The following is a 288358-nucleotide window of genomic DNA, read 5'->3' as shown; positions in this document are numbered from 1 at the left end:
CTCATAACTACAGAGGAGAAGGGGGGAAAAACTATAGCCCTCATGGCACCAGTCTTTGTCCACTTGCAGATAAGGGTGGGGAGACAGAATGTCTAACTAACCGCCACCACTATCTTGATAATCATCCTAGAGCTGTTCTAGAGTTAGCATCAAATCAGCCATGAGGAGGATAGGTCAGTCATATCAACCAGTATTGAACATTACAGAACTGAACGAACGCCATACGCAAACACAACCATGTACCCCTGTGATTCAAATCACAGACTGTTAGACTAAAGACTGAAGAGTAAGACAACTTCTTGTGACAGTCTTGAATGTGTGTGTGTGTGTACTGTATGTGTGTGTGTGTGTTTGCATCTCACCTCTCCGTCGATGTATTTCTCGAGGCAGATGGCGCAGTCGGATGTGGAGCTGCTGCTTAGCGAGTCGGACGCCCCACAGCTGCTCTCGCGCTGACCTTTGCCCTTGGCCTTGAACTTGCGCGTCTCCATCTTCTCCAGCGCCTGGATGGCCATCCTGTTCATGGAGCTCTGCAGGTGGACCACAGCATCACATTAGCACCACCAACGGGTTACTTGTTTCTGTATGTGTGTCTGTGTGTGTGTGTGTGTGTGTGTGTGTGTGTGTGTGTGTGTGTGTGTGTGTGTGTGTGTGTGAGCATAATGATTGTAGAGACGCTCACAAAAGGCAGTCAGAACCAGTGTTGCCAGATCAGGTTGAGTGATTTCCGCCCAATTACATTCAAAAACCCACCCTCTTCAGCAAAAAAACACGTTGTCGTCATAGAGAACCATTGAACTCAAAATTTGATTTGATTTGCCCGTCTAAAGCTTATTTATTTTCCCCCGGCCGACTAAGTCAAAAGAAGCCCAATTGGGCGGGCACCCGCCCAATCTGGCAACACTGGTCAGAACCTGTGTTGCACTCTGAATTAGTCAAAAGCATGCTTCTAAACACAGTCAGAAACAGCTGTTGATCAGTCACTCCACAGTGACGTGGTGGTTGTAGGTCAACGTGATGGTCAATCTGGCCCCTGAAGTCACCTTGAAGGTTACTGCCCAGACTAAGAGATGGTGGTTTACCTGACCCCTAAGGTCACCTGAAGGTTAAAGGTGAGGCTGAGTGAGTGGTTGTTCTACCTGGCTGCGGCGCTGCTTGAGTTTGATCTTGATCAGCAGGATAAGACAGACGAGGGACACCACCACGAAGAACGCCAAGAAGATCCCCATGTCAAAATACTCTGCAGGCTTCTCGTTCAAAATCACACACACACACAATAGAACTGGGGTTAAATCTCACACATCATACAGCACAAAGTACAATAGACATCGTCATTAAAAGAGTTTAAAAAGTGAAGTGCTGTAAGAATAGTCTACAAGATTAAAGTTCAATCATAGACAATTGACAAGAGAAATGGCCAGTGTACTTGGGAAGGGCCTCTTAGGAAGACAGAGACAAAAAGAGGGGAGGACCATTGGGGTGAGAGAGAGAGAGAGAGAGAGAGAGAGAGAGAGATGATAGTGTGTGTGTGCCTGTGTTGGAGTGTGGATTTGTCTGAAAGAGACAGATTATATAAGTGTGGGAGTTTGTGTGTGTGTATTTGTGCGCATAGTCGTATATGGGTATGAATGTGCGTGTGTGTATATTTGTGTGAGCGCTCATATATCTGTGTGTGTGTGTGTGTGTGTGTTCTGGTTCCCTCACCCTTGGCGGCCTGTGCTGGATCCTGGCCCGGGCCACTTTCTGCTTGTTCACAATGTTCATCAGCTTGACGGCGTCGGCGCCCTTCACATACACCACCGGCCTCTTCAGGGGGTCCTCCGACAGCTGGTTCAGCTGACAAACACACAGGACATTCCAATTCAATTAGCAAACTTTGGTCATTAATTCAAAGCAGCTTGTTGATTGGTGGGAATAGTGTATGACTCTGATTGAGCCACTTACTTTGTTGCCCATTTACAGAGTCAGGAGACTTGTTCTTTGAGCACACACACCGAATTGACCGAACGACTGAGAGACTAAATTGACAAAAACGTGCATTGGATTGGAATCTCCGACTGCATGTTTCGAAATGGACTTTTTCTCAAGGCCCCCTGAGTCTGCGTGGAGACACCAGATCCAGAGATGGATACTTTATCAATCCAGAGGGAAACTGAGGCATCCAATAGCTTAGACATAACATGACCGTGTCCACCCCCACCCTCCACCCGTGTCAATACAGTTGGCAGAAGCATGTGTGTTTCCAATAGGACTGGGACGCCATGTGAAAAATAAACCTACAGACTTGGAAACTGTGGTCGAGGACTCTTGGAGGGGGCCGCGGGACACGCAGAGGGGAATGAATTGCATGTTCTGAATTTGGACACCGAATTTAGCCTCTCTCTCATCCGCTTTGTATCTCTGCAGTCTAGCGCGGGACTCTGTAATTACAACAAACCCAAAGGGAAATACCAGGGATATTCAAACCTCCAGTCCTCAACTTCCGCCATGTTTCCAAGTGAAATATGGAGTCAAAAGAAACTGCATTTCAGTTGTTTTCTTCTTCTTACGTCTAAGGCCTCATTCCCTGCGATCCCATCTAGCCAATCCATTAGTCTCGTTCATTTAAAAATAAAAATATGTTTCACAGACTAATCAACACCACTTTGTCTAAAATGGCAAACAGCAGTCCTTTAGCCAATGGTAGCAATTTAGTGTTCCTGTGAAAACAGGAGATGTGATGTGAGACAGATTCAAAAACACAGAAACACACAAATGTAGAGAGAGGGATAGATAGATAGATAGATACAAACAGAGACAGAGAGAGAGGGGGAAAGACAGACAGACAGAGAGAGAGAGAGAGAGAGAGAGAGAGAGAGAGAGAGAGAGAGCGAGAGAGAGAGAGGGGGAGAGAGAGAGAGAGAGAGATGTCACAAAAAGAAAGGAAAGAGACTTTATTGCCAAAAAAGGTTCAAACTAATGGATCTGGCAGGCAGGCATTTTGACTTGGCCCCTTGGGAGACCCAGGCGAGTAAGAGAGGGTTCTCTTCTCATGAAACCCTTCGTGCTAAGGGGAAGCAGGGCATGGATTGGTGGTGGTGGTGGTGGAGGAGGAGTGTCTGGTGTCTGGCTATGCAAGTTAAAATATCACAAATACAATGACGAAGACCATATTGAGATACTGAGACCTTATTGAGAGACAACGGGATCAAACTCAAAAGGGCAGTTTCTCACAACGTTTTCTCTGAGGGAAGAAGACACCGAAGTTGAGGAAAAACATGGATGATCTCAACGTTATACGGGATGAGCTCATCACTGAGAGGCTCACAAATATAACCCATCCAGATTCTGTGACAACGCAAGGGGGGTGCTTTAGACTTGGGTGTCCGAGTATTGACAAGGTCAAACAGATCAGTGAATGATTAATAACCTGGATGGCTGCTGACTACATCCTAAATGTCAGGGGAGGGACTCTGGGTGGGAGAGGAGTATGGTAGGTTGGGTGGTGGAGGAGTGGAGGTGTGGGCCCAGCCCTGGCCGAGAGGGCCACCCGATTCTGAGCACCCTCAGCTGGGGGAGAGAGGGTAAGATTAGCCCCCTGATGATGACCTACACCCATTACACCATCATACACACTCATGTCATCACTCCCAACGCCCAGCTCAACTTTTACCTCCGTGTTACACTGATACAAAGTGTTGTCAGTTGTAGTTGGTGCTGCTGGCAGCAAGTTAAATGTTGGCATGGTGGCAATAATTACCGGTATATGATTTTTTTTTTCCTGATCAGTAAACGTGGTTGAGGTGCTACCAACAGACAGACAGTTACTGGCTACATTAGCCTCTCTGCCCAATCTTGGTCTTTGGTGTGTTCTAAGCCTTACATCTCAAGTATTTGTTTATCTACTTATCAAGTGGTATCATTTGTTTCTATTGCTCTCTGCAGGTTTACTTTTATATATTGTATATTATTTACAGTAATTATTACACTGTGAATCACTTCGGACTGCACAGCGTTTGCACTACCTCCATGGACATATACTGATATACACCACAGCTTTTCACTCCATTGCCTTCACTGGCACTTAGTCCTTCAGTTTATATTGTCAGTTCCCTGTAGATTTCTGGTGGATAAACCATCACAGCTGAATATAGTTTTTAATTTTGTGAATGGGCACTTGCTCTGTATGCGTCACATCATGTGTAAGCTACTGCATGCCAACATTTACTTCAGGATTAATAGAGTATCTATCTATCTATCTATCTATCTATCACTAGCATTACATAACAATAGGAGCCAGCCGTATAAGGTGTAAAAAAAGATGAACAAAAATACTCACTTGATCGATGGCTTCTGGGTTTTCAGACACATCAAAGATGACTGCTGTTGCTCCTCTCTGCACTGCTCTCTTGGCCTGTGAAAGAGAAACATGGTGAGTGAGTCTAAAGAACTAAAGTCACTAAACAACAACAACAAACAAACAAACAAACGTACTAAACAAAAACACCACAATATTATTACAAATACTATACATATCTTGTAGTGTCTAGGGTTTCCTATACTCGCCATTGATAGAAGTTGCATGAACTATTTACACCATGCATTTTCATGCATTACCATATCAAACCACTAGAGGGCCCTCTTACACTTTAAATAGCATCTGACTCAGAGATTGTATCCAGCAGCCCAATTCTTTTCACTGCTCAATATGCACCCATGTGCACCCCACTACCCCCCCCAGAAAAAAACACAAAAAGTTAGGCGTACATCACCCCAATTGCTGCAGAAAGCTGACCACTGACCAAGCTGCTAACCAAGGCAGAGTTCAAAGGGGCCCAAAAGACAAACCTGCTCAAATTTGTCTGCCTGGCTGTGGCCTTGTGCCTCCCTGACGATCAAGTCATCAAGTCAGAAATGTCAAACTGGAGTGCAACTTTAAATCTGGACAATATTGTGAAGTGCTCCACTGATCCAGTTATTCAATGATTAAACCTTTTGACAAAAAGAAAAAAAAAAAACACCTTTTTCATTCAGACTTTATAGTGTCACTCAAAGCGGTCAGTAAGAGAGCAGTGTTTCCCCTACAGTGTATTTAACAGCGGCGCAGCGCCGCCGCTGGCTTTTCAGCGTCGCTGCAACATAATATCACGAGATTCACTTAACACACTGTAAAAGCACAACGGCCAACGTCATCTCGAAATTGTTTTCTGAAAGTCTTGAGTAAGTTAAGTGCATCAAATCCGCACTTAGCCTCTCATTATTCAGGACATATATGCGGCATGATGTGTCAGGTGATTACGAGCCCAAAGACAAGTCTGCAGCCCATATGGCTAGCCTACGTTCTGAACACGGTTACATTGTTTAGCTATCCGACTGATGGGGTCTTGCTCCGCCACAGTGTAGCCTATGGTGTTATCGTTCACTTGTAGGTTACACAATAAATAGCCTACGTATAGGCCTGGTGACAATAAAAAATGATATTAGTTATATTTCATCACGAAGCTGTTTGTATGCCGTGAATTCGCTTGTAGCCTATGCCATATGTTAAGCTTGAGCAATTCCTCTGATCCAAAGCCTGCTTTGACACATTGACACTAATGTGAAACATGCATCCTCCTCTCCTAGCCTACATCAAATAAAAGAAACCAATTCATGATTACCGAAATGAATTTAACAAAAAAAAAAAAAAGTTTGTTGCGATTTAGCCTACTGTTGTGATGCGATTCTTTCTGCTGATTGGATTTACGTCCGGTGTCGTCAACTCTGAGAACTCTTGCTCCGGCTGACAATTTTATCCAGAGAGCTGATTTCCCAAAGATGAGCATCCATCAACATTCAACGACAAATTATTAAAACGTAAGTAATGCAATAGAGTAAACCAATGTGCTACAAGGTGTATGGTCTTAACGTTAATTGTAGCCTAGACTTGTAACGTTAGCGTAGGGCTACAGTACATGTAATGTTTGCATGGGAAAGCTAGGCGAACACAGTCTAGGCCTGTTTAAACTTTCTGATAGTTAAAGGAAATATGAGCATATGTTGGCATATACGTATAGCCTAAATTCTGTCCACTTAGCTTTAATAGGCTATCACAAACAGACCTTTTCTACGCTTTGCATTAGACATAGGAGCCTACATTCTCTTATCAGAAAGACGGTTCTCATAACTTCAGCGTTCTCTTGACGGTGAGACGAACGGTCGCACTTCAATCAAGTAGCCTAGGTCCTTTTCGAGTTAATTGTGAGTGAGTTGTATGGTAACTGTGGGAGTGATGTAGAAGAAAAGTGAGTATTTACTTTTTTATACGTGGGTTTGTTGTTTTGGGACTGAGAAATAGACTACAAGGAGAGCATCTGGCTACGTGCATGCGTGTCAGCATTAATGGCCCCCAACAATTCAATTCAATTACCAAAGAGCCTTAGAGATGTTCTTTGAAAAGCCCAGAAAAATTAAGTGCTCGCAGATTGGGTGTGGCCTTTGCCATTAAGACAAATTTAAATAAATTGTAAATAATCTTTTTCTGGGTTGTGCCATTTCATTTTTTCTTCTATCATTTTTAACCAATAATGTAAAAGAAAGCTGAAAATGTCCACAAAAGAAACACGAAGGTATGATATAAAACATTTTTTTTTTTTAAAAAATAACAACCCCCAAGTAATAGCACGCTGCTGGAAAAATTTCTAGGGGAAACACTGGAGAGGGTTACTTTTAGGCAGGTGGAGCCACTTTAAACCGTCCCTCTCCGTACCTTACTTCCTCCTAACTGTCCTCAGCTGCACAGAGTTGGGAAGTCCACTCCAATACCTGATATGGAAAAAAATCCCAGCTATGCAACGCTTTCTGCTGGACTTCAACACGGCCCTACACGTGTCATGGCACAGACGGGACAAAAAAAAAGGGTTTCTGGTAACAAACCGTACCAATTATGACCCCTAGCCACACACACACACACACACACACACAGAGAGAGAGAGAGAGAGAGAGAGAGAGAGTCGTATTAGAGTGTTCCTGTCCAGGCCGACCGAGTATTTGGACTCGCTGGACCACAGAGGAAAGGAGTGAGCTGCGAGCGGCTGATTCCAATCTGGGGCTTTATATAGCCTAGCCTGGACGTTAGCGCTCATATACAGGGTGCCTATGGGTGCGGTCAGGTGGCTAGGGCCAGAGCCCGGGCCTATACTTTGAAACGAGTGAAAAGCATTCTCTCTGTCGGATATATTTTAAAAACACAGAGCGTCACAGAGAGAGACAGAGGGGGGGGCAGGGAGAGAGAGAGAGAGAGAGAGTATGAGCAAAGACACAGCCTGACTGTGTCTCTTTCTTTCTTTCTTTCTTTCCTTCTCTTTCTTTCTTTCTTTCTCTCTCGTGCTCTCAATCTCTCTTTCTCTATCTGTCCGTCTCTCGAACACACTAACACAGGCATTAAAGGGTGGTTGGCCGCCTGTCTCTGTGATACTGGCGCCAGATCACAGAGGGAGTGAGGAAAGCAAACAGTTCACACAACATTTGACCCCCCCCCCCCCCTCATCACCACTGCCCAGGCACCCTCCCTTCCTCCCTCTCCCCCCGTCACTCAGGACTGGCCGGCCTCTCTCCCTCACCTCTCACCTTCAATCCAAAGAGAGGAAGTGTGTGTGTGTGTGTGTGTGTGTAGCAGAGATAGTCAGACTGGGGCCAACGGCAGTGCTGTTATTACAGGGCTCTGAGAGGAAGCAATTTGTACCTGAGGAATCTCTCTCTCTCTCTCTCTCTCTCTCATTTGTAATTAGGAGTTACTGGTTCGGGGGTATTGGAGGCTGTGGTGAGTGTGTACGTCACAGCCAGATTGAGTGGTGTGTGTGTGTGTGTGTGTGTTTGGGGGGGTGGGGGTGGAGAGGGTGGGGCGGGGGCAACACTCATACAATCATAACCTATATAAAAAGCCAACGAAGATGGAATCACACGCAATGAATCATACTGTACATAAAATGACTCCGTGGTCACCATCAGTCATGATGCATTGAAATGGGTGATTTTCCTTCTAAAACACATGCCAGTGGGGCTATAACAGGACCGGAAGCAGGGAGAACATTCTAAAGACTTCTGTTGGGGTAAAGGGGTGGGGGGCAACTGACACTTCAGGTCAAGAGGCTAAATTTACAGAGCGGAAGGTATGTTCATGTCTCTCTCCCCTCCCTCTCTCTCCCCCTCCCTCTCTATGTGCATGTCTCTCTTCCCCCTCTCCCTCCCTCCCTCTCTCTGTTGTGAGCAAAACAGACCAGTTGGTACACAAGCCCTGCTTACACACTGCTCAGATACTTTTGCTTTCTGCATTAGACCTCCTCCACCCGTACACCCAGTCCCTGCGCTCCACCAGCAAGGACTTACTCTCCACTCCCCGCACCAGACTCAAGACCTTTGGTGGCAGGGCTTTCTGTGCAATTGCCCCTACCCTTTGGAACACCCTGCCCCCTCCTATCCGTTCCGCCACTTCTCTGACACAGTTCCAAAAGCACCTCAAAACACACCTCTTCTCTCTTGCCTACCCTCCCTAAACCCCTACCCTGCCCCTGCCCCCCTACTCCCACTCTTGTAAAGCGACCTTGGGTATCTTGAAAGGCGCTATAGAAATTGAAGTTATTATTATTATTATTATTATTATTATTATTATTATTATTAAAACCAGCTCTCTCTGGTCAACCGAGCTCAGAAGAGGCAGACCCGCTTCGCTGTTCTTTCCCCTACACTTTATGACATCATGTTTTGAGTGCTGGTCATCGCCACACCACACAGCACAGCACAGCACAGCACAATAAAGCACGACAGCACGTCGCCACTCTTCACACGATTCACTAAAACACACTAGCAACTGCAGACACTGTAGGATGATGCAACAGCAGATAAAAGCGATAAGCTGGTTATTTATTGATCATATGACCCCTGCCAACATTCAAGGCACAACATGGACAGGAAGGGGAGTGTGTGTGTGTCTTAGTGTGTATGTGTGGGAGTGTGTGTGTCTGAATGTGTGTGTAGGTGGGAGAGAACGATGAAAGAGCCGACACTAACGTTGTACCCAAAATAATAACACAAGGTGTGCTTGGAGTCATGAATGCTGCCATATTCGTCTAATGGAACTTATTCAAGATTTTATTTTTGGTGGTCAATAGTGTGAGGGTAAAAAAGGCAGGTAAAGAAGACACTGAAATGTGGGCAGAGAGATCCTACCTCCACGCCCTGCCATACACACAGTGTCACACACACACACACACACACACACACACACACACACACTAAGCCAAACCACTCAGTCTGTCGAAAGCCCATCTACCAGCCTCTTTATTCAGCTGAAAAAATCAGCCCTTTTGATGATAGCCATCTGGGTTAATAATTAATAGCACTTGGTAAAAGGGCTTAGGAGAAAAGAGAGAGAAATGGGAGCGGGAGTGTGTGTGTGTGTGTGTGTGTGTGTGTGTGTGGAGGGGGTGCTGGAATCTCCACTTGGGCATGTGTGGCTGTGCAGGAACTTGCCTGGCCAGGCTAAAAATGCACCTTAAAAGACTAGCTGCAGGCCAAGAAGCGAGCCCAGCCGGCCCCATCTCCCCTCCTCGGTCACCTTCAGATGAATACCACCACACCATGGTCACCGGCAGACTGCACCCAGTCAGGACTTCCTGTGTGTTTACGGCGTTGACCTAACCTGCCTCCGTCTGCTCGTCTGCTGGTGCTGGGAGTGGAGACGGAAATGACCCCTCGAGTGCCACAAATCAAGCACTTCACACAATCCACTGACCATCCAGGTGTGTGTGTGTGTGTGTGTGTGTGTGTGTGCGTGTGTGCCCATGTCTGTAGATTTACAGGACTACACTGGACCTAGGTGTGAGGGGAAAGGGGGAGGTTGGTACGTGTGTGTGTGTGTGTGTGTGTGTGTGTGTGTGTGTGTGTGTGTGGGAGAGAGAGAGAGAGAAAGTGTGTTGTTAACCATGCAAGTGGATATGTAAAACACACACACACACACACACACACACACACACACACACACAAAAGGTTTCTGTTGCGAGCATTAAGAGAGATGGACCAGGTAGACAGGATCAAGGTAGACAGGCGTACACCTCTAATCTATCTAATGCGGCCACTTTTCTCAAAGAGAGAAAAAAAGATAAAAATCACGGTTCATGCTGAACTTGGGTCATTCAATTCATCCATCCTCTTCTTTACTTACTACTTCTTTACTTCAGTTCCCATGGTCTCTCCATTTTCTCTCTTCTGCCCTGTTGTACCTCCTGAGCTTCTTTCTTCCTCTTTCAAGACTCTCTCTCTCCCTCTCTCTGCTCAACTGTAATTAAAGCAATTAAGCCTTCAGAAGACTGCTCTACCATTATACTGTAATTTCATGTTGCCTCCTGAGTTCTGGGGTTATTAAAAGATAAAGGCATATTTTCCCATTTGGACTTTTCTTATATGTGGTGGGTTTTTTCTGTATCCATCTTTCTCTCTCTCTCTCTCCCTCCTATTTTTTAGACGGAGTGCCAAGACCTACATTCTTACCTCACATTACTGACTTCCATACTATGGCGGTGGGGGAGAGAAAAAAAAATCAAAAAGATCTCTACAGAGAGCTGTGGCGAACCGCTTTCCTTGTCAAAAACTTCTACGTGGGCTTCGGGGAGGAGGAGGAGGAGAACTCTGACTGTGTGCGCTCGCAGGATCAAGGCAAAAATGCTCCACTGGAAGAAAAGCGAGCTTCAAGCCTTCGAGTGCAGACACAGCAGCGAGAGGCACGCTGTGGTCCAACACCAACAATATACCAAGCAAAGCAGAACCAGTCACTCATGTCTGTGGGCTTACGCTCAATGGAACAATGCCACTTCTGGCAAACACAGACACAAAAAGAGTGGGTATCCACAGGATACCAGAATACTGGAAGATGCAAAGCTAAAAGAGACAATAACCAGCACTGACACTGGCAGACAATTATTTATAAATAAATAAATAAATATAAACCGTCCTTATACACTCTCCAGAGGCAAAAACAAAGAGAAAATACCATCAAGCCATCATGAGCACAGACTTGCACACTGTACTGATACCTTATACACTCTCCAGAGGCAAAAACAAAGAGAAAATACCATCAAGCCATCATGAGCACAGACTTGCACACTGTACTGATTTACGTTGAAGTCTTTCGAACTGTTTGAACTGCTATGACACAAGAGCCCACTGAAATGCCTCCTAGCTTTAGGCTACATCACCTTTTTCATTTGTCTTTTTTTAACTCACTCTTTTTTTAGGTGCTCACTTTCACCATCTTATAAAGTTTGGAGTCCACTAAATTACACAGTAGAGGCCGATTTTATGATGGGAGTCAAGGGACCTATACGTTACAATTTGAGAGTATATTTTATGGAGGTTTAAAGTTTTTTATGAAGCACATAAAAGTTGCCTTGACAACGGCACCCCAGGTTTAAATCTGGGTGGCAGTTTACCTCACATCCTACACGCTCTTTCTGAAACACACTATTAATGTGACAGGGCCACGTTTGTATACATTATACTATTGTATATTTAGAAATACACTTTAGAACATAAGATACGGGGGACTGTTTAAGAAGTTTAAAAACTCTGTTGTCTGACAGGTGTATTTAATTCCTCATGGATTTACACCATGTAGTATGCAGCTTAATGTTTCACAACCTCAGACACACACTGAGTATTGAGACATGACTCAAGCTTCTCAACGTCTGTACAACTATCACAGTACATTCCTCTGACTCCAACACAAACACTGACACTAAGGGCCACTTTCTTTAACATGGATTACACCTAGTTTCCCAAAATGGACTAAGCCTATGAACCAGATTAAAAAACTTCAATGAGAATCTCCATAGAAAAAAGCATGTAGTCAAGGACTAAGCTTATGTACAGGAAAGTTTCAGTGTGAATCATGGGCTATGTCTCAAACTGCATACTTCCGTCAGTAACAGGGCTCAAGACTTTCAGAAAACAATTTCGAGATGACGTTGGCCGTTGTGCTTTTACAGTGTGTTAAGTGAATCTCGTGATATTATGTTGCAGCGGCGCTGAAAATCCAGCGGCGGCGCTGCGCCGCTGTTAAATACACTGTAGGGGAAACACTGGCTAGTGTGCACTGAGCACTTACTTCCATAGGGCCCACTTTTCGATGGTTAGTATTGTCCCAATATCGGCACTATATACTTGAAGTGTAACTCCGGCGAAAATTGACCCCAGGGTCTTTTTCTGCATTTAAACACATCAAATAAGCCGTGGAGACAGTATTTTTCATTGATCAACCACTACAGAGCTTGTCCTGGTATAGTAAGTATTTGAAGTGTGCAAGTAGGCGATTTGAGACACCGCCATAGACTCAGAACTTCAACAAAAAAAAGTTGGTGCCTTCTCTCCAGTCTCCTCTTCCTCACTAAGAGCTGAGCGGACTGACTGGCTGCAGTGTTTCCCCTACAGTGTATTTAACAGCGGCGCAGCGCCGCCGCTGGATTTTCAGCGCGGCTGCAACATAATATCACGAGATTCACTTAACACACTGTAAAAGCACAACGGCCAACGTCATCTCGAAATTGTTTTCTGAAAGTCTTGAGTAAGTTAAGTGCATCAAATCCGCACTTAGCCTCTCATTATTCAGGACATATATGCGGCATGATGTGTCAGGTGATTACAAGCCCAAAGACAAGTCTGCAGCCCATATGGCTAGCCTACGTTCTGAACACGGTTACATTGTTTAGCTATCCGACTGATGGGGTCTTGCTCCGCCACAGTGTAGCCTATGGTGTTATCGTTCACTTGTAGGTTACACAATAAATAGCCTACGTATAGGCCTGGTGACAATAAAAAATGATATTAGTTATATTTCATCACGAAGCTGTTTGTATGCCGTGAATTCGCTTGTAGCCTATGCCATATGTTAAGCTTGAGCAATTCCTCTGATCCAAAGCCTGCTTTGACACATTGACACTAATGTGAAACATGCATCCTCCTCTCCTAGCCTACATCAAATAAAAGAAACCAATTCATGATTACCGAAATGAATTTAACATGGGGGGCAAAAAGTTTGTTGCGATTAAGCCTACTGTTGTGATGCGATTCTTTCTGCTGATTGGATTTACGTCCGGTGTCGTCAACTCTGAGAACTCTTGCTCCGGCTGACAATTTTATCCAGAGAGCTGATTTCCCAAAGATGAGCCTCCATCAACATTCAACGACAAATTATTAAAACGTAAGTAATGCAATAGAGTAAACCAATGTGCTACAAGGTGTATGGTCTTAACGTTAATTGTAGCCTAGACTTGTAACGTTAGCGTAGGGCTACAGTACATGTAATGTTTGCATGGGAAAGCTAGGCGAACACAGTCTAGGCCTGTTTAAACTTTCTGATAGTTAAAGGAAATATGAGCATATGTTGGCATATACGTATAGCCTAAATTCTGTCCACTTAGCTATAATAGGCTATCACAAACAGACCTTTTCTACGTTTGCGGCATTAGACATAGGAGCCTACATTCTCTTATCAGAAAGACGTGTTCTCATAACTTCAGCGTTCTCTTGACGGTGAGACAAACGGTCGCACTTCAATCAAGTAGCCTAGGTCCTTTTCGAGTTAATTGTGAGTGAGTTGTATGGTAACTGTGGGAGTGATGTAGAAGAAAAGTGAGTATTTACTTTTTTATACGTGGGTTTGTTGTTTTGGGACTGAGAAATAGACTACAAGGAGAGCATCTGGCTACGTGCATGCGTGTCAGCATTAATGGCCCCCCAACAATTCAATTCAATTACCAAAGAGCCTTAGAGATGTTCTTTGAAAAGCCCAGAAAAATTAAGTGCTCGCAGATTGGGTGTGGCCTTTGCCATTAAGACAAATTTAAATAAATTGTAAATAATCTTTTACCCCGCTGGAAAAATTTCTAGGGGAAACACTGGGCTGGTCGGCTGAATGGCATACAAAGTCCACCAGTGCGAGTGCCCGTCGAGTCGTAGTCCAAACAAGGTGCCAATCATGTTGGTTGGTGGCCCCTGTTAAGTAGTGCAGAATTAATGTTGGGTAATTTCCGGCAAAGGCTCCAGGAAGAGCCGAGTCCGCAGGTCTGCTGAGACTGTGTACCATCTCTTCAGAGCATAGGGAGAGTGGGGGGGTGTTTTTTATACACAGGGTCAGACACAGTCTGTTAATAAACATGGGCAAAACAACAAAGAACACACCCCACACACATACACGCACACACACACGCACAACCACAAATGTGCTTCTCCATGTAGAGTGTACGTCAAGCAGAGATCACCAGACAATTTTTTTTTTTAATTTTTAAAATTATCTGATCTATTTTGAAATTATATATACTGAGAATAAAAGGGAATTGAAAGAGAGAAAACAGCATCGCATGAGTGTGTGTGCTCCAGCTCTTCTCTGATGTCATTCACCTCACTCATCTCCTCTGAAACCACCTGGCCCACCCCTGTCATTAAAGAAGGAAATCAAAGGCATTAGGAAACAAGAGATGTACCATCAGCTCAGATATAAGATGGAGAACAACACAGAGGATGAGGTTTGTCTCGTCTTCTCTCTGTTAAAGTTTACCTCCATATCCTTCCTCCTGTGTCCCCTACCTTAGGCCTTTTCTCTCTCACATATTCTCACTCTCTCTCTCACTCCCTCCTAAACTCTCTTGCACTCACTTTCTCTCATATTCTCACTCTCCATCACTCTCACTCACTCTCTATCTCTCTCACTCACTCACTCTGTCCCTCTCTCACTCACGCACTCAGTCACTCTCTCTATCTCCATCGGTCACTCTCAGTCTTCCATCTCTCACACTAACTTCCATCCCTAGTCCAGCATACAAAGCACTACAGGCTTTTCAGCATGTGTTGCATAACCAAAAATTATACAACTGGGAGGTCCAGCACTGTGAGTGTGTGTGAGGGGGCACCTCAGGAAGAAAAAAAAGAAGTGCTTCTGGGTAAACAGGGGCCTCTGGGGATGGGAAATGATTTGTCCTTCATCTTTCACAAAAACCGAAACATCTCTCTCTTTCTAGCTTCCTCTCTCTCCATCTCTCCACCTCTTTCCCTCTCCTCCATCTTACTTTACCTATATCAGACAATGTGTACACCTGAAAGGATGCCATATTTGTCAACACAGAGCCTCTTGTGCAGGAGTCAAAATTTACTACAGCGGCAAAATAGGTCTCCAGTGCATCTCAAGGCAGTATATTAAGAAAGCCTGAAGGCAAACGAAAATAACAGGGATGAGAAGCCATGCCATTTCTCTCATTTGTTTACAATGTGTTTAACTCCTATTCTGATCAGTAATAACTGCAGATTAAGTATCACTTAGTGCAAACCCAGACCATACTAGGTCATATTATCCTGGATGGGTGTTAGTATGCTATCAGGAGATCAAACAGTAAAAACGCTAAGTAAATATGAGTCAACTCCACAGGCAGGTTCGTTCTAAAATTACTTCATCATCTTAGATTATAATTTAGAACATATCAATTTTCTCAATCAATTTACTGATGCCATTGCAAAATGGCAATCAATTTCTTTGCCATGGAACTCGTGGAAGCATAGTTTAGCTTCATAGCATGACCAGGAGCTTCTTTCAACGGTGCAAATGGGTCGAACATAAGCTACCTCAGATCTTTACGGTGCCATTGTCCCCTAGACTTCTACAAATGGTCTTTAAAACAACACTTGTACAATCACGTTTTTAATAAAGTGTAAATGTCTTTTTAATAGTTTTTATTTACATATTTCAAATGTAATGGAAACATTACACATTCAATTCCAAATCAAATGACCAACAAATATGTAATTCACATTTTTTTTACAGGAACCAAAGCATATGCTTTCATTAAAGGTGCAGTCCATAACTGTAATCCAAAACACTTTTCCCTCAAAGTGTTTACACTCAAAAAAACATCCGGTGTTCGTACACAGCCCTGGTTCTGGAAAATGGAAACAAACATAGTGGCTCAATTCGCACAGTAAACAATCCCAGCCACTCAACACAATATAATTCAGGAACATCAGAACAACGGGGTGTAATTTGATTGGCTGTTGAGAACAACAAGGTGTAATTTGATTGGCTGTTGAGAACAACAAGGTGTAATTTGATTGGCTGTTGAGAACAACAGGGTGTAATTTGATTGGCTGTTGAGCTCAAGTCTCAACAACCACACCATAGGCATCAGTAGCCCCCCTGGCTCAGGATGGACAATCACTGATTAAATTTCCTTCTGTTTTTGTTTTCTTCGTTGGATGCATGTTTAGCTTCCTTACCCACTGTGGCTTACCAATTTCGGTAAAACACACACAGGAAAATAAACAGCCCTTCAGGCTATGAAGATTGCGTTTTCCTTTAATCATGTAATCTTTAACCTCATTTAAAAAAAATAAAAAGACAACAGTACACACACGCAACCATGGAAATCATGGCAGGGTCTCCTTTGACTGTGATCGATATCACTGCATTCTTGTGAGAGGAGGACCTCAATTAGGAAACCTTCCAGTCGTTAGTCTTCTCACGGCTTTAAACAGGCCTGGCAGGCAAACGTCCGATATCAATACCCTGAGAGAGCTAATCGTTAATCCCACTCACATCCTCCAATGACTCCACCTCAGCACGACTTGCCCAGAGGAAATCGTATCTGACAGACCTGTTGCTGATGAATGCTCCTTGCTAGCTGAGGGGGATTTCTTCCTAGAGTGCTTCATCTGAACAGAATAGGTAATGTGGCTAGGTAGCTGGACAGAAGTTGTCATCTTCTATGACAGTGAGCTAGCATGTTTTGACTTTGCTATTGCATTACATTTGTGTACAGCAGTGAGAAACACTTGTGCAGTATGACTTGGCCCATGCCAAACACTTCACTCTCTCTCTCTTCATCCACACTTCCTTGGTAGTGATAAGATGAGGGTTGAGTAATGGTGTAAACTTCAGAGGGCCGCCAGGCATAGACGAGTCCTGATGGCTTATCATCTTCCTACACACACACACACACACACACACACACACACACACACACACACTACACACAAGGGTCTGTGGCGAACTCGGAAACGCTGTGGAGTGAGGCTCATTAGCCGTTATAGGGAACACTTTTAAGTGATCATCGCTGACTTCCACAATGACTTCAAGGAAAAAGGCATCACATCAATTGATGCGTTTTTCTTTTAAATGTCTTTTAAAAGTTGGCACTAAACTTGTAAACATTAAAGGCCGCATCTTTTGTGTGTGTGTGTGTGTGTGTGTGTGTGTGTGTGTGTGTGTGTGTGTGTACACGCATCAAGGTTATAGCTTATTAGTTCATTCAAGTCTACATCCCTTTGAAATTGTAAATGACAGATATATCCATGATCTTCATCAAAGATCCATATGTTAGAACGGGTCTCACAAGACTGAATCCTCCGTACAAGAAGAACACTTTTTAGGAGAGGGCAGAGGACTGCAAAACTCTTCAGTGCGGTTCAGAAAGAGAAAGGAGGAGAAGAGAGGAGAGGAGAGGAGAGAGAGAGGGGGACTTCAGTACAAACAATCCAACGGCCTAGAGTAATTCGGCAGGCAATTTTCAATGGCTTTAATGAAAGGCTCCATACCTTCTGCCTTCATATTTCTCTAATCTCTTTCCCTTGAAGCCACCTCGGGGACGATGCCTCTGCTTGCATGAAAGCGCACAGTTCTGCCTTTGTAATGCTATCTGCTTTTGGAGAAGGGAGCGTTCCCTCTAACCCCCTTTCTCTCGCACTCACTCTCCCTGGGCAAACAGCAGAGTGCAGGTCATAGCCAGGCCTCTCTGACACTCTCTCTCTCTCTCTCTCTCTCTCTGCTTAGCATTGCCAGGGATTACAGGCCAGGGAGAGTGCTGGTGGGTGTGTGTGTGTCATTTATGAGAGGTGGAATGGGGCAGGGGGTTGGGGGTTGAGGGACATAGAAGGGTGGAAGCAAATACTTTTTCTTCAAATGACTTAAAAACACTTTTCGATAGAGTGAACAGAAATGAAGTTCAAATACTGAAAAGTTCATTCAAGTTTCTCAACAAGTTTGTGAGCACAGTTTCACAGACCTCACAGAAATGTGAAAAGGTCCATCACAGATATCTTAATACAGATAATGTGAACAAATGTATTCTAGTCAGCAGAGACTTAGAAGAGGTTTCAGGCTAGTTGTTGGAAAGCCTTAAAGGTTGTATGATAGCGGGGTAACGTCCCTTCTGTTGATGTTCAAACAAAACAGAGAGCTAGCTCGCTACTCCCTCCTCCTCCCTCCTGTGCAATTGAAACTCTCCCTAACGCCAGCATCTAAATGGCCGTTATTGGTTGAAACCCTTTATTTTGCCTTTGAGTGGTTGCCAACACTTGTTGGTAGCAATTGTTTTTGTGTGCAGATCTCAGAGCCTAGGCTGCCTACAGAGACGTGTTTTTTTTGACGGCCTGCTTATTGGGCAGGCAGCTAGCGGATCGTTAGGAAAGATTAGATGAATGTGATCATTTAATAGAGTACTATAGAGCGTCACCATGACCGCTAGGTAGTGGTGTACAGATGTACTCTTTGGCGCACATGTTGGAGCGCTCATCTTGTCGTCACTTGTTGTAGCGAGACCGTAATTCACCGCTGGCTAAAGAAGGGAGGATAATAGAGGGCAGAACTGTACTAGAAACAAAACTGGGGGGAGGTCAAAGGTTAATCACTAGCTCTTTCAGCCCCCCCCCTCCTCCTCCACATAACCACCACCCCAACCCACCTGTTGGGACCAAAGCCTTCCTTCTGTTGCCATAGGGAAGAAAGGCCCTGCTGGTAAGAGGCATTCTCCTGTTTCCTAGCTGCACCTTCAGAAGGGTGACAATAGAGAGTGTAACTTACCCCTGCCAAGTTACACCCCTCAACCCTTCACTCACCTCCTGTTACAAACAGTCCAATAGTTTTTCTTGCGGCTACCAGGTGTGTGTGTGTGTGTGTGTGTGTGTGTGTGTGTGTGTGTGTGTGTGTGTGTGTGTGTGTGTGTGTGTGTGTCTCAACCCAACCCACTCTGCTCAACACCCCTAAACACCCTCCCAACACCACCACCACCACACACCTCCACCCGCTATGAGCTCAGCCACTCAAGTCAAAGCTGGCCCCACAGACGCATCCCCCACACCCCCACTCTCACGCCCCAACACCCCCTCCACCTCCTCTCAGAGCTCCCACCGCCACCCCCCAGCAGAGAATAAAAGAGCGGCTTAAACTCCGGCACAGAGCGTCCTCCGGAGAGAAAAAAGAAAAGAAAAAAAGAGACGGAGAGAGAGAGAGAGAGAGAGAGAGAGAAGGGAGCAAAGGAAGAGAGAGAAAGCCCGCCAACATGGGCAGGATGAAGTCTAATCTAAGCATAGAAGAGTTCAAAACACAAGAGTTTTTATACAAGAGACACGAATGACATGAATTTTATTACAAATCTTATTCTTTTAATGATAATTAAGATGAACAATTTGTAAGTAAACATAAAACATTTAACTTTGCCTTAAAAAATAAATAGGACAAGACCTTCAAAATCAATTTTTGTATAAACTTCCACAAAGAACAGACAAACAAAAAACAATTATCCAGTTCACAACACTTTTTCCTCTCCATCCTTTACTTTCCCACTTTTTCACTCTCTCTCCCTCAGTCCCTCCCTCTCTCTTTCTTTCCCTTCCTTTCCCTCTCTCTCTCTCTCTTTCTTTCCCTCCCTCCTTCTCCCTCCCCTCTCTCTCTCCCTTCCTCTCCCCTCTTGTCTTAATGTCTCAGGGGCTCTTCTCTGCTGGCCCTCTTTAAAGAGGGTCCTGTGCTGTGAAGTATGATAATGGTCATTTGGCTCCCCATTGAGGCCCGGGTAATTCGGCTCCTCCGACGGCTCACTTTGGGCCGCATGACACACGCAGCTTCCCAGTGACCATGGCAACACACCCAGTGGGTTCCCGCGGCTGTGAAGGCATGATTTCATACCCTGGGCCTCGCAGACAAAAAAAAAGAAGAGAGAGAGAAAAGAAAACCCTACAGAGAGAGCCCCCCTCCTTCCTCACCACAGAAGAAGAAAGAGAGGAGAGCAAAAGAAAGTGAAAGAGACAAGAAGAAGAAGAAGGAGTAAAATAAAAAAAGAAAAAGGCAAAACATCCAGCCCAGATAATATCAGCAAGTTGAGGCAAACACACATCAAAAAATGAAAGCATGGAGGCAGGGAGGTGTCCCAGAGTGCCCCAGAGTGCCCCAGGGCTCCAACCTCGCTCTCTTCTTCTTCTCCAGCGCTCCTTTTGAAGTGCGTAAGAAACGGTCATGTTTGGAGAGAGAGGGAAGTGCCTTAAGTCTTTAGCATCTCGGCTGAGGAGGGCAAACAGCAGTAGTGATCAGAAGCACTGGAGTCCTGCTCTGATGCCTTCTGGCAGCTCTCTCGTGATGTCGACAGATCACAGAGCAACATGTGTCAACACACAAATACTCAACTTGAAGAACATATGCTACATCCACACTATTCAATTTTCATTTTAAAATGCTGTTTTAAAACTAATATGATCTCCGTCCAGATGCACGTTTGCAATTCCTGCAGAACTGAATAGTGAACAGTCTTGGACAGAAAGGTAGCATGTGCTTGTACGCATGTTTGTTTATATGTGTGTGCGTGTGTGTGTGTGTGTGTGAGAGAGTGATCTATCGTTGGATTAATGACCTTTCATTTTTGCCCCAGAAAGTCTCTCCAGAGACTCTGCAGTCCTTTACCGGGCTACTGTACCGTACGGCGAACAGCATGGCATATTCCATAGACGCAGCCTCACTCTTCCTTCACAACAGTTAGGACAGATAACCAAGCTTCTCCAAAGGAGACTGGTGAGGAGGATATAGCAGAGACACTTGTACAAAGCGACAAGGACTGGTGATATTCAGGTCCAAACCTGGGCTAACCGTTAACCCTGACCGCTGTTCCAAGCCTCAGATTCTTCACCTCATTACACTCACCTGAGACAGAGTCAACCAACAACTCGTCAGCTGGTGTTGCAGTATGAGGCTTTAACTGTAAACTTGATTTCACCCAGCGCGTGCACGCGCACACGCACACGCACGCGCACACACACAAACACACACACGCACACACACACACCTCTACCCAACCCACACCCACCTGTTAATTAAGCCTGGTCTGAAATCACCACCCTCCCTCTCCCTCTTCAAAAAGGCAAAAATCAAAACAAAAGCCCTTCACCCGCCCCAACACCCCCCCCCTCCCCTTTCCCCCTCCTCGCCTCACCAGCCGGGGCAGGTGGGCACTCGCCAGGCAGAGTCATTACCCCTGCCCCTCTCCCCTGCCTCAGCAGTCACATCAAAAGGGGGCAAAACCAACAGCAGCGCTCCATCAAAGCGGCCGTTTAATCGCCCTGCCTCTCCATTAGGCTCCTCCAGTGCAAGGTAAACAACAGACAAAAGGGCTGATGGAGCAGGGAGGAGGAGGAGGGGTAGAACATCACTTACAAAATAATGAGGGGAGCTAAACGAGGAGAGGGACCTGAGAAACGTACAATTGAAAGCAGGTAGTTTAGAGGAGAGGAACCGACGCAAAAACAGGTGTCAGGAGAAGAGAATGGGAGAACATTCTTCAGACAATATTCTGCTAGTCAGGCTGCTTTATATTATCAGAGCATACTTTTGGGTATATATACTGTGTACTATACTGTACATATTACACAGTGCAGTTCAGAAAAAAAATGTTATTTACTGTACATACCGTGCACTACACAGAAAACAACACACTATTGTTGTTTTCAAGTCAAAATGTCAGCAAAATATCAGAGGGGCAAATGTGAACTCAAAACAATATCAACAGTGACAAGACAAATCCCATGTTGAGCGATTTGGAGTGTAAATAAGTCATAAAAAACATTTGCATTTTTCCTGGCAGGGGCAAGACATAGTGCTTTGGCTCAAGTGGCGGGACAAACATCTACAACTGCTGTCACTTTGCAAGTCCTCTCTTGGGCTGCCAACGATGCCAGTCATGAGAGCCATCCAGCAGCCTCGCCAGGCAGCTGTTCTCACCACTCCACCGTTAAACATTGATGGGGGGCACAGAGAGGAGGGCAGGCAAGTGAGTAAGTGAGTGTATATATGTATGTGTGCGTCTGCGTATATATGTGTGTGTATGTATGTATGTATGTATGTATGTATGTATGTATGCATGTCTTTGTGTGTGTGTGTGTGTGTGTGTACATATGTATGCATGTATGTATGTGTGTGTGTGTGTGTGTGTGTGTATGTATGTATGTATGTATGTATGTATGTATGTCTGTATGTCTGTATGTATGTATGTCTGTATGTCTGTATGTCTGTATGTCTGTATGTCTGTATGTCTGTATGTCTGTATGTCTGTATGTCTGTGTGTGTCCGAGAGTGTGTGTGTGTGTGTGTCTATGGGTCCCTAAGTGTGTGTCTCAGTAGAATGAGTCAATTCTGAAGAGATGAGACTAGACGAAACTGACAAAAGGCAGAAGCCTGCACACATCTGACAAGACCGATCCTGAACACATGGACACACACACACACACACACACACACACACACACACACACACGGATACACACACACACAAAAAGATGGGAGGGCTGTGATATAAAAGCAGTGTCTGCCTAACACACTTGCCACACCTCACACTCACACAGTAGGGGTGTACTGCCCACTCCAGCCCAAAACGTCTTCCCCCCGTAAACGAGTGAGCCAATGCGGGCTCACGCCAGCAAGCGGCACACCAATCTGTGCCAATTCTGAGCTGAGCTGGATGGGCCAAAGAGGGGCTCTGCCCACTCAGCAGGGGCAGACGGCCTGTGTCCATATCCTTACTCACTCTCACACACACACACAGAGTTACACTTACACAGACAGATAGTAATAGACAGTAACAGAGTAATAGACACACTCTCTTGCAATTGCATACACATTCTTGTACTTAAACACACACACACACACACACACATATTCACTTTCACAAACTAACACACACACTATTACACTCTGACACACACACACACTCTCCTCCCACTCCACTCGGGGCTGATGTAATGCGAGAGACTCTGAGGGCCGCCTGAGATGAAAGGGCCATACCCACTGCCCCCCTCACCCCCCTCACCCCCTCCCCATTCCGCGGCGTCCGAGGGGACTGCCGGCGCACCACTTGAAAGAGCAGATATCACGCTGGCAGAGCGACAAAGGAAGCCATGCCATCATTTCGTGTTCCAGTTGGGCGAGCGACTAGCCTGGCCTCCCACCCCAGCCCAGGTCAGCACAGTCCAGCCCAGCCCAGCACTGTGTGTGCACTGGAGATCCATTTACCTTAACAGGCCAAGGCAAACAAAGAAAATATAATACATTTTAAGCTAAATAACATCAGTGTCACAATCCAGGCCATTAATTTTTTTCTTTAAACAATCCAACCTTCAGAGTTTTTTTAAGCTTTCCTGTGGGTTAATAGATTTTGATGAATATGAAAAGGTACATTTTCCCATCTCCTAAACAGCTTCTACCGGGGTGGTATACGGCTCTCCTGTCACTGCGTCATTTCTATAGTACCTTATCTTGTGTCCAGTGTTCTCGCTCTTTCTCTCTCATTCACACACATTATCTGGACCAAAATCAGGAAGTAAATGCGTGCAGATGCAACCATAAACTATGAGCTGTTCTTTGAGTTATTAGATAGTACAGATAGTACCATTTCTCAGCAACTTTCTGAAAATCTATGCCAAAAGAAAAAAAAATGAAATTACATTTCAGTCTAGGGAGCTTGGTCTGCCATATTTGTTTACTTTTTCCGACTAGCATTTTGCCGTTTTAACAGGCAGGGTATACCAGACATGTAAGTGATGTGTTCCGTTCACGGAGCGTATGCTGCAACAATTAGCCTCCACTATAATCAATGGAACTGGCTACACCAGACGTGATGGCAGTGCATACCAATTGAAAACATTAGATCTTAGAATCTTCTAGAGCCGTGAACGGAGCGCTTCAATTGTGCACCCAGTGCAGCCCGGCTGTAACTGCAGAGCAACGTAATGCTAAGTGCTTAAGCCCAGATTGGGCCCCGAGTCTCCTGCTATGTCCACCTGTATGAGACAGTAAGCGAGTGCGTGACTGAGCGGAGTCCAGTAACGGCAGCACCAGCCGCAGGCCTGAGGGGGGAGTCCAGTAACGGCAGCACCAGCCGCAGGCCTGAGGGGGGGAGTCCAGTAACGGCAGCACCAGCCGCAGGCCTGAGGAGGGAGTCCAGGAGCCTGGGGACCTTGGGGCCTTGAGGGACGGGAAGCTCAGGAACAAACTGTGTACATATACATTTCTGCACACCGCCCGGCCCGCTGCCAAGGCTGCCCGCGCCATGAATTAGAATGACCCGTCTGATCTTTTACAACACACACACACACACACACACACAAAACACACACACACAGTGTCACGTACATTTACACAGACACAGAATGATACACAGAACGACACACACACACACACACACACACACACACACACACAGCTATGAAAAGCGCACCTAGGCAATTGTGCTGTCGTGCTGCGGCTTTGTTCTGTGGCCCAGTGGCGGTGGAATGCTCCGAAACACTACCCTTCCATGCATGCTTCTCTTTTCACGCAGACCGAAAATATGAGACGGCGCGCGCAGGCAAAAAGGTAGAATGCAAGAAACAAAAGAGAAAAAGAATGAATGGAGAGAAAAGGGGGAGGGAGGGAGAGAGGGAGGGCTGTTGGGAGGGAGAGGAGAAGAATGCGCAAGCTAAAGTTCAGAGCTAAACGTTAACAAGAAAACCTGGCACAAACACAATGCAAGGGTTTGTGTCCATATGTGTGTGTTTGTGTGTGTTTATATGTGTGCGTATATGTGTTTATGTGTGTGTGTATGTGTGTATACATGTGTGTGTGTGCGTGCGTGCGTGCGTGCGTGCGTGTGTGTGCCTGCAGCCCATGTGTTGGTAGAGCACTTGTGGCAGGGCTAGCCCGGGTGAGATTGGCACGCACAGCAGAGAGTGCCCCCCAGCTGTGCCCGTCCACGACAAGGTCTCCAAGATGCCACCATGCCGCCTCCCCCTCTCCCTCTCTCTTGCTCTCTAATTATAGCCCTGTGTCTAAAACCAGGAAGCCCCCTCATAATGAGGCATCTGACACTGTTAACTAGATCATTTTCAAAGACTCTCAAAGCCACATGAGAGAGGGATAGAGAGAAAGGAAGGGAGGGAGGGAGGGAGCACATAACAGAGGAATGAGATTACAGAAAGGGCAGAACTAGGACAAATGGCTCTTCAATCAGTGCCATTTTCTCACTCTCTCTCTCTCACACACACACACACACACACAAAAGGTAATTATAAACAACGTCCCTTGCTGACAATGAGTAGACTGCGAAGTAAGAGGAAATACTCGCATCGCTCAGATGAACTCTAACGTTCTGCAGGAGGAGGGAACTGAAACCGCTACATACTGACATATCACACTCACAGTACACCTGACATCACACAACAGTACACCTGACATATCACACTAACAGTACACCTGACATTACCCACGGCAACTCAAACTCTAAACGCAACACCGGTACACAGACACCACACAGGAGTACGCATCCAGAAAGTATAGTTGATGAATGAGAGCCTGCGAGTGTTGACTAAGACAGGGTCTCCAGCTGTTCAAAGGCGCTTTCTGGAAAGGCATCCCTGCCCTGCAGTGACCGTTATAAGAACGCTTTACAAAGAACAACATTCCAGCGGGCAGCCAGTCCAGCTTGACCATAGTGTCATCACCTATACAGACCCACAGTCCGGACTAGGGGGTGCAGGACAAGGTGCAGAGCCACGAGAGTTCAGTCATGTGAGAGTGGTCATGTGACCCAACTGGCATGCAGACTCACCTTCCCCAGGACAGTCAGGCAGCTGGGGTCCAGCTCGGGCTGCTCCAATTTGACCACGCCCACCCAGCCATACTCGTACAAGTCCTCCTCATCGTTGTTGTTGCACAGCCCCAGAGGATGCATCTGCAAAAACAAGCATACATAACCAATCACATCTCTGAGGACAAAGCACATAACCAATCACATCTCTGAGGACAAAGCACACAACCAATCCCATCTCTGAGGATAAATAAAGCACCCAACCAATCCCATCTCTGATGACAAATAAATGCAAAAATACAACATATTGATGCTAGGTGGTCTAATTCAGTTATACATAGGACTATATTTTAAATTCTGTCAACAACCAACCCTGATACTTACAAATACAAATAACAAATGCAACATGACTGAGGATACAACAGCAATACACAATTCATAGCAAGAGAGCATGTAGAGAAAGTCAAATGTATCCTGTATATTGCTCTCAATGTATTATGGTAACAGGAATTCCCACAGAATTTTCCCATTTGAAAAAAGGGTGAACACAAACTGAGATCAAAAGCCTACACATGTAGGCTACAGGCTGTTACAATATAGCCAGCTCTATAAGAGAGTGCTAACCCTGGGAGGGAAGCCCAGAGTCTGTCTGCGGAGTCGATTATATGTGAGGTGGGCAGACATCAGACATGACACACGCTGACTCATAGTGTAGAGGTGGTAGCCCTATAATTACACCTAATACAAATACTCAAGTTTGGACAACTTTTGGTCTTTTTTCTTAGCTTTAATGCTATTTTTGTTGTGACCTAATTTAAGGACACTTTAGACCCTCTCGTCACATTGAGGTGGTTTCATTTGGTCGCGGACTACAGGTTTGGTGTGGTGTTTGTCTTTGGTTGATCACATTTATTAGTGGAATCTCGTGAGACATTACCCAACGTCTGCAAGTTTTATGTCAATGTCTAAAAGTAGTGATTCTCCACTGATCCAGTTTTCTGTGCACGCGACACAGACTATCTAGTAGTACATTTAGACAGTCTTATCGCCACACAAATTACCTCTAGGTTTCCTCAGGAATAAACATGTTAAAAAGGAAAGAGACAGAGTCCTTTGGCTGATGGGCATGACACTGGGGTGAAGTTGCACCTGTGATGGTTCAAATTGAATCTGGTGTTCTAAAGGGAGATTAAAGAGAGCTTCTTAGCCTCTCCTGGGTCTATACACACATACACACCATACTCTGGGGTCCATTTGCATTTAAAAGTTGCCAAATTGACCATTTGGCATTTATCCCATTAGCCAAGCAGCCACACAAACCCCCTTCCCTCTCAATAAAGACACACATTCACACACACAGCTCTCCCTCCCTCTCAATAACCCAGCTTTGTGGTGTCACTCTGCTCCTATGGCCTCAGGGTACGGATGACCTGAGATACCCTCTCTATTTCTCACACACACACCCTCTCTATTTCACACACACACACACACACACACACACAGCAATGACCCCAAGAACCCCCTGACCCCATCCCTAAGAAGAGGCGTCACAAATTACGTCAGGCAGCTTCACCCAGTCTTCCAGTGGCATGAACACGGACACAAACTAAATGGCCAGATTACACCCAAACAGGATCAAACGCCCAGTTAAGGGGTGATGTGGCGGCAAAATGTGGCATCAAAATGGCTCCACAGCCCTATAAATGTGTACCAAGTCTATTAGACATATTTCCAAATTACCAGAGATAGGTGTGTATATTTTCATATAGCATTAACATGGGTTAAGTCTTTAGTCAGTGGCGCAAAAAGTATCTATGATAAGTATAGTACAACCAACACACTGGCCCTGATCTGCCGTGAATCTGTTTGAAAAGGCACCTGGTATAGGCTAGGCTAGAGGTTCCCAAACTGAAGACTGCTGAGGCCCAATTTCAATATTAATAATTTCAATTACATATTCACAACTCGAGACTAAGATAATGAATGTAGCAGCCGCTTTTCAATGTCACCGAGGCAGACAAACGCACATTAGATGCACATTGATGCATTTCTAAAATACATACAACAAAAACATCTTGGTAAGTGGAAGTGGTAGGGAGGTGCTTATAAAACCTTAAAACCCAACAGCGAGTCAGTATGCATGTTAAACAGCAAGGTTATTCACAGTAGTAATGCCTACTACAAGGCAACACACAGAGGGCCAGGCGTACTAACGCTTTTGCACACACTTCAGGCGTATTTGTTTCGCAATGTGCGGGTAAAAAAATGGCGAAGTATGTACAAACAGGCCGCATTGAGGTGAAAGCGCAGACTGCCTGTCGGGAGCTGAGAATGTCAAATTGCGCTTTTCAAATTAGGTATTCCCTGTATGTACGAAAACTGTCCATGAAAGCGCAATCTATTTTCCGCCTAAATTTTTGAACCTTGTAAAAAGCAGGTGTTAATCCAAATTGTGGTTAAATGCGTCAGTAAGAGAACCATTCAAAGACAACAGAATCTTTGTACTATATCAAAAGCAACTTTCGTTGGCCTTTCGAAAGTCTTCCTTTCACGTCATCAACTTTCCTACTTGCTAGATTTGACCAATCTTCCATAGCCTACGTGCACAAGTTGTTTGAGTAGAACTACTGCTCTTCATTATCTTCCTGCTTGTTGACATCATATATTGTATTATTTCATGATTATTGATTCCTTTTAATGTTGTCATCAGTTAACTTCATTGAACTGTGCTTGTGATTGAAGTATGTCGTTCAGTTGTTAACGTTCGGAAATTGCGGTAGGGGGTGGAGAAAGGCGCCGTTTACCCGATGAACCGCAGGTTTGATAAATACGACGTTAACATAAGTGTCATAGCGTGCGGTTTTTGCGGGTTGGCCATTGCGCTGATAATGCTACGTTTGCAAATGTACATCTGGCCCAGAGTAGCGGACATGAGCAAAATAAATCACAACTTGCCCCCAAAGTTATCTCGTTATCCACACAAATCTCTTCATCCAAAAAACTCGACCTGATAACTCTCCAATTCCAAAAAAATTTAATTAGTGGTAAAATACCAAAATAGGCTATTTATAGGAGCTTAAAATGGGTGCCATAGATGCTGTGAACAGCAATGTTTGCAATAACTTTAAAAGTGTGTTAACAAACGTGTTAGTGTTTTCAGTGAAATGTTTGACTTAATAGCCTTGAATTGTGTTTTCATGTCATCACATACAATTACTTGTTTTCTCTAAATTTACGAGGAGGCTCTTGTGGCCCACCTGCAATACCTTGATGGCCCACACTGGGTTAGGCTATCCTAAAAGCTAATGCAAATACCTTCAATAAAGTAAAGGCTGAGACATGCTCCCACGTCTGTGTCCCGCGCATGCGGCACGTGATGAGAATTAACGCGCATGCGAGGGGGTTTGTGCGCTTCCAAATAATTGGGACATCTTCAACGTGCGCAAATGTGCACAGAGGAGCACACCATTTGCTTAAGAGTTAAAGCCTGTGGCAACTAATTCTTTGGTTGGACGAGAAGCCAAGAAGTGAGGTGATTTATTGCAGTGTCTGCCTCAGATTGTAAGAAGGCCTAATAACAGGCTCCCTAGTCCTTCCCAACGGCCGCCTTTGTGTGCGGGTGACTCCACAGCCACTTTGCGGGTCGGCTGCTATTTCGGTCATTAATGCTGTTAAAAGACTAGTAGCAGGCAGCGCCACAAACAAAATGGCTTCTCTTTCTTGAGGTTAATCGGTCTATTTTATGTTAGACTAAAAATAAGAACTCTACAGTGCTCTTTAGGAGAGGGGAGTCGCAATACCAAAGGTCGTAAAAGATTTAAGCAAAAAAACGGAGCTGATGAGTGGACAGTGTACTTTCAAATAGCCTAGGTTGTATAAAATGGATGACAGATTCTGTGTACGTACACACACACACACACCAACAGTTATTACGCATACACCGAGTCATTCGACACATTATAGACATACTCAGTCATTACATCGTATCAACACACACACACACCCACCCACACACCCACACCCACACACACACACACACACCTCTAGCCATAGTCCGGCAGAGCTATCCTGCACTCCATCCACAAAATAGGGATATAATGTACTGGATATTTGCCAATATTTTCAAACATTTTGGCCCATTGCTGATGCAAATATATCAGATCTAGAGTCACAATATTTTTATATTTTACTTTGCTGCTGTAAATAGCCTACTTCTCATGGTTTGTTCCCCCTGTACACAATGAAAATGCTTTTGTTGTGGAGGTGAAGGCCTAACAACAGACAAAACTTATCTCTAAAGAACTATATCTACTGACAAGGTAACAAGGTAATGAGAGATGTATCCGGGTCGGCAATTCTTGAAGTTAGCGAGTTAGCGACTCCATACGGCTATGCTCCATGGCTATGCTAGGTGAAAGATTCCCCTATCACAAGTTTATTTACCATCCCATTGGCTTTTTAGAGGTGAAATTAAGGTACAAATCTTGCATTGTGTACCTTTAAATAACATTTTCAAATAAAATGCAAATCACAGGTTTTAGTTGTTATTGTCCAAATGCTGATGTGACCAGCCATCCCTTATCCCACACTCTGGCTCTTCTACCCCCGCCCCCCCCAGTCCCTCTGCTGCCCCCGCTAGAGGTGTCCCGGATGTCGACCACCTAGGCCTTCCTGCTCTGTCGGCTGACGAGCCCCCAGGGGGGCGGGTAGGTGAAGGAGCCTTTTCACATGGGTATCCCCTTACAGGCGGCCAAAGAAATCACACAGGGGGATCTGGGCTTCACCTGCCAATCAGATGGCCACACCTACCCCAACATCACCGTCGCCGCCGCCGCTATGATCCCGCCACCTCTGCCTGAGCTCCCTGCAGTGGACATGACCACTGCTGGCTACCAGATAGGGCACGTGGTCATGGGGGAGGCTTTGATCTCATGCCCCCTATCAGGGACTGGTGCTTCATAAAGCAGACGGGATGAGAAGCACAATACAAGAGTGGCAGCCACATGCAGCTTAGATCTTATGTGCTTTCAAAATAGAAATGTTCATCAACGTTTTCAAACACTTTTCTGCTTCAGTTTCAAGGTCACTGAGAATATTTGCAAACACAACACAACACAACACACCGCAAAAGTGATCCGGGCAGCCAGTTCTCCGTAAACAAGTTTAAATAGAACAATTTGGAAATGTTTGCACAACACATGTTCACCTCCAATGTTCGCCTCTGCTTGACGCATTTGAGTGCACCCCTGCCATAGCTCTGCTGATTGCGTTGGAGATCAGGATCTGCCGAATCTGTTTCATTAGGAGCTGTGGTCCAGGAGGCAGCAGCCCTGTTGACCTACCTGACAGCTGGTCTCTCTTAGGAGCAGCGGAGTGATTTTTATCAGCCGTTTCCCCTCAGAAAAGGGCCATGAAGACATGGAGTGGAGGAGGGAAAAACTGCTTTGAGGAAATACCATTGCAGTTTATTTTGTGATAGGCTAGGCTCCATCTAGAATCAGTAGCCTAGTGAATGTGACAATTAAAGGAGTACTTCCCCATTTACTGGTCTTCTTCTGAAAAACTCACCCCTCTCCTCAATGGACAGCCAAAAAGGACTGACCGGATTTGGGTCTGTAATGGGATCAAAAACAAGCCTCACATCTTCGGGCCCCCCTTCTCTCTCTCTACTCCCAAAGGGGAAAAAAAATCAAAATTCAAGTCACACCAGTGCGACCGTTCCTCTTTGTCAGTGACTCAATTCACTGGGCCTTTGATCATCCAACAACAACAACTACTTCAACACCCCCTGCTGCCCCTTGCCTACACCCCCACACACACACACACACACACACACACACACACACAGCCTCCTTGCCCCCCTAAACCCAAAACACCCTTGGTCACCAGCCCCAACCCAACTCAACAGGATATACCCCAGCCTGGCCGGGTCAAGCCGTTCCCCACCCAAATGTTGACATCACTCTCCGCAGTATTTGTCTCTCTCCCATCATGCCATGCGGCGTCCTCCCCTGAGAGGAGTCGTGGGGTGTGGGAGGTGCACTGGAGAGAAAAAGAGAGTTTGATAGCTGCTGCTGCTGCTGCTGATGCTTCCTTTCCTCAAACTCTTGAAAGCTTTCCCTCTCCCAAGCCAGCACGCATAGCCTCCATCTCTCCCCTTTTCCCTCTCACACGCTCTCAGTTCCAAACACTGCACTGTGAAACTCGCATCAAAACTCTTTTTGTAAAGTAAGTGCTTTCATTTGAAGAGAGCCAAAAAGCCCGGCGAGATAGAGAGATCCACACAGTTCAGCAGCACGAGACTGCAGCAGCATGGCTCAATGCCGCTCCACTTTCCTCCCCTCAGCTGCTCTCCTCTGATGGCAGCCTCTCCTCTTCTACAACAGAGAGAGCGTCTGCAAGAGACACCGCATCATTTGCATTCACAAAAGAAAAACCGGCTTGGTGGAAAAAGACAAGACAAAAAAAAAAGCGAGGCCCCTAGTTTTCCAGATTTCATCGGGTTTCAACTTGACGGGAGGCTCAACCTAGGCATGAATTATGCCCAGCAGGCATCATCTACTTCTAAAATCTTTATCCTGTGGAGGCCAAAGACATGCTGAATGCAATTCAATAAAAAAAAACAAAAAAAAAAAACAAAAACAAAACACACAAGACATGACATAGGACGTGACATAGAAAAAAAAAAAATATCCCACCATACAAAGTACAATACAAAGCGACAAACACTATTTTATTAAACTTGAGATGTGAGCCTTGGGTTGAGAGGCAGCGGCTGGTTGGTGGCAGGACTCCAATAGTGTCCAGCACTCAGAGGAGATACCCTTTACCACCGGAATGGCATCTAGGTCAAGGCCTGTATCGCTTTCAGTTACAACAATCAAAGGCAGTCGTGGGAGTCTGGGGACATCATCGGCCACTGCCAAAAATAATAAACAGGCCGAAAAGCTGCACATTTTCTTTTTTCCCCTCTCTCTTCCCCTTCTCCTGAGCCTCAAAGAGAGTTTACCTCAAAAGAGCGCTGAAACATAACTACAGGGTGTGTTTTGCGAGTAATTCTGCCGGTCTTTTCAGACCCTTCGAAAGAAAGCGAGAGAAGAAGGGGAAAAAAGAAAGGGAGGATGACTCCACCGGTGTTGGCTGGCTATGTTGGAGGAGGTGGAGGTGGAGGAGGTGGCGCTCTCGCCCCCCTGCTTTCAGGAGATTTCCCTAGTGGTTTGCACCGGTTTCCCACACAGACGCCCAGCAATGTGATCGGCACCCACCATTCAGCCTCAATAAAGAGAACACACACACCAATACTCATCTATCTCTCTCTCACACACACACACACACACCAATACTCGTCCTCGTCACCGACCCAGTGCCCAGCACCCACTGAACGAACGAGGCAACGACTGAGGATTTCCTGGAATAACAAACCGCTCTGCCAGGAGAGACAAGCTAGGGAGTTTGGAAAGGGGCGAGTGGGGGGTAGGGGATAGGCTCTGCTGCTCTCTCTCACTGTGTGTGTGTGTGTGTGTGTGTGAGAGGGGAGGGGGTATATCTGATCAAAGCCACAGGCCAGCCCCTCGGGCCCTTGGCCACTTAGAACTCGGGCCCTCACCGCCGCTCCCAGAACAGCTTTTCAAACAAGCGAGAGAGCCGTGTGCTTTCCCACCCCAGCTGCTCTGGAGAGGCCCCCGCTCCCCACTCACTCTTTCTCCCTCACTCACTCTACCTCTCTCTCCCTCTTTTCTCACTCTCTCTCCCTCTCCGTCTCTCTCACTCACTCAATTTCAATTCAATTCAATGAGCTTTATTGGCATGATTGTAAGTGTTACAATGTTGCCCAAGCAGTGGTTACATCAAAAGAATTAGTACTACTAGTAGTAGTAATAATAACAACAATTGACATGGACTATGGAGAATAAAAAAAAAATAGAACATTAGAGCACACACACACACACCGCATACCCACAGTCCACCTCACTTTCCCACATACACACACTTACACAATATAGGGGAACAAAAAGGAAAGAACACACCTTTGGGCTTTACTGGTGGCTGCCTCTGCTTTATGGCATTCTGTGATATCGTGCAGCTAGTGGTAATAAGGTTAGGTGCTCCACTATTAAGTATTATTTCATTTGGTGTCATTCTCTCTCTCCCTCGGTCTCTCTCTCACTTCATCTCTTACTCACTAACTCTCTCTCGTTCTCTCTCCCTCTCTCTGTTTCTCTCTCTTACTCTCTCTCTTTCCTCTCTCTCTTACTCTCTCTCTTTCCTCTCCCTCTCTCCCTCCCTCTCTTGCTCTTCTCTCTCTCTTACTCTCTCTCTTTCCTCTCCCTCTCTCTCTCTCTCCTCCCTCTCTCTTCTCCCTCTCTTGCTCTTCTCTCTCTCTCTCTCCCTCTCCGTCTCTCTCACTCACTCAATTTCAATTCAATTCAATGAGCTTTATTGGCATGATTGTAAGTGTTACAATGTTGCCCAAGCAGTAGTTACATCAAAAGAATTAGCAATTAATAGTAGTAATAATAACAACAATTGACATGGACTATGGAGAATAAAAAAAAAAAATAGAACATTAGAGCACACACACACACAGGCACGACAGTCCACCTCCTTTCCCACATACACACACTTACACACAATAGAGGGGAACAAAAGGAAAGAAACACACCTTTGGGCTTGCCTAGTGGCTGCCTCGTGCTTTATGGCATTCTGTGACATATCGTGCCGCTAGTGGTAATAAGGTTGGGTACTCCACTAATAAGTATTTCATTTGAGTGTCATTCTCTCTCTCTCTCTCCCTCTCGGTCTCTCTCTCACCATCTCTTACTCACTAACTCTCTCTCCTGCGTTTCTCTCTCCCTCTCTCATTTCTCTCTCTTACTCTCTCTCTTTCCTCTCTCTCTTACTCTCTCTCTTTCCTCTCCCTCTCTCCCTCCCTCTCTTGCTCTTCTCTCTCTCTTCTCTCTCTCTCCTCCCTCTCTCTTCTCCCTCTCTTGCTCTTCTCTCTCTCTCTTACTCTCTCTCTCTCCTCCCTCTCTTGCTCTTCTCTCTCTCGCTTTCCTCTCCCTCTCTCCCTCTTCTCCCTCTCTTGCTCTTCTCACTCTCTTGCTCTTCTCTCTCTCTTGCTCTTCTCTCTCTCTTGCTCTTCTCTCTCTCTTGCTCTTCTCTCTCTCTTGCTCTTCTCTCTCTCTCCCGTTTCTCTCTCTCCCATTTCTCTCTCTCTTGCTCTTCTCTCTCTCTTGCTCTTCTCTCTCTCTTGCTCTCTCTCTTGCTTCTCTCTCTCTTGCTCTTCTCTCTCTCTTGCTCTTCTCTCTCTCCCACAGCTCTCTTGCTCTTCTCTCTCTCTTGCTCTTCTCTCTCTCTTGCTCTTCTCTCTCTCTCGCTCTTCTCTCTCTCTTGCTCTTCTCTCTCTCTTGCTCTTCTCTCTCTCTTGCTCTTCTCTCTCTCCCGTTTCTCTCGGTCTCAGTCTTATTTCTTTCTGCCTTTCAATTCAATTCAATTCAAATGGTGCTTTATTGGCATGACAAATATGACACTTGTATTGCCAAAGCAATTGTTACATAAAAGTACAGTATCAGGATCTAAGCAATTATACAGGTATATACAAGGGATATGGGTGGACTCTGGGTGGTGCAGCCCAGAGTCCAGTGATTCCCACTGCAAAAACTCGTCTGCCTAAGTATAATCAATGAGCCTTAACCATTTCCAGAAGGATATACAAAGAGTTGAAATACATTAAATAAACCCTCAAAGGGGGAATAGCGGTTAAAAAGTTAAAGGGCAAGTCAGTGTAGAGTCCAGAGTCCATAGGAGTTCTGCCGTTAGTAACTAAGCTCAAGAGGGTTCAAACCACCATTGGAATCAGCTTTGAAAGTAGATTGCTGCAAAAGTACTGGTGTTTAAAGTGACCAAAGTCAAAGTAAGTTAAAATGAATTCCATTTCAACACTAAGGCTGCACGATTTGGGGAAAATAATCCAATAGCGATTTGCAATATGATTTTTGAATGCCATTGAATTGATTCGGTTCAATACTCCGGCCGACTGTGAAGCTCACCAATCAGAATTTCTGTACCCCTCACGCACTACGCACACCCACCAACCAGACGTGGCACAGTCAAGGAGGATGACATGAATAGAAAAGTCTTAAATATGACAGAATTAACTGTACACGATTATTTTTAGCTTTTGAGATTAGGTAATTGCCTTGGTTCTTATTGCCCTGTTCAACACTATAACTATAAGAGTGCTCAATCAAGATCAAATCATTGAAGGATATCCTGAGATAAAGCTTGGGTGTCTCCGACTCCAACAAAGCACTGTTAATAAATGAGCCTGTTAAAAGGCTAGTCTACGGTCCTGACTATATTGAGCCACTCAGGACTGACACATTAACCTTTTTCTAACCTTCTCAAGATTTCATCCATGATATACAAGCCATCAGCACTCTACTCTAGATCTAACCTCAAACAGCAAAGACAAACAGATTGCTACTAAATCAAGCCTGCAAAGAGATTTTTGTGGCAAAATGACTCAACATGTGACTCCTCCCCCCTGAGAACAGTCACTTCCTGTGTGCTCTTCTCTCTCTCTTGCTCTTCTCTCTCTCTTGCTCTTCTCTCTCTCTTGCTCTTCTCTCTCTCTTGCTCTTCTCTCTCTCTTGCTCTTCTCTCTCTCTTGCTCTTCTCTCTCTCTTGCTCTTCTCTCTCTCTTGCTCTTCTCTCTCTCTTGCTCTTCTCTCTCTCTTGCTCTTCTCTCTCTCTTGCTCTTCTCTCTCTCTTGCTCTTCTCTCTCTCTTGCTCTTCTCTCTCTCTTGCTCTTCTCTCTCTCTTGCTCTTCTCTCTCTCTTGCTCTTCTCTCTCTCTTGCTCTTCTCTCTCTCTTGCTCTTCTCTCTCTCTTGCTCTTCTCTCTCTCTTGCTCTTCTCTCTCTCTTGCTCTTCTCTCTCTCTTGCTCTTCTCTCTCTCTCTCTCTCTCTCTTTCTCTTCTCTCTCTCTTCCTCTTCTCTCTCTCTTCCTCTTCTCTCTCTCTTGCTCTTCTCTCTCTCTTGCTCTTCTCTCTCTCTTGCTCTTCTCTCTCTCTTGCTCTTCTCTCTCTCTTGCTCTTCTCTCTCTCTTGCTCTTCTCTCTCTCTTGCTCTTCTCTCTCTCTTGCTCTTCTCTCTCTCTTGCTCTTCTCTCTCTCTTGCTCTTCTCTCTCTCTCTCTCTCTTGCTCTTCTCTCTCTCTTGCTCTTCTCTCTCTCTTGCTCTTCTCTCTCTCTTGCTCTTCTCTCTCTCTTGCTCTTCTCTCTCTCTTGCTCTTCTCTCTCTCTTGCTCTTCTCTCTCTCTTGCTCTTCTCTCTCTCTTGCTCTTCTCTCTCTCTTGCTCTTCTCTCTCTCTCCCGTTTCTCTCTCTCCCATTTCTCTCTCTCTTGCTCTTCTCTCTCTCTTGCTCTTCTCTCTCTCTTGCTCTTCTCTCTCTCTTGCTCTTCTCTCTCTCTTGCTCTTCTCTCTCTCTTGCTCTTCTCTCTCTCTTGCTCTTCTCTCTCTCTTGCTCTTCTCTCTCTCTTGCTCTTCTCTCTCTCTCTCTTGCTCTTCTCTCTCTCTTGCTCTTCTCTCTCTCTTGCTCTTCTCTCTCTCTTGCTCTTCTCTCTCTCTACCTCTTCACTCTCTCTCTTCGCCTCCCTTCATCTCTCTTTCATTCTCTCTCTCTCGGCCTCCCCTTTCGCTCTCTTTCTTTCTTTCTCCTCTCTCTCTCTCTCTCTCTCTCCCCTCTTCACTCCTTTCTCTGTAGATGCCCCTGAGCCACCATGGGAGTTCCTCGTTGAATTACACGACCAAGGCTGGCCCCAGTCCAACCTCCCATGCCGGCGCCTCAGCTGCCACATACTTCCAAGAATACCTCATCGCTTGCAATAACATGGCCACACATAGTGGGGGAAACTTGATCAACTGCACATGTTGGCCGTGCCAGTTTCCTTTTCGCCGTTGCTCGTTGCTCGTTTGAACTCCCGCCCGCCCGACTGCCCACTGTTCCCGACGCAGGATTTCGGGGTGGGGGTGGTGCTCATCACAGACAAGCTCGGTCTGGACTGAGGGTACCCAGAACCCAGTTTTTTTCTTTCTTCAGGGGACAGACAGACCGATTCTGTTGCCCTTTGGGGTTGTCGTATTCCAGTGGTATGTCTCTCTGTTGTCCCTGAATATCCTCAAATCTCCATCAGTCAGATCCAGTTTTTCCTTGAATTTAAATACGCCTCAAATTACAAGGTTTGTTAAAGAGCGGTGACTGCGTTTCCAGGGAGCAGCCAGGAAGCCAAGACAGAACAGACACAAACAACATTACTCAATGGGCCCTTCAGATTTAAAGAAAGACAGAACGATAAAAAAGAAAAAGAAAACAAAAGGAAAAAAGACAGATAAGGTAAAAAAGAGAATAAAACACACAGACACACACACACACACACACCTATATATATATATTTATACAGACACATGCATGTTTCTCACAGAAAGAGAGAGACAACTAGTAAGCAAAGACAGAATCAGAAAGAAAAGAAGAGAGGACCGACTTTGAAAAAGAGATAAAAGAAAAAAAAAGAGAGAGACAGAAACAGAGAGAGAGAGAGAGAGAGAGAGAGTAAACTGGTGAGACAGTGTGTAAGTATAAAGAAGACAGAGGGTGGTGCCGGTCATCTGATTGCCTCGGTCTCTCCTCCATTTCCCAAGCTCTGGAAATAACTTCAAAGGGGGGTATGGCAGCCTTGAAGCGCGGGGGAGAGAGAGCCGGCCCCGATACAGTTACAGCCGAGGAGCGAGAGCCGGCCCCGATACAGTTACAGCCGAGGAGCGAGCAGGACAGCCACGCAGGTGGGGCCTATCCCCGACGCTGTAATATTAGCTCATGAAAGGATCCCTGGGCCCTTTTTTTTGCAAGACTTCCTCTCTCCTTTTGTTCGACATCACACAAAAACGATGGAACTACAGTCGCAAACAGATCTGTGAGGAAGCCAAAAAGCGTCCAGAGTGTTGGCTCTCTCCAAAAAACGAACAGCTCTATTTGTGACAAAGTCTAAATCATTTTCAGAGACTGTCCAGAATCTTGTATCAGATTAAATAAAAAAAGTCAGTTAGCACAGACAAATGTAAACCAAGGATGAGGGATGAGGGAAGATCAGGTGACCGCATCCAGTCCCCGCATTCTCTTCTGCACTCATTATTCATCAACTGAATGAGAACAGTGCAAAAAGCTGACCTAGTAGGGAAGTCTGAGTGTGAAACAAACGACATGTGTGTCGTGTGTAGAAGAAGCCATCAACAAACCCTAAGCAAGGATAAAGGCAAGGCGTCTCCGCTAACCCCCTTCAACTCCAGAGAACGTCTCTCCTACCCTCCGCCCTCTCCTCTCCCACAAGCTCATCTCCGCACGCTGTCCCCTCGGCAACGCCGTAAGCAAACAAGTGTTGCGATTTCAGTATTTGAAGGGGGGCACAGTCAAAAGAGGACACTCAATATCATGTAAATATTCAAATACGTGTGGCAGTGCCATCATGGCTGACAGTTTGAAGGCCTACCAGGAGGGCAGCCTGGCAACTCTATTAGCCTCTTACAAGTGGAGGGTGACACCATCAATGGCACATTACACGCCCGGAACACGAGCAGCAGAGAAACTACGATACACATTTAGTCTAATATTAGAGAAGGAGGCGGGGGTGGGGGGATATTATGCCAGTGTCATGTTATTATTTCAAGGATGGAGTCAGTGGTTAAGTACTGATGTTTTTAGAACTTTCAGGGATTTCAGGGCACTTTTTAGTCTAAGGTCTCTCTCATGGGCATAATGAAGAACACAACATAGCTTATTTTATATTTAGTTTTTAAAAGGCTTTAATCCGGTATGCTGCAATACAAACACACTTTAAACTTAATCAAAGAACAATTAATTTGAACTTGAATATGGGGGGGGGTTCATCGAGTAGGGTCTGTACTTCATGACAGTGGCAAGCCCCTGAGAGTAAAGAGTAAACAGAGAGAGAGGACCTGATGATTTATACTCATGACTGTTGGCTGGAGTGGGTTGGGCTGGCCGAGTGTACCTGGAGCCGAATAGCTGCTTCGCCACTGCCCGCTCTTGAAGTTCAGGAGGCGGCTAAATCTGTACCCAGGAGGATTGTGGTCATCAACACCTAGTCTGAGCGACGCCTTTGAAGTCGCTCCACTGCTTTGAAGGCCCCGGCCGCCAGGAATGCCTCCGCTCTGTGCCTTGGAAAGCCTCCAGAGTTGTGGAATGTGGAGCAAGCTGCTGCCCGGCCGGGCTGGAATGTGATTACCCAGAGTGCAGCTGAGATGGCTGACACAGGGGCCGAGGCTGGGCCGGACCTGTGCCGAGGGTGGAGGGGGCTTGTTTTTGCTCCCTTACTCTGAACTGAAACCCGTCTAGAGGGGAGTTCTCCGCTGAAGGGTGCTCCATGGCAGGAGGCTTGTCCTTTTTCAGAAAGGAGAGAGAGGGAGAGACTGCTGGCTTCAAAAGTTGTGCGTGTTGAGCCGCAGAGGTCAGTCAATGTCTCGCAGTGACAGTACACACTCACACACACTCAGTGGATTAGGACCAAAAGCCCCAAATCTCCCAGCATCTCATATGACACCTCAAAAACCTCCTGCAACCATTCTAGCCTTGAAGTATTCTTACTCCAGTCATCGCAACATTATTTCCAGCAAGAACGGCCATGGCAAACATTTCCAAAGCAGCAGCACAAATGGAGAAGCAGCCTAATTGTTTTGGGAGTTGCAACTCCTGCTACGATTACAGCACGCTGTCCACACTGCTTCTTTAACAACAACAACAACAACAACAACAACAACAACAACAAAGGAGACAGCCATAGTGTAAGAAAAGCCTCTTTACAATGCTAGTCACGGCTTCTTACTCACAACTACAAGGTGAAGCAAAGGACTCATGTGGGGAAGACTCCTAGTTATCTAAAATGACACCGTTCTCATGCTACAAGATAATTAACCTTATCTCAACTCGCCACACCTCCATCACTGGGTGGCGTGGGTGTAGAGGGGGATGGCTGCTGTATGTGACTTTCTAAGCCTGGCTAGCAAAGCTGGGAGATAACTACTGTAATCCACCAACCAGTTGTGGTAAGAGGTGGGTGGGGTGGTGGTGGGGTCTCTGTTTAAAGGTCATCTTGTACTTGTGCAGTCCCTCTCTATGTGGGGTAGCATCTCAGCTACCCATGTCTGCCATAGCCCCCATTTCAAATCGGAATGGCCTTCTCGCCCCACCAATTGCACCATTAAGTGGGGTTGGAGAGTTGTGAGCGAGGCAACGTTTTACACACACACACACACACACACACAGACACACACACACACACACAACAATGTACATCTAAAATACCACTCAAAATACACAAATAATTTTAAGCACCTTAAAAACCAGGACCCCATCCTGTGCAGAAACACAGCTTTTGTTCCATATCATTTGCTAAACCCTCCCACAGATCATTGTAAAAACAGACTAGTGTCAAGAGAGCATAAAGCACAGCCCTCCAGTGGGCATATATCTCACGTTTAGCTTGCAAAATCCTCCCACGTAACCACTGTAAATGCTAGTATCAAGATGTTCCCCTAAGCACTGGGGGCACCTTATATGCCTGAGCAAAAGACAAGACAGACTGCATGGTTACCATGTCAACCAGACCGCCTAGTGCTGGCCTGAGTGAGAGAGAGCGATGGAGAGAACTGCAATTGCACAATGGGCATCAGCCACGTGAGCAAGTCAATAAAGCAAAGCCTGAAGATGGACACACAAGCCTCAAAATGTTGATACATGGCGGGCGCACACAAGGAGCAAAGGAAAGGAATAAGGAAAAGAACGCATCATGAGGGAAGTTGTAACACATCTGAGCAGATATTCAGTCAGTTGAATCCAGTCAGCCCTCCACCAGAAACACCCATGCTTCCACAAGCATGCTAGCATACAGCCCCCACCTACACACACACACACACACACACACACACCCCCACCCCTTCACCCTCAGTCTCCAGTTTCACTGTGAGGCACAGGCCGGAGGGTGGCGACTGCCATGACTGCACGGATCGGGTTACTGCTGGCCCGGCCGTGTTTTCGTTAGGAAACACTAACTTGTGCCGCTCGGCCGTCACTTCCAGGTCAGGAGGTTAAAGTCGCGCAGCACACTCAGAGGAGAGAGAGGGGGCCGGAAGTGGAGCCGTAAAGGACGGAGGTGGAGGACCTCAGACACCAGAACCACAGCTGGTTTTGCTGCAGTAGATTTGTCTGGAAAATGCTAGTACGGCTGGCTTACACTCAGTAGTGTCGGTATGGCTGGATGGCCAGTTAGTTTGGGTTATAAAACTGTGGAGAATGTGACACAGCACTGGTCATAAAGCACTGGACTCACAGCATTAAATTGCAACAACAGTAGCAACAAAAAGCTTGTGCTGCCAACAATAAAAGTTTTATATTAAATGATCTGGCAGGCAGGGCACACAAGGTAGCATTTCCCATAACTGTACCCCCACTAGCCTCCAAAGTCTCCCTCTCTCTCTGGGTTAACCTGGGGTCACTAGCGATGCAGGGGTTACGGCGCACTCTCCTGGCTGGCGCAGTTTCACAGGAAATGAGGCGGGAGAACAAACAGAGAGAGAGGCCATATCCTGGAATTAGCCGACCAGAGCGAGGTAGAGCCAGGAGGAGGAAGCTCGGCATGTCTGGCCACTGAGCAGGGGCAGGACTGGATATATTCCTTGAGGGAGGACCCTGGACAGTACTCGCGGGAGAACCGGAAGCTATTTGGAAGCGCTTCAAAAAGCCTGGAAGCGGCGTATCCATGTCAGAACTGGAACAGGAGCCACTGGAGCTGGTGGTGGAGCTAGCTAGCTGGAGTTCCTGGCTAGCAGGAGGGAGAACACGCAGCCAATTCCTCACACAACCAACTGTTACTCTCAGCGCCAGTGTTTGTACTTGCTACTAATACACCAAGTGGTTCTACTTCCTACTAATGCATCTCCATGTGGGTTACGTGCCTTTTGGAGTTGGAGCTGAAAAGGGAGGTAGCAGCAGTCACCCCCACAGGGCCTCAAGCCCCAGTTTGCTGGGGGAATAGCCCTGCACTCTTTGACCGCCTCAGCAAAGAGCCTGGCTTGTTGGCATGACAGCCCGGCCAAAAACACAACCATAGAGACAAGCTCCGACTCAGAATCACTCTATTTAATACAAGCTAAATGTGCAGTCAATGTAAACAAGAATTTTACTAAATGAAAATCACCATCATCATCATCATCCTGATAGATAGATAGACAGAAAGAGGATGCAAGGGACAAACAATGAAGGTAGACATGAGTTGTATGGATGCTAACTGCTTGCCACTACAACACCACAGTGTCAGTTAGACCCATCTCTGTACATTTACATTTATTCATTTTAGCAGACGCTTCTATTCAAAGTGACTTAGCGTAAAAGCACCAATTACCGGCCCTTTTGTTCGAAAATTCTAAAACAATTATGTTTTTTAATACTTCAAAATAACATTTGATAAATTAACCTTACATTTTTCAGTAGCCATAGGTCTGTAGATTTGAACAAAATCTGGTTTGGTTCTTACCAGGGCTTTTACTGCTTGAAATATCCGATTTTGACCACGCTTGGAGGTTAGTGCTGGCCTGGTGGGTCGCCTATTTCCGACCTCTCACGGCACATCAACGGTTAGACCGAGAATTCTCGTTGCAAATCAAAATTCCACTGGAGCTCCAAGCGGATTTGTACACACAGCCTTACAACACTGTTTACAGCTCTTCGAGTCACAGTAAAATGTAATTTTTGGTACATAGCTAATTTAGATAGAGAGGTGTGGGTGCTTGCGTTTCTTTCACTTTTAAACGTCTCACATACAGCAAAACAAAAAGGGAGTTCAGATGAAATCATGTTCAGAGGAGAGACTTTGCCACAAGTGCTGAATGATTTGAGTTGTGATTTCTTTTACATAGAAACACTTTAGAGGACAAGCCTCTACATTCACATATCGTCAACAAGCAGTGAGATGATACCACCCTCTCAAAAAAAGAAGGAAAGAAAAAAAAAAGGGAAAGGCAGAGAGACGGTCAAAGAAAGAAAGAAAGAAAGAAAAAAAAAGAAAGAGAGTGAGTGAACGAAAGAAAGGAAAAGAAAGAAAGAGAAATCCCATCTAAGAGATTAAGTCCCGGACCCTTGTGAGGCCTATGCTGGGTTCACTGCTTCTCACCCCCCCCCCATCTTACCCCAGTAGTCTCTTGTTCTAAAGCAAAGCATGTCTTTGATACTTGACTAGCTGGAATCTGGAGGCGTTGCAGGTTTCTTTTGTACTTTGCGCAGCACAGAAAGCCCGTGCGTGAGTGCCAAGGCTGGGATTTCTTCTCTTTTCTCCGTTTTTCTCTCTTCACCCCCACGTCACCCCCATCCCTCTTCTTTATCCTCTTCTCCTCCCTGCACCGTGACCACCACCACCAGACACAACTGAATCCAAAAACCCTGCTAACTTTTTATGCTTTAATCTACTGCTTTCTCCTCCCAACTTTGACAGTCGACAGACCACACCACATAAGAGACCAGAGCACTGCACATACTTAAATCCACTCAGGATAGTCCAAGTCAGGATATCCATATCTGGATGCTTAGTGGCGAGTTTAGGGAGGGGTGGTGAGAGGATTGTGGGGTGGGGAGTGGGGGGGTGCAGCCTTTTGGATGACTGGAGACGTTCAAGAGGGGGAGGGGATGTGGTGGTGGAGGGGGGTGACTCCCCAGGAGATTTTTTTCTTAAACCCATTACATCAGCTTTTTTCTGCTTCACAGCCTCAGGGGCCTGGGCTTTTGTGAAGGCAGAAAATGACCTAAATTGACATTCAGAATGGTGGTAGGCGCTTGATCGTGCTCGGGCTGTTTTCATTATAGCCAAATGACACAGCATGGGCCGAGGGGAACTGGTATTCCTCTAAACCTAAATGCTGCTCCATGGCAACAACCATGGAGAAAGTTAGCATCTGTGAAAAACTTTTTCTTTAATATACAAAAATGAATGAATTCATAACTAAGCTATCTTAAAGCAACATCACTGCAATGCTAATAAAAACATATCCTAATCAAAGTGAGCCCAATTTGAGGCTTAACGGGGCTAATTAAATTCTACGTCATGAGAATAAGACGAAAATCAGCCTAAATAGACACTTTAAGTATAGGGGAAAACATGTGTACTCACAACGCGTCAATCTTATCAACACACGGCACTGAGCGCGAGGATTTGAACAAAGGGGCCAAGCAAGACTAAAGTTCAATTCTTGCTTCAAATCTGTGTGCGCCATGCATTCCTAGACAGAGAATTCCTTTCCGGGAAAAAAGAGAAGAGAAGAGAAGAGAAGAGAAGAGAAGAGAAGAGAAGAGAAGAGAAGAGAAGAGAAGAGAAGAGAAGAGAAGAGAAGAGAAGAGAAGAGAAGAGAAGAGAGAGAGAGAGAGAGAGAGAGAGAGATTCCCTGTGGACTGACCACGGCTGGCGTGGAAAGCCTTTGATCTCTGGCCACTGACCTGAGTGGCCCTCGCCCTGGTCGGCACACAAAGCCAGCGGTGCAGCTCAAAGGCACAGAGCAGCGCTGGGCCCGATCAGCTGTAGCGAGCGCCACGGCTAATCCTACAAACAAATTTAATCACCCGGCCATCCACAGGAGTCACATTACACTTTTTAATTAGGCAGGAGTCCAAGCACACTCTCACACACACACACACACACACACACACACACACACACACACACAAGGACTCTCACAGATATATCCACACACACACAGAAGCATAGCATATACACACACAATTTGCAAATACGTATGCACACCCACACCTGCAGGCTAAACTGCATCTGGGGTATTTAAGTGTGTACACAATAATGACAACACAAGTGTGTGCAGGAAAAGTACATAGAACACACTCCTTTGAGTTTGCACGAAATATTCTACTGCTTTTGTCAATGTTTACATGATCCTAAGCACAGCAAAGCATCTTAGTCGTTGGCGAGTAGGCAAGGCTCAGAGAGTGTTGTTTTTGTTTGTGATTTGTGCCACGGGGGAGGTAGAGCTGCTCACTGCACACCACATCGGCTCATGGCCTGCCAGGGACCACACAAAAGATGCCATTTGCATCGAGGGGGGAAAATGCTCCAACACAAGCTCTATTCATAGTGACTAGAAGAGAAAGCAAAAGACAGAGGGATGATATGAGAGAGATGGGGAAAAACAGAGGGAGAGAAGGGGAGGAAGAGGGAGAGGAGCAGAGTTCAGAAGACTACAGAAAGGGGAAGTCAAGACAGGAAAGGAGAAACAGAGAGGAAAGAAGAGAAATGGATGAAGGTGAGGAGAGAAAACTGGCAAGAGATGGTTCCCGACCACACCCCATCGCTCCCCTACTCACTTCCTGTCCATCTTCATCGTCCTCTCCAAATAAAGTGAAAAAAGCCCAGAAATATATAGATATATATTTTTAATGGGGTGGACTGGGCTAGAGGAGCTGAGGTCTGCTGCAGTAGGGGGTGGACTGGGCTAGAGGAGCTGAGGTCTGCTGCAGAGCCAACATCAAACACCACCAAGGTCCCACAAAGTCCTCCACAACAGCAACAGCAGCAACAGCAGAATGAGCTCAATCAGGACTGGTAAAAGCTTGTTAGTATGCAAACCTGTGTGTGTGTGTGTGTGTGTGTGTGTTCTTTGCATGTGTTCTTCGCATATCTAGAGAACCATTCAATCCAACACTTGAAGGGTGGATTGCCGAAGACCTAGGGTTAAGGTTATGTTTAATGCAGTATTGACTGTGAAGTTGTTTCAATGTGAAATGCAAGAGATAACGTTAAAACATCAAAATGAGCAAATCTTCACTTAAAAATAATGACGACCAACGGACACGGTGTGCCAGCCACAAAAACATTTAGTGGATGTTGACCTCAACAATATGCAAAATGTTAAAAGTAATACGAAAAGCAACTTTAAGTAATTTGTCTATGAAATCATGCATACCTTGACAGACATGATTCGAAAATACATCCAGAGTTAAATTAACAACTATTGAGCATATTCTTAAATTGTGTACACCTAGTTGGACTAAGAAACTGCTTCAATCTATGAATGGAGTCACAGACTTCATAATATAGGCTAAATGTAGCCAGATGTCCATTAACAAACATCTGGGGCCAACCATGGTGAAATATGGCTTACATGCGGGTGGGACCAATTAAAGCTTTAATGACATTTAAAACACTTAAACCAAGCCAAACTCCTCAAGACAGGGCTGGGAGAGGTGGGAGATGACTTAACTACATGGCAAATGTAGAACTAAAGGATGTGGTCTCCAGACTGCATTCTAACGTCACAAACTGCCATATTCACGTCTGGCTCAACGAGACAACGCATTTCACAGTGTGCAGTTAGGGCTTACCAACACATAAGCGTTTAGTTCTCTTACGGAAAACAGAAGGTTGACGTGCACTCAGGTTGACATTCCCAAAAAACATGAAGAAAAAAAAATGGAGGGGGTCAAAATCTGGATTGGCCGTCCGTGTGTACTGTCTGCAAACACACCGCGCCGTGCCTGACTCTAGCTCCAGTTTTCTGACGAGCCCTGGACAGAGTTCAGGTGGAGGCCGCGCGTAAAACGAGAAGAGAAAAAAAAACGAACCAAGGTTGTGCCCGCAGAGAAGATGCTCACCCACACCTTTTTTTCTTTCTGTTTTTTTCTCTTGCTTGGCAAGAATAAACAGCAGTAACGGGAAATCGCAGGGCAGAACGCGGCCCTGGCCACTGAGCCTGCCGCCCCTACTTCGCTTCAAACAGGAAAATAAATAAAAGAGATAACACTTCAACACTCAGAGAGGGCTATGTAAACTCTCTTCTTCAGCAGAGAAAACACACATACACACTTGACTGACCTAGGGGTAGGATTCGACAGATCACAGGACAGAATGTGAACAAGACCACATAAGAATGTGAGCAACTGAGAAACACAACAACACGAGGGAGAAAGTATAACAGACAAAGAGCACCAGAGAGAGATAGGAAGAAGGAAAAAAAAAAAAAAAGAAAGAAAGAAAGAAAGAGACACAGAGACACAGAGAGAGAGAGAGAGAGAGAGAGAGAGAGAGAGAGAGAGAGAGAGAGAGAGAGAGAGAGAGAGAGAGAGAGAGAGAGAGAGAGAGAGAGAGAGAGAAGAGGATAGGGCAAGGGAGAGAAAAGTAAACTTTAATTGGTGTGGAAATGATTCCATTAGCATCTTGTTGCCTATAAAGGGATATTTGTTCTTTTGATGGAGGCCTTGTGTTTACTAGCTTGCAGTGTGATCAGCCGGAGCCCGGGCCTCCAGGCTCAGGGGCAGGGGCAGGGCCGTGCTGCAGCAGAATTCCTCTAAACATTTGTTTAGAGGCAGGCAACGGCGGGCCGCACAAACAGAGTATTGTTCAGGGGACGGCCGGAGTGGCGTTGACTGCCAAAGGTAAGTACAGGCTAGGGGCAGAGGAGGGCAGGACCGGGAAGAGGAGAGTAGGGCAAGCACACGGCACTGCGCCGAGAAGAAGGGTGGACAAAGGTGGGGGATCTACACTAGAGCATCAAACGCAGCACAGTTAAACATCAATTACTCCTCCCCACACACACACACACACCCACAGGACAGGACTTTGTGGCATGTTTTAACAGGGAAACCGCTAACACTAGCGGGGAATTCGTGATTGCGGCTTTCTTTCCCCCGTGACAGCTGGAGGCCGTCACTGCGTCTTTATTCGATTTGCGTTTCATCTGAAACAAGGAACCACTTAGTGGGCCGTAATCTTCAAGGCCTTTGGCTAGCGATAAAAGGAAATAGCGTTTTTTATTTATTTATTTTATTTCTTTCAAAAGAGAGGGACATTCGTGGCGACACGCCACTTTCTGAGAAAGACGCTGGAACAGTCACAGTGCACAGTTTAGCCAAGCTACAGTTATAGCTCATCTAGATGATTGGACTGGACTAGTGAGTTTACATGCTGGATGGGAATTGAAGAGGAGAGGAATTATTGACGGAATGCATGTTTCACTCCACTACGCTACATGGCGTAGATCATCATCTAGATGCCCCCCCTTCATAAACACCAAACATTCCATATTGGCTTGTTTAGCTTGCTCAGCATCATCAGTGTAACTAGTTAGTAAATACTTGATATTACTTGTTGAAAATGTTCTTATGGACTTATGGTGCTAGATTATATATGTATAAAATAAGGTGCAATTTATGAGTATGTAGCATTGTAGCATAGTAGCTTATGTAGTTAGCTGGCTAACCGAGCTAAAAGGGCTGAAGACTGAAGTGTCCAGAGGTATGCATGCACGCATTCTCTTGACTAACATGTTTACCTGTATTTAAAAACTTCACTTTGGGTCGGACTAACACAATAATTAGTTTTTTTTCGAGTGTCCTGTAAACGTTGTGACTGTAATGGAGATACATGGGGGGCCTGTTTCTCCAGAATGACCATCACTTTAATGCGGCCCAGGGGTCAAAAGCTTGAAGAACCACAAGCAATGTAACCTCTACACACCACATCCCAAACACAGTTACACACGTGCACAATGTGTATACACTACTGATACGCAGATAAAGAACTTTTCCTCAAAACAATTTCCCAAATTGCTGAAGGGATGATTCCCTGGTGTCTAGGCCTCCTACCTCTCTGGGCCTGGCCCTAAACACACGTCCAGTCTATTTCACATGAGAGGTGGCAAAGACGATGAGGGGAGGAGTGCGCCACGCGAGACACGCACCCCACAGAAAGCACAGCAGCATGTAGAGGAAGTGTGGACTCTCAAGCGGTTACTGTGAGGGCCAAGCTACAGCTCATCCATATTTTAGCAGCTGAGGAGAGCAGAGAGGAGAGGCTGGGGATTTGCCTCTGATGGTTCAGTCCCTGCAGAAAAGGCCTATAGCTTGACAAATACACACACGTGCACACACACACACAGACAGAAAGACATGTATTCACATACACATCCATATGGCCTGATGAGCGAGCATACTCTCTCTCAGAAGGACTTCAGTGCGCCGGGTGAGGTTAGTGTTCCTGATGATTGCACAATGTCTTACTCACATTGTTCACAGGATGTTTGCTCTTTAGTGAGGGGAGTGCTTATGTCCTGTGAGACCTCACACACACACACACACACACACACACACACCAAAGCAACAGCACTCAGGAGGTTACACCAAACGAGCCTGATGCAATACCTCTATACCTGCCCTGCTTCCCTACTCTAATGGACAAACAGTCTTAGTCATAAAAACAACAACTTCACTACCAATTCAGTGTGTTCATCTATTCAATTTATTTATTTATTTTTAATTTTTTTTATCTCATCTTCTTGTGCTTTCAGACGTGTTCTTGTGGTTTCAGATCTTTCGCTGTTTTCCACTTTGTTATTTAGCATCACAAGTTGCATTATGTGCATGCAAGCCACTATTGCTTCCAAAGATCTGATGGCATGCTGGCTGAACAGACTGCTAAATTTTATCTTTATTTTATATCTTTACAAACCCCAAACCCTGATGCCATCATGGCACTAACTACAAAGATGAAATCAAACAGTAACGAAACACTAACCGAAATCTAGGCCTACATCAACAAACCAAAAGGTATTCATAGACCATCAAACACCCCGACATCAATCTCCCCGGGAATAGACTTAATCTGGGCCTGGTACTGGGTCTAATGGCACATTTCCACATTGGGGTAAAACTGTGGTGTCTAGGGAAAAACCTCAGACATTTTTAACTTCCATCTCTGAGGCCAGACGAGGGCAGTGATCCAAAGGGCCGGAGTTTGTTCCTGGAGTGGCGCAGGGCCGAAGCAGGGTTGGACTAGAGTCTTTTGGAATGGAACACAACCGACCGAGAACACCAGACACAAACCTAAGTAAGGATAAACCATAGTTTAGCCAAATAATCAAGGACACTCTTTCCAACAATTTCATGACATTTAAATGTCATGTAATTTAATTTCATTTACATTTTTATTTCTTTTACTCAATCGACTGACACCATTTAGAAGTTCTTAGCACTGATGTTGTCTGGTTACAAATGTCCCCAGTATTGCATCTCCTAATGGAAGCTGTAGGCCAGTGCTCAACAGATTCATTTAACAATAAGAGTCTCAACAGAAGGCTGAAGTGACGTAGTCATAATCTTAGTCAAAACTCCATCAATCTTCACCTGTCTGTCCACACATTAACTACAAACCTTGTCACACACTACCCCACCCCCCCAAAAAAAGAAGAAATGCAGACAACAGGGACGTGCAGGTACCTTCAGAGCCCTTTCGTGGTGCGCCAGCGGCCTACCTGATGTGTCAAAACAAAATGGGCGCTCGGCCTCGAGAACAGAGTGCCTTTTGTGGGCGCCTCCATCCTGTCCTGCCAGGACCCCTATGTGTACGGTTCGCACTCACTCACACACATACACACACACACACACACACACACACACACACACACACACACACACACACACACACACACACACACACACACACACACACACACACACACACACACACACACACACACACAGAGAGAGAGAGAGACAGAGACACACACACACACACACACACACACACCACCTCTGTGGCGAGAGCCCAGCTTTTGCTGTCATCACCTCAACAGAGCTCCCTATTCACACACACAAAAAAGACAAAGACCAAAGTGTACGGCAGCCATCCCAGGCACGTCAGGCATTCAGATATTCGGTGGCGATATGGGGTCTGGGCCCATTGTGCCCCCCGTGCCATGCAGCGCTCTGTTACTCGGGGCTCTTCCGTGCCATCCCCTTCCTCCTGTCTGCCTATGGAGTGCCTGCAGCATTGGACACTGGCGTGTGCTGACTGGCGTTCAGTCATGTTGGGAGCTGAGAGGCTCTATAGGGAGAGGCTGATGGAAAGAATGCCTTAGTGTGTGTGTGTGTGTGTGTGCAGCAGAGCTGTAGACCATATGATGGCCTCAACTCCCTTGCCTTTCTTCTTGACCCTGGCCCATCCTTGAACACTTCTTCCCATTCCACACACACACACACACACACACACACACACACAGCCCCTATCTGGATATCAGTGCATCGTCTTCCATTCTGTCAAGAGGACATACCACCACCCCCACAAACCTCCGCCTATGCCCGGGCCATCCTGTCCAGGCACTCTTGCCCCTTAAACCCACCCCCCCCCCAGAGGCCAGGGCCCCTCTGCCCCCTCTGCCTCCCCACCCCGCCAAAAGCTTTGATGTGCAGAGAGTGCGCTGGCAAATTCTCCAGCTGCAGATAGCATCGGTCTTTCTTCCATGGGCATGTGTGCCGCGCCGCGATACAGGAAGCACGCAGATAAGAGGAAACACAAGCTGTGATGAGGAACACATTGCGGCCAGGACAAAGAGGGGGGGAGAGAGAGAAAGAGAAAGAGAGAGAGAGAGAGAGAGAGAGAGAGAGAGAGGAGAGAGAGGCTCCATGCAGATGAAAGAAGGGAGATCACAGCAGAAAGAAACACAGCCCAAGCTCCTCATCACATGACTGCAGCAGATAATGGCTACATTGAAACTCCTCGTCTGTTACACAGAGACCAGAGACGGGTCATTCCAAGAAGAGGAAATTCATTTCATAGTTTTCAATAATAAATCAAAACTATCAAGGCATCTTACTGAGTAGTAACATGAATTGTTCATGCCAACATCAAGCAGCTTTTTTTCCTGCTTATTAGTGAAAAAGTCAGTCATCCTACTTCAAAATTCAGCTACGAAGGCAACTATTTATTGTACTCCTTTTTTGCTGATTATTTAAAATCTCTACAGATAAAGCTACTAAAGACCAGGATAGGAAAAATGAACGGGATGAACAGGTGTCATATGATGCATCATCACCTCGTCACTAGATCACCCAACCTAAAGCCTTCCAGGCTGGTTCTCTGTGGCAAAAGGAGCATGCTAATAAGAAAAGAACTTATCATGTGATAAGTAAACGAGCGAGGACCCCAAGAAGGATCTTTTGCTTTGGACAGGGATCATCAGCGACAGGTTGTAATTGGTACCCCTCCAGTGAATAGGTGCTCAGATTGTGCTAGCCTCCATGGTCAGCTTTCATGTGGCAACTCCAGCACACCACAGCCTGAACCACCTCTGTCTGCAGACATGCCGAAAATGATTCATTATTGGAGAAAAGGGAGAAATAGGACACAGATCCACCCTACGTCAGAGAAGACTGCAAAGAAAAAAAAAAAGAATGTTGCAAAAAGTATGGAATGCAGGCAGGGACAAATAAGACATGAATCATCTACAAGCTTGTCTCTCAGATATGCACGCCCTTCCAAATCAGTTGTGTTCAAATGTCAGCCAAAGATCTACAAATGTTTGGTGGAGATTAGGCGGGTAAAAAGATAGAGAATCTTTAAAAGGTTTTGAAATGGAGCCATAGTCAACTGATGGTTTGGATTAACAGCAGTGTTGTCAACGACGACACACACACACACACAGGCTGGAGCAGGCCACACGTAAGCGTCAGTGAATCAGTGAAGGTCAATGTAAATGCTATGTAAATGTTTGACAGATAACTGGCACGTAATTATTTTCAAAACGTGAAAAATCCCTCTCAGCCGCAGACGTTTGAAAGGGAATGCTGACAGATGGCCTTGTACAGAACGAGCGCTTGCTGACGGAGTCGTGGGGAACAACAAATCCCTCGGCTTGAGAGAGAGAGAGAGAGAGAGAGAGAGAGAGAGAGAGAGAGAGAGAGAGAGAGAGAGAGAGAGAGAGAGAGAGAGAGAGAGAGAGAGAGAGAGAGGGGCTGAGCAACATGTAACCATACCTTTTCACAGGCACTAATCTTGCTCCTGGGGAATCAGGCCAATATATGTAAAGAAAGCATGGGTCTACAGAAACACATATATACACAACAAAACAAAACAACTTTCAAGGCTCTGAATTAGGGAAGCATATAGCATATTCACACAACACACACCTCCAAGACAACAATATCTAAGCGGATCAAACGCTCAGGACTGTTTCCCAAAAGCCTCATTTAGCAACCATCCTGGTAACAGAGAGAGAGACAGACAGGCAGAAAGAAAAAGATAGAAACGTTCAGAATTATTGTCTCAATCATTTTGTCTCTCAAATCTTGAGGCCTTTGGAAAGTGAACTCGGAGCCCTTCTCTAAAGGCCTCCACATAGATCCATGTACTTGAAGCTGTCCATCTAAATGGGGCTTCCGTGAAGCCCAGGGAGCGCCGCTAAGTGCTGGCCTGCGCTCCTCAGGGGAGTCCTGCCCTGCTCCCTCAATGGCCTTTTCAGATGCCAGCGAATTTAGCTCGCTGCACTTCTGGCATTATTATTGGGCTGACTGCCTCTCACTATTCCCACAAACACTGAGGCAGTAGCAACACGTGTGGTCTGATGCTGGGTCCTCCACGGCCGTACAAGCAGAGAAGGGTATACACACACATCAGCACATGCTCAGATATCAAGCCCCTGCTAGATGTTTCACATGAAAGGGCAGGGGCAAGGAGAGGATGGGGAAAAAAACACTAAGCACCCTGCCAATGTAAGCTGTCGCGGCAGTTAAATATATATACAGAGTAACTGACACAAAAAGGAACTATGAGTAGGATTTTCATAACCTTTTGAAAAGAGTTCCGTCGACAAACAGATCTCTGAAGCGCAAGAGGCCATTGATCCATTCAAGCTATGCCAAATGCACAGCATTTCCAAAACCAAGAAGCCAAACCATGTTGCTGGTTGTGTATTTAGAAGGGGGGGGATGTAGACAAAACCTTCATTACCTTGGTAGCTGGTGGCTCCAAACAAATACAACAAGATCAGCTGTTGGCAAGAACTCATGCAACAGTTAACAAAAACAAGAGAGGTCTGAGGAATGAGCAGGAAAAAGTGTTTACTCTGCACACAAGAGTCTCTTGACTGTTAATGGGATGAAAACAGGGGAGTGGCAGTCCCCATTATCCAAGAAAAGTTCAGCTAAATGAGATGGTGCAAGAGTTTTCTGAGCCCACTGGGCAAATGGTACGCATCATGCTGCAATATTCAAGTTTCACTCAATACTGGTTAAACGACTACTATACTGGGAGCGCCGCAACTATTTCTACTCGCGCGTGGTGGTTGCATTACTAGTTGCAGTATTCTCCTGAACAGAGGTGTCGCTGTTGTGAAAAGGCTATCGCTACCTACTTTCACCGTAGAAATGTCAGCCATTCTACCAGAGCTCCAGCAGAGCTGTCAGTAGCATTGGTGTCAACCAGTAGCGACTAAACTAGCCTCTGTGATGATACTTCAGACTTTGGTTCAGTCACAGGAGCTGTCAGCCCGAGGCTGAAATTTGTCGTGCGACAGAGGAAGTGACGTCATTTGACGTCACACTATCGCGTGACAGGTCGGGAATGGTGAGTATAGTGAACACATTAGTGTACTGGGCCTTGGGGACCGACTAGATCAGTGATCTTCAACCTCTTTTCATTCAAGAGCTACTTTGACAAAATGAACATGGCCAAGAGCTACCAATATCTTATATTTATCACATAGTCGATAGTCGTCTACTCAAAACAGCAATGAGCTTTGTATGCATTATTAGCCTTCTCTGTTTGTAGACTGTGAATTTGATTTGATAGCAATTAACAGGTTTACCAAGTGAACCTGTTATCAGATTTATGAACATGGGCTTATGGAGCTTAGATATGCAGTCCACTAGTCAAATCGTGTACACTTCTTGTCCAGGTCAGAGGACTGCTCGTCATCTTCCTATCCCTCTCATTCAGTGTTTGCAACAAATAAGCCCTTCAGCTCTGTAAAGTTGTCATAAATACTGTATATGGCATGGACTGACCACGAACAATTCCAGCCAGTATACACAGTGCTCCAGAAGCACCAGAGGGAGTAGTGGTGTAATTTGATTGTGTGTTGAGCTCAACTATCAAAAACCTTCAGCAATTAATTAATTAATTGTGTCCTTAACAATTTATGAATACAATGCATTTCTCGTACATGTTGTAACAAGATGTTCTTCGCATTAGGGTTGGCAACTTGGGTTTTGGCCTACTTACAAAACCCTACAATAGCTAACTAGAGGTTGATACTTGTGTGTGAATTCATTAGACAGTGAATTCATTAGACAGGAGAGATTCCATGGTAAAACACTGATGAGGTTCCATCTTCACCATGGTAACATCAAAGTCTCCCGTGGGGATGAGGATAGGCTGGCTCCACCACAGGAGGATTGCAGCGCAGCGCTGCAAGTTGAGGCTTGATAGTAGTTCATCCCAACAGAACTCGAGATACTACACAGAAAACTAAGAGGCGCACTGAGTGAACGCTCTACGCTGGGGGCACCAAATCCACTAAGGACAGGAGAAGATAACATTTCCATTCCTTTCTCTCACAAAAATCTGGAAGACCCTTGAAGATACTCTTCCAGCACTGTGCACGTTTCTGGTTAAATAAAGGGGATACTTCCCTATAGCATGCATGCAGTGACTGAAGAATTATCTGTACCCTAACATTTATCAAACGAAATCATGAAGAGGACATTGTAATGCAAAAAAAGGGAATCCTTCAAAGGAAATAAAAAAAATGTACTCCACTTCCCTCAAGATTTACCGTATTTTCCGGACTATAAGTCGCTCTGGAGTATAAGTCGCATTAGTCAAAAAATGGATCATGAACAGGAAAAAAACATATATAAGTCGCACTGGACTGTAAGTCGCATTTATTTAGAAATGTATTTCACAAAATCCAAAACCAAAAACAGAGACTATGTAACTGGACTATTGAGGCCAAAAAGAATAATGTTAATGAAGATGAAGGAGTGAAGGCAGCCAAGAGGAGGGCGGAAGGTCTAATTGTAAAGCAAAATATTCACTGAAAGAAAATGCCATGTGGTACACCAACATTTAGCTAAAATGTGGAGAATACAATGCAATCAAGCATTTTGGGCAATGTGGAGTCACAAGCTGGCAGCAGATTAAATGTTCATGAGAGAGAAAAACATGGTTTTAAAAGCACGTGACCGAAGCAAGCCAGGCATAGACCTATAGGCCCGAAGGTAATTCTAAAGCAATTTACAAAAGATTCACTGAACAAAAATGCTGATATAGTACATGAAAATGTAGCTAAAAATGTGGAGAATGCAATGCAATCAAGCATTTTGGGCGATGTGGAGTGACAAGCCGGCAGCAGATTAAATGCCCACGAGAGAGAAAAAGATGCGGTTTTAAGAAGACGTGCACAGACCGGGTTTTAATAGGACGTGCAGACCAAAGCTGCAGCAAGCAGGTGATATTTAGAAATGTATTTCACAAAATCCAAGACCAAGAACAGACAGATGTAACTGGACACAGAGGCCAAATAAATATGCGCATTTAAAACCAGGGCCTAAATTTCAGCGCGGGATTGCGGGTATATTGCGCATAAATTATTAAGTATTGAGCATAATAATAAAAGTCCCACAACTCCATCATAATGAGAGAAATTCCCACACATGGTACAGCGCTGTCTGATAGCGTTAATCCAATAATGGAGCCCTGAAAGCGTGACTATTGACTGGACGGACCAACTCTGACTTCAATTGAACCCCATGCCGCGCATTACCCAGACACCATTATGGTTTGCCTCTGCCTCTCTCTCTCTCGCCACCGCTTAAGTCAAATTATAGCCTAGGTGCTTCTACATCAACCGCGATCGACAGGAAAGGAAAACAAACGTTTAGCGATCAGGAACCGTCAGGAATTTTGCGAACACTGAAGCATGACAGCCTAACACGAGAGAACATGGATGTGTTCTCCATTTGAGGAACGCATCGATTGCGGACGTGAACAGACAGATACAGACACGGAGCGCATAGTAGGCCTACTGTTACTTTCTAGTGTGTATTCATTATGTGAAATATAATTAGTAGCAAAACAGTGATCAAATATTAGCCTACATGGCAGTGAGTTTTGTTTTCAAATGCATTGTTTTCATGCATGTCTAGATTATGGGTGAGGAATGTTTAGGAGACAGACTATCGTAACTCCTCAAATCCTTATGGCGGGAGTCTTTTATTTAGGCTGCGCTAAGCATAGCACCTTTATTTGGGGCATGGCTTGTACTGTTTGATATTGCTAAATATCGGGACTGATGACCACTGAAATCTGTGGGGTATTTGACGGTTCGTGTATGAAGTGTCGGGATTTCCATCCGCTTATTGCGAGATAAGGCATCCGCTTTCATTTGGGACATGTGTTGTGTTGAAATGGAAACCTTATTCCGTATAGCCAAAGATGTCTACGATAGCCTAAATTTAGTTATTTGTTTAATTCTGCATGATTTCCTTTTTTTATAAAATTCGTAGGCTGATGCCTGGCAGCAACAATTGTGTTTAAATGTAGGTTACTGCATCAGCCTCTGGCAAGCTCAGAAGGGGGCGGCATGCAACTGGTAGCTTGTGAGCAACGTGTTGGAGACTCGTGGTATAAGACAATGACTTTTCATTGGCAACAATATTAAACCAACCAACAATATAAAATATTAAGAAGAGCTCTTTTATGAGTTAAATTGAAACAAAATTATTACTGGCCTTTATTTGTCCGAATCTGAGGCCCGGCTATAAATAGAATCCCGGCCATAATTTGATGATTTAGGTGCACTGTGCTTCAGGCATAGCGCTACCACTAATCTCTGACTGAAAGTGCACAGAACTTGTGCATTTGAGAGCGCTCTCTCGCGCTAGACAGTAATGATTCATGTAGGGTTCATGTCAGTTAATATGAATTAACATTTAAAAACATGTTCAATTATATATTTTTTTCATATATAAGTCGCACCTGATTATAAGTCGCAGGGCCAGCCAAACTATGAAAAAAAGTGCGACTTATAGTCCGGAAAATATGGTACACTTTCTGGATTGTGTCCTCCAGGTGACATTCCACAGAGAGTCACAATGACTTATCCAGCAAGGATGATTCAAGTCAACAACTAGTATCTCACTCAGCTACACAAAACCACAGTACTGAATCAAACACTATTGGCTGGCAGAGAGAGAGAGAGAGAGAGAGAGAGAGAGAGAGAGAGAGAGAGAGAGAGAGAGAGAGAGAGAGAGGAAACGAACAGATAAACGGCTGCACTGCTGACGACGAGCTGAGCGCAGTAATTACCCCGACCTTTTCATGTGTCCTCCCATCAGATAGTGGCCGATGGAGTCGGGCCGATAGGACCGAGTGGGTAGAATCTGCATGCAGAAAATGTCAGAGTCATTACTGCATCACTTTGGGGAGAGAGCATTGCTAACTCCTCGGACACGACACAAAACACCTGCATACCTCTCTTCATCTCTTCCTCCTCCTCTCGAACTAGCTGTGTACATAGGAGCGAATTGAGTCTAGATTTGGCAAGGATTTGGACCCATGGACCTGTTCTGAGGTCACCTCCTAGCTGAATCTCAACCATAATGATTCCATCTCTCATCATCCTCTCTGCTGGCTTGCTTACAACCTCCCAGTCATGGTTCAAGAGGCCTGGATAACCTGGAGAATGTTATGCATGCAAATGTCCTTTCTGTTGTTACTGCAGTGAAAGCTAACGTTCACAAATGTGACAGCAACTCATACCTCCGAGCATAGACCAGTCTGATGGATCGCTACTGAAAAGGTCAATATGCCCTTCTGCAGCGAGAGGGCCACAAATACCAGCATTTAACTGCCCGAAGAATGCAGACAGCAAAAACATTTCTTGCTTTTGATGAATAGTTGGCTAGACTTTCACAAGACCATTACATATATACAAAAACACACATTTACTTATCTGATCTGCCAAAAAGGGGCTGCTTGATCTCTAGTGGACTGTGAAGAAGGACTGCATGCTCTGCACTGAGATGCATGGCCCTGGACTAGTGTACAGAGATCAGAGCCAGCTTAGGGCAATAAAAGAACTGTGAGTTCTTGACAACCTTGAGTTAACACTTCAGGTTCTAGCGATGACACTTGGACAGCGTCGTATATAACCACAGGGAACTGCAGTCAGGGGGGGCACACAATGATCCTAGGCCTTAGGCAGTCATGTGGGCTGTCAATGAGTGATCAGCAGAATGAGCCTCAATGAGTTTTGAAAGCAGCAAGAGCCTGTCTTTCAGGCAGAAGGTCAGAGAGAGAGAGAGAGAGAGGCAAAAGCACTGTATAAACTTTACAAAGAACAGCCAACCATGTTCCAACTGCTTTGTACTTCAGGAATGCCCATCGGATTATCCTATCTGTTGAAATCAGATAAATCCATGTATTCGACTTTCAGGTCCTAAATTATGTATTTTCCTATAGCTGATCTAATTTATGTATAATCTGATTAAGGCAAGAAGAGATGGAGGGAGGGAGGGCTGGAAGCAAAAGACATTAAAACTTGTAAGGGCCCTCAGGTTCTTTTTTAAGGTTGGGTCTGGGGTCCGACAGGAGGAGGCTTTTCTTTCCCTCCTTTCTTCCACCTCCAACACACATAAAGACATATCTCTCTCTCTCTCTCTCTCTGGGGAGTGTATTTTGCTCAAGGGCTGCGATTACATCATCGGCAGCAGTTTGCGGTGTGGCGTATCAGGCAGACATTACTCACCTCGCCGCTTTGAAGCAGCCGTCCTGCCTGAGCACGGTAGAGCGTTTGATCTCGCCCGCGCCCTGCACCCTACCACGGCCCGCCCCGTCGGGCCACCACTGCCGCGGTATGGCGGCTGAGCCAAACCATCCCAGCAGGGTTTACACCCACGTCGAGAGTCCTCCTCCAACACAGCAGCCGCCATCGCCAGGAGCCTCCTCCAGCCACTTCTCACTAGCACTCCCCGGGCCCTGCAAGCCAACCTGACAGCCTACCTGCCTACCCGACTAGCCCCATAAGCTAGCTACCTCCACAAAATAAGCAGCTCAATGGACAGCATACTGTATGGAGCTCCATAAACCAAGCTAACCCAGTCTGATCAACAACATTTATGTTCATGTATGTCCTTTCCTAGATTATTTATTTATATATATATATATAAAAACACTGTTGGCCTGCACTCAGTTGACCTGAGAGATCACACCCTGGATTGTTCTGTCCATCTCTGTGCGTGTGTATGTGCATCGGCTCACATAAAAAAAAAAAGTGCCAATCTTTTCTACTTTAAATTGAATATTTCAAACATAAATTTAATTTGCACACTTGTCATAGAGGGGTCATTTGTCTTTATCGTCAAAGAACTAAGACGACGGCGTCTACTTTGAGAAGAAATTCAAATCATGTTTCTTTTCAAATCTTTTCAAATCAGGTAAAACTTACTCAAGGTTCAATGCAAGGTCCACGTTATGAGGGTATGAAGGAAGATGAGGACCCTGCACTAGTAACTTGATTATTAATGTTACTGGAAAAGGAAGTCCTAAGACTTACACTCTGCTAGTCAGAAAAGAACACTGCCTTAACAATGTCCATGATGCAAACACTACCACAATGTACTGTCTCTTCTTCTTCGTTGAAAAACAACAAGGCAAAACTTCCACACAACAAAAGAACTAAAAACAATAAAAAACAGCCACACAGGGCAGATTTTACAGCGCTATACCACACGGAATTCCACTGAGACCTGAGCCTGGCAAAGACAAAAAAAGAAAAGACAAATTGCCCAGAGACTACCATGTAGCCGCCTACAGACAGACACTCCAATCCATCATAAGCCTGGCCTTATTGTGCCTCTGTCCAGGTCCCCTCTCATTAGAAGGCCCACAGACAGTCATCGGACACCATCGCTTATTCTGGCGACACTGCAAGGAGCCCCGCAGCCATTGGGGGATGGGGTGGCTCTACATGCACACCTGACAATCCCTGAAAAAGAGACGGGGAGGGAGAGAAGAAGAGAGGGAGCAAGAGAGCGAGAGGGAGAGAGAGGAAGCGAGCGAGTGAGCAAGAGAGAGAGAGAGAGAGACACACATCGGGGGAGGGGCATGGGTGTTCCTGCACACCTGACATGCCTGTAAAAGATCCCAGCCATTGGTATGCTCCAATCCCCTTCACAAAGAACAATAAAAGAGGGGGTGGGGTGGGGGCAGCTGGACTGGAATTCCTGTCTGGGCAATGGAGACATTAGACAACACCACACCAGAACACATGTCACCAAATACAAACAAAAATGCTTCTGCCTGGAAGACAATAATATATTTTCGTGTCTCAAAAGTGGAATTCATTCTTTACTTCAGAAAGGTTCCAATATTTCTTAAAAAAAAAAAAAATGGTTGGAGAATGTTTCTTTGGGAAGCTGAGAGGGCTGCTACAGACTTATCTTAGTGCTTCTCATTGATTGACCACAGCCGGCAGCCAGGACAAAGTTCCATCCTGTTCGCAACCTCTACAGTCTACAACCTTATGTAAGAAAGTAACGGTGGACGCAAAAGAGGAGAAGTGGACGCAAAAGAGGATACTTTGACCCTTGGAGACTGACCCGAGCTGTGATAAGACCACTCCACACGTTGTCAGGGAAACAGTTGTACTGCACGTCTACCACATGGTCAGGGGCAACAGTGTGTGTAAAAAAAGGCATGTGTACGAGTTTGTGTGTGAGTGTGTGAGCTACAGTATTTAGACAGATAGACAGACAGACAGAACTACCTTCCTCATCTATCTAGTATATGACCAAAAAAGTGAGTGTTGGGTTGGGACCAGCAGTTTGGGGGTCAGCATTTTGGTCTTCCATCATTAGTCAGCACATTCCTGGCAGACAACAAAGCATGCCATTCCCTTGTGTGTGCATGTAGGGCATTGTCATGTCATAATGCCCGCTTCCGTCGCCTTTGTTTTTTCGGCCCCTCTGTGGCATCGAGAGAATGGGCCAGAGAAGAGGTGGCATGATGGGGGGGTGGGGAGGTGTGGAGAGAGATAGAGAGTGTGGTATTTCTATTTTCTTTTTTTTGTCAACACTGTTTAATTTCTGTCCATGGCTCATGGTTGTCTAATAGTAAAAAGAAGGTAGAGATAAGAGCTTCCATCAAGGTCATACTAGTGCACTCACACAATCTCTTATAGTTTAAAAATACACATTTAATGTTGACATTAGCAACCACCCCACTCCCCTTGCCACCTCCCTCCCACCAGAAAAAAAACTGACTCAACACGACATGAATGTTACAAATGATGTTACAAATTCATAGCCATGACTTACATGAGCTGCTGCAGCTTCGGCACAGTGCAGGGGTAGTACACACATGCATATTCATGGAGCACGGAACCACTTCATTAGCCACAGGACAAGCATTAGTGTAACATCTGGGTTTTTAAGCAGGCCTGCGCTTCATATAAATCTATTGTGACAAGTAATCAATAGCAGCTGAGAGAAGATATTCCCAGAGGAAATAGATGGGGAGAGGAGAAAATAGACAGAGAGAGGGACAGACAGAAAGAGAAAGAGAGAGAGAGGGAGAGGCAAGTAGAGAGAAAAGGCAAACAGAGTCATGTATGTTGAGGCCCCCGAGAAGAGTGGTTACTTCTGAGCCCCTGCAAGAGCAACAAAGGGGCGCTCCATCAAACAAAAGCAACCCTGACGACAGAACCCTGACGACGGCACAGTGGCCAAGTCAAAGGGATGAGCAGGGAGGAGGAAAGGGAGAGGAAAAGAGAAGGCCCTCAGATGGAATGAACCTTGAGGATTACCGAGGGCAAACCCCATTCCCCAGACACATCAGGGCAGCCTGCTTTAACCCACGGAAACCGACAGTAAAGCAACACCCAGCCTGCTGAGCAGTAGATGCTTTTCGCTGTTGTGGAGTGGGTGGTGGATGGCTGGCAGGGGGCAAAAAGTGTTTGTCTGTATTTGTGTGTTTTTTATGCCCATCACAGCTTCAGACAGCAGGAGAAGAAGAAAGCCAGGGGGAGAGAGCGAGAGAGAGAGAGACAGAGAGAGAGACAAAAACAGTTTAATCTGTTCTATTCCCATAGCGGAGAAACACAGCCTCAAATTACTTTGGCTGGGATATGAAAGTCAAAGAGGTTGGCGGTTTGAGTAGATAGCACTTAAAATACAGCTGTGACCACAAAACCAATAAATGGAAAAAGTAGTCGCGAAGCACTTTAACCTTTTAAACTTATGGCTGGATACGACTACTGCAGCCCAAGCAGGGAGGGGTGGTGGCCCTCTCCTCTGTACCTCTTGTTGTCTCGGATGGAGTCATACCAGACTCCTGGGATTTTCAGTCTGAACGAAAAGAAAAAACGCAAAACCAAGCCCTCATTATCGTCTTAATTTAGCACACACACTGCTGCTTTCGAAGAGGTGGAACGCTTGCAATAGTAACTGCTAAAGCATGCAGGCACAAGCGCACATGCACATACACAGTCACACAAATATGTGTGTAATGTGTACTCTCGTATGAAGTATAACACACACCCACAGAACTAATTTAATTTATGAGCACACACACAACGATGCTTGATGCAGTTTTTTGTGTTTTACTTTTTTCAGGGAGATTTTTGGGGAGCAGGCAGCATGTATATGTTTTCCTTCCTCCCTGCAGACTTCAGTTTGAGGCCCCCCAACACCAACACCACCACCACTCTCTGGTGGTGCAGGAAGTAGGTAGCATAGTGGCCACATTCTTGTGCGCTCCATGGGAAGAGTCGCACATGGTCACCTCAGCGCCACGTCTCAGCTCCTGCTCCTCCTGCGGCTCCGTCCCCGGCTCCGAGCGCTCCACTCCCCTCCACTCCACTCTACTCCACGCCGCGGCTGGAAATGAGACTCAGATGTGCCAGCTGCGAGTAAGCTCCAGAGGAAATGACAACGCTCGCGCATGAGGGCCACAAGGAGCTCCGAAAAGGACAAAAATATGGCCACTGCTTTTGAAGCCACGCTGTGAGGATTTGCTCTGGAATGGTTTTTCTTTTAGTTTTTTTATATTACTAATCCTATTGTTTCATCTTCAGGTTAATCATTTCATTCACACAATCTTAACAAAAATACAGACTCTGGTCTTTCCGTACACACGGATGTACTACGGGTTGGGTAGGTATTGGGGACAGATGCATGATTCCACCACCCCAAGCATTGTCTATACCACTATCTAGGCTGAATATCCCTAAGGGATATTCCACAAAGCACAATATCCAAGCTGTATACATTACTGTGTGGAGTATGATGAATCACATTCAGCCACCAAAATGGGAACAAGGACCTCAGTGGGCGCCCGGATCTGGGCCAACTAGGGGCCAGTTCCACCTCGGCATCAGCTGGTATCCGAGAAACCCGCACTGTGGGCCAATCCAGAGGGAGGAAGCTCATTACTTCAGAAAACAAGATGCAGGCTGTCATTAGATATGCATGTCCCTGGTTCCTTGAGACAACTGTGAACTCTCAAATTACAGCACAAGCGATTATGATCGTATGGTAAACTCCAGGTCAAATAGACCACGCCTAATTTGCTGAAATTTGGGATAATTTTTTGGGATAAAAAAAAAAAAAAAAAAATGTTTAATACAAGACCATTAATTTTAAGACTGTGGATCAACATCTTACAAAGCCATTAGGACTAATCCAGTCACATCAACCAAATTCTTTTCAGCCATGAGTCAGCTAAATAACATCAGACTTAAACACTTTTTAACTGTATTCGAAATGCAACACACGAGCCAACCTTGTCGCAGGGAGAAAAAAAACCACACCGCCTCAACTGCCAAGAGAATAATTTGAAAAGACATTGATTACCTTCCTATTCAAGAAGGGAAAAAAACACCACCACCACCACCAACTCCAGGCAGAAGGGGGCACTTGCCAAGTGGAACATTGGTTTTGCGTATTAGCCAAGACCAGTCACCTCATTTTCCCCTAACATGGAGCAAGTAGCAAATTGAGTTAATTTATTTGTTTTGGCTCACATAGCAGGCGCTCGTTTTTTTGCCCTATGAGAACAGGGAAAGGGACCCCCACACTCACTCACACCTACTAAAGGGCATCTCAACGCAATGTTATACACACGCACAGTGTTGCTTTGAAAGCCTCTGGCGTGCAAAAAGAACCTTAGGCCTGAAGGCTCATCCACCATAGCAAAGGCAGAACCAACCAGAACTCCAGGAGAGCAAACAGCAGCACCATGCCTCCAGTAGGCTAGCCTGTAAGGGGATTGTTATGTAGAGGTGGTGTGGCGGATGATAGAGGACTGCTAAGTTCAGGAAGCCAGACTCATCTCTGGAGCCGGGAGCAAAATCATTCATAAAAGAGACAGTTACACATGAGGACTGGAACAAGCTTGAGGGATTCTTGCGACAACGCCACAACAGTAGATGCGCTGAAATTCAGCTGCATAATATCAGCTTCAAGACAAGGTGGCCAGTGCGGATCCACCTACAGTAGAATGTGATCCACTGCTAGAACATTGCCATGAACCTAGACATTTTAAAACATGCAAAATGGTCTCTCTCATCTATATGGGAAAATAATACTGTTTTGGTTGGTTCATAACCTTTACTAGTGACAAGCATTCTCATTTGAACTGCACAATTTGCTTTCAGTGAATGGGAATGATTCTAGCAGACCACAATGAGCCTCAAAATATTCCCCATACCCAGAATAGTCAAAACAATGGTCCATATGCCTATAAAATAACTACTTAAATTAAAAAATTAGAAGCTGAAATAGAGTAACGTCTTTCAACATCTGCAAATGCCTGTGCTGAAATTATCATGCAAAACATTTTTCAGATAACTTCTGACAAACCTCAGCAGTGAAGTCTTGGATTTGCTATTGCACTATGGGCAGGCAGTACTGTACATAGACTATCAATACCATTCAGACAACACATACAGTGTCCATTTCTCTGCAAAATGTTGTTCATTTCTTGGATCCAATACTTTCTTCAGTGCAATTTATATATAAACCTGGGTTTGATAAAGTATGCCTACCACCAAAGCGGAAAGCCTTGCACTGCATTTAACGGGACTGCAACAGCCTGAAGGCCCATGCACAAGTGCCTAACACTGCGCTCTCAACATGTGAGTGCATTCACATTCCAACTGTCTGCAAGGCACAGCCTAAATATAACATCCATTTTAACTTTTTTACAGCCATAAATTCTCATTTCCTTTCACTGGAATACATAGAGAGACACAAGGGAATGTGAAATTAAAAATGTCATTGAAGTCCATGACGGGTATGGTTTGCAAAGTATAGGTTTGCATTTTCTCAAACCTTTCATACAATTAGGGCTTCATATAGGCTACGAGAAGAAAAAAGCCTCACAAAGCCATATTGCACACTAGCCTACTCAGCTACAGGTGGGTTGTAAATCATCTTTTTTCAACCCTGACAAATCTGTCATTCATATAACGTTTATTACATTATCATTAACAAATACACTTCATTGTGATGTGTTTGTCAGGCAAAACAAGGACCACAGAGATCATGGAACTAGTACAACTGTTCTTCTAATCTAGGCGATCCAATTCCAGCCCTAACATTTTCCCGTCACCACCAGTTAGCGAACATTACTATTCCAATGACAAGGTGTGCGGTGTCACAAAGCTTTTTGTCCACAAGAGAGCCTCTCGGAAAACGTGCATGGGTAGGGAACGTTGCGTTTAGCCTACTAACTTTGATCCGCACTGAACTCAGTGGATTCTGAAGTCTCTTTCATGTGCTTTCCCACTCGCCGCTGCCTGTGGATCTTATTTTCAGTGAGCACATTTTCGAACCTCATACTGCATGCTAGGTGTTCTTAACTCAAATTCAAAGTTAAGGCAAATGATCAAAGATTAGGCAACTAGCTCTTGATAAGTCTTTCAGCGAAGCACAACAATCGCTCCACGTTCTCCGTTTACATGTAAAAGCTACAACGATTGGAGGGGAATGGGGTGTAGCATAATACCCACACAACGCTACGGACTTGGACTGCTTTCAAAGCATTTTGGTAAACTTGCCCAAGAGTACAAAAAAGACGACAAGGAGCGGATTGAACTATTCAACAGATTATACCATCACGCAACTCTTCTTCTCATCAAGATCAACACTATTTGAAAGAGTTAATTAATGACCCAATCTTATTTATCGCCTTTCTGTTGTAATAGACTACTTATGTTTGCATTGTTGCTACTTATCCTAACAGTGGTATACTGAGTCGCTGTTCGCTACGCTCAGAACTTCAAAGGAATCGACCAGATTCCAGTCTGGATAAATTTTAACACACCGCGTTACAAATTTACAGGCTTATGGAGCGGGAAACAGTCTGTACTGTGTGACAGACCGTCAACATTTCAATTATTTCACTATTATGTGAAAGAAAGTTTCAGGCCCGTCAAGACATGCTTCACTAAACCAAGGAAATCTCATCTTTTAAAAAAATAAAAAAAGGAGAGAGAGAACTGGGTTTAGTCTGAAGATATCCTTTCGTGCCAACAACGTAAGGTTTCATAAACCATTATAAATACGATTTATTTTGAGGCAAACCTTTGTCGAACATGATTATTCATGACATGTAAAAAGAAAAAAGAACCCACTACAAAATTGAAGCGTTCGAATGTACATACAGAGGCTGTGATGTTATGAGGTGCTTCAAAGGGAGCTTCACTAAATACTAGACATATTAAATTAACTGCTGATCGTATGTTTAACAGAATTGAGGTTTACTAGATAACATTAGAGGCCATCTTGTGACCGCATAGCTAGTTAGCTAGCTAGTACCATCCTCACATAGCGCAGCCCCCTCCAGCCCCCACACCCGCAGCAGCCCATCAAAAAGTTGTGGCGAGGAGCGTCAGAAGTAGAGAGAAAATCAAAAAAGCAATCACATGCAATGGCCGCATACTACTTGTACACTCACAACTAATAAATAATGTTTACATACTTGTACGATTTCACCCTCTGCGCTGATTGTGGCTCCAGCCTTGGAGAATCTTCCTTGCAAACCGGTAGTGTAAGTGGTATAATCTCCATTTGGACTTGACTCAAAAAGCACAACTTCCACAAAGGCAGTATCCTTGGTTGATACGGTTCCCAAGCAAGAGGTGGCCACAAATATCACCAAGACCACCGAATCTGCTACACAACCTAACCCTCTCCTTGATAAAACCATCATCTTGCCGGTTGGATCAGCGCCGATCGGGACATAATTTCCAATGTTTTTAAGGTATTGAATAAGAAATTAAGTCTAACTGGAACAGACGAGTCTCAGACCGCGATGTTCTCTGGATTGTGCAACGAAAAAAATATGCCCTTCACGAATCGTGCTTATTTCACCATTGCAGCCTTCTGAGTTGCATTGCTCGCTAGCTCGCTCGCTTGCTTGCTTGCTTGACTGCCAGCTAGCTAGCTTGCTTGCACTCTCTCTCCCTCTCTTTGACTCCCCCTCTCTCCCTCTCTGGCCCTACAAAGCGGAGATCCTTTGATCTCCAAACACGTGATTTTCCCTTTTTTTTCCAAAAGGGTTGTCCCCATGCGGTCTCCACCCACCAATCTTCATGACCCTCAAACTTCCACTCCCCGCTCCGGGCTGCCATAGCTCTGTTAAGGTGGTTCAGCGGTGTCGCTTACCTTTTGCAAATGAATATGCAATCGGGCAATGGCTTGTCTACCGACTGTGGCCAGTAAACTATTGGAACAAATCTATTTTTAAATGCAAGTGTGACTATTACTCTACCACTAGTAAATAAATAAATCCTAACCTAAACAGTCCAAGCAAGACGCACACTTCCTTAACGGAGACATCACTCTTCAAAACACTTTACAATTCATTGGAGCTAATTTTTCAATCTCATTTTTGACTATTTAGGGTCAATTACGATTGTGTTACCAATGCCAAGAGTAATTGGATCACTTCAAAATATCTTCTAATCGTATTACATTAAAAGCAGGATTAACATAGTTTAATCCACAGTATCACGTAGCCTAATGTAGGCCTAATGCAAAATAATTCTGCTAATAAAGTAGATTCAAATCATTCTTAAAGCAGCCCATATTCCCACACTGCCCATATATGATCCCACACTGTCATAGCTGTGCTATTTCCCTTGCAGAACCAAGTTATTCTTGCAGTAGGGTAGTTAACAAGGGGATCTTCAAAGCCTTACTGTCCTTAGCGTACTCATTCTCAGTAAGACAAGCTGATAGACTAATTGTAGATAATTTCAATAATTCTCCAGGCAAATCCTTCCCAGGAGTTAAAAGACTGGTCCCATCGCTGGGGCTTTGGACATCAAAAAGCAAAGCAGGGTCCAGCTTTGTATTTGTTTTCTAATACATTCCCACCACATTGGATGAGTGTGTGTGTGTGTGTGTGTGTGTGTGTGTGTGTGTGTGTGTGTGTGTGATGTAACCAAATAGCCAATGGAATTGGACAATCCACCACAAAAAAACATGTGCTGCTGAGTTGCTTACACTTTTGTTAATGCTTATTCAGTGTGGCCGCTATGTAGATAGGCCATGCATTTAGTCTGGTCAAATTCTGGCAAAGCGTTGGCACAAAATAGTGCATTTTTGGCAGATCAGGGCCAGATTAGAAGCCGACTCAATCTACTGCCATCTGGGCTAAGGCTTGGCATGGTGGTGGTAGGCTAGTCTATTTGTTTGACAGGAACATAATGGATCTCAACCCAAAAGACATCTCTGCCATCTCCTCTTGGGGTCTCCCTTGAATGCTCTGGGCTTTGTTGTATCAATGGCTTGTTTATTTGATTTATTTCCGAGCTGGTACAGCCTGAAACAGAAACCAACTGAGGGGTTGCAGGGGCCGGCCACCTCCACCACCAGTACTTTCGTAATGGTGCACTGTATCATGTTTTTTGCTCCAGAGGTAAATTTATTTACTTAAGAAGGCAATGCCTAATGGAAAGTTGCCTTTTTATGTAAATAAATTTACCTCTGAAGCAAAAAACAGTGTGCAGACCAACCTTCCTCTTATCTGACACAATTGTCTAGCACGTGGATTACTTTTTTTAGATGTGTGCACTGTGCACCATCCCTCTTTCTACTGGGGTATCATCTCAGAGAGGGCTGCCATAGAGTTCTGCAGAGACTCTGGTTCCCCTCGAATGCACATCCACCTACCTGCTCCATGCACAGCTCAATTCAATTCTGTTTGACTGATATACATGCTGTTACAGCAATATGCTTTGTCTCAGTATACTGAGCTCAAAGGGCTTCTTCTGAGTCAAGCTGGTCTTTTCAACGTCTGATAATAATAAACAACATCAAACAGTATTACACTGTTGGATATTGCCATGTAAATTTATGTAAAAATGCCTTTAGCCCAGTTTTAAACCCTAGCTTTCCTCTTGTGAGGGAATAGGAGGGGGGTATTATACCTTTTAAAATAATATTGATGCAGAACATTTTTAGAATGCAGCACAGGTTTTTGGGTCAGCACATAGAGACTCAAACCTGGCATGCATCAAGGTCAGATGAAAGAGGAGGGATTGGAGGTAGTGATGAAAGCATTACGGCCCAGAGGAACATAATCACCGGTCAATAAGAACATTTTCAACCCAATGGAAGAAATTTCCTCGGACGTGAGCTGTGAAGCAGTGTGATTATGAAGACCAACAGTGGGGCCTTTTTAGGTCAGGAATGCATGTCTGTGGAGAGAAATAAAGAACACAGAAAGAAATCCACCCAGATAGCAGTCGGATTTTCAGCAGATCTGGGACTGAACTCTCTCAGAATATATGCCTGCTCCACCACCGAGTCCAGAGCCGATATGGACACTGAAGGCGACCTAACTTTATTTTATTGCGCTTCAGTACAGTGGTCAAGAGTGATAATATCGCTCTGCTTCATTTACTTATACTCAAACCCCAATTTTTGTATATACAAATGTTGGCTCCACAACACAAGGCCAGGAAAGTTTAAGTATAAAGCACATTTCAAAAGCAATTCAATGTGCTTGAAACAGAAGGAGAGATAATAGTTAAAATAAAGTAAGATACATAAAATAAGATAAAACCATTGTGGAAGGCTGGAAGTAACCACAATTGTGTGTTCATCTTGTGAGATAAAGTGTTGCGTAAGGCCTTGGGTGTCAGACTCTATGAGGAGAAGAAAACACATTGACTTATGCCTACAGTCGATCTGTTGACAAATACAGAAAGTGTAATCTGCCTTCGGTTGTCTTAGAATGTGTTTTCAGAGAGAGCATGGGGTGAAGACTCATCTCTTAAAAACATCTGACCGATAACAACAACAATAAAAAAAAAAGGTCACAACACAGAGTGTCATAAAAATGCTTTTGAAATTATTCACAAACACCAGCTCAAATTCTCAGAACATGCCAGGACAACATCACATCTCAGTAATTAACTTAAGAATGATGGATGAGTCATCGCGGGATAAATCTGATTGGACGAGGAACTCACGAGGGAAGACTAGGAGTCTGTGAGAGGTTACTGGAGCATGCGTACCAGTTTCCACAAAGTTCTCACTTATTTTTTTCAAGATAAGTCACATGCTGCACTGTATCACAAACAGATTTAAATTTTTAGCAGAACTTTTAGAAGAACAGATTTTTAGATGCACCTTCTCCATAAGGAAATGTTCAGTGTGATCATTAGCATGAGGGATCACTCAGTGTCAACTCGTGACCCATAAGTATGATCTTAAGGCCCGTTCACCAGGAACAATAAACAATATAACATTCATTAACATGAGGAGAGACTGTTGGGAGGTTTGCATCCTCATGTTGATGATGATCTGTCTAAATTCAACACAATCTGATTGACTGTTTTGTATTGTTCTTACAATCACTCTGAAAGTGATCCCCATCTATATTGTTCTTCATGTTGACATCGTTATAGCATGCATTGTAGAGGTTTTCATTCATATTAACTAGATATATAATAGTTACAATTGTTTTTGCCAGTATTCTTAGAATTATTGTTCTGAGTTTTTATATACGCCCTTGGCCCAGACTGGAAAGAACACAGTATCTTTTAATTACTTGATATATGAAGTTGTATTGTGAAATAAAAGACAGAAAAATGCAGTAGTCTATTGACATAATTTTAGGACACTGCAGCAATTTGTCATCTCGTTAAATTTTGCACAGTGCAACAATCTCATTTTCTCTTCATGTGAGAGAAGGGAAAATAATAATAGTCAAAGCTTTTGTTTTTCTTCATTTCATTGCACAAGCTTTCATTATAGTTGGTCATCCTGAAATCTCCAGCTGGGACAGAATACACAGGCGGTCGATCCCATAAACGTTCCTCAAGAGGGTCCCAAAGCAGTGGCCCTGCGGAGCCTGAGGAGTCAATAAACACTGGTAGGGGATACCTCAGGTATGAAGCAGATGGTTTCTGTATTCCAGCACATTCTCTCAGTCTCTGAAGCAGTGACATCAATGACTCTGACGCCTAACATGCGATTGTCAGAGGGCAAGGGCGACATCTCTGCGTGTGTGTGTGTGTGTGTGTGTGTGTGTGTGTGTGTGTGTGTGTGTGTGTGTGTGTGTGTGTGTGTGTGTTACACATGCATAAAGTGATAGAGTGTGACACTTGTGTTTTTTTTCCTCCTTTTTTTCAGGACTAGGTAAAATGTTAGCAAGTCTGCCCTCTTTTGGTGGATTGAGGAACATACGCACAAACGCACAAACATACTTCCCTCCCAGCACACAAGTCTGGGTTGATCAAGTGTGACTCAAGCGTATCTGCATACTCTCAACCTTTCACTGATTTTCTCTCTTATATGTTTGCATAGTTGCATGTTGCAATCTGTTCAACAAATTAAAACATCACTATTGCAGCCACACTGTTGCAGCCAAAGAGGAGTGACCAGTTCTAGCTTTATTTCAAGTCCAGGCCATACTGTAGATGAATAGAATGGCGAGAGGAAAGTGACATATATCTGTCTTCTAACTTAATGTAGACAAGAGGTACCGTAGTATGACTTCTCATAAAATTCTTATTGGTGAAGAATGCTGTCGCGTAGATGCAGATCCATTTGAGAATTGATAGGTAACACTTTACTTGAAGGTATCTACATTGGAGTGACATGACAATGTCATAACCCCAACACTAACCCTAACCCTAAGTTATCATGACAAAAACCGAATGACACTTGACAGAAGCGAGTGACAGAAGCGTTATGTCATAAGCGTTTATGACTTGTTTATAATGTTTATGACACGTTCATGACAGTGTCATGTCACTCTTATGTACCTTCAAGTAAAGTGTAACCAATTGCTAAACTGTGAATAACATTGAGGCCTTATTGCAACAGAGTGTACATGGAGTGGGATCAGAGAATTGCCATAGTGACTAAGATTGGGGCCTATCTTGCAACATAAAGCTGTGCATGGTGTGAATGACGTGGCCATAGAGAATCAGAGAACTGAGAGTGAGAGGGAGGGGGGAGAGGGGAGGGCTGCACACACCTGCCTGCTCAGTTTGGATCTACTCCAGACACACTCTGGGCTCCACCACAGCAAAGTCGTTTCTTTTTCATGCACTTTTTCATTTCAGTCGCTCTTCTCCTGCACAGCTCCTCCACGGGTGTTTCATTAAGGTCAACGGGGGGAAAAAGAACAGCCTATAGCTGTGTGAGTGCCATTTTTAACCTCTGCGTCATCTACAATTTCTACTGAAGGCCTGTGGAGACTGCAGTTGTTGATTTGGAGAATGGATTCAGGGCTTGACTGGGTCAACCACTAACACACACTTCCTGGTTACAAAGGGATTTTGCAATTTGGTACAATCAAAATGCAAGAATGAATTGCAGTCTTCATTGGGAATCATGTCAGTGTTGTCTAGTAATCAGGATGTCATTTTGTTTTATTGCATTGGTCAATGCATACTCTGGTCTCAAGTAGAATTGAAACTTCAGGATCATAGCTTTTGCTGTATCTAATTTGCCATTCTGCCAATGGATATCATAACTGGTAAAAAAGTCTATTCTGAAAAAACAAATCTATTTTGAGTTCTGAAAGCTTTAAACAGATTTAGGAATAGCTGTTTTATTGTGGACAAGCATAATGCCCAAGACTTGTAAAAAAAAGGCTAGAACGCAAACTTTCAGTCCTCTTCTTACTCTTTACATGCACACATCTTATACATTATGACACAACACTTTTGACTTTCACTTTCAAACAGATTTCTTTTGAAAATCCAGTGCAGTGAAAACGGAACACGAAACAAAAGTGGTCATTCTGCTCACATGCATCCCAACTCTGGTGGCTTTGTCTGCCAAAGTCAGTTGTCAGCAGGGTACTCTGTCATGGGGAAAACATTTCCACTGGGGGTGCGTGGCGGCCCCCTAATTGCTTTATGTAATAATACGTCGCTACCGTAATACACTCTTTTTGAGAGCCGTGAATGCAAACGTTGGGTTCCTCATCATCTCTCTTTTCTTCATTAAAGCATAACGTCAGCACAGCAAAAAACAAAAACAAAAACAAAGGGACAATTCATGGTGAGAGGAGGGGAGACTGGGGAGCTGTGCTGGTGGGAAGGTGGGGGGCTTTTCTCATTTACGCACACTGCGCACAGTGATCTGGGGTGGGGGTGGAGGGTGGGGGAGTGGGGAGTACTGAGTTCTGGGCCGTGTCAGATGCAGATGTGGGCCGGGTGTGGGCCGGATTTGGACCGGATGTTGGAATGGCTCCTATACAGTATTTATAGTAACTAGCTCACCACTGTGCTTACTCCTGCAGCACTAAACCTAGAACACCGAGTCAGGACAGAGAGAAAGAGAGAGAGAGAGAGAGAGAGAGAGAGAGAGAGAGAGAGAGAGAGAGAGAGAGAGAAATACAGAGGGAAAGGTATGGCTTTGTTCAAGCTTCAAGCAGTTTGTGTATGTTTGTGTGTGTGTGTGTGTGTGTGTGTGTGTGTGTGTGTGTGTGTGTGTGTGTGTGTGTGTGTGTGTGTGTGTGTGTGTGTATGTGTGTGTGTGTGCACCCTGTACTCCAGGGGGATAATTTCACTTTTCCAAACATGCTTCATAACGCCAGATTTGAAGTTTTGAAGTATTAAGCTGTTAGAAGCCACTACGCCCTCGGTGCTCAGATTTAGCCGCGGGCGATCGTCGACTTTGAAGTGTAGATTACAGGGAGTTATTTTAATGGGCCTTAATTCACTCAGGACCCATGTCGGCAGACGTCTCGGGGGAGAACAGCGGCCTAGGGAAGGCTCTGTTGCCTGTTGCTCTCCCTCACCACCTGCAACTTCTGTGGGGAGATTGTGAAGGAACTTTATAGTGGGTGACTCAGGCTAGACTTGTGAACATGCACATACACAGGCATACACACACACACACACACACACATGCACACACGTACACATGCACACACACAGACACACATGGTGAACTCCATGTTGCACACAACTAATCTGATAAAGGTCAAACAGCTCACACTCTTTCCTCTCTCACACAGTGTGAGCTCTCTTATAGGGTTTTCATGTCTCATAGGAAATGGAGCTCACAATTGGTGATTGTGCAAAATCAACTAACTAACCAACTAACTAACTAACAAACTAACTAACTTTATATTGCACAAAAAGGTCCTAAGTTCTAAAGCATCTGACAACAAACTTATTTATGTAACATAGTCATCGGTGGTTTAGGCTATAGGCTAACAATATTGTTAATATTGTTGTAAACAGCATAACATGAATATGTTGATTATATGTTGTTTTTAAAAAGATGATATGATATTATGATTGAAACTGATATGATATTTTGATTCTGGGACACTGTTCTTCCATGGGAATGGTCTTGCTTGGTCCAGTTTTACCCAGCTTAGCCGGTTGACCAAGCACAGATTTGCATTTCCATGCTTGTCTACTCAGTTGAGGGTGTCTTTCAGCAAGGGATAAAGGCCGTCATCCCACCGTCCTGCCATCCTGACCGTGCTATTTTGCCATCCCAGTATTTGATGTGGAGACAATTATAGTGCATTTATAGGAACTGCGATCAGAGGAACTTAATAACCCCCAGTTCCATGCTCTCCGAATAAGAAAAGGGGTTCTAGGAACTTTATGTTCTAGTAACTGCAAAAAAGTTCCTACAGTGTGAAAGGGCCCAAAGCGCAATACTAGGGCTAACCGTAATTCCTCCGTTTACACACCATTGAATGCATTATGGTTTGTACAGTCAAACTTTAGCCAACAAAGTAAACCATTTCACTTATCAATCATCAATAGATCATTGCATGGAACAGTTTGGTGCCATTTGTAATGGAAATTAGCTTGGCTTGGTTCAATGTAGCCAATAGTGTCAATGTAAAAAATAACATTCAAGTCATATGACAATATGAATCTGCCTTACCTGTGCCCAAAGACTAGGGGGTCTCAGGAGTGCTATGTGTGCATGTTGGCCTAACCTACAGCAAAACAACCTATAAACCACCAGTAACCATTTACAAGTATCAGAGCAATGCTATGATCTCGGATGACACACAATTGCAATAGGGCTGCCACAGTCAGCTAGTCAGCCAGAGAGTAACAGAAGAGTATTTTCAGAAAGAGTCTCAAGCCCATTTAGACCTGTTTTGGGGACTAGGACCAGGGTATAGACTAACACCACACAACCCATTTAGATTTGGGGACTAGGACCAGGGTATAGACTAACATTTTTGAAAAGATTATTATAGGGGAATGGGAACAGCAGTGGAGGTTTAAAGAGAAGGAAGAGAGGGATCGGACCACCCGAAATAAAAAGGGAGCAATCAAAGGCCTCTTCTTTTCCCCCCACTGAAAGTTGGACTTTAATCACACAAACAGAAGCTCATGTGATGAGTGCAGTGCAGTTCCACCTGGCAGGAGCAAGCCACGCTGGGAGAGAGAGAGAGAGATAGAGAGATAGAGAGGGAGGGAGAGAGAGAGGGAGAGAGAGAGAGGGAGAGAGAGAGAAAGACCCCCCAGGGCACGACTCTAAAATGTGCGAGTGTAAGCGAGCCAGCGGAAAAAAGATCTTATCCTCTGACTGCACCGCTTCAAGTAGCCGCACTGGGTGGATGTGTGGCTGGGGGTCTGTGTGTCTGAATGTGTGTGTGTGTGTGTGTGTGTGTGTCTTTTTGTATGCATTTGACATGTGTTTGACTATGAATAAGTAAATGTATGAAAGAGCATGTCTGACTATGAATGACTGTGTGTGTGTGTGTGTGTGTGTGTGTGTGTGTGTGTGTGTGTGTGTGTGTGTGTGTGTGTGTGTGTGTGTGTGTGTGTGTGTATCAATTCCGGGAGGATGCGTAACTTAGGGGCAGCCATGGCCTACTGGAGGGGCAGCCGGTTCGAACCCCGACCACTAGGCACGGCTGAAGTGCCCTTGAGCAAGGCACCTAACCCCTCACTGCTCCCCGAGCGCCGCTGTTGATGCAGGCAGCTCACTGCGCCGGGATTAGTGTGTGCTTCACCTCACTGTGTGTACACTATGTGCTGTGTGTGTTTCACTAATTCACAGATTGGGATAAATGCAGAGACCAAATTTCCCTCACGGGATCAAAAGAGTATATATACTTATACTTATACTTCTCCATGGGAAGGACCTTACAGTAAACAAAGTTTGCACCGACCATCATGTGATCTGAGAAACACACCCTAAACATGATTTAATGTCACAAAACCAGAGTTTGGTTTGGTGGAAAATGACATCATAACCTTTTCCCAAACAATTATTTCAAGTCTGTTATTATGAGGTAATAAAATATGTTTCCAAGTGACATGAGCTTAATGAACTATTGCACTAAGCAGCTAGATAGCAAACTTCCTCCTATGTCTTCTCTTCCCTGCTTACTTTTCTTTTGATGTAGGTCATGCTTCTTGACTTTAGTCATTATAGCAACCATGGCAACGGCTGTAGGGTGAGAGATGTCAGAACAGAAATGCCATTCAAGTCTTTAATGTTGACCTTTTGACCCTTGGGTCTGGAATTTAGAAGTCTTTCAATCACTATATCACAATGATCATCAGCAATTAAATCAATAGTAATATAATACAGGACCTAAAGCCAGTTGGTGCAGAATCATAAGATGAAGCCTGTGAAAATGGGTCAGATGGCCATTTTAGTATTAGTGATACCAGAAGTTGTATTCATCGTGCTAATACACTAAGTGGTACACTCTTAAAACTAATGTGTTGAAAATAACACAACTTGTGCTGTTTTTTTAACACATCTCTGTGTCCAGATAGAACAGTTTGTGTCGTTTCTAACACATTCGTTTCAAGAGTGTAGCAGATTAAAGATGAAGATGAAGATGTACTACTTAGTAGTAGTAGTAGAAACATTGCTGTTGTAAAAGATAAAGGAGAAGTAGACAGTAGTAGGATAGAAGTAGAATAGTAATTGTAGTAGCAGTGACAATAATAGTTGCTTCAATAATAGCAGCATTGTCAATAGAGACAATGAAAGAAACAATGAAATGGAGAATGAGGTGAGTGCAAAACATAATATACATATTAATTTATGATATCTGAATGTTAATATACATATTCATTTATGATATCTGAACGTTATATACATATTAATTTATGATATCTGAACGGTAATATACATATTCATATACGTATGATATCTGAACGTTAGTGTGCTGTTGCTATGAGCACTACATGTGTTTTCTGTTTAACAAAAGAATGCCATATTCTTAAGTATTTATTGCCTTTTTAATGCGTAGACACAATATCAAGGACATTGTCCCAAAAGCCTGGTGTGCCAAAAACCCCTCAGATGTTCCCCATATGATTTGAAGTTCTGTGAGTGATTGTGCTGGAACGTTCCATTTCTCAGGACAAAAGAAAACAGAACACTGCATTCTTGTCCAGTCCCAGGGACAGCTGCTCTCAGCTGAGTTGAGTTACGCAGTGGCGACACACAGCCAGGGGTTCAGTCCCTCGGGCCTGGCACTGTTTGCTAAACATCTCGAGAAAGCCGCAATGCCTCTCCTGCAGACTCATGATAAACACTTAAGCCGCAGTTGTACGCAAACATTTGGGCACCACCGAACACATGGAACAATTACAGTTTATTTTTCCACACATTTTTGCTAATTCTTAAAAGAAAATATAACAGTTAACAATTGGCTGAAGAGTGGCTTGTGTAGGTTTGATTGACTGTTTTGCTGCTTCCCCATTGCACTTGGGTACTTGGGTATGCCTTGATGCTATTTGCCAAAGGGGATCAAAACGTTTGCATACAACTGCATTTTTGAACACAGAAGTGGTATTTGAGGCCACAGTTAGGTGTCCTTATGTGCGATGTAAATGTAGGATTTATTTACTTTTGCAAAATGTAGGATTGGGGTTCAGTAACATTTAATGTTTTAGTTTATTATCACATGTTCATTTACTCCACTGTAAGGTACATACAGTAATATGACATATCTAAGCATTATTCTGGTTGGCAAAGCCATGCTGTACAAAAAGAAGAAATGGTTAGATGAGAAGTTCCTTCAGCCTTTAAAGAAAGGACGACCTAGGAGTCTATGCTCGACTGCTCAAGGTCACAACCTCTGCAGTCACTGAGATCGGCCAGCTGCCAGTCGATCGGGATAAGCTGTGGCGGTTTTATTTCAAGTCCAGCGATGTGTTTGCTCGCATACCACCTTTAATTCCCAAACAGCCGCAGACTTTGGAACGCATCTGCCACGGATCAGCGCCGGAACCTTCTCTGGAGTCAGCGCCTCTTCTGCCTCGTTGCTTGCCCTGTTTCTTGTCCCCATTCTGGACAATGTGGCATCTGGACAGCTAGGAAAAGACTCTATGGGCGGATGTATGCTGTATACTTCTGTGGATACAGATTTTGTGCATTGCAGGCTCTGACATGCATATGGTGTGTCTTTAAGTATACTTGGTTTTTTGCGGTTGAGAGCTCTACGCACAAGTCCATACGACACTAAATGTTGGCGCTGCGCAGACAATCCATGCTTACTCTGCTGATGACATTTGATGTTTTTACGCCATCATGCGCACCTTGCACAGTCTGTGCTCAAACAGTGTCGGAGGAAGTATGCTTACCACTTCAGAGGCCACATTCTCTGTGCAGGCCTAACTTATATAGCTTTTGAATGCTGTCGAAAAAGGTCCCACCGGGTGAACAGAAGCAACACTCATTAAATGAAGAAATAATTAGTTGGGCCCAACTGGGTGGCAGAGGAGCAGGCAGGGGCCGGCGATGCTGGGAAACAGGTTGGCACAGGCTGTAGAGGGAGACGGCCGGGTCAGGGTAGGGTAGGGCAGGCTGGGACCGCGCTGGAATGAGGGTGGCACTGCCCAGACGGTCTAGACAGGAATGTCTGCCAGGATAATGAGAACCATAAAGAGCAACAGGAGAGGAGAGGTACCCCCACCCCCCCTAAAAAAACAAACACAACGACAAAAAAGACAAGATCTGACCCTACACACACACACACACACACACACACACACACACACACACACACACCCACTACAACCTCTTAAAATAGTCATATTTTGGACTAATACGGAATTGTAGCCTTTTGACAAGAGGCCTGTATAGTTTTTGGTAGATTATATGTAGTATCAAAACACTGCAGCACTGTTGCATATGCCAGGTGACAGACCAACACACCATGCCAAACTCATACATGCCTCATCTGATGTTCTCCAACGGCAACAAGCGTCTGTCTGTCCGTTTTTCTGACAGTGAACTGCATAGGAGGCATTTTTTTGCAGTTGCCACAGCAACGTTCAGGTCGACTGAGCACGTAGTTAGGAGGAATTGCATAACATCATGTTTGGCTGGGACTCTGATCTGAGTGAATGTGAAAACTGAAATATGAGAGAGAGAGAGAGAGAGAGAGAGAGAGAGAGAGAGAGAGAGAGAGAGAGGGTGAAACAGCCTGCTCCAGATGTTTTGGCAGGTATTATACAAAAAAGCAAACTTAAAAAGACAGAATGGAATAAAAACAACATTACTGACAGTGAGACAAACCTCTCCACAATATAATAATACAACAGCCATAATCTCATAATGCTCATGGTGAACTGGTCACTGTTTTGGCACGCATGAAAAAAATGCTCGTTAATTTCATTCCTTCAGTATTTTTACTGGATGCCAAGGACAGTGTGCGTCTGAAAGGTTGACATAGGTAAGGCCGTATAGTCCACACCATATGAGGCCTAGTCTTGGCAGACCCTTCTCTCCACATACTTTAGCTTCAGCTGCGCTGGACACAAGCCAGTCGGAGCTGCCGCTCCAGGAAACCTGTCCTCTCCAGCTACTCTCTCATCATCATCCATGTGATGGAGAGCTTGGGATTATGCTGTTACGTGCTTCATTAAAGCAGCAGCGAGGGGTTTAGGTCTGAGGCTAGCAAGCTGACAACTTCAAATCCTGCAAAACGCAAGCAAATAACCTAAAGCCAATTGGCAACATGACCAACAACTCAGACGACATTGATTAAAGCTTATGTTCTAACTTCTTTCTGGGATATTGTTGGCTAGGTCATGCTGCATGTGAAAACTGTTCTGAGGCTACATTTTCTGACCACTACTTAGTGCATGTCCTGGATTTGGTGGGAACAAACATCTGTTTATCTATCCTTCACATGACAACATCCCATCAAATTTGATTTGAAGATGTCACCAAAACAGGTAGTCATGGTATAAAGTGAAAAAAAATATGTTTTACCACCCGGTTGATCTACAGAAAAAGTACCCAACAAGCAATACCTTTTTGTTTATATGTTTTGCGACCCTCTGAAGGTATTTGTTCAGAGTGGCTAGCACTGGAAACGAAACATTTCCCATATGAGGTCAGTTTTTATTTGGTCTTGCTCGCTTGTTAATTATAGACTGTTGCCAGCCTTGGGATGAATAAGAGGGACTGGGATTTGCAGTGGCTATTTTTACACTTAAATTACATCATACACAACGTGAAAAGACAAGGCGGCACAGTATGGTTTTTTGGTAGGCAAACTTGACTTCATTGCCTGAGAGATATTTTGGCTTGCTGGAAGCCTTACAGCGGCAATTGTGTGAATGTTTTCAAGTCAAACCAATGACTTATAACTCTACTATGTAACTTTGATGCATGTAAATAAAACTTTGTTGTTGACATTCATATGCAAGTCACCAATGCTTTAAGACCTACTGGACATATTACTATCTTTCCCTTCCTGATAAAATAGCACTTTGAAAGGAACATTTTACATCAAATTATTTTGAAAACAATAAGTCATAATATGCAGTTACAACTGTAGGGTACAGATATTGGTAAACAAACAAAACCATGCCTTTAATGTAGTGCTATTTTCTGAAATATTCAGTCAGGTAAAATATCATCCACAACACACATACACTATTATGACATATCTTAAAGACGGTATAATAAAATTTTTCAAAATCAAAGTGAGTTTCTATAATAATTTCATGGTTAGACATATTTTTCTCATGTAGTAAATCGAACTTAATATACATTAAATGACAAAAACAGAGGTTTTGCAATGTTTGCATTTTTTCCCTTGGGGAAAAAACTATAGTCAAGGAAGGTTTTGTAGTTCCCCAAACAACCTCCAGAGGGCAGACATGAGTCTGTGAGCTGCTCTTTGCAACATGTTTCCAGTTAAAGCAAGAGGGGAGGCATTTGAACTGATGTCAACAGATAATTATGACACTGGAAACTTTAAAAAGGCCATATCATGCCATGTGGTACATCAGATGTTGGACAACAACTCTTTTCATCCACTCCAAAGTGTCCTCTGTCTTACAATCTAACAGCCTAATTGCTTCGGAAAGAGAATGATCCTCTCCACATGATACAGTATCCTATGATACAGTACCCCCCACCCCCCAAGTTTCAGAAAGGGCTTTTCCATCTCGAGTGTCAGATGGGTGTCAGAGGCTCAGGAGGGATTAGGGTTAGGGGAGTGTGTGACGAGAGTGTTTACGAGACGAGAGTGTTTACTCTACGGCTTTTTCAAATGCGCTTTTTGTTGTGCTGAGCAGTGTGTGTCCCCAGGCGTGACAAAGAGCCGCCATTTTCACAGCACTGGAGAGCCCAGACAATTGCTGGTGAGGTTGTGGGTGTGGGTGGCGGGGTGGGGGGTTGCAGCTGAGTTTGCAAATCATGGGTCTCCACCTGGGCTGTGTACACTGTTACTGACATAAACAAGTTGATGAGAAAGCAATTGTCAGGTCACACAGTGCGCTAGCCTGCTGGAGGTTTAGCTACAATTCTATCCATTCTATTACAGCACATTATGCAGCATCACAGGACACCATTCCCAACACGCTGATAATTAATCAACATCGAGTCAATCAACAAATTACATATAAGTGAATTTGAACACTTTGTTTAAGATTTATGGTTTCTCACAGATTAAATCATAAAATAAATCACGAGCACTCAAATGTTTGCAGCATCATATAGACCTTTTCAACAAGAAAAACAAAAACAATGCTAGAACGTTCTATTTTGTTCCCAATCTACTTCCGCTTCATTAAGATATCATATGGAATGTTAAAACAGAAACTTTGTGGGAACAACTATGATGCTGATAATGGAACTCTCTTGAAACGGTCAATAGCTGTATGAGCTGTCTAGCCGCCAGGGTCAACGAGTCCGGGATTCAGAGTGGCCAGAGAGATGACCAGCTGAAATAGGTCAAGAGGTCAAAAACAGAATAGCCTGAAATTGTGTTCTCACCTTCTTTATACAATCTATGAAATGTCAGCCTCTTTTAGTCTTAATATAAAACATTTATTGTTTTTATATATGTGACAGTGTATCAGATGGTGTCACTTCACATTTACATAAATGTCAGTGTAAAAGGTTAACAGACCTATTGCAGCTGTAAATAGATTTAGGTGAGACATGTTTTACTTCAGCAATCTCAAATCATTGACTTCCTCTGACCTATATGTGTGTTTATTGCAGAAAGGCAGAACTTGCTAATAGTTATCCTGGTTTTGAAGTGTCTCACTTGTGACTCTTCTTAACTAACTTTTTGTTTTATAAAGCAACTCACGCCACAAATTCTTATGAAGAACCTTTAAGAACTTAGAAACAACGCACACTTTATATTCATTTGTGAGAATTGAAGATAACATTTTGGTCTCCTGCAGACTAAACTCTTGTTGCATAACAAAATAGTAGCTCATGCATACACATGCAGGTAAATGTTCATAATCCCAACAGCCACCAGGGGGCACTCAACACTAACTGTATTATAAGAAGAACCAACAACATCTTTATGTCCTGGGGGTAACTAACTTTAAGGCCTGCATGGGATAAGTTAACAGCCCAGCAATATGAAGGTAGCCTTCTTTTTAAGCTCCAAAGGAAGGTTTGCATAACAAGGCTCTGGAAATAGTTATGCCTCAGCACACAGAGGAAGTCGTGCAGCTGTGTCACTAACGGACACATGATTGCACATTTTTCATTTTCATAACCCTGAGCTTTCTGTATGGGATGATACACTGTAGTGGCTAATAAACATTCTCAGTACCCTCATCACACCTTCACCGTCCACAAGTAAACATTCTTGGGTATTGGCCGATGGTACAGGCGGAATTGCAAGCTTACACCAGGACGTGACTTGCAAATCCAGTTTTGAATTCAAACAGATCAAATTCAAAAGACAGTTGATCAAATGAATCACTCAGGGGAGGACAAAGTCCATGTAAAGCACAGACATGTCCTAGTCTGTCTCTCTTCGACTGCTATTGTGAAGCTTGCATCTGAATATATTGTTGTTATTGTTGTGGTGGTTGCATGTGGTTGTTGTGGTTGTGGCTGTTGTTATTGTTTTGCAGGCAGACAGCGGCGGGTGGGCCGAGGGTGAAATGTGATGTCTGCGGAACAAAAAGAATCGCTCTGTCAGCTCTACAGCGTACAAAGCTCAGCTTATCCCGCTAACTAACAACGTGCTGGCAAAGACTCCGAGACAATTAAAGAGACTCACAAAACACACCATTACTGCTGTGAATTTAGGTCAATTAACACAGCAAATTATGCAGCATCATGGGACACCATTCCCCACACAATGATAATTAATCAACATAAAATTAAAGTAAAGTTGAAGTTAAATTCAACACTTTGTTTCAGATTATTGTTTCTCACAGACTAAATCACTAAATAAATCATGAGCACACAAGCGCTTGCGGCACCAGGATGTAAGACTTTAATGTCTGCAGGCCTGCACCTGGTGCACATGTTCTGAGAAGCAAATAGCTGAATGTAAATGCTCTTGATAGAAACATGCAAATCCTTTTTTCAGTTTTTTGTTTCATTATGACCAAAACCCAACCTCTTCAGTATTACAGTGGCTTCACGTTAACTAAGATTGGTTCATTTGTTTCATTTATCCACCCCACCCCACCCTCTCTCTATTTTTATTGTTCACACCATTGAACCATATACCTGCCATGCAGTGCCATCATGACAGCTGGGCCTATGACTTTGGCACAGATATGTATCATATCTACATTCAGAGGAAGTCCCCCGTAGTTTATTTATGTCCTCGGAAGAGAAACCAGAGACGGTGTGGCTGTGTAAGTTTACATGTGGCATCGCTTCTTAACGGCACACGCGTTCACAACTGTACAGAGTTACGCACGGGGGCACGCGAGACATTAAACAAACGCCAGGCCTACCCAACAGTCCCTGGAAGACATTCCACTTCCAGTATTTAAAACACATGCAAATTGTGATAATGCACTTATCTAGTTTGACTTTACAGATCATCTCATCGACCCTCGTAACTTGCTGCCCTTTTCATCCCTGCAGCCCTCACCACTGAAATGAGTTCCATTTTGTCTGTATGCAACTCTAAGATTGGACTCCAGTGGTCTCTTACTGTTTATTACAATCAGAAAGAGCATAGTCGCTTTTGAATACTAAACAACACATTTCTCTTACAAAGCACTATCCAATCTCTGTTTTTTCTATGCAGATAATAATGGTAATATTAAGAATATTTGATTTTTTTACTAGACATGTATCAAGTTTTTAACTGTTCAAATTCAGCACAGAATTGATGTGTGATATACTGTGGTAAGCAGTAGACTTTGGAGCAGGGCAAAGTCCTTGAACACACACACAGATAAACTGTGGGTGATTAGGCATGGCTATAGAGTACTGATGGTTCTATCAGCTACTGAGACCGACACCTTCACAAACACACATGCACACACACAGTCACACTCACTAACTCACACACACTACACACACACACACTCAAGGGGTGGGAAAAAGAGCAGCCAGAGCAAACACAAAAGCTGGGTAGTGTGAGCTGCAACCTGAGCAAACACAGCGCCCAGGGCGTGAGCCTCCCACAGCAGGACTCCACAGCCCCAGGTGCCGGCCCCTATTGTCCCGCTAATGCTGTAAAGGCCTCTAATTTAACCGCCCGTCTACGCACACAGAGAAGAGGTGTTGCTTGTTGTTGACCCTTTCTTTGTTTGGCCGCCCAGGCATTGGGACAATGAGCCTGCTGCTGGTACTGCCCTCTGGTCCTCCCTACCTCCCTCCTCTTGATCCTGCTCAGGTAGAATAACAGGCCACCTCATCATACGCATCGCTGGCACAGAGCACGTTTCCACAGCAACAGGATGGCTTTCATCATTCATGTGTGTATAGTGGGGCTCAGTCCAGTCGTATACGAGTGCCTGAGTGTTTGACTGTGACATCAGCGTGGTGATTCTGTTATGGATCAGCCCCGGTGACACGGTCAGTTTCCATGACATCCATTCATTTATTCATATGCATCTGTCTCTGTATGGGGCACTTCTGGTTTTCACTGACCTCATAATGAAAGATGACATGGTTCCTCTTCACCTTTCTGCCAAAACAAGCAGGTGTGATTTCTTGAAAATAAAAAGTAAGAGATCATTACATCAGTGTGTGAATATTTGAGTAAATTACTATGGGAGTAGGTCATTCTCTCAGATGAGCCAAAATATCTGAATATAAAAATATCACAGAGGTTGTAAATGCTCATATGATACCAATTTAAGAAACGTTCCTCTGGTATTTCCTTCTATTAAACAACTACTTTGAACTTACAATGTTCACAGTGATGTCCATTTGAATAACGCAACTAGTAATAGAATGGGTTTTTTCGATCCAACCCCTGATTAATATGTAATTAAAGACCTCATCTTTTAGTATCCATTATCCCAGGGGTGAATTATCGGGCCTAATCAGGAACATATGTGAAGACATCTGATGCAATGTTTTTTAAATGGCATCAACAACCACCAAATGGCTTCTGTGCTGACAACAGACCATTGGAACTAATGAGGGATGCCTAATGGAGCTATCTCAATATAGACTTAATTACATCTGGATGTTTTGTGTGTTGCACACAGCAAGTTCATTGAAAATAGGAAACCAAGATGACAGCTTAAGGTTGTTTACTCTTAGGGCGTCCATAAGAGAGGTGTTTTTAATGGTTATAAAGGGAGAAATACTTACCTTTTTGGGAGAAAATATACATAAATAAACTGGGTTACTATCCTTTTCCCATGGATGCTTGTGTTCTGCTAATACCAAGCAACATTTGAGTCAAATGAGAATGTCCTGTCAGCATTGATATTGGTCACTGGTGGAAGGGTAGGCTACAGCCAGTGGTAGTAAATGTACTGTTTTGTTCGTGTGTAGAACAGCGATAATATTTTCATTTACATTACATTTACTCATTTAACAGACACTTTTATTTAAAGCAATTTACAAAATAAGGAATGATCATTCAGAGGACAGGACCAGAGGAGACCTCAGGTGAAAATAATTACTACAACAATAATGGAGGGGAGACCTTAACAAATACTACAACAATAAATAGCCTAGTGTTTTCACATTCAATTGGTCAGTGTCTGGTTAGACAGTGAGCATTTGCATTGTTTTGACTGGTACAAGACTCATAAATGAACTCTATCTGCCATGCCTCACCTTATGCAATCCCCATTGTCAGTGAAAGTTCGCCTTTTGTCACCCAGTGACAAGTTATGTGAGCGGTAGGCTACAGGATCTTTACCAGGAAGTCATGTTATTTAAAAAGCACTTTTCCTTGAAGTGACATGTTTGCTAACCATCTGGTTGCTTAGTTCATCACTTTATAGTGGCCTCTTTTTGAAATGAATGAAGATAGAAACAAAGCAGCCTGTGGGAAATCAAATAGCCAGCTTTGTTATTCTGATATTATTTTCTTGGTAAGTTGTGCAAAAAAGGGGGAAGTAAAACAGACAATAAGGAAAAACATGATGACCAGAAGGCCTTTCCCCTCAGGAATTATAGGGCCTAAGCCTGTGTTATGCAAAAACCTTAGTTGATGCAATCGGCTGAAATGATCAACTCAATTCCCCCCCAAAAACTCACATGAAAAGTGAAGTAAAATCCCATCACCCCCCTCCCCCTCCCTCTCGCAAAACGCTATAATGACAGATGCATGGCCTCTTACAGATGATTATTCTGACTTACAAGTTGTTATTCTACTCGTTTGTTGGCAAACACGTCTAGGTCTATGGTAAGGTTACGGGGCTTTTCCGTGTAGTGATCAACAAGGGGAAATATTGAATGTAAATTTCATCAGCCTCCGACCAAGCAGCGATTTAGCTCCTACTGACGTCAGAGAGCTCTCGTCCTATCAGGTTGAACCACGATAGTAGAAATAGAATGCAAGAGGCGGAACTGGCAGATATCTTCTGCGAGCTAAAGGTTGCTGTATGATCGAGGGGACTTAGAGATTCCTTCGATAGAACAAATATTTCCTAAATTTACGACACAGAGGGTCTAGTAGAGATCCGACATCAAGCACATAATGGTTGTTGTGACAGCAGGGACTGGGGGCGCCCACAAAGTCCTCTTAATATCTGGAAAACAAAATGCCTCATCTACTACGGCAACACAGGGAGGCTTCAACCGGTCAATATCGGTTGTTCTCCCTTCAAGTCAAGTCTCGTCAGATTCAGATTCAAATGGATCCGGACCACCTCTTCGGAAAAGACAGCGACTCACACACTTGAGCCCTGAAGAAAAAGCACTTCGGAGGTAAGTGTCATGCAGTGCTATTACCCCGGGTATTACTAGCTAATGGTAGCCGCTGTAACGTTAATCCGATCATCCTTTTAACATTTCATGCAACGACACTTAACATGAGTTGGATCTGGAGATGTATAATTTGGATTATGTTTGGAAGTTATATTATTGCTGTAGTTCTAAAAAATAATCTTTGTAGGAAATGATATGCTTTCGTGTACCGGCCGGTCCATCTGGCAACGTTGGCGTTTTTTAAATGCGTAGTGCGCTTAGTCCCACCCAGTTGAGGCTATCCAGTTCTGCCTGCGTGGCAAGAACATGGCCGGCAATTACACAATCACTGAAGGAGTGACATGAGACCTACTTCTAATGTAGTATACTTTGACAGGAAATTGTGTTTTATTGCAAGGGGTAAAATATATAAGAAAATTAATAAAAATGTTTGTTTTTATAGGAAACTCAAGAATAGAGTTGCTGCTCAGACCGCAAGAGACAGAAAAAAGGCCAAAATGGGAGAGTTGGAACAGCAGGTTTTGGAACTTGAGCTGGAGGTAAGAAGATGACATTAAAATAAATAGTAATAACAATAATTTTTTAAAAAAAGGAAAAAATACAGTAAATGTTACCTTTTTAGACAGACTCTTAAATGTGTGCCCTTGACACTGAGCACAAATATTTCCCCTTACAGAATCAGCAGCTCAACCTTGAGAATCGGCTGTTGAGAGAAAAGACCAGTGACCTCATTACTGAGAATGAGGAACTGAGACAGAGATTGGGATTAGATACTTTGGAAGTTGAGAAGGTAAATGAAAGATCATAACATTAACTCAAACATTTGTGTGTTTTTTTGTGTGTGTGGGGGGGGGGGGGGTTGTTGCTGTGGTGTGAGTGGACATCTGAGCTGCCTTGCTGGCAGTGGACTGTATCTAATTATCTCTCTTTCCCTTTCCCAGGGACAGGTTCAGGTGTTAGAGTCCAATGTGAGCTCCATGGGTTTGGGGATCGGGTCTTCTGAGTCCGCAGCACTCAGGCTACGTGTGCCTCCGCAGCAGGTGCAGGCCCAGCAGTCCTCAAATCCGAGGAGTTCGCCATGGATACTGGCAGTCCTGGCTCTTCAGACGCTGAGGTGAGACCGCAGGAGAAAATGACTGTTGCATATCCATTCTCAATGGCTTTCCTCTGTGATGATGATGATGATGCCTAGGGCAACATTTTGAGCAATGTTGCTGTGCAACATCAAAAGCAGTTCCGAGTTCTTTTTGAATGACCATAAAAATGTGCCTTTGAGAATTAAAGTTCTCCAGAAAGAAAGATTAAAAAAAAAAAAATGGTTACCCAATATCAATGGAAATATGCCAGAACCACAATACTCAGGAACCTTGACTAGCAAGTTGCCTTGTATATCATCAGTTCAAAAAATTGCCTTGGGACATCTATTGTGTTCATGTTGGCTTAACTTGGTTTCTTTTCCGTTGCAGTCTGATCTCTTGCTTGGCATCCTGGACATCCTCGACCCAGAGCTCTTCCTCAAGGGGGCCCTTGCCGTGCCCCAGGAAGCCCAGCTGGTGCTCGGTGGAGGCGAGGGAGTTCCAGTATGCCCCGCCGCACCTGCAGCTCTGGGGCCCGCACCAGTTAAGCTGGAGGCCACTAATGAACTGATCCACTTTGACCACATCTACACCAAGCCCGTGGAGGACGAGGAGGAGGATGAGGTGGAGGTGCAGGAGAGTGTGCAGGAGGTGAAGCTGGAGGATCAGCAGGAGGAGATGGAAGACAAGGAGGAGGAGCTGGAGGAGGAGGCCTTCTCCCTGGCCCAGGAGGAGGTGGTGGCGTGTGTGGAGGATGTCTCGGTGAAGGACGAGCCCGAAGAGGTGCACATCCCCGAGGTGTCCGGCGCCACCGCCGCTGGGGTCAGCGATGACTTCCTCTCGCCGGCGTCCCCCTCCCTGGCCGGCTACGGCAAGACTGCCTACCTGACAGACGCATACAGTGACTCTGGATACGAGAGGTCCCCGTCCCCTTTCAGCAACATGTCCTCCCCGCTGTGCTCCGAGAGCTCATGGGAAGACGTGTTCGCCAATGAACTTTTCCCCCAGTTGATCAGTGTCTGAACCCTAAACCGCCATCAGTTTTTGATATTTAGTTTTCCTTCGCTGCCCTTCTGGGTGTAGTTCAAAAAGTGACTTTCTTTGCTTTATATTGTAAATATGTGAAGTCATCACCCTAACTACCCTAGACTACACTGAAAGTCTAGATGTAAAGTACCAACTCTTATCATGTGGCTGGTGTCAAGTGCAGTACACCTGTATTAGCCTGGCAACATGGGGAGTTTCCGTTTTCAGATTAGAAAATTAATATTTTATCAGTTTGTCAGATTTGCAGAAAATCTAACACATTGTATAGGGTTCTAACTAAATATCACTCAATCAACAATCTCAATAGTCTGAAAGGGGTCCCGGGGACTAATTGTAATCTGTCTATTTATTTATGTATTTAGTGTGAGTCGTCTGTATGTAATGTCAGATACCAAAATGCTTTACTATGAATTGTATTATTTGAAATTCACAGCATTCTCCTCCTAGCATACTGCCCTGTATTAAACTTCAAGCATTGCATAACCTTTTTGTCTGCGGTCTTGAATAGTTACAGGGTTTTTGGGACAGGGGGTGGGGTTGGGTTTTTTTTCCCCTTCCAGGAAAGTATCTGAAACTGCATTCCACTTGCACGTGACCTCAATCTGCCTTTTTCCTAGTCTGGCCACTTCAAGTCTACCTCGGCTCATGTTGTAATGTTTTCCAGTGAAGTTGAAGACAGATGTGTTGACTATCTACTTGCAGAGTAAGTGTAGACATTGTAAAACATGTTTTAAAAGAAATCCCATGAGTACACCCCACCTTCATACATACTCACACACACACACACAAGACTTTGAGACCTGGCCAGCTGTACACTATGCAAACATTCCGATAAGATAAGTAGGTGGTGTATGGAGAGTTGAATGTTGAGTACATATCAGATGTTCGTTTTACTGACCTCTACTCTACACTGTGCCACGTAGGTTACTACCTGTACTATCTTCCAGAATGCATGTGAACAAGATTAACTCCAAATATTGAAGAGGGCACATGAAAAAAAGATTTTATTAAAATGGATCAAGAAAATACTCTACATACTAATTATTAAAAAATCTAGTGGCAATTGAAGGCACCAAACTGTATTGTAATTTTCTGATATACTGTATGTGTCACACAAAAATGCATTATGGACATCTGGGACTCTGACAACTGAAGCTTAGCAGAGCGCTCAATATACAGGTAGCCATACTGTAAATCTGATTTTTATCTTCACCCAATGTATATGCATGGGCAACAAAGTCATGAGGAGGGTGGGACATGTCAAAACCCATGGAAGCTTTCAGAAAATGTATGGTTTATATAGTTGAATCTGTTTTCCCTTCGTTATCAGAGTTTGCTTGCCTTTTAGAATATATGGCAGGCTATCTTACAGCGCGACAGTGGGGGAGTCCAGTATATTTTCTTTAGGCACACTGGTTCAGGTTAATATCACCCTGATGTCACTGAATTTCCCCTTGGGGATCAATAAAGTATCTATCTATCTATCTATATATCTATCTGATCTAATTCAGTCTCTGGACAGAGGCTCTTCACTGGGTAGGGAGGTGTCATGAGATCACCATTGAGGAAGTAGCTTCCTCTTTTGGACTGATTCACATGAACCTTTGAATTGTGTACGTCTGGTTGATACCTGGCTTGTCACTTTTCAGGTTCTGAAATGTACCTGTCATTTTTGACTGTTTAAAGAATTTGCCACTGTGATGTGGGTTTCACAACGTCAAATTGTTTGCACTCCCTCTGCGTAGTTGTACCACAGTGTGGTTAGCTCAGCTACACTGCTCTGACTCAACTTCCTGTGCGATGAGTTCTAAGCAACTGAGAGGGCTGAGGTTAAGGGAAACAAGCATTTCATTCTTGATGATGTTTGGTATTTTGGTGTCGGTTTGTTGTCTGAGATTTCAGTGTTTAAGTGTTACTCTAAATCCTTGACAAAAATATGGTTGTCAAAAGCAGAGCGTTGATTGACACAAAACACACACACAATAGGTTATTGTGTGAGACAGTCACCATGATGATATCTGTGTCCTTAATGGTAAGGTTCATGCTTAAATTAGCATGTGGCCCATGAGTAATAATATACGCCTGTCTTCAGCCTGGGTGAGACTGACCAATCCTGGCCAGTGGCCCGAGGAGGTTGCTGAATCTAGTTAACAGGACCCCTCCCCACACACACACACATAAGTAGCCTACGGTGGTGTAGCATATTGGTTTCAGTTGCTGATGGCTACGGTTACTTAGCAGAGGGTTATCATGATCCCTTTCTCTCTTTTTCTCTCTCCCACACACATATAGAGTAGAGAGTTACAAGCTTAGGGAGGTTTAGCTAGGCCTACTTTTCATTTTCATTTCCTTTTTTATCTCAATGTGTGTTTCCATACAGAAACCACCAGGGCGGAAGGTTAAATGAATTCCTCACGAAACCATGCATGAAACTCATGGTTTGTTGTTTCTGGTCTTTCCTGGGGAATTGTTCACAAGTGGCTGGGCAGAAACAAAGCGATTAAGGGGTGCCATGGAGTCAGTGGTTTCTTGATGATCTGACCGCTGATCTGTACCAGTGAACTTTAAAGATGGGGAAAACCAGAGAAGCTACAAGAACAGCATGGGCAAAATGGACAGTGTCACTGACCTTTATAGGCACAAACACTGTATGTGAGTAATTCAAATGGTAATATGGCAGAAAATGAGAGAGCGATGATGATAATAATAAAAGAGAAAGATAAACTGTGCATGATGTGTTATTATGAGTAAAATATGTGGTTACATTATTTGGTTAATTCTATAACAATTAAGAAACTTCAAATGGTTCAAACTTCAAATTATAAAAGGGCCATTTGAAATTAATTCATGTTTCCATTTGTGATATTTTCTCTGTTGCCCTCATACCAGGAAGTGGTTCTGGGTGATAGACGTTGTCAAGAAACACAATTGGTCTTGCTCCATGTGCATTCATCAACTCTTCGAGCTTGACAAGACAGGTTTGTGCAGATTAAGACATTACTGACTCTTCAGTTATTTCAAAGCCACTCACTGGACCTTTCGCAAAAGTGCTTTCACAACACTCTATTTCACAAGTTACCACTTTGGCTTCAATTCTTGCCCTGCAGTGTGGCACTAGCATGAGGAAATGATTTCCTTATAATCTTACCGTAGGCCTACAGTTATACACATACAACTTTATGTATTGATATTACATTTTTGATGCAATTGACCTCTGCAATCCCTGCATTATATAGCCTACAATGTACATATTATATGTAACATATACTGTACCGGTCACATCATATCTATAGATTTGTGTACGTGACGCAGTCTGTAATCGTTCGGTATTCTGAACCAGGGCAGGGTTTTAAAACACACCAAAACCAAACACAGAGCCTCTGAGGAGAAAATCATAGCCATATGTGAGATCGTTTCCCCGTCAAACCACCCCCACTCAAAATGTTCGTCTTGTCCAAGCACAGAGCTCCGCTCCAGGCTTGTGGTGTCATTTGAGCAAGTCTGGAGTCAGGACAGCCAGGCCAGGAAGGGAGGACTTTTTCTGAGTTGAGATCAAAACCCTTTTCATTCAAGGGCAGTACTGTGGGATTTGCCAGAGACAAGAGGAGAGACGAAGCAGGTATAAAGTGACTTTTGTGTTACAAGGATGTTGTTGAATAGACATTCTGAAGAATATCTGGGTCCATTGAATATAACATGGCATTTTAAAATCTTACATTGTTGATCATGAATGCATTCTTTTTCAGATTATTCCAAACTCTCTTAGTGAAGCTCAGCTGCACATCAAACACATCTTCTAGTAAAGTAAAGTAAAGAAAAGCACTTTACTTTACAAACAAATCTTTACAAACTTTTTCATTCATGATCTTGCTTGCTGTCCATGGAAAACATATGTGGATGTGTGGTTAAAGAAAGCATCTGTACTTCAATTGATATAGCATCTACATAATTGAAATGTAACTCTGCTAAATGGGCTCACATCTAAAACATTTTTTTTTTTATTAATTCACTTGACACATTGTCTAGACGCTAATCTGCTAGTCTGAAGTTGTTTATTCAGTCAGACTGCTCAGAGAGAACTGAATGAGACGAAGGAGCCATCGGTGAGCTGTAAGATGCTGGCCACGCCTTTATCAACACACCGAGACCACAGTGGATGTCTGAGAGGCTAGACTCTAAGACTCGAGGACTTGAAAAGTAGTCTCTTCAAGGCACACTGAGGCGGAGCAGAGGCTTGTGGAGGTTAGGCTATACGTTAGCAGGAGCATGTCAAAGGCATGCTTTCCAGCATCACCAGACGACTGAGATCACAAGAGTCTCTCTCTCTCCCTCCCTCACACACACACAAGCACAAACATACACACACACACACACTGTTCTTAAGGGTTTAGCTGAGTGTGTTTACTTTGAGTGAATTCAAGAGAATATTTATCACTTTGTGCATTCTCATGTACATGCTGTTTATAATCATACATTTATTGTATGTCAAACAATATCCTTTGATCCTAAGATATAATGTTGATTTATTCTTTGCATATGAGGCCCGAAACATGTGAAAGAGCCCCAGTGAAACAGAAAGAAAAAGACTGGCACATAATAAAGATGTTATTTTGAAGGATCTTAAGTCTGTAAATCATCTCAAATCTGATTTGATAAAAGTTGCAAAATAATTTGCCCTTATATGTAACCACCATACATACTAGTATGTGATATTCATAGTCACCCACAGATTATTGCTTTCCTAATTAGGAAATAGAACTACATCCTCACAACACCTGGATGCTGTTGTTCTCTGAATCTGTTTGTGCAGCTGGACACCTTACTACATAGGGAAATATAAATAAAGCCATCTTCATGTTTCTCAAAAACAATGAAAAAAAAACAAACAAAAAAACAAGATCAGGGTTTTGTGATGATGTATTCCCATCTTCATAACTCACAGGAAAACCACAATTCTATCCACCCATGTTATTGTCTTCCTTTGAAGTTGCGACATCAGAAAGACTCTGTTCTTTGCACAGCTATTTCAGTCACACACACACAAATACACAGATAACATGGTCTAGGGAGTGAGCGAAGGTTGCCCAATTAGGAACATGTCACTGTGATCCAGGAGCCCTGACAAATGACATGCCACTGTGGGCTCGGGCATTGAGCAACAGGTACGTTTGTGAGAGAGTTTTCTGGAAAAGCCTCAGGGAAAGAAGGAGTAAACTGGAATTACACGACCCATGGGTAATGACAAGGGCCAGAAGAACTTTGACCTTGCCTGTAGCGGAGGGTGAATTTGGGGGGCTAGTAGTAAATTAGTTGTCCAAGTTAAGATACTACAGACATGAAGCAAAATCGAGAAAAGGACAACAACAAAAAACAGACAGTTCCAGAAAATGACTTACTAAACACGTTTTAAATGTGATATGAGGGCAGATGCTTGCCGAAAAATGACATTTGATTTGATTTGATTTAATTTCAAAATCACACAAGAGAACAAACAGCACAAACTTTATGTCCTGCAAGGCCAAGTCCACTTTCACAACTCCGCGGGATGTAGTGGCCTGCCGGTAATTGAAGAGCAAATATTGAATTTTCCGTAGGAGGGCAATGTGAGTTGATACTGCCATCAGCAAAAGAACAAGGACAACGTGGACTTTTTCCAGCACCCTGGCTGAGCTGACAGCCAGAAACAACTCGGCCCAAGCTAATCTGCTACTTCTGGAAACATCAAGGTGAAACATCCAAGTTTTGATATATTTATTTTTCTTACCCTGAACAAATTGAATTTTAGGACAGGGATCTGAGACATTTCACACAAGCTTCTGCCAGAGACAAAGAGGAATTCAAGGTATTTATAGACTCCACCCAGCAGAACCACCCGGAACCCCTTTGTTTTCCACCGCCACCCCCATCATCAGGTTAAACGACTTATCCAGGCTGGGTATCAGGCCGCCTTTTGACCCCAACGGTTCCAGAAGTCTGCAGCCCCCGCCCCACCCCCTCCCCTCTCTCCCGTCTCTCCCGTCTCCAGGATGGCTTATCATCGGGGATAAGACACCTACTAGCTAGTGCTGCAAGAAAGTCCAAATCTGCTGAGGCAGCCCAAGTGTGATGATGAAAACAAAACGCAGACAAAGGTGCACATGTGCGTACACTGCTAATGACCCCTATTTTGCAGTCTGATCTAGACATGCGAAACGTTTTGGACTGTTTTAAAAACACAATACAAATGCATTGTGTGGGCATGATTGCGTCATACCATAGGCTGCATATTTTCCTTTCCATCACTAGTGACTACAATAGTCTTTGGTGTGATTAAATACGTCTCCATCACGAAACAGATTCAACATCACAACTAGTTCTTTATCAATGTCTGTATGACTGAGTTTCAACAGTTTCAATGTTCAAGTCTGCTGCTGTGTAATCTGCCTAGCAACAGACAGAGTAGAGTTTTCAGTGTAGTGAAAATAAATGTGGCCGAAGGAGAGGTCAGAGGATGATCCTCAAAGCTTGTCATGCAAACTAATCCAGCTGAATATCTACCTCCTGCCTGCCTGTGGATATCCCCAGGGAATATGTTTCATTTTAAGGTTCAGTTTAAATTTGAGAAATGTAACTTTTGTTAATTTGTCTATATAATGTCCCTGGTGCTGTAGTAATTCTATGTTGGATAGATATGCTGACCTAGGATCAGTTCAGGGACCAGAACAGGTCCAGGTCTCTTCCAGAGAATACAGTTAGAGCGGGGACACCTGTTTCTCAGTAACTTAGTCAAGGGGAGAGATACCTGTGTGTCACTCAGCACTCAGACACACACAATAGCACCTGGGAGACACACAATAGGCCCAACAAGCCCTGCAATGTCAAATCAGGGTGTGTGTGTGCCTCATTTAAGTTTCCTGTTTGTTTGTACGGAAATGGATACGTCCATTTCAGACGTTGATTTGTTTTGTCCGTATCGTATTGTAAGCTTTCATGTGCAACAGACAAAGTTTTCACAGATGGAAGGCTCTATCTGTTATATCTATCCATTTGTGTGCATGTGTGCATTTGTGTGTGTCTATATACTTTGTGGGTGGGTGTATGTATGTACCTTGTATGTTTGTGTGTGTGTGTGAGTGAGTGAGTGAGTGTGTGTGTGTGTGATCATGAGATATTAGCTGTGCTCTTGGCCTCCCGGGGCCCAGATGTCCTTCTGAGTAGCCAGGCGTCATAGTCCTCCCTGCTCATCTTCACCGCATGCTCCCGCACCACCTGGAGAGTGACAGGCACCCCACAATCACTGCCACTCCTTCACCACACACACACACACACACACACACACACACACACACACACACACACACACACACACACCAAGCCCATTTCCTGTCTTGGCTCAGATCAGATGCTTGGGGCCTGTGATGTCTGGACACGCCTGGGCACAAATGAGAGGGTAGGAGGAGATGGGGTCAAAGAGGACCCCCCTCGTATCCTACCATCTTCTCTCCCCTCCTCTCATCTCCTCAGAGCTGGGCAGTTACACTAATCCATTAAATCTATATCACTACATGTGGACATGTGGACTGCACAAATGAATGCCATGTAATATATTTTAACACAAATAATGAGAATATACATGTTCTATTATGATCTATAATAGTTTTGAGCAGGATGCTAACACAATACATTCATAGAATTGTTCTGCGGGAAGCACACACACTTAAAAATGAGCTACTCTAAGTCACTTTGCTTAAACATACATAATTAATGTAAATGCATGTGTGTCAGGCCAGGATCTTTAATCACACAACTGTAAAGGAAGCTTTGCATACTTGTCCATCCACATCTTTTGTGGCTTTTACGACCATAGACTGTATATATAGTTCTACAGTCTATGTTTTACGACAGGTCAACATCAAACTGTCCCATTGTGATTACAGTAAGTACTGCTGGATTGTAATGTACTGTATGTCTAGGTGCCTACTTCAGTTAATGTCAATGACAGTTACATCTTGGGAAGAAAGAATACAATTGATGCTTGCTGTGATATGCTTGTTTGCCTTTTTACTACTATAAGTATTAACAAATCCTATCCGTATTAAAGACTATGATTTGGATTTTGATGTCCAATAGTGCAGTTATTGATTGGATGTGTACACTTTTGTTGCTTATTGCATGTTTTAAATGTTTTGTAAGAGTCAGGGCCGATGTGTCATTTTGGTCAAAGTGATTAGGCTTGTGTGTTTGAAAATGTGAAAGTGATGTCAGAGTTGACAGAAGCATTTAAGCAATCAAGAAAAACTGCAAAGGTGTAGTAGCTGTTGGCTATCTTGTTGTTTTTAAAGACAGTAGTCATTGTTTACTCTACTAGGGTCTCCTATTGCTTTGCAGCTGCAATGTTAATACTCACCAGTGAATCACTTTGGATAAAAACATTGGCTAAATGAATACATGTAAAAGTGTATGTGAATTATGGCTGGTACCTGTGGGGTGACTGCTCTCTCCATTCGCTACATATAGTGTCAGAAGTGGGAATGCTTGAATAACTGTAAATGTATATGTGAACTGGTTATGGCTGGTACCTCTATGGCCACACACAGGTCCGGCAGGCACAGCTCCCACGGCTGCAGGGTGCCCAAGACTTTGAGGAAGACCTGGGGACGCACCCTGAGACGGCGCTCATCGGCAAAGCGCTGCAGCTTCTCTAGCACCCGCGCCAACTTCCTGTTTCGCTCGGCCGCCGCAGCGAGATTACGCAACAGCACCAGCAGCCTGTGAGTGAGCAGGAAGTGGCAAATTGAGCAAGATGTGAGGGGAAGAACAAATGATCAACCTTTGTCTCTCTTCCATTTGGAAGACATTTTGCAGAATTATTTATTCTATTATGTATTATTTCTTTTTCAAACACAGAATGACCCACTGCAATAAAGTTTAAAATAAAGTGCCATAGACATAATCCGTTGTTGCATCTGTCTTATCTACAAGGAGTTAACAGACACAGAGCCCACAGTTAGTGATACAAAGAATGTTAGTCTAGTGTCAGTGTGCACATATACACACAGTGTCAGTGTGCACATATACACACAGGGTTTGACTGAGGATATACACCACTGAGTGCTATAGGGTTTGACTGAGGATACACACCACTGAGTGCTATAGGGTTTGTCTGGATCCACCTCATGTTTGCTCAGGGAAATGTGGTGATGGATGTCGCCACCCAAAGAGGACATCCTCTTACAGAGTGCTTGCAAACGCTGAAGCCCTGAATCCCAGCGCTTTCTGGATGGAGGAGGGGGTGGTGGTGGGGGCGGGGAGGGGGGGAGATCAAATGATACATAAAAACATAGTGCACGTAGAAGAGAGAGAGAGAGAGAGAGAGAGAGAGAGGGAGAGAGAACGAGATCAAATGATACATAAAAACACAGTTATCGGAACTCCCCCTATTACCGTCGGTCCCGTATTTCTGCGTCTTGCGAGTATGTGTCATTTAATATCCATTTCTATACAAACCAAGACGGCGGACTCCTAAAGAAACGCAAGCACCCACGCCATAGGTGTATCTTAATTAGCTATGTACCAAAAAGGACATTTTACCGTGACTTGAAGAGCTGTAAACAGTGTTGTAAGGTTGGCGCGGTACACATCCGCTTGAGCTCCAGTGGAATTTTAATTTCATGGACGAATTCTCGGTCGGCCCAACCATTCATGTGCCGTTGAAACTGCGTAAATAGGCGACTCATCAGGCCAGCACTATAACTCCGAGCGTGGTAAACAAAATCGGATATTTCAGGCAGTAAATGCTCCCGTTAAGAACCAAACCAGATTTTGTTCAAATCTACACACCTATGGCTACTGAAAAATGTAAGGTTCATTTAGCAAATGTTATTTTGAAGTGTTAAAAAACATCGTTGTTTTAGAATTTCCGAACAAAAGTGGTGATAATTGGGGGTGTTACGATAGTGCACGTGGAAGAGAGAGAGAGAGAGAGAGAGAGAGAGGAGGGAGAGAGTATGAGATCAAATGATACATAAAAACATAGTTAGTGCACGTGGAAGAGAGAGAGAGAGAGAGGCTCTATTTTAATGGTCTAAAATGGAAGTGTCTTTGCGCAAAACGCAAGTCACTTTGTGGGCGGATCTTGGACGCTGATGCTATTTTATATAATTGACTGTTGCGCCCAACGCAAATCTAAAATGGGGTGCTCTGAAGTAGCTACATTAACCATGGGTGTGGTTTGGGCGTAACATTCAATAAACCAATCAGAGCATCATCTCACATTCCCTTTAACAACAGGCACGCTTGTTCCATATCTGATTGCTATTATGGTGGCATATTTGCCAGGCGCAGCCAGGAGCGTTCACACAGCGCTATAATCACTGTTCAGTTGGGAACAGTTAGCTATTGATTTTTCCTCTTGACCAAATGTAATACAGAATTGTCACAAAGACATACTTTCCGATGTTTTGTGATCACTCTCACTGAATTACGAGGTTATGAATGCATGGTGATATTTTTGCAATGTACAATGTAATCTAACATTACCTCTCTATAGACAATGCATATCTTCTGTCAGTTAATCTCTTCTCTCCCGTGCTGCCGCTGGGGCATTTGGGTTAAATGGCATCGCATGCAATTCAACAACACGTCTTCTTAAGTCCTCTAATATTTCCTAATTTATGTCATCAACACATCCATGATTCATGAAAATGTGTACGCTAGATTTATGCCTATTTTTTCACATCTTAATGGACACCACACTGATTTCACACTGAGTGGTAATATTTTTCTTTGAAATTATGTAAAAATGGGAACTACGCTGTAGAGATGAGCGAAGTGTGCGTTGCGCATCACAGGTGGCCAAGCATGGCTCCTTACCATCAGGCAACTCAACAGTTTACAAGTTGACCTAACTTTCAACTCTGCACAGTATCCCATTAACTGCATGACAGTAGGCTATTTACAATATTTTCTGTAAAGTAGAGTTTGTAAACACGTTATCATCAACTTAATGCACGCACAACTTTTGTTTGAGCAGGAGAGAGAATAAAAATGAATGGATGCAGCAACTACAGAAATTGTAGCCAAGGCTACTTGCTGCTTTCTTTTACTGTCTATGGTTGCTGGTTAACAGCACATAAAAAGCTGATTTAAGCTAATTCACTAACTCAAGACTTCAAGGCCATCATGGATATAAAACGTTTTTTGAAAATAACGAAAGGATGGAGGGAACATAGCAAAGCTTGGAGTTATTTCAGATGGGCTACAACAAGGTAGGCAAAATTATGGTGCTTAAAACCTTAGCGCAGCTGGAATAATGCTTAGGTTGATGTTAAAGCGCACGCGATGTTTAAAGCCATACACAACAGTAAATTGGAACAAAACTAAAAGGTAACTTTAGCCTTTATAGGGCTGTATAAAGTTATCCAAATTAATAGGTTGTAATTAGGCGTTGTTGTTGTAAAGATATTGCATGTAGATGTTGTACAGCTACTAAATGTTTAGGTCACCAATGCACGAACAAAACCGGGAAATGGACAAATATTATCAAGGCTTTGAATGTTTCCGTCTGTGCACAGGGTGTCTGTAGATCGGTGTGCATAGCATTCATTTCTGCAGGCCTGTGGCCATGCATGCGCCCTTAAAATAGCATCTGAATTTGCGCCACAGACTTTAGACCAGGGAGTTCCTGGTCTGTGGCGGAATTGTTTTCTGAAACTGCAACATAGCAACAGTGAACGTTTGCGCTGGAACACGCCCTGTCTTTTCGCTGAACCGCCCCCGTGGGCGCAATCGAATTCCCTAATTTACAGGCATGTACCCGTGGAGGGAAAATTCCAATATGCGCTGACTGCAAAATAGGAAAGAGAAAAGCGTGAGTATACAAAGTTGCGCTGGGACGCAAGATAGAGCCCAGAGAGAGAGAGAGGGAGAGCAAGAGAGAGAGGGAGGGAGAGAGAGAAAGAGAGAGAGAGAGAGAGAGAGAGAGGAGAGAACCCCACTGTTATTTCCAGTGATGTAGATGTTACACAGAGGGAGAAGCCCCACCTTCATGTTGTATATTTTAAGTCCAGTCTCATTCACACTTGTGAACACATCCTTCCTCCATGAAATTCCACAGCATTGCTAACACATACTTGAACAGAGCATCCAAATCAATAAAAGTGCCAGAAAGGGACAACACCTCTGCTCGTTTGGTGCAAATTTGAGGGCTGTTGAGGACACACGTGTCATTGGCTGGCCCTGGGAGAGGCCGTTAGGAACGCAGCGTGATAATTCTCACTCTCCAACTCATGTTAAGCCACCCTGCAGTGGCACTGTGGCTGTGTCATTTCACACCAGAGCGGTGTCACAGACTTCCTGTGGCTCTCGCCACCACAGACACTCACTCACTTGTACTTATTTATTTATTTCAGGGCAATTCCACGGAAAATGGACTTTTTGTCACATCTATAACGCCAGTGAAATGCCTTGGCATTTGTATGATGTGAATGATAACATTAATTTTTTGTGCATTTTTTCTCATGTTTATTTGTTTGTATTTATTTCTCTTATATATTTTATTCATTTTATTTATACTTCTTATCCTTCTTATCTTATATATTTATCTTATTTGGTCATGTCCTGTGTTTCTCATGTACTTGTGTTCCTTATTGTTGAAGCACATTGAGTCTGTGCCTGACATAAGAATTGTGCGATACAAATCAACTTAACTTGACTCGACTCACTTGGACTTGGCCTCCAGACAGTCGCTGAAAGTCTGGGCCAGCTCCTCTGCACGCTCCTCAAAGGAAGTCCTCAGCTCGTCCAACCTGGAGGATTTCCTGTTGATAAACCGCGTGGTGGCCGAGAGCTGTCCGGCGGGGCAACTGTCAGCACAAACCAGGAAGACATATCCCATAAACAAGGAAGTATAGGTGCGGTCAGGAATTACATGAGTGACCTTTGTAATACATGAGTGGATCACATGAGGAACGGAACACGGCATCATAAAAGAGGCCGCAGGTCAGGAGGGAAATACAGAGAGGGGTTGAAAAGAATACTGTTCAGTAATGTGCACAATGCTGCAATCAATACTGGGAACAATGAAGGAGTTGCACATCCAATTATTCCTCAGTCATTGCTGGTGTCAATGAATGTATGTGTGTGTGTATAGAGTGTGTGTATATGTGTGTGTATAATGTGTATATGTGTGTGTATGTATAGTGTGTGTTTGTGTGTACAATATATATGTGTGTGTGTGTGTGTGTGTGTGTGTGTGTGTGTGTGTGTGTGTGTGTGTATAATGTGTGTGTGCGTGATGCGAGACACACCTCTTTGGTCGTGGAGTCTCCCTCTTGAACCCCACAGTAGGATCTTGTCTACCAGAGGTGATATTGTTTGCAGACGCTGATTTTAGTTTGCTGTATGATGAAAGAAGATCAATTATGACATTGGCAACTAAACAAAGAAGAACAATAATGAAAAATGAACAAGACACAGTCACCCGCTTTAGCAACGCAAAGCATTCCGTTCAGTTTCCTGCACTTCCCATCACCTTTTCCAAACAAAGTCTCCAACAGTCTTTGTCCCCGGGCCATAGAGATCTTTGGCAACACTCTGGTAAACCTCTTCCAGAAGCTTCTGCAGGTCTACAGATGACAAACAATTAGACACCTTATATACCTAATTGTTTAATCTGGTTTCCAATGATTGTATGACTTATGTATGACTTATTTGCTTTATTTCACTGCCCTTGTGAAGCAATTATATCTTATATTGAATATATAAATAATAGTTAAATAAATTAAATAATAATGTATTGTTATTATCATTATTATTTATATGTATTATTGTTATTTTTGTTAATATTATAATTATTATACAGTTCAGGGCAGATGCACATTTCCATCTAATAGCACCTACCTTGCACAACCAACAAAGCTAGCAGCCCATCCGCTGCATCACTAATGACTAATGGCTTTTGCCTACCCTGCAGGCAGTTTGTGTTAGCACCATTGTCTTGTGAGGCTGACTAATTAGGGTAGGAGTGTCAGCCATGTTGGCCTGCAGTATAAAGCCCACTTCTCTGCCAAGGAGTTCCACAGGCTGGCTAGAGCGCAAGGTCTCACTCTGTATGTAAACCTCAGAGAGGGGTAACCGGTAAATCACTGTGCACATCACATACACAGTCCAAAGTGGCAAGGCAAGGTAAACTGGTAAGGCGAGGTGTGTTTAACATAAAACGGTCTATATGAACACAAAGCAGTCAACACAGTAACAGAAATGACACACCTTATTCTTTAGTTAGTTCAGAATAGCACAGCTGGAGCACAGCATGTCTCTGTGACTGTCGTGCGTAGGGTGGAGCAGTCTCAGTGCTTTAACAACACCTCCATCTCACATGACAAGAAGAGCTGCTATTGTCCGAGGACCAGACAGTGTGTGTGAGGCCGTTTCTCTGGATTCTAACTGGATTATATGCCCAAAACGAAACTGGACTGGGGAGGACAGACCAGTGAACTTCAGTGAATAATTAATCTCAGTAAAATGATGGTGCTTTCTTGAAATTTCAGGTATATCGAATATTTCATTAGATTGTTTTACTCATAGATTGTTCTGCACATACAATGGCACACAGGGAAAACAACCAGGAGTGTATTCAGAGCACTGATGGTGCTTGTGTGAAAAATAAGGCCATTGCTCCCTCTAGTGGCCAAAACCATATTTACAGCTGAGAACATCATATGCAATTTTCCTATGTTTACGTGATAAGATTCAATTTTAGACACTGAACATATAGTGTCCACATAGGAGCACGCAATGAAAATGTCAGTACAACATATACAATACAATTACATATTCAAAGATAGATGAATAGCAGAACTGTTCATTTTGGCACACAAGCACAAGGTATAGGATTAGAAAACTCATATGGGAAAATGAAAAAAAAAGAACCCAATTAGTTTGTACAATGATTAATGAATATACTCCACCATGATCTCCCATCTTCAATAGTTAGGATTTAATATCTATTCACATGTGCCAGAGCAGCATTCCTCTGTGGATAAATCTCATTAGCTGAGCTCCTGTGAAAATAATGATATCCTCTCCATCTCTTTCCCATCAAAGGCTTCTTGTTACATTTATCTGCTCCTTATTTCAGGAAGCAAAAATCAAAATTTACCCGTATTTCACGTCATAGTCCGTACAACAGCTGTTCACCAGAGACTGAGGATCAGAGAGTGAGAGTTAAAAGGTGCAGTCCTTGATTATAAAAACAGCATATATATATTTACACATACATACATATATATCGGAACTCCCCCTATTACCGTCGGTCCCGTATTTCCACCGTCTTGCGTGTATGTGTCACTTAATATCAATTTCTATACAAACCAAGATAGCAGACTCCTAAAGAAACGCAACCACCCACACCATAGGTGTATCTAAATTAGCTATGTACCAAAAATGACATTTTACCGTGACTCAAAGAGCTGGAGACCGTGTTGTAAGGCTGCGTGTACACAACCGCTTGGAGCTCCAGTGGAATTTTAATTTCACGACGAGAATTCTCGGTCTAACCGTTCATGTGCCGTTGAAACGGTGTAAATAGGCGACCCATCAGGCCAGCACTATAACTCCGAGCGTGGTAAACAAAATCGGATATTTCAGGCAGTAAATGCTCCCGTTAACAAACAAAACCAGATTTTGTTCAAATCTTCACACCTATGGCTACTGAAAAATGTCAGGTTAATTTAGCAAATGTTATTTTGAAGTGTTGAAAAACATCGTTGTTTTAGAATTTCTGAACAAAAGTGGTGATAATTGGGGGTGTTACGATACATATATAAACAATTTTTAAAAAGCTACTGCACACCACACTGACCACTTCAATTGGTGCTGCATCAAAGACCAGTAAAAACGTTGAAAAAGGGAAGGGGTCCAAACCGTCAAATAATTTTATTAGCCAGTAACATTTTGAGCCACAGGGCTCTTTCTAAACTACAGAAGTTTTTTCCAACCATGATTATAATCCATACACTTTGGCAAATTCTAGCCCTAGGTCTAGCTGGAAAAAAACACTCTGGTATTAATGCCCAGTCCTGCCTCTGTGAATGGGACACAGGGTGTCTTGGACAGAGCCATACATCCTCTGTGAACACCTTGTTTCAGGAGCACATAAGCAAGCAATGGTGTAGTCTATGTGATGCACAGGACTACGCAGTATACCCACTTAAAAAGCATCACCATCTCAGTATACCCACTAAAAATAGGCAAGGATACGTATTAACATTTGGGGTTGATCACAGTATACCCACTACAGCTTACAAGACTACATTACAGTATACTATGGCTAACTAGACTACACCTCTGTACACAAGGTATTTCAACAACCTTTTTTGATAGAACTGATGACTACTCATTTAAAGGCTTGACTGTTTTGAAGCTGATTCCACCCTGTGCCTGCAAAAAAACATCCAAGATGGATGTCCTAAGACCCACTAGCATATATCCCCCCTTCTCTCAACATCTGGCCAATCTCTCATGATTAAAGTCCTCTCCACTGTGTGATCACATCAGTGATGATTTCAGAGGATCATATGAGTAATTCTGCTCAGGCGAGAAGCGGACGGCTTCCCGGGTCCACAGGACATCTGTGTCTAGTCAGAGAGTGGCCTTTGCCTGACCCCCTCAGAGGTGGGGGCAGTTGTGTTGTTTTTCCATTACGGAACACTGGTGGGGGGTGAGAAAGCCAAGGGCACACACTGTCTGTGATGGAGAGAGCTTCTTTTCTTCCTCCATTACCACACACACATACACAAACACACACACACACACATACACGTACGTGCACACACACACACACACACACACACACACACACACACAAACGTAACTGCTCATGTGTGCACAAGCACACAAATACAAAAGTACACACACAGACAAAGACACACAAACATACATGCACAAAGGTGCTCATGCGCACAAGCAAGCACACAACATGTTCACACACACTCGCATGCAGCTCATGTGTGAAAGCACATACAGACATGAACACAAAGGTTCTCATGTGTTCAAGCACACACACACACACACACACACACACACACACACACACACACACACACACACACACAGTATACATGCCAAGCCACACTTTATCTTTATGTGTCGCCCTATGGAGAAGGGCTCTTTATCAAAAAGACAGGGCTGAATTGATTTTTTTTTCCTGGAGACGAACATCAGTTCAGGTTGAGAAACACAATGCCATCCAGTGTTGTTCCTATGACAACTGGCTGTGTCACTGAGGTTCTACTTGGTGACGCAGTCAAGGCTGATAGCGGACAAGAAGGCCTCATTTCACACTTCACCTGCCTGGAACTCTGTGTGTGTGTGTGTGTGTGTGTGTGTGTGTGTGTGTGTGTGTGTGTGTGTGTGTGTGTGTGTGTGTGTGTGTGTGTGTGTGTGTGTGTGTGTGTGTGTGTTTGTGTGTGTGTGTGTGTGTATGTATATGTATATGTATGTGTATGTGTATGTGACACCAGGCTACTGACACCTGCACACACACATCCACACAAAGACCCATCACTAACACAGTTAGTATGTCATACAAGATGGCCTTCAAAAAATGGCCTTGTGTTTCCAGTGATCTTACACGCTCTTCGTTTGGAGTACAGAGAGAAGCCATGAAATAAAGAAAGACAGAAATAAAGAAAGGAAACAACATCTCCAAAGAAAGAGAGGAGGATAGAGGAGTGGAGCGCCTGAGATCAGAGGAAGAGGAGGAAACACTCACACTCTGAGACTGGGGGTTCGGCGTCGGACCCTGCAACACTCTGCTGGTCTGTCTCCTCACTGGTCACTGCAAATCCTCCTGCCCCATCCGCCCCAGGGGCCAGACACGTCAGGCTGCCCAGGGTGGGAGTGATGGCCAGGGAGGAGGAGGTCCGACTCTGGCTGGGCGCTTTCTGCAGGTAAGAGCGGCCAGAGGAGGCGCGAGATGGCCTGCTGGGGAGCCTGCGTGGAGTCTGAGGTTGGAGAGATGGAGAGAGAGAGAGAGAGAGAGAGAGAGAGAGAGAGAGAGAGAGAGAGAGAGAGAGAGAGAGAGAGAGAGAAATGGTCAATTCAAACAAATACTACTACTACTACTACGACTACCATGACTGTTTAAGAACACTGAAATCTTGCCACAAAGGAGGCTGGTTGTAAGTGAATCTTGATTCCTATACTCTATCTATCTATCTATCTATCTATCTATCTATCAAATGGTTGAGACAGAGAGAGGGTGGTGAATATATATATATATATAAAGAGAGAGAGAGAGAGAGAGAGAAGCTGGGTAATGTGCATATTAATATCCTTATGCAATAGAAGAGACAGTCATCTCTGGTCCAAAGCGCTGGGCCGAGGCCTGGAGTCTGCCACAGCACCTTTGGCACACTGATGAACTGCTCCCACTTGGCCTGGATGGCTTTCTCCTTGGTCAGGGCCTTGATGGCAGCCTTACTTTCCCCTGGATCCCTACCAGAGAGAGAGGGATGAAAACAGTGGGAGGGAGAGAGAGAAAGACATATGGAGGTTTCACACTTTTATACATGATTACACCACAGAGAGGACCACACAGAGAGGCAGAGGGACAATGACATAAGCGTTACACCCCTGAGCACCACCACACCCGGCCTCACACTCACTCAACTCTCTCATCACCAGTCCTTCTGGACAAAGCAGGAAAAAATAGAGAAGTGAAAAACCAGGGCAGACTACTTTTCCCAGCCCTCACTCACACATGCACACACACACACACACACACATTCACACTCAGGCAGACACCCCCCTCACACACACACATACATATGCCCCACACACACACACATCCACATATACACACACACACACACCCTGGCCATCCCAGGCCCTCAGCGCTGCAGGCGGCCCTGATAAAGTTTCATCACTGTGTAATATCTGTGAGCGGCTCCCCTGTATCATTTGCCCCATAAAGCTCAACTTTATTGGAAATTGGATTGTGGACTGACGGGGCCCCTGAAGGCTGCATACAGAGCTCTCCCTCATTCTCTCTCTCTCTCTTTCTTACTCTCTTATTCTATCTCTCTCCCTTCTGCTTCTTTATCTTTCCCCTATTCTCTCTGTCACTCTCTTTCTCCTCTCTCATTCTACATTTATCTCCCTCTCTCTTTCTCTTATTCTCTCTTCCTGTCACTCTCTCTCTCCCACTCTGTTTCTCCTCTCTCTCACTCTCTCATTTCATCTTTCTCTCCATTTCTCTTTTCCTTCCTCTCACTCTCTCATTGCACCCCTCTAATCACATGCTATTATCCTCTTTGTCCAATTCTCTTTTTTATGCTTTCTCTCTCTCATTCTTTCTCTTGCATTCTCCCCCTCCTCTCTCATTCTTTCCTTCTGCTTCTCTTGTTCTCTCACTTTTTCAATCTGTCATTCACTCTCTGCCCCTGTCTCTCTCCCTTTTTCACCATGACTAAAACACTTCACCTTTTATAAACCTTCTAAATTAATCTTCCTCCCTTTTTTATTCTTCTCCTTGTTCTTTTCTCTCTCCCTCTCTCAGAGCACAGCACAGCACACCTCATAAAGTTACCACCACCCCAATACCCCCACACACACACACATTTCCTTCTGCTTTGTCTCTGACCCGTAAAAGCTCTTTCCCTTACTGCCATTACAGCTATTCACTGCTGGGCAGCTTTATCTCACACACACACACACACACACACACACACACACACACACACACACACACACACACACACACACACACACACACACAGACAGACAGAGAGAGAAAGCTTTATCGCTGCTCCACATTATAGGGCCACAATACCTTTAAGTATACAAGGTGATTACTCTCAGACAGAGAGGTCATACTGCTGGACACACACACAAACAGCTTTAGCATTGCCCCCACATTACACTTTCACACAGTACAGCAACGCATACAAGGTTATTTCTCTTGGACAGAGAGGTCATACTGCTGGGCGCACACAAACACACACACACACGCAGACACACACACACACACACACCTTTATTCCAGTTTTACATTCATAGATCACACTATAAGGGTGGAATTCACATTATCCAATACATTTTGTTTTATCAATTGTTGTCCACACACAACCACTTGTGCACAGCCCTGGCTTGAGTGGGAAAGAGAGTGGTTTTGACATACACAGCATTTAAGCCAATAAACGTTGTTTAAGCACTAATGAAGGGGGGCATTTGATTGGGTGTTGAATTCAAATATCAACAATCTTTCTATAGAATTATGGACTGTGCCTTTAATAATCATAAAATATGATCACTCTCAGATAAACAGGCTTAGGAGATGTGCCAGGTGGACAAAGCTTATCTGCTTTTGTAAGACGGTGTCATATGTTCTGTGTGTCCCTGGACTATATTTCAGGAAGGAGACCTGCGGCGACGTTTGGCAGTGGGAGGAGATATCTGCTGTCTCTCCCTTCAGGGGGTGTCCTCTATCCCCCCATCCCTCCTCCTGTCCCCTCCTCACCACCACCTCCAAATCCATCCTCCACCACCTGTCAGCCCCAGGCTCCTTCCAGTCTTCCACTGATCTCCACATCATCCGTCAGACGGTTTCTCCGGGGTGTCGTTAATCACACGTCATCTCGGGATCTCATTGAGTCTCTCTTGGCTTTCTAAAACGCAGAATTAATTTCTGTTTTCTGTACTGTTGTTAATTCCATGAACCCATTTTGTGAATGTTCTTCTGGGCTCCTAATCTCATAGGGCCACACCTGACATCGCCAATTTGTCATGAGGAAACACATCTGGACAATACCTGTAGAAATGTTGACAGCTATAGCGTAAAGTGGAGTCCACTTACTTAGGGTCCCAGCAGGATGAGACTGGTGCAGCTCGGCCCATGCGCCCCAGCGTCAGGGCCTCCAGAAGCCAGTTCAGACAGCACAGCTGGCGAAACACAGACTCCCTGCACCACACACACACACACTCACCACAGACACACACACACACACACACACACACACACACACACACACACACACACACACACATATTCACAGAGACACACACAGACACACACACAGACACACACAGACACACACACACACACACACACACACACACACACACACACACACTAAATATTAACAAAGGGCTTGTTATGCTATGCAACACAAGACACACCGTGCAAATACATTTCACCACAATTTCTCTATCTGCCTCCAATCATAGATAACAACATGGACAACATGCACTCCTATACTCCTATACAGAGCCGGCAAGTCAAAAACAAATCCTGCACTTGTGTGCGGGGGACAACAAGCCTCAGACTGCTCTCTGCCGTGTTTGCGGGGGCTATCATTCTAATAAAGAATTCAATATATTGTGGGAGAGGAAGCTAGTAAAATAACAAGCAGGCAATTACGCAGACAGCGTGTGAGCTGGAACAGGAGGAGGCATTACACACAACAAAAGCAGCTCGTTTGACAGGAGAAGAAAACACTTATTGATTGTCAGCTTTGGCAGAGGCAGTTGCTCTTTGCAAACAATGTGATTTGAGTTTTGTTTGCGATTTGGGGGCTAAAGGAACATCTACACAAAATGAAAAGTGAAGGCGGAAAAAATTGAAGGGAAGGAGAAACATCTAACCGAGCCATGGTCAGACCTAGTACAAACCTGTATCAGTACTGTATCAGGCAAGGCTAGTTTATTCAGACAGAACAATTTATACGAAATTGGCAACTGAAAGTGGCTTGAGGAGGTGTGTGATGTGAGAATGGGTGCGTTTTATTTAATGGTCACCTAAAAAACAAGAGGTTAATCATCTTCTACATTTCTTATCTCTGAGATAATATTAACACGGCCATACAACATTATTTTCCATACACCATCCTTTAACCAGTTGGCATCAATGGATCATTAAGATCTATGTGAATGTGAATGTGAAGATTGCTAAAAATCATAATTTTGGCAATTATATCATAACTAATCATAATTGGTGTTTTAATGTAATGGTTGGGCTGTACACAAAAACATTCAAATCTAAAGTTAACAAAGAAAACACATCCACCTTATACTTTCACCTCTGCTGAACTTTAGCGCTTCTCTGGTGTGTGGCAAATCAATGTCCACACACACACACACACATGCACATGCGCATATACAAGACGCGAAAAAGCGCCCTTCTCCTCCACACACTACAAGCACACACACACACACATACACACACACACACACATTTGAAATTTGGTGAGTATAAATGGAAAAGCAATCTGAGAAAGAATAGGAGATCAATAGTGTCATTTATGTACTGTAGTGCAGCAGAGAAATTGCAGCACAAATGATGAAAAAGCCTTGGAGGGAAAAAAAAGAGAGGAAGAGTAGAAAGAGAGAGCTCCATCCACTGGTCAATGCCATTAACTACAACAAGGGCAACCTGACCTGAGGTCGCAATGACCAAGAATATGAACTTCAATCATAAAGAAACAGTATCTAACAAAATTACCCCGGTAATGGTGACTGGATAACGGGGATTCAAAAGGGGAAAAAAGCAGGGCGCCTCGACCACCAGCCTCTACTCAGGTGACAGAAACCAGCATGTTAGGAGAGGCACCAGGTGGCTCTGAGACGGCCCATCCATTTGTTAGACCTCAGCTCTCCTAACATTTCTCTGGGTTGTCAGGCCGTTCCTATGATAATCAGCCGCTGCTACCGGACACGCATGTCCACTTCATCAGTGGCTCTGTTGGCGAGCCAGCCACTCTGCCAGGTGATATCTCAGAGCGGTCATGACTGGGAACTCAGCCTGGAGTTTAGAGTCCCAGATTTTCTGTGTCACCAGAGCTGAGTGTTCGGTTGGGGGTGGTTAATGTTTTTGTTGATGAAACAAAATGAGACATTGAATGCTCTTCAAGTCTCATCAAATTAATATTAGATCCATAGCACCAATTGCTAACAAAAAACCCTAAGGGAGACTTCACAGCATGTCTCAGCACAAAAATGAGTACAATGAAAGCCGTGGTGAGGGAACACTATTAGTTCGCTGGCACAGGAAAGGAACGCACGCAATCGAACAGAACAGCTCTAGGTAATATTATAGCTCAACTGCCATTTAAGATGCAGTCTGTGATAAGCCAATCAAATCTCTCTTCTGTGCTCCTGAAGTCGTGCTGATTGGCTGGTCTGAGCCTATATATTGCTCGGTTTGAGCCCATTTGTTTCCCATTTTCACATACAGCGAACACAAGAGCTTTTTGGAGCGCAAACACAGAACAGACAGCTTGAGGACAGTGAGCAGCAATTTTCTGAATTTGACAAGAAGTGCAGTGGATCAGAATTGCACACTGCACCTTCGAGGCAGGGCCCACAGATCATTAAAGTGTCATCAGGCCGGTGGCAGCGCCTTCAGGGTAATCAAGTGCAGGTGCTCAGTAGAGTCTGGGCTGTTATGACACGAAAAAAACCCTCTCTCTCTCTTCCTCCCTCCCTCCTTCTTTCTCTCTGTTGGTCTGTCGGTCTATCTGTTTCTCTCTCTCACTCTCTCCCTTTCTCAGGGCACAGGAGAACAGCAAAGCACTCACTAGGCAGTAACTTGGCTGACAAACCAGCCAAATAAAGAGCCATCTGCTAAGCGACTGATTCTTAAAAAGGGAAGTCGACTAAAAATTAGGACGCTAGCCACACGTGTGATCGAGTGTTCCAAGCAATGATACAGTGTTCGAACTGAGGAGGGAAAAGGACAAAAGATGCTAATTTCTACTGGGTGTGCCTAGAAATCCACCAGTCTTTGAAGGATCAGACATTGACCCATGCCAAATGCACCAATCTCAATCTCAAACTCTTAATGCAATATTGTTTTAATCCTAAACGCCTACTTTGTCACTCAACAGCCCTGTGAGGAGTTCACCCACGAGGGGAAATCATTAAGTGCGAATTACATTCTTCTTCTTCTAGACTGGGCCATAGAGTCCAAACTAAAGAAAAACTGACACAAAGCACAAATCGAAATTTTTTTAAAAATTTTTCATTTCAGAAACTTTAAACGAAAGCATCTACCATTAGCCTTCAATAAAAAAAAAACAGCTTTGATGAGAGCGCCTTAATCAGTCTCAGTACATCAAAGCACTCTTGTAGCACTCACAGAGCTGTAGTAAACATGAATGTCCATCTCTCATGCAGCAATCTCCATAATGACACCCATCTGATGCTATGATGCTCATATAAAAGTAAAAACTTTTTTGTGTGAAAGAATTAAAGTCAAATCAAAATGAGAATGGTCGAGAAAGCACACACACACACACACACACACACACACACATTTTGCAGGCAGCTCTGCAACAAAGGACACAAGTGCACGACTAAATAGTAAATAACATGGAGAGATGTGCAAGGGGGATTAAGGATTTTCATCTCAAACGAAACAAAATCAAATGTATTTTAATGACACCATGCAGGAAAAATCATAAACAACCTCTCTCATATAATTAAAGCTCGGATGCTGAAAAAGCCCTTGATCTCGCTCCGAAGCCAAGAGCCTCATACTTAGTGGCAGGCGAGAGGCGTACCACCGAACCCAGGCGCACTCTCCACAACTAAATAAAGGTTATGTCAGATAGAGAGCATGCCAAAAGCACTACCTTAAAGGACAGCTTTTCCCTCAGGGGAAGATAACTAATTAAAAAACCTGAGAGGGGGGTGGGTGGTTGAATGTTGGTTTGTGTTGCCGAGGCTGTACGAGAGATAGAGAGAGAGAGAGAGAGGCAGAGAGAGAGAAAGAGAGAGAAAGAGAGAAAGATGGGATAGGATGGGAGGAGGTGTTGTTTAGTCTGTGGCCTCTCCATTTTCCGACGATGACGTCTGATGCCATAACACACATGACGAAAGAGAAAAGGGCCGCCACCGACTAACTCCTAACTCGGTAACTTGGTGTGGTTAGTGTGAGAAGCCAGAGATCTGGGGCTAAGAATACAAAATGATGAAAACAGAATCATCATAAATATATAGCTATTGAGCTATAATGAGCAATAGTGTCAATAATGAGACTAGATTGATGGAATAATGAGAGGAACAGAAATATGAGAATAAAAACAGTCAAACTTTGTGTAGAACTGTGTCAATGACAATGGACAATTGATGGACAATTGGTGAAGAACAGAACAAAAAAAAAGCAGAAAACCTAAACAGACAAATGAACACTAAAGCCTATGATACATGATGCATTCTTGCTGGGCAACATTCCTCATTGTTGTGGTTCTGGAATGTTCCCATTGATATTTGGCAATAATTTATTTTCTGGAGAACTTTAGTCATCTGTAGGCAAATCATCATAATCATCCAGTCCAATCAATTCGTTATGTGGTTGCCCAGCAACATTGCTAAAAAGGTTGCCCCATGTATCGTCAGCTTAACAATAAAAGGATCAAAAGAATAGAACATGAAGTAATATGTGTATATAGAATAAGTAAGGAGTAATAACAGAAGATCAGACATGGCTGGTGACTCACGGTGGGACCTGGTGCAGCTGCGGGGCCATGAGTGAGCGGTGTATGGGGGTGAAGGGGCGTGCTGATTGGGTCCTGCATCTCCCTCTGCTGGATGTCTGAGACTGAGGCCAGCTGAGACCAGACGACACAGGGCTACGAGGAGGAGCACATGGTCATCATGATTCATTACTACTCTTAAGATGAGGACACATGGAGTAAACCTTCTTGAGCAGTGTTGCCAAGCAATTGCCAGATAAAAATTGATGTCCAATGCCAACAAGACAGTGTCCAAACAACATCAGCCAATGCATCAAGTTTTTACCCAGCAATGCCAGTATTGGATTAAATTGAAATGACATCAAGGCAGAAGATTGGAGGCGTTAGAAGACCTAACATGCATTGATGCAAGGGTCATTCAGACAGAAACAAATGTATTCTTCAACTCAGTTTCACCTGATCCATAAAAGTCTGAATGCAGGGAACTAAGTGAGACACTTGATATAAGTGAGAAGGCGTGGAGGAGTATCTTCCTTATAGACTCGAGAGGAAACAGTCTATTTTAAGATATAACTAACATCAGTGGGAATCTATTTCAGGACATAGGCATATTCAGGGAACTAACAGGGGAAAAGCCTACAAGAAAGACAGCAAGAAATGAAAGCATGTGAGAAGTAAAACAGAACTAAAAAAAAATCACAGCCAAAGAGAAGAAAGGCACAACTCTGTGTGACTTGACTCCAAACAATTCAGGCGTTTTGGGGTAACCAACATTGCCCAGGCTGCACACTTGTCACAGCTGATATGCAGCACTACATTAAGTGCAATTTAACACCCTAAGAAGTGAGGTGTGAAAGTATGCACTCTGTAACGTGCCCTACATACTACAGAACGACAGTGGGCCATGTGGTTAAGTACACATATAGGATGGCATGCTAGCCACAAGTGTCAACACATGTAAACACTGTCCTCACCAGAAACCATTTACAACAGCTAAATATGTTTGGGCAGCCGTGGCCCACTGGTTAGCACTCTGGAATTGTAACCAGAGGGTTGCCGGTTCGAGCCCCGACCAGTGGGCCATGGCTGAAGTGCCCTTGAGCAAGGCACCTAATCCCTTACTGCGCCGCTGTATTAGCAGACGGGATTAGTTTGTGCTTCACCTCACTGTGTGCTGTGTGTGTGTTTCACTAATTCACGGATTGGGTCAAATGCAGAGACCAAATTTCCCTCACGGGATCAAAAGAGTATATACTTATACTTAGATTCATCCAAATGTATTGGAGTCAAATAAAGGGCAGGTTTTCAGTGCAATTACTCGATATAACACAATTTTCACTGTGGCTAAACTGTTTCTGATTATTTTGCTTGTGTAAATTGTGACCACATTGGCTAAAATGAGACAGACATGCAAAATGACTGCCATGCTGTAAACATGTGCAAATGTTATTTAAATATTATAATGTGTGCAGATGCGAGACCTCACGCGGCCCTGCAACATGCCTTCAATATGTCCGCGGGTATTAGCTTCACAATCGAGTGGCCCTGGCTGAAGCCATCCATAGAAATGAGGCCACTCCAACAGCTTGTGCTGGGAGAGGTGAGGTGGCAGAGGGCAGGACGGGGGTTGATACTGACCATGTATAATGCACTGGCTCATGGTTATTCATCACCATTACCATCATGCATAGAAAGAAGGCAAGGCCATATATTATAAAACAGATATGTATACACTTTTATTTACATTTCATTTTTCAGTTTCAGTTCTTCATTGTGTGGTTAACAGAAGGAAAACAGTGATTCCACCACCTGCCCTGAGACCTGTCCCATATGGAAAACAGTGTGGCTCAAGGGCAACAGCATGTTGGACAATCATGGAACACCCCAACTGAGCATGCTCACTACATTATAGAGTGTTGTACAGTCGGAGACCTGTCCATAAGCATGGACTAAATCAATATAAAAGTTGTTATAGCTAAAATGGAGCTAAAATTACAGTTGATATTTTGCTATATGGCATTATTACTTACAGCTCATGCATTAATGAAGAAAAAGATTATCACCTTCTCCACTGTTCCATCAAGATAAGAACCTCCATAGCAACAGTTAAACTAAGCAACAACTCAATTCTGACATAGTTACAATATTTCTGTGAATAAATGAGCTACAAAATCAATACATATCTCATTACAGTGCTTTCAGGATTTTGAATTTCTGAGCATGTAAAGTTATTGTTTTCATGGCAATGCCAATGAGAAGTGAGAAAGTAAGTTCTGTTACATTCGCTGGCCTGGGCTGTTGCTATGTGACAGGCACACTGGTAAACAATGGCAACAGTTCTGATTTACCGTTTTGGACGCTGCTTCACTGCTCATATTTCACATTTCAGCATTACCATGTCCCCCAGTTACTAGGCAATTCATAGCTCCCCACGATAACAAAAAAAACATACAGTGTAAAGAACAAGAAGGTAGAGAAGGTAAATTTAAAACATCATTCCATCATTATACTTGAAGTTATCCTACTGTGTAGGTTAGCAGTTGATCTTATGTCCCAGTACTTTTTTTCACCCTAATTGTTTTTTCATATTAATGCTTGATGCATATAACTGTTATTCTATAGGTATAACATTCTGCTAGATACTGGCATGTACTGCTGTTTGCCATAGCAAAGACCTCAGCAAAAGATGGAGGCCTTTCCAAGGTTAAAAGCACATAAGCCTAAAATGAAGCAAATACTATGTGGATTCCTGTGTTTGATCTTTCTGGCACAGCTTAAATCAAGGTTAAATAAAAGCCTGGTCTCTGCCTCTCACCTCTCTGAGTCTGTGTCGCTGTCCGAGGACAGGCCGGGGGGTTGAGGTCCTGGGGCTCCCTGCGTCTCCTGCCCCTTGGCCTCCTGCGCCTCCTTCTCCAGCAGCTGAAAGTAGCCTCTGCCCTGTCTGACTGCCCGCAGGAGTCTCCTGCAGGGCATGCATTAAAGGAGCAAGGTGACATTAACACTTTGGCCCTGTCCACACTAAGCCGGGGAAATTTCTCCGTTTAGCCCTCTGTCCACATTAAAACAGCACATTCCGACACGATACTCCGAAAATTATACTTTTTGACAACGCTCTCTGGAGTGCATACAGTACATTTGAAAACACAGGGTTTGCATTATAGTACAGTGAAAACGCAGTTTAGATACAATGACGTGCAGTTGCCATGATTCTAAAGAAACTGAACATTCCAGCCACCACCAACACAACACTTTTATGGCAAATCAGGGTGGAAGCGAAACCGTTGAAAAACGATACAAAAACAACAATGTGGACGGAGATGGTTTTCACCTTAGCCAGCTAAATGTAGACAGCAGAGGAGAGAAGTTTGGAACATTCTTAAGAGAATGCATTCCATAACAATGTACAGTGGGTGGACAGAGATATTCTTTAGACCTCTCATTGTACAACATTTAAGTAACCAAAGTGTGAAAGTAAAAGACCAAGGTAACAATTTGAATGAACTACACTGTCTTGGACACATTAACCCTGGGGGATTTTCCAAGTATCGTGACATCCTGGTATAGTTAACTCAAGAGTCTATGGTACACATCCAAATCAGGGGGCAGGATTTGGAGGGTTAGCTTCAGCCAATTAGCATACCAGCTGGCCGCCCCCATCTTTAAAAATGGTGTCTGACATGTGCTCACTTTTGGCACCATTTTCACAAACAAGCCAATTAGGTGCCACATTTCCGATGGCCACAAATGATGCCATCCACACGGATAGGCTGATCCTCCCGGCAGGAAATTGCCAGCTCAACCACTGATCCAAAGAGTTGATATTGTCTCCATCTGTAACATTTTTTTACCACTTGCTTTGTGTTAACTTATCCAGGCTTGTTACTAAATTAAAGACTTGGAATACCCTTCTCATGCTATTTACTTGGAAAAGGGTCAATCAGTGGTTCTAAAATGCTCAAACACGTGACTGAACATGCTCCCAAGCCACAGGGAAGAAAACACCTATTATTAAACAGTCAAAAAATAAATGTGAGCATGTTTTTTGACCCAATAGTCCAAATTGTAGCCTATGCCCCCAAGAGGTAATGAACAAACACTGTAGCATAAAGGTAGGCCATGTAATGATGGGCCTCCACAAAAAGAGACTGTTTCAAACACACTCTTATGCAGTAGGTCATGGCGTGTTGGGTAAATGCATGAATATTAATGCAAATCAATGCTGAATCAATGCTTACTTGAATGAATTTATGGAACAAATTTGCATACTTCTCACTAACACACCTGCTTCACTTAGCTAGCTAACTTTAAAGGTTCTCTCTAGCCACATTTGTGCTATGAAAGTTTTAATAGGAAAGAAAGACCAGATGGTCTTTTTCACACACACACACACACACACACACACACACACACACACACACACCTGTGTATTTACGTGTACACATTATGTACGCTTCATAAATTATCTAGTCACATCTTTAAAAGAGCAGAACCTTTGCAAGTGAAACGTCTGCACCTACCTGAGTCACATGCAAATGTGAATCCACAAATATACAGACAACAAATAAGGTCTTAAAACACACACACACGGCAAAGTGCTTTAAAAAATATCCCGGACTAAGAATTGTGCAGTGCAAAGCCTGACAACAACAGATTAATTACTTCATTACAGCAATTTAGCTCCACTCCGCATCCTTTCTCAGAATGTGGCTGCATGCTTTCGTAGATTGCATGCATAATTACCTTACATTACTGCACAGATAGAGAGAGAAAAAATCCCACACTGGCGTATGTCAGAGAGATCATTTGACTATGCTGCAGCATTAAGAAAGCAATTCATCACTGTGTTCCTTAATCATGCAAGTACTTCTCTGCTTTGGAGAGTGAACGGGTCACAGCAAGGGGGTGCACGTGAAGTATGGCTCCCCTGGTCTCACACCACCCCATTCTACTTTACATCTCAACAATACGGAGAGGCACTAAGCTACTCAAGACTTTCATCTCCAAGGGGTTGTTATGTGATACGATACTCTGAATTATGTGTGTGAGCGTGTATGTGTGTGTGTTGACTTGTAAATAGCTCATTGTTCTAGAGTTTGGCTGATCCAGTCTCCAAGGCCAATAGTATCTCTATTGAAACACAGTCTCTGCATTTCTCTGATTTGCTTCTTTTAAGTGAAAGCTTTCCAACATCTTTGTAACAATAATTTATAACCAATGAAAACAGTGCTATTGTAATCAAATATCTAAAGACTATGAGGTACCTACAAACACACACACTTGACATATGCCCCCTTCATGGCTGTAAAATATTTTCAGTAGCTTACAGTTGATCTTGATACTGGTCGCCAGGCAACACTGTCAATGCAGCTAATTTCTTGTGTGGACAGTGAACAGTGAAATGATCCCCTTATAACAACACCTTTGCAACCGTAATGTAATATTAGTTGAGCGTATTGGAATAAGAAATTATGATTTTTATATTCCTATAGTAAATAAAGTAAACAAGTAATTTATGTCCTGATGTTTCTGTTCTTACACATATGAGATGACTGTTTTTATTTCATTCTGCTCCTGTACTGTCCCTGTGTATATGTGTGTGACTATGTGTTTAGAGATAAGAGGGAATATTATGGTTTTGCAGTGTTTCACTGCTCTGCATGGGTGCATCCCCTGCGTCAGTAGTGATCTGCTCTGGGCTGCCAGGTTGGCACTAATCATTGTTTGATTCAGTGTGGTCCACGTAAGATGGGATCACCAACGCCATCTCTTGTCAGCCTGGAAGGATACTACTCTAACTATTTCCTTGTCTAGTTAGAGCAGCTGGTGGGTCTTTAGGTCAAGTCATGGTGTCTCTCCTTTGATGTGCATCATTGTAAATAAAACTCTGTTCCTGATCTTTCCTACCATTGGCTTGACTGGGTCTTCATTCATCGCCATTCAAAATGGCCATCATAGTCAAAGCTGTTCCACATTTAGATATCAGAGAACAGAGTCTCAATTCAATTTTGATGAGAGCACTGGATGCTAAATGTTATTGCTAACTACTATAACCACAAGCTATGACAGTTTAGGGCTAAAGGTAAACATATTGGCAGACTGAGCACTTCAGGCATATTGGGAGAAACACATACGTATATGAAAAGAATGGAAAACACATTTTACAGGAGGGGACCTGTGAGAAGAACTAATATTTTTTTCTATTCATGTGTGATACATGTGTATACTCCACATGCAGATTTAATTATGTTTCAGTAGATCTATACAAGAGATAGATCACGCTAGATTTTCCTATAGCATCTACTCACATGCTTACAGTACACTCTGGCCATGTGGCCTGAAAATGTGACGAGATTTCAAGTGTATTATTGATGATGTATGAAATTGCGACAATGTGGCGAGAAAGAAGAGATGGAAAACCCAAATTGGTCAGCCTGTAATCACAATGCAAAGTTACACATACTCTGTGACTACATCATAACCATGGGCTTCAACAAACAATTCAGACACTGCTTGCATCAGATGTTTGATTTAGCCCCTGAAAACCCCTGAGTGTAGCCTTCCTGTGCAGGCATTGGTGCAGTACTATGCTAACCCACATCAGTTCACTCAATCACTAAATCCCACGGACAACTTCTCTACCAAAATTCTAGCTACAGTGTTAGTAAGGCATGGAACAAACTAGTTTGGATGCCTTGGATGGGACCTTTTTGCCAAGACGGTATCTTTCAACCACACACCTGCTCATAGTCAACAAATCACCCAGGATTACACTGAAGTGAAATTACTTGAGTAACCTTTAAGCTCACCAGCAAAGCGCTTTCATAACCGTGGCAGAGAACTTACAGCCACCACCAGCACAGGTCGACAACAACAAGAGATGTGACAGTTGGTCTGAGCCCAAAGTGGTCCTGAATGGCAAACAGCAAGGGTATCTGTCACTGTGTGTTTACCCAGTGAAAGAGACTGCGGTCCCAACACTACTTCACATTCAGAGAGAGGGACGAGAGCTTCTCGATTAGCTTCTAGAAAATGCCACGCTTCCCTCCTCTTCCTTCTCCGTAGTCCCCCTGATAGATAAATAATTAATCATTCAAATCAGACATCCATCAGAGGGGCCTGAGAGGGGTCTGTTGGAAATGTCAGCCTTCTGAGAGGAGCCACGCTGCTATTTGACAAGACGCCCCTGGAGTGGGCCATGGGGTTCCAGCCTGTCGCACTAAATGCCACAGCTGATTTTTCGCCATGCTCCGTGTTTTTCCACAGGCAGGAGGTGGCTAAAAACCCCCCCACTGCGAGTGGAAAAAAAAGAAAAGGAAATGATGCTCATCTGGTAGATTGTGACCAAGCACCAGGCCAGTCAAATATCACCCGGAGCTAAAGCTCCATACAGGCAGCTTAGTGGGTGAACTGAACACACATACACACACAGAGGCAAGCTTCTCATCTCATCTGAAAATCATGCCATTGGCACTTTAATACGTTTCACTTAGCCATAGAGCCATTAACTCAAACGAGGGCTTGGGTGTAGGTCGCAGAGACAAATGCATTTACAAGAGCAGCCAACTCCTGATGAACACACTGGCTACACCAGCGCCAGGCAGGGTGACCCTCAGCTCATCTAGCGGTTGTGCTAGCAGCACGCAAATGCATTTCTCTCTTAGGGCAGTTAGCACACAGACAAGAGAGGGTGTGAAGTGTGAAGTCTGAAACAATTGTTTTTACAATAGCATTTACAGGATGAATAATCGACTGACTTCAGGGGTACACCAATGCTCAATGGAAAGCAAGCAGCAAAAGGGTTAGAAATAATACAGAAATAATATGTTGCTATATCTTGAGCTAGTTGTTGCAGGATCAGGATCTGGTCAGATTAGAAAGAGTGCTCAGTTCAAGTGATGAGGTACTGTGTTCCTTCTTTTTTAGTGTGTACACAGACAAAAATTATTGTGGTAGACCTATTGCAACATTGCAATGATAACGCAATCTATATGGTGTTCCAGTTTCTGTCCAGCTCGTCTACTCCTCAGAGGGAAGACACAACATTGGAACAGATAGCCATTATTACTGCCCCCTCTCCCTTTCCCTTTTTTCAGCTTCTCTTGACTGCAGGAGTTACTGATAAACTAGTGAGCACAGTAAATTGAGTTTGAAAGGTGAAACTGGCAGTATTACTTTTAGGGAACAAAAACGCATGAAAAACCTCCATACATGTAATGTTTTCACAGAAAACAACTACTTCTACTCCATGATGAACTGACAACTTGAAGAAGGATGACTACTATCCTTGACCCTGGAGGACAGTAATGTAATTTCTATGGTGTTCGGGATGGCTTAGAACACACTGTTGGTTTTTTGTGTCTTTCATGTAATCCCAGTCTTAAAATCTTGCTTTTATTCTGTTGCCATTTGCAGCTTCAGCACCAAATCCCACATGTGCAATCACACAATCAATGAGCGAGACATTATTTCCCTCCAGATACTGAGCTAAGACTTATGACCCTTATTAACTAAATTTGTACCTCCCTGTTTTGAGTGTGTTGATGCATATGTAAACATGTATGTGGTCAAAATCAGAATGCAGCAGAATGCTGCTCTCACCTTGTTTGTGCCAGGTGTTGCTTAAGGTTGACAATATCTTCTCTACTTCGGGTCTGTGGGACATGAAATGACGAGCTCTGGAAAAAAAAATCTGTACATTGGATTTCCTAAAGCACATGAATCAATGTTCTTCACTTTACCTCTCTTTACTGTAGCGCTAAAAGTTTTTTTCAACTGCTTACACACAAAATGCTTGCTTGACACACACATTTCTAAACATGTCTTTCCAACACCATAACCCCACACCAAATCTGCAAAACCATACACTAATTCTCAGTGTTTGACTTAGTGTTCAATTTCCTAAAATACATTTTGCTAAATACCACACACAATTTTCTACCTAACACACAAAAATCTAACAGGAAGTAACTTGCTTTCGTTTTTCAAACACAATCTATCAAAATGGCACACTTACTTATACATCACCTATTCACACTCAGTCCTTAATGTACAAACACTACCCTGGAAATCCAGAGTTCTCACGAGAGCACAATTTGAATTGTCTTTGCGAGACACTCTGGCAATGAGTAATGATGCACATTACTTTTATCCCTTGCATCGCGAGGAACCAATCACATCGGTGTATCTGATATAGTCAGGCCAGAGGCGAGCTAAACAGATGATGACAGTGCTGCAACGAATCAGTCAGTAAACACTGGTCTTGGTGTTATCCAATTGCGTGTAGTGAGATTTTCAAATGCATGCTTGGTGCCGCCCCTCGAGTTGGGCCATTACATTAGTCATGGCCAGACCAACAGTTTTTTTACAACTGTTTAACACACATTTTCAAAACTCTGTGTCTATTTTTCAGAACTCCACACACAAAACCCACAATTGCTCACACAAAATGCAAAATGCCTCAAATCTCCAGCAAAATGACACACAACATTCAAAATGTCATAAACACATCTTTAAAGCAAACATTCGCCTCACATTACAAACACTTTTGTCATAATATGACATTTTGGATACATCATGTACACACTGTTGCTCAAAACAAAAAAAAACGCTCTTCTGTCTTTCATAGGCTTTATATATGCATTCCCATACAAGAGTGAAAGTTACAGTATCTACAGAGAGAAGTTGAAATACACAGTAAAAATGCTAGCAATATTGAAACCACAATTAGTGATTTTTCCCAAATAATTTGCTGTTGCGAATACAGTATACAGTATACAGTAATACAACAAGAACAAAGCAATACAATGACCACCAGATGTACATGGAGTTCTGAAAAAGCTGATTTTGCCTAAGACGGAAATGACTGACTACTATCAAATTACTTTTGATAGTACTGTAATTACGTTTTTTCCAAAGTGTGTGTGTGTGTGTGAGGGGGGGGGGTAATGGTAATGGTAACTTGGGGAGACACAAAAATATAGTAAAAAAGACAAGTTTTACTTTTTGTAGAACATTACTGTAAGCTAAAGTCCGATTACTTAAATTTTCCTTTCAAAGTATCTGCATTGGTTCTGAACATTTCAACCGTAAATCCTCTAGGGCCAGATTGAAAGGGGTCCATACCATAGAATACGGTATATCTATTCATTGGCCTAAGGCAATGATTGGATGGTGTTCCGTAAAGTAATGAGTGTTTACACATGTGAAGAGAGAGAGTGCTTTGTGGTAATCGACAGCATAATACAGCCTATTGCGCTGTATGGAAGTGAAGTGTGGGGTCCACTCAGCATGCATAACTACACTGCATGGGACAAGCATCCAACAGAAGCCCTACATGCAGAATTCTGTCGATATATACTTATAGTATATCGATATAGTCCAAACAAAAACACCAAACAATGCATGTAGGGCAGAATTAGGCCGTTACCCATTGGCAATACCTATCCAAAAACGAGCACTAAAATTCTGGATGCACTTAAAATCAAGTTCGAAAAATACACTCCATTTTGAGGCCCTAAAAACCCAGGAACTGAACCCTGATAAGAGCCCCTTGTGCCAACTGGTACTGAAGCTCACTAACTCCATAACAAACACTAATATACAACATCCAAATCAGCAATTAGTGTCAAAAATGTCATCAAACAAGCAAAAGAACAGTATTTGGAACATCGAGATACGAAGCAGAGGCAAATCCTGACCAAGTACAGGCTAAGTGACCACAATCTTACAGTGGAAACAGGCAGGCACAGGAAAACCTGGCTGCCCAAAGAGGAAAGAATATGTGGTCACTGCCAGACAGGGAAGGTTGAAACAGAGGAGCCATTTCTTCTTCACTGTGATAAATATAAAGACATAAGAGATGCATCTTTCCCTAGCTTTAAAACATATTATCCAAAGTTTGAAACCATGGGCACACATGAAAAACTGGCTATCCTCTCAGGAGAGGGACATTCAGCCCCTCTAGCAGCAAGATACATTACACACCGTCATAAGCTGAGAGACTCCAGCATAAATTAATTTTATTTTATTTCATTTATTTATATTTATATTCGTATCTCTATATTGTCCTGTTCTAAAGGTGTGCTGATCTGTGCATATATGCATACAGTATATATGTATGTATATATGTGTGTGTGTATGTATATGTGTGTGTATGTGTACTGTATGCATGTGTGCATGTATATGTATGTGTACCATTATATATTATTATGTTTCTGTGTTGTTATTGTTATACTGTGATATAGTGTACACCTATATCTATGTGTACACATAGACACCTAGTTTTATTTCTGTGTCTTATTCATGTTCCCTCTATACTTTGTATGACTGCTTTGGCAATACGAATGTCTTATTTGTCATGCCAATAAAGCATATTTGAATTTTTAATTTTTGAGTGAAGCACTGGTGATTTAGTGTGCTATTTTAATGGGTTGTGTTTGAAAAATGAAATCAAGATACTTCCTGTTAGATTTTTGTGTGTTAAGTAGAACATTTTGTGTGGTGTTTTGCAAAATGTGTTTTAGTAAATTGAAAACTGAGTCAAACACTGAAAATCAGTGTATGGTTTTACAGATTTGGTGTGGGGTTATGATGTTTGGAAGACATGTTTAGAAAATTGTGTGACAGGCAAAGATTTAGTGTGTAAGCAGTTGAAAAAAACTGTAATCTTTCTAGATTACCAGGGTCTGGAATCTCCAGGCTACAAACACTCATTACTTTACTGAACACCATCCAATCATTGCCTTAGTATAGGCCTATGAATAGACTATGTAAAACTTGTCGTTTGTCACCATTAGCTCAATGTTCCTTTCTGTGCCTCCGGAAATGCCTAGGAACGCATACAGTATGTTTGTTTCTGCAGTTTAAAGGGTCTATAGGCCTATAAATATACATGCCCAACTGCCCCTCCCACCCCCCACCCCAAGCACAGTAATATATTTTCTTTGTAAAAAGCAAGGTAATTTGATAGTAATCAGTAATTTCTGTCTTTGGCAAAATCAGCTTTTTCAAAAATCCATGTATATCTGCTGGTCATAGTATTTTGCTTCCTTTTTTCTTGTTGGCTGTAAAATACTGTATTGACAGCAAATTATTTGGGGGAAAATTGGTTTCAATATTGCTTACACACTAGTCAGCACAGCACAACTTTGTGGCCACCAGAGTCCCAGCCTACAACACATCCTCTCCGGCTGTAAGACTGCACTGACCCAGGGCTGTTACGGGTGGTGCCATGACCGCGTCCTGCAGAAGCTAGCAGAGGTCATTGAAGCGAACAGGAGGCTTGAAGAGAACAGGACCAACCCAACAACTTCACACCAGCCTATCCAATTTGTCAGGCAAGAGGGAGGGGTGCTAGGCAGCATCGTAAGGGAGAGGTCCCTGCTGCCGCATGGAGGAAAGTTGCCTTAGGTCTACAACTGAAGTTCCCACAGCAGATCGCCATAACTTCTCTTCGAATGTTGTGTGTCATTTTGCTGAAGAGATTTTAAGGCATTCTGAGTGAGCAATTGTAGGTTTTGTGTGTAGATTAAAAAAAATAAAAATCTGAAAATCTGAAAATGTGTGTAAACAGTAAAAACATTTTCAGAAGAGGAGGCTAGTGTGCCTGCCAGGCCCACGAGGTGACCTCACTGGCTCCGAGCCAGTCTTAAACATCTCCTTTAGAATTTGACAGGGCCTGAGGAAATTGCACCTCATGAGGAAATCAATCGACAGCATTTAATTACGGAGTTACGGCACATTCCGATCCCGCAGCGGTCAGATCATGTGAACGATGCCACCCAGTGAGGCCATGGGACTCCGAGGAGTCAAGTCAAGGCTGAGTTAGCCCACAGGAAATGACCACACAAGGGGTCGAGTGACGTCTGGGGGTCACTGAGCAAGAACTTGGGCCTTCTAGAGCGGTTCTTGCTCAGTGACCCCCAGACGTCACTCGGCATTTTAAACACTATTATTTCCTCTTGTTTTCCACCTCGCAAACTCTACTAGGCTACAGTAAAGGCGCATTATCTTTTGACTATTACGCAAAAGCCCCTGTTCTATTCTTACAACATAGCCGGTCACAACATCAATACACAGCCTTAGTATAAGGCCTACAAACAACATTTAACTAAATGCAGATTCAACTTTCCAATTAAAGCATAGACGCATAGAGGGGGTGGGGGGCATAGAAAAGTTTGAGAACCTGTGGCCTAAAACAATATTGGTGGTTGCATGTTAGATCTGAAGTGAAATGGGTCGCGATGGTCTGTCATTTTTAAAAAGTGGGTCCCCAGAAAAAAAGTTTAGGAAACACTGTTCTAGACCATCTCTTACACGATGACCTTCCTATACAAAGTCCAGATCACATTCATCTAGTCTTACTTTACCCTGAGTTTGGGGTTTGTGAAGAATCATCAGTGAACAGACATGTGTGAAATGTATGTCCAGACTAACATAGTTAATTATTAATAAAAGTTCAAGCTACACAAATAATAGAATCAAAAATTAATAAAGTTTCAAGCAACACAAGCAATAGAATCAAAAATTATTGAAAGCATTCACAGGCCTATCGCATTAGTCATATCTGAAGCAGGTTATGTGCTGTGTGACTGAGGACCACACCATCAATGCATTTGTGGAGACGAGGTTGGCGGAGGAGCTCACAGGCCCCGTCTTAGATGACACGGGCGTCTCTTGGAGTGCCTGTGGACACAAGAGGAAAAGACGCACAAAAGAGATGAAAATAAATAACATAAAATTAAATAGTGACAAATAAATCAAATAGATGTTGTGGACAAAAGGGAAAAGCACACAAAAAGTTATGAAAATCATACAAATTATATCAACTGATGTGAGACAATTAAACACTGTCAATCAGAACATAGCATTCAAATACTATGAAAACTGTGCTTGTATGTCATTTAGAGAGTTTTGTTTACACTTTCAATAGAGTCCATGAAGAGGTTGGATTTATTCTGTATAGTCTGGGGAACATGAAGGCAGCCAGAGAGGTGTTTTCCATACACAGTCTCTCATAGGGGACCTGCAATGAGTTTCATCACAGAATGCCGCAGGAGAGCGAGAGCCTTAAGCTGACAAACCTCTCATTTTTCACGCCGGATGTTTTTGGCAGCGAGACGCCCTATACCCCCACCCCCCCCCCCAGAATCGCCTAGCTCTTGCCCTTGTGCTCCAGCCTCTGCGCAACCCCCCCACCCCTCCTTGATGGATGATCTCATTTGCAGTAAATCTGCTCGCGTTAGGCCCAGACACCACAGAGTTTTTCACTTCACTTGCTCCGAAAGCCTTTTCCCCATCGTTCTGCTTCCAAACAGCCCCGTACCACATGCCTATTTGTTTACCACAGTATTCCACGGGGCTGCGGTCCCATACAAATTTATGAATGCAAATATTAACAGTATGCGGGCTGCGGGCAGTGACATTTACTAGAATGAGTTCTTGATCTTATGAAACCTTTTCACAGGAGCTATAGTGGGACTTGCTTAGTCGACTCTCTGTGATTTATGTGGCCCTCCAATGTCGCCCTGAACAGGCCAAAGGGAGCATTCTAGGTGACAGTTGCTTCAATAACTTCCAAAGGTTCAAACAGCATAAAAACACAACCATCAACTCATGAGTTAAACATTTACTCTGCCTTTTTTGCGGAAGAACACCTAGAAAGACAGGTCAGGGAAGTGAGTTGTACAAGCCAAGCCAACACATGCAGGAACTTACAGAATACAAGACTTTTCATCCGAACGTGTCAGATCCAATCTGCTCCATGTTGGCACCCGCTGAGCAAAAACTGTCTACCTCAGCAGACAGAGAACCCCAGCGACTCTGATGAGTTCTACATCAACCAGCATTAATATTCCACTTTGACAGCGCCTATCCCTTAATGTATTGGGTGCCAATATCCCACGTGTGTGTTATTGCTTTTTTAGGGTCCGCCAGTGGGCCTCCTCGAGCAAGCAGTATGGGCATAATTGTTTTATAAAGTTCCCATCGTCTTCCTCCAGCTGAATTTGCTTGAGGGGAGACAAACTGCAGAGGCCCAGCCTCTTCTCCGTCTCTGTCTCCGTTAAATGCCTGAATCTGGGGGCACGCTTCACCTTCATGAGGCCTGGCACATCGTGTCGCTGGTGAGTCTTCAATCCAGACCTGCTTTAAAAGCTATATGCAGGAGGAGGCTGGCAAGCACTGATCCACACACACAAGGGTTTTTTGCTTCACCAGATGGTTAAATATATGCAAGAAGTTAATTTTATTGCCTATCTTTTAAAATAAGTGCAAGTTACTTTTTACCAGTGAAACAGTGGAATGCTTTTAAACAGAGTGAACGAACAGTGAGGGGAGAAAACAGATCATATTCAAACACATTTTGGTTTCTGTGAAGCTTCATTCCAAGCCTTTCCCTCCAAAGCCTTCACTGAGGCCTCAGTAATGTCATGGAAAATAGTACGTTGATTGAACAGTCAAATCATGGTGATAAGCCAAATCGAATGTGTCTATTTACGGCTCGCCCTTTGTTTACATGTGTTGAATGAAAGTCAGTGGGAGCCGTAAATCGTTAATAGAGGTGACCAAAGGATTTCTCCGGACTGCGGTGCTGGTAGGGGGACAGTTGGTAAGTGTTCTTAACAGTCTTCTGTAATAAACTCCAGGTTCGCTAACTAGGTTGTTGGTGCTTCGTTTTATGTGTAGAGACCCTAAGCAAGCTACTGACGAGGTTTGGTGCTATTTTGAACAATATTACTGGTTAAAAAAATGCTATTTGGAAAGTGTTTAGCTTACTACCCTTAGCTAATCCACTGTTTCCACAGCGATTTGGGGCTATAGCATATTCCAGGCCAAGCTCTGTAGTGAATGATCAACAAAAATGACTGCCTCCACGGTTTATTTGATGTATTTTAATGCAGAAAAAGACCCTTGGGTCAATTTTAGCTGGAATTACACTTTAATACCCCCACACACACACAAACACACTTACATAGACATAGCATGAGTTGCAGGAGCAGAAGATAGAGAAAATAGGCAGGCGTGATTTATTTTTACGGAGAGAGTGTGTGGTCATATTTTGTACCGCTATGCGGCACATCTACTTTGTGGGAACAATTTACACAATTACATCTTGTTTTAACAATAGGAACATTTGTAATTCTGTTACCCATGTAATTTTGTTACCATGACTTGTTATGAAACTTATATGTCTTAGAAGTAGGCCTACGTCAAAACTTGTCAGTCACAAAATCTTTGGTCATATTATAGGAAAGTATATAAGCATATAAACACTTCTATATGAGTTTTTTATGTTATATTTTGAGAAAGGCATGTTTGATGATGACTTTTATGGTAAAAAAAAAAGTTATGATCATTTTCTGTAACTAAAATCATATAAAGATGTAATTTCACCAGACCATTTTGTGTTACCATTTAAGTACATGTAGGCACAAACAAACTGACATGTTGTTCTTAAATTTTGGTTCATTAATTGCTGAGTAGCATCACAAAATCCGGTGGGAGTGTAACTTTTGTATAGTAAGTAAGTAAGTAAGTAAATTACATTTATATAGCACATTTACTGTACATCCAAAGTGCTTTACAATAAAAGAACGAGAAAAGGTGGTTCCAACACCAACTACAGCTGATATCTCCAGACAAAGACAGATATACAGACATAATACAAATAGGATCTCCATCCACAGTTCCCACAGGCTCAATGGTTATTGATACTGATTTGAGGACATGTGGTAGACTGTTCCAACGGTGCGGTGTACAGACACTGAAGGCACAGCAGGCTGTATCTTCCCTTCAGGGCTGCACATTTATCTTTACACGTTGACTTTTTTTGTACTCCAGCACCTCACCCTCAAAACCCTCAACCAATGTTCTTCTTGCCATCATTCTAGGATCACCCTAAAACCCCACTGTCCTTTGCATATTTCACTGCAAAACTGTAGTTTCTTTCCATGTCTATGGCTCATAAGCAAATCATGCAGTTTAAAAGCTTGTGATGGCATCAACTTCTAATACTTGCAAAGTTATAATATTGGTGAGGCCTCAACATCAACCTCTCTCTCTCTCCCTCTCTGTGTGTGTGTGTGTGTGTGTGGCGCATTGTTTTCTGACACCGCATGCATCATTAATCCGTTCTGTGTCCAACGTTTATGTGGAATAAACGCGAAAGGAGCATTGGGGGCAGAGTGAGACTGATCTCTGTGCAGCAGTAGCTGCTCCAGTGATGAATGAAAGCGAGACAAGCTGCCATAAAATGAGACTTCGCCAACACATCACATGTCGCCAAGGAGTGACCCAGAAAGGCCACAAGAGTTCAAAGAAAGAAAGGGAAAAAAAGAAAAAAATGCATCACCCCTGGTCGTTTCATCATGTCAAATGTGAATGCATCAACCGGCTGCAAGTGCAAACATTATAGTACCACTGGCCATCTCAAGCAGATTTTTTTTTATTCCTACCCAGTTGGTCGACTTAACCCTCTATGGTAGGGTGTTGCCTGTAGGCAACATAGCCTATTTTGCCTTGTGGAAATAAAATGAGACATCCCTAAAAGAAGTAAATACCTCTTTAAGAACTGGACAACTAACCAATGAAAATGCAAAATAGTGGCCACATGCCCCACAGGTGGCTTTTTAATGGCGTTTTACAAACGGAAGTTCGGGAGGAGCGTGACGGAATTTGCCACGCCTCCTTCAATCAGTCACAAAAGAAAACTAAAGGTATCTTAGTCTTAGTCAGTTTTAGTCAAAAGAAAACTAAAGGTATCTTAGTCTTAGTCAGTTTTAGTCAAAAGAAAACTAAAGGTATCTTAGTCTTAGTCAGTTTTAGTCAAAAGAAAACTAAAGGTATCTTAGTCTTAGTCAGTTTTAGTCAAAAGAAAACTAAAGGTATCTTAGTCTTAGTCAGTTTTAGTCAAAAGAAAACTAAAGGTATCTTAGTCTTAGTCAGTTTTAGTCAAAAGAAAACTAAAGGTATCTTAGTCTTAGTCAGTTTTAGTCAAAAGAAAACTAAAGGTATCTTAGTCTTAGTCAGTTTTAGTCAAAAGAAAACTAAAGGTATCTTAGTCTTAGTCAGTTTTAGTCAAAAGAAAACTAAAGGTATCTTAGTCTTAGTCAGTTTTAGTCAAAAGAAAACTAAAGGTATCTTAGTCTTAGTCAGTTTTAGTCAAAAGAAAACTAAAGGTATCTTAGTCTTAGTCAGTTTTAGTCAAAAGAAAACTAAAGGTATCTTAGTCTTAGTCAGTTTTAGTCAAAAGAAAACTAAAGGTATCTTAGTCTTAGTCAGTTTTAGTCAAAAGAAAACTAAAGGTATCTTAGTCTTAGTCAGTTTTAGTCAAAAGAAAACTAAAGGTATCTTAGTCTTAGTCAGTTTTAGTCAAAAGAAAACTAAAGGTATCTTAGTCTTAGTCAGTTTTAGTCAAAAGAAAACTAAAGGTATCTTAGTCTTAGTCAGTTTTAGTCAAAAGAAAACTAAAGGTATCTTAGTCTTAGTCAGTTTTAGTCAAAAGAAAACTAAAGGTATCTTAGTCTTAGTCAGTTTTAGTCAAAAGAAAACTAAAGGTATCTTAGTCTTAGTCAGTTTTAGTCAAAAGAAAACTAAAGGTATCTTAGTCTTAGTCAGTTTTAGTCAAAAGAAAACTAAAGGTATCTTAGTCTTAGTCAGTTTTAGTCAAAAGAAAACTAAAGGTATCTTAGTCTTAGTCAGTTTTAGTCAAAAGAAAACTAAAGGTATCTTAGTCTTAGTCAGTTTTAGTCAAAAGAAAACTAAAGGTATCTTAGTCTTAGTCAGTTTTAGTCAAAAGAAAACTAAAGGTATCTTAGTCTTAGTCAGTTTTAGTCAAAAGAAAACTAAAGGTATCTTAGTCTTAGTCAGTTTTAGTCAAAAGAAAACTAAAGGTATCTTAGTCTTAGTCAGTTTTAGTCAAAAGAAAACTAAAGGTATCTTAGTCTTAGTCAGTTTTAGTCAAAAGAAAACTAAAGGTATCTTAGTCTTAGTCAGTTTTAGTCAAAAGAAAACTAAAGGTATCTTAGTCTTAGTCAGTTTTAGTCAAAAGAAAACTAAAGGTATCTTAGTCTTAGTCAGTTTTAGTCAAAAGAAAACTAAAGGTATCTTAGTCTTAGTCAGTTTTAGTCAAAAGAAAACTAAAGGTATCTTAGTCTTAGTCAGTTTTAGTCAAAAGAAAACTAAAGGTATCTTAGTCTTAGTCAGTTTTAGTCAAAAGAAAACTAAAGGTATCTTAGTCTTAGTCAGTTTTAGTCAAAAGAAAACTAAAGGTATCTTAGTCTTAGTCAGTTTTAGTCAAAAGAAAACTAAAGGTATCTTAGTCTTAGTCAGTTTTAGTCAAAAGAAAACTAAAGGTATCTTAGTCTTAGTCAGTTTTAGTCAAAAGAAAACTAAAGGTATCTTAGTCTTAGTCAGTTTTAGTCAAAAGAAAACTAAAGGTATCTTAGTCTTAGTCAGTTTTAGTCAAAAGAAAACTAAAGGTATCTTAGTCTTAGTCAGTTTTAGTCAAAAGAAAACTAAAGGTATCTTAGTCTTAGTCAGTTTTAGTCAAAAGAAAACTAAAGGTATCTTAGTCTTAGTCAGTTTTAGTCAAAAGAAAACTAAAGGTATCTTAGTCTTAGTCAGTTTTAGTCAAAAGAAAACTAAAGGTATCTTAGTCTTAGTCAGTTTTAGTCAAAAGAAAACTAAAGGTATCTTAGTTTAGTCTTTGTCATATTTAGTCATTCAAATGTTTTAGTCAAAGTTTTAGTCTAACTAAAAGTCTCGTTATTTTAGTCTAGTTTTAGTCAAAAGAAAACTAAAGGTATCTTAGTCTTAGTCAGTTTTAGTCAAAACATTTTAGTCTTTTTTTTTATAACAAATTATTTCTGATTACTAGGTAGGCTATCTAGCATTGTGGCATAAAGCTTTGGTAGTTAGCTTGCTAACTCGGGCAAAAATACCCGGTGTTCTTGTTCCATGTAGTTTTGTGTTGCAGCCACAGGGTTGCAGCAACAGCGTGACTAGCCTACAGGAAAGCTGTTGCGCTGCGTGAACTCATTCGAATATTTTGAAAACGTAACAGCTAGATATTCTGTCTTCTCATTTTGTTGACGAAAATGAAAGAGATTTTATCTTAGTTTTTATTTCATGCAAAACATTTTAGTCTTGTCTTTTTTCGTCAACAATGATGGATATTAAGATAGTCTTAGTCAGTGTTACAGTACATTAGTGCTGTCTCGTCATCGTCTCGTCTTAGTCATGAAAAAAAAGGTTGTTGACGAACATATTTCCTCTCGTCTTGTCTGACGAAATTAACACTATTCAGTAGAGCATTTAGTGCTCTCCCCAATCCCAGACGTTCACATTGCATGTTTGTTTGTAATGGATGCAAAACAGCCTATAATGCTAAATTTCTATGGGGGGACGATTGAAACACCTATTTGTCCCGACCAGGCAGTAAACCCCATTTATTCCAAGTCAATGCACACATATCTGTGTTTATACTATATTTTATGCAGGTGAGACATGGAAAAGCAGTTTTAAAAAGATGCAAATATATTTGGGGCTATCAGGTAAGGGGTCGAGTTTTGCCATGTTAACCTATGGAGACTGACGGCCTGTGGGTCATGAAGGGCACTTATATGGATGTGTGGTGGCTTTAACCACATAAAAACAGAGTGAAATAACATTTTGTACTATAGAAACATTATATAATTCAAAACATGCATTATTCTAGCTATATTAATGGCATAGTGCATGCTATTTCCATAACCGCGAAATACGCGTATCACCATGACAACCATGAGTTGTTAACAGACATGAACCAAGACATATAGCCCTGCAGCAATCTATCTAAAATAACACATACTTGAAGTACCATTCATGGTATGTTGTCAAATATTGAAGTTGTGGGAAGTTTACATAATTTAAGCTGTATGTTTCATTCGTCCCCCATGCTGTTTCATTTGTCCCAGCCAGGAGGGACAAATGAAACATAATGCACGTTCGACTTCTCCTTAAATAACTCTTGAATGGTTTTGTTCAGAGCTGTAAATGCAACTGTACTTGACAGAGGACAGATGTAGGTTGCTAGTGACAAAATATTAACTTTCAGTGTTTTACAATGTCTTTGTAAATTACGTTTCATTCAATTCATTAATTTGATTCAAGTGTTTCATTTGTCCCGGTTCTCCATCAGCCTCGGCGTTGCTCCTGACCGTCCATCTATCTCGGCACAGGTCCTCGGGTCAGTGCACCTCTGTGACGCGACGTTTAACAAAAGATAGAAGTGCCCGATATATGATTTCATCAGCGCACGGCGTATGCAAATAATAACTAAGAAATGGAACAGTGATGGGTGTGTGGGTAGAAGCCGTGAGATGAGATGAGGAAGGGAAAAAGTGAGAGTGAGGGAGGGAATGAAGATTCACCTCCAGCTATCTGATGCATGTTTTAATGGAAATGTTCCGCGTCGCTTATAAAAAAACACAAACGAGAGAGACCGCGTTCAAATTAGGTACCCTACGCCGGTTAGCAGCGACCTGGCTCTTAATAGTCTGTGGAGATGCCTCGCTAATAATGAATCCCTCCAATGCCAGGCTTTTCAAAATGTCTTTGTATTTCATTCCCAGCCTAAAATAGCACTCTACCATATCCCTGTCCATTGTGTGACAGCGACTGTTCCTGTTTGAGGAGTTGCGCTTGATTTGCTCATCCAGCTGTCCAGTGCACAGCCTATAGGCCTATTTCGTGGCCACAAATTACTATTTTGTGGGAGCAATTAATATTCGTGATTACAAATTACCTATTTCGTGGGAGCAATTAATATTCGTGGCCACAAATTAGTACTTCGTGGGAACGAATTGCTATTTTGTGGCCACAACTTATTATTTTGTGGGAACGAATTGCTATTTCGTGGCCACAACTTATTATTATTTTTCCGCATGACATATCCGGGGCTCCGTACAAACACGTAGCAGCTATAGCCTACTAGATGAAGGCACTTGTTTTGCTATTTGTCTGTGTTTAGCTAACAACGTTTCGGTTGCATTGGGTGTGTTAATGGTTACAGGCTCACGGAGTAGCCACTACTGCTTGTCTGGAGGCATATGGTGAACTGAGGTCAGTGTAACGTTAGGCTAAATATCCCGTGAATCACACTTGAACATTGCAAGCAGCCATGTTATATTGACGTGACATTTCTGATAAATCAGGCTTCCAGTCTGTCCTTCGGGGTTCTTTGAAGTTGCTTGGAATTTTGTTAACCAACGTGTTGTCTATTCTTAGTAGTTTGTCATTCAAATTTGTTTCAGTAGCCAGTGTGCTTGTATTCCATTTTTGCGTGGGTCCCAGCTTGTAACTTCTAACACGTTACATCCATAGTGCGAATTACAGGGGATACTGGGGGGTACTACACCCCCCAAAGAGACAGAAATATCAGTTTTTGGGGGGTGGGGGGCAGATAATTTTTCTGATATTGTGAAAAATATCATTACAGTTACAATACAAGTTAACTCCTTTTTTCACTGTAGGAACATTTTAATGTAAAGCGATTTCAGAAACCCCTATTATGGACTTACTTACCCACTGAGGCTAGTAAAGTGGACCTTGGTTAGTTACCAAGGTTAGTTAGCAAGGTAATTCTCTATTTAAATAAACCTTTAGATTGTGGTGAGGTAAAATCGATTGTCATTTCCAAGGAGATTAACTCCATAGCCTAGGTATCCATTCTCATTATATCTTGAATAAATTATTGTGCCCTTTTGAAATTAGTTTGGCACAGATCCTGTGTTTTTATATTACCGGTATGCACAAGAGGGTCTGATGTAGCTAAGCCTACATCAGTGAAACCTGTGGAAACCTGTTATTTTTAATTGGTTGGTATTGTTTTTACATTCTATTATTTCCTATTTTTAGTTTGATAAATGTAGTTTCATCTGAGAACCCTGATACTATCTTAATGAAACTATTTTCTATCTACAAACAATTACATTAAAAGTGTAGGTGCAGTTAGGTTTTATACACTGTTCGTGTCATATGTGTTAAGGACCAGCAGACAGGAGAGGCACAGGATAAAAGCTGTGAGCAGACCGCAGGGAGACGACACGATGAGGGCAGAGTTGATCAAAACAGTTCTCTTTTGGATATACAGTATAAAAACGATGAGATATTCTGTAGCCTACTGATTATCAGTTTGTCGCATATTTAGACCTTGTATGTGTGTTGCACAACACATGTTGCACTTGGCGATCACGGTGGGGATTGATATGGTAATGGACCATTATGGTCAGAAGAAGTGAAGGAGCAGTACCCCCCAATTATGGTGGGGTAATTCGCACTCTGGTTACATCCTTGCCACTTCGTTTGTTTTAGCAGTCAACTAGCTCTCCCTCATTACAGATGGCTAAAAGTTAGCCTACACATGAAATTGTTGACTTACTATGCTACAAACTACTGCTGTTTGTCAAGGGTAATTATATAGCTAAAATTACCTAGCCTACTCCTGCAATAGTCAGTGTGTGTGTCACCGTGGGCTATGCAGTGGGTTCTAGCTTAGCTTGTAGGCTATTTCCTGCTACATGATTTCAATAATAACTTTAAAGGCTCAATTGCTGTGACAGGGTTCTAGCTCATTAAAGTTAACAAGTAGACCTACATGACAAACGGCTAACCAACCCAGCTGCGTTCTACAGCTAACGCAGCCACATGTTGCTGACTGCTACCACTTTGCCTGTTTAAAGAGTCTTATCTCGGCGTTTAATATGCATGAGTATTGAACGCTATTGCGCTGCGGTGTTCATGATGCTAACCTTAATGAACACCTAGATGAACTGTCATTTGGCCAGTTCTGTGCCGCAACAATCTGTATCATTCTGATCCAGACATGCGCCAATATGGAGGCCCTGTGTGTGAGCGTGTGTGTTGAGATGCGGAGTTGAGGTCAGTTTTGCCGCTTTTATCCCCACCTCAATGCCGGCTTTGGCCGTAAGGCAGCTGATACACAGGAGCTGTTGCTCTGTCGCTCATTGCTAAGAGGGCAAGGAAGGAATTTTTTTCTCCTTTAAAGTGTTTGGGAGTTTTTTTCGCCTTCCTCTGTGTTGAGAGTACCAGCATATTAAAGCCTTCCCTAGCTGACCAAGGGAGCACCTACACCTGCGGGCAGCTTTGCTCTGTTACACTCCTAGCTGACCATGCAAGCACCTACACCAGCGTGTAGCTCTGCTGTTCCTTGGAATCCTCTCTAATAATGTGCTGCTCACCACCTCTCTTGCTACAGCTTCAGTATTTTAATTACTTCCTGGTTTCCATAGCACCTCATATTGCTAAATTGGCGCTATTGCTGTCCCTGGATTACTCAAACTCAATTATCACAACTCTATGTAATTATATGCTCTATCCTGGGGTGTTAGGCCTGTATCATCAAAGCATGTTGTAAGCAACAGCCTACAACTACTAGACTACTGTCGTCTCCATTGTACTTTGTGGCTAAATGTAATTCGCTCATTTTGAATTGCTTGACAGGTGTTGGCTAAAATGAAACCTACATTCTTAAACAATTTCAAATCAAGGCCAACACTTTCCCGATTTTCTCCTGAAACTTCTCCTCAGAGTGTTGAGCAGATACTCAATCCTTTTCTCTTTCCCTCCTGCTATAACCAATCAACAGAGCACCTGCACTGCAGTGCGGAGCTCCGTTCCTCTGGCGTCTCTCCCTTTGTCCGCCCAACATGCTTTGTCAACCCAGCAAGTTATGGGTGCCCGCGTGCAGCCCTCTACCTTGCCTTCCACTACTGCAGTCTCTTTTCTCTATTCCAGCTAATCAAGCCTCCCCTCTTTTCTCTTTGCAGACCCAGAGTGCTGTGCAACCTCCTCCCCCTCCCCTGTAACGACCGCGTCGCTACCTTTTCCCTTTCCCCATCATCTCCCACCAGCGCGAACCGCGTTCATGCCCGTGTCTCTTCCCCAGCCAGGGGCCGCATCCCTGGTTCTCCCTCACCCCTCTTTCCCTGGATTGGTGCCACCACCCATGGGGTCACCCAGTGTTTCCCATACATTGACTTATTTGTAGCGGCCTACCACAATATCAACATTGATCACCACACAATGATTTTCCAGGTTGTACTAAATTGTGCTTAAATCTGGTTAGCATCATGACCACGCTGTGCTAATTTGTAAAAAACTGTTCCATTCAAGTTAATTCTGCAAACCAACCACCACAATTGGATTTCAATTCTGTGGGAAACACTGGTCGCCACATCCTTCTAACAATGTTTTCCAGATCACACCCAGGTCAATCCATGGACGTTATTGAAACTTTAGTTTCTCTTTCTGCTCGTCATGTTTTGCTCTTTACAAACCCTTTTGCTTCATTTTTAAGGTGCCTTAGTTGCCCTCATCTTTGGGCTGTATACACGGATCCTGCTGACTCCTGCCTGCACAGTGACTCCTGCACGATCCCCCCAGAGCAATTTGGCTGAGCCATAGACTCTGCCAAGCATGGGTTTCTTAACATCCATTAATCAGTTTTGGCTTCAAATGGCTCTTCACTTGTACTAATCTACATGTCAATGCCTAACCTACTCCAGCTTAGCAGCTTGCTCTCATTCTCTAAATTTCTTCTCATGCTCTTGAATGCAAACTGCCTCTATTAAAGTGTTTGCTACAGGTTCATATTTATTCTCTAGATTGGCTACCATAATGTTAGGTAGCTCAGTGTTCTCTACAAACTTAATACAGCAAAATAGAAACCTGTAACCTGTAATTTATCACCTTTCAGTAACTATCCTTATATTCAGACCATGTGTACATGCTATGTCTAAGTTCCCCTTATAGCATATATTTGACAATTGGCACATGTAACCCTCATTGGTTTAAGGGCAACTTGGATATCTACCAACGCATATTGGTATTGGCACAGACCTTTTTAGGTTTCATTCAGGCAAATAAGGGTCTACCCGAGCACTTGCTCAAATACTCCAGGGGCCTTAGATACCGTTCATGTCACCTTATCTATAGCCTACATGGTCCTAGCCAGGGTCTCTTCAATCGGGTTGCATTTTTTGGGGTGATCACATGGATCCTGCTTGATTCCTGCCAGCGCAGTACACTCCTGCAAGATCCCTGTAAAGCACTCCATGACCCTGGCTAGGGATCTTGCCAAACAGTAGAATTGTAGATCGTAATTTGGAATGTTAAAATCACTCACAAATCTTCAAATCACATGCCATGAGCATCAGCAACTAAATCAGTCTTCTATTCCCACTGCACTGATCCCGAGCTCTGCTATTGAAAGCTGTACTCCCCTGCACTGACCCCAAGCTCTGCAACTGCAAGCTGTGCGCCCCTGCACTGACCCCGAGCTCTGCAACTGCAAGCTGTACTCCCCTGCACCGACCCCAAGCTCTGCAACTGCAAGTCACACTCCCCTGCACCGACCCCAAGTTCTGCAACCGCAAGCTCATAGCCCTCCAGCTTCCCATTATTTTAGGATTGGTACAGCCACCACCGCAGCTGGTGGTCTGACCAATCTGCTAAGCACTCCTTCACCCTGGTTAGGGATCTTGCCAAACAAGTTTGCTGTTTTGAATGTGAACTCATATATTGGCATTTGCATCATCATTACATCTCCTTCTGCCATATACGACAGGTGCCCTGGCTGTCTTAATTCAAGTTGTTCCTCTATCGCATCCCCATTAGTCCCCCCCCTTTGCTACAGACGACGGACGCTCCGTCACTTGCTTTTGGTTTCAAAGGCAGCTCACTAACGCAAGTCGGAATCCCAGCAGACCGTTACTCAACTCATTCTTTTAGGATTGGTGCAGCCATCACTGCGGCAAATAACGGTCTGTCCGACAAGCCCTCAAAACTCTCGGCCCGTTGGTCCTCCGACGCCTATCACTCATATCAGATCAAATCTCTGATCTGAGGAAAGAGCACCTTGCGCACTCCCATTGAATTTGCTCAGCGTGGTTCTGGCCATAGAGTCCTTCATCTTCAAACGCAATTTTTGGGGTGTATGGCAGAATCCTGCCCGACTCCTGCCTGCGCAGTCGACTCTGGCACGATTCCGTGAAGCCCTTCAGGACCATGGTCAGAGACCTCGCCAAACATGCTTTTCTATCATGCTTTTATGTATTATGCTTTTATGTCTTTATGCAAATTCAGGAATGTGAACTTTTAATTTTAAGAAACAATCATTTAAAATAATCTACATTATAATTTGAAGATATGATTTGGTTATGATAGTGTTCCACAATGGTACAATGTTGCCTGTGGGCAATGGGTGAATATGATATGATACTTTGTTTGACTTTTTTGCGAAAAAAAAAAAATAATAGTAAAAACTACATAATTCTGTTTTCTATGTATTTGGTTAAAGGTGCCATGTGTAAGAATTGAGGTAAAAATATCCCAAAAAATGAGATACACGCATCAAAAGAATGAGAAGAAATAAGGGTGATGATGTCATTAAAAAAATGACAAGGTATAGTGCCGCAGAGATATCATCCTGAATTAGCATGCTAAATTACTAGCCACAGCCCGACAGGTGTCATAATACCAGTTTCGGCCATGGGAGGCGGTATGCGGGCAACATGACCGCCAGCCAAACTGCAATATGCGTGTCTCGGTTGTTACTCTAGGGTAGACCAACTCACTTTCTGGAGGTATACTGCCCCCTTTTTTTTATGGAAGTATGAATTGATTTTTTGGCGGACATTACACATGGCACCTTTAAATAATAAATAAATAAATATGTCTTATTATTTTGTATAAGACAACATACATAGTTTAATGTGTTCCATTATGGTAGGCCTACAATGTTGCCTACAGGCAACGGTTTTATAAAAATAAAATAAAATATATATTTAAAAAAAAAAATTGTTTAAGTGACTATTTTTAAGCAGGAAAAACATTGCAAAATGTTTTTCCCAATTCAGATCATAATGCGTACCATAAAGAGATTTATTTTTTATTCCTACCCAGTTGGTCGACTTAATATTTCAGATAGCCTGTATGACCTGTATTAATGAAGCCAGCCCTATTTCCCATTTCTCACACTGACGTGTTTGCCATTTTTCTCCAGCATCAGGTGTTATTGTCCCGTAAAACCACACACAAAACAAACATAAAATCACCATAAGAAGAAATATTCAAAAGAAGCATCGGTTGACTTTACCTCGTCAAGCTGTCCCAGCGAAGAAAGGATCAGTTGTTTGGGTTCCAAATACAAAGGTTCTCCAACTTCCTCGTAGGATCTCCAGGGCGCTGCCCAGTAGCCCTGGCGGTTCAGCTGTCGCTGTCTGCGGCGGTAGTTCTCCCAAAACACCTGTTTGTCATGGCAGGTGACATATACGGTCTTGCTCCGCGCTTGTAACTTTTCTCCCGAGGGCCTGGGACTTGGAAGTGGCTTTATTGTTACAAACTCACGCGGATCAAAGTTTATGTCGCGAGAAACCGCGCCATCATCCATTCTGACGCATCAGTACAAGCAAATACGGCAACTTCTCAAATTCAGAGCTTTAAAGAAATTGTTGCAAATTGAAAACAGGATTGAATTCAGTTGCTCACATGCAGTTGTCCATCTATGTTGAACTACGTGTCGGCGCTTTCCGTTTCCCTTGGTAACGAATAACATGCAATGTGCGTCTAAACGGCCTGCCTCCAGTCTTGCAAGTTGGACGTCCTATTTTCCCAAAACGTTGAACGTCCAGCGTGTTTGTCAGTGTCCTTGACTTATAAAGAATGTGATCTTTTGCAAATTCCCACGCACATTATAGCTTATGAACGCCATCATGTACAGTAGGCTTTTGTTTAGTCTTGTTCACAATAACTGCAATATAATAGGCTAAGCATACATTGTGAGATTTCTGCTATAGGCTACTTCGGCTATTTTATCACAGAAAAAATATGCTCTCTACATGTGGAAAGCGCAGCTGGCCCCCAGGGCTTAATGCATTCTTCTCTACAGTCGACTGGCTTTCAACTGCGCATTTGTGTAACTCCAGGAAAAATGAAAGTAATTGGATAAATAGGATGAATAAGGGCTTGACCTCGCACGTAGTCCTAATTGTAAATATGTGTAATTTCAGTGAAATAATGTCCTTCTGGCACTGTCTTTGTAAAACAATGACGAGTAGGCCTATAAGACATTTGAAACTGATTAATATCAAGAGACGCGCTTTTCTCTGTTAATGGTCTGTTATGACACAACCCATCTCCAATTAATAGCCTTGTGTTGTTTGTTTGAAAATTATTGTGTTGTTTACGACAACTAGACACTTCACGTCTAGTGCATAGCTTCTCTCCCAATTAACCACTGAAAAGTGCCTTCCACACAAATTCAGGGAGTATCTTTTTCACTTGACTTCCAAACAATTGTGCTTTTTGCATATGGCAATTTGGCAAATGGATGACACAATAAAGGTATTCTTATTCTCACTTCTTCCCTAAAAAAACACACAGCTCGGATCATCTCAGAGAATAATAACGAAGGTTAATGTGTGATGGAACTCAAGAGGCCGTTTGCCAATGAGATGCAGCCCAGCCGCAAAGACCACGACTCAACCAACAGCTATTTGCCACTCCCTCTTCAGAGCTATAAATACAGCCAATTAGCGTCCCTTTGCCTGGCGTCCAAAAAGTAGAGCGGTAGCAGCTCGGCCTCATGAGCCGTCACCTCGGTCCAACATTCCCATCGCATAGGATAACCATTAGCGCTTAATAAGCAGCCGAACAGACGGGAGAGCTGTATAAAAAGACAGCGGGATCTCTCCTAGCTGCGCTACGCTCCAGCAAACCCGCTGGCTTTATTGATCCTCAGGTGATTCCCTGCGCTGCGTTGATCCATTCTAATTGGACACGGCATTGAAGTTGCTGGAAAAGGAACGACCTGTGAGACTATAGCATAAGAATCTCGATCCTCAACAATACCTCGATCCTCCTCTTTTTATGTTTCTCTGATCACCCCTCCTCTATTTTCTTTTCAGATATTTTACGCACGTCATGGCCGACAGTAGCACAAAGTCATCAAACCGTCCACAGTATTGCCGCGATGCGACGTGGTACCCTTTGCGAACCGGGTGGCAGCCGAGCTACATGTCAACTCAGAACTTTGGCCTGTCGCCTCTCCTGACGCCTGGCGACCTGAGTTGGATGGAAAGTGTCTCCCGGAAGCTGGCGGCGCTCTCCTGGCCCGGATACATGTGGTGCACTCAGCCCTGTACCCCCACGCATCCCAAGCTTCAGCGGGAGATCTGGGGCAGGGCAGCGGAGGTGAGGGGAGAACCATACAGGTGGACAGTCAGCTTGGACGTCAACCATTTCTTCCCCACGGAACTCTCAGTCAGAATTACAGAAGATGGATTTCTGGAGATCAGTGGTGAGACTTTGTACCTCAGTCAGCATGTAGGCTACATCATGTAGGCATACATCAGGGTTTCAAACTTTTTTCTATATAGTATATTTATTAATTTATTTAGTTATTAATTCATGTCTTTATATATTTCTAACTATGGCAGACAGACGCATCCTTAGTTTACCTATGTTTGTGCTTATAAAATAAATGGTGTGTTTTTAAATTAAATATTATTGCTTAATATTTATGTGTATTGATGTGGGGAATTAATTTCATGGGAAGGTAAACACGAGGAGAGACAGGATGAACATGGCTTCATCTCTAGAAGTTTTACCAGGAAATACAAGTAAGTGTTTCTTACTGTAGCAAACTGTCATTTTACATCACACTGACCAAATACATTTACAACATCACCTTGTCACAGTATTAACATTCAGCAAAGGACAGTTTATTCTACTTATCATTACTAATATAAGTCTATTCAGACTGTAACCAAGTATGCCACTTCCTGTCAGGCTCCCCATTGGGATAGAATCTCAGACTATTCGCTCTTCTCTATCTGGTGATGGGATTCTGATGGTGGAGGCTTCACTGCCTAAAATACCCCAGCCACAGATGTTTATCCCTGTCCAGGTAAAACAGTTTAAGAGCTTAATTGAAATATGCAATTGGCTTTATGATACTGGCTTCTCCTGTTCAGAATTGGTGTTGGTTTCTGAAATCAATTTCACCACATATGTTTATAGCTTTTTAGGTTTTAGAATTTTGCCTTTTAATTGCATTTAAACATTTATGGATTGTTTTGAATGCCAGTCCTTCCATTAGTTGAACTGAATTTGTTCACTTTTGTTTGTACAAATGGATTTCTGATGTGTGCACCTGGTATGGTTAAAAGTCTTATTTTCTCTCACTGAGAATCAGCCTAGTTTTTCAGACATTGCTATTATTCACAAAGATTAAGCAGAGTAGTCTGCCTTGCTTCTCTACATAGGAAGACTTAGACATACAGTAAGACTCCTGAGTCAATTATTACTTGCAAGCTTCTTGACCTTCGATTACAGGCTTTCATCACATATCACCAAACCTTCTACTCAAAGTAAATGGGTAAGCATCTTTTTCTTACAGATTGAAAAGGAGCCTCGCTCACCAGGAACAGTAGAGAAGAAAGAAGATCCAAGGACAGAGAGGGAGGGTCAGTGTCCTCCGTTCGCCAGCAATCAGCGTTCTCCGACCTCACCCACAAGGCCCGTGTGGGAGCCCAAGGAGGCGAATTATCTTGACGGCCGGCAAGCGGACCATGCCTTGGCCGAATTCAGCTCTGGACCGTTCGCTTCTCAGTCTAGACGCTCCAACAATAGCCAGGCCGGGGAGGATGTCGGAGAGGCAGACACACAAGAGGGAGGGGCCAGGGAGGAGGCCCAGGATCAGTTCACAGACCTGTCTGAGGCACCGGCTACCCCTGACACACTGACCTCAGAGCAGGAGGAATGTGGTGATGGGGTGCAGGACAGCGAAGTCCAGAAGCAGCAGGACCAACAACAACTAAAACAACAACAACAACTACATGGTGAGACAACAGGGGAGAGCCATGAAGAGGGAGGCCTTCCCAGAGAGGGCTCGGAAGAGGAAGTGACATCAGGAGAGCAGGCCCCCGAATCCAGACAGTTCCAGGAGCTTGTCATCCCCGAACAGGAAGTCTTGGAGAGTCACATGTCCCAAGAACAAGAAGCCCAGTAGATGCACACACTGGAAATGATGACCCCTGACAGACAACAAACACACCGCCTTGCTGATTTTTAATGCCACATAACCTGGCCCAAGCCTCCACCACCACATGACCTACCCTGTAATTTTGCAACTGTGATGCACTAATAAAACAATAGCACTTCAGACGTATGTGTTCAGTTAATCATTCCAGGGGCCATGAGAAGCTGTTGGTCATTACTAACTCATGAACGCCTAACCTGTGATGGATTATCTGTAATCATGAGTGTGTTGGATAGCAGCTTTGACATAATCTTGGCATATCACACAGCAGCAGCAGGAGCAGCTCCACGGCTGGACATTTCATCAGGCCGTGTTGGACGCGTGCCCATATAAGCATAGAGACACTGCGGTCCAAAACGCCACTGTTAATCTATATCCATCAGCTTCTACCTCTCACAAGCCAGCAGTGATAAACTATCCAATCTCAGTGTACAGGATTCTGTTGTCGTCAACAGAAAACATCGAGACACTGTCACATACCCTCATGCAGCTACACTTAAACCATTTATTTGTTTAAATACATAGAAAAAGCTAGAGGAACTTTCGGAAATACCTTGATTAAAAAAACAGGGTTTGTTTAGTAATTGTGTTGGACCCGGTGATCACTGTAGCAGAAACACCCACCAACTATTTCTCAGCTAACATGTAGCCTAGCGAGGGGCCCTTGGCCAAGCCAAGCCGTCTTAAATAAGCCTTTCACTAATCTGCCACCCAATTACTGGCTGCTGGGCAAATCACGTCCTGCTGGAAGACTTCCAAAAAAAAAGGCTGAGTAGTGCAGAACAAAAACACACAGATGTGACCACACACCAGGCGAAAGGGTAGTGAGAGAGATTTTTTTTATTATTTATTCTTATTAATTTTATTGCATGTACATACAATACAAAGGCATCTTGTAGAATCTGGTCTGGTAAAATTTCATTCACTTGAATTCATTCATTTGAAGAGAATATATCTTCACCACACATAATAAAAAAAGAAAGAAAACATCATTTTGTAAGACCTCTTAAAATCTTATAATCTCCCATGACCAGGCTGGTTAATATACTGATTTAAATATTTACAATGAGTAAAGCATCAATACATCGCCAATAAGGGAATAATTCCCTTTCTGCTACACAGCTGACCTTATTAATTATTGGCCAATGGCGCATTGATTTTTATGTCCCTCAGTCTTTACACAAAAACACAAAGCTAGTAAGTTAAAACACACACAGCATACAGTAGATGGAGCCAAGACAAACATTTCCATGTCAGACTGGAGAGGATGTCGTGGAAGATTGCTTTTTAATTTAAATTTTTTTTTCTGTGCCAGCTGCTGGGGATCCTGGGGATCTGGTGGAGTGTTTGGTGGTGATGAAATATAGTCGGCCTCAGACCCTGACACTTTGACAAACAGCCCTTTTTGCTTTGCTTTTCTTTATCTTTGTTTTTTTGTCAAAAGTATTTTCTGTGCCCACAACAAACCTTTGTGAGCACCAGTGATAGTAGACCCTAACAGTGACACATACAACCTACTAGTTCTGAAGGAACCCCAATGACTATATGTGACTCTCCACAGAAAACCAGTCTGATATCGCATGTTGCTGTTTTAGGATATGTAGAATTTTTTTGAGATGGTGTCATGATGCTTTTTTTATGCTATCATTAGGTTTACGGTGTTCTTACGGTGTGACTTTTAATGTTATAGGCTAGCTAATAGGTCAAATTAGTATAGACTTAGATTAGACTTAAGCGCAACAACACTTTATTTGCACTTGACAAACTGATCAAAACCGCCCATGGTAGCAACATTAAAAATTCTGTTGTAACACATAATGGCAACAGACATGACATGAAGTGCCTGACAGCGAATGCAAGTCCACTGACACGTAATCCTTGGTACAGCTCCTCCAAACAGAGGGCCAGATACTGTAGTGTCACACCAGATAGTGTCATTTGAAGGTTTGTGTTATGGTCTTTCATGAAAACACAATAACTCCATTTGAAACATTGACCGTTTGGACTGGTTTCGCCGTAGAGTCACATATAACACATCCCACAAGTAATGTAATATTTCACTGTATGTTTCAGAACCCATGTTTCTTTCAGTCCACCTCATAATGAAGCCCATTTGATGTTTAAAAACGTTTAAAAAGCGTATGTCAGAAGTCAAAATACCCAGTTGGTAAACTAAAAAAAAGGGAAAACCTATAGCGCCAATCCAATCCAGACATAAGTGGGCTTGAGGCTATGCGACTTCTTCGGCGAGGATCAAAAGGTTGTGTGTAAGGTACTCAGGCACAGAGCTCATAAGACAGCCATTCACCTCACGCAGAGGGACTAACCCCGAGCCAAAGGGGAAACGACAGACTAAGAGAGAGAGAGAGATGGAAGGGAGGGAGGGAAAAACATCTATTGGATTAGCTGGATGGCCTTTAATACTGCACGGGGGCACGGTGATGTTTGGCGAGTTACGCTACGGTGGCCTCCTGGGGTTTGGGTTCTGCTTCAGCTGCCATCGGCGCCGCTGCCGACCCCGCCATGGGCTCGTCCCTGGGCATCTCACTGCTGTAGAGGTAATATGGTGGCGTCTGGCGCGCCTCGATGATGAGCACCCCCTCGGGGGAGAGTGAGGCGAACACTGTGAGAGGGTCAACATCTGCCGGGATCCTGTGGAATTGGAAAAAAAAAAATAAAACACACACACACACACACACACACACATGCAGATGAGAGATGAGAGGAAACACATTTAGAGCTGCCAGGCAACCTGCCAAGAGTGACAGTGCACTTATGCTGTGCACTGCCTAGATAAAAAAATCAACAGACAAAAAGGGGCTGACATCCCCGCTAAGACAACAGCAATAAGAGAGGGGGAAATTGGACTCGCAGTAAAAAGCCAAGCCACAGGGGCAAGCACAAGGGTCAGCCCCTCAGCCTCCAGGCCAAACAGATCAGAATGACTCCGATGATCTCATTGTAATGGGATTGGGTGTGGAGCAATTCAGACTACATCCAAGCGAAAACTAGAGTGTATGCTTTTTGGGTGTAAATAGCAGTATTATTTTACAAAATGACTTATTTCATACAGTGATGTAACTTAATTTATAGATAGATATAGATAGATAGATAGACCTACAGACTTGAAATTACAGCTTTTTTCAGTAACTTTAGAGTTATTGAATATTTAGTGTTTTCAACACTGGCTCTTTTAAACACACAATGGATTATATTATTGAAATAGAGTTTTAGTTAAGTTATAGTTATGAATGATGGTAGTTGATCTGTTTGGAGAGAGGGCAAAAGACTATACAGCCCAAAAGACAAGAGCATAAACTCTCCAAGAAAACAATATACTGTACAGCAGTGAGGGAAAGTTTGGTTGTGTTTGCTTTCCTCGGCAAAATTTCAACCCCCAAAGCACCACGGCATGGCAAGATGCTTCTTAATGCATTTCTTGGTTTTCATTTAAATGTTTGCCACTGCGGATACTTTTTGAGTGAAGTGTGTGTGTGAGAGAGAGAGAGAGAGAGAGAGAGAGAGGGAGAGAGGAGAGGGAGAGAGAGAGGAGATAGAGGAGAAAGGGGGGTGATGAGATGAGAGTCAGATGGAGACGGAGAGTGCTGCAGGTGCAATTCTGAGAAACAAGGGCTGTTTTCCAATTATTACAAATCATCACCTGACTCTAAGTTTATCACACAAAATGTTCCATCTGTGCACTCACTCTGTGTAATCAGCTCACCAGGAAGGCAGGCCGGCTGCGACCTGTTTTCATGACAGATTACAGAGTTAGCCCCCCGTTGTTTTTTTAGCTTTTCTTTTTGCTTTTATGGACATATTTGCATCAGCTACACCCAGATGACATGTATAGGGTGGGATGAGCCCTGCATCAGCTACACCCAGATGAAGGGAAGGGAAAAGGGAAAAATGAAGGGGAAAATAGCCCTCGTAGGGCCGTGGAGGTAATTGATCGGATTAAAGCGAGAAACAATAATAGCCAGAGAGGAGTTTCAGGAAACTGTGTGTTTATGCATTCAGGCATTTTCAGCTTTCTAATAACATGACTGCAAAATACCCTCAGTCCTTGGGTGAAACCTTGTCTTTTTCCTTATGTGAGCATTTCAAAGCATTAACTAGGTTAAAAATGTACCACTTTCAAAGTGAGAGAGAGAGTTGAGAGAAGGCTACAGAGGCATAGAGAGACAGAGAAAGAGCAAGAGCATAACAGAGAGACACCAAGAGAGAGAGAGCAAGAGAGAACATGACAGAGAAAGAGAGAGTAAGAGAGAGAGGGAGAGAGAGAGAGACAGACAGACTCTGGGTTTCATTAAGCACCATAGCCAAATATAGCCCGACTGGGGTTTTCCGTAAAAGCTGCCAAGTGGCCATGGTGCTTATATAAACCTCAGGGGCCACAGTCCACTTTGTGCCCAGGCTGCATTCAATTAGCATGGCTATGCTACTGTCCCTCTGAAGGACCACGACTGGCCATTTCAAGAGTCATCATGTATAGGGCACACATCGTCACAGTAATCACAAGTGCTTCAAAATAACAACGAATCCCAGGGGTTGCTCTCCGAATCAACAGGGGGTCAACTGAGAGCCGACTGCTGTATGGCAAAATCATCACTCTCGGCAAAGTCAAATTGCTCGGCCAACTTATTATGTCAGGGGCATCTCAGGGGCCTTATCTATCCAGCTCTGGATTTTGTTTACCTCCAGCAAAGTTTTTTTTCCCCAGTCTATATCTCACATTGATTGTGGGTGACTGCCAACAGCCTTCCAATATGCTTCTGAGGGAGACTGGAGAATGCAGGCCTGACAGAGAAAAAAAATTAGAAAAACTCTCAGGTCTGCTCTGTCTCTGTCTTAAACGTTCCTTGGGTTCTTTTCTTGGATCTTCCCATGGAGCCAAATGAAAAGAACAGAACAAGGCAGGGATCTTTATAAAGAAGCACAGGACAGTAGCCTAATTACAAATGTCACTCTAAATTTCACTCAAATGTCTCAGAATTTAAACCATGTCTCACTGGAATGACTAAGAGACAACTGCGCAATATGACAACGCATTCCACAAGTAGCCTGGAAATCTTGGCAACCAAGACTTGGGCATTCACTCAGCAGTAATCCTAACATCCACTAGCCTAATGTCTAATATGTCCTTTGCAGCATTTCCTCAGTTGTAGGATTTGTGTATTGAGGACAGTTATTTATAATTCCATCTGTCTTTTGCTTCAAGTTTAATTTCCCCCCAAAACGAAGACAGTATCATCTGAAGGACTCCAAATATAGGGCCGGGCAGCGATAGTAAAGAGAGCGCCAGCGGTTGGGGCCAGCTAACCGCTAATTACCAGACAGGAAATTAGCCACATTGATGTGATGATCCCGGAAGGCAGAAGTGCTGATAAACAGGCCTGTTTGAAGTCCCATGGTCCAATTACAGGAATAGAGTTGATATGGAAAAAACGATGCGACGAGCCCCTGCCCAGTTTGGGGCTCCATGAGAAGAGAGAGGGTAAACACAGACGGATTGCAATCATTCCACTCGTGTTTGAGTCGTGTCTTACAGCACAGTCAGTGCGTGTGTGTGTGCCTGTGTGTGTGTGTGTGTGTGTGTGTGTGTGTGTGTGTGTGTGTGTGTGTGTGTCTGTGTGTGTGGGTGTTTAATGAATGCTGACAAGCCTGCCTTTTAAAAGTAGGTGTAAAACATCCATAAAAATTATCTGTATAGTTTAGTATGCACATATTCACTTAAACTCTTTAGTCTCTCTCTTTCTGTTTGAATCACTAAAGTGAAACATTCCAGAATACTCATGAAAGATGACTGCGTTGAAATGTATTTAATGTGTTCACAATACTATTTACAGCACCAAACTCTTTCTTCACGTCAAGGAGAGATTAGTTCCACTATAGCCTACCAGGACAAATGAAAAACATGGAAGATATTTCACTTGTTTAAAGGCTTTCATGATACTCACTGAATTTTCTTTGTGAAGTTTTTAGTCACGATGCCTCCCTCGTCTTGCTTCTCTTCATGTTTCCCTGTAAATGAAGGAACAATGTCACCAAACAACACAGACACAGATCTACCTCTTACCTCAAGGACAACTCCTGTAGAGTCTGAATACAGAATAGACTCTTTGGCTGCAGTAGAGCTTTAGATTTCTCAAAACACTCAAAGGACATTGTCTCTATATTGTGTACTGTCTATGTTGTACTGCATTGTATACTGTGTATACGGTATTGTTTTCTGTACTGAGAGGCACAAGCAGGCAGAACCAAATTCCTTGTGTGCGTCAACAGACTTACCGATAAAACACAACTCTAATTCCAGTTCTGATGATCTGCCAGCTTACTTGTACATTAAGGATAACTTCCATAGTTTGTGCACCAAGTAGTCTTAGTTACAGTGCTACAGTAGATAAACACACTGAAATATTAACATCGTGCTACAGGGAAGAGCTGATATGTGATCGTAAGGCGGAGGCGTAACTCTGGGCGCTGGAAAGATCCAGAGTCTGGGCCAATTCTCAAGGTCCTGTTTGGGACTTAACTGGGCAGCTGCATTCAGCCACTAAATGTCAGTGGCGCCACACCCCGGGCACCCGGGCCCCCAGCGAGTTATGTGCAATTCTACACCCCCAGTGTGACTTCTTCACCTGTGGAACTTGCTAGAAGAGCGAGGACAAAATGGACAATGACCCGTCCCTCGCTCATCCTTTCACTCTCCCTCTGTTCCTCACTCACCCTCTTTTCCTAATCTCTCTCTCTCTCTCTTTTCCTAAACTCTCAATCTGTCTCAAATAAAATAAAACAAAGCTCTAATGGCATTAATTAATGAAGCCATTGTTACCAAAGATACACGTTTCAAACTATGAAGAGTGTACGTATTACATTTTGTAAGATACAGTATTAATGACTCTCTCTCTCGCTTTCTCTCACACTCTCTGTCTCCCATTCTCCCACTGTGGATTCTGGATTTGGGTCAGATCCAAGCCAGATCTGTTACCGAGTCACCTGTTATCTGTACATAATCTCTTCAGGCCTAGATGTCACATTCCTTTCCCACCGAGGCCCCATTTTCATACCCCACCGGTGAGATAAACTCCCGTTGAAGTCTTTGTGTGAGCAGTAGCTGAGGCGGCCATGACATTTCACTCTTTTTTTAAAGGCACTATAACGCCTCAGCATAACGTGCTGCTGGACCTCTTCATACAGCATTCCATGAACAGTGTGTGTGTGTGTGTGTGTGTGTGTGTGTGTGTGTGTCTAGTGCTGCTGAGCCTGCTTTTAGAACAGGGTCGAGTGACGTGAGCAATCTCTAGGCCTCCTCCTCTGTGACAGAGTGATCCAGCTGGCATACCAGCAGCTATGTGCTTATAAAAAGCCCACTGGCAGGCTGGCCCATGTTCCCCTACTCCAGTAGGGTTTCTCAGCACTACAATGCTTTTACCCACCTCCCTCTTTAGTGCTCCCGTCCCTTAGCTTTGCACTGGAACTACCGCCAACATGACAATGATTTTGTTTTTGTGTGTGACACTTTGTTTACATCAGAGATCACTTGTCTCCCTAGTTTATTCCCCGCGCAGTGGGCCTGACGCATTGCTGTTGCGTTACTAGGCCACAGTGAAATGGAAAAGCAGCCCTTGGCTAATTGTGGTGCGCTGGTGGGGTGAGGCTGGAGGCATCCAAGCAGTTGTCATTAAGTTACACGTGCTGGGGAAATGTGCAAGTCATATCCCAGGCTTGAAGTAACACACACACACACACACACACACACACATTTATTCTCTCTCTCCCTCACACACACACACACACACACGCACACACTTACATGTACATCCACTCTCTCATACAAATATAATCTCCCTCAATCTGCTAAAACCTACATGAAAACGGCTATTAATGACAAATTATGTAGTTTGTATGAGTTATTTTCAGGGTCTTTCTAGAGGCTGCTCACCTGACACTTCTACAAAACCGTCCTTAGTTTTGACGTTTAGCTCCTCGGGTTGGAAGCTATGCACATTCACGCACACTTTCCAGGGCTCGTCGGGGTTCGGCGTCGGCGAGCTGCGGGGCTCGCTGTACCGTGAGCTGTAGACCGTAGGCGACCCCATGGATGTGCGGGGGAACCCCGCCGTGCGCAGGCCACCCGTCCAGGGAGCGTTGAGTCGGGTACTCAGTCGCGGCCGTGCCCAGCCAGGCCAGTCCATTGAGAGGTCTTCGGGGAAAGGAATTCCAAAGTCGTCCTCCATAAAGCGAGACGCCAGAGACTGCTCTCTGAACGGATCCCTAGGTCCCCTTTGCCTGCTCCCCAACGTGTAGAAATCCCCATCGCCCATAGTGCGCCGCCGTGAAGAATAAGGGAATCTTAACAAAGTTTCGGTTTATAAACGGTTGAAAATAATCCGTTGTCAGCAACCAGAGGTAAGTGAGCTCTTATCATTACCTCCTTATAAAAAAAAATCAAAAGATTTTCAGCCGGTCTTGACAACTTCAAAGACTTGTCTCACTACCAAAAACTTTCTGAAGGGAAGACTGACCTCCGTTTCCGTCTGACCAAAGATAACTGGAAACAGTAAATAGCAAAGCTGTTTTATAGATCCACCCGAGTTCGAGTTCACCCTATGATACATAGCAAAGTCCAGAAAGTGCCCGACACAACAGCTGACCAAAGACCCTCCCCTTCCAAGTTTGGACATGGTCGATGTGTCACTTCCAAAGCAACGCTGAATTACACTTCGCACTACCCCCAATGACTCACTTTCTCTTTAATAGAAAACAGCACACCACCTCAATACTGGCGGCGGCATTTAACCTAGCTACAGTGATGGGGGCAACATGATGTCATCATTCGGATAAAACAACACGGCTAGTGCTGTAAGCGCGCAGTGATAACAAGTTTACAGCTTCAAATCGACTTCTGTACATGATTCCCCTAGCGCCCATTCGCTAAAATATGCATGAAGCAAACTAAGAGGAATTCGTGATCATATCCCATCTATAAAGATAATGGCTATATGGGGTCAACCTTATGTTACACAACTTTTATTGGAAACCATATTCACAGGCTATATAGGAAGACAGCATGAATCAGATAGGCCTATGATGGAAAACGACATTCACATTTGAAGTCAGCCACCAACACAGAGAGACTCGATCTGTTTCGTTGAAGTACGTATTGATCATTTTTAATCTTGTGAAATTTATCTAATACATCAATTACATTACAGAGCATTACATTTTATTGACTGTAACAGGGAATTTCTGTCCCTAAACTAAATCCAGTCAAACTGTCACACAGGCCAGGAGCAATGTATTTGTGTTGTTTTCATACACAAAGCTGTAAACTGTTGGAATCTGTTGTAGGTCTTGCACTCTGCCCCTTTGTTTTTCTTGGAGGCTGATATCTGCATTCTTCATATTTGGGAAATCAAACACTTACATATTTTTTGTCTGTTTTGATATATGGTTCTCTCATATTTTACAAAGCAAAATCAATATAAACCATGTGAAACAGGATCCTTGTGGTTATAAATTCTATGTCATAAATGCCTCACACACAATCAATAAAACAGCACCTCCATATATATATATACCCACTCTATATACATATTCTCAGATAACATCAACTTTGACACACTTTCATTCCTGTAACTGTTTGAGAAGGGAAAACAGTGCTATCAGAGTGGAAAGGTGGCTTTGGAATTCCATAGAAAAGTAAAATAGTTATTTTTCTGTCTATTCTTCTTGTCTCTCTTGTTGTCCTCAATCACTTTGTCTAGAAATGAACATTATGCAGTACACAAAGAACACTATGTTGATCTGCATACTGTGGGCTGTTGTATTATTTAATGGACCCAATAAGTCGACCACAAACCATCATCCATCTTCAGGGAACAACCAAAGCATTATAATTTGTTTTTATCCATTTTTAAAGATGTTCTGTTGACTATGACTTGCCAGTTGCTGTCCAGATTATCGGATCCATGCCAGATTCAGACCACATGCTGCTATCTGGTTTGGTAGCCACATGAGTCATGCCCTATCTTAATTTTGTGTCATTTTTATTGTGGTCTGATGACAGTTAATTATTGGTTTTGAAAGGTAACGTACATAGAAAAATATAAAAGCTGGATCCCGGACATTACATTTGGTATGTAGAAATTAATTCCATTTAACAGAGGTGTTACTTTACGGTTTTGCACATAATTGCATGTAATTACATATAATGTTTAAGAAAAAAACATTGCCACTGACCATTTTTGCCCAAATGTCAGTTCATAAATATTAAATGGCTGAATCATGATGAATTTCTGCATAATAAAACAAAAATGACCAACAGTGAATGTCTTTAATTAACATGTGAAATCAGCTATAAAAACAAGAGTTATGTTGGATGAACTACATAAGACAAGGAAATGGCTGCATACATGAGATGAAACAATAGCATGTGATATGTAAATTACATTTATCTTTTGCCCTGAAACTGTACAGTTTATAAACAGTAAAAATAAAATGGAAAAATAAAATGAATGTGACAAGTAAAAAAAAAAATGACATTGATATGAAAATAAAAAAGCAATAGTGGATCAATTGCAGGCTGAATAAATAATCAATCAATAATCAATAATAATGAATCAATAAATAATATAAAATACTCCTAACTTGATGTCCTGGTTTATGTATCTGAATAAAGAGCCTGCACAAATCTAGAGAGGAGGCTCTCAGAAAATGGCTCACGCAACTTGTAAAGTGCTTTTGTCATTTGTATATTGAGCTGTCACCCAAGTGCCATGGTATATTCCCTTGCAGTGGCGCTGGGTCTTGTCAGCCACAAAGCATAATTATATCTGCCAACTGGTGTGAAAATCCACATTCATACTCTCCTACTTTCTGTGCATTGGACATGATTGCAACTCAGTGCTTATTAGTCTGTCAGTGTGGGAGACTTTTTGCTGGGAGTTCACAACATGGACATTTGGAACACCTTAGCAGACAGGGAGGCTATTTTCATTGACAGGCAACAAGCAGAGTGACAACCAAACAAGCAAAGTTTGTCGTGCATGAACTAAAGCTATTGTGTGGAGAATCTCTGATCTACAGATGTCTGCATTTAGGATCTTGCTCATTGTATTAAATGAGATTATATTAAATATTATTAAATCATTCCACCATTTCGTTATCAAATTAGCTTTGGTCCACTTTTGCTCATTGCCCGTTGCTCATTGCCCATCAATAGAGGTTAGATCCCAGGGTGAACTCTGGGAAGTTAGAACCCAGGGTGTGACCTCTGACCTGATCAGGGCCAGATTAGTGCAGGTTCACTGAAGAGTACATCACTATGCTACTATGGTAGACGGGAGAGCAAAATATATTGGTCCAAAAAATTATTCACAGATTAAAATTCTGTCTCTGTGGTCTCCATAACCACTGATCTAACACAGGGCCTTATCATCATTGTCAAGCCAAAGCAGATGACCCAGAGTACATATCTATGGTCATATGTAAATAATGAACGTTTATATATAATGACAACATGAAGTATTTAATTTGTTAATGAACAGGCGCTAAAACAGCTCTCTGAATTGCCAGCTCACACAGAACCGTATCAGGAACCCGCTAATTCTGTCTCTTTTCTGGCCCAGATTTGGCCCATGTCTAGCTGGATCGTTTCCAGAACCAGGTGCTATCTGGCAAAGCCCACCGGGTTTTCATCTCCATGGGAGCACGCATCAGTATGCATCCTAATCAATCTATTGTGTCATGCACAGATGGGATGGATCCCACTGCGATTCCATCAGTGTGATGCTCACATGTTTTTGTTTTTCCTGCTTTCTTTTTTCTTTTTAACCCGTTCATTGTGGGCTATCAGCTATTATCATATCAGATGACATTTGAATTGTTGTGCTCTTGCATGGGAGATAAATATGTCTGACATTTGATCTGTGCATTTATGTGTGTGTGTGTGTGTGTGTTTACCAGCACAGTCAGCAGACTGATCATTTTTCAAAGCTGGCATCTATGTGATTTGGGTGTCAGAAGCTAAAATTGGAGCCATTACCATGCCAGTGTTTTTTTTGCCCCCCCCAGGTTTTTCTCAAGTGCCTCTGACACTATCCCTGAAAATGAAGGTTATAGAAAAATATACTAAACATAACAAAAAATTCACAATACGCATAAAATTGCAACTCAGAAGCGTCCTCCCAAAAATGTCTGCCAAAGAGAAGAAGCAGCGAATGAAATTAATCTGGCAAAACATCACTGTCTGTCTTTCTGAACCTCTCTTCATACATGATCAACTGCGCCTTTGGCCAGGAAAACACAGTCAATAAATAAAAAAAGCAAATAAATAAACCAACCAATCAAATAAATTAATTATAAATAAGACAGTAGGCAACACCATGAAAAAATCTACCTAATATAACTCTTAAAACATTGTCTAAAATTGTCTGCTTTGTAATAGTGCCGCCAGCATTCTAACAACGTTCCATAGGTTCTGCCGGGGTTCTAGTGAGGACACCTGCAGGGGTTTTTTAGTGACTTCCCCCTGCCATGGGTTCTAGCGTTGAAGCCCTGCCCTGCCGTGGGTTCTAACGACGACCTCTGCTGTAGCTTCCTAATGAGTCGTAGCTCCTGCTTCGGCTGCGGGTCCGACTCCGAGTTCTGCTCCGGCTTCTACCTCCACACGTGGAGTCCCATGAAGAGCTGCGGCTGTAGCTACGGTAACTAGAATAGCTGCCACTGTGACTTCGGCTCCTGCTCCTGCTCCGACTCCGGCTCCCACTCCAGCTGCGACTGCGACTGCGACTGCGACTGTGGCTCCTGCTGGCACTGCGGATGATGCCAAAGAGGCTGCCCAAGGAGGATATGCTGCTGGCCCGACTGCAAGACGAGGGGCTGGGCCGGAAGTAGGGAATGGGCCTCTTCCGGGCACTGGCAGAGGTCAGAATGGAGGATAGACAAATCGGTTAGCGATCGATTAATGAGTACATGAATGTCAAACGATCGGCAAGTAATTAATAGAACTTAATTAATAGCTGCTCAGCTCACTTTCTAACATGTATCGTCCATGTTTTTAAAAATTACATTATGAATAAAGACTTCAAAATTTTAAACAAGGCTTTTTAACATTTCTGTGCCAAAGAGTACATTGGATGGTCTGGTCAAGTAATATTCTCTTCAGACATGAATGGTAGAATGGTAGCTAAAGAACTCTTTAGCTTCAGTTGCTTAGAATATTAGTCTAGAATATATTAGCTAGAATAGCTAAGCAGCTTTACTTTACTGTATTTTCTTTCATGAAGTTTTTCATATAAATTAAGATATTTTCAGTTAAGCCTGATTCTGTCACAGGAAAGTGTCATTAAAATAGTAGAGAGGAGTTGTGGAAAATGCACCTGGTGATTCTTCGAGCTTCAAGGTGACTGGGTGAATCTCTCCTCCTCTTTCGCATGGGGGAGTAGGATTTCCTCCTACGCCTTTTCTTGCCATGCTTCGACTGCTTCTCACTAGGACTGTGATCCTTGCTCCACTCTCGAACCCTTTTATGCAAAATGAAAAATAATACATGCTATGATACTCCAAAAGTAGCATATCAGGTGTATTAGCATTATTTGATGCACGCAACATCTGTATTAGTACCATATGATGAGGCTGAAATAGGATTTAATTATATGTTCTTTGATAAATCAAATCATATCACTCCAAGTACCAAGACGTCAACACTCTAAAATACCATTCCAAACTTTGTAAACCTTGAATACATGCATTAGCATATAAATAACACATTGATAAGCTCCAGATATTTTTGTTTTTTATAAGAAAAAGGTTTCTTAACTAACAACATTATATGTCAGAGATGTCTGACAAGTGAAACTGTTTTGTAATGAGTATTATTGGTAGTGCTACATACATCCAGTAATGAATACCCCCCCCACACACACACACACACGCACACACACACACACTCCATTCATTAGATGCTTGAGGAGACAAGTCATCAAATCAGTAAGACTAGCTGTAGTCACCTGCTGGGGGAGTGTTTGGAGAGTTTATCACTGCACACACTCCCGTCCCTGGAGTCCAGTGAGTAAGCCGAAGACCGGGAGTATGACCTTGAGACACGCAAATCATTAGTAATGATATAGGAGTGTGGTGGTTTTCTTTCAGGCTGTCAAATTTACATTTGTGCAACAGTAACAACAACAAATACACACAGCACACAGACACTCGCTCGAAGATTAATGAGTAAAGAAAATGTTTGAGAGTGTGCAGATGACTCTAGATAACTTAAGCATCAGAATGGATTTTATTGCCGAGTAGGTCCTCCCGTACAAGCCATTTGTGTTGGTTGTGTTGCAAAAATATGCAAAGAGGAACAAGACAATTGTCCATAAAAGAAACATAATATTATTGACAAGACTTAATGTTAATATTTGATCTATACATAACACATTGAAATATGTAACTCTAAAAACGGACAGCTCACCTCCTCCCCGGCGATCTGGACGGACTTCGGGAGTAGGAGGAATCTGAATAACGGGAGCTGGTCGAGGACCGGGACCTGCTGCTACTCAAGGCCCTGGTCCTGCGTCGCTCTCTCCGAGGAGTCTTACACACAGCAGAGCTCCCCCCGGGTCTGGAAGGGGAGCCATGAGAGAATGACTCAGATTATACCTCTGACAAAAAAACATTTTATACAATACAATAGTATAAAATAGTGTACAAAACACAATAATACAAGACTACTACAGGAGAAGACGTTTCATGAGCTATGAGATCTCTGACTGATATCAGACAAGACAACAAAAGGGGAACAGAGGAAAAAGGAAGGACAAGAAAATAAAAAAAATCAGAAAAAAAGATGCCCATGAGACCTCTGACAAAGGCCGCTTGATCACAAACAAGTCAAGGAAAGAAGGGAAAATACAAAAGAAGGAGAGAAGAACAATATGAAAGAGGAGAGAGTGAGCTCAGCTCAGCTCACCTGAGGGAGGAGGTGGACGTGCTCTCGACTGGCTTGCACAGCGAGACATAGCTGGTCACCGAGTTGCCCGAGTCGGACGCAGTGTCCCCGTCTACACGCCCCAGGGTGGACTTGACCCTGCTGACGTTTGACATCGAGACGCCCGTTTTAGACGACGGTGGCGAGGATGTGTCATTGCCCGAGTCGTAATCCTGCGGTCCTTTGTTCTGATTGGACAGCGTATCAGCAAGGATGCTCCGTTTGTGTACAACCTCACCTCCAGGCTTTGACTGTGAAATCTGCAATCAGACAACGAGAGGATGTTGCTTTATTTGAAGAAACATTGGTGACAGGTTTAAGCAGCTACCTGCATTGATTCACTTTGAGTACTCTACAAAAGGCACGTATTTCCCTACAAAATAACAGAAATTTTATTTTTTTTAGCGGACAGAAAACTTAAGAGAGATAAAAAAAAAGTTCATGCAAATATCGTCGCATGCGAATAAACTAGGAGAGTTTCGGGAAACAAATAATCCTACAGAAAGAGAAGTTTCAAACTCAAAGTATTTGAAAATAAACATCATAACTAATAGAAACGACAAAGAAAACAAACAATAGAAAAACAATATAGTGAAAACAAAGTGTGTAAACTATAAACTGCTTTATGTTGAAAGAGGGAAGAGAGAAACAAATGTAACAAAATGCCCATTTAAGTCTTTTTAAGAACGTTGACCAAACATCACAAAATGGGTATGTGTACAAATGATAAGGACTGCAGACAAAGAGATATTCCTTCACTCTAACTAAGGAAACCTTCAGAGAGAAAGAAACTAAAGAAAAACGACATTTTGAGCTTTTTTCCCCTGCAAGAAGAGCTTAAGTATCCTCCAGCGACCTTTAGCAATCCCCTAAGTCTGCGGATGACATCGACTTACCAATCAAGATTTCCTCCTTAAGTAGGTAAGGTGTAAGAAAAAAGGAAGAGCGGGCAACATAAGTGATTCAGCAGACGTGTAGGTTACAAGAAAAAGACAATATCCCTCTCTTCACACCCAGAGCCACACCGCCCAGCTTTGGAACGTTCTTCTTTATATACTTTTGTTTTTTTTTTAACTAAAGACTAAATGCTTGAAAATGACTTTTTTTAGTGAACTAAAAGACTTTAAATGCTACTCCTGTAAATTAAACTATTTCTGTCATACCTCTTACTACTATTTCTCATCACCACTATACTCAACTGAGAATGAAAAAAATATATCATGGTCCAAAACCTAACAGTTTATTCAATATGTGAGGGACAAATGCTTTCAAACCTGTTGAGTGTCTTGTTAACATGTTTTGTCTTTCTTTTTATGATTTTGATTTAAATGGGGTGGGATTCCTTTTATCATCTGATTTTGTCAAGGAGTATAACTTGTTTTTACCAAGCTCCCTTTCTCTTTGAAAACTCTGAGCACTTCTTGACATTTGTGTTTACTATGTGTGTCTGTGATTACTGGAACAAGTACCTCTTTATCGTGATAACAAAATAATTACTAGATAAAATAATTGGTCAGTATTTAAGAGGGGGAGAAAACAAACACCAAAACTTCTGTATTTATTACAGCTCCATACCCACCTATTTCATTTTGTAGATCTTTACTTTGTAGACAATGTACTGGTGCACAGAATCAAAACATGGGCATGCTGTACATTTATTAATGAGTTGTTCAAGTCTTACAAATGCTCCATGGACCTCATATAGTCCCTGCCTCAAATTATTTGCTTGACTCAACAGCTGCAAAAGACGCAGTCATCCAATTTCAGCTGGATTAAATAATGTGTAAATAATGCCGATGTTTAATACCGCCACCGCAACTGAAGGCATTTAAGGGTTTCAGGTTCTAAGTGTCCAGAGAATTTGCTGTGTCGCATCATTGAATTAATTTCAAACATCCAAATTATGAAAAAAATAAAATCCCTTTCATTTGACCACCAGATGGGATTACTGGGACAGGGGCTGGTGAAGTGGGGGGTGTTGATAGCACCATATTTATGGGTACGGGCATGCATGAAATGCTTCAAAGTACAGTTTGTTGCGTTTCAATTACCAGCTGTAGGTCCCGATTAAAAACATCTGAGAATGTAATTAGCATACTTTAATGATTGCGCAAAAGAAATTAAACGTATTTCGCGCTTCAACAAGCACAAAACAATGACTTAACAAAAACACAGTTTCAACTGTGAGAAGCAGCTCTGGCGAGGAAGGGAGGGGAAGGGGAGGTGTTGCCTGTACTTTCCAGATGCTGGGAATATACTAAAAATGTATTTTTCCAAAGCTGTTATTGTATAGCAGCGACTTAAGATAAGTTTTCATTTTTCACAAAATTATTATCACACAGAAGTACGTGAGGCCTTAATTAAAAATCAATGTCTGTCACTGACCATCAATCTATAGAAATGCAATTCATCTGAAAAATGTTGCTGATGTTGATATATGGTAATATTGAGATAACATGAAGAGTAAAATAAAGAGGTAATGTCACGACAGCTGACTAGACTGCTGAGCTAAATGGACACTATGACCACAAAATGACCACATCATTTAAAAGAAACTTTGCTATTAATGCTAACTTTTGTTCCTTTATGCCTTGCATGTTGTCAGCCTATATCTCTACCCTCTCCGACCACACTGGTTGTGTGTGTGTGTGTGTGTGTGTGTGTGTGTGTGATGTATTTTTAGATGTTGTACAAAAGTGTTGTTAAAAATGTATCTTGGAAAGCCATTTTACTTTACCTACAGCATATTGAGGTGATTGGTCAATCACTGAATAGGGATGTGTTTGGATAAAGCCATTTGAGGTAAGTGCCACTTTGTGTAAAAGTCAAGTCACCACTCTTCCTCTTCCTCCCTCTCTCTGTCTCTCTCTCGTTCTCCCTCCCCTCTCGTCTCTCCATCTCTCTGTCCCTCTGTGTCTTTCCCGTCTGTTTTCCTTGGCCTTGACCAGTGTTCCAGAGGTGAGCCATTTGGCCGGCAGTCAGTGACACTTACGGTGCTGTCCGGGGCACTGCAGCTGAAATGTGGGGGCGTTTTACTGGCTAACTTGACTGCTGTCCCCCAGTCTAAAGCTCTTTGGTCAGCGTCCAGATGGCGGGCATCCCCCAGGCCTACTGGATTTGGCTGGAATGGATCTGATGCGTGGAGATGTTGCCTGGAGACACAGTCAAAGGACAGTTGGTTGAATTAGTGACTTACCCAGTCACTGGGTAGAGAGTTACCCAGCATGCAGTAGGGTTGTTTTGTAAGGGATATTATATGAGTGTTCTTATTTATTTATTTAGTGCATGTGTTGTTGTTTTGTAATTGTTTGTGAAGTCAAATATTGCAGCAAGCTGCCTCACTGGAAAGCTAAACATTACATTACTCCCCCTTACATTTCATTACAAAAATGATTTCAAGACAATATCAATTGTTGAATCCTTGTACGTCACTTGTGTTTAAATTATTCAGAATGCCCTCAAATCAAACTAACATGATATAGTACTCTGAGTTGGCATGTTGAAGAATGTCACAGCAAAAATGATTTTGCCTATTTTCCCTGCAGGTGAAATAGAATGTCATAAAGTTAAATGATAGATAGATAGATAGATAGATAGATAGATACTTTATTGATCCCCAGGGGAAATTCAAGGTCTCAGTAGCATACAGACAACACATACACATTCACTAACAGCAGAAAAAGTAATTAAAAGTATATAATATAAAAACACAACTAAGCAATAAGGACAGTATAAGATAAAGAATATTCTAAATATACTAAAATACAAATTATACTAACACTTAATCTAAATCAATTCTAAAAACAGTATCCACATAGTGGTGATTAATCAATCAAGAGGCACTTGCAATGACTGAGGCAGGGACTGAGCCTGATTCTCTGTGCATAGTAAGGTAAGGTAAGGTGCTCTGTGTGAGTGAGTGTCATGGTGATAGTGCAAATGAGTAAGTCCAACAGTGCAACAGTGCAAGAATAAAGTCTATATATCTATATATCTATATATATAACTATTTTACGAAAAGGTATAAGTGTGGCCACAGTTCGGCTGTGGCATGGAGGGAGGGGTTATGTATATGTGCTAATGTGCTAATATAGCACGCAAACAGTGAGGCAGAAAGACAGTGGTAAAAAGTGGCTAGTGGACAGACAGTATCCAAACATGGAGGGGGTGAAGAGGCAGACAGACTATGCAGAGAAGTCTATCTCTACTCTTTCCTTAAGTGAAGCATTGAACAGTTCAATGGCCCTGGGGACAAATGACTTCCTCAGTCTGTCTGTTGTGCAAGGCAGTGAGCGAAGTCTCCAGCTGATCAGGCTCTTCTGCTTAACAATAGTGCTGTGGAGTGGGTGACACTCATTGTCCAAGATGTTGATCAGTTTGTTCAGGGTCCTTTTGTCAGATATTGAAGTGATGCACTCCAGTTCAGCTCCCACTACAGAGCCAGCTTTCCTTACCAGCCTGTCAAGTCGCCCAGCATCCTTCTTCCTTGTGCTTCCTCCCCAGCATACTACTGCATAGAAGAGGACGCTGGCAACAACAGACTGGTAGAACATCCTGAGGAGCTTGCTGCACACATTGAAGGACCGCAGCCTCCTCAGGAAGTACAGCCTGCTCTGCCCTTTCTTGTAGAGTGCCTCAGTGTTGGCTGACCAGTCCAGTTTATTGTCCAGGTGGAGACCCAGATACTTGTAGGTGCTTACCACCTCCACATTGACCCCATCAATGGGGACTGGTAGCAGAGTGGGCTTAGACCTGCGGAAATCCACCACCATCTCCTTGGTCTTTGAAGTGTTGAGTTGAAGATGATTGAGTTTGCACCATTGCACAAAGTCCTCCACCAGGCTCCTGTACTCCTCCTCCTGCCCGTTCCTGATACACCCCACAATTGCAGTATCGTCAGAAAACTTCTGCATGTGGCATGACTCGGTGTTGTAGCAGAAGTCAGATGTGTACAGGGTGAACAGGACTGGAGAGAGCACAGTTCCCTGTGGTGCTCCGGTGCTGCTGATCACAGTGTCAGAGAGACAGTTCTTCAGTCTGACGAACTGTGGTCGCTCGGTCAGGTAATCTGTCCACACCCATCTGCAAGAGCTTGTCTCCCAGTCTGAGGGGTTGGATGGTGTTAAAAGCACTAGAGAAATCAAAGAACATGATTCTCACAGCACTTTTCCCCTTGTCTAGTTGAGAATGTGTCCTGTGTAGAAGATAAGTGATGGCATCGTCCACGCCCACTTTCTCCTGGTATGCAAACTGTAACGGGTCTAGTGCATGGCATACCTGGGGTCTGAGCATACCTAAGACCAGTCGCTCCATTGTTTTCATCACATGTGATTAGTCATAGTCATTAAGCTCACTAGGGTGTGGCTTCTTAGGGACAGGGGTGAGACATGATGTCTTCCACAGTGTTGGAACTTCTCCAAGGCGTAGATTCAAATTGAAGATGTGCTTCAGTGGCTCCCCCAGTTCAGCAGCACAGGCCTTGAGTAGCCTTGGACACAGTCTGTCAGGCCCCGCTGCTTTATTGATGTGCATTTTCTTTAGGGGCCGTTTACACGAAACCGCCAGGTGAATTTTCTCTTACCGCTTTCACACCTTTAACGACACCGGCAAGACAAAACCTTGCATGTACACACAGAGGTGTAACCGGCTAAATGTGCTGTAGTGTATATGCCAGACCAGTCGATGGCGCCGCTGTGCAGAAGCTTCACGATAATGTTGCGTGAATTGCGTAGAAGAAAACATTGTTGAAACAGTTTGTTAAGCCAGAGAATGTCTAATAAGGGCTCTGGTTAAGCAGTCGCATGAAATAAAGAGACTACAGACAATTCGGTTTTCAATTCAACTGTAAAACTAATAAAGTTAATTTTCAAGGTATGTGACTGCTATGTGAAATTTCAAATGCTTAGCCTATGCATTGCATTAGGTCTGAGCACCACTGGAGAGAACACTAACATGCAGTAAGCTAATGTTTAACTAAGTTAAGCCAGAGACTTTCTAATGTATTCAAAAAATACTCCATAGAAATGCATGGGGCTAGTTTGTCACGCCAATATGGCCGTTGTCTACACATATCCCACTCCTTCCTCGGCAAAACGTTGACATGTGAATATATTGAGCCAATAATATGGTGTGTTGTGAATACATTGAGCCAATCATATGGTGTGTTGTGAAGACATCGTGCCAATCATGTGTTGTGATCTCGCTGCTGGAGCAAGATTGGTGTCGTGAAGCCTTGCGCACGCGCAGTTCGACCCAAAGACTGTGCCCGATGAGTGCCCATAAAACGTTGGTATATGGCCGCCGAGTGGAGGGACTTGCCTAAAAGGACTTTGGTTAAGCTAACGTGTGCTTCTAACTTAGCCACTAAAGGCTGATAGGCTACATTGTGCACATAAATCATGACAGGGGAAAGAAAAACATTTTAATATGATAAATAAATGGTTTGGTTTGTTTTGACAAGCAGCATGTCAGGTCGAGTGCCGTGGCTGAGTTGAGAGATGGGGCTATGTCATCATAAAGTTGCCGCTTCACCTACAGGCGTCTACGGGCGAAAGTTAGCCAGCGGTTTCAAAAGTTCCCGCCGGGAAGCCGTTTCAAAAGCTATCGATTTCAGTCTCCTAAACTGCCAGCGTCGTGTACACGCAAGGCGTAACCGTTAGCAAAACCTCACCGGTTTCACAAAAACCGACGTCATGTAAACGGCCCCTTAGTTGAGCTCTCACTTGATCTGTTGTGATGATGGGGGGTGTAAGGGGAGGGGAGGAGGGGTGCATCTGGGATCTGTGTGTCTGATGGCTGTTGACTGAGGTCGTTGTCACCTCATTGTTCGTGATCGCCATGTGGGGGAGGGGTGCAATATCCAGTGATGGTGGGGGTACGATAGCCTGTGATGATGGAGGTGAGTGTTGCACTGGTATTAAGGGGGTGTGGGGGTGGGGGCTGGGGGATTACCACCTCCTTGATGTCCCTGTCAAGGCTGCCAGAGTCGTGGGCACCTCAACAGGCAGGGCGTGAGGTGATGGTGGCTTAGGTCGTTGGGTGTCACCGGGATGCAGAGCTGGAGAGACTGGGAGGCTGGGAGGTGGGGGTAGGGCAGGCACGCAAACAAGAGCAGTGTCTGAGTCAGCTGGGGGTGGTGGACAGACCACCGCCATTGGAGCTGGAGCAGGGCAGTCAAACCTGTTGTAGAAGTGGTTTAACTGGTTCGCCCAGTCCAGGTCCTCCACAGAGCTGCTGCTCTTCTTCAGGCCAGTGAATCTTCATGCCATCCCATGCCTCCTTCATGTTGTTTTCTTGCAACTTCTGTTCCACTTTCCTTCTGTAGTCCTCCTTAGCCTCCTTCAGCTTGAATTTGAGTTCCCCTTGCACGCGCCTCAGCTCTGCCATGTCCCCCTCTCTGAACGCCATCTTTTTCCTGTTAAGAAGGGTCTTGACATTGTTGGTTATCCAAGGCTTGTTGTTGGGAAAGCAGCTTACAGTTCTGGTGGGAACAACAATGTCCATACAGAAGTTCAGGTAATCAGTTGTGCACTGTCCTCTCCATTCTGTAACACACTCCAGTCAGTGCACTCGAAGCAGTCTCTCAGAGCCTCATCCGCTTCAGGTGTCAACTTTCTGAAGTTGCGTTTGGCAACTGGTAGCCTCTGTACTTTGGGCTTTTACATTGGCTGGAGATGAATGAGATTGTGGTCTGACTTTCCTAGTGGGGGAAGGGGGTTTGCACTGTATGCATCCTTCACGTTTGCATACATGAGGTCTATTGTCCTGTTTTTCCTTGTAGGGCAGTCAACAAACTGGTAGAAATTTGTGAGTGTGGAATCCAGTGTTGTGTGATTGAAGTCACCAAAGATTTGTATATGTATTTCATATTTCTATATATTTCATACACTCTAGTTTCATTCATTTCATACATTCTAGTATGAATCTAGGATCAGGATGTGACGAAAACCACACAGCAGAAAATAATTGGAATGTCACAAAGTGAAATATTATATATTGCATTATATAATAATCCATAATATACACTAATGTATACTGGTAGAATGTATCCAGAACCATGATAGCAGAAAGCCAAGAAGAGGAAGCAGAGTAGCAGAGGAATGTGGAGATCATGGCACCATTTGACACCTAGTGAAAGGCCATCTGGCACCCTCTTCAGAGCAGGGCAGGGATGGAGGAGGGGTGAAATCAGAGAGAGGCCCAAATCCAGCAGTGGGAAGGGGGAAAGAGAGGAGCCACCTGCCCCAGGATATGGGAGAGGGTTCAAACATTCTCCCTGCCAAGCCTTGGTGTAGCAAGCATCAAGCACCAACGCGGGTACGCCAAGAGCCTGTGGATCTAAGCCTGGTAAAGGGAGTAAGTACGGCATCTTTACCCGCACTCCGTTGTGATTTTGTGGGAGAGGAAGAAAACATCCGAGATCTGCCTGCCTGCGCAACACGTCTCAAGAAATCAGCGCCAAGCCCCCTCCCCTGGCCTCACCTTTGGCCAGAAACAGTCAGCCCGACTGGCTCCCACCCACCGACCAGAGAGAGATTGCTTTCCATGTTGTGAGGACGCATGCGAGCGTGGATAAAAAAGGGCGATTTAATTTGCAATTGTTTGCTGGGGGGTAAGGACAACCCTGAAGATTGGAAATGACTAAGTTGTCCCCGCGTTCTGCGTTCTCGTAGCTTTGGCTCTAGATTGCGCCGCTTGAGATGCTATCCATCCCGTGTCCCCCGTCTCCATAATGATTTCCTCAGCCACATAACCCTGGGAAATCCAGCACATAATGGAGAGATCAGACCAGGATACATAGGCAATCAGCTCTCTGGCTTAAATGATCTCAATTCCAGCCATGAGTAGCTTCTTACTGCGCTGAAACAAACTGATCCCTGAATGAATGAATAACTGAAATGGATGAACAAAAATGAACAAACAAACAAACGTATGAACGAATGGACGAACAGATGAATGAATGAATGAATCTGTTATTGTAAAATACCATACTAGCCATGGTAATAATTAAGCAATAAGCCCTGAGAGGCCATAGGTTACACTGATTATAGAACAGCTAGGGGGTGTTGTTAGGCACTACGTGCAAGCAGAGTGCCTAAAACCCCCCTTAGCTGTTCTAAAATCAGTGTAACCTACGGACTCGAGTGGCTTATTGCTTTTCTAAAACGGTTACCACATATATCTGGTTCATAAAATAAAGGCACAGCAATGAGAAATGTAACAATTTATTCAAATAATCATTCTTCCACCAAGAAATATATTTCCTCTATCAGAATGGTTGCCAAAAAACGTTCAGATGCAGGAACTCTAACTTTTGTATTCATTTGTGGTGGCGCAGTAATATCTATGAATTGCGCCGGTCAAGGTACATTATAGGGTTATACAACTGAATAGGGTTATACAACGGGATCGAATGCAATTCAGCCAATCATAATCAAGGGACCGGAACTATCCGTTTTAAAATGTCAATTGCAATTGAAATTTGCTGGATTATCCACCTACTGTGATCTAGGGACAGAGACTTAAAATATATTTTATTATTTTGGGTTTCCCAAAATCTCCCTCGTACTGCTCACAATACTAAAAGACCTGTTGCTGTGGTGTTGATGGCCAATGAATCATTGTCATTCAGGTCTCAGTGATATGTGGCCCAGGTCTGGCATGTGCTGGGGGGAGCTGATAAACCAGAGTCACCTCAACTGTATCAGTCATCTAGGAGGAGGAGGAGGAAGAGGAGGGGGTAGGTGGAAGCCGACACTCACCACAGCTGTGATGGACTGTGTGTGCTGCTCTGCCACTGTGTGTGTGTGTGTCTGTGTTTTTGTATGTCTGCGTGTGTTTGTGTGTGTGCAAAGTCTCTGTGTGTGTATGTGTGTGTGTGTGTGTCACTCTGTCATCTCCAGCTCAATCTCCATCACCATCTTTCTTGCTGCTCTAGCCCCCCCCTCCCCCTCAGTCAAATCTACCTTTCTATCTCTGTGTCTTTTCTTCTCTTGCTACCTCTCTGTTTTCTTGTCAAGGCCAATTTATAGTCTCTGCAGACCTTGTAGCAGACCTTGTGACTTACATCTAGAATATTTAATGTGTTTATTGCGCACTCTGGTTGGATGAGATCAAGGGGTCAAGGTTTAAAGACTTAGCTTCAGTCAGTTAGCATCAAAGTTGGCCATCACCATTTTTAAAAATAGCATCTAACATGCGCTCAATTCAGGCCACATTTTCACAAACAAGCCAATTAGGTGCTACGTTACTAGTGGATATAAAAATATGTTGTCGGTTTAGATGAACTGGCAATTTCCTGCTCAGGAGGATCAGACAATCATGGACGACATAATTTGTGACCATCTGTAATGTGGTGCCTTCTTGGATTGTTTGTGAAAAAATGGCCAGAAGTGAGCCCATATTGGAACACTTTATAATAACTACACACAATTCATCATTTATTAAGCCTTTGTTACTTATTAGTTGGTTTGTTCATCATTAGTTTTACTTTTGAAGTAAATGGGGATGGGACTTCCTCGCTTTCTCCAGTTCAGTATAATACCTCCATAGATGAGACACTTTGAATTGTTGATATAGTTACGGCCATCTGGCTAGTTAATGTTTTAAGCTTGCTATGTTGCTACCAGCTGTACAGTTTTTATTTGATGGAATACACTCACTAGTTGGGGAAACATTGGTTCTAGGCTATATCAATGATAGGTTCACAAAGTTTAAAAGAGACAAAATATGCTGGAAAGGGGTTGTGCTGCCCATTTGTTTGTGGTAAGAATGACTTGAACTAGCAAACTAATGTTAGTTATCTAGGTAGCAGAGTTGCCATAGAAATGATTTATCCTGTCCTAGGCCAGTTTGTCATCAAAGAGAGACTAAGAATGCCCACAGGTGCTTTACGGTCACCAGGCCCTCTTCATTTTTTGCCATTTGTTCCCTGGACCATACTTTTACCTTCACTCTCTCTTTCTGTCCCCTCCATCTCTCTCTCCACCATTGTTTTCTGCTTCACTCTCTCTTTCTGTCCCCTCCATCTCTCTCTCCACCATTGTTTTCTGCTTCACTCTCTTTTCAGGTTCCTCTCTCTCCATTTTTTTCTTTATATCCCTTTCTTCTTCCTCCTTCCATTTATATATATATCTTTCTCCCTCACCCTATTTTATTTTCTCACCATCTCTCTCTGTTCCTCTACACCCCTCTCTCTCTCTCTCTCTCTCTCTCTCTCTCTCTCTCTCTCTCCATCTTCCTGAGTGTGTTTCACTAATTCACAGATTGGGATAAATGCAGAGACCAAATGTCCCTCACAGGATCAAAAGAGTAGATCTACTTCTACTTCTACTCTCTCTGTCCCTCTACAACCCCTCTTCCTTTCCCTCCGTCCCTCTCACCTGCTGTCAGTATTGGATGTATTCCAGGCGGACCCCTGGGCTCCTGACCTCGTGTGGCGTCGTCTCCGGTGTGTGTGGCTCCGTGACCTGCACATCAAGTGGCACGTCCGGGAGAGAGGGAGAGAGAGAGAGAGAGAGAGAGAGAGAGAGAGCACATGACCTCAAAAGAAGACCAGCGAGCAAACAAATAACCAGTAAACATAGTTAACAAGCTCACAGTTGATAGAATGATAAATATTTGCCATCATTGACCGGCCAGCCTGTTATTATAGAACTTTCCTTCAGTTACATACTGTAAGCAAAAACAAATCCTCAACAGAATCGATCACAATATTCAGTAAAACACTGACAAACACACCCTGTGAAAAATGTTAAATGTGAAGACCACTTGAATGTGAATGTTCAAAGGCACAGGGACGTGTTTGCGTAACTAAAAGAGAGTTCACCTTGATAACGTTTTCATTGGCATTTCCATATACAGAGACGGAAATAGAGACAACCAAAGGCCAGGGTGAGAGAAGCAAAGGCTGGCATTTGGTAGAGAAGAGACACACACATACACATACACATTCACACACACGCACATACGCACGCACGCACGCACGCACACATGTATTTATATATATATATATAGAGCTCTGGAAAAAATTAAGAGACCATTGCAAATGAATTGTTAATGAAAATGACCGTCAACTCATTTGTGAATGTCACTCAGAAACCGTATGAAGACATCAGAAAAATGTGCAGTGGTCTCATCATTAATTTTTTTCCAGAGCTGTATATACACAGGCTGCACACACGTGTATATACACAAACATATACAAGGACACACACACACACACACACACACACACACGCGCACACACGCACGCACACACACACACATCTCCTGAAAGTGTGCTGGGTTGAAGCCTGCTCAGGGCATGAAATTGGTTTATGTTGCTCACTCGCTTTCAGTCTCAGTCTCACTAGTGCTCTCTGTCCCTCTGTCACACACACCCTCACACACATGCGTTCCCTACACACACACATGTACACACACACACACACACACACACACACACACACACACACACACACACACACACACACACACACACACACACACACACACACACACACACACACACACACACACAAACAGAGAGAGAATTCTCCTGTCCTCCAGCTCCCTGTGTTATCTGAAGAATTCTATTCTACTGCAGAAACACTGGCCCAAGAGAGAGAGAGAGAGAGAGAGAGAGAGAGAGAGAGAGAGAGAGAGAGAGAGAGAGAGAGAGAGAGAGAGAGAGAGAAAGATAGGACAGTTGAGCATTAGGGGAGACATACAGTACTTGGCCAGACTTTATATTGTGCAGCCTAGCCCTTGTTATAGTGTAATGGCATCATTAAGCACTGTGTTATATACAGAGGAATGAAGAGCTACTGCACACTGATGTGGCGTGTTTGCATATAAAGCAGGTTCGGATGAGAGGAGTAGGGTTTGGGCCAGGGTTGGTTATGAGAGTGTGGAAATCCTGTTACAGATGTATAATTCATGTGTTACACCACGTTTTATGGTATAGTTAAAACACACTTTGTGTAACCATGTTAGGAACACGAGGGAGGAAAGCTCTTTTAAATTTCAACAGACTGATTTCTGTCACAAATCAACCAAACCCTGAAGAATCTGCAAGCTGATAAACACACTGCCTGTTGTGATTTTTGATAACTAAAATACAAGTCTCTGACTCTGTGTGCCTGTGTTTTGTCTTAGTTTGGATTTGAGCAAGCTGTCAGCACTTACCTTTTTTTGTGCTTCCTCTCTTCCCTCCTCTTACGTTTGAGGGTTGAAGAGCTACAAAATCAACAATGTATGTTTAAAATACAAATATTATGTCACTACAACATGGTTAGTAGATTCATTGAATGATTCAATTTTTGTAAACTGCAAAGAAGTGATAGAAACATACCTATGCTTTCTTTTTTTCGATGCAGTCCTAGGAGTTGAAATATAAAGACATGTATGATATCATTTGGCTAACTAAGGCTCACGGAAATGTCTGAGAATCGGTGAAATTGACAAAAATCAACCAAAACCTGTTTGGTCAAAACCTTTTGTTTTTCTTTTTAATTTTTTGTCAATGTCATTGAAGTCAATGTAATTGAAGTACACATTTTGTCATGCAAGCAAGAGACAGCAGCACATAAAAGCACATAAAAGCACATAAAAGCCTACTCAACATCTACTAGTCACCTGTGCTGTTTTCTCTTTTTGGAGCTCTTCTTCTTCTTCTTCTTCTTCCTCCTCACTGGTGAGGGGCTACATGACGGAGCCCTGCAGAACAACAACAACAACAACAACAACAACATGAACAACAAATCAGGCTCTTGCATTTCAGACCTCTTCTCTCAAACACATCTTCGTGATTGTATTACCGATATAGCCCTTGTGGTGGCCCTCAGTTGGAGTGCAGCCTTTTTCCCCATTATATCTGGAAATGAAATTCAAAGGCTTCCACTGCAGCTGGCTACACACTGTCACCTCCGCAAACAGCCATTCATCTCTTCAACTGACCTCTCCCGCCTCCTCTTGCGCTCTGACTTCTTCTTCTTCTTCTTCCTCTTAGGCCGGGGGGAAAGGTCACCATCGAAAGATACACTGCAAGAGAAGGGGAAAAGAGGAGGCTCAGTTATTGTGTGGTACAGGTCTTTTTTTTCCCCCTCATAGATATTGCAGCTTTTACATCTAAGTGCAATTGCTACTGGGTGATGTTTACAGTAAGTGTTTAACACGCTGCTTCATGAGAGGTTACTTGTGATATAAATGTGTACTGTGTATCTATACTGTGTATAGATATTCACCCTCGCTAACTTCACATATATTCATTGAACATTGAACAGAACTAAACAGACATTGAAACTACAGTGCAAAATCAGACATATGACTGAAATATGAAACTCCATATCCATTCATCCCAATGCGTACCTATCATGTATAAATGTATAAATATCAAAATTCCATATACATCTTTTCCTAGATATGAAACTGAGAGATGACTGTACTACAAACTATGTATGTTGGGCATTAAATTCCAAACTGAAATGATAATACATCAGATGCTGATGGTTAATGTTGGATCATGTGTTTATATACCCTGGAAATCCAGAGTTCTCGCAAGAGCACAATGAAATTGTCTCTGCGAGACACTCTGGAAATGAGCAATGATGCACGTTACTTTTACCCCTTGCATCCCGGGGAACCAATCAAATCTGATAGAGGCGGGCGAGAGGCGAGCTAAACTGATGACGACAGCACTGCAATGTAGGAGGTGAGTAAACATTGTAGTGTTATCCAATTGCGTCGAAGTCCGGAATCATTCAGAGTAAACATTGGTCTAGTGCTATCCAATTGCAGTGAGATTTTCAAATGCATGCTTGGTGCCGCCCCTCGAGTTGGGCCATTACATTGTTCATGGCCAGACCGTTAATCTTTCTAGATTACCAGGGTCTGGATTTTCCAGGCTAGTGTTTATAAGGAAAAAATAAGCAAATGGATTTAAAGGTGCTCTAAGCGATGTTGGGTAACATCACTTCTGTTGACGTTCAAACAAAACAGAAAGCTAGCTCGCCTCTCCCTCCCCCTTCTTCCTGTGCAACTAAAACTCTCCTGATCTTGTCCGTGATTGACTGGAACAGTTTGTTATGTTCCATGGTCCAAGCTGGACCAGGCTGTTTTTGTTGCTGTTTTTGGAGCCTGTGCTTTCCACAGAAACCTTTAACAGCATTTACAGAAAGGCTTGAGCCTTAGCTGTATGATTAACACCGAAGATGTTTCAAATTGAAACATCATGTCATCAAAAGATATGTGAACAAGCTTTTGTTTTGGTGCAGCAAATAGGAGAAGGGTAACTATTTTCCACTAATTATGATTAAATCACCATCATCCTGGCACATTGTACCACACAGTCCTTGTTCAGTATATTCAGTCCAGTTCAGTACACATATAGTGTGTGCAGTAAGCCCACTCCTTCCCCCTGGGCCAGCTTGAGCCGGGCCTATTAAAGGTATTTGATGTTGATAGAATGACCACATACTCAAGAGGGCTCTGCCAATGTGCAATACGTCTGTCTTTCTTTTCTAAGCCCTATTAAATTGGCCTTTCAGGTAGACAGAAAGCCACTGTGAGGGAGAGAGAGTGAGAGAGAGAGGGAGGAAGAGAAAGGCAGAACGATAGACAGAGACCAAAAGAGAGGGAGAGATTTAGAGTGGAGGAGGGGACCTCCAACAATTCATTTTGGTGGCATCGCTGGCACAGTAATGAGGTCTAAAATGAGCATTATCGCTAAAACTGGAGAGGGTGTTTGGCAGAGATTAAATTAGAGGGCTTCCGTGAGGTAGGCGTCAAGCCTGCATCTCTACAGCAGGACACGGACAGTGACATAAATATGCTGCTAAATGCTGTGACAGCACTGGAGGAAAAACACACTGACGAGTAACAATGAGCTCAGCTTTTTGACACTTTATTATTATAAAGGTACAGGTAGTACAGTGTATATAGAGAATGTATACAGTGCATGTGGGGTATATACAGCATAAAACTATACTATAATTAATACTATAGCTACATATAATGCAACCGCTGCACACAATCGGGCTACTTTCAAATCTCCATTTTGTAAGAGTGCTGCTGCTCACTGGGTGTTTGACTAAGGATCTAAGGACTGAGGTGTGTGTGTGTGTGTGTGTGTGTGTGTGTGTGTGTGTGTGTGTGTGTGTGTGTGTGTGTGTGTGGGACTGTATGAGGAACTCATGGCTGTCTTATAATGATTTTGTGTAAATGTGTTTGTGTGTGTGGAGGGGAGAGATAGTGCAGGGCAATTTGACCTTCAAAAACTATCAAGAGGAATGTTATTGTGTAATTGATTTGTTATTACCTGAGGAGCTTTTTAATGCTCCCAGACATTTTCTCAGCCCACATCAGGGCTTTGCATCAAAGCGGAAAGAGAGGCTGTCAAACCACAGAGAAACATTTCACAGTGCTGATTTGATTTTGATACTGATATATGCAGTGTTATTTAGAGAAAAGATTGTGTTGATTAAAATGTTTTAAAAAATGTTAAAAAAGCTGTTTTCTCTGCCTGTAGCCTATAAACATAAATGGGCTCTCATTGGTGTGGGTGTGCATAAAACAGAAATAAAACTTTAAGTGTGGATAACATTGATAATTGATGATAAAACAGCTATCAGACTTTTGTGTTCTGCAATAATAAATAGGGATTTTACTGGGCACATTTGTTGGTAACACTTAATTGGTTTGATAGGGTTTATTTGCTACTCTGGCACAGATGGACCGACCGGCCACTGAAACAACAAAACGCACATTCCTCTGTCCCAGCTTTGTGAGAAGGCAATAGTAGAGTATAGGTCTGTGTGTCAACCTCACTTTCTGACATCTTAAGTAGTACTTGTTGGTTTTATTTTCCTTGCTAGCTCACCCACCTCCAGTGTCTGTGGACACAGGGTTCAAGTCCACTGCCAAGAGTGTCTGTCCTTTGCATAAAACGAATGCACATAAAACTATTCGGATCTTCTGATAATAGCATTCATTGTTAGAGGCTGCTAACGTTAATCCTGCTAATCCAGATCCTGACCTTAAATATTAACCATGTCTTGTAATGTGTTGTACTTATTTCTGAAGTTCATTATGCATTTTTACTTCCATTAGGTATTGAGCAGCCTACCTAGTGCCTAAGGACGCTTAATGCCGGTTTGATTAAAAAATGAGATGATTAGAGGGCAATGCAACTGTAATGTTGCTTCGCGCTGTTAGCCAGGTCTCCCCCTTCTGGCCCTTGTGAAAGTCATGTAATACTAACTTGGTGTATTTGCTCAACCATTTAAAAGACTTCAGCATCTTCTAAGTTCCATTTGTTCCATGGCCATATTATGAGAGGTTTAATTGCCCGTGCTATTTAAATCATGCCATTTCATGCGTCTCTGCTTTATGACCTGTGTATAGTCTCCGACGGGCCATGTCACAACTGGGCCAGGTCTGGGACGAATCCACCCTGGAGTCCGCGATGACGTGGACACTTCAGAGGCTAATCGGGTGTGACATCTCTGCACCTTCCGCAGATTTTTAGATGGGCTGCTCTGATGAACAGCATATGATCTTAATTACATGGTAGTAATAAAAACCAGTCAATCAGATCAGCGCTATGAATAGGCTACGAGTGTGGTGGTGGAACATTGTGCCTTTGTGTGACTGGATGAGGGACGTATATGGCTAAAAATGTTTTTGTTCCAGGAGTATTTCTGGCTGTGACTGTCTTCCCTATTCAGGGATGGACATGGATGTATTATGAGCCACTGGGCCCCAAGAAAATGTTGAAAATAACTCCTTAAATGATGACTTCTGACCAATTTTGTTGAGAGAAGTGGACAGAAGAAGACTTACAAAAATGACATAACCATTGCCAGATTCAAGGCATCTTGCTGTAAAAAAGATACAAATTATGATTATCATACATAACATAACCCATGCTCTTTGACTGAGGGTCCCAATTGATGGAGTGGAGAACTAGACGACTTCACACAGAGTCTTGGGCTTCCCGGTAGGCCCCTTCAGTAACCCATCCCTGAGGGTGGACTGGCCATGGACTTTCTTCCAAATAGGCCCACTAGCACGTGCACACACACACTAGCAGTCTGTCTTGATACTAGGCTAAGAGCATAGTAGAGCTCTGCACCTTTGTGTGACTGGTTGGTGAGATGACTTATGCATGACTTACTGTATGAGATGGCTGAAGTGCCCTTGAGCAAGGCACCTAACCCCTCACTGCTCCCCGAGCGCTGATGTAGCAAGGCTGCTCACTGATGCGGGTTAGTGTGTGCTTCACCTCACTGTGTGTTCACTGTGTGCTCTGTGTGTTTACTAATTCACGTATGGGATAAATGCAGAGACCAAATTCCTTTTATACGCAAGTATACTTGGCCTAGAGACCTGATTTACATTTACGAAAAAAAAGAACATGTTTTGGCAACAGGAACATTTTTGGCTATGGCCGTCTTCTGTGTCTCCCTCTCTTGATCTGTCATTTACATTACATTACATTACATTACATTACATTTGGCTGACGCATTTTTAGCCAAAGCGACTAGCAACATGGTAAACAGTCAGTTTTAGAGCAATTCTCAACAATTTTAGGACAATTTAAAAACATTAGAGTACAGTAAGAATAAGTGCATCAGTGAGTGCTGTTTTTAACAGTTACTTGTCAGTTTAAGACGGCTGGTGAGTGGATCAGTAAGACTTGTTGTAAGTGTTGCTATGAGAGGAGATGTTCTCTAAAGAGCTGGGTCTTCAGGAGTTTTTTGAAAATGGAGAAGGATGTCCCTGCAGTGTGTCCCACCAACGAGGAACAACAGATGAGAAAAGTTTGGATTGGCTTGAGCGTACCGGAGGTAGAGCTAGACGCCGTTCGTCCTGAGGAGCGCAGCGGACTGGAGGTAGCATATGTCTGTATGAGGGCATTCAAGTAGGTGGGAGCAGAACCGGAGACTACTTTGTAGGCAAGCGTTAGAGCCTTGAATTTGATGCGGGCCGCCATAGGTAGCCAGTGTAGCTGGATGAGCAGCGGGTAACATGTGCCCTTTTGGGTTGGTTGTAGACGATCAGCGCCGCTGCTTCTGGATCATCTGAAGTGGTTTCACTGCGCAGGCTGGGAGACCTGTCAGGAGGGCATTGCAGTAGTCGAGTCGGAGATGACTATTGCCTGAACCAGAAGTTGGGTAGCATCTTGAGTCAAGTAAGTCCTGATTTTCCGTTGATGTTGTAGAGTGCGAAACGGCATGAGCGGGCGACTGAGGCAACATGATCTGAGAAGTTAAGTTGGTTGTCGAGAACAACTCCTAGATTTCTTGCAGTCCTGGTAGGTGAAACAGACAGGGAGTCAAATTTGATGTTGATGTCGTGGGTGTATGGTAGGTTTAGCTGGGAGGACCAGCAGTTCAGTCTTTGAGAGGTTCAGCTGGAGGTGGTGTGCCTTCATCCATGTAGCTATGTCTGAGAGGCAATCCGAGATCCGTGCTGAAACCAAGGGGTCATCAGGTGGAAAGGACAGATAGAGCTGTGTGTCGCCTGCATAGCAGTGGTATGAGAAGCCATGCTTAACGGATAATCTGTCCCAAGGAGGTGGTGTAGATAGCAAAGAGAAGGGGGCCCAGCACTGAGCCCTGGGGACTCCTGTGGTGAGATGGTGAGGTGCAGATAGCTGACCAAGCCATGATAATGCTAAACGAAAGCGCTCTGTGAGGTAGGATTCAAACCAGGAGAGAGCAGAACCGGAGATTCCCATGTTAGCGAGTATAGAGAGAAGGATGCGGTCATGGACACAAGGCAAGCTGTGCATCATTAACTGTGTGGACATCATATGAATATGACTGTTTTAGTTGTTTTTTTCTTTTATCATAGAGCAATATAACCTCTAATCCATTATCAGAGGAAGCACCCGCAAGAGGCACTAGTGTGTTTGTTCTGGCCGGGATGTAAGCGTGTGTGCAAATTTAAATAAAACACAAAGGTCAGGCAGGCGATTGCCCTCTCGTTCGCTGCAATTTAGCGTGCCTCCGCCAAGCTAATTGAGTTGGTTGCAAATCTTTCCCAAGCAAGTCTGTGGACTGAATGCGGACGGGGATTTATCACTGGCACAAAGGAGCGCAGGCAGCATCTGACAGAGAAAAATGTCGCTGTGGATCAAACAGTGCCCTTTCATCTCTGTAATCCTCTCAAATTCGCCAGCCATCTGACTTGATGTTTTTCAGGATAACCTTCACATTAAAGTCTCAAAGGTCGTCAGACGCTGATGCTGTGAGTTTTTCCTTCCTTGCGCTTCTTTGTCCAATAGATCAAAAGGAGAGATGCCAATCGATGTTAACTCAATGCCACCACAAATGTGAGTTAAATATGACAACGCGATGGTCGTGTTCCGTCTGTTCTTGTAGGTAAAAGCAATATGAATGCTTTTGAACATAGATGTGTTGCTGCTTGTAAAAAATGAGAGCAGACTGTGTGATCAATTGTGAGAAAAAAAGATAGAGTCACAGAAAAGTCTTGGAAACTTGCATTGTCCGGGCGACTGAAAAAGAGCTCACCGCACAATAAATTTCTCCAAGTCACTGACTGAGATTAATAGGAGCACCCATATCTTCCCATTTAAAGGATCCTAATTGATCTTCTACCCCCAGTAAGGAGAGAAAAAAAAAGTGCATTTGATCTTTTCTAGGGCATTGTCTGTGTTCGAGAATGTGTCTGTTTCACAGAACAATCACTAATGGTGGTGGGGGAGTAGAGAGCATTCAGAGCCACCGGTCGTTGAAATACATTAAAGCTGATTAGAGACAAAGCCAGCACTTCTCTTGTTAATTAGAAAACTTTGTCACTCATTAGGCGGACGGTCCTCCTTCACAGCCCCGGGTACAGATCCCAGCTCCCCGTGACGCAGTGATGACTCCACTGGTGCTTCCCTCGAGCAGCTCTGCGGTCTCTCTTCAAGACCTCTGTGTGACTCCGAGTCAGTGGCAGTGGATGGATTTCATCTTATCGAGAAAACACTAGTCGTCACCACACACACACACACACATGCACACACTAATCGTAAAGACGTGGTTATTATGGGGCCCAAGGATGAAACCACCATTAGGTTGTTTTGTTTAGTATTGTTCTGTTTAGGTTGTTTGTGGGTTTTTTGGCTGCTTGGTTGAATCATCCCCATTCCTCAGTATTAACACCACTCTTTGGCAGATTTCCTGGAAATGTTCTGCAATTGAAGATGAGTCAGGCTGAGGCAAATAAAAATGGCACTTAAAAAGCCTTAGCTTTTATGTTTCTATCGGTTTTTATCCCCATGGTACTGAGTGAGCCAGGCAATCATTTTAAAGCAGAACTCAGATTTTAGAGTATTAAGTCTTTATACAACCCAGGGTCACATCAAATTACATTTTGATGTCTTCATTGCTGTATCAGTGCAGTCAGTGGTAGCGCTTTGTCCCTTATCTCTGTCCCTTATCCCTTGCTCGCCATTTTGAAACTCATTCTTAAGGATTACGATTCAGAAATGGTTTGCATCATTATGATTGGTTTGTATCAGGGATGTAGTACTCGAGACGGTCTTGGACTCGACGTTTTTTTATGGTCTTGGACTTGTCTTGGACTCGTTGGTATTTGGACTCGGACTTGTCTTGGTCTCAGATTAACTGGCCATGATCAGACAAAATAAATGTTTAATTTATTCAAAATCTATCTATAATGGCTGTGCCTTGACATTACAGAACTCATCTTTTATGTGAAAAAGTATTACTCACAGTGTAAAAAGAAGTAGTTCAGAAAACAATTACATAAGTAAGTAATTGTCTTGGACTCAACAAAGACGGTCTTGACTACAGCCCTAGTTTGTATCAATAACAATTGTATGCCACTAACATAATAGATGTCATGCAACAGCCTAGGGAGACTTATATTGTCTACTATTGGTTACTTGGTGGTTGGTATCAGAGGTAAATAGACATGAAGGCTGCTGGTTCAAGTGGGGCTCTTCCTGACTTCAATCAAAGTGTCCTTGAGGAAGATGCAGCAGCCTACGTTCAAGTGCTACCAAGGAGCAGTGTTCGAACACAAGCAGAGGCCTTGCACTCTGCCTGGCTTCCCACTGAGTTGGTAGGTTGTGTGAAGTGCTGAATTGGGAGGCATTTATTGTAAATGCTCTTTAGAGTGTGCGGACTGGTAAAGAAGGGTTACATAAGCACGGCCCATTGGCCATTTCAGTATAACAAAGACATTTTCTGCCATATTAAAATTAATCATGAATAATTTTTTCTTACTGAAAAGGGCACTCACATCTTCGTTTTGATAAGTAACCATCATTACTCATGCACAATTAGCACTGTAGGATAACTGAGTATACGCTAGAAAAATAATTAGGGTCAGACATAGTTTCAGGCCTCTTTGAATGCCATGAGGACTCAAATACCAACACTTTGTAGGGACTCCTGTAGGCCTTTCTCTTTATTTATGTATGGACACAGTGCATTCTGTGTGGATTGGATGTCTTGAATTTGTTCACTCTGTACGTCACATAACATGGCTTTACTCCATGGTATTGACATTTGGTGTGGTTTGCAATAAATGACAACTAATTAGAGACATAATCATTAGGAGCTTTGTCAGCAAACACTTTGTTCATACGGTAGAATGTCCATTCTACTCCCAATCATGCTGCGCTCTTTGTCAAACATCATAGAGGTGACTATGATGCAGTTTGCCCAATATTGATTGTTCCATAACTATAAAACAGGATATGATATGTTTCCGTGCTTATTATCCCGGTGAGTATTATCATGGTGCCCAGTCATAGACATTGACTGTACATATACACAGGTCTTCTAGAATTGTTGTTACGCTCCGCTGACGGAATGCTTCAGTTTTATACATGAAATTGCTATATATAAATAACACCACTTATGTCTTTCTTTCTCCTTCCAATTATGTGGGTGTACTGCAACAATTATAATGAAGTGCTGCTGCACAGCCTATAGTGTAGTGTGTAGTGTGTGATGTACATCTGTCTGTGTGTTTCCTCTGCAGAGCCAGCATGTTCAGCACCAGAGATCTGTGTGTTTCCTCTGCAGAGCCAGCATGTTCAGCACCAGAGATCTGTGTGTGTTTTCATGTCTGAATGGCTTTTAGCCGTCCGTAGTACTGCCCGACCGACCACTGCGACCTTGAGGGCAAAGCTGTGGCAAACATGCATCTAATGGCCGCCATTACTTCAGCTGTCACAAGCAGCCGAGGTGAGGAGGAGAGAGTGAATCCAGAGCTGGACTGGTCAACAACAGGAGAAGTGAGCCCAGGATCATAACAGTTGAAAAAAATCACCTGCTTATAATGGCCATTAACCTGCTATTTGATGTTGCAGGGCTGTTATCTGCAAGTCAAAATGTACAGAGGGTTGTGTTAAAAAGAGACCCTTGATGGATAAAATGTGATTGAAGCATGACAAATGTTGGGCTGTCCCTAGGCGTGCCTGTCTATCTCTCTGAGAACACGGACGGGGCCTGTGCACAGCTTTGATGTAGTCTCACTAGCGGTGTTCGCCTCATGTGTGCCATGTTGGGGCTTAAGATGCTGATAGCACCTTAGAGAATGATCACACGCCTGCGTGTGTGTGTGTGTGCGTGTGCGTGTGCGTGTGTGTGTGTGGTGTGTGTGTGTGTGTGTGTGTGTGCATGCTTTACATAGCCAGGACTGTTTCCAGCTGGGCCTGTTTGTGGCGCGCACTTTGAAGGTATGAGAGGAACCGCAGCACTGGGGAAAATCATGCTGAGGCCGTGCGCTAACCCGTCCTGCTTTTTCGTTCTGTAAATGTGAAACGCTCAGCGGACGCAAGACGGCAGGAGGAGGCCAAGCTCAGCTCCTCTTGAAATTCCCAACATCACCTTTATGTGTACACTGCACAAAGCAGATAAGACTGTTTACATTCTGTTCAGAACAGATGCAGTTTTTTTTCTCCCTCATGATTTTTACAGTGTGACCTAAATATCAAAGTGTGTTTTGAAAATGGAAATAGTTGATGTTCTTTAAAAAGTCTGTTTTTAAAAAAAGATGAAACATATCTAAAACTTTGAATGAATTCCACCAAGTAATTTTTTCACGACCACGTTTCCTTTTAGCCCCCTGTGGTAAAAAGCCTTTCAGTGTTTTTTTTAACTCAAGTATGGATGTAAGTAAGTAAGTTAGTAAATCTTTATTTATTATTCGATGCACACCCAAAGCGCTCCACACACAGACATAAAAAAAACAAACAAATGAAAACATAATTTAAAGGTACACTATTCAAGATTTTCACCTTAATATAACCTTTACGGAGCCAATTATTTAATGGTTAGAGAATTCCGGTGTGATATTGACCTAAATAATTCAGTGGAAATGCATGGATTCCAGTTGCTGCTACTGGAAGAAACTGGAATCCATGCATTTCCACTGAATTATTTTTGGAATCTGATCCCTTATTATACCTGTTCATTCTTACTCGTTGCTCGACTTATCGTGACTAAATTCAAGATGGCTGCAAACGCTAAACTTTGTGAGGATACTGTCTGTATAAATCGTCTTGTAAGTAAACTACCAGTGCTTTTTCAAAGTTCTCAATGTCTCGTTTTAAATGTCAGGGCCCTCGGAAGTCTACCAATGAAGTGTGGAGATACATTGAGCCTCGTAAATGGGTGTAAAACAGTGATTTATTTGCATGGCTAGCCCGATGCCGAAGCACCACTATTGAAAAAGCTGTTGGTAGCATTGGCTAACTAGCGCCAGATTTTGGAGTGCAGGGGACAAGCCGAGATGGGCTATGAGACATACGTTCACACTCGGTATCATGTTTCAATACACTTTAGGTCAATATCACACCGGAATTCTCCTTTAACAAACTTGTAATATACAAATCGTTCACCTAGCATAGCTATACAGCATATATGTATTGAGTCACTACCGAGGAAACCAGCCATGCAACTTCCAAGAACAGTGGCCCAACAAATCTTCGTGAATCGTGAAGCATTACCTTGTCAGTAGATACACTGTATAGTTATAGAGATAGTTAATCCTTCACCTCCACAACAAAAGCATTTTTTATTGTGTACAGGGGGGATAAGTCACTATTAACAACAGCAAAGTAAATGCTATAGATAGACCCCGATTTTTTACAGTGCCAGGCACAGGCAGCTAGCAGATGGTGAGGTGATGTTTCTTGTATGTGACAAAAAATGTTTTAGCTTAGAAACCACGCAACATCACTTAGAGCACCTTTAAACTGCTTAATTTAGAGAAAGGGTCCTTTAGGATGCCTCAAATTAGGGTTCTTCCTGTTAGGGTTCCTTCTAATAAAAGGGTTGGAGAGGATCTATACAGTATATAAGTATGCATTGTGTTTGTAGATTAAGCATAGGGTAGGCAGGCCAGACAGGAGCTGGATTAGTATTGTACTGTGGGAGAGTGTTGTGGGTTCTTACCTGCGAGCGCGGTGATGGCTGTGGTGATGGCTGTGGTGATGGCTGCGGTGCTTATGACCCCTCTTTTTGGCACGTCTGTTGTGCTGTTTGGCAACTGCTGTCGTCCCCCCGGACTCCCCGCTCCTCTCGCTGACTTTGGGAGGTACGGAGACAGACGTGTCAGATCTGCGAAGACAAAACAGGCTGTTGGCTCCTAATAGATACTATGCAAAGATGAGAAAATGACAGCTATTTCAAAAGGACATTTCAACAAGGGCACTGCTTTTGATTTCTTCACAAAAGGTTGAGTTCTGCCAGATATAATTTCCTTTTGAAGTGTTGTTTTCTTTGCCTTTTTTCCTTTTTTTTCTTCCAAAAAAATCTAGAGGTCAGCACTTCCTGGCTCAAATGATGTGTCAATGGACAGCACTTATTTACAGTGCATGCTTCGATGCCTCCGACACCCCTGTCATCAATTTGCATCTCGAGGTTGTCAGCCACGTCAATGCAAGGGCATCACAGAGGATTGAATGGCCTGCAAGAACACCTTGAGATTTTTTTGAACATCCGACTCTCCCCCTTTTCTTCTTTAAAGAGAAAATTATTTTTCATTTAAATAGAGCCCTTGATAGCTTTCTTTTGGTTCACATACCTATGTTTAACTACAGTACAACACATGCAACTTGTATTGTTATATGGTGTTTTAAGCCCCTAACATCGTCTTCTAGGCAGCGCTGCATGGAAGTATAGGCTTAGGGTTAAGGTTAAGGTTAGGGTTAGGGTTAAGCTTAGGGTTAAGGTTAGGGTTAAAGTTAGGTGCCTTGCACCGGTCGCAGCGTTGCCTTTAAGTTGACAGTGGGGGCTTAACACCATCGAGCACTTGTATCATCCTTAAACTACCATCAGCGGACATCGGGCTGTATTGCAAGTAGCAGTATCCCAATCATGCCCAGATCCACGCGCCCTAATAGACTCAAGTCCCTGATCTGCTGTCATCTCCCTCTTTCTCGCTCTCTCTCTCTTTCTCTCTCGATCTCTCTTTCTCTCCCTCCCTCTCTCTTTCTCTCTCTCTTTTCTCTCTTCACTGTCCTATCTGAATGTGACAATCTTGAAGAGAAACATTAGTCTTATTTTAGCCCTGAAAATACTGCAAAGCTATTTGTAATAACCTTGTGTAATTAATTAATAATGGTTTTGGACGGATACAGAAATCTGTATTTGTACCGTTGTGATCATGTCATCCTAACTTAACCTAGCAGTTAAGTCTAAGACCTCTGGTACTGCATTGCTGTAACCGCTCTTGACCAGGTCTCATTTTCAGGAGTCACCTGAGGTCAACAAACTTAATTATGCAAGATTCATATTTTCAATATGTGTCTGCATAACACTCTTATTAAACTTATGATGAAACAGGTTTCTCAAAATATTTCCCTGAGGCTCTGTGAATTAGGTGCCTCCACAATTAACTATGTAGCAACACAGCTTGGCTTCATGCCTTCGTTTAAGATGTACAGCTTGATTTAAAGAGCAATTTCCTCCTGGCATAACGAAACGCTGGCTGCATGAGCAAACGGGAAAAAAAAATATTTTAGAGGGAGAAAAGTCCATTGCTTTGCCATACTTTGCATACAGCTTTAATGATCACTTATCCATCTCTCTCTCTCTCTCTCTCTCTCTCTCTCTCTCTATCTCTCTCTCGCCTCTCTCTCCTTCACCCTTCTCATTTTGTCATGCCAGACAGATCAACAGAACTGACAGGGGGAAAATGAATAAATGAATAAATAAATAAAGACAGAAGTTTCGTGATTTGCAGCCCTCCGCTGACTCAAAGGCTCTGGCTCATTATCTTGTGTTTTGGTTTGACAGATTTGGCCATAATTGTAGCCCCCCATCCCTGTCTCTCCATCTTCCTTCCTCCCTTTCAAGTGTCTGTGTCTGATTGTAATGAGAGCCATATCAGTCCTCCCCATTACATCCTGATTGGCTTGCCTCGCCCCTCTTCCAGAGCACAGGGCACATCCAGCTATCCCTTTGCATCTGAGCGCATGACTTAAAAGCTATCAGGACACACACATACATGAGTGTGTGGTGTGTGTGTGTGTGTGTGTGTGTGTGTGTGTGTGTGTGTGTTCTGTGAGTGTGTGTGTGTGTGTGTGTGTGCTTCTGTGAGTGTGTGTGTGTGTGTGTGTGTGTGTGTGTGTGTGTGTGTGTGCTCCTGTGAGAGAGTGTGTTTGTGTTTATGTGTGTGATTTTATGTCCCTTGAGCAGTTTGTGTGTGTGTGTGTGTGTGTGGTTCGGGGTCTTAATTACATTTTTCTACTCCACACTCTCATTAAGTCGTTTGGTCATCCAACAGACCCTTTTATCCCATGCGGCGGTACATACGACATTTACGGCTAACGGAACCTGTGACCTTGTTGTTCATATCATTTCAGGCTCTCACGCATAGCCTTGCACATTTCTACTTCTGAGCCATTGTTCTACTAAAGCCTCCAAACACAGAACAAAGGCACAAAAGCGAGCTTTATCATCAAATAAAAAAAAGATTCAAATGTCACATTGGAGCCATTCAGGTAAAATTCACTGCATGCCTGTTTGTAATAATAGCTGATGGACTTTCATTTTCTCTCTTCATTTTGGGGCGTTCTGGCTGCAATGGCACAGTTGGGATGCATTGCAATGTTAGTGTATGGAAACAGTATGTTTTGTCTTTTGCCAGAATGTTTTGAGTGAAAAGGCTCAAATGCGCTGTTGGCTTTCTGTGTAATGTCAGCTTGACTTATTCAGACACATACTCTATGTAATATGAATAAAGTCTGACACGCAACAAAGAGAGAGATAAAAAAAACACAAATCACATACTTTGATACATTTCTCCAAGAACCCCACAACAAACAAACAAACTAGAGTAAACACTGAAAATGGCCAAGGTTAAGTTTTGTAATGGTTGCTTTCATGTTGCTCCCTGACACCTCCCCTGCTGGACACAGCCCTGTTGTTACCTGGGCCCCTGTGCCCCTTTGTTGCCGGCTGTCAACTTGAAAGCCCACTTGATGAGATCGCCTAAATGAAATCGATTTCCCCATCAGAGATGCACTTTCCCCCGGATCAGGGTAAAGAAATATATGGGAGAACCTTCCTGCCTCTAAGCTCCCAGATTTACTGAGCACTTATTTACGTGTCTGCACCCCCTCACCCCGACCCCACCACCACCACCACCACCCCCACCACCACCACCACCCCTCACCCCCACCCCACCACCACCACCAAAAACTTTCCCCAGCAGGTAAAGCTCTTTTGCAATTGTGATCCATAATTCCACATAGTAAATAGTGTCTGAAGGAGGAAGGTGCGAAGAGAGCAGATGCATACACTCAGTTAAACACCTTCAGGCAAGCAATAACCAAGACAGCGCGAGAGAGCGGAGAGCACATCGCTTGCTTATTCATGTAAGCACGGGCATGGGAGTGGTGCAGGGGGGCTGTTTTGCACGAGTTTAGATTAAACACATCTCTTATTCTGGACAGTGGCAACAGAGAGCCTCTGCTCTTCACACCTCTCCCAAGAAGCAGACTGCGTGTGAAATTGCACACACACGTACATAAAGGAGTTCATGCCAGCCATTGCACTGCACTGCAGATGAATAATTTATATGTGCCATTACACATAAACAGGTGAGAAGCTGTGTGTGTGTGTGTGTGTGTGTGTGTGTGTGTGTGTTTATGTGTGTGTGTGTGTGTGTAGACTACAATGACACCACAGCAGCATGTCCTCCGCAACACCTAATCTATCCCTGATTGCAGCCCACACTCCTTTCTCTCCCTCTCTCTCTCTCTCTCTCTCTCTCTCTCTCTCCCTCCCCCCACATCTCTCTGCTGTGTCAGAGTGTCTCCGCTGGGAGGTTGTTAGGTTTGTTTTTGTTGTTTTATTTTTATTTATTTTTTCACAGGAGTAGAGGTAGAAGGGTTAGAGTGTGAGTCATGCCACTTGGCTTGGGCAAGAGTGGGGAGGACGAGGGGTGTGTGTGTGTGTGGGGGGGTTCTCTATCATGTGTTAGTGCCATCACTGCTCTAGATGGCTTGGAAGGGGGAAACAGTGACAGATGGCACAGCCTTCATGGAACACACACACACATACACACACACACACACACACACACACACACACACACACACACGCACACACACAGAGGGAGTGGACAACAAGGTGTGTTGGGGCTTTAGACTGTCGTCAGCACACTCAGTGTGAATGCCAAAGGAGAAACAGAAGGAAAGAAAGAAAGACAGAGATTTTGTGTGTTCATGTGTGTGTGTTTGTGTGTGTGTGTGTGTGATTGTGTCTATGTGTGTGTCTTGGGCGTAGATTTAGGGTGGGACGCTCATGACTTTTTGTCCCCACCAATTGTCCCCACCAATATTTAAGCGAACTCATTTGTGCTGCTGATCATTCCGATCAGCACAAATGAGCACAAATGAGGTAGCCAGCACGACAGTACAAGAAACGTCGTAATTTGATTGGCTGAAAAACCGAGGGGGAGGGGGAAGGGTTATCTGACACGCATGCTGCACACACATTGCTTTATTCTTGCACTGGTAGTCAAGCGAGCAGGTGTGTCAACGACAACGGTAGGCTAAGTTACCAGGGCTGTCTGTCAATACATAGGCCTACCCCATGAAAGGCCAGAGTGAAACATTTTGATATTCCCTTTTCCCTTCAGCATACATACAAACCCCTTTTTGTGGTGTGTAGATCAGCTATCCCACCCAAGAAGAAGAAAGGGGACATACAAAGCTTTTTCATAAAGCAGAGTGTAAGTAAGCAAAATAACTAGCCACACAAGCTAGCAGTGGTAGTGACCACACTGCAAAAACTGCTTATCTAACAAAATCTAACCAAGTGTTATTAATCTTATATCAAGATAAAAAAAACTAGTTGGTATTGTTTTTAGTATAAAGACACTTACCTAGCACTTTCTCATGAAATCATTTGACTTAAAATAAGTCAAACTTTTCTTAAATTAAGACATCTCATCCTGAAAACAAGCAAATTTGTCTGCCAGTGCGTTGAGCAAATTTGTCTTGATAAGACTCCTTAAAATAAGTCAAAGTCTTCTTAAATTAAGTCAAAATGATCTTTCGAGAGAGCGCTAGGTAAGTCTTTTCATACTAAAAACAATACCAAATAGATTTTTTGATCTTAATATAAGATTATCAACACTTGGTTAGATTTCATTTTTTTGCAGTGCAGGCCTTCAAATTATGCAGATTCTATTATGTGGAAAAATAGTATTAACTGGTGATAGCATATGTTACCCAGGATGAATTTCCCCTTGAGGATCAATAAAGTATCTATCTATCTATCTATCTATCTATCTATCTATCTATCTATCTATCTATCTATCTATATTGTTCAAGATAAACCTAGCTTCTGTAATCTTTCAACCAAGGTCAGGAGTATTGATTAGGGGTCTGCAGCACGGTCGCATAGAAGTCGCGCTATCACAATAGATGCTATTACCAAGTCACTGAATGTTAGTTAGCCTACCTTAAGTTAGAATCTCGGAAGTCACAATAAACATTGGATCTGGACATTTTTCGTTTCTATTCTGTTTATGTTATGAATTTCTGAGTGTAGCCTACACAATGCAGAGAAATAAAAGGGAGACCCAAATTCGTTTGAAGGACTGTCATTGCATTGTTATGACACATGCTGTAAAAACGTGTTATGTGAATAAGTTAACACTGTTGGTTATTCAAATATAATGAATCATTATTTGATGAATAATATCCAAATAACACTCGCTAGCCAAAGGATAGGCTACAAAATGAATGAACCACGTTGTATGCAGGAAAGACAGCATCAAACCACAACAGATGGATGGCAGGTTGAGGAAACAGCATCAGGGCTTCAGGTGAGGTTTTAATTATTAGCCTATGTCAAATTGTCAATTCAGTTGGAGTCAGCAGCATTGCTGTACAATATAATGCGATGGAGTAGATTCACTACTGATATTCTGTAGCCTATTGCCAACAGTCTGAAATAACAAAGGAAATCGCCATTAAAGGAGAATTCCGGTGTGATATTGACCTAAAGTGTATTGAAACATGATACCGAGTGTGAACGTATGTAAAATAATTCAGTGGAAATGCATGGATTCCAGTTGCTGCTACTGGAAGAAACTGGAATCCATGCATTTCCACTGAATTATTTTTGGAATCTGATCCCTTATCATACCTGTTCATTCTTACTCGTTGCTCGACTTATCGTGACTAAATTCAAGATGGCTGCAAACGCTAAACTTCGTGAAGATACTGTCTGTATAAATCGTCTTGTAAGTAAACTACCAGTGCGGAGAAGTGTGGAGATACATTGAGCCTCGTAAATGGTTGTAAAACAGTGATTTATTTGCATGGCTAGCCCGATGCCGAAGCACCACTATTGAAAAAGCTGTTGGTAGCATCGGCTAACTAGCGCCAGATTTTGGAGTGCAGGGGACAAGCCGAGATGGGCTATGAGACATACGTTCACGCTCGGTATCATGTTTCAATACACTTTAGGTCAATATCACACCGGAATTCTCCTTTAAGGCACTGGTATCTTACAGCAAAAGAATTACAATTACAATTAAGCAAATATAAATATAATTTTGAGTCGCATAAATTCATTGACATATTCAATCCTAAACTATGGTGCATTTCCATACTCAGTAACATAAATAAAATACTATGTAACTATATGACTATATGATATATATGACTATATAATCTGGGCAAATTTAAGATATGCTTAGCTTCTGTTATTACGAGAAACAAAATTGGAATCTAGTGGTCAAACATTTATTTACGTTTAAACAATTGTTTTCGTCTGCACATATTTCTCTCCAGTCGGAGATGCTTTAGCTAATAACTTTAGAGTACTATAAATAATGAAAGAGGCTATTGTCTATTGACAGTCTGACTCTTGTCAGTAAAAGTTAACTTTTCAGCCCTGGGGGGATTGGATGTCCCCACCAAAGCTGAGACCAAACCTACGCCCTTGGTGTGTGTGTGTGTGTGTGTGTGAGTGTGTGTGTGTGTGTGTGTGTGTGTGTTTGTGTGTCTGACTGTGTCTATTTGGGTGTTTGTGTGTGCATAAAAGTGAGAAGTGACTGTGTTTGACTGAGAGGTGAGATAAATGAGAAATGACTCTCTTTGTGAATACATACATAGTGGATTCCAGAGAGAGAGAGAGATGTCTGTCCTTTTTTTCCTCTTTACATTCATGCCTGCATCCTTAAGCTTAGCTGATTGGTCCTGAATGTACACCTGGCTTGCCGAGATTGCTTTAAAAGAGCTGGCTTTATAAGACCCACAAAACAGCCACATCAAAGCTTTAGGATGCTCAGCAGGTGTTTATTAAGACAGATGAAACACGACGGACTACAGAACAGGCTGATATCGAGTTCTCCCTGTCTCACCACAGACAAGTCCAGGAAAAAACAACAATGACAAACAGATTTTTTTGTCTTATTTGGATTGGTTAATTTAGTTAGCTCTTTTACCCAAATGACGTACAATATTTTTTTTAAACCTATGACTGTAAACTGGTAATCGAATGCATGCCCTTGGCGATTTCAAAGGATTGCTATATGGGGCGAGAAAATCAAATCTGTCCTGAACTTGATACGAAATCAGCATGTCTGCTGGCGTGCATTATCTCCCAGTTTTACCAATCCCGAATGAGGCATTTAGCCAATTTGTACAACACAGAAAAAGATTTGTACTTAATTTGAGGAAGCATCTGGGGAGAAGGGCATTGCTGTGACAGCCCCCGAGGGGACAGAAAGAGAAGTCTGTTATGATACAGAAATAGCCAAAGGGCCTCAGCACCTCCAGCTAACAACAATAAATAAAAACAACAATAAATAAAAACAATGCTGCGAAGGCTTCTTGATCTGCGAAGGCAAACCACAGATGGCAGACAAAGAGCACCTCTGTGTGATCAGCTCGTCTCTACATCTGGTTCTGGAAGTTTTTATAATCTTCTGAAAGTTGAAATCAAGTTTTGCCAAAAGTAATAATAAAGTCATAGAATTCAAGGGTAGGAGCAGGCTTCAGTCTGTCTCTTTCTGTTTTGAAGAGTGCTGGGCCAAACTTCAAGCAATCAGAAAAGGAAAAATTTTGCATATGCAAAGTGCAGCATTATCTCCTTGTCTAGTGATAAAGCCAGATTCCATATTAACAAGTATCCAGTTATCCTAGTGGCCTATTTGCACCATATAGGGCACCTTAGTGTTGAGACTACTGCGCTCCACTGTCCATTAGAGTATGACACTCAATAATCAATTTTCAGGCCCCAAGAAAATGGATCTACCAACTCTTAAAGGTACACTATGTAAGATTTTTGCCTTAAAATAACCTCTACGAAGCCAATTTGATCGTAAACAAACTTGTAATAGGGGAATCGTTCACCTAGCATAGCCATGCAGCATAGCTGTAGTGGGTTGCTACCAAGAGAACCAGCAATGCAACTTCAAGAATTGTCGACCCAAAGACATCTCGTGATAATTGTGAAACATAACTTTGTCAGTAGATAGCTCTTTGAGATAGTTTTTGCCTGTTGTTAGTCCTTTGCTGTACAGGGGGAACAAGCCATGAAAGTAGACTATTTACATAGGCAAAGTAAAATCTAAAAATCGTGAATCTAGAGTCGCCAAAAATACCTGAAACTGCATAGTATACCTTTAAGGGCCTATTGATAGTGTGTGTGTGTGAATAAGAGAAACCAATAAGAGAAACCAAACAGCTTCCAAAAATTAAATATAATAGTGTATTTTAAACGGAACATAGATGAATAATAGATAGTAGGGTTTAAATATTCACTCAGCAAAACCAATGACACACACACACACACACACAGACAGACACACACACACACACACATACACACACACACACACACACACAAACTGCCCAAAGGCCATAAAGTCATTTTCGGGGTTGACTGACAAGATCCGTGATTATATAAAGAGCTCTTCTCTCTGTGTTGTAGTGGCCGAGCGATGACCACCACCATGGATTCACGGTGTGCTCGTCAGAGCAGGAGGCTTGAAAGGCCACTGGAGTCTGTGTGCGGCTCCGTCTATCCAGGACAATTAATGCACATCATAAATATAGGTAGAGGGCAAAAAGCAGTTGACATTGTGTTAATGACCACTGCTTCTCTAGAGGGAACCGGGGGAGGCACTTTCTGAAGAGGCTTGTTTTCAGCTTGGGTGAACCATAAACGGCTGATGTGATTGTCTGAATAGTGTGTGTGTGTGTGTGTCTGTGTTTGTGTGTGTGTGTGTGTGTGTATGAGTTTTGTGTGTGTGTGTGTGTATGAGTTTTGTGTGTGTGTGTTTGTGTGTGTGTGTGTGTGTGTGTGTGTGTGTGTGTGTGTGTGTGTGTGTGTGTGTGAGTTTTGTGTGTGAGTTTTGTGTGTGTATGTATGTGTGTGTGTGTGCATGCGTGATTAGAGGGTGACACTGCCAGGGCTAGATGCCCTTTCAATCTGTTCAATTTAACATAATTCAGTTTTATTTTTTGCACGTCGCTTAAAAACCGTTGTGCATCATGTTGTGTATTCCCCTGCCCTGGTGTGTTATGTTTGGATCTTGAAACATTTCAGTGCCCCTGTTTTTTTTTTGTGTGTTTGTGTGTGTGTGTGTACCCGGTGGAGCTATCGATTGCTGTTTTTAATTTCAAATAACTACACATCTGCTTCTAAACATCTCCAACAGACGAGTTTCGTCTCAGCTAAGTTAGCCTCCGCAAATGGCAACAACAGTAACACCCGGTCTGCATTGAAATTTATTTAGTGAGAATGAGGCTCCCAGTGCTAACAAGCGAAGCGAGAATGTTCTCTATCAACAAGCCTTTTACTCAGGGCCTGCACGGTATCAGGGAGCAATGAGGCAGAAACTGGAGACATGAATAACCTTTTAAATCCTGTTTGCAGATGACTGTCATCAGATTAAACATCACTTCTGTACAGTGACTGACTTACATACAGTATAATGTATGTCACTGCTTTGATGTTATGTATGGAAATTCAATGCATAACCTTACCATCACTGATGCTACTACAAGCGTAGGTCATGCAGTTTCCGTAAAAAAAAAAGATAAATGATGTGAATAATGTGTAATTAAGAAAAGCAAATAACTTTGATGTGTTTGAAGTAACTGTGATCAAACATTGTTGTATTTTATTTAGCTTGCTTCAATATAAGGATAATAACATTGGATTGTGCTGCTTTATTTCCATTCCCCATCATAGGGGCTCTCATTCCTGCTCCAAATACTTTACACTGAGAGCATATGCATCTGTGCAAAACATATTGGTCAATGTAATAGTCTGGTCTACTTTGCTAATCAACAGAGCCACTGATTAGTTTGAAGGGAAGCCAAGGCAAGGTGCCAAAGTAGACATTTTGGGATATTATATTGGGTCCCCAATAACAGTAAAGTTACCTCCTTGCTATGTTTTCCTTTGCTATGCTTGTAGAAAATGTGTCCTCCCATCAAATTCCCATGCAGCATATATGTACAGTACAGTATTGTACAGTACCATATAAAGAGGGTACTGATTTAATTAAATATTTATTTCAGCTTTCCACACTCTTAAAACAAATGTGTTGTCCCTACCTGGACACAGAGATGTGTTTAAAAAAAACCATGGACGTTGTGTTGTTTTCAATGCAAGTTGTGTTATTTCCAACACATGCTGTGTAACAAATTAAAAAAGGAAACAACACAAATGGTGTAGTCCCTCGACACAGAGATGTGTTAAAAAACAACACAAGTTGTGTTGTTTTCAACACATTAGTCAAAGAGTCCACTAATGAGATCACCATGCTGGATACAATAGAGGGCTATGATGTTTCCATTTCCTTTTGGAATGATGCATGAGACAAAGGTTCCATGCTATAGTGGTCAGAGAGCTGAGACACAGAGGGACGAGCCTTGGCCATTCTCCCTGTAGATGAGACTGATTTAAACCATCCTCAGCCTCACTGCCACGGTGGAGAGAGGGGCTAATCTACTTTCATTACCCTTGTCACGGCCACGCCGAACAATTGATAATCATTCTCATAAAAGGGACAGTGGTGGCGATAATAAGGAGGGTGAGGTGGTGATAGAGTGCCGTAATTAAGAATAGATTGAGGAAGGGCCTGAGGCTAGCAAAGGGCGGGGGAATCGAGCTCCCAATTCTGTTTGTCCAGCACTTTAAGAAAAAAAAAATGTTTTTTTCCCTTCCACCGTCTCTCTCTTGTGCTGAACTAGTCACACTACGAATGGGTACAGCTGGTGTATCAGGAGATGAATTGCTCTTTTAAAGACGGTGTGTAGTGTGTTTACAAGGCTTCTCTTCCAAGCCTAAGTCTTCAGATTGATCCTGCCAGGCTCTAAATATAGCTCCTCTGTATTGTGTGTGTGTGTGTGTGTGTGTGTGTGTGTGTTGTGAGGGTACAGTCATATCTACATCTTTAACAAGACTAAAGCTTGGAAGAGAAGCCTTGTAAACACACTACACACCGTCTTTAAATGATCAATTTATCTTCATGCAGCAATTAGGTCGGAGGCTGATCTGGATTAACAGCAGCGCATCTAAGCACATGGGGTAATTACAGATGATCCTCCGTCACATACTGTACGCGCGCACATATAGAAATGCAACCCAGACATTCACACCAGAGCGCCAAGCTAACAACTCAGAGCAGATGTGCCGAGTAATCCCTGTGAGGAGCGGGAGACTGGAGACAGAAGGAGGGAAAGATAGAGAGAGGGACAGAGAGAGAGAGAGAGAACTAGAAGAAAGGAAAGATTGGAAGGAGAAAAAGAGGGAGAACTCTGTCGAGTTCAGGTGGCATTCATATACACACTCTGTGAATATTGAGTTTTGAAAGATATTTATGCATTCTGATTACGCAATCAAGAGATTGGAAATTAGGTCCAAACCAATGCAAAGCAACCATTCATAGGATGTGACGTGATAGTAATGGATTATAATGGACAGATGTGTGTCTAAAAATGAAGTGCTGAAAAAAGGGACAATCACTGATTGGTCCATATTTCTTCTGTAAAAGACCTCTTTTTCATTCAGAGTAAGCAACAGCTGCAGAGCATTTGCAAAATGAAGTGTTTGTTTGAAGAGCTACTTCATTGTCTCAGACACACAGACACACTCAGACATGTCTATGCATGGCCTTACACACACACAATCACACACACACACACACACACACACACACACACACACACACACACACACAAACAACACGAACGAAAACAAACTCATCTTCTGCCAAAGACAATGTCGTTCACAAAATCCCCAAATGACTGTGGCAAAGTAATTGATTTGGGGTGATGCTTGTACCAAATTGAATTTGAGAACGGTCCGGGACGTAAATCCATCTGAGGGGGCCCCCCGTTCTCTCTCTTCTCCCACACCCTGAGCGAGGGGCTGTGGAGATGGTACAAGTGGACACCCAGGATTTAATGCCCATTCATTCAGACAGATTTAGTCTCTCTGCCCAGCTCTTCCTCAGGGTCTGCCACTTAGCACTCCTCTACTGCTATTGGGCCACATTTGATAGCTGTGTTGTTTCTCCAATTTTTCAGTGAGAGATAGACAGATAGATAGATAGATAGATAGATAGATAGATAGATAGATAGATAGATAGATAGATAGATAGATACAGTAGATAGATTGGCTAGAAAAGACTAATGTAAAGAATTTCTAGATGTGCATTATGTTCCCTCGTTAGTTAATATGTGCAACTGCCCAGAACACTTGAAATTCCTGAGAAATCTTGGGGAAAATCCCAATATTGTTCAGACATGTTACAATCTATTTTTTTTTTGCAAAATGTTTTGCAAAAATTATTACCCAACAGTCTCTATGCAAGGAAGGTCTGTCAAATTTTAGACAAACAGCGACCATATGGATAGCTATCATCACTAAAAGTTGATGGTGAGAACAGTCTTACCGGTCCTGATGTCTGCAAGTTATCAAGATGTGAGATGTGATAAAGTGTAAGATCTCTGGAAGCAACAGTAACCAGGAGAAGAGGACATCTGCCACGATTAGCATTTTCTGAACAAAGAACTTTAGTTTGTTTACAATCATCACTATACTATTTTTTTAATTCTAAGAGGTGTATTTAACCCATTTAAGCCCAATTTTTTCCCAGACATGCAAATATGCAAATCATGTGTTATCAGCAACCTTTTGAAGTAATCAAAATGTTTTTATTTTAACGAGCCGAAGCTCCTGATACACACAGACACAAACACACACACACAGACATACACACTCACACACACACATAGTACACACAGCCCCGGTAACCATGCTTCTTTCCGGGAATCACCAAGAGTCTATCCAGTTCTATCTTCTGCACTCACCTGATCAACCTCTCATTCTGGGCTATCCTTGGCTGCGCCAACACAACCCCCACTTTGACTGGGAGACGGGAATGGTACGAGAGTGGGGCAGGAGATGCCACCTGACCTGCTTGAAGGAGGCTGTCGTGCCCATCAACCCTAAGACTACCTGCCCTGTCCCAGACATTTCCAACGTGCCTGCCTGTTACCATGGTCTCCGAGATGTCTAATAAGTCCAAAGCCACATCTCTGCCCCCTCACCGGCCATATGACTGCACCATAGACCTTCTGCCTGGCACCGCACCACCAAAGGGTCGTCTGTACACCTTGTCTGCACCAGAGAGAAAGGCCATGGAGGAATACATTAATGACTCCCTAGCTGCTGGGATAATCCGTCCATCATCCTCACCTGCTGGAGCTGGATTCTTCTTTGTCGGGAAGAAGGACGGCTCACTCCGCCCATGCATAGACTACCGTGGACTGAACGATATCACTGTCAAGAACCGCTACCCTCTGCCACTCATGTCTTCTGCCTTTGAGCTTCTCCAGGGTGCCACCGTGTTCACCAAGCTAGACCTTAGAAACGCATATCACCTGATCCAGGGAGGGCGATGAGTGGAAGACGGCATTCAACACACCAACCGGACACTATGAGTACCTGGTCATGCCTTTCGACCTCACCAACGCCCCCGCAGTGTTCCAGGCTCTGGTGAATGAAATTCTGCGAGACATGCTCAACATTTTTGTATTTGTTTATTTAGATGACATTTTAATTTTTTCTAAAACCATGTCTGAACACATTGATCACGTCCAACTAGTCCTGCGCCGTCTCCTTGAAAACTCTGTTTTTGTCAAGGCTGAGAAATGTGAGTTCCACGCCCGATCTACGTCATTCCTGGGATACATAGTGGCAGAGGGGAAGATTCAGTTGGACCCTGCAAAGGTGACGGCAGTCACATCCTGGCCCGTACCGGAGAATCGCCAACTTTTACAGGAGGTTTGTCCGAAATTACAGCACAGTGGCATCCCCCCTCACCGCTCTCACCAACACTAAGGTTCCGTTCAGGTGGAATCCAGCAACAGACACGGCATTTGAGACATTGAAGGCACGCTTCACCTCTGCTCCCATTCTCCAAATGCCTGACCCTGAGCAACAGTTTGTGGTGGAGGTGGATGCATCAGACGTGGGGGTCGGGGCGGTACTCTCCCAGCGTGCAGCATCAGATGGCAAGCTACATCCATGTGCTTTCTACTCCCGCAGACTGTCCCCGGCAGAACAAAATTATGACATTGGGAACCGCGAGCTGCTGGCTGTGAAGCTTGCTCTGGAGGAATGGCAACACAGGCTTGAGGGCTCAACTGTTCCGTTTCTGGTCTGGACGGACCATAAGAATCTGGAGTAGATATGAACAACCAGGAGGTTGAACTCACGTCAGTCCCGGTGGTCCCTCTTTTTCGCACGGTTCAATTTCATCCTCTCTTACCGCCCTGGTTCACGCAACGCAAAGCCCGATGCCCTCTCCCGTGTGTTCCAGAAGGCCGAAGCACCAGTGGAAGAACCCAAGCCCATTCTCCCGAACTCCTGTGTAGTTGCTACTCTGACCTGGGACATTGAGGAGCAGGTTAGAGCGGCTACCCGAGATCAGCCTGGCCCCAGCACTTGCCCCACTGACCATCTCTTTGTTCCTGGAAATCTGAGGTCTCAGGTGATCCAGTGGGGTCATGACTCGCCTTGCTTGTCATCCCGGCATCACGCGCACCATTCATCTGCTCTCCCAGCGGTTCTGGTAGCCATCACTGAGGAGAGATGCCCGAGACTTCGTGAGAGCCTGCCCCACCTGTAACCAGAACAAGACCACCAGCCGTCCCCCAGCTGGTTTACTCCAGCCCCTGCCAGTCCCCAAGCGACCCTGGTCCCACTTGTCTCTGGATTTTGTCACCGGACTCCCTCCATCTGACGGAAACACTGTCATCCTCACAATCGTGGACCGGTTCAGCAAGATGGCCCACTTTGTCCCACTGCTAAGGAGACTGCTCAGGTGGTCATGGAGCAGGTGTTCCGGGTTCACGGGCTGCCTAAGGATGTTGTATCTGACCGGGGCCCGCAGTTTGCATCTTCCTTCTGGAAGGAGTTCTGCCGTCTCCTGGGGGCCACTGCGAGTCTCACACCAGGCTTTCACCCTCAGTCTAATGGCAGTCAGAGTGACTCAACCAGGAACTGGAAAAATCCCTTCGTTGCATGGCTTTGCGCAACCCTCGGTCGTGGGCTCAACATCTGCTGTGGGTGGAATATGCCCACAACTCCCTCCCAAGTTCTGCCACTGGCCTGTCTCCCTTCCACTGTGTCTTTGGCTACCAACCACCTCTGTTCAACTCTTAGGAGTAAGACGCTTCCTGCCCTCCTGCCCTTGCCTGCGTCCGTCGCTGTCGCCGGATCTGGTCCCAAGCTCGTGCAACCCTCCTCAAGTCTGTTGCCAGTTACCCTATTTGGGCCAACCGACGAAGGACCCCAGCCCCTATGTACCGAGTGGGCCAGAAGGTATGGCTCTCAGCCCGGGACCTGCCACTCCGGGTGGAATCACGTAAGCTGGCGCCCAGATACATTGGCCCATTTCCCATACTGAAGGTCATCAGCTGTCCGGCTCCGACTACCCAGGTCTATGAGAGTACACCCAACGTTCCATGTTTCTAAACTGAAGCCGGTCCATGAAAGCCCTCTGGTCCCAAACACAGCACCTCCTCCTCCTCCTCCTCGCCTCGTCGAGGGGGGCCCCGTCTACACTGTTCGCTGTCTGCTCAAGTCACGTCGGCGGGGCAGGGGTCTACAGTATCTGGTAGATTGAGAGGATGTGGGTGCCACGGGGGGCCCCTGCCTACACTGTTCGGTCTGCTCAAGTCACGGCCGGGCAGGCAGGGGGGTCTACAGTATCTGGTAGATTGAGAGGATGTGGGTCCCAGCTGGGAGGATTGTAGACCCGACCCTCATCTCTGACTTCCACCATCCTGATGAGCCTTCCACCCGGAGGGGTCGACCAAGGGGTTCCCGACACGGGTCTGTCCAGCCGGCTTGTCCTCCGCCCAATCCTGTGTCTACGCCGGACTCTGAACCCGATCCTGTGCCTGTGCCTGCGCCTGCCCCTGACCCTAAACCCGATCATGTGCCTGCGCCTGCCCCTGACCCTGACTTTGAACCCGATCCTGTGCCTGCCCCTGACCCTGACCCTGACTCTGAACCCGATCCTGTGCCTGCGCCTGCCCCTGACCCTGACTCTGAACCCGATCCTGTGCCGTCGGATGATGAATTCTCCACCAGCGATGATGTAATGGAACCGGTGCCCTCTGGGGATGAGGCCATGGACACTGACAGGTCAGAGGAATTCTGACCCTCCTCCGGTTCCCCCCTCCACCCGCCCTGCTTGGTGGCTCTGTTCTTGGGACTTCTGGGGCCGTCCCTTGAGGGGGGGGTTCTGTCATGGGTCTGCTCCCTGCTCCACTAATTGGATATTATTCCACCTCACTCTGCCTGTTGCCACACACTCTCACCCTCACACTCACACTCTAACCTATCAGGAAGCTCACCTGTTCATTGCTCCTAATCACTGCCACCTGCACCTTGTTACCAGCTGCTGTGTGTGTGTGTACTTAAGGCACAGGTCTCCAGACATTCAGTGTCAGTTTGTCTGCGATTCAGCGTGTTCCTGTTCGTTGGCCTTCCTCAACTGATCTCCGTGCTGATTCCTACCTGTTTGACCCGACCTGTTCAACTGTACAACGACCATCTTCCCGCTCCTGGTAACCAGACCTGTTTTCACTGTTTTCAAGATTTCTGTATCTTCGCTTCTGTGCCTCTACCCCTCTCAGAACACTCTGCCTGTGCCTGCCAACCCCAGCCCCAGCCTGTGACGGTGTCTGCTGCTGCTCGCTCCACTCAGCCCCTCACAGACCCCACTCCAGCCACTGGGGTCTCTCGCTCCACTCAGCCTCTCACAGACCCCACTCCAGCCACTGGATTCACTGCCTCCACTCTGACTCTCCACTTCCCCTTTCCCCTTATTTAATAAAGATAGCCTTCTGGTGTTCGTGAAACACATCTGGTTCTCCTGTCTCGTACTCGACTCTGTGTGTACTCTGTGTGTGTGAGTGTGTATATTTGTGTGAGTGTGAGTGTGTTATGAGTGTGTGTGTATGTCTGTGTCTGTGAATGTGTGTGTGTGTGTGTGTGTGTGTGTGTGTGTGTGTGTGTGTGTGTGTGTGTGTGTGTGTGTGTGTGTGTGTGTGAATATGTGTGTTTGAATAATTATAAATATATATATCATAACTAGACACCTTTAAAGACCATGTGTACAAAAATATTTGTCCTATGTTTATTTTAACATACTTTAAAAACCTTTTATTTGGGAGCTGTGAGGCCGTCATCCTCTTCTCAAGGTGCAACCAGGAAGTAAACAGCTCTGGTCATGTGACAATTTACTCAAAACATTTGACACTGCACACATTTCATTGAAACACTCTATTGTTTCAATATTTACTGAAAGAGTATTGGGATATTCCCCAGTTACAGTTTTAGAGGCTTACAATTGTGACCGATGGAGTGAAATGGGTTAAGATTATAAATTACATAATATGAGTGATTGGCTGGAGAGTGTCCTGTGACCACTTAGACCTATGTGTTATCCCTCAAAAAGTCATATGTTGAGATAAAAGAAATTTTGTTAAGATATGAATTTAAAGGAACCATATGTAAGATTGTGGCCAAAACTGGTACTGCAATCACTTTCAAATTACTGTAGAGCGGTGTATCCCCTCCCCCTCCCCCCTGACTCGAGGTTGCCAACCCGGATGCCAAAACACTACTGACTTTGTGATTAGTAGATAGGTGGAGGGTGGCGCATCAGGCCAAAACACAACATGACATGACAAAACACAACATCAACACCTGTTGAGGGCTGCAACTTCACTTTTTAAATGGCAATATCCTGGCCGGACTACTGTGGTGATATAAGTATTTGAAATGAACATGATTTCTTAATGTCTAGTGACATATCAGGGCCATGATGAATTGAAATACATTTCTTACATATGGTTCCTTTAACTGTAATGTTTGGACAAGGCCTTATCTTCAAGCTGTTGACCCTGTTGCAGTTTCCAAGCTGTTATTTTTGTGCTTAAGTTTTAAATCCACACCACTTTCAGTGCTCTTGGTGGTATCAACTAATCCACCTAGGGACTTTCAAAGACCTTCAGCAGAGATTACGGGTAACCCGCGGGCAGGGTGGCTGTGATGAGAAGTGTGGTTTGGTTTATTCAATTATTGCCTTGTGATGACAAAACAGAGTAATGGCTTGATTAATTTCCTTATCGCAGCGAGCACAAAGAGTAATTACTACAAAGCCCCCCTCTCCCCGCACTGGACATCAATCACCCCGCCACATTCACGGCTGTCCAAAAATAACAAATTAACTCTTTCCTTTTCGACTTCTGCCCACGGGCCAAAGTGAATAATATCGGTTGACCTCGATCAGATGCGGACATCTCCTTGTGACTCCAGGCAAGTGGCACCCGGGAAATGGCAAGGAATATTTATATTTGTGCTGTGGCCTGTGTCTATTTGAAGGGACACGTTTTTTAGAAATTTGTAACCATTGACATGCTTGTGTTGGTAGCTCCACAGAGTGAAGCTCAATGGTGAAGCACAAGGGTGTGAAAACAGACAATCAAATGGTGCATGCTGAAATGGAGGGTGTTTGAACTTCACAGACTATTTGGCATGTAAAACAAATGGCTACACTTAGTCAATGTATCACACACTCGGGTAAACTGCATGGCCTTTGGTAGGGGAAAGAGATCGGCTCACATAGCATCTCTCCCTGATACAACTGACATTTAGAAGAGTTAAGATAATGTGTTGTGACACGACAAGACAATGAGCATGGGGTGGTGTGACCGTCCTTAGCCCCTGCATCAGTGTTGTTTTTAAAAAGAGTGACCACTCACAGACCTCTCTCACACGGCACACAGCAAACCTTAAGAACCCGATCAGACCCCCGGTACACGTTACACAGCTCCGCGCCAGCTCCTCGGCATGGAGACAAGCTCTATGAAGACAAACCCTCAGAGAGCAGGCAAAGCGTTTGAATAAGAAAAGCTCCCCTGCCTCGCCTCACGCTCAGGAGGAATCTGCTTTTTCTCAAGGGGAATCTGCTTTCACTCGCTCCCTCATGTCCTCTCCTCACAAGTGCGTGAAAGGTAGAAAGGGACTACAGGGAGAGAAGTCACAGACAGACACAGAAGCTTAATGCAGACAAATCTACTCAGCATCTCAGGTGGGGCTGGGTCAAGTTCTTTCCAGATAACTGGACAACATTTTCAAACTCTCATACTGCATACTTTTCATAGTATGTTGATGTTCAGTGTCCATAAACGCTGTTTTCTGTTGATCACATAAGATGGCAAATGCATTGATTTGCCCCAGTGAACGTGAGGGACTACAGTATGTGACAGATAACATTGTGCTGCCTGTCACTTCAAGCCTCCATTTATTTGTTTTATTTTGGGAGAAGGGGGGAGTGGACTCAGAGGAGAGAAGGAGGGGTGAGGAGAGGAGGGGGGTTGAAGAGAGGAGGAGGGGAGAGGAGAGGAGAGGATGAGGGGAGAAGACAGGAGGAGGGGTGAGGAGAGGAGGGGGGAGGAGAGGAGACTTGTCTGCTCAGGCGGAAGCCGCACGGTCCAGCCTCACTGATTGGAGTGTGGCATCTCTCTGGAAACCAGCAATACGCGCCCATTAGCGCATCATCCACGGTTCGCCACGGAAACAGATTTAGCCCCACCATCTTCTCTTTTTTTTTTTTTTTTTTTTTTTTTGAGACACTACGGTAACGACGGCCATTCAGTGAGCGGAAAGGATGAGGGCAATGACGAGGACCAGGCACTGGCAGCCAGACGCATGATGGGTTGAGGACTCTGACTGAGAAGGCAGGAGGTTCAGTAGTGTGTGAGAGAGAGAGAGCTGGAGATGTGCACGCTGACAGATGGGGGAAGTGAAGATGATGAGCATCTCCGCCGTGCCGCTCCTCAGATCAGCGTGGTCTTCTCCGCGCGGAGGAAGTGTGAAATATTCAGCATGTGTCACTTACAGATTTCAAAACATTTCAATGCATTAGAGAAGAAGCTGTCTTGTCTACTTTTTATCACAAAACCTTTTACCAGTGACACTTTTGCACTGTGGAAAAATAACTTGATAATGCCAAAGACTGGATGGGAGAGGGTATTAGCTACATGATCATATCATGTGAACAATTTTTTAAAAAACAATTGTGCCCCTCGCTTGTTGAATTTGTTCAATAAGGCAGTAAATCAATTAAAGGGCTTCTTCCTCTCCCTGCAGATCCAATGGGGTGTCAGACACTTTCCTCTCAGTGGGGCTTTGTTGGAGGACATGAAGGAAGCAGACGGCCCACTGGGAAGTGTAGTGTAACCACACCATACTGTGCGGCAGCACACTGTCCAGCAGTGATTGATGATGGAGAAAACAGGGACCCAAAGTTAAAAGGAGGAGCAGGAGGGACAAGGCGAGTCTTAGAAAACAGCTTAATTATTACACATCAGCTTCAAAATGGTGCAAAGTCCTAGAAAAACACAGCTTGCCACCACTGCCATTCTGTCTCCACATGAATGCTTTATGTGGTTGTGTGACCAAAAATCACATGGTGCGCTCTAAACACGATTGGTTTTAACATAATGCAGCATGTAGTTATCACCACTAAAACAGTTAGGTAGTCATCGCTGGCTGCAAAAGACAAGATTCTTACATTGGGTAGTGGAATAGATCCTCTCAGATTTTAATCAGCCAAGGGTGCAATCTATCACCTCCTGAACTCCCAAAACAAAACAAAAAAATATTTTTATTAAGTGTTATTATACTGCTATATTATTATACTCTTATAAAGTGTAATATGTGTAATACCAGTGTAATAACAACATGCACTAGTCTGAAATTTAAATTGATTTACAAAAACACTGGATTGTCATTAATGTCTGAGTCATAATCTTGGACTTGGTCTGAGTGTGAACATCACCTTAGTTACTGCCCATCAGTTTCCCCATACAGGATATAGTGGAGGTCATGGTGCTGTGATCATTGATATGCTTTGCGAGGATAATTCAACTGGCACTTGTCTGCTGTATCTGGGACAGGTCTTTGCCCAATCGGGCTGCAGTCCGTGTGGAGTTGTCCAGTCAGAGTCAGAGTCACCTCAAGGGAACGCTGGGCACTGGGCATGGTAATACACTGGGCCGGGACTCAGACAAAAGGGGAGATGTTGCAATTAGCACAAAGAGAGGCTCCAATGAACCGTTCCAAAAAGTTGGAATGAGCAATGCAGATGATCACAAATCACCAACCTCCTAAATGTGCAGATTAATAAGATTTCAAATGAGCAATAACTCAGTATACAATTTCAATATTTTAAATTGCTAGATTATTTAGCAATGATGTTTCAGCAACAACATAAGTAACACTTAGAGATGGATGTCATGTATAGTATTACCTGCTCATAGCTAACATTGTCTTCAGATCCTGCTCTCTCTCTCTCTCTTTATCGCTCTCTCAGTGTTTCTCTGTTTCTTACTCTAACTTTCTTCCTATATTTCTTGCACTGTCATTCTCTCTCTCTTTCTTTCTTGCTCACTATCTTTCTCTCTCTGCTACCTCGGCAGTCTTTGCTACGTATGTAAAACAGCCTCCCTGAATAATTCAGGAAATGTATGTTATGACCAGGGAGAACATTCCGTTTGGCTCTGCTCATAGACCCAACAGGAGTCTAATGAAATATGGATGTGTGTTAAAATAAAAAAGAAAATGAATGAAATGAATGATTCTTTCCTTCGCTGGTCCATAAAAATGTAATAAAAAGCATTGCAGTCAGTGAACTTGCTGAACATGAACATCTTAAGTCACATTTTAGGAAAGATATCTGATTTTCTTATTCGTTACTTTCCCTAAGATTGCATTAATATGAATTAACAATCATAATGCAAAAATAAGGCAAGAGGTGCATACCTATGAGGTACATAAACCTTTTATACTGTTTGCTGTATAAGTAAAAATGCCCTCAACCACAATATAGTTTGCAGCAATTTTGTTACATATGATTCATGTTCTTTGGTCCTAATCCATAATTGATTAAAAAAAAGTACAAAGTTATATTTACAGAGTATTAAAAAGTTAGTACTGTACATTATATTATGTAAGGATAGAACCAAGGTTAAAGTTTGTAACATGATCACATCTATACTTCAGTACTTCCCTCATAAATCTCAACATATGTTCCTGCAGGTACTTCACATCCAATCTCAGCATACGTTCCCGCAGGTTGAAAATAGAACCGACAGACCCACAGTGAGCAGTGCTGCCAACCCACCCTCCCTCCCTCAAACACAATACACCCAGCCCTGCCTGTCAGTGTTCCTGCTTCAGCTCTGTGTCGCTGCTGGAGCAGGTGAGCCCTCTCTGGGGGTCCCCACTTCTCGAGGCCCCTGCATGCCGTTAATCCGAGGGCCCAGGAGAGAGGGAAAGTGTCATATCTCCACACCACCTGTGTGGAGAGACGCTCAGGCAGATGGAGGGCCGAGCCGCTTCCCTTAGTCCCCTTCATCTGTTACCTGCCAGCCAAGCACACATACACACACACACACACACACACACACACACACACACACACACACACACACACACACACACACACACACACATAAAGACACACACATACATACAGACAGACACACACACATACACAAACACATACCCTCTCTCTCTCTCTCTCTCACACACACACACACACACACACACACACACACACACACAGGGGGACCCAGTGAAACGCTTGAGCAGCGCACTATGATTGAGGAGGGAATCTGTATATTGGGGTGGATGATAGTGACAGAGACCCTACACACACAAACATACACTCACCCATACACACACACACACACTCTCTCTCTTTCTCTCTCTCTCTCACTCACACACACACACACACACACACAATCTCTCTCTCTCTGTCTCACTCTCTCACTCACACACACACACACACACACACACACACACACACACACACACACACACACACACACATACACACACACACAAACACTCTCTCTCTCTCTCTCACACACACACAGACGCACACACACACATACACACACACACACACACACACACACACTCACACAAACACTCTCTCTCTCTCTCACACACACACACACACACACACACACACACACACACACACACACACACACACACACACACACACACACACGTCACGCTCCCTGTGAGGCGCTTGAGCAGCTCTCCTGCTTCTGGAGGTGGGTGGTGGTGATGGGGACAGAGACCCTTGTAATGACCATGCTTCTCTGACAGTTCCACCTGAGTGGACGGAGACAGAGCTGAGCGAGCCAGAGTGTCAGCCACCCAGCTGGAAAGACCACACCACACCACACCACCACATACCACCATCACACCACACGCCACACATGGGCAAACTTCTAGTGGAACAATAAATTTGCACCTTGAGTATGTTCTCTCTTGTCCATGCTTCTGAGCTGAGTCAGAAAGGGAAGAGTGCTACCCCATAAAATCACAAAATCAACCACCAGCGTCATCAAGTTTTCTCTTAAGATTTACATGAGCCTGCGCGTGAAATTTATAGTATTAATTAAAAACAGATATTCCCCTCATCCCTGGGGAAAGAGAGAGAAGACTTATAGTAAGTCATTGTTGGTGCCCATAATTACCTCAGTGGTGGAGGTACGGAGGGTCAGTGACCACCTTCAGTTCTGCACCAAAGAAAAGAAGGGAGGATATTTCCCTAATAAATGGACTCATCTCCCCCCTAGCCCTCCATGTTATTTAGTACCCCATCATTGGCACTCTATTACCTTTTTATGTCAGGGAGGCTTATTCAATTTGCTGAGGGCCAATGAGAAGTTTGCTCTGGGTAGGTTAGACTCAAGGTCAACAGGATTATTCTGTCTCTCCATTCTCCTCCAATGTGTCACAAGGTAAAACGTGGCATTACTTCTTTATGTAAATTGACTATACACCTGACCTTTAACTTCCTCAAGTACTTTGAGGAAGGACCCTTAGTGTATTCAATAACGGGCGTGGTATTTGCTAAAGTTATACAAGCTTCAAATTAAAAACTGCTTTATTACTGCCACACTGACATCCATGTTCTGCAGAAATATTCGCTATGAAATATCAGAGGCGGTAGGCAAATGTTGGATCCTCAGTCATGTGACTGCATTAATGTCCATGTGGAACGAATGGCAGCACATCAAACTTGATGCTCATATTGATTTTAATTATAGCCGAGCTCGCGTCCAACGTTATGGACCAGCAGTAAAGATGAATCAACATTAATTAAAATGAGATTACTTGAAATGCCAAGTTGAAGGATGGATTGTGTGTTAATAAATAAACAGCTTTGACAAATAAACTAAGCAGAATATCTGCCTACTGTAACTTATCATCACTATAATGTGTAAAGGACCTGGATGATCACTACATCTCAAACAAAGACACTATTATAGCTATTTTTTATGACATTATAGCATTTATTGGTGCGATGCAAACTACATGGTTATTACCCACTTGAGTGTAGAGAGTGAACATTCACCATAAAGAAAATCAACCCTTTAGGATTGCTAAATATACCAGTGAAGACTTGATCTGACTATATGACTGCTGTCTACATGAGCTATCAGGAAGGATTACTTGACAAAGGCTCTACTATGGCAGAACTCCAAGCAATAACACAAAGCCTTGCGTTTTCTTCGGCAAAACAAAAACTAAGAAAGTGAAAGAGAACTGGACCCTGTAGGTGAATGTCTGAGCGTCACCATGGACGCGAGGACATGATCACTTCATTCCACTGCATTGATTTCATTTTCTCCCAGAAGAGTGAATGACGCTATTGAGAAACAAGGACAATTTATCTGAGGCAATCTGAGTCAAAGAGAGAATTGTGGTGGGAAGAAAAGTAGAAAAGACAGGACAATATCTGAAAACCTCATGAGGCATTCAAGGTTATTTAATTGTATTTCGCAGGAGTCCATTGTCCAGTGACATTCGCTGGTGCAAACAGGACTACACAGCGCGGAATGGTGAGCCACAAAAACTCAGCAAGGCGTTCACTTTCATCACTTGATGTGGGTGAGTTCTATGGCTGACATGTTCTGTCCATTTAGAGATAAACACTGTGAGTCACAGACTCTATTCTTGTACTGAGGGTGGACGCTCTTTCAGTGTAGACTGTGTACTTGCTATCTTTCTATTCAGAATGTGAACTGTCTGTGAGTTAATAGGTGAGGGGGACAAAATGCAGACCCTAGTGCCTATGAAGAATTGCAGTTTCTGTGAAGACAATGAAGGTTAAGTGAAAACGGATTACCTGCAGCAGACCACACACACACACACACACACACACACACACACACACACTTTTCTTTCCACCATCCTGATCCCGCCACACAAACACTTAGACACACACTTATACACACACACACACACACACACACACACACAGACTCACACACATAGACACACATACACATTCACATACACACACACACCTTCACGTACACAAACACACACACAAAAACACATGCACACACACACACACACACACACACACACACACACACACACACACACACACACACACGCAAACAGCCAGCGGCCCCCCACCCTCCCTTGCTGCTTTCCTCAGGATGTCATAACCCTGACATGGGAGAACCTCGGACTGACATGCATGCTCTCTGTCACTGCCAACTGTCAGTCACCGACCAGCCAGGCCCATGTGACAGATGATCTCAGCATCTCTTAACTTACTGCGGCACAGCACAGCACAGCACAGTGCTCACCTAATTTATTCCTTTAGACCTCAGCCTTACTAGAGCTCGGAGCAACTATGGTCTCCCTCAGAGTAAGGTCAGGAGGGAGGACGCTCTGGTACACAGAGGTCTGCCCATGACATTTAAACCCAACATGTGTGGCCTTTAGTTAATATGGTGTTCTGATGAATTATGAATAGTAAGTTAGCCAAGCCACAAACTGGAATTACTGATCCACATTGTTGGAACCAAGGTCAACATTTGAGTTGAATTCATACCTGAAGTATATTCTAGAAGCTAGATAATGTAGACCTGTACTTCTAGGGAGAACTGCGGAAACATGTTTGTGTTAATGGTTCACACATTGTGTGTGTAAGCCAATTTAATTAATTTTGCCTTATATATACTTGTACGACTCACTCTATAAAATAATCTCTTGTTCAAAGTAAATGGAAGCACAGTGTTGGCATTTTCAATTTCAGCATAGCATAGTACGTATATGTCTTACTAAGAAATGGAATAAAACATATCTAAATAGACAGGACAAAAATGAGGGCATATTTTTGGTGAAATGCAGTGATTGAGTGTTCTCAAAAGCGAAATTGACTGAAATTAGCTGTGCTTTAAGCACAAGAACACACACACACACTCTCTCTCTCTCTCCCTCTCTGCTTCTCTCTCCGTCTCTCTCTCTCTCTCTCTCTCTCTCTCTCTGCCTCTCTCTCTCTCTGGTCCAGCTTCCATTATTTATTTTTGTAACAACAAAAATTCTTTTAAGTGCTTTTCATAGCAGCAGATCGGATTAGAACAAAGCCACTGTATTTCTCCTAAGAACCTGGCAAAACCACTTTAATTGAAACCTTAAAATAGCTACTTAATTAATGATGTCATGCTTTCATGTAGCCCATATAAATTTGTTACATGTGATAAGATGATTCAAGAGAATCACAGAAATGGGGAGATATTCCAATCTCAGGGGCCAGTCGACTAAAGTTGACTAGGAGGATAAAAGTGTTCTGACTTTAAAAATGAAACTAAACTATTTCAAAGGGCTCAAAGCTGCAACATGAATACCATAACTAAAGCAAAACAACACAAATAAGTGCTAGTTCCAATCAAGTGTTCTACGGCGAACTGACTATTCCTTCCAACATGAAGATGACTGCCCCAACAAGAACATGAATGCCCCTACAAGAACTATCGTATTGGAAAAACACAATTTGAAAACACAACTATTCCAACGAGAACTACCAGAGCCATTCTACTGAGAACTACAAGTTATTGCTATGACTCCTCTCGGTTTAATCAGGCTTTTCTCTCAATGTCTAGTGGCTCAGATGACCCTATAAGGGAGGGAACCAAAACACAAAAATGGATCCCTGAATGGCAGCTATCTCTAAAACAGATATGGATCAGCATTAAGCAGGGCTGGGTATCAAAGTAGCAATGAATCTCAGTAGTTACAAGTGATACTACAAACATTTGTCAGAGTTCTTCTTTGTATGTAAGGCAAACCGTTATTCCCAGTGTTATTTACGGATGCTGCCCATGTAAAAAATCCCCTAATTTGTGGATACAGCATCAGTTCATATCACAAATAATGCCAGTGATGAAATATAATATTATGTAACATTCATATGTGTTTTCTACATGACATGCCTACATATTAGACCTACTCAAAACTCAACTACTCTTAACATAAGCAATAAAAGACAGCTCCATTTGCAAGTCTACTACAGTGCATGGCATGCTGCCTGAGAAAGAGTGCTTTTGGAGAGGCTATATTCTTGAAGAAGGAAGTTGAGGATGAGGTTGAGGAAGATACTGCGGATGCAGGCAAATTACCCCTCTACATTTCAATTTTGCTTTCTTACCATAATAGTGTTTACAGGACAAGGTCGTCAGAAAAAATATTATTAGTTATTCCATCAACAAGAATAGAATTTGGTAAAACAGCTTTCTCATCATATGCACCTAAAGTTTGGAATGAACTTCAAAACAGCCTAAATCTAGAATCACTTTCATCTTTCAATACTTTTAAAAAGTCAACTCTGACAGAACAGTGTAATTGTTTTTAACTGGTGCCCTTAAATTTTGTATGTCTGTATTAGCTTAAGTTAAGTGTAATGTCTTGATTGTGTTTGTATAGTGTATGTACAGAGATTTGTGGTGTAGTATGTAACTTTGTCCTGTCTTTTATGTATATATATATTTTTGTAACTTTTTGCCGCCAGTCTTGGCCAGGACTCCCTGGGAGAAGAGTTACTGCAACTCAATGGGACTTTTCCTGGTTAAATAAAGGTTAAATAAAGGTTAAATAAAATAAATACAGGCCTATGGCAGATTTTGACGCAGCCTGATATTTTATACAGTTTTCAACTTACTGTTTTATAGTGATTTTAGTTCCTTCCACTGAATATCTGAATTACAACGTTCTTTTGAATTGGCTGATGGAGCTTCTTTCCCCAGTCTCCTCCACTTTCTGCTCCAATTGTTAGTTGTATTCCCCCAATACAATCTGCTGGTAGCTCCAGTGAAAAGCACCTGTCTACGACCTCTTCTGAGTATACGTGCTAAATCTACTGTATAAGCAGTTTCAAGTACTACTGACATTTTTGCGCGAAAATGCTCAGATTTGTAATGGATTTGTAAAAGTGCTTTGATGGAGTATTTAGGTTTATGATGCTTTTCGAAGATCCAGCCCATATCCACGCCGGACCCTGGTCAGATCCAAGCCGCACTCATCCACTAGCCAAGACCCCACACACACACACGCACACACACACACACACACCACTCTAATGCACTTCCCAATGAGCAGCGCTGCCCATGGAGACTCCGAAACTGTCAGCTCCGATTTCCCTAATCAGTCCTCAGCTAAAAGTGCAGAGTACTGGGATGTCAGTCGCAATGACGCTCACACCACGCCACACGGCCATCACAATATACGCCACACACCGCCTCCCTGCTCCACTCACTTGCTCTCTCACTCTCCTCCTGTTTCAGGACAAAACAGACCTACATTTATACAGCTGTGCTCCAATTAGTTTCCCCTGAAGAGTCTGGAATGTTCTTAGTTTTTCTGAAAAATTTAAATTACGTTGTGTCTTTGTTTAGACAGTCATTAATAAAGATGTCTGCTCGGCATTCAACTGCAATGGCAGATGTGATTGTGATGCTTACCCCTTGACTTCACAAATGATACAGTCCTTCACAAAATGAAAACATCTGCTGGTTTATTGTAGCAGTAGTTTATGATCTATTGAACAAGCATCCTTATACAAAGAATTTTGCAAGGAGAAATCATAACAATTCACTCTGAGACTTGGTATTACATAGCCCTCCTTAGATTATAACGACAGCATTAAGACCTTGGCCCTGGCATCATATTATCAATATTCGATAGCAATAGCACTTTATACATACACAGTTCTGTTAGACTTTCCTAAAAGCCTGCTTCATAACACTGTAGAAATATCCCATTGTCATGGCAGATATCATGCCTTGCTCTTAGTCATTATGACACTGATGCTCAGTGACGTGACAGTGCCTTGTTACCTACAATACCTATCAGAAATGGCATGATTACGACATGGTAATATTTGTGTAGAGTTCAAGTAAAGGTGATGATACACTCACTGGCAAACTGAACGATGCAGCCGAGCAACTTGTCACAATGATCCAATCAGGACATAAGGAACCTGAAGCCCAGCAACACTGCTCAAAAACATGCTTGAGGTATCATCACAGGGTCACCTAAAATATAATTCGTATCTAATTAGAATGGCTTGGGATGTACTCCAGACCCTCTTTGCCATGTTTATGCAGTTACAAAGCATATCTTTGCCATTTACTTCATATTCATATTACACCACCAACTAGTACTGTACACTGTACAACTGCAAAGCATAAAGTGCATGTGTGTGTATCTCAAATTGTATCCCCGTGTCCTTCTCTATGTGGCAAGTCTGCAAATCTAAATGACAAAACAGGGTCCTCATGTTGAACTCAAGCTGAACTCAAAGGTAAGAGAGTGGGGAAGATTCCATCAGGTGGCATGCCCATAACAGACCATGTGCTTCCCCTACCTCAATCATCCAGCATTGGCACAAGGCTGTTTACCAACAGTTTTATTGTTTACTTCATTTACTGTTTTGTTTGTTTGTTTGTATTATTAAATTTTGTTATTGTGTTTAATGCTCCAAATGTAAAGCACTTTGAGCTGCATTCTGTGTATGAAAGGTGCTGTAAGGTGCTATACAAATAAAGCTTGTCATTATTATTAGGGTATGTTCCACCGTACTAGTCAGAGCTTAGCTAACCTGACAGCTCAATTCTATTCAGAATTTGAGTATGTACGTATGTAAAAAATCACACATTGCAGTGGAGTCCTGACTTGAAATTAATTGAAGTGTACAGTGTCAGCCATTGAGATACTGTTATAGGATACAGACTTTGGTTTTCAAAGAACTTATCACCCTGGCCTGCAAGCTGGTTAAACTCAAAGGTGAGAAGCAGGGAAGGAATTGTGTAATGATGTGCAACTTATAAGCCTACACGCACACACACACACACACACACACACACACACCTCCCCCATCTCTCCTTCTGGTGCCTTTACACAGGAAACAGGGGAAAAAGAAAAGGAGGACAAAAAAAGAAAAGCAGGCATCAGTTATGCAAATGGAAGCAATTTCACGTGAATGGCAGATCGCCTTCCCCAAATGAGAATGGGCAAGGGACGGAAATGAAAAATGAAGGGGAGGCCACGACGTGCAGGAGGCAGTGGAGCTTGAAATGATTTAATTTAAGTGATGAAGGTTTGACTTTGATAAGTTTGCATTTTCATAATGGCCCGTGATCATGCTGAGGGGGGGTAGGGTGTGTGTGTGTGTATAGGTGTGTGTGTATGTGTGTGTGTGTGGGGGTGTACAGGAGCGGTGAACGTAGAACGGTATATGGGAGTGGAGTACGTTTACATATCCTTGGAAGCTCTCCTCTCACATCGGTGTTTAACTGTAACGGCCTTCTGAGAAAACTTCATCCCGAGCTGTTCTACCGTACTAGTCAGAGCTTAGCTAACCTGACAGCTCAATTCTATTCAGAATTTGAGTCTGGTACTGCATCATTGGGACGTGAATATGGGGTGTGTTTCAACCGATACTTGTGCAATACATGATGGCAAAGTCTAAACGTCTAGCTTCTCTAGCGATAGTCTAGAAGTGTGCTCAGGTGATGTGAATGAGTAGGCACCATTGCTCATTTGGCCACCATCGTATAAAGCCCACCCAGATGATTTGATTGGTGCACACAGCTCTCAACCGGGCATAGAGGCTTCTCAATGTAACAAGTCCAGACTGAATTTCCCGACCTCAACTTCGGTGGGAGTGGTTAAATTCAGGCTGGCTTCCAGGCTAAGGGCATAGCAGTCTTACCTGACTGAAGTTTTATGTGCTACTGCTAAGCTCCACTGCTTTCATAAATCAATACTTTTCTAAATAACACTCCTCAATATTTTTAGGAATTCTCGGGAAGTGAGATTTCAAGCTAGAATGATATGATGACATTATAAATGACAAATAACATGACATGATAAAGTTATTGTTGAAATTATCAAAATAAAATAAACTTGAACTTGAATCCAATGTGCTACATTGTGTCATCAAGCACTTGAATTTAACATGGACGAAAACCTCAGGAGAGTCTGGGCTCGTTTAATAATCTCTCCTATGAGAGAGCAGATTTTGGGTCTGGGCTTGTTTAATAATGTCTGCTTTAAAAGAGCAGATAGAAGGAGACAGGAGGCGTCTGTGTGCCTTTGTGAAAGATCAGAAGACACACAGGGACTCCCACCTACATGAGATTCCCCTAAACACCTCCGGGGCCTCAATTTCTGTTATGAGCTCTCCTCTCTGACCGCTGTTCTTTTTCCATTTGGGTCAATTCCACCGAGACCAAAAGGAAAGGACGGAGTGTGTGTGTGGTTGAGGGGGGTGGGGGGTATGCCAAGGCTGATTTAAAATGACACCTGCGCTATTACCAGCCACACGAGGTGCTGGCCAACAGGCACGGAAGAGCAGACGTGGCTCCAGCAGGCCAACAGGAGGTCTGTGAGGGCAGTGTGAATAGGGCCTTGTTTACAGTGGCAGTGCCACCAGAAAGTGAGCAGCAAGCGGCCCTTTCCTCCTCTCAGCACCTCTCCACCGCGTCTCCCTCCCTCCCTCCTTCACTTTCTCTCCCCCTCTCTCTCTCTCTCTCTAGCGCTCTCTCTCTCTCTCTACCGCTCTCTCTTTTTGCTTCTCTGACCCTCTTTCTCTACCTTTTCCCCTCTCTGTCTTTCTTTCTTCACCTCTGTCACTCTCCCTCTCCCTCTCCTTTCTCTTTCTCTCTCCCTCTCTCTTTACCTCTCTGTCTCTCTTTATTTGTCTTACTTTCTCCTCACCCTGCTCTCTCTCTCTACCTCTTTCACTCTCTCCCTCTCCCTGTCTGTCTGCATCCCTCTCTCTCTCTCTCTCTGTCTCTCTGTGCCCTTCCGTCTTTCCCCCTGTGGCTGGCTCACACTCAGTTAAGCGGCTGACTGAAGGGAAGGGATGATTGGTGAGCCCTCCCTGCGTGCCTGTCCGTCGGCTACACGGCCGGCGGTGACATGATCCTTCTAATGTCCCCTCTGATCGGCTGCCTTTAAAGCGCCGCAGCTGCAGCTGCCCTGCTCGAGCTCTCTCTTTCCTGCTTTCTTTCTTCAGTTATTTTCTTTCTTTCTTTCTTTCTTTTGTATTCACCATAGATCTTTCTGTCTTTTGACAAACCAAGAAGAATTTTGTGCAGTCCCCCTCGTTCGACTGCTGGTGACGCTACGGGGGGAAGATTATGCATGGACATGGACGTTCACTGAAGGGGCATGAACTCCCTGACGGTCAGATGATGAATCATCTCAGGAAAAGGGGTGTGTGTGTGTGTGTGTGTGTGTGTGTGTGTGTGTGTGTGGGTGTCCATGAGTATGGAGCTCCTCTCATGCCTGTCTGAAAAGATGAACTGACCGCACACGAATCACTGTCATCAACTTCAAATCACGCCATTCTTAACTCGACGTCCAAATTAATTACAGTGTCAGGCCCAGGGCCCTATAGTGGACAAATGCCCCCACAGATCATGAAACTGCCACCGCTGAAAAGGGTAGATGGCATTTATTGGGGCTCTTTGCATCCCCTTGGCCTGTCTCTAAGCACTGAATCTAATCTCCCTGGCCCCCTTGTTGGGAGGCTACGCTGTTATGTTCAGCCTAACGCTCACCAGGGCCTGCCATGTCAGCGTAGACTTTATTGCATTAATAAACTCCACGCGAACCCCTGCACACTTTTGGCCCTCTGGAGACAGTCCGATACTAGTTGTTTGAGCTCTCATTAAAAGTGGGAGGGAGAAAGGAGAGAGAGAGAGAGAGAGAGGGAGAGAGAAAGAGAGAGAGATAGCACGCTGTGGTTCTTCAGAGGCTACCAGTAGAGCTGCCAGGTTCCTTTAGTGTTCTTGTATCCTGCCTGGGAACTAATCAGTGGAAAAGGCTTTTCTGCTCTCATTCTATCTCTTTCTCCCTTTGTCTTTCTTTCTTTTTCTACTCATCTCTCTATCTAGGTTCTTTCACTCAACGTTCCTTTTCCTTTCTCTCATCCTCTGTTTTTCTCTCTTTCTTCTTTACCATTCCATGTTCCCTCTCTCCCTTTATACTGTATCTCCCATTCTCTCATTTTAGGAAAACACTACCATATAAAAATGTTATTGTTATCAATTCATGGGTAAAACAATAACATGGAAGTCCTTCGTCATCCGTATTTCTGAAGTTGGAATTCTACAGATAACCGAGATGGCTGACCAGGGGAAAAACAACCTACCTGAGTTGGAGGAGAGAAAGAAGGTTGATGGAATGATAAGCAACTGTCAGGAAAAAAAAGAGGGGAAACCACTGAGTAAATTGTTACAGTAAAGTTATGTGTAATCGTCTACCTCTGAAGGTCAGAAAAATACCAAACAAACAAATACTGTTGTTTGCACAAATAATCACTTTCTACCATGACTGAGATTAGCAAAAAAGTGGTGCAGCCCTGCACAGTTATGACTGTTTGTACACAAACAATCACAAAGCCGGCTGGGACCATTGTACACAGGTTTGAGGGGAAATGTAGGACTGATTTTATTTCCCATATTATCCAATAGGACAGTAAAACACTGGGAAAGGTTTCACACAATTTATTGATTTCAAGTCAATCAATCCTTCATTTCAAAATGTAAAGTGCTTATGTAAAGTATAAGCAAAGTGGATATGTATGGTACATATGTATATATGTATATATGTGTATATATATATATATATATATATATATATAGTTTCATATTTTCTTGATGAGTTGAACACATCCAAATAGCTACAAAAGAGGTAACTCTATCATCTGCAAATTCCTCCCAAAGTATTTCATGTTTGTTTTGCCTGATGGCAGCTTTTGAAGTGTAGAGTACCGAGCACGAACAGCACCAATTTCTCCCCGTTTCTCTCTGCTAAAGTGGCACTTTTGCAAAACCAGATTTAAACCCAAACTAGCATTCCCGTTCCGCTGCATCCTAACTTCCAAACGCGCCCATCGGCACTGAAATACTGCCACTGTCAGATTACGCTGGAGTTACGGTGGGGAGCCTGCAGGAAGACGCCCTATCAGCAGCGCCGCAGCTCCGCACGCAACACACACATATAGACACGCTCACACACACACGCATATAGACACACATATAAACACACACACACACACACACACACACACAGACAGACACACACACATCCACCTCCCACCAGGGCCTCAGGGGCCCGCAGTGCCCCCCTGTGACTCATGTGTGGGGTGTGTGTGGAGGCTGTCACTAGACATGCAGAGGGACCCAGAAGACCCTTACTTACCCCACAAGGCACATGGGGGAGGGTAGTTTGGGGGCAGACTGACCTCTGTGGGAATGACATTGGACATGCTGGGCAGAGCCCACAGGTGTATAGTGATGTATTCCTGCTGTGGTGCTGGGAGTGTGTTTTCATCTCTGCAATTTGCATTGTGTTGGGACTTGTGTTGTTTTTTTTAAGGACATCCACTCTATTTTCAAATGGTTTCAGATATGCATGAACACACATGTATACACAGACTCTCTCCCTCCCTCTCTCTCCCTCTCTCTCTCTCTCTCTCTCTCTCTCTCTCTCTCTCTCTCTCTCTCTCTCCTAATGTCCAGCTTCACACAGGTTTTTTCAGAATCACAGAGTCCATACCCATTCATCCAAAGACTGAGTCCATACACAAACGCAGATTCATTTAAAGACAAAGTCAACACACACACGCAGAACCATTCAGAGACTCCATGCTGACATGCTGATGGTGGCAGATTATCATGGCGGCTACTTATCCTAGGCTTATTACAGTTGTTGTCATGTTATTAGCTTGCTGGTCATGCTAAATCGATTTCATTTGTTTGTGTGCAGTTGTTGAACACCAGTTATTCTCGTTAGGAGGGCTTTAAGATGGCTGTGCTCTGTGCACTGTACAGCAACACATTGTGATCACAGAGAAACACATTCTCTTAGCACTCCTTGGTTTAGCAACAGCTGTGTTATTGCCTTGGACTGAAATAAAACACCTTTAAATAGACACACCGATGGTATAAATGCAGGCTACTCTAGTTGACGTAGGTTCCCAGCCTTGTTCAGACATTTTGATTTAATTAATTGCGAAACTGCAACCAAACCAGGGCGCTACTTCACAATTAGGTAAACCAGCGGAAATCTTTAATAAAGCAGATTAAAATGGACCACGTTATTACCACCACCAAGGAGGCAGCACTTTTGGTGTGTCAGTCTGTTCATTTATCAACAGGGTTACGCGAAACAACATCACAATCGAAACAATGTTTTTTATTAAACTTGGTGGATGTGGTGGTGTTAGAATGCATGACTAATGAGGGTATCTGAATCACGTAGTGGATCCACAATTTTATTTATCGATTGAGTTTTGCTGTTATTAACATTGAGGGTACTTTCATTGTGTATTTCTTCCACAGTTATGTTTGTCATGAAAGTGCTCCATCTCCAGCTACAGGCCCTCAGAGTGCAGTCTTGGTAAATGGGGATCTAGACCGTCACAGTCTGGCATTCATGTTTATCAATAGTGCCACCACACTAGTGTGCATTTTGAGTTGTCATGAGGTCAGCCGCCATGCTGCTCTGACAACAGAGGCTGGTCTTTTGATGCAATTGAAAGACACTCAAGAGGATCCACTGAAATAGCCACACCGAGAGCCGCCTTCAGCTGGTTTGGCTCCTGTGTTGGTCTGCAGCTTAATGAATAAGGCAGCCCTGGGGTTCTCTCGCATTGACTGGACTGCAGAATTTGACAGGAGCATTTTGAGGTTGGACACTGCTCATTTACGGCATAAGACCTGCCACGTACTTGATTTCCTTTTCTAGTCCAATTTTTCAAGAATCTTCTCTTTGAAGGTCCGGGGCTTAGCGGAGAGAGCCTCACACCCACACATGCACTCGCAGATGTGGAGGAACACCGACATGGTCCCCCTTTAATCTCACCCCATGTTCTTTTGCCTTATGAAACCAGCATCTGCTGAGTACCCCCACACACTCCACTCCACACCACCCCGCCTCTATTGTCGCCTCTGTTCATGCGGGCCATCTGCCCCTGCTCTGGGTCACCCCCCGCCCCCCGACTCCTCCCAAACTCCCTGTATTGTTAGTGGCGTGCGTCCCAGAGACTAACAGCTTGCAGGGGTATAATAGCCCAGGATATGGCCCCCCAGCTGCAGGAACAGTGAGCTTATCGCCCCCATATCCCCCTCTTCCTTATGTTCTGTTTCTCACTCTCTCTATCTTTCTCTGTCTCCTCTGCTCTTTCTCCCTACTCATTTTTTCTTTTTTCTTTATACCTCTTTCTCCCCATCTTTTTATCATTGCCTGCTGTATCTCCTTTTCACTCTCTCTCTTTCCCTCTATCCTACCTCTCATTCCTTCTATTTCAATCTTACTCCCTTTCTTGTTATCCTGTCTTTCTCTCTTCTCCCTCCATCTCATATTGCTTGTCTTTTACTCTTTCTCCCCAGCTCTCTCTCTCTCTCTCTCTCTCTCTCTCTCTGTCTCTTGCTCCCTCTCTCTCTGCTGGGTGAGTGGGTAGTGGAGGACGTCCGTCTCTAATTACACTGAGGTTCTCCTCAGGCTAGAGTGGCAGGAGGATGGACAGAGGGAAAGAGAGGTTGGGGGCGGCTGTTTGGGACGGGGAGGGGGTTGATGATGACAAAGGGCAGGGATAAAAATGCTAAAACAATAACATGGGCTGGGAACCAGGGCTCAATGAGGACACGGACCCTGCGGCAGTTGGCAACTCTAATTCTGATGGTGCTCGAGCCAAACCACATATAGTCCCCCCTCCAAAACAAGTTCTTATTCTAGGGGCAGGGAGCAATGAGGTGAGGGGGTACTGAAAGAGGGGTGGCAGGGGGTGGGGGGTGCAGCTCCCTCAAATGAGTCTCTGAGTTAAAGTGCATGTGATGTTCAACATGAGTCTGGGTTTAGAGCAACAGTGAAGATCTCAAAACTCAGTCAGCTATTGAGCTTGGCATTCGGAATTCTATACACATGCATTTCCTGTCTACCTCAATTGTGAGAAAAGAGATCATTTCACCCCTCTCTGCTCAGCAATGTTCTTTTCTGTAGTTTTAATGTCCTAATGAGAATGTATGCCTAAACCATGCACAGAGTTGTGCAGTGAGCGTCTGGGTGAATGTGCGAATGCAAACGTACTATAGCATCAGTGGCTGAATTAGTGACATTTACGTCATTGTAATTGTTGCTATCATTTTCCCTTGACGCTCAGACCAACATCAGAGTCATCTGCTCCCACAGGGCAAGAGAGCCTCATGAATATGGACTTTACATGCCACGACTCAGCTCGAAAACGAAGGAGACAGCTCCAGCGCAAAGGGTTTGTGTTGTCTTATGTTGTCACAGAGCACCCCACAAACACTTGTGGCAGCACAGAGGAGAAAATTAGGGATGAAAACGTGCACAAATGACGCGGATGCCAGTTACGGACTCCGGCTCTGAAGTGCATCGCGCTGCTGCGCAGTGCTATTGTCAAGTTAATTCTCGTGCTCATGCTGAGCTGCGTGTGCTGAAACAAGACAGGAATTTTACAGCAATAATGAATAGATTCATTATTAGTTTCATTTGGCTGTACCTCGCACTAAACCGGAGCAACGCACTGACTCAGAGAGAAATATCAAGACACATCAAGCAGGGAATAAATCACATTTCAACGTTTGTTTCTTGTGTTTGAAATAGCACAACAAGGAACCGGGATTTTCCCTGCAGGGGGAGAAATGTTGGTAAGAATAGCGTCAGTGAAGTAATGGTCGTAATGAAGACATGATGTGACAACGTCAAAGCAAAAGTCGGCCGGTGATTATTATTATTTTTTGTATACATGCTTGGCCCTGATGCAGGCCCTATGCAGTGTAGGCCCTTAAGTTGCAAGTTGACAGACCTGGATGGACGCCTGTGCTCATTTGTGCGCCACGCTGGGTCCAGTCAAGCGTAGGGGATGAGGTAGAGTTTATAGGAGATCTAGATGTCAGAGCGTGTTAGGCGTTTGTTATGGGAGCGTATGAGAGATTTGTCTGGGGATACAGGGACGGGATGGCCAAAACACACACACACACAGTGGTGGGGTGGGGTGGGGGGTTTCATCAGAGTGTGTGCATCACTACTCAAGGTTGAGTCTTCTTCTTCTTCATATTCCTTCACTCCCTCCTTTTGACACAGCCTGTGACCTTTGTGTCGCAGACCTCTGAAATGGCTGTGCAACACAACATCACTATCCATGATAACACACTGTAATGGGCAGTGTCCCCCAGGGTGGTGTGTGTTTGTGTGTGTGTGTGGGGGCTTTTGGTCTCAGGTGGCTATACGAGTCTAGTGCTCAGTAACTCTTCCTGACACTTCTCTCCTTAGACCTCCATAAAATGCCTCAAATGTTGTACACTGAGCTGGGTTAAGCACGTTTAAGCATTATAATAGGTTCTGAGTGTCAGCATGAATCTTGACAACAGCATAAGTATGATCAGTCCCACGATGTGACACTAAATGGCCACTGTAATCGTGCAACTGAGTCTCAGTTGATTGAAATGTGTTCACAGAAATTATGTCAAAGTAAAGCAATAATGATAGAATGACAGAAATAGCATACTCATTATTTTGTTAATTTCCCTACAAAGCTGCTGTATGAATATCACTATTTATGACAATATCTACTTTGACTAACAAGGACACCAGGGTTTTAAAAAATTGCGTATATGATCACTACTTCTTAAGACAGTAGTTTAATCATTGACATTCAGAGTCAGAGTATAATGTACACATTCAGACAAGGCTTTCCAGCCAAGCGTTCCGGGGGAGTCTCCCATACACAGGACGTTCCTCGTGGATGATAGGTGATGTATCACAATCATCTATATTACCACACGAGCAGAGCACTAAGGCACACGAAGCATATGGATACACCAGGGTCATATTCGCACAGTTGAACAGGGTAAAATGAAAAGTAAATCACACACAGTCGCAACCGTACGAGCCGTTACTGAAACCACCTGTCTGCTCTGTAACAATGACTGGCAACAGACAAGCCCAAAGCAGTGAGCGCTACATTAGCATACGCCCCCACACTGAAGAGGAACAACGAAAAGAGACTCACTTGGTCAAGGTCCTTCCGGCGGTGATGCTGGCCACAATGACACTCTCTGGTCGTGGCATGGCGACAGCTTTGAAGGTCCCTTGCCAGAACTTCTCGAAGAGCAGCTTCTCATGTTCTCTGACGCTGGTCATGGTGGCTCCAGGCTGGGGGTTGTAGGGAGGGGGGGAGGGGGTAGTGGGGGGGTCACAATGGACTTCAGCTTGGGATTGGGGAGGGGGGGTTCACTAAGGAGCTGAGAGACTATTGCTGCCGATACTACTTCTGCTGCTGCCACTGATTTCAGCCACTGCTACTGTAGTTCCGGAGTGGCTGAGATGGGGGTGTGGATGAGGGTGACGGGAGATCTCCTGTGGTAGAGTTCCTGGAGTCTCTCTGACACTATCTCCTCTCTTTTTCTCTCTCCGTCTCTCTCTCCGTCTCTCTCTCTCTCTCTCTGCGTTTGCTTATTGGAGACTGCTGATACGGGCATCCACACACAGGCACGTGTGCCCAGGAGCTGTCCAAGTTCTGAAAGCCGGCAGAAAATAGAACGACAGAAGAGCGTGTGAGTGTGTGTGTGTGTGAGTGTGTGTGTGTGTGTGTGTAAGAGAAAGAGAGTGCAAGAGAGAGAGATGAAAAGAGTGCCAGGCGTCAGGGGAGAAAAGCGTAAAGACACTGTTGCTCAGCTGTCCTCTGGTCTTTTTTTCTCTCCTTCTCTTCTCCTTTCTCCTGATTTCTCCTCTTTGCTCCGTCCTTTCTCTGCCTTTTCCGCCTCAGTCCTGTAGTCCCAGAGGCGTCCCTTTTCTCTGGCTCTGTGTGCGTGTCTGTGCAGCCCAAGTGTTCCCTTGCCTGGACATGCTGAGAGTGGCAGCGGCGTTCGGCGTGCAGCTGCTTTTTATTTGCTCAAGAGGAGGTCGGCTTCGCCCTCCCCATTCAGTGAGGCGCCCCCGTCATCCTCTCCAGCCTCCCTCCCTCCTCCTGTCCTCTTTTTCTCCTGTCCTCTCCCTTTCTTCCTCCTTCACTCCCCCCTCCCTCCCTCTTTTTCTCTGGATCCTCAGTTTGAAAACAGAAGCATCCCCTCCTCTTCTCTTCTCTTCTCTTCTCTTCTCTCTTGCGTTGTTCTATGGTAAGTCTGATGAGGCGTAGGGCGAGACGTAACAAGTGAAAGATGTGGGCTTTTGTGCGTATGTCTGTTTGTGTGTGTGTGTGTGTTGTGTATGTGAATTGTATTGTGGGTGGGAGTGAGTGTGTGTGTGTGTGTGTGTGTGTGTGTGTGTGTGTGTGTGTGTGTGTGTGTGCGTGTGTGTGTGTGTGAATTGTATTGTGGGTGGGAGTGAGTGTGTGTGTGTGTGTGTGTGTGTGTGTGTGTGTGTGTGTGTGTGTGTGTGTATTGTATTGTGTGTGTGAATTGTATTGTGGGTGGGAGTGAGTGTGTGTGTGTGTGTGTGTGTGAATTGTATTGTGTGTGTGAATTGTATTGTGGGTGGGAGTGAGTGTGTGTGTGTGTGTGTGTGTGTGTGTGTGTGTGCACGTGTGTGTGTGTGTGTATTTGTGTATGTTATATTGTGGATGGGAGTGAAGGTGTGTGTAGAAGTGCACGTGTGTGTGTGTGTGTGTGTGTGTGTGCGTGTGCGTGTGCGTGTGCGTGTGCGTGTGTGTATGATGGAGCGTGCGTGAAAAGCTGGGCTGACAGAGGCTTGTTTTGTCTTGCTCAGGGTGTGACACTGAGACACTGGGAGCAGGTCACAGAGAAGGGGACATCTTCTGCCGGGCACCCAGCCCCCCACTCTCTCTCTCTCTATCCCTCCTACCTCTGTCTCTCTCTCTCTCTCTCTCTCTTTCTCTCTCTCACACACACACACACACACACACACACAAACACACACACACACATATACATACCTACACAAACACACACAGTTTCACTCCACTCTGTCTACATCTCTCTCATGCACTCACAGAGGAACACACTATCTTTTAGCCTCTCTCTCTCTCTCTCTCTCCTCCTCCTCCTCTCTGAGTGCTGGACAGAGCCCCAAGCTGGTGGCCACTGCATCTGCATAACAAAGAGAAGGACTTGGAGAGGAGCAGGTGGTTCATGCCCCCCCCAACCACACACACACCCCTCCTGCCCCCCCACTCCACTAACCCTCTCTTCAGGCCTCTGAGGGCAAAACGCTTCCCCTTCAAGCGCACAGCCTGGGTGCCAAAGACACACTTATCACTTACAGCCAAAGCCCAGCTGTGCTTCCGCGCCCAGCCAAAAACTCAGCCTGAGTTGATCGACAGGGACACAGGGGAAAAGATGTGCTTTTGGCAATAAACAACACAATAACAACAATAAGCAATAAACTACACTCATGTCTGCATATCCATGATTCACAAACTGAGAACACTGGCCTAACTTGACATGATGGGAATGAGTAGAGAGGTACTATTAAGGATCTAGAGTAATCCCACTTGAGATTAAACTGGCAAGATGCTTAAAGTGTTGTGTCCTGTTGGAACAAGAGTCTAAGGTTGAAATATAAAATTCAAATTGGGTCTGTAATCAGGGGTTTTATGTAAGATTAAATGGGCACAATTAGCATGTGGGTAGAAAATACCTTGAATACTGTATTTTGGGTAAATAATAATTATCTTGAATTGTGCATGTTCAAAGAGATTGGAAGGATTATTTTACAATTCGTCTAGATATTTAAAGAAACCCTATGCAGGTCTGGTTATTCCTTCGCTGTTTCTGGGTTTTCGCCTGATTTGGCCTCGCATTTTTCACGACATAGCTCCCCCTGCAGCTTCGGTAGCAAGTGACCGCTACGCTAAACCCCCACTAGCTAGCGAGCTAGCCATCAATAAACCAAGCTAAACACATAGGGCTCACAATAAAACGGTCGAGCAAACACATTGTTCAAGAGACTATCAAATCACATTACAAAAACGAAGTTCTCCCAAGGGTAGGCTACTTACAATTTCAACAGCAAAAAAGTCAAGTCAGAGTCTGTTTTGCAGTCTTCTTAGAAACTACAATCTGACTACATTTTCGAGTATTTCCGCCGAGTTACATCCGGATGTGTTCGGAACGCGACCAGAAAGTTGCATATTCGTTTTTTCTGCGGAGAAGCACTAGGGGGACACGAATCACCCACCAAACGACCCAAAAAGTGTTGTAGAACCATCACAACGACTCTCAACCTGCATAATTAAGGTCATTTTTGCTAAAATTGTTCCATAGGGCCTCTTTAAAAATCTGGGTCTGTAGGTTTTACCTTTGAGAACACATTGAAGTATTGTGACTTGACAAATGGATGGTCTATATCTATCTCAGAAGAGAGAAACCTGTCAAGTAGTCTGAGAATGCCAGGAACTTTGTACCGCTACGACATCGGGGATCTCATTCTCATTTCTCAACTAATAGGTATGCAGACAGTCGGTGATGCCTGCGATTTAGCTGATTAATTATGCAAATTTCAGCCACTAACACCAAACTTAATGTGTAACAACATCCCGCGCTTAATGATAAGTGGGTGGCTCGTCAATGTGCTTTGAATAAAGATGGGTTTTAAGTACACTTGAATTAAGCCAAATGTCGACTCAGAACGTGTTCAACAAAACTGAAAATATGTTTGGATTGTGCCTGGGAATACTAACCATTTGCATCCATTAAAAGCTGTTTCCCAACTACACAGAGAGAGCAGGCCTTTCCCTCGAGGGGTGGTTGTGCTATTTACAGATTGTACAAATTAAAAATGCTTTTTGGAAGTCAAATGCAGAAATGATACAAAACACAGTTCAGTAGTGAATTGGCTTGTCTCGAGGAAAACAAAGGAAACAATTTAAACAACTATGGTGGGTGCTGTGGTCTATAAGGTTGTGACTTCTATATTGTGTTGTCTTACTTAAGAGCCTCATGAGAGCCATTATGGCTGTGTACTGTCAGCAAATCCTGCTTATAATTGACATTCCTATGTCACGTCAAAGTCTTCAAGCTCAAGTTCACAGAGAAAGGACTAGGATTTAAGGATGACTCAGACTAGTGGAGAAGAGTTTTGCATAAATGCTCAAAATAATGATCATGAAGGACGCTTTGATATCTGGGATCCAGTGCTAACTCTCCGGGGGAAATGAAGGGAAGAGGAGTAAATGGTATGAGATGAAGGCTCTCTTGTCTGGCAAACTCCTCTACACTCCTTTTCTATAGCATACTGTAATGTACACTGTTAATATGGACTGAAAATAATCAATTAATACATTGCTTACAGATGTGATTTGCCACTCAGCCTCATTTCAGCGGCCAAATATCATATTCAAAAGATCACTGTATTTTTCTTGTATTTACAAATGAATTAAAACTCAATAATTACTCACGGAAATAATAAACTCAGTCGAGAAAAATACACACTATTGCCTTACATCACCAAGTAACCTTCAGCTAAGGACAGGAGAAGCTTCAGTAAGACTTTAGCAGTTTAGCAGCAAGAGACTGAGAACTCAAGCTTTATCTCCCACAGTTTTGTTGATTCATAAGAAGAATATTGTTTGAAGTATCAGCTTAATTCACAGATGACTGCCTATTTGTGTTGTTCTTTTGTCATAGGAGTTGCATTAAAGAGGTTTTTGAGATTATTCTAATGTTTTACTCAAAAAACCTCTTACAGGGAAGCTACACCAGACATGTAACTGAAGCGTTCCTTTCACGTTGCGTCTGCTGCAACAATTAGCTTCTACTATAATGAATAGAAGCATAGACTGTATATGAATGGAAGTAGCTACACTACACGTGATAGCGGCACATAAAAAATTGACCAGTCTTCTAAAATGTTTTGTACGCGTCGTGAAAAGAATACTTCAGTTACGCGCCCGGTGTTGCTTCCCTGTCAGAGTGCACACTTGACCAACATAGTCACTCGCCAATGAGACATTTTGAAAGAATAGCATTAAAGTTACATTTTACTTGACAGTATCGACATACTGTAAGAGTGACATGACACTGTCATGAACGTGTCATAAATAAGTCATAAACGTTTATGGCATAAAACTCTTATGTTCACTCTTATGTCGATACTGTCAAGTAAAGTGTTACCGTTATTTTAGTTTTGGATGTGACTTTGTGACTGCATTTGTCCATATTTGTCAGGATAATGAGACTGATCAGTCCTCTCAATCAAACTGTATGTCAGTTGGCCATCATAGACAATCAAATAACCTGTCTGTTGACATTCTGCCAGCAAAGAGGAATCGGCTGAAATGTTGCGTTAGGGTTAAGGGCCATTCACACCAAGAATAATAACTATAACAACAATGTCAAAAAAGTATCACTAGCTAATAACAACATCCACACACAAACTATAACAATAACAACATGCACATCAGTATCCCGGTTATTAGGCTTTTCCCAGGTTTTGATAATACCTGGGATGTGTTGTTTAAATGAACATAGAGAAACGCTAATTAATATGTATACGTGATGAATACTAGTATCCAGGTTACCAACAATAAAGTTATTAGCACACACCTTATCCCGGTTTCTAATGCAATTGTGCATTTGCATTTGAAACCGGGATCGTGTATACATGGAACTGTATCGTGGTTTCTTTCGGAGTACTAAACTTAGCATAACCGGGTTACGCAAAACCGGAATATGGGCTTATCCAGGGTTCTGAAATCGAGATATGCAGTTTACATGCGCAAATTCAAAACCGACTTTCCTTATCGTTGGTCAGTGTGGACGTACATATCGATATAGTTACAGTTATCTTCATAGTCATCGCTCCTGCTGTGAACGGCCCTTAAGAGTCAGTGAGGAGTTATGGACCCTTTCAAGAGAGTTCCATTATCAGCATCATAGTTGGCCCCACAAGGCTTCCTTTTTAACATTCCATATGTTATTTTAATGCAGAGGAAGTAGATTGGGGCCCAAATAGAACGTTCAAGCATTGTTTTTGTTTTTATTGTTGAAAGGGTCTATATCTTATGATCAAGGTTACAATAAAGTTGGTTTCAAGGTTATTGAAATGCAAACTTACTTAACAAATCTTTTATTGTCCTTTATATAATACACTGGTGGATAGAGTTCAAACATCTGTGCATGATTTTCCTTTATTTGTTTGCATGCAAAACATCAACATTATTTTGTTTACTGAAAACCCATTTTATTCTGTCGATAACAAGATGTGAAATATTTAAAGTTGTGCTCAATGACAGACAAATCCAGCAACAATCGTAATTGCCATCTCCCTATCCATTCAGGTTCACAAAACAAGTAATTGAGAAGGTGGCAGAGTCATTCCTACATATTTCTGCTTTAGGTAAAACTGGCCCAGTAGTCAATCTCTCGGGTATAATTAGATCTTATGTGCAAGCGCAAGCTCCTTTCCTTCTTTGCGTATCCCCCCTTCCTTCGAGGTACAGAGATAAAATAAAGATTATCCCTGTCACCAGCCCGGCTGTCTACTTCTGCCTGCACATTGCCATAAAAACCATCCTTTATTCCTGTCAGAGGATGAAAACGGGAATTCAGTGAAACTGTCCAATTGTGTCAGGTTTTGCCTAATTCAAACAGTCAACATGTCAAGAGATGCAGTGTTATTTATTTCTAAAAGAAATACACGCCAGGAAGGAGGAGGGGAAAAAAGCAAGTTATTTCAATCAAAATGCCTGAATAGAGATAAATTTGAAGAATTGTTTTGCACTGCAACTTATGAAAGATGCTTAGCACTCTAAATAGCACACACCTTTAGCTGAAGAATATCTCTAACTAACTCGGTAATACTTTATTGACTTTATTGACATATACTTGCTTGTTCTACAACTGTTCTCCCACTATTTAGGATTTATTCAGACAGTATACTAGTGGGTTATACATATTCTCTTTTGGTACTTACTACTAATTAGTAAGTAGAGAACAAGGCTTACTAGGTCATTATTAATATTATATAAAGAAAAAAGAAATGTGTGAATACACGCCTAACAAATTATTAATGTTGCCTAACACATGCCTTACAAGTCACTAATACAGGCATTAATTAGGTATGTATTAGTGGCTCACATGTGAACCTTAAAATAAAGTGTTAACACTAACTCTTCTGAGAGACAAACAGAATAAGAAAGGTTTGCTTGGTCTCTTGTGAGCTGAAAAAATATTCATACTCTGTCAATGCCCTTGACATTTCAGACTTGCATGTACTGACAGTTTCAAAAATATGCAAATGCAACCCATGGTAGCCCACAATGAAAAAAAACAAACAATGTTGCAGGATCCCTGGCTAATACTAGTCCACTTTCATCACAAGTACTACATCAAGCTGAGCTGGACTACTCAAAAGTCTGTGACCTTAAGTAAAAGACAGATTCACTCCTTACAGAACTGGTTGACTTGATGAAGATTTCAATCAAAAAGTATAATTGCTCTTTGACAGTTTAAAAGTGATTCATTTCTGCTAATTACATTTTTTTTTGTTACATTTCTATATGATTCTGTTTTCTGGAAACATGCAAGTTGGAAGCTGGCTAGCCTCCAGCTATAGGCTACTTGATTATCTAGATGGATACTCGTCTCACTACTGTCACATTCAAACCAGCCTCTCCCATTTCTCTTTCAAACGAATGTGCGTTCTGATGGGTGGCTTTCATCCTCTGCTGGCCGGATGAGGACAACTTATCTAAAATCAATCCTCCTTCATCCCTGCATGACCTGTGATCACCATCAAAGCGGACAAATTAAAACAGCACCTGCAGCGGCGATGACTTAATGAGCCGCTGGTTTCCAGCAGAGTGGCTTCCACTGTCTCTGACCTCAACGCACAGCTGATCTTTTATAGACTGTGCCAGATAGTCTGCCGTAAACTTCCACATAAATAAATCCTGTAAATTCAATAAATAAATTGTCTGCTTTTCCACAAAATTACGGAATGGACCATACTGTATAGTTCAATTAAGTTGTATGTATTTATCAAGCAGTAAACTATAATCAACAGAAGTAAATATTTAGACTAAATAGTACTTTGTGAGGAGTTCTTATTTTGTCTGGCCTTGATATTAATTCTTCTGCATCATTTTTTAAACAAGAGTGTAAGGAAACTTTTGCAAATCTGGAAGCTTTTTTGTGTGCTGTTCTTCATTCTCCGCTCTCTCATTTCTGTCTGCCATATGTCATCACACCATTACCGAAAGTGCAATGATCCTTCAAACAATATTTCTTCCAGACCTTCCAAAAAACACCTCTGTCTGCAGTTTGCAAATTCATCATGAAAGACTTCACTGAGCACACTTCTTAGAAACTCCTCCCAAAGACAACATTCAGCAACTATTCCTAATTGACATGTGTGCAGCTGTTTAAGAAAGTGAGAATAAGCAACTTTCAGTATAATTTACATCAGCATAGGCATAACACAAGGAATAATCAAAACCGCCCAACCCCCCTTACAACAGCAACAAAGCCAAGTCGGCGTCCGTTTTGCAGTCTTCTTCGAAACTACAATCTCACTTAATTTCCGAGGCGCGATTGGATACTTCCGCTGAGTCACATCCGGATTTTCCTCGGACCGGGTCCAGAAAGTTGCATATTCGTTTTTTCCGCGGAGAAGCGATAGGGGGAGACGAAGCACCCAACAAACGACCCAGAAAGTGTTGTAGAACCATCAGAACGACTCCCAACCTGCATAATTAAGGTAATTTTGGCTAAAATTGTTGCATAGTGCTTCTTTAACCTAAACTTGTTAACTTGTACCTTGTAATGCACATTATATAGCTTTATACACACTGCTATAATAATGGAATCTTTGGTAAAATGCTATATCATGTGCATTACAAGGTACAAGTTAACAAGTTTATTCATAATGATGTACACATTAACAAATGACACTTCTTATATAAAATGTGTCTTGTTAGCTGTATTGTAATGAAGTGAGTTTTCTGTTTGTTTTGATGCAAGTGGAGGGTGGTGTAGTGTCTGTGGATATGGAGGGATGGCTGCTGTGCGGTACTAGACTGAAACTGAGCAGTCGGCGCGGGGGAGACGTGGATGAGAGGGTGCGGCTATCTTCTCCCATCACATCAGCAGCAGGGATGGATAAAAACTCCGGGGGAGAGCAGGCGAGACGGCAAGAGAGGAGGCCTCGCTCGGCATCAGAGATGAGACAGGCCCCCTGGATATGACATAATGCTCATCGGTAATGATGGCAAGGCCTCCCAGAGAATGTTAATGACTTCGCCCCACGTCATTCGAGGAGACAGCATTCATTTTTTTTATTTTTTTTGTCGTTCTTTACTCTGTCAGGGGCAGGGTACAAGTCAGAGTCAGGGTTTTTTTTTCAATCTTACATCCTCATCCATCCATCCATCCCTTTAAGTAAGACCCTGACTCAGAGTGTACGTTTATATATTTCTAGTCCTTTCTCAGAGCGCAGTCTGTTCCATTCTTGCTTAAAAGATAATTATTGTGACAGAATGTCTTGTCGGCTCTCTCCTTCTCTCTCTCCTTCTCTCTCTCTCTCTTCTCCTCTGTGTCTTTCTCAGCTCTAACCATTGTCTCACATTTACATTGAAGTGTGAGTGACCAGCGTCTCGCTCTACGGTCTAATATCCACACACACCCACCTCCCTGGAAACCAAAACCAGACTGCACACAAAATGGCTAGGATGGCTGGTGCTGCTTTTGTCTCTGAGACCTCCGAGCTCCCCCCACCCCCAACACACACACACACACACACGAGCCGCGACTCGTCGTCCTGGACAGGCTGCCACTGTGTACAGCAGAGGAGTCAGTACTGAGAGGCAGCGCTCGGCAGTGGGAAGGAAGATAATTGACCTTGTAGACTCGATTTATTTTGGCCAAATTGATTCTGCCCATCAGCCCCCCATCCTCCCCTTACCCCACCCCCAACTTTCTCGTCCCACTGAATTTCTCCTCCACAAACCACCAGCGTGCGGCACCTGGGTAATTGGCATGTGTGACCAGCACGCTCGGCACGTGACCACAAACAGATTGGATCATTAGCGGAATTCTATCCGGAGCGCAGTACAGCGCGGCGCAGGGCAGATTGTGAGCACATTTTTCATTAAATGCAAGGCGTGTGCCATTAATCCGTAGCCTAAATACAGAAAACTCAACGTCACCCTATGGCTACTGAGGACTGAGGAGTCACACTCTTCACATAATGATTTAATTTCAACTTCAAATGACTAGCATGGTTACCTTGGGGTATGTTAAGACAAGCAGATTTCACATGTATTTTTTGGAAAGAAGGGTTGTCCAGGGTTAACAGCTAATACTCTTATTCATTTAAAATATTTTGTCACCATGTACATTTGGTGCTCTGACTAGTTCTCTTCTGTGTTGCAACGTTATTTATAAACACAAAATCATTTACTGTCAAAATAGCAACATCGAGATTCTTGAAAAAAGTGAAGAGCAAAGCGTAGAAAAGGCCTTTACACAAGCATGATCAATTCAAAATCACTTTAATCATACGACCACACAATGCACCACTAAATCATAACAAAAAACATTTCTATACCTAAAAGACGTGGAGTACAGATGGACTCCAGGAGTGATATTGAGAAATGTTGCTGTGAGAACATTTATATAACTAGATGTACCGCATAGCGGTACAAAATATGACCGCTGCTCAGTCCTGTACATCCGTTCCGCGAAAATAAATCACACTTCAATTTGTCTCCATATTTTACTCCATCCCCCACTCTTGAAACTTTTGTGTATGCTTGTTTGGCATGCCTGAGTGTGTGTGTGCGGCTGCACAGAAAGTAGCCTACTGGTGCTGAAAAGGGGAATAGATTGTAGAATAGCCAAAGAAGATGTTGTTATAAAACCTTTAAAATCTCTAAACAATCACAACTAGGGCAGTTCATCACAGTTCATCCATTGCAACTGGATTGATGAAAGGTCACTTACACCTGTAGGCTACATTGTATTTGGGAAAAGCAAAAGGTATCAGCATAATGTTATTTATTTATTTATTTTTTTATGTATTTATAAACAAAAAACATCTCTGTCAGTTCCATGCCGTTTTCAACAGCTATCAAAACAAAGGTCATTTTTGGATGGATGGATTTTTGTGAATGTTTCTTCTTCTACATAAGATTTTAGTCATCTTTAGTTCATGTAATACTTTTATTGTCAATGCACAAATTAAGTAACAGTAGTCTGAAACGTTATTGTTAATGCACAAATTAAGTAACAGTAGCCTAGTCTGAAACGAAATGCTGTTTTACATCTAACCAATGGTGCAAATAACTGACATGTCCAAATGGGCCTTGATGAAATGCGTTGCTAGACTGTTCATACACATTTTACGGGCCAAAGTTGAAGAGCTTTTATATTTTATATATATATGCAAATATAGGCTGATTCATGTTCCCTTGCATTGTGTAACTGAGGTCCATGGCTAGTCTGGCTTTCATCAGACCAAGCTCAATCTTTTAAGAAATCAAAAAATAAATAGCGGGCAGATCAGGCTGGGTTCACCCAGCCTAGTCCATAGGCACCCGATATTGTTTAATTTTCCGATTGAGATATACACGCTCTGGCTATTCTAAATGCAAAAATGCATCAGGGAGTTATGACAAAACGGTAACTAACAAACTAGATCCTAATAGAAAGCTGTTAGCTTCCCGAAGCTACAGGTAGGATTATAAGGTAGGCCTATTTACAACATAAATAGTCAATAGGCTATGCTGGCTTACACAAATAAAATCTCCTTTGAAACCAATGGCTTACCTTACAGTATCAAGCGGACTTAAACTGCCATATCGTGGCGAAAAAATTGTAATAACATTCAAGCAGCTCCATGAGTCAAGGAAAGCGAATGAAGTAGCCACTTCTAAGTGGGACCCACTACACAGTAGCTTAAGGTGTGTTGCTAAAGTAGCCATAATGAAATGAAGGTGTCATTGTTTGGATACTTCACACACACGTGCTTTTAATTTCACAAGACTACAACTACCAAGCTGTAATCAAAGCACATTGATTCCCTCTCACACCATGCACGCATTCTTAAAACAAAATAAACAGGCGCCTCAGTCTCACGCATGTATAGGCAAAACTGTATCAGACCGGTCTAACGTTGGTAAAATCTTCCATTGCACAGAATGATTTTGTAGCACGGCAATAAATGACAGTCGAAAGATACAAACAGTGCTGCTATCAATTTGCTTGGTATAACCGCATTTATAGTTTTCTACAAATGCAATCAATCAAATGCCTCCATCACTCAACCAACGCTTAACGGTAACATTACCTAGGTCCTTATTGATATTACAAGATTAACGCATCTGCAGTAAAACCAAGCATGTCCGATAAACATCCTCAGATTTATTTCGGCTTCAAGAAGAAATGGGAATTACACTTCATGTGAACATCGTCCTATCCTTATTAGATGTTCGCTGCGGTAAATTACAGTCCTTGTAGGAAGCGTCCATTGTTTTTCCAACCCACTTTTAACTTCCAACAAAATTACGTCTCACTGCAACGATGCGCCATCTAGTGGACAAACGACTACTTATCGCCAATACTGAAAATGCATCCATGATGATGATGATGAATATTTATTTTGGCTTTCTTTTAATCCTACTGAATTTGTAATTATGTATCGGCCGTTCTAATACCGATAGTATGTGGGTGCCTGTGTGTGTGCATGTGTATATGTGTGCACCGCCATTTACAGGCCAATGAGTGTACAGTCACTAAATGTACACATAACCTAATTTTTTAGACCCCCCATGGATGAAATTCTACGAAACTTGGCATACCCCCAGAGAATGCCAGGTCAATCATACACATAAAATTTGGTGCAGTTCTGAACATCTTAACTGAAGATAGGGGCAATTAAAGCAGAATAATATTGCATTTTCATTTTTTACCTGGGGGTGGGGGTGCAAATCACAAATAAGTGATTATGAGCAAGGTTGATGTGGGCCCTTGAGACCAACATACCATAAAAAGATTCTTCATCCTCAGTGCCACGGTTCAGGTAGTTATTTAGGAAAAACTGTTTTTTTTTTTTTTTGGTTCGGGGGCCCAGCCCGGGGGGGGGTGGTGGTGGTCCCCGGGGACGAAATGAAATTTTTCCGTAAAAGTCTAGTGGGGCTACATACCCACCAAATTTCATGTACCCCGGTGGTTCGCGTCCCGGTATCAATGACCAAAAATTCAGGGAGTAGATGACGGGAAAAAATCTTGAATTATGTGCATGTGTGCGTGTACAAATTTATGTTTATGTGTGTGGGTGTGTGTGTGTGTGTGTGTATGTGCGTGCTTGTGTGTTTGCCTGCGATGTGTGTTTGTGCATGTGCATGCATGCGCATATATGTCTACTGTGTGAGTATGTGTCATAATGCATGATTACTGTAAATGTATGTGTGTGCAGGTATCTGTTTATGCACATGTGTGCACATGGAATGGGTTAACATGACCCCTGGAGGCAAACATCGCGGAAAAAATTGGTCATCCTAGGCCCTACAGTTCTCAAGATATTCACAGAGAACTGTGTCTGCCCTACCCTCCTTTTCGGGGGTCCAGTCCAGCCGGGGGCTACAGATCAAAACGAAGAATGACGGTTCCATATTGTGATGAAAACACCTACATTTTTGCTTTTAATTTTTTTAACTAGGTGGCTATACATGATATAAGTGGTAATGGGATGGGTTGACATGCCCCTTAAGACCAACATACATAAAAAGGTGGACCTCCTAGGCCCCACGGTTCTCGAGATATTCACAGAAAACTGTCTCCGGCCACCTACAGGCCAGTTGGTGTATAGTAACATAAATTCATTTATTGTGTGGCCCCCCATGAACGGAATTCCACAAAACTTGGCGTGCATACAGAGGGTGTCATAATGATCCTACAATTCCAATTTCGTGCAGTTTTGACTATGTTAGGTCACAGATACCTTCAATTACAACACCTCATTTTTACTTTTTTGTGTTTAACTAGGTGGCGCTATACATGAAATGAGTGGTTATGGAATGGGTTGACATGGCCCCTTGAGATCAACATACAAAAAAAAAAAAATGGTCCTCCTAAACCCTACGGTCTTCGAGATATTCACAGAAAACTGTGTCTGCCCTACCCTCCTTTCGGGGGGTCCAGTCCAGCGGGGGGGCTACAGATCAAAACGAAAAACGATGGTTCCATGCTATCCATGTGGGGTTACATGCCCACCAAGTTTCGTGTACCCCGGTCTTTCAGTGTCCCGGGAATCATTGACGGAAATTTGGGCATGCGAAAAAAAAAAAAAAAAACGCTTAGCAAACGGCGGTCATAATGAGAACAGAAAATAACATGAAGTGACAAGTGAGAAAAAAGTTATTTTTGATTAACCTCAACAGTTGCATCCATTGAATCGAGTACCAGCAAAAATAAATGATGATGATGAAATTAGAGACAGGTCCCTAAAACTCTGTCTGTGACCAGACAGTACTTCTAAGATGACATCCAAGGGGAAAGACATGGGTTCACCCGACTGAGTCCCTCTCTCATTCTCTGTCTCACACACACACACACAAAGACACACAGACACATACATGCACGCGTGCACACACACACACAAGCACATACACACACACACACACACACACACACACACAAAGGCGCACACACTCACACACACACACACACACTACACATGCTTTGCTGGATGGAGTCTCTGAAAGAGTTGTCTCAGCATTCTCTCCAGATAGCCCTCTCCCAAGCTCAGTCACCCAGTAATCCGGTTAGATGAATTGATAAGTGGAGATAAGCACTCCACAGCACCTACTGTAACATAAAGTACTTCAGATTTCAGTAGCTCATTTACCTACATTGAGAAGCCATTATCTTGGAATAAACAACCAGCTTGAACAGGGATGAATGCTAACCACAAACACACACACACACACACACAAACACACAAGAACACGCATAATGAACACAGGTTTCATGCACTTTAAAGGGCTTGGCACTCAAAGGATGCTCTGTCAGATCTGGTCCTTGTAAGTAGCAAAATCAATGTGCTTGCTTTAACCTTCGACAGGAAGAACAAACCAGTCGATGAGCCAGCAAAAGGTACATGACCGCTAACAAGGAACAGGGAACCTATACAGCCTGAGATCTACAAAGAGTTGTTTTCCTTATTCAGGTTCTGTGGCCTTTGGCATGTCTTTTTTTTTCTACGCTGCACTTTGTGTCCTGTGCCACATTTTCCACCCTGAGGGTGCTTGAGTCCAGAGCCGTTTGTGTCAAAAGGAGGGGGTCTGGGGTCTTACCCAAGATGTATTTTAAGTTCTCCCTGTAATGACAACGACAAATTCTTCCCCTGTGCTCTGAGAGTGCTTGTTAACTTTGTACTTGACAAAGTAGGTGGGATATCCTGCAAACAGCTGATCAGTTGCCTCTGTGCTTTATAAGGGATAACGTATAGAACGGCAGTCATTATCGGAAAATGAGTCCCAACAGGGCGAACAGGACCCCGACACGGCCGCTTATTACATGGCTACTTGTTAAAACGAAAAAATTAACTCCACATGATATGACTCTTTACATTTATTTGTTACCGTTTCATCCAAGAAACAAATTGTTCGCAACACATGCTGAACCGTCTGCTTTCACTTTTGAAGTTCTAATGTAAGAAGTGCCGGTCATTACTTGCAGAGTGATATGAAAGACATGAATATGAAGCATAAAGCCCATTTTCCTTGACAGCAGTCTGTTTTCGAGAAATATCAGACCTCTGAACGTTGGGAAGGCCCATTCAAGTGAATGGAGCATTCTGCAGCATTATTAAGAGCCGTGTAATAACTTGAGTTTTATCAATTCTTTTGATGCCATCTTCTCAACCAACCCCAGGGGTACCAGAGTTCACGCTCCGCCATCGTCCACCAATGTCCAGCATCAACTGTGGTTGCACTGAGGTGTAGTCTCTGTAAAGCGTAGTTATGTAAGCGCTCTACTTTCCTCCTGGTCTCTAAAGCACTCAGCCCAGTCAGCAGCTGATGGCGAAACAGATCTGCGCCAGACCTGGGCCAGGGCTGGTCCAGTGTGGGCCGCCATCTGCGAGGACGTTGCTTTGTGGCCATCTTAATATTTTAGCCCAAGTGAAAAGAAGCGAGAAGTGAGAGGCTCGTGTCACTGCTTCACTACCCCCCTGTCTCTCTCCTTGTGTGAGACCCCTGCCTCGAGCTCCTACTGCCTCTCTGCCTTTGTCATGGCATCCTTACAAAATGAAGTTCAAAAGGGGGAAAACAAATACACACACTCACACACACACACACACACACACATGCACAAACAGTCTGACAGACAGACAGACACACACGCACACACCCACACACGCATGCACAATCAGACAGATAGACAGACAAACACACACACACATGCATATTCAACATGTCTATACTGTACGTTTATGCAATACCTTGGAACTGCAAAATTGCAATGGTCTGGACTAGTTTATGCTTCCTTATTTAATTGACTGTGACATCACTAAGGTATCATTTAAATGAAAAAATGAATATGAAATTGAATCGACTTTGATTGTATGTAAGTGCTCACAAAGATAATAAGTTGTTCTCCTCTCCTCTCCTCTGTTTCCCGTTTGAGCTGGTTGCATCTTTGACAGGGAATATTGTAAACAACCCCTGCAGTTATGCATGAAGAGGAGTGCTTGATGACAGCCCATGATTTAGACACTGTAATTTCAGTGGCTTGGTTAATTAATCTGCATGCATTACATCTGGACGGATTGTGTACAGTAGTGTATGGGCTATTAACGACTGATTCATTAATTTAATTTTCATCTGTATGCCTTTAATGATGTTATCATGTCTACACCATGTTAGTGGTGTATCTATAATAAAAATGGGAGTAGACCCTTGATGGTTCTGGAAGATAGATAGATGTGCACACACACCCACACACAAACTGCATGAGCATCAGACTTTAGAAGCCCCGCTAGTGGGTGAGATGCTTCACTGACTGCCTGTGGACTTTTGTTCAAATCCATCAGACCTAATGGAGTGGCTTTCATTGCTATCTGTCGCTAGCATTGGCCTGTGGACATAACCATTGAGCATGCTCACTGAGACCCTGTGTGTGCCTGCTACTGTATGTCAACAATGCAGCTGAGGCACTGCACTTCATGTAATAGCACCAGCTGACCAAATGGATTCGACACGTATAAACTAAATGGAATTCAACTATTAAGTCTCTCTTCTCAGTGAATCTACTTTTGTCAGATCAGTCTCTGATTGTTAGGTTTGTCTTCACTTTGAGTAACGGCATGGTTAAGCTGATGTTGTCTTGACTCATCATGCCCCAGTAGCAAAGCACTATTGATGATGTGACCAGTTAATGCAACGAATGTTCTGGAGCGTGTGTCCATCTTGCCCTGAAGTCCTCTCTGACCCCCTTCCTAAACAAATCCCCTTCAGACATGGCACACACATTATAATGGCTGACATCACATTCATGAATGTCTTCAGCTTACATTCATTATGAGCATTCTGCAATGAAATGTCTCGCCTTCTACAGGAAGAAATAATGACTTAATAGCCATGGCCAGCATCTGAATGTGCATCTGAATGTTAGTATTCAAATATAATCAATCAGTAGAAAAAAAATATATTCGTTGTTTCACCCAATGGCTTATATAAGTGCTAGTCCCTTTTGTCTGCAAAATTGCATATTTCCTGGACATAAAGAGAATGGATCTCCTGCTGTGCTGACAAACTTTGTGACATATGTGTAGGTGGAGGACTGTTGGGTGCCATCACGCCTGTTACCATGGGATTAATGATATAGCTGCCCAGAGTAATATTACACAAAGGCTACATGTTGTTCATGATAATTGCCTTTGTATTACCTCTCTGCGGCATAAGAAGGGTAAATGAGCTTGTGGAAGAAATGAGATGACGTGATTTTGAGGGATAATTTTATTCCTTATTAGCATTCTGAGATTTTTTATTTTTTGGTGACAAAGTGCTTCATGCAATTGGCTGCCAGCAGGAAGAGTCTATGAGAGTGATGTCTGCCCAAACCCCATACATCACAGTAAAACTAAGCAATACAGAGAATCTGACTCGGCGTTTGAAACAGAACCCTTCACATTTCATAATGGATGAAACTTGTACTTTATGTGAAGGCTTGTAATGTAAAATAAATTGCAGCTGCCAAATGCAATGCTTTATAATGTTATAAATATGAATGGCTTTAATATTACTTGTTCCAGTCATTAGCTTGGAGTTGAACCACCTCCCTTCACAAGCATTTTGGATTATCAAGCCTACAGAAGAGTTTTAAATATTTAAAGGGTTTTTTTATTTGAAAGGAATTAATGTGAAATAAGTAACTACATATCCTAATACATGGGTAAAAATTAAATCTGTAACCACAACCAGCAGATCTATAACTACTTGGTTAATTGTATTCTTGCTTCGGCCTATGTAGTGTCTGTAAAACATCCATACAAATGTGTGAATAGTTCATGTTTATTAGTGCCAAAGTGTCAGTTGCTGATGTGCTTGTTGGTGTGATGACACTTTGCCCACACACACACACACACACACCATCCCCCCCACACACACACAAGCACAGGAAACTACTCTCCATGACTGTCAAGTGAGAAGCTCTGTCTTTCCCTCCCTCCTTCTCTCTCCCTCTCTCTTTCTCTCTCTCCGGCCCTTTCCACTCCTCTCCCTCTCTCGCTCCCCAGCTAAAGTGTGGGTGTAGCAGAGTGTCCTCGACTAATTTAAAGTATTTCTGGAGGACAGAGCAGGACAAGGATGTCTAGTCTCCAACCTCACCGCTGCGGCCGTGCCGTGCCATGACATGTCTGCTCTGGAAAAAGTAATGCCTCCCTCTGGGCTTCCTGAGAGACTGGCTCATAGTGAAGAGACGGGGCTCTGCCTGCCAGACCCTGTCCAAAGTACATCTGCATGGGTAATTGCCCAAAATGCTTCTGTCAAGGCCGGGGGGTGGGGGAGGAGGGGGGTTGGTGGTGATAATTGAACCCAAAAGCAGACTCTACTTTGATACAGGAGCTGTAAAAGTAAAGTTTTTACATATGATCTCTCATGTGCAAGATCTCTCAGTGCAAGCCACAAAAAGGCAAAACAGATCCCAAGATCGCAACACAAAAAATCAGCCTCATAATCAACAGTGAATAGACAAACCAAAAGAGAACAAGAAAATCTTGAACGTGAACACATTGACACAGCTTGGGCAATCAGGATGAGGCAAATGGACTTAGGCGCTTAAGCCTAATCATATGGACTTGGCTAGGAAAATCAGACAAGGTATCTTGGCAAAGATATACAAAATTGGCTTGAATATTCAAGAAAAAAAAGTTTATGATCTTTAGCGAGCAAAATCAGACAAGATAACCTAGCAATCAGTAGGCTGAAGCTGAGTTTGATGCATAGTTTCATGTAATATAGCAAAATAAAGAACAATGGCGAATCAGCGTCTGCGCCTTAAAGGGACACACCAGGCAAGCCTGATGCTTTTTCTCTACGAAACTCCCCCTCGCTCGGTCTGAAGCTCTTTTCCTTTTCTTTGCGTCTTCCGTCAAGGGTTTTCGCTACTTCTTCGCCGGCTCTGCGATTATACACGTGTTTGCAACAATCTGTAGCGTTTCGTTAGCCTGCCTCTGTGCTGTAAACTGATCCTGCTTCGGTCGGCGGGTAGGATACACCAAACTTGCAAGTGGGATATTTTTCCTACAGGCAGTAGGGGCGGGCGAGAGAGCCTTCATTCGCCGCGTAATGAGTCATTTAACCATATATCGACTTACGAAGATGATTAATTAACACAAAAACATTGCCTGGTGTCCCTTTAAGTTTGTAATGTTTTGCCTGGTGCGTGAACTCCAAAAGTTGAGTATTACAGCAGAAAAAAACAGAGGCGCACTCAAGGGCTTGATACTAATACAAATTTGTCATAATGGAGACATTGATAATGGGCTAAGCCTGAAATGTTTGTTTCCCAGTTTTTTGTCCTTAGACTTATTGTAAAAACCTCAGCTCTCAATACAAATTTGTATTAGTATCAAGCCCTTGAGTGCGCCTCTGTTTTTTTTCTACTCTAATATAGTAAAATAAAAGAATTGAGACTGATTGAGGGGACTTGAATGTTTACAACTCTCATGCCCCTCCCCCACTACCACGAGCACCTTCTCATCAAGTTTGTGCTCGTCAGTGCGCACCAGACTGCACCAGAGTGTGATTGACAGTCAGATCTCACAAAGCTCTGCTCTGATTGGACCTGAAGAACTGGGAGCTGTGGATTTTTGCAAAACAAATAAGAGGCTCTAGGTGGAGGTAGAAGTGCGTTTTTTTTAAACCGCCTGATTTATGTTGTTCTGTCGGAGCATAGTGTCGGTTTCAGTGAATATGATCAAAAAAATCTTTACAACTGCAGCTTTAAACATACACCTTATAAAAGTAAAGGTTTTTGTTTTTTGTTTCGAGGAATCAGTAGTTGACATAGCTGACTTTGTTCCATGTCTATGTTAATGTTATCTGCTAGGCTAGGGAACCATACATTTAAGATAACCAGTTAGGTTCCTAATAGACGGTGCATTAAATATAGGTTATGCAATTATTTAAATAATTTATTTAGTAGCTTTAAAGCTGATTTAGCAATCTTGGTGCCATGTTTCTTTGTGCCAAGGAGCACTACCAATGTAGGTTGTTAATAGGCTAGGTTAGTAGGTTAAAGGGACACCAGGCAACGTTTTTGTGTTAATTAATTATCTTTATAAGTCGGTATATGGTTAAATGACTCATTACAGGGCGAATGAAGGCTCTCTCGCCCGCCCCTACTGCCTGTAGGAAGAATATCCCACTTGCAAGTTCGGTGTATCCTACCCGCCGACCTTCAGTCTCACAAAGTCTCAGAAATCGCAAGAAGCAGGATCAGTTTACATCCTGCATCCCCAGCACAGAGGCAGGCTAACGAAACGCTAGTGATTGTTGCAAACGTGTATATAATGGCAGAGCCGGCGAATAAGCAGCGAAAACCCTTGACAGAAGATGCAAAGAAAAGGAAAAGAGCTTCAGACCGAGCGAGGGCTCGCACACTGCTCAGATTGGGGGGGCAAATAGAAATTTGGGGTGGGCACAATGAATAACCCCCAAATGCTATGCTTTTAAGCAGGCTTGGAATTTCATAATTTTAGGGGCAGGCCACCTGGCCTTCAGTTGGGCATATTTGGTGGGGGGGGCACAAAGGCCACACGTCAGGGCACCAAGGCCAAAGTTAACTATATATTAGCCTACATAAAAATGATATATTTAGCCTATTTAGCAGTAGACCTGCATCATGGTATGAAACAGTACAGAAACATTAAACATGACATATTAGAACTGTAAATCATAGAACTGATTTTAATATTTACATCTAGGCTATATTTAACATTTATTTTCTATTTGGCCTGTTATGAAATCATGTATTGAACAATTCCTACAGTTCAGCTTTAAAATCCCCCTGTGTAAGAAATTCTCCCATCTAGTGGTTAGGAGTTAAATAGCAACCAACCTCTCAAGTGCTGCCTCGTTTAGAACTACGGGAGCCGTCACACATCAAAACTGACACTAGTTCTGGACTCCTAGCACGTCGAAGCATAAACTTCTCTCTGAAAGCGTAACTCTCGCCAAAATGCACCCTAGGGTGTTTTTGTGAATGTACACAAGTGTCTGAAGCGCCACTTTCAAGCTTGTCCGTGTTGTCGTTTTTGGGTCAAATGGAGTTTTGAATGGAAACTATTTTTTGATACACGATCGCATGAACACTAAGAAGGCTCGACACAACATGAAACTTTGATCGAAGTATCATCAGTGTCTACACAAGAACTCGAGCCTTTAGAACATTGTTCGTGTACACAGTGTTCACTAAAAGAAAGGTTTTGAACAACTCACTTGGGTTTTCTGCTCGCTGCCATCATGCCAGTCAAGGAGTGAGTTGTCCAAAACTTTCCTTTTTAGTAAACTATGTGTACACTAACAATGTTCTCAATGCTCAAGTTCATGTGTAGAGACAGTGATGATACTTTGATCAAAGTTTCATGTTGTGTCGAGCCTTCTTAGTGTTTTAAAAAATAGCATCAAAACAATACAGTGCATTCACAAAAACACCCTAGGATGCATTTTGGCGAGAGTTGAATAAGCATTAACAACATATTCAACATTTTGTGTACTATTTTATTGCCATTTCTTGTGTGTGATGCCAATGAAACTCTTTCGGATCGAGCTAGCTAGCTATCGTTAGCACAGTAAACGGAAAGTGAATGGGAACGGCTAGCAGGGCTCTCAAGTTTTGAAGTTTGCAAGGAGTGAGACTTTGTTTCTCAGGGGTGAGGGGGCGTGGCATTGGCACAGTGTCACGCCCCCTCCCCCCTGATCGAAGTACATGAAAGTCCTACATCTGCTTGAACTACTTGTGGCGCCACACCCCCTCCCCCCGATCAACAGACCCACGCCCCCTCCCCCAATCCCCATGTCCCATCGACCCAGCTTCATGAGAGAGCACAAATTCCATTATTTCAAACACACTGTTTTGAACCCTATAGTAAATAATAATAAATAATAATAACATAAATTATAATAATAATTTCACCCAAATGGGCCCTTTGAACAGCAGTGGCTCATTCTGCTCTAAACAAACAGAAAACAACCAAATGAGAAAAGGCACATTTAGCCCCAAAATGGTCTCTTGAACAGTGGTGGTTCTGTCTGTGTGTGTGTGTGTGTTTATGAGTGATGTTGTGTGTTGTAAGTGTTTGTGGCAGATTTTGATGCCTTGATGACTGATACTGGGGGCTCCCATTTAAAGCACTGAGGTTCAAAGTCAGCCATTTTCACAGTCATGAGGCCATCCTTAAAAATATTCTTGTTTGCAGTAACAGCCAAAAAAAATTAAAAAAAATGGGTCGGTGGAATTGGGTCAATATTTTTTTTTTTCAAGATTCAAAGTAAAAAAAAAAAAAAAGTACAATTTTGGTCATGGTGATTACGTAGGTATGAATTTAAACAAATGTGCATATTGTGACGTAACTGACTGGGTCCTCAACCCGTGCCTTCAGGCGCATCACTGCAAACCTCAATCTGATGCAGGTTATGTAGACTAGCCTTTCTCAAACTTCTTTGACCTGAGGCCCACTCATCTACACGTACCCAACCCCACTCCCTCCAAATCAAATTGTCATTATCATTATCACAATCATTATTATGCCTATTGTTATACATGCGCTTTCACTTAAATGTTTTGTGACATGCACATCAGAGGACTGCTTTCCGAATGTAAGATATAATTAGTTGCATTGCTTTTGCATGGTTGCATGATGCTTGCATAATAAAAGAAATACTTCTCAAAACAGCAACAATTATATGGGTGCTATTGTTTTGGGATGTTTCCCTCATGCAAGCATCATACATTGATAGGAAATGGAGAAAAAAAGACATGTTTTTTAATGAAGTTTAATTTGAATGCCTGAATGTAAGGATTCAGGAAACACAATACCAGCTTTTTTGGCGAGCAGATAGGCGTAAATCACTGATCTGTTGATTTTTAACAGATAGAAAGAAGGCTACAATAGCTTTTGGCCACGTTATATTCAAATTTGACTATACAATACTCAGTGCTATACAGTCTCTGCTCTGTTTCTATGGAAGTTCCAAAAATCAACGTTGTTCTATTAAGTGTCGTTAAACAATTAAATAGCATTCAACAGGTTGAAGCGGAGCTTTGATACCAACGTTATCGATTAGTTTCAGTTTCTCTCGCGCAGACGGCTGCATTGAATGAAGGCTCATTCCACCACTTTATTGTATGACTCCATGTTTAATGACATCGATAGCAGAAACTTTTTTTTTTTTTTTTTTGTCGGTCCGTGGTATCTTGATCAACTGCGCAGCAAATTATCAGACGAAGCACCGGGCCTAATTTCACTCCACGAATCCGCGGACCAGCAGTCTCCACGTTGCGGACCCACGTCAAAACAAAACTATTTCCTGATTGGTTGAGAAATCCTATTTTCTGATTGGCCGATAGGTTAGTAACTGAACAGCAGCTCTCTGAGACCCCGTTTACACGAAGGGAAAACGCAGATATTCCCCTGCGGTTTGGCCTCTCGTTTACACCAAAACCCTGTTTTTATCACAGAAAACGATTATTTCTAAAACCTCCGGCCAAAGTGGAGATTTCTGATAACGCCGGTTATGTGCTGCCGTGTCAACAGGGATAAACGGCGTTTTAGCTTCTTAAACGTCACATTATGCGCCAGAAAATCCTTAACGTCATGTGAGCGCCTGATGTTTACAGTTTCTTTGGCTACTGATCAGGATTATCATGGATGCTGTTAAGGTGCTACTAATTTTTACTTTTGTGGTTTCTGGCCTGTTTGCATTTGCAACAACTGCTCTACATGGAGGAGCAGAGGCGAAGGATCACACGGAGGTCAGCATTTTTACTGCTCGTGTTAGTCGTTGGTGTCGATTCTGAGTATTTTGATTGGCCAGCATGGCTTTATTCCTTTCCCTACACTGCCACCCATAGGTTTGGCATAGTTATTATGGCGCTCGACAGCGTATTTATGCGGGTTGATGTAAATTACAAGTTTTTTGAAAACAATGTTGTGTGCACGATGTTATTATTGAAAACGGAGGGGGGGAAATATTCATTTCTCTAAATACCCGGCTATGTGTAAATGTGGCCTGAGCTGAATGAGCGCACAGACAGCAATGTTGTGTGACACGTTTGTAAAATATAGCCCTTAGAAATTTCTGTGCGGGCAAGTTAATAATTTCTCGGAGTGAGAAATGCCATGTGTGGCGTGTGAGCGTGTGAAGTCATTGAAATGCGTGTGTCTCACGCTCAATGAGAACTAATGAGAGGTCTGACGGCTAGGTAGTAGGCTACTGCAGCTAAGGACTTAGGTTAAACTATATTGTTGCAAACTAAACTGAAATAACACGTTCAGCAACTTTGTGGTCTATTAGTCCTAGCAAAACTATGTTAGGTTAGGTTGTCAACTGTATATGGGTCTAGAAACTAGAGATCAAGTGAGCTGGCGACAGATCACAAACAAAGTTATTTTTCTTTAATTATTTCGTTGGAAAATACAATGTCAATGACCGACTGTTAGGAAGATATGACTTGTAGAAAATAGGCTCGTAACTTACATTGCTGAATGTAGGGAAATTCTGCAGATGAATCCAAGCTAAGACCGAGCTGTATTTCGCATATTATGTCCCTTGCTGGCCACCGGTATTTTAACATGGCGCACATACACGGCGAGTCGACACCACGCTATGCAAATGTAAATGAGGATTTCTAAGCCAATAGGTATGCTTCGAGTTGTTGGTGGTGGTAATTAAACATGAATGGGGCCACATTTATGTATGGGAAATGTTGATTTTGTTAACAAACAACTGAAAACGTTACACAGGGGACCTTTAAGAAACTCAAATAGTCTACATGCATGCTTAGCATTTTGTGATCATTAAGGCTACTTTGACAAACTCTTAGTCAGCTGATTTTAATATTTACAGATATCTAGGCGATATTTGTAACATTAATTTTGTATTTGGCCTGTTATGAAATCATGTATTAAACAATTTAAACACACTGTGAAACCTGAAGCCCAAAGTTGGAGACATGCATTTAGACATTGCTGCAAATGTAAAACCGGCTTACTCTGGAATGGCTAACTGTACAGGGAAATGCTTTACACCTTTGTATTCGGTAAGGTCTGCTGTTTCTTCTGATATATGGTTGGTCATGTGTTGAGGGAAAAGTTCGTAAAGTATTCTACCGAGATGAATGGGTAGGGAGATGGGCGCAGAATGTAATGATTAAATTAAAGTTACTTTTCTCGCGAACCGTTTACCACAAGCGGCTAACATCGTTTAAAAGCTGCAAAGCTCTTTCGTGTGATGTGATAGCCTACATGTGATATCTGTGTGACGAGTAGGCTACTTGGCGAGTAGTTCAGCAAAGAATGGGTGAATTTGGACGCACTTTCTTTCTTGCCGTGCGCTGTCACTTTCTCCACTGCATAAAATACTTAAATTCACTTGCGCTGTGAATGCTAAGCTTAATTTGACAGGCCATAGGCTAAATAAAAAATCGCCAGTCGGACACAAAGCAGAATATCGAAAGAAAGGGGCACCAAGGCAAGGCCACAGAGTTGTCTGTGAACCTCCGATTTTCAAAGGGGCATCATGGCCAACGCAAGGGGCAACGACGTGGCCTCCGTAAACTTCCCACACTGCTTATAACACGGTTATGGAATGACCAATGTTAAAAAACTAACTAGCTAGATCACCTTAGAAAGCTATGCACATTAGCTTACCTAAAAAACGAACCTTATTCAATACGAGAATAATTAAAAAACTAACACTACATTTAAAGGTCTTTATTTAAACCAGTAACAATAATCTATATTATATCTAGTATAATCTTTATGGAAATATGATAGCCCTCTCTACTGAAGTATGAAACAGCAAGTGCTATGCACACAGTGAGGAATGGTAGGGGAACGCTGATGCTCCGATATTTATACTATCCTATCAGCAAATCAGCAGCCTCAAAATTCAGCAGGGGGCGAATTAGAAAAGTGTGATTGGCAGATTCAATAGCTGTCAAATAAAATTTACCAATTAGGTGGGGCAGAAGAAATATTTGGGGGGGCATTGCCCCTCCCAGCCCTATTCTAGATCCGGCCATGCGACACTTACAGACGGGAGGGGGAGCTTCATAGAGAAAAAACATCAGGCTTGCCTGGTATCCCTTTAATAGGTTGTTAATCGGCTGTGTCTGTATCATGTATTTCTGTATCAGCCTAGTGGCACTACATGCTCTCCAAATTGCACGTGCCCTGCCGATGTTCCGGGAATTGTTGACCGGAAATTTCTGGGACAAAAACCAAGAAAAAACTGTGCTAGTGGCTGTCTTATTATAATAATAAGACATGACATAACATTAAAAAATAATAACAACAATATCAAATATCAACCATAGGCTATCAATGAGTTTTTATTGACAAAACCATAAATGTACAAACCACAACTTTGTTAGAGAATTAATAAATTAAGTGTAAGGTGACTGGCAAGATGGCGACTAGCAGAAAAACCAACTGAGTTGTTCAAAACCTTTCTTTTAGTAAACTCTGTGTACACAAACAATGTTCTCAATGCTTGAGTTCATGTGTAGAGACACTGATGATACTTCGATCAAAGTTTCATGTTGTGTTGAGCCTTAGTGTTTACTTTAATAAAACAGTTTAGAAATCATTGTGATGGTTAAGGTGAATGGAATAAGGTGAATGGAATTGGTATAGCTTAAGTATCAGTCAACTTTAACTTTTTACCATGTGCATCATCAGTCTACACTACAGCATAAAACAACAGAATATCAAAGTTTTCAGGACCTCTGTTGTAGAAGGTATCCCTTCCATTTTTTTACGTTTTTGCACATTCCAGCATAAGAAAGCAGCATAGAAAACAAGGGGGAGATGCGGAGATTCAATCAGGGGGATACATTGACATCATGCGGTCGGGTTCCAGCTCATGCAGTTCTTGGTGACCAATTGCACAAACTGACTGCAGGCGCCTTGGGATAAAATACTGGCATCGATGGTGGGCAACGCTCCCGAAGAGGAGCGTGACCGCACTTGTGTCACTGCTACCGACGACTTCTCAGCAATGATCCATCCTGCAGTCCTCAGTTTTTTTTCCCACACTCCACACTCACACCACCAGTTCGTGTTTGCTCTCGTTCGTTGCCCACCATTGATGGCAGTATTTTATCCCACTCTGCACAGCATGAACACTCCATTTCAGTCGGCATGGGTTGGCACACTCCATACTCACACCACCAGTAGTGTTTGCTCTCGTTCTCTCATCCGACTCGCCTTGACTAGTCGCAACGTCCTCTCTTCCCAGATCCAAAGCTCACAACTCCTCTTCAGTGAACTCAGGTTCGAAAAGGTAGGGTCTTGGATCTTGGTAGTCGAAGTCATCATCTTCGTCTATCGTGTAATTTTCCATATTCATCGCCATTAGAACTCTTAGAGAAAGCCCACCTGTCAGTGTCAGCCTAGTAGCAGAGAACTTGGTAGTCACGCTGGTGTGTATTGTTGGAAGTTGAGGGTTTTCAGATGCTGTGTGATGTCTTTGCGCCTGGCAGCGGTGCTTTGCCCAAATCTAAATTGGTCTAGTGAATCCCTTCGTGTTAATTTGCATTGATATTTGTACTCAATGTGAATGTACAGGTTACGAGAAATAATTATAAAAAACCTTGAGTTATTTGATTCACTTTTGCAACGACATGCTAGCTGATATCGCCGGATTACAGCGACTATGCTAAGCTAAAGATAACCGGGCCGTTTCTAGATTAGGACAATGGCTGGGTCGGCTATAAAACGCTTTGGCTCACTCATCCAACTCTAAGGACTGCGGGGAGTGACCCAATTTCACCTAGGGGTGGCGTATTCCTTTAAGTAAAACCGGAGCTTTTCAGGTGCTGCGTGCAAATCACTCCGCCCAAGTTCTCAGGCACTGTTTCGGTATCCAGGCATGAGCAAATGTTGTTTAAGACATTTAAACAATTGAATATGGTATAATTAAATATAGCTTTGAAAATGTTTAGCTTTTTCTTCATGCACAGACATTTTACATGCTTTAAGCCCTGTGTTGAGGCACACTTTGAACCTGTAGCAGGTTTTGGCAAAGGACTAGTTGTTTAATAAAGATGATCTCCCTTCCCCCCAACCCTCTCTCTATCTCTCTCTCTCTATCTAGTTGGGTTTTTTTCTCTCTGTATGTCTTCCCATCTATTTCCATGTACTTTCAAGCATTATACCCCACATATAGAGACATCATGTAGACTGTCTGTATATGTTCTTGACAGACACAAATGTAGATGATCACAGCTGCAGCTCCTAAGACCTGCTGTTCTGGTGGTAGAACAATGACACAGACTGAAATTAGTGATGTTTGTGTTTTTGCTTTTTTTGGCCCAGACAAAAGCAGGACCTGAAAAGTAGGGGGGAGGGGGAATAATTTGATTACTTGCTATTCCAGTCCTGCTGTGGCATCCACCACCTGAGCTGGGGGTCTCTGTGTGGCTGTACGCCTCCATTGAAGAGAATTGGGTTTGGAGAGTTGAAATGTGCTTCTCCTTAACCACCTTGTTTATATCTCAAAGGGGAAGGCGTCTGCATTGGCATGCCTCAGAGAAAGAGCGTCTTCGCTCAGCATGACACAAATTAATGAGTCAACCCTTCCTTTCATTGTTTCCCTGTCAGGAAGGAGAGGAAGAAAAACATTTTGAGGGTTATTCTGAACAAAAGAGCTGGTTCAATGGAATAAGGATGGGCAATAACAGATCTATCCTTTCCCTCAGAAGAAATAAAATGAATGGCATTTAAACATATGATTGTAGTATCCTCTTAGAAAGGTATCTGAAGTGCTCTCTAACAGAATGTGTGCTTATGCTTCACATGTTTTTGCTGCACAGCTGGCACATGACAGTGCTAATGCTACAGAGGCCATAGAACCAAGAGAGACCCAGGGAACACACATGATCATGTTAGTGTGTATGTGTTGCTTTGGGTAAAAAACACGTCTGCTGAAAGGAAAATAATATATACCACTAAAGGAAATTATTTTATTTAATACATTTATTTTTAGAATTCTCATAACAGATGGGGATGTACACGTCACCTTGAGAAATTTTGGTAACTTGCACAATATGGTTGCACTAAATAGAATTTGTGCAAACCTTCAACGACCTTGACAGTGCAGGCTTGCAGATAGTCTATTTGGAATCAGAGAATCTTCTCTTTTCAAAGAGAAATGTGGCCTTTGAAAATCAATAAATCTCATCACCTGCAGGAGCAAAGTCTGATTCAATGATATGATCACTGTGCTATTCTCTATCATGGCTCCATATTCTAGCACATCCATATTTCCTCAACATATCTAAAGACATCATAACCTTTTAGGATAGGCCTCATGAGTTTCCTAAAGCATTTTCACAAACGAACATTCAGCAAATGATCCTCTTGGAATATGTCCAGCAGTGTAGCACTATAGTCACTATAGCACTACAGTCCCTTATGCGGCAGTGAGCTGCCATAGCATTGCCTCCTGGCATTTGATCGGTACATTATGCTTTGGGTAACAGTGCCTGCTAAATATCAGTCCCCTCTTTATTTATAGCTTCTCCAGACTCACAAACCTCACCAACCTGTGACAAGCTTGCCTGATGGAGGGTCAATTATGCAGTGTGAGCTGGCTATTACCTGGCTTCTGTAGTCATATCAACGCTGCTCCTGTGATCCAGGTCCCCTCTCAGATCTATCAGAGGGTTTAGGTGCACAGTGCTATGGACACCACCACTTAAATCGTCTGATGGAAGAAAATGTAAAAGTTAGGTTAATGATTACAGTTGCTTAAAGGCTTATGGTACGCACAGCCATATACAAAAAAAAAACGTTTTATATCCATGATGAATCTTGAGTTAGTGAATTAGTTTAACATTCTTTGCTGATAATCAGCAACCATAGATTGTAATTGTTGCCCGCGTGCGTTAATCTCTTTCCTGCTAAAACAAAATGTGTGCACGTGCATAGCTCTGCATTAAGTTGATTTTGATAACGTGTTTACAAATTGTACATAAAAGTGTAAATATCCTACTGTCATGCCGTTAATGGGATACTGTGCAGAGTTGGGAAGTCATGGTATAGGCCTATTTGGTGTGAAAACACACACACAGCCTGATGGTACGTACAGTGCATAAGGCCGTACACCTACAGGCGCACCTGCTTAAAGGTGCAGTCAGCGATTGCGCAGGAAGTCGTGTATATTTATGTTTATATTTAAATTTATCAGCAGATGCTTTTGTCCATAACAACGTCCATTATATTTTTACCAAAGATCAAACAAAACACACCAGAGAGGTAGGTCACCCCTCCCTTCAGTATTTCCAGAGAAACTCCACTCAGGGTTTCGTTTTTGTTTGGGAAACAGGCTGCCCCTAGCCTCGTGAGACCATCCTGATCTTGTGAGCTTCAGATTTACAGAAAATATTGGAGCAGTTCGCCAAACGAACGTCCAATCAGCGTTGGTTTTGAGGCGGGTTTAGGTGTGACGCAACGAGAAGCTACTGTTCAATCTAAACAACATGGCGACTTCCACGGATGAGATGAGCATAGCTATCGCTGAAGTTTTATCCGAATATTCGAGTATTCCTGGGGAAGCTAGGAGTCTCTGCAATGTAGCTGGGAGGAATGAAGGACACAGACATCCTCCATGGCCAATCCAGTTAGTGGACTGAATCTTAGTTGCTTAACAAGAAGGAATATGCTTTCTTCAGAAGTGTAGCCTACCATGAGAACTTGGTGGGGATTGTCATTGATGAGGTTCATGTCACATACAAATGGTAAGTTTAAAAACGTTAACGTTAGCTACTTACCTAACTTGTATGTTAAAATATGGCATTAGAAGAATGCTTCGTTAATCTGATTGGTTGATTTGGCCCGTCTATCACCTATCACATAGGTGGTGATAGACAGATGGTTTATCCAATCAGCTAACCAATATTTTCGCCCCTTCCCAAACGTTCTCCAACGGAAAGTTCCCAGATGGATATGCGGAGCAAATACGAAGCAATCCATCTGGCGGAGTCAGGTTAGGCTGCCCCCCTACGTGCAAAAAAAAAGAAAAAGCGTGTTGTTCGCATTGGTCATATTAATTAAGATGGGAGATATTTTTCTCTCTCAGTGCAGAGAAAGATGCTGGATGAGGCATTTCAAATGTCATGTTAAACTCATTAGAACCCTTAGGCCCCTTGTCCCGGTCTTTCCTTTCCAATTACTTGTCCTTTTATCTGTCAAATGTAATTATGTTGTTCTTGGCAGATGGAAAGTAATGATCAATATATTGTATCATCATGTCTCTTAGGGGTTAAATGTCAGCCTTATGCTTGAGATGCCAGGTATTTTCAATGTAATTATTTCTGAATAATGCATGAAAAAAATAAATACAATTTTCTATAGCCAACCAACTACGTTGCTAACAGGTTAGCAACTATGGGAAACAAACCCCTTTTGCCCCCTAACTCAAACAAAAAAACAGAAGTTATATGAGGGACCTCTGGCAACAAAATCTGATGGCTGACTGGATTACTTCCTTAAATAAAAATATTTAAATGTTACATATTCTGTATTCTTTACATCATGTAAAAAAACCCTAATATTTGTAATAAGGTCATAGATGCAATACATAGTAGAACAGCAGTCTTTGTTAATCAGAAACCATAACAAATTATGAGGGGATTACAGGAAGTATATAGTATAATCTTACAAAAATACCTTCAGAGTTATGCGGAGCAAATACGAAGCAATCCATCTGGCGGAGTCAGGTTAGGCTGCCCCCACGCCTGGGCTGCCTACAGAGATCGGGCTTTTCTACAGTGTACTCACAGAATGGGCAACTAGGGGTCATGTGCAGATGATTGCTGAATGTGACAAAAAATTGTATGGGCTTAAAATCATGTACAATCGCTGACTGCATCTTTAACATTATTTGTCTGTTTTTGCTACTGCAACACTTGTTTTTCATTTACTGAGATGGCTAATTAAGATCAAATGAACATAAATACAAAAACACTATTAACAGATATGTCTAAATATAAGGGAAGTTGCTGTGAAATCCGCTGTTTTCTCCGATATAGAGACTGTGCATGATTGAGTGAATACATTACTTTTACACCCATACATTATTTTACACATGAAGCAGAGAAAATAATTAGGCTATGTTACAAAGATATGAACAACCGACATACATTGGCTGCACATAATGCATTGAAACAGAGAAATTATTTTTGTCTTATTATACTTGCCATGCTGCTATTTGACTGTGAAGTAATTTGACAGACTGAACTTTCATTTCAAGCACAAACAAGTTGAATACATTTAGCTGAAGCATATGATGTGATTTCATATAGCCTAAGGTAACATAATTGTAATGCATCATAAACATTTGCTTCTTTATATTTGGATACCATGTCTATCTGATCACAGTGTATTACAGGTAGACAACAATGAATTTCACATGAACATTGAACATTTCACAATGTAACATTTGATGTTTTTCTGACAATATCCATTTTGTTTCCTTGTTTACACATAAAACTGTACATTTTATAGGGAATGTGAAGGAGAATGACAATAATTTCTACAGGGGATTATCAGGTGGCATTCGCTGAGCATTAAATGACAGAAAATAATTGCAATAAATTCTATGCCCAAATTCTATAATTTCATATTGTACATGAATGTAAAAACAACGCTGGTATCGCACTATGCAACTTTGGTCTACAATGCAGGGACAGGACCTTATTCATCAATTTTCAACACACTGCATCCTTATATACAGGGAAGTCTGATAGAGTCTCATGGAACCATGCACTGAAATGACGACAAATCACTGACGCCAACTAATGCCGTCACATTTCCATCTTGTTGCTTTAAGAGAAACATGCAGGGATGTATTCTGTTGTAGAGGTGTCAAGTCTCTTGGGCACAAAAAACATGAATTATCTTTAGTGGTACAGTCTGAGTTCATCACAGTTCTCTCCCAGTTTATCAGCTTGTATGCTCTTCCTTGACTTGTAAATTGACCCACGACTCTCCTCCTATATACCTCCTTCAAAGATCCCTTTTCACAAGGCTCAAAGTGTCACTGGTCATGCATACAGTATGGTACTGTATTTTCTAGACATGACCTGTACAATGACACACCAAGCATATACTGTATATTCAAGAGAGCTTTTTATAGTGTGATTCATTTTAAACAAAGTCCTGAAGTGCAAGTAACTTTTGACAAAAGAAATCTTGGAAACTAACATAAAACAGCTGTACAATTTGCTTTTTGGGCTCTTTGTGTCATATGATTCCATATGACAATGAGTTTAATAATGTGTAGGACTATTACAGACCTAATAGACCTCAAGAACATAATGTGACAAATGACAGAAGATGGGTGTGTGACCACTGGTGAGATGACTTCATTTCCATGAAAGTCACGTCATTTAGTCAAAGATGGTGAAAATAAACCCAATCTAATCACCAAGCAATAGGACTTAGCGACCTCCACTGCCATGCTATTAATTCTGCAATCATTCCAGACGAGATGAAGTTGATTTTTTTATATCCTTGATGGAAGAGCCATATCTTATTTTCCAACTCGAACACATGGACAGCTAAAAATATATTTTAGTCCCTCTTCCGCAGCTTTTACGGTGTGAGGTTATTCAAACAGGCCACTTCTGGAGATAATTAGCCAACATCTGCCTCTTCAGAGAAGGGTGCTCTTTCAAGCGACCATCTTCCATCAATCCCCCGCCCTACGTGCAAAAAAAAAGAAAAAGCGTGTTGTTCGCATTGGTCATATTAATTAAGATGGGAGATATTTTTCTCTCTCAGTGCAGAGAAAGATGCTGGATGAGGCATTTCAAATGTCATGTTAAACTCATTAGAACCCTTAGGCCCCTTGTCCCGGTCTTTCCTTTCCAATTACTTGTCCTTTTATCTGTCAAATGTAATTATGTTGTTCTTGGCAGATGGAAAGTAATGATCAATATATTGTATCATCATGTCTCTTAGGGGTTAAATGTCAGCCTTATGCTTGAGATGCCAGGTATTTTCAATGTAATTATTTCTGAATAATGCATGAAAAAAATAAATACAATTTTCTATAGCCAACCAACTACGTTGCTAACAGGTTAGCAACTATGGGAAACAAACCCCTTTTGCCCCCTAACTCAAACAAAAAAACAGAAGTTATATGAGGGACCTCTGGCAACAAAATCTGATGGCTGACTGGATTACTTCCTTAAATAAAAATATTTAAATGTTACATATTCTGTATTCTTTACATCATGTAAAAAAACCCTAATATTTGTAATAAGGTCATAGATGCAATACATAGTAGAACAGCAGTCTTTGTTAATCAGAAACCATAACAAATTATGAGGGGATTACAGGAAGTATATAGTATAATCTTACAAAAATACCTTCAGAGTACTGATGTGAATCGTTTTCATTGCAAGGCAACAAATTTCCTCTTAAGTCTGTGAAGCTCATGAGTGTGAACTTCAAATATCCTCAAAGAGTAAAGGGATTCGATACATAAAAGTTCAACAGTGGACTGAACAAATCAAAAATAGTAGAGATCAAGCTTCACAAATGTAAAGTGTGAACACCAACATCCTCTCTGATGTTTTCTGCTGTGGGAATCCCATATAAATAATGGCCGACAGTCCCCACACCCTCTTGTCCAAGGCAGAATTTTATCTTCACAAGGCTTTCAAAGGAGATATAAGGTCCCCTTCACATGGATAAATATGGAATCCGATCCTTTGGTCTGCTGAGGAGCTTTCCTGTGGGTACCATCTTATCAGCTGAGCAACCGCGGTCACGCCTCTAGCAGTGGCACTCGGGGATGACGTCCGGTCCATAGAGAGTGAACACTGTGTTTGCTCTCACAAACGTTAGTGCCCAGTTAAATACACTCTGTATAGCGTTATCTATTATTTACAGAATCCCTGAGTGAACAGTTTGTAACAATACTGTAACAGAATGTGAGTGTGTGTGTATTTATATGCACGTTTTAAATATTGTTGCGTGTACTGACATATTTTGTAAGTGTGAGATAAATAATGTCTTAGATCGAATACATGTGGGAATAATGTCATGAAGTTGTTTCGGTGCATTGTCTCACACCTTAATCTTCTGTCTTCAGCTTCACCATCTTGTGGTTATAGTGCTGTTTTCCGTCCCTGACTTTTCAGCCACTGTCTGGATAGAGATCACGCAGTAGTTATTTAGGCTCATCCACACATTCGTACACAAAAAATATTCGTACAGCTTTGTCTGCATGCTGTTTTGTTAATGTTTTGTAGCAGACTCGCTTAAACATCTTTATCGGGAGAGTGTTATACAAATGAAATTCCTGTGGTACAGGCCCTGAGTATAGGGAAAGAAATTGTAGTTAGACTACAGATGCTATAAGCCCTGAGGTTATGGGGATATAAAAAGGCAGAGCTCTTGCCCTGGCCCATGTTCTTAACGCCAACACTTCTGATGAGAAGCTGATATGTAATTCACACTGGTAATAATAAATGTTAAGCTCTAGCTGTTTTTGGCCTCAGCGTTTTTCATTGTTTTGTATGCGTGCTCAACAAAAACGGTTAAATGTGGCATAGACGCAGGACTGATCCTTGCACATTCAGTTTCTCATTCAGAAAGGGAAACAAATAGCCTACAAAAAAATACATTGTCTTACGTATAACTAAATGTCATGTCAATGTGAATTCAATATTTCACACAAATGTGAACTTTGTCTATTATGGTGAACAATACAATTCTGAATAATTGTCTGTTTAAAAGGAGTCCAAGCAAAGACTTCATTAACGAGGAGACACTTTACAGAATCCTCCATAGAAATGTTCGGGGGCAGTTTGTAACACCAAGGTGGCAGTTGTCAAGAGAGTGAGAGAGAGGGAGGGAGAGATGGGAAGAGTGAGTTTGTAGGTGTTGGTCAAAGAGGGAGTTTGAGGGAAAAAAGAGAGAGGGGGTAGGTACTGTGTTAGTGGAAGAGAGAGAGATGGGTAGAGTGAGTTTGTGGGTGTGTAAGACAGAGAGAGAGGAACTTCCAGAGTGCTGGACCAAGTCTAATCCTGTTTAGTGGCCGGAAAGCTCAGCTGGCCTGCCATGTCGCAACCTTGATTTTGCTGAGGCAGAGACACAGAGACACCTCGCTGAAGAATCACAGTTTTCTGCTCTTTTCTGTGCGGATTTCTCCTTTTTTTAATCTGTAAGTGCCATATGGTGCTCGTCACTCACCATCCTTATCAATCCTGGCTCAGAGCATGCCTCAACAACCCCGAGGGAGTGGATGATCTTTCCAGTGAATTCTCTCCGGACTGACTGATCACCCCCCTTCTCTGTGGCCCAAGGGGTCCGGTGGTCTGGCTGGATCGCAGGTTACTTGCACAGGAGATATGACTGGCAAGGAAGGATGGACAGAGTATGTGTGTGTTTGTGTGCGTGGGTGTGGGGATGGGGATGGGTCAACCAGCTCGAGGTAACCTTCATAAACCCCCCTCCCTCAAAGCCTGCAGGTTACATCACGCAGCAGCAGGTGTCCGTCAGAGCTGTCATCGCTGAGGTTTGACCCTCCCCCTCTGTCTTTGCTGTCCACACGGACAAAGGAGAGCAGAGAAAGAAGTATGACATGCATAATAACATGCAAAACATTCTTTTGACACAAAGCACAGCACAAAGTGGGTGGATAACATTTTTCCTGTGGTCAAGAGGTAGTAGAGCGTGAAGCTAACAACAACAACGTAATTCGGGAATAATTCCCATGGAGTTCAGATTAATTGAAATGTCATAATTATCATGTCAAAAATCTAATTTAATCAGGATAGTGCACAGGAATGTATCCATAAAATGCCCACACATTAGTTAATAGTAGAATAATAAGTCAACAAAACAGCTAAGTGAATCAGTAGTGTCTTAGTAGATTACAACTAGTTTATTATTTGTCACTGATTGGGGCCCAGGTGTCACTGCACATAACACAAAAACACACGTGAATCTATTAGAAAAAGCTTTTCTACAAAGAAAATGGCTGTGATCTGGGATACTGCTTTTTGAATTTTTGAATGGCCGCATCTGTGAAATAAAAATGAAATTAGAATGGCAGGAAGTGCAGGCTGTTTGGTGCCCGGCTTATCTTCTCACCCCAGTGTGTCACATTGAGAGAAAAGTCATTAATTTGGAGACAATGGAGGCTTGGCTCAGAGTAGATGCAGCTGGGAATGTGTGTGTCTGTGTCTGTGAGTGTGTGTGTGTGTGTGTGTGTGTGTGTGTGTGTGTGTGTGTGTGTGTGTGTGTGTGTGTGTGTCTGTAAGCCTGTGTGTGTCAATGTGTCTGCGTGCATGTGTGTGTGTGTGTATGTGTATGTGTGTCTGCAGTATCTGTAAGTCTGTGTGTGTCTATGTGGATGAAAGGGTAGAGGGCTCTGTCCAACCGAGTGAGAACGGTTGATAGTTACAATTGAATTCACAGCTTCAGACTTTGGTGGACAAAAGGCCATTTAAATGTGCTTCTCCACTGAAATTAGTGGGATGAAATGTCAGGGAGGGTGACATTTTGCTAATGCATGACATAAAGAGTGTGCCCAGTATCTTGGGGCAGAGAAAAAATAGATCAGTAAAACAAGAGACAACATTTGATGACAGTATTCAAATCGCAGGCCATATTGCCCAAGCACTGCATTGTGTCACAAATGTATAACATAGAATTGGCAGTTTATGATAAGGTGTGTTTTTAACAAACCATATACAAGGTCTTACTAAAAATGGTTGGTTAGATATGTACTATCATTACATAACATAAGAACTACAAGTAGTTTATAAACCACATATGTGGTATGCCTGAATTGTGCAGTGCATACAATATCATTTCAGTGTCTTTTTAAACTATTTGTAAGTAACTATTTGTAAAGTGGTAAAACGCTCGGGCAACTCATGCTAGACCGTAACACTTGGCTTTTTCTTTCTGAGAATAACAAGCAATATGGGCAGTTCTAAATAATGTGCTCAAGCAAAGAAGTTTGGGCCTTCTGCTAACTTAAGCACAAGGAAATACTGTAAACCCTTAGAACTGACGGAAAGTTTGTCAAAAACACACCCTTTCTCTGTTACATTGCTCCGCGACTGTTCATCGCAGCGAGATGAAACCTTTATTGCATGACAGAGAAGAAGTGGGGCTTTCCAAAGAGACTACGCACTTGTCTGTACAATCAAGTATGAAAATTAAAAAATCATGAAATTAAATCAAATTGCATCATATTTACAGTCTATACTTCTCTGCGTTCACCTGCGCACCCATTACTCTTGTTTGAATTACTCGCGAACCCGTGAACGCATAGATATGGCAAGCATATCAGATGAAAGAGGAGACACATGGCTATACATTGGTACCGTGGATATCGATCCTTCTGGCTTATAAAAACAGACGAAGTGACTGCAAAATATTAACGTCATGTGCACACCCATTACTCTCGTTTGAATTACTCGCAGACCCGTGATCTGATAAATATGCCACATATGTGAGATGAAAGTGGAGACACAGAGCTATCATTTGATACCAAACATCCTTCTGGGTTATAAAACAGACGAAGTGACACGTTTTTGTCTGTTTTTGTGGCAAAGCATGTTTATAATCCAACGCTATCGTGTGTTTCTCTATGGCAAAGCATGTTCATAATCCGGTTTTGAGATCTTAGCAAATTCCTGGCATCCAATGGCATCCAATTCAAGGCTCACATTGCATCCCAATTTGTTCAACAAAGAAACACCTTTTTTGCCTTTACTTTGTTCATGGCAATGCAGTAAAAAGTTGAGAATCATTATAAGTGTATACATAGGCACACATGCTAACATGCAAACTTGGGTCAAGTCAGGTCAGATCAGTTGTGTCACAAATATGGAGCGCAGAAAGGTCATTTTTCATCACTAAATAAAAAATGGCATTTATTTCCGTAAATCACACACCACATATTTCTGTAAATTGCTCAGCCCCAGAGTATCCCTCCAACATGGCAATTAAATTGCCCGATTCAGGACAGTCTGCCCTACACACACATGAAATGCATGTAGAGCTATGAGCTTTTTATATTTTACAAAATAAAATCAATGCTACTAGTACTACTACTACTAGTACTAATACATGAAATGATGGCAGATCTGGATAGCCTATAATATGTGTGTGTGGCATTTACAATGACCAGAATAAATCCTTATGAATAAAGGTAGTGAAAATGCCCTAAAAACAGCTTAGGGTTCTAAGGGTTAAACTAACATCCTGTTTATTAAAATGACAACAAACAATAGGTTATTTATCAATATTGGCATGACTGATGAATAATTGTAGAAGCAAATGGAATATTAGATAAACCGAGCAAATATTTTCCACAAGGTAAGAAAAAGTTGACATTTCGGTTCAATATAGATCATTGCATTGATATTCATAGTCATGGAGGAGGCACTTTAGTGGGTGAGTGTGTTATACTGAAGCACTCAAGTCAGGAATCACAACTAGGAAACCGTGTGATATACTTTATATCACTATAAACTTCCGTCACAGGCATACACATTATTATTTTTTTTTTGTCTGAAAGCACCTAAACACATTAATTTAGAGTGCATTTACAATGCCATTGTAAATCTGCAACAAGCAGATACTTAATGTAGCTGTTTAAATTTATCAGTTGCTGTCATTCAATTAGATGCTATCAGATGCTATCAGAAACACACATTGTCTCAAGGACTCTTAAGTTCTGCCATCTAAAACTATAGATTTGCCTCTTATGCTCACCAGTTAAAGGGATATACACGTTAAAAGAATACAAAGTATGTACATGCATAAGTAAATAGATGCTGAAAGAACAAAAATATTTATTATAAGTACATAAGTATGGATGTATGTGTACATGTTGAAAGAATAAAAGTATTATGTTACTATATAACTAAGCATACGCTGCAAGAATCAATACAGCCTAGAAATCCATCATTTGGCTAAAATCAATTTGCTCAATGAAGAAGCATTGAGGAAAAAAACAGGGAGTGACATTCCAGCCTATCCGTTAACACAGACACAAGACACTGAAGGGCAGGGGGTGGACTATTATGATGGTTATGCCTGGTGGATGACAACAAAAAAAACAGTATACTGCATCCCAGTTTAACTGGCCACCCGAGCTCATAATATATGCCAGTGAGCGAGTATTGATCCTTTTACATCTGTTTGGTTTAAATGAAAAGCGGCCTGTGTAATGCGTTGATAAATGTGAGGGGGAATCGCCACTGACAGCCTGAGTGGCTCTCTGTGAGAACACTGGCAGATAGTTCGCCACTCACCACCAAATGATGACATTTGATGTTGTCTCTCGGCCGAGGCGTTATGACACGTCCCAAGGTGGAAAATCAATTTTATTCCATCGCCCCCACCCCCACCAGCCTGCACCCGCCCGCTAACTATCTGTCACTGCTTCTTTCTTTTTCATCTTTTGTCTCTCACCCTGTCTTTTTTCTCACCCTCTCTTTCTTTCACTCTATCACTCTATTTCTCTCTATTTTCTTTCTCACCACCATCCTTTCTTCTCTCACTGTCTGTCTCATCCTCTCTATTTCACACACACACACACACACACACACACACACACACACACACACACACACACACACAGTCTAGTCCAACACCCATAGGGTGATGGATGCTAATGGCCTTGAATCTACCATGCAAGTCATTTAGAAATCAGACCCCGACCATGAGCCATCCCTGTCAGCTTGAAGTGAATGCTAGGTACCCAGCATCCTGTCTCAGGTGAGAAGTTTGGGAAACATATGCAAACATATGCAAAACACTCAGGGAAACACTCGATCAGTAGCACTGTGCGTCACATGATTCTTCTTGTGCTTCTTTGTCATTGTGATTGTCGGATATATGCAAGCAACAGCAGAGTGGTGTTGACCAACAAAAATAGATTCATTATCGTTTGGCTTTTCCCAGATGTCATAACAGTGAATTATAAAAATACAAGTATTTTTTATAGTCCCCAAATGTCATCATGTGTCATTATAATCAAACAGTAACACTGTGGTGGTGATATTTGTTATTATCTGTGCCTCTAACAATGTGTCAGGTACAAAATATGATCCTCATTAAAGATGATGTAGTACTTCCCAAAAGAAAATGTAGCTGTACCAGAAGTTCACACTTCCAAAAAAAAATAGTATTACCCGAAGTAAACCCTTCCAAAAACTGACACATTCATTAAAATCTGTGATATTTCCCGTTAAAATAAAGTTTGGTTGTCATTATATTATGGTCCTCTCTCTCCCCCCCATCCCACTCTGTGGTGCCATGAGTGCTCTGGGGACCCGTGAGGAAGACTGGCACAGCGGAGGGAGGCTGCACACTGACAACCCCAGATTCAACATGGCAGGTGGCAGGACGCCCGCTGATGTATACTCTAGATTTGTGTGGCATTATCTTGTTATATACATCCTCAGGCTTACATTGCAAGCCTATCTATTCCTCTGATCCCTTGATTGTTGCCAGTGTCTGTGTATTTCTATATATCCTGTATATGTGTGTGTGTGTGTGTGTCTGTGTTTGTGTGTGTGTGTGTGTGTGTGTGTGTGTGTGTGTGCACTCGCATGTGTGTGTCTGTTCTCTCTCAGCAGCCTGAGTGGACAAGGGGTGGCTGGCACCCTCTTGTCCCCTCAGACCAGAGCTGTGAAGCTGGGCAGCACTGATCTCCATCCACCCCCTTTCCTGTCCAACCCACCCACCCTCCACCTCCACCCTCCCCAAGGTCCTCCAGCCTCCACCAGTGAGCGGGGAACTCTGGCCAACTGACCCCGCTGTTCGGTATCAGAGCCTGTCTTCTAAGATCTCCATCTGCCTGAGCATGGCTTGGCGTGCCTGCTAGCCTGGCACAGAGCGCCCGCTCATACTAGGAGATGATGCCGCACTCCACTCGCCATGGGTGTCCGTCTGTCTGCTCCTATAATACCAGTTCAAATTCGTTCTTTTAAGTCACACTGAAGACTGCATAATGTCTGGCACTTTGGAAATCATGAGATGTTGGCAAGTTAATGTGCGGCAGACAAGAGATGCATTTCTAAGCATATGAAGTGGGTAATTCTGGGAATTTTTGTTGTTGTTTAGTGTCTGAAACTGTTACAAGTACGGGAGATTCAGTCACCCATGTGTAACATGATTATTTTTTTCCACACTCAATCTCGAGGGCCTTTTGCTGTGTCTGTCGACATTTCATGGTCACCTCTCTGATTGACAGCTTTGCTTTTATTTTTATTCTTTGGTCTTATAATGGAATAAAATGTTTCACTTTAACGCAAGTCTTTTTTTCCGACACTCTGATTTTTGATCAACGCTCAGTGCATTGTGATTCCTCCTAGGAGGTGTGGATGAGGGTCTCTGAGTTATTTGTGGTTTGGGGGCGTTTGGACCCTGGACCTGCTTCCTCTCCACTTGAGTGAGTGTGCAAAACAAAAAATCTGCATAATTGGACAGCAGAGCTCGGATGGTGCTTACAAGTGAGTTGTAGGCGTTTTTCCAAGCCTGGGCCGCAGGGTGTGCATCTGTCCCAAGGCTGATAGCTAAACACACACACACACACACACACACACACACACACACACACACACACACACAGACACACACACACACACACACACACACACACACACACACACACACACACACAGACACACACACCAGGCTCCGCGATGGCCATTTGTTTATTTAATCAGGTGAGGCAGCCACAGGATGTGTGCCAACATGACCAGGAAAAACCCACAGGGGTCAACGCACAAGCAACGCATACGTGCTGCATATCAGGGTGCTAACAGTTGCCTGAGCCTTCTTGCGTGTTCAATATTTCATGAGGTCCTGTGGCAGATTCACTGCATGCACGGCGCCCAGATGGTCGCGGAGCAGAATCATTGTCCTCCCCTGCAGTTTTATGTTTTAATCCACAAGGAAACAAATTATCCTTGACAGGTTTCATATTAAGAAGTTGGGCTGAATTGGGGCGATTTAAAAAGGAGCATTTGTCATCCTGCTGCCAAATGGAATGTGTGTTGAAACAGTACTGCGTTTTTTGAGAATTAAAAAGTAGAGGGAGGCCTTGCTTCTTACCCAGCCTTGTTAAATCTTATACATACTTTTACAACAAAAGCCATTATATGATGATGATGATATGAAAGGGGGAGCTGTGGAGCAAGTGGCAGCATGATCATGAGAATCCAGGCTGAGGTCTGGTCTGAGTTTGTCAGGTCTGGTCTGAGTTTATATATATATTATTATGACCGCCGCGCAGCGAAGCGGCGGTCATATAGGTTTAGTCAGATTTTTTTTTTTTTTTTTTTTTCTTTTTCGCATGCCCAAATTTCCGTCAATGAGTCCCGGGACACTGAAAGACCGGGGTACACGAAACTTGGTGGGCATGTAACCCCACATGGATAGCATGGAACCATCGTTTTTCGTTTTGATCTGTAGCCCCCCCGCTTGACTGGACCCCCCGAAAGGGGGGTAGGACAGACACAGTTTTCTGTGAATATCACGAAAACCGTGGGGTTTAGGAGGACCATTTTTTTTTTGTATGTTGATCTCAAGGGGCCATGTCAACCCATTCCATAACCACTCATTTCATGTATAGCGCCACCTAGTTAAACACAAAAAAGTAAAAATGAGGTGTTGTAATTGAAGGTATCTGTGACCTAACATAGTCAAAACTGCACGAAATTGGAATTGTAGGATCATTATGACACCCTCTGTATGCACGCCAAGTTTTGTGGAATTCCGTTCATGGGGGCCACACAATAAATGAATTTATGTTACTATACACCAACTGGCCTGTAGGTGGCCGGAGACAGTTTTCTGTGAATATCTCGAGAACCGTAGGGCCTAGGAGGTCCACCTTTTTTATGTATGTTGGTCTTAAGGGGGCATGTCAACCCATCCCATTACCACTTATATCATGTATAGCGCCACCTAGTTAAAAATTAAAAAGCAAAAATGTAGGTGTTTTCATCACAATATGGAACCGTCATTCTTCGTTTTGATCTGTAGCCCCCCCGCTGGACTGGACCCCCCGAAAGGAGGGTAGGGCAGACACAGTTCTCTGTGAATATCTTGAGAACTGTAGGGCCTAGGATGACCAATTTTTCCGTATGTTTGCCTCCAGGGGTCATGTTAACCCATTCCATGTGCACACATGTGCATAAACAGATACACACGCACACATACATTTACAGTAATCATCATGTATGACACATACTCACACAGTAGACATATATGCGCATGCATGCACATGCACAAACACACATACGCAGGCAAACACACAAGCACGCACATACACACACACACACACACCCACACACATAAACATAAATTTGTACACGCACACATGCACATAATTCAAGAATTTTTCCCGTCATCTACTCCCTGAATTTTTGGTCATTGATACCCGGGACACCGAACCACCGGGGTACATGAAATTTGGTGGGTATGTAGCCCCACTAGACTTTTACGGAAAAATTTCATTTCGTCCCCGGGGACCACCACCACCCCCCCCCGGGCTGGGCCCCCCGAACCGCAAAAAAAAAACAGTTTTTCCTAAATAACTACCTGAACCGTGGCACTGAGGATGAAGAATCTTTTATGGTATGTTGGTCTCAAGGGCCCACATCAACCTTGCTCATAATCACTTATTTGTGATTTGCACCCCCACCCCCAGTAAAAAATGAAAATGCAATATTATTCTGCTTTAATTGCCCCTATCTTCAGTTAAGATGTTCAGAACTGCACCAAATTTTATGTGTATGATTGACCTGGCATTCTCTGGGGTATGCCAAGTTTCGTAGAATTTCATCCATGGGGGTCTAAAAAATTAGGTTATGTGTACATTTAGTGACTGTACACTCATTGGCCTGTAAATGGCGGTGCACACATATACACATGCACACACACAGGCACCCACATACTATCGGTATTAGAACGGCCGATACATAATTACAAATTCGTAGGATTAAAAGAAAGCCAAAATAAATATTCATCATCATCATCATGGCTGCATTTTCAGTATTGGCGATAAGTAGTCGTTTGTCCACTAGATGGCGCATCGTTGCAGTGAGACGTAATTTTGTTGGAAGTTAAAAGTGGGTTGGAAAAAACAATGGACGCTTCCTACAAGGACTGTAATTTACCGCGAGCGGACATCTAATAAGGATAGGGCGATGTTCACATGAAGTGTAATTCCCATTTCTTCTTGAAGCGAAATAAATCTGAGGATGTTTATCGGACATGCTTGGTTTTTACTGCAGGTACGTTAATCTTGTAATATCAATAAGGACCTAGGTAATGTTACCGTTAGCGTTGGTTGAGTGATGGAGGCATTTGATTGATTGCATTTGTAGAAAACTATAAATGCGGTTATACCAAGCAAATTGATAGCAGCACTGTTTGTATCTTTCGACTGTCATTTATTGCACATGCTACAAAATCATTCTGTGCAATGGAAGATTTACCAACGTTACACCGGTCTGATACAGTTTTGCCTATAGGGGAGACCGGGTATGGTTGTAACACATTTTTCTTCAGCACCTAAAACTACCATTTCTTTTAAAGCTACAGTTCTGGAACTTTTTGGCAAAGTAACCACATTTGTCTACTACAAGTGGCAACCATTTAAATCTCTTCAACTATATTACAGAATTTGTGAGATTATGACAAATACAGTGTGTACCTTTGTTACAACCTACCCCACTACTGGGGTAGATTGTAACACCTATTGGGGTAGATTGTAACAGGTACAAAAAAATGCAGAAAAACAATGGAATTCCATTTGATATACTGATTTATTGCATAAACAGGGTACACAGGGTGTGAAAATAGATTCACCAACATATTGTATACCATACAATCCGTTCTTCACATAGAGAATGAAGATCATATTAACGTTTTAAACTAAATATAAAAACCACAGCGTTTATACTTTTGTGTGTGTATGTATTTGTGTCTCTCATGGAAAGAGAGAGAGGGCTGAACAGTCACACACACAAAGATGAAATTAAACAGACATTAAATGGGTCTACTAGTCCCATTCCACAGGTTGTAACATATTCAAAAATTGTGTTACAACCTACCCCACCACTGTCATCCATTGTTTAGCTAGCTGTATTAGCATGGTGCTTTGACATTAGCAAGAGAGAGCTACACCATTCTTTACTAGAGAAACTATAGTTTGACCTGATGTAACTCATACAACTGTCTCTACAATGGTAAAAGCACTAGAAAAAAATAATAAAAAAAAAAAAAAGTTACTTTCTTACCTCAGATGTTGAATTTTTCTCCTTACTCCGGGATAAATGGCACTAACAACTTGAAAATGTCCATGTGTGATCGTTAAGGAAATCTGAGCAGTCAGAAACTGTCACATGGCTCATATCTTATCCCTGATTGGTGGAATTGGTGATGTTACAACTCTCCCCATGTTACAACCATACCCGGTCTCCCCTACATGCGTGAGGCTGAGACGCCTGTTTATTTTGTTTTAAGTGCGTGCAGGGTGTGAGAGGGGAATCGATGTGCTTTGATTACAGCTTGGTAGTTGTAGTCTGTGAAATTAAAAAGCATGTGTATGTGAAGTATCCAAACAATGACACCTTCATTTCATTATGGCTGCTTTAGCAACACACCTTAAGCTACTGTGTAGTGGGTCCCATTTAGAAGTGGCTACTTCATTCGCGCTTTCCTTGACTCATGGAGCTGCATGAATGTTATTACAACTTTTCGCCACAATATGACAGTTTAAGTCCGCTTTGATACTGTAAGGGCGTAAGCCATTGGTTTCAAAGGAGATTTTATTTGTGTAAGCCAGCATAGCCTATTGACAATTTATGTTGTAAATAGGCCTACCTTATAATCCTACCTGTAGTTTAGGGAAGCTAACACCTTTCTATTAGGATCTAGTTTATTAGTTACCGTTTTGTCATAACTCCCTGATGCATTTTTGCATTTAGAATAGCCAGAGCGTGTATATCTCAATCGGAAAAATTAAACAATATCGGGTGCATATGGACTAGGCTGGGTGAACCCAGCCTGATCTGCCCGCTATTTATTTTTTGATTTCTTAAAAGATTGAGCTTGGTCTGACGAAAGCCAGACTAGCCATGGACCTCAGTTACACAATGCAAGGGAACATGAATCAGCCTATATTTACACGAACAATAACGGACAAAAGCTCTTCAACTTTGGCCCGTTAAAATGTGTATGAACAGTCTAGCGGCGCATTTCATCAAGGCCCATTTGGACATGTCAGTTATTTGCACCACTGGTTAGATGTAAAACAGCATTTCGTTTCAGACTAGGCTACTGTTACTTAATTTGTGCGTTAACAATAACGTTTCAGACTACTGTTACTTAATTTGTGCATTGACAATAAAGTATTACATGAACTAAAGATGACTAAAATCTTATGTAGAAGAACATTCACAAAAAATCCATCCATCCAAAAATGACCTTTGTTTTTGATAGCTGTTGAAAACGGCATGGAACTGACAGAGTTGTTTTTGTTTATAAATACATAAAAAATAAATAAATAAATAAATAACACTATGCTGATACCTTTTGCTTTTCCCAAATACAATGTAGCCTACAGGTGTAAGTGACCTTTCATCAATCCAGTTGCAATGGATGAACTGTGATGAACTGCCCTACTTGTGATTGTTTAGAGATTTTAAAGGTTTTATAACAATGCTACATCTTCTTTGGCTACTCTACAATCTATTCACCTTTTCCGCACCAGTAGGCTACTTTCTGTGCAGCCGCACACACACACTCAGGCATGCCAAACAAGCATACACAAAAGTTTCAAGAGTGGGGGATGGAGTAAAATATGGAGACAAATTGAAGTGTGATTTATTTTCGCGGAACAGATGTACAGGACTGAGCGGCGGTCATATTTTGTACCGCTATGCGGTACATCTAGTTATTATTATTATAACCAGTCAAGCCAAGCAAAATATCAGACGACTGTGCCCTGAATAGGGTCAGAAATGGGCCTGAAATAGCTGCTATTACGAAAGGTAGGTGAGAATGCTGTAGCAGCAGTGTTGGGAAGGTTAAAAATGTGAGTAACACTGTATTTTGAATACTTTAGATTACATCAGCATTGTATTATATTTTGTTATTACAAGGCTCTTCACAAGGCAAGTAGAACGCTCCACTGGCTTGAATGGGATTTCCCTACCCTAGCCGTAGTCTATTTACCTTCAATATGTCAATTTAATGTCAAGGTGAATGAACACATTAGCTACAGCTGTTTTGTCTAAAAGTACACATAATCATGAAGTTGCAGCTATATATTTGCCGCAACAATTGCAGTGTTGTGTTGACTGTTTGCACAAACGAGGAGCTGAGAACCTGCATTCCATGATTCACCGCTGAACTACGTTGTATCGGAAATGCAACTGAACAAACGAACGAACGATTTAGAACGAATCATCTTGGCGAACTGAACGACGCGAACTGTGTCATGAGAACGAACGATCATATCCACCTCTACTTCATTCAAAAGTGAAAGCAGACAGTTAAACAACTGTTCTAAAGAATGTTTGATTCAAGTTCAGCATGTGTTGTTGCAAACTATTTCTTTCTCAGCAAATGCCAAGATGAACGGTAACAAATAGGCTAGGCTATGTAGGCTAAAGTCATATTGTGGGGAGTTTATTATTTCGTTTTGGCAAGTAACCGTGTAATAAGCGGGATAATGTATAGAACGCCGGTCATTATTGTGAAAATAAGTCCTTTCAGGGCAGAACAAGACCGGTTCGCCCCTGTTGGGACTTACTGTATTTTCCCAATAATATACATTATCCCTTACTTAGCAGTGGATGAAACAGTTGTGTGAGGTTATGCAAGTTGTAAGACCCATACCATAATTTCTCAACTATTAGCCGAGGTTTATAGATTGATTTTGCAAAATGTCTTCTGCTATGAGGTTATTACACGGCGGCGGTTAATATAGTATTAATATGGTTTTGTTTTTTTAACTTGCATAAAACACTGTCCTGCAGTTATAATGCAGCTACAGTAATACACAGGACATTACTATAGTGCCAACAATAACCCACAACCTGCTTAACAGTGAGGATGGTTTGATAGAAAGTATCAGTGTATGTTCAGGGCTTAAAGTGGGAGGGAACGGGGAGGAACGCAGTTCCGCCACCTCAGACATATTAATAATAAATATATTCTTTCATACCAACGATATAGCGCAATGATATTGTTAAAATAAATTGTGAGTTAATTTTTCGCGTGTACAGAGGTGACCAAGAAGCTAGCAATTCTTGTGCAAAAAGTATTGCTACGCCACAATATTTAATACGGTGAGTCATTTTTCCCAGTTGCACCGACACTGGATTTTAGGGTTCCCCCACCTGCCAAATCCCACTTTAACCACTGCCTATGTTCTATGAAACACTATTAACGTCATTGTCAAGACGCCAAGAACCTACAACAAAGATGTTGTCTGGACATAGGTTAAAAGGCTACCATTTTTTATGAATTTCAACGGCACAAGAACAGAACATTCTGTCAATAAATGAGAAACCTGTACCAGCCTAAAACATGCTGGCTGGATATATGCCCTATTGGCCTACAACAAAACAAATTTGACAATCTGCATTCCCTGAGAGGTGTTCCATTTAGGCCATAAATACAAACAGAGAGGGAAAGACCAAGGAGACACTTGAGAATGTAATCCCTTAAAATTATTGAACTGTCTTCTGAATACCACCCATTTAAATTGTAAATGTTTTCAAATACAGTTACCCATTTGTATTTGAAATACGTAATCTGGAACACTTTTCGTTTCTTCCCAACACTGTGCAGCAGGTATACACCCAGGTATACTTTTGATGTATGAAGCAATGAGCGCTTCTTTACAAAATTCACTGCAGAAGACACTGTGGCAAGTATACCTTACATACACTGTTATGTACAGTATGAAATAGAGAGAACGTCTCCAAAATTTACTAGAGGAATATAAATAATGTAAAGAATTTTATTATTTCTGTCTCTTGCATCATGGACTTATAGAAAGCATATGCATTAGACATCAATTATAAGACATGCTTAACTTTGAACATAACAATATGTATCTACTAATATCACACTAATTGCATTTTAGTAGGATGCTCATGATTCAATTTGGATAAGGTTTGACGGTCATGAAACAAGGCATGCTCATTGCATTTTCAGACACTGAAAAGTCCCCTCATTCATATTCAAATAAAGCAGTTAAAGGCAAATGAGAGAGGGCATGCAAGATATTATGGTAATTCTTACTGGCATGCTGAGGGCCTATAATCTTACACAATTAATGTGTCCTGACTAACACAATGTTTAAACTTCTAGTTCATCTGCAATGTGAATTAATTATTGCCAATTTGCCCTGAAATCCCACTCTGTATCTTCACAGGAAAAAAAAGTTAAATAATAAATCAAAATCATCTAGTGTGGAGAGATATCTTGCCAATCCTCAAAGACAAGACATATGCAATAGGTTGGACTAACACTGCAGGATCTAGAAGTCTGTACTGTAAGATCTAGTAAGTCAAACAACACAGGGAAGTCAAAGACTGCTTTCAATTTGTGAAGGTGTGGAAACAGTGCTTGTGATGTGTTACATAGCGAACAAGACAGCCAGGGCTTGAAATGGATCAGTAGGGCTGCAGCAGGCCTCTTCAAAGGTTTAACGGTGTGCAAAACTTCCAGGAGAACAAGGAGGGGGGCAAGTAGGAAAGACACGGTGGAACGAATCAGGATTAATGAAGAAGTTGGTAGACATCAAATGGTTCCTGACTCACAAAAACAACAAAAAAATTATATAAAATACGAGCTGATAATTTTCCTTTGCTACACCTAAATTGGTTGAAACATGACAAAGTGATTTGATGAGGTGAATAATGTACTGATGATTAAACAAATATGTTTATCATGTATGAGTTTACTGTATTCAATGAAATGTCACCTTTGTGGTGCCTGAAATCAACTGATTCAGAACATCACATGTTTTTCAAAAGTATTTTCCCTCAGGTTTAAGCCAGAAATATCAATCTTGATAAGAGCTCATCTGTAGATCGGTGCTCATATTTGTTGTAAATTACTCCAAAAAACTTTAATCTAAAACATAATCAAAATACATATGCCTTGGTCTTGGAACTTTCTTCTAAAATATACCTCTGTGCCTTGGTCTGCAGCCGGCCCTGCAATACTAATCACATTATATTACAGGGATATTCATATTACTGTAGGTTTTGGAATTATTGACCACGAGTTAAAGTTCCTTTTGGTCCAGACAAAACCTTCCTGTTGTGAATTAATACACTGAGATCAACTTACTCAGGGACTAAATCTGATATATTTATACTGACATTTATTCATTTATATGGCCCCTGTAAATAATAGTAAATAATATATGATCATGGGTGGCAGCACTTCATGGATGGTGTCACAAATCATGTCCATAACTCAGCTGCCATGGTCTCTGATCTTGAGTTTGTCTTTGGAGAGGAATGCAGTATTCCATAACATCCAGTTGGCCAGAGTGTTACAGGTCTCCATTGGTCATTGTGCCTAGATCATCTATGAACCATGAGACAAATAATAGAGGGCTGCAAAGTGTTTATCTAGCTTCAGACACACACAGGAACGGAGCTGAATTCCCTGGGGATTTCCCATAGTGATTGATAAACAACCGAGCCTATTTAACTTTACCCAACATCACAAGATATAACAGCAACTCAAAACTAGTTGGTGGCAGTCGCCGCATGTTAAACCTGTGATGTGACCCATAAAGCTGTGGCCTACTGATTAGGGCTTCGGGCTTGTAACCGAAGGGTTGCCGGTTCGATCCCCGACTAGTAGGAAAAATGTGGACGGGGGAAGTGGTTGAGCACTGCTCTCCCATGCCCACATCCACATCCACGGCTGAAGTGCCCTTAACCCCTCACTGCTCCCCGAGCGCCGCTGTAGCAGGCAGCTCAATGTGTCGGGATTAGTGTGTGCTTCACCTCACTGTGTGTTCACTGTGTGCTGAGTGTGTTTCACTAATTCACGGATTGGGATAAATGCAGAGACCAAATTTCCCTCACGGGATCAAAAGAGCATATATATATATATATATATATATACTTATACTATACTTAAAGGCCCTCCTTCACGGTATAACATCCTACAAAGCCTCTAACACCTATCTCCACTGGTCTTGTATTCTCTTGTCAGTACAGTGTAACAGTATACAAAATATATGTCAATTTGAAGGATTACTATGAAAACTTAACTAAAGTGTGGGTGGGCACGTGCCAAAACTGTGCCACTCATATTTACATTGTTATGATGTAGGCCTACATGTCATTTAAAGAGTGTCTCAACAATATTCCTCATCTCAGTCTGAACATCTAGCAAAAGGAACCACAACATAAACATAACGGCAAAAGTAAAACCTTTGGATTGTTTCTGTCAATGTTCAGCAATGCTTGTCTCATCTCTTAACCTATCGTTTTTTCCCCTCAGCTTTACAGTATATTACTTGGTTTTGAAAATACAGAGAGATGACAATACCACATGCCTCCGATGGAAACCTGGAATGACCTGGTCATTCGAGGCAATTTTATGTGAATGAATGCTGTATAATTCCCATAATCGCTCTATTTCCAATGCGCTTAAAATACAGACCGTAATCAACCCTGTGAAAGTCGTTACCCTCAAGGGTCCAACAAATTCATTTTGAGGGGGAAAAAAGGGAAAAAATATCGGACAGTTGATATTAATTTCTGGCCAGCAAATGAGAATTATTGATTTTCTATTCTCCATGATCCCTCCCCGGATACAACAGAAATCATCACATAAATCAAGTGCATAATTAGATATAGACCATCTGAAGGGCAAAAAAAAGAAAACATAGTTCACATAGCAGACAGTAGGTTTACATGCACTGCATAGAACATGGAACAGATCTTTGTTGATAATGGAAAAGGATCAACACAAGATATGGGCAATCTAGAATGTTCACCTAATCTGCTATGCTGTTTTCAATTTGGTAATCCTATGTGTTTATAAGCAGAGGTGGGATAAAGTCACTGTTTGGCAAGTCACAAGTAAGTCTCAAGTCTTAAAGTCCGAGTCAAGTCCCAAGTCAAGACAGAGATGTCCCAAGCAAGTCCAAGTCTTCCAAGTCAAGTCCAAATCCAAGTCCTTATTTATTTTCGAGTCCTAAAAAAGGCAACCGCATATTAATATGTCATCATTAATGCTATCTAAATATCCATATATCATACTTTACATATTGAAAAGTTTTAAAACACTTATAATCACAAGCCCAAAGACAAACATTTACTGAGGAAAAGTAAGAATGAAAACTTTTGTTTTGAATTTTTGATTGTAATGAGTTAACTTGTATAAGTTATGAGTAATAACATGGTAACATTAAAGTTGTAGTTGTAACTAATGTGTTATAATTGTATCCTATAGTAGTAGCCATATTACTGCAGTTTTTTTAGTATATTGCTGTACTATATTACTGTACGCTGGTAGCGTAGTGGTTTAGGGGCTGGGCTAGCATACAGTAGCCAGAAAAGTTGTGGGTTCAATTCCCGGCTTCCACCGTTGTGCCCTTGAGCAAGGCACAAATGTGTTATCTGTACACTCCAAATGCACTGAGATAGCAAGACAAACAGCAGTTCTGTTTAACAAAGGAATGGACCTTATGCACAGAATGCTCTTTAGCCAGCTTATTTATTTATTTCCGGTGTTGTAATGGCATATTCTGTTATATTCTGCTCCTTACATGTTCACTCTTACAGTGAATGTCTTGTTGTCCAATAAGGCAACTCTTTCCACAACTTTGCCATTCCATAAATCCTTCTGCATTGTAACATGCTGATTCACTAGGTGCAACACCCAACCGGGTCCGTGTAGACACTAATTAGATTAACAACAGCGGCGGCTACAACACACCTGGCTCCACCGGAAATAAATGAGCTGCCTAAAGAGCTGTGCATAAGGTCCATGGCTACCCAACAGCAGATGTGGCCTAACCCCAGTGAAGACTCGGCTGCCTCTGGGGACGCGTGTTACTCAGAGATTTAATGGTCATAATGGTCAGTACGATAATCACTGATGACAGTGACAATTAAAACGCAATACCGCATCACTCAAACAAGCCGACTCAGACAGAGGGAGAGGGGGGGGGGGCAGTCGGGAGAGGCCTACTAAATACATTACTGGTCAAACACACATGTGTGCAAACACAAATGATCATCCCTGAACAGAGAAGTCAACTTCATTTAGTTTCCCAATAATCTGCGTAATGTACTCCCAAATCCCAATATTAGCGATTTGTACTTATTTATCTGCATTCTTACTAAAAACGCCTTTCTCAACACTCAAGGTCACTTTACAGGAGTCAAAACAATAACAATAAAAAAAGAGGTGAAGTGGAGAATTGTTAATGTAACAGAAAGGTCTTGAGATGAGCTAATGGTTCAGTAAACCAGGTTTTGACCTCATTTTCATAATAATTCATGCAGTCTACAATACATCACTTCAAAACACATTAGTCATTATGAGCTGAATTGGTTCAAAGTGATGAAGGACAAATCAAAGTACAATTGTCAGGGTGGTCATTTGAACTGATTGTTCAAAAAAACAGACATCAATATTAAATATCTCATCATGTAATCACAATGTTTTAATAAAAAAAACTGTATAGAAGAGTACATGTGTAATTTGATTCTATGCATACCTGTACAGTACATTTCAAACTGCACATTTCTAATAAAAAAACATTTGGTAATGTTTATTTCATTATTATTTATGCTATTACTTTCACTAAGAGGGTTAAGTTTTTGGTAAGTCCAATTTTCATAAAACTCAGTGGAAAGGTGTAACATGGGAAGAACGCTTAAGTATCCGCAAATTGTTCTTCATATTCACAAACATAACGATAGGAGGTGCTTTGTCCTTGGCAGGGGTCAATAAGTAGTTTGTAATATTACCCTTGTAGGTAACACTTTATCTTAGCGAATACATGTTAGCCATTAATACATAACTATGTGTATGTATTAGTGCTCAATAAGGTCTGTATTAAGCGTCATTACACATTTATTACGTATATTCAACAATTTCTTATTGTTACTCAGTAGGTGAATTATTCTTGGTAAATCCTCAATAAGCAACTAGTTGGTCTCAATCTAAGGTTATTAATACGTAGTATGGATCAAAATAAAAAAATGTATAGCCTTCTAATACATTGTCTTAATATATTATTGTTGCATTATTCTGTCACTATTGGGGAACTTGTCTCACTGTCACTCCAAGCTTTCCCAATGAGTGCAGCAGATTGCCCTCACTGTTTCCTGTCCGCCTCATGACAGATAGACTACTTTGATTGAAAAGGACACTGATGAATACTCCCCACCTGTCCTCATTCACACTTCTGCTCTGAACAACGTGTTCCTGTGGAAGAGAACGGTAGCATGACCACAACTCTCAGTCCAATTAGAGTCTCAATGGTTTGATTGACTATTTTTCTGATCTTAAATAGTCAGTAAAAGCATTACTGTACATTTAAAAGTTTCAGTCAGTGTAAAAGGTTTACGTTTGTTAATGATATAGTATAAAGCTTATATTATATTTTATATTTATTGAGTCAGTCATTTTTGGATAAAAGTGTCTGCTAAATGAATCATCTTAATCATAAGAAGATAATAGTACTTTATTAGATGTAGTTTTTCCAAGTGATGTCCGCACAGAGAGTCTTGACTCATGGTGGTGAGTTGTACTTTGCATTCTGAGGAAATAATGGCCAACAAAGGGTTTCAAAGTCATGCGTAAAGACCTTGAAGGACAACATCAGCGTCTGGAAAGAAGAATGGGCGTCTCTTGTGCATTCCACTTACAGAGTAAAGAATGAATTACACCCTCTCAGTTTAGCTGAGCAGCCTACCTTGAAATCGACCAACACATATATTTCACATGCACAAGTAAGCTACATATTTGCCTCATAGCACTACAAATCCAAAGGCATGTAGTTATGTAGGTCGCAATTCATTGTATTGTTTTATTGATATCATGATTGTACATATTTACTGCAACTGGCTATTAACACTGTGTAGCACGGTGATACTTTATTCTACCCCTATAAAATTATGTTTCACACATTTATGCAACGTCATAAAACAGACAAAAGTCAACCAAAAGCATATTGTCCAGTTACAAGTCAAGAAATGTCAGAGAATGTCAGATATAAAACATGGGAATGGAAGATGGTGGCGATGTGTCATTATCAATGACTATTTGGACCTGTCCATGTTCCCTTATTTGGCTTATGAAGACAGGCCCATTTCAAATATAGTATTAAACAACAAATGCCAGGGCAATGAATCAGACAATTTCTTATGTCATGAACTCCTACAGTATGTCCATGAATCAACTTAAGCTCTGATGCCAATGCCATTCTGCACCTTTTTCCCATGATATTTAGCCAAGAAGTATAACTTTTGAGAAGACTGAAAGATCAGAGGTGACCCCCAGAGAGGGTCATCCTCTCTTGGTGAAGAGTAAAGCACAGAGGCCCAGAGGTACCCTGGGACTTCCACAGAAGGAAATCAGACTTCAAGGAGCACCTTCAAGGTCTATACTGTAATATCGACTGGGTAAGTGAACGCCTTTGAAGTTATAAAGAACAACAACTGAAAGAAAACAGCATGGAAAATGAGTCTTTTTCCGTCGTAGTGTCCCTGCACCAGTACCAAAACCACCTCCATGTCTTTACCCTATGGATAATACAAGGCACCAGTACCAAAACCACCTCCATGTCTTTACCCTATGGATAATACAAGGCACCAGTACCAAAACCACCTCCATGTCTTTACCCTATGGATAATACAAGGCACCAGTACCAAAACCACCTCCATGTCTTTACCCTATGGATAATACAAGGCAAACGGAGGGGCATGAAATAAAAGACGAATAAGCCATTCTAAAAGGAATCAAAAGCATGGTGTCTTTATGGAGGCACCATGCATACTCTTTGGAGTCCAACAAACCACAGAATTTAACATCCTCTTGAGAAAAAGATGAAATCTCAGATATAACTTCTTTCAAAACGTTTGAAACAACTCTCTTTTATGGACTCTTAAACTGTCAAGTCCAAAAAGTGAAAAAAAAAAAGTTTGATTCAAGGCCTTGGTACCTAAAGGTGAGCAGCTGTGCGATGGATAGTCCCTCCTCATTAGATCTGTCTAATTTTGTGTGATAATGTTGGTTCATTTCCACTCTAAATGCAAATACACAGCAATGCGTTCCTCCTTGCACAAATGCTGATCCTTGTCTCGCTGTTTGCTTTTTGTGACTGCTGCTGTTATTTCGGCTGGCTCGTTTTTTTTCCTTAGAGATGGAATCAATTCTGATGTCAGTGCATCATCGCTAATCATGGCTAAAGCTAATCTTGCTGGTGAAATGCCATTTGGAATAGAACTGCCTCATTCTGTAAATGATATGTTGTGCTGTTTTCACATTATGTTTTGGGCCATTTAGGATCAAATGTTAAGAAACACTATTCTCGCTATTAGGCCTCTTTTAAGCACTTAGTGTGCAGTCACAGTAAAACATGATGGAGAAAATATACAATGAGGACAATATGACCTTGTAGAGAGTGCCTGCATAGGCTTTCAAATTTCATCT

General features: G+C 42.9%; 6 protein-coding genes and 1 long non-coding RNA gene across 7 annotated transcripts in view; 3 read left to right on the top strand and 4 right to left on the bottom strand.

The window, feature by feature from the left end:
- Window positions 1–69227, bottom strand: part of znrf3 (zinc and ring finger 3) — a 74807-nt gene extending 5580 nt beyond the window's left edge. Inside the window, exons 1-6 of the mRNA XM_048243797.1 lie at window positions 68746–69227; window positions 25893–26015; window positions 4319–4393; window positions 1705–1836; window positions 1140–1247; window positions 363–530 (exon numbers count right to left, since the gene is read on the bottom strand). Coding sequence (XP_048099754.1) covers window positions 363–530; window positions 1140–1247; window positions 1705–1836; window positions 4319–4393; window positions 25893–26015; window positions 68746–68976 — 837 coding nt within the window. The 5' untranslated portion in view covers window positions 68977–69227. The remainder of the gene's footprint in view (window positions 1–362; window positions 531–1139; window positions 1248–1704; window positions 1837–4318; window positions 4394–25892; window positions 26016–68745) is intronic.
- A 20234-nt stretch (window positions 69228–89461) lies between these two features.
- On the top strand, window positions 89462–92434 carry xbp1 (X-box binding protein 1). Its single transcript, XM_048243335.1, is given in 6 exon segments — window positions 89462–89828; window positions 90271–90367; window positions 90505–90618; window positions 90770–90856; window positions 90859–90942; window positions 91295–92434. Coding segments are annotated over 6 exon segments (1245 nt in total). The 5' UTR covers window positions 89462–89598; the 3' UTR covers window positions 91928–92434.
- A 1346-nt stretch (window positions 92435–93780) lies between these two features.
- LOC125294512 lies at window positions 93781–95606 on the top strand. The gene is made up of 3 exons (XR_007193536.1): window positions 93781–94603; window positions 94841–94929; window positions 95416–95606. It is a non-coding gene; the product is annotated as an uncharacterized LOC125294512 (long non-coding RNA).
- Window positions 95607–97688: 2082 nt separating this feature from the next.
- On the bottom strand, window positions 97689–145989 carry LOC125294510 (coiled-coil domain-containing protein 60-like). The gene is made up of 14 exons (XM_048243334.1): window positions 145562–145989; window positions 131008–131088; window positions 126004–126080; window positions 120221–120367; window positions 117430–117561; window positions 112788–112892; window positions 110338–110428; window positions 109704–109935; window positions 105462–105555; window positions 105238–105327; window positions 104653–104793; window positions 101072–101206; window positions 100510–100699; window positions 97689–99199 (listed from the first exon to the last, which is right to left on the bottom strand). Exons 1-14 carry the CDS (start codon window positions 145853–145855, stop codon window positions 99092–99094), a joined length of 1917 nt encoding a protein of 638 aa, XP_048099291.1. The 5' UTR covers window positions 145856–145989; the 3' UTR covers window positions 97689–99091.
- A 1063-nt stretch (window positions 145990–147052) lies between these two features.
- Window positions 147053–149629, top strand: si:dkey-1k23.3 (heat shock protein 67B1). The gene is made up of 5 exons (XM_048243860.1): window positions 147053–147276; window positions 147372–147763; window positions 148022–148085; window positions 148255–148372; window positions 148865–149629. The coding sequence occupies exons 2-5, from the start codon at window positions 147388–147390 to the stop codon at window positions 149474–149476; spliced, it is 1170 nt and encodes a 389-aa protein (XP_048099817.1). The 5' UTR covers window positions 147053–147276; window positions 147372–147387; the 3' UTR covers window positions 149477–149629.
- A 699-nt stretch (window positions 149630–150328) lies between these two features.
- hspb8 (heat shock protein b8) lies at window positions 150329–158131 on the bottom strand. The gene is made up of 3 exons (XM_048244017.1): window positions 157452–158131; window positions 155467–155530; window positions 150329–152158 (listed from the first exon to the last, which is right to left on the bottom strand). Exons 1-3 carry the CDS (start codon window positions 157831–157833, stop codon window positions 151960–151962), a joined length of 645 nt encoding a protein of 214 aa, XP_048099974.1. The 5' UTR covers window positions 157834–158131; the 3' UTR covers window positions 150329–151959.
- A 524-nt stretch (window positions 158132–158655) lies between these two features.
- srrm4 (serine/arginine repetitive matrix 4) lies at window positions 158656–230134 on the bottom strand. The gene is made up of 13 exons (XM_048244030.1): window positions 229971–230134; window positions 189923–190087; window positions 178437–178520; window positions 178116–178196; window positions 177832–177858; window positions 177666–177716; window positions 175880–175966; window positions 167491–167650; window positions 164481–164758; window positions 163983–164132; window positions 163522–163608; window positions 162892–163035; window positions 158656–162427 (listed from the first exon to the last, which is right to left on the bottom strand). The coding sequence occupies exons 1-13, from the start codon at window positions 230099–230101 to the stop codon at window positions 162085–162087; spliced, it is 1788 nt and encodes a 595-aa protein (XP_048099987.1). The 5' UTR covers window positions 230102–230134; the 3' UTR covers window positions 158656–162084.
- Window positions 230135–288358: the final 58224 nt, after the last annotated feature.

This window comes from Alosa alosa, chromosome 5 (genome assembly GCF_017589495.1).
Source record: "Alosa alosa isolate M-15738 ecotype Scorff River chromosome 5, AALO_Geno_1.1, whole genome shotgun sequence".
Taxonomy (NCBI): Eukaryota; Metazoa; Chordata; class Actinopteri; order Clupeiformes; family Clupeidae; genus Alosa; species Alosa alosa.
Note: the sequence above shows the minus strand (reverse complement) of the source record. Positions and strands in the feature narration are given on the sequence as shown.

Bases quoted from the DNA above. Each gene is read 5' to 3' on its own strand.
- LOC125294510 (XM_048243334.1), bottom strand. From the start codon at position 145,855: ATGGATGATGGCGCGGTTTCTCGCGACATAAACTTTGATCCGCGTGAG. The intron at 104,794-105,237 runs GTGTGTCTCGCA...TTGTGCTGACAG, and splicing joins GAGACTCCACGACCAAAGAG to TTGCCCCGCCGGACAGCTCT. The intron at 99,200-100,509 runs GTACCAGCCATA...GTCACTCTCCAG, and splicing joins ACCTGTGTGTGGCCATAGAG to GTGGTGCGGGAGCATGCGGT.
- si:dkey-1k23.3 (XM_048243860.1), top strand. From the start codon at position 147,388: ATGGCCGACAGTAGCACAAAGTCATCAAACCGTCCACAGTATTGCCGC. The intron at 147,764-148,021 runs GTGAGACTTTGT...TTTCATGGGAAG, and splicing joins TGGATTTCTGGAGATCAGTG to GTAAACACGAGGAGAGACAG. The intron at 148,373-148,864 runs GTAAAACAGTTT...TTTTTCTTACAG, and splicing joins AGATGTTTATCCCTGTCCAG to ATTGAAAAGGAGCCTCGCTC.
- hspb8 (XM_048244017.1), bottom strand. From the start codon at position 157,833: ATGGGCGATGGGGATTTCTACACGTTGGGGAGCAGGCAAAGGGGACCT. The intron at 155,531-157,451 runs GTGAGCAGCCTC...CTTCATTTACAG, and splicing joins CGGTTTTGTAGAAGTGTCAG to GGAAACATGAAGAGAAGCAA. The intron at 152,159-155,466 runs GTGAGTATCATG...CCAATTCCACAG, and splicing joins AACTTCACAAAGAAAATTCA to GATCCCGGCAGATGTTGACC.
- srrm4 (XM_048244030.1), bottom strand. From the start codon at position 230,101: ATGACCAGCGTCAGAGAACATGAGAAGCTGCTCTTCGAGAAGTTCTGG. The intron at 175,967-177,665 runs GTAAGTGCTGAC...CTTGATGTGCAG, and splicing joins GAGAGGAAGCACAAAAAAAG to GTCACGGAGCCACACACACC. The intron at 163,036-163,521 runs GTGACTACAGCT...TTTGCATAAAAG, and splicing joins TCCAAACACTCCCCCAGCAG to GGTTCGAGAGTGGAGCAAGG.